We start from the raw sequence: 249,216 nt of genomic DNA, 5'->3' as shown, positions 1-249,216 counted from the left end.
TAGAAGACCTTTTAGTATTGATAAATTTGAGAATAAATTTGTAAGAATGGTTGATATTTTGTTTTATCATGTAAAAATTGAATCTTGTTTATTGATTAAATTTCCCATCCAAGCATATATGTATTTTAATTTATGCCTCTGAAATTCTTGTCTAATTAAAAACTGGACATAGATTTTAGAAAATACATTGCTGATGCCTGTTATTTACAAGCAGACAAAAAATGCTTAGAGTACTGATAGTACATTAATAAGGAAGAGGAGGGAAAGTGAAAGAGACTTGCAGTATCGTAGCAACCGCTGTTTAGTTTAATTTCATTCTCGTTATATATTTCCAGTTAATTCCAAGTTATTTTAACTACGACTTTTTAGACTTACGTGTCAACATTGGTGCAAGTGATGTCCTTAGCACGTCATCCCGATTGTTTGTGTCTAGGGCCCAAACGGTCTGGCAAAACTCATTTATTGAAAGCTTTACAAGATCCTGATAGTATTGACGAAACTTCTTATTCTACACCAACTGTTGGTACAAGTATTTATAACATTATCTTCCCGACGGACGGCAAAAATACCTTCAAATCTACAGGCCACATGGTGAAAGAAGAAGAAGATTCTTTAAAAATTGGAAAGAAAGGTAAGGCAGTTGTACCGCTAAAATCAATACGTGTATTAGAGATTGGCGGGAATATGGCACCTATTTGGCGACAGTACTTTGACGGTGTTAAGAAATTAATCTACGTAGTTGATACAGCCAACTTATGTCAAATATCGTCAGCTGGTAAAGTAAAATATACATTTCACCGAAGTTACTCCTTTTACATTTTTCTTATTAAAAATTTAAAGGTGTTTTATTATACTCGATATTGGCTGAGCCACGTCTACAAAAAGTGCGCATATTACTCGTGCTTTCCAAAATGGACTACGCATACCGTCAGATGCGTAATGAAGCTTTATTGATGTTGCAAATGTCTAAATTGCAAAAGCAAATACGTCAGACTGTTACCATTGTCGAAGCTAGTTCGGTTTCAAAAATTGGTTTCTCTAACATTTACGATTGGTTGAAAATTCCCTGAATTTCATGACACAATATAACTTATAATATTCTGGTGATGTATCTTTCGTGGTCGCTCAAAAATTATTATCGGTATGCATAGAAAAGAATTTAACCGAAAATCAATGATATATTATTTATAGTTAATGGATAACATGTTAATACTGTTCAGTTGTCGTGGTTATAACTCATATATATATATATATATATTTTTTTTTTTTTTTTTTTATTTTATATATATATTTTTTTTTTTTTTTATTGTAAATTTATTTAATAATGTTAGCGCCTGGGTAACTATGTTCCTTTCACTTGATTATAAAGCATGTTAATTAAGCGTATCAAGAACATACTGAGTAGTGCAAAGAAATTTCAAAATTTCATAAGAGAATTGTATTAAATATAAATTTTTGCAAACATAATCCGTTGAAGTTTTAACATTATGTTCAAAGGTTTTAGTTTATTATTTTAGTTGAGTTGACTGCGGTACGCCTTTGTATGCTTTGTTTTCAATTGATGACCGATATGGAAAAGTATTTGTGCTTTAAGGCACACACACAATCATACAATTTAGCTAGCTGACTGACTCGCTAGTTGATAGGCTTGGAATCGGGCAGCGAACTTGTTGGAAGGAAACTATCTTGAAGTACTTTTCACTGCTTCGGTTGCGATCAGGTATAATTTAAGCTTTAAAATTGCGCCCACAGTTTATTATTTGGACATATAAGCCACAAATCTATTGGCTTAGTCCATCTCTGTTCAACATACCAAAAAAAAAATAAATAAATACAATTGCTCCCGTTTTAGCAGCTAGATTAATTAAAAAGGCATCAGCAATCGATTCTGGGCAACATTTGACCAAATTGAACCCGGTATTCGTTTCAAAAAGAATGGGTCTCTTATAACTATATTTGTGCTTTTAATGTACAGTAATGTAATGTAATGTAATAAATAAAATTACTATGGTCATAAAATTAAAAAATACCGTTTTCATATGTAGTTATCGAACGTTCCTTACTACGAGTTTATAAATGTTGCCTTCCAATTTTTACACAGTGTAATTTTAAGATTATTAATCATTGCAGATATTTTCTTTCTATTTAAAATGATTCGTTTAAGCATTTAATTAAGATCGTTTGTATGCTTACACATTAATCATTTATTTATTTATTTGCTAAGAAATTAATTGTGATAATTTTGGTTTTAGAGTTCACGCTTATAACTCATTTGCCCAGCGCGATTGTTCATTTGTTTTTTTAAATATTTTATCAAATACCGTAAGAATATCGCTATTTATAACTACACTCAGTGTATTAAATCTGCTTGCTTACGATATTGACATATTTATCTTTTCTAATACTGAAAAAGAATACTTATTTCGAACATAATACTGGAAAAGAACACTTATTTCGCGCATTTCGTCTTATCGTAATATCGCATACATCTGTATTGTAAAGAAGCGGAACAGCAAAAATGCAAATGCTGCCAGCAGCAAAACGAATAATTTTAAAAAAATGTTTACAACAAAAACAACAAACACAACAATTCCCTCCAGCATTTACTTTAGCCACTGCGTTAGGAATATACAGCAAAGTCAATTTTTTTGAAGTCAATCAACAAAACTTCAAACATTTTTGGAATTTAAAATTTTCCTCTCTTTTTGATAAAATTATAAAATTATTATTATATTGCATGTAAAAGAAAGTAAGAACATATTTCTTAGTACTGGCCTTTTTAAGATCTTTATATATATATAAGTTTTGGGTATTAGGCATGCATCACTTTATATAAAAAGCTAACCGAAAACAATAAACTAAATCTCTTACCCTAATAAAATTCTAATTGCTATTCTTGAAAATACACTTATAAGAAATAATATAAATTTTCAATCTTCTATTATATACTCTTTTCTATAAATAAACTAAATTTTTAATTTCTAGAACAAATTGCAAAAGAGAAATATAGGAAATTGTTTACAATTCAAAAGGTGTTGCGAAGGAAATATACAAAAACGTATGAATTCAAAAAGTGGTGTGAAAGAAATATAGGAAATTGTTGCAACTGGCAATGGTAAAGTTGCGTCAGCTGTACGTAATAAAAATGTTATATTTTGCGGAAACTATTAATGTTAAAAAGTCTAATGTGGAAACGCTATCTTCAATCATATTTTTTGCAAAAAAAATTTTTAACAAGTGAAAATAAAAACCAATTGCAAAGAAATCGGAGAAAGCGTTTATAAAATATTTTAAGATTTTTACGCAAGCTTAAAAACAAAAGTAAAAATATTATCAACGACAAAGTTCTCAAACCCAACGTTTTTCCGGTAAAATCATATTTCACGAAAGGTACCTTGAATACGTAAAAAGGAAATTTTAGTAACAAGAATTTTAATGTTTTACTTTTTTTTAACTACTTATACAAAATAAACAGAAGACGTAAATGCATTAAGTGAACAAACATATGTGTGCTGTAAAAAAAAGAAAAACATTCAACACAAAGCCATAAACAAACATTGAAAGCATTTATTATATGTTTCTTTTTCGCAAGCAGCGGCAAAGGAAGAAGAAATATATTATCAGTTAGAGAGAGAACTCTTTGGTTGCATAGACTAATGGGTGATATATTTAATGTGACATTTTGCATTGTGACAGTTATCCGAGTGGAATTGGCGCAAATAATCGGAACAATTGTAAACTGCAAAGTTTAATAAGAATAAAAGTAATTAGAAATTTTGCAAGAATTGCAAGTTTTTACAAAAAAAAAAATTATCATTTCGACTGTTAGACTTATCTTTTTACCATCTCTCAGTCTCTCTATTACTTTCTCGCTCTCTCTCTCTCTCCCTCTCTCTGTTATTTCTTCGATTTTCTTTATTTTTGAGAAAAACTTAAACATTTCCTTTCGCTTCAAAGTTATATTTCCTGCGTGTGAGTACTTGTGTTAGCTGATAGATTAAATCATAAAAAAACAAAAAATCTATGAAAACTTGAAAAAAAAGGATTTCATATTTGATAAAACGGCTGTTTTTTTTTTAGTGTAAATAGTGTCATGTCGCTGGAAGATCCCTTTTTTGCGGTGAAAGAGTGTGTTTTATTAATTTTATCCTTACGAAATTAGCAAAAAATGATATTACAAATTGTGTAAAATTTTTCTTATCCGATTTTAGTGAGGTATTTAAAGCTTTGAATAAAACTCGTGGTCTGTACTTGCGTTGGCGTGAATTGGGAGAAAATTGCGCTAGTGCTGAAGCTGAATGGACAACAAATGAGTTAAGGAACTCATTACGTAGCATTGAGTGGGATTTGGAGGACTTGGAAGACACAATTAATATCCTTTCCAATGAAAAGATTTTTAAAAGACCTATAGATTTTTCATGTTGTTCATTGCTTTACAAGCTTATTACTTCTTTGCAGCGTTACGAGAAATGTGTGAAAAATCAATTCTTATCTTAGTATGTTTTAATTTGGTCTTCTCCATATTTTTGTTATGATTGCTTTTTGTTTTTGAGAATTTTTGTTTTGATTCTTAAATTCTTTATAACTTTTTTTTAAAAGTAAGTGGAAAATTTCCTGCTTAAAATTACAAGAAAGGATTCAAGTTATCCTTTCGACAATTTACATAAATTTTCTTCGTTTTCTTATTATAAACTTATAAAATAAGATAGAAATTAAACGCATAGGCATGCAACGGACACATACTACTTCTTGGTACTAAATAGCAAAATTGATTTACTGTTATCTGTCATCAATTTTGTAACCGCTTAAGTGTTTATTATAAACCTACAGTTTTATTTGGAAGGAGCGGCGTGGAATCAAAATTTGTTTATTTCATGAAAGGATAGTTAATGTGTGGCTATATTTATTTATCAAAATTTCAAAAGTTGTCGAATGTCCACGCCAAAGCCTAACTCGTACAGTTGGTTGGTTTTACGCAAAACTGCTTTTAATTCAGTTTCTTTGTTTTGCGAAAAATAGTTGCAGAAATCACTAAAATTAAGTTCCTTTGATAGTTCCACTTTTTAAAAAATCATAAAAAAACAAATCTTAAAAAAAGATTGAAAATAAGTCAAAAGGGGCATAATATTCTACGGCAAGTCAAAAAGGATCATTTTTCAAGCATGCCGAAACTCGCCGAAAGGCGTTAAGGAACAAAATGTTGCCCACAAACAATAAGATATGTATTCCACAAGAGTGATTTCAAAAGCAGAAACGCAAGTCATAAACCACTTATCAAAAGAAATGAATAAACAGCGATTCACCGAGGAAAACCAGTCAAAAGTGTTGTCATTTCGAACGAACGTGCTAGTCGGTGACAACCTCTTTAACCTCTTTAGTTCAAATGGCAAACCATATGTACGGAGAAGGTCCAAAAAAGTGCTTCTTGCCAATTATTTGAAGCTAACAGTGGTGTAGAACTCATTTTTTGTATCTGGACATTTTATTGAGTGCATTATCGATCAGCACATGTATCTGAATATTTGCAAGGAAAACAGAGTCCAAATGTAAACCCTATTAAAAATTTATGCAGCTATCTCAATAGGAAAACTCTCCAGCACGCTATAAGTTTCAAGGACGATTTCAAGAAACTCTTCAGAAAAATTGAACCAAATTTTTGCAGAAAACTTGTTTAAAGTATCGCAAATGTACTAAAAATGGTGGTAAAAAACGAAGGCCGCATATTAATATTCAAGAACAAAGTTAAATTTAGATGTATTGTACGAGTTTGGCTTGACATTCGAATGAGCAGCATTTTATATTTTAGCTTTATAAAATTTAAAATTTAAGTTTGGTTTGTTTTTTCTAAATATTTTATGAAATAAGCTGAAATTTCTAAACTCTTTTTGATATAGTAAGAGAGATTAATAAATTAGTTTAGCTGGTTTGACTTGGCGTCACTGTATATGGTATTTTTATGTTTTTCAAATTACGTCTTAAAATTTTTTTTTTAATGTTAATAATTTGAATGTTACAAAGAGAAGGACAGTTTGTTTAATATTCATTCTTACAAAATTTGTTAATTTGTAATATTGTCAAGTGATTTCCTTGACTTGTAATTTTTCCTGACGACAACACGTATTGTGGGAAAGAATCCTAATAAATTTCGTATTGATAATCGTGAACTGTCCAGTCGCCGCCACTTTATAGACAATACACGCGATGAAGTCAAACAGATGAAAGAGAAGATGAGCTTTTATCGTGCTCGGGATAGAGATATAACAGCCCATCAACCCTTATTAGATGAACATAATCAACAGGAACAACAACACCAGCAGCAACAGCACGAACTTAATATACAAAATTCCAATAATTCCACAAATAATCATAATCATCATATTACAAGTGATTGCGCACATTTGGTGGACTGCGATAACAATTTAACCGTCACGCATTCTCTGCTGAACGGAGGTGTTGGGAATAATAATAGTGGTGGCGGCGGCAGTAGCGTAGCTAGTACCCTAGTCGGGAGCATGGCAGGCAAATATGGCGGTACTAAATATTCAAAGTTGGAAAATGCTTTGGACAGTCCGGGCCATTACAATACATTGGATAGTCCGGCACATCGTTTCATCAGTGAAACGGTGTCCGTGCAACAGCGTATGATGCAAAATCAAGATGAACAATTAGATATGATAAGTGATTCTATTGGGACTCTGAAGACTGTATCACGTCAAATTGGCGTAGAATTAGATGAACAGGCAGTGTAAGTTAACTTATTTTAGAGAAAGTTTGATTTATGTAAAAGAAAATCTTATTATTTAGAATGCTGGATGACTTTGGCAACGAATTCGAAACAACAGATTCAAAATTGGACTCAACCATGAAAAAAATGGCTAAAGTTTTACACATGAATAATGGTAATTAAATTAACCAAAAAATTACATTATTTCAGGGCAACTCTTCCCATAAGGAAGCTTTGAAGTTTACATACAAAGTTTATAAGTTCTTGATCAGTTTCAAATTCAGAACGCACCTAAGCAGGTCCGCCTGTTCATCTGCCCAACTGTGCGGACATTCTTTCGTTCGTAAAAATGAAGATGTCGCCTAAAGGTTTGCAAAAGAACTTGAACATGGACAGGACTATGCAACAAACTTATCCGTATTTTTTACTGCTTTAGACTTTTATTGTAACAAACAGCAAACGTCAGCCACGCCCACCGAATATTGAAGAGTAGAGAAGATTAATTCTCTCTTAGAAAATATTCTTTCACAACCGAATATAATTTGTCTTGCTTGTTTTGTTTATACATATTTTTTAATGAAGCCTATAAAACTTTTTTTATGTCCTTTCAGATAAGCGTCAATGGGCAGCCATATTAATATTATCAATGTTTTTATTAATTGTGATAATTTTATTTATAATTTTGTAAATTAATTTATATGCTGGTTTTTATTTAAAAAAAAAAAATTTTTAAATGAAAATTATATTTTAATTGATTCAGTTATTTCTTATATTTTGTAAGCAGCAGTATAAATTTCTCGGAAAGGCTCTTAATTTCACAAATCTATATTTATGTTGAAACTTTAATTATTTTAAGCTCTGCACGAAGGTAGTGCAGTATATTATATCAATAGATATTTGGAGATAATGTATTAATTATTATATTAATTAAATAAATATGAAAGGCAATTTATTATTAAATGAGACATTTTAATTTTATTTGATTTTTGAAATTAACTGAAACGAATCCCGTGTTATAACCCACATCATGTAACCTAGATAACTTAAGCAAAAGTAAAGAAAAATACAAGAAGAACAAGAAATAATATATATCTTTATGAATTAGAAAATATATACAATTTGGTTTGAAAAATTAAAAATCAAGTATTCTAAGAGAAAGTGTTTTATTATTTTACATTTGCAATAAAATCCACAATGAGTTAGAAAATGGCCGTCACTATCCTGATCGGGGCGTGACCATAGATTGGATAAAATAGTGCTTATTTTTATTTAACGCTCGCGCATCTGTGATGATAATTGTGATGCGAGTTTTCTTGATGTTTTGATGTTAACGCCTAATTTTCTTACCTCAGAATGTCTCTTTTACACACAAATTAAAACAAAGATATCCGCAATTATCTTGAATTGTTCCTTCAGCACTATGCTCAGTCAAACGATAATATTATCTAAATTATATAAATTTTTATTTTGTTTCTGTTTATACTTGACACGTTTGCATGAAATTTTTTACTAGAAACACCTGTAGCATAATTCGCTGATTACATAAAATTGAACTCTCAACATTACCAAAAATCAGCCCACAGTTATCTCAAACGTCTGAAAACGATCAAAATCCAAAAATGTTCTTATAAAACTAAACAAAAGCTAAGAAAAATTCTCCCCGCAACATTTTTATTTTGTTTTCGTTTATATTTGACACGTTTGCATGAAATTTTTAGTGTTTGATTTAATTGGTGAACCGTGTCATTTCAAAATTGGGTAAAACAGGACGGTGTAAAATAAGAGTCGCGTGTACATATATATTAAATGCGAAATACACACAAATTGTTAATCACTTTCTGGTTTCAAGATAAACCAGTAGTCGTTATTAAAAATGGTATTGAGCCCGATTGTAAATTGTCGCCTGTTCTCACATGTATACATGCATCAGTGCTTAGCGAAAGTCGATTTATTGCAGACGGTAAGAAGATACGTGCAAGGGATGAATTTGAAAATTGTAAACTTTTCATAAACTTTTGAACTAACAAATTCAATATCTGTGAGAAATTTTCTCCTTGAAACTTTCGGTATTTCCACAAGTGCTCTGAAAAGATCGGTTGTGCCAAAAAAGAATCCCTACTGGGTCGCTAGAGCCTGAACTGTCACCTGTTCATTTCGATCTACTCTAACAGTCTAATAGTTCTCTTTAGGAAGTGTTCAAGCGCATTTAAAAGCATTTCCCTAAAAAAAGTACGTTAGCGTAGTTTAGTCAAGATAATCCTCAAGCGGATATAAGGCCGGGAGCGACACGGGAGATGTCAATGCTTTTGAAAAGAAATTAAGACTTTAAGGTGAAGTTCTGCACGTTAATCAAGAGTCCGGTTGTAGACTTGTGCATTTTCTCTGTCGCTTTCTCTTTCTTTGATCCCGGAAGTGATGTTTGGCGAACATTTCATAACGACGGATCCAAGCATGGAGCTTCCAACCAAAGAAAGTAGCGAAAGTAAGGAGCTTGGTCGGGTACAATAGATCTTTTTGGTCACCGTGCGGCATACACAACATAATAACAATCATAATGTTAAGGACTATCTTTTTCTTGGTCGAAATTTAAACTTCTTCCGTCAAATACGTGCCATTCACATGAAAAGCGCATATTTCCGAACTCCTTTACGCGATTTGCTATCTATAAGTGCGTAGAGTAAGTAATTTTTTTTTTTTGGACTCAACTGATTAGGATACTGCAGGGCTCCTTAAATTAAACATTATTTACACAGTATTATTGAACTAAATAAGTTGACAAAGACAAAATAATTGACTTAAACAACAATCATTATTAAGCCAGTAAGTTTTTCAACACATATTTAATACTATTTCACTTCTCTTCCTATTAACTCTTTAGATATTTCTCTACCTACAGAATTTGTATAAAACATTAATATATCCTGAAAAGAAGAAAAGAAAAAAAGAAATAAAACCGTATGGTCATGTATAAATATATAGATTATTATTAGTTGAAAGAAATGAAAATGGTCAAAGGAATATCTCAATCTCAACTTCAATCTATTGTAGTATTATCGATTTGTCGCACTCTACCGTAGTTTACAAGTTATTGCTAAATTTACATTTTACTACTAACCTAGTTAGGGTAGTGCAATTTTAGTAGTAAGCTATTAATATATTATATGCTTACGTTATTAAACGATAACCTACTTTAGTTATATTGCTTAAGTTAGCATTAAGTTATTCTGTATATAAGATACTGACCATACATTAGATAGGTCATAGTCATAATCACATAGTTATAATCATATAGTCATAATCATATAATCGTATAACCAAGTACTTTAAGCACAATCAAAAATCTAAATAAAGAATCTACAACAAACCAAAGAACCTACCATTATTAAGTGGTGTCACTATATGGCGACCGTGACAGGACTTACGGTAGAGTACCTCAAGGGGAAAGATAATCACGTAGCGGACGCCCTATCCCGCATAACAATTAAAGATCTGAAGGAAATAAACAACAAAATATATAAGGTAGTAACAAGATCTGTAACGCGGCAGAAAGATAACTGCACAGAAAAGCGACAAGTAAGCGAACATAAGAATGTGGAGCCCAAAGTCTATAAAGTCATTAATAATAATGACGTACGGAAATTTGTGCAATTAAAATTTGACTCCGATAAATGTTGCATGAAACATGGGAGGAAAATAATTGCCAAATTCGTAATAAACGACATTTATACCAGTGGAAAACTCGCCTTAGGTCAGTTTTTCCAAAGGCTTGAAACACAAGCCGGTATAATAAAATTGTCAAAATTCAAAATGTCACCAAGCGAGAGGATTTTCGAATCCGTATCGCGGAACCAATTTAAAATAATGGGCAATAAGATATTAAAAAATATAAGAGTAGCGCTACTCCAAGTGGTGACAATTATAGACAAAAATAATAAGCCCGAAATCAAAACCATTCTACAAAAATACCACAATGACCCAATAGAAGGGGGTCACACTGGAATCACACGTACCTTGTGGAAAATACGAAGGTACTATTACTGGCCGCAAATGACAAAAACAATAGCCAAGTATGTCAAAGAATGTTCGCTATGCCAAAAAGCCAAAATCACAACCCATACCCAAACACCAATGACCATAACCCCAACACCAGCAACTGCTTTCGATACAGTTGTAGTCGACCCCATAGGCCCATTACCAAGGACAGAAAAAGGTAATGAATACGCGATAACACTAATTTGCGACCTTACCAAATATTTAGTGACAATTCCGGTCACAGATAAAAGTGCTAAAACCGTAGCAAAGGCAATCTTCGAGAACTTCATACTAAACTACGGGCCCACGAAAACACTTGTAACGGACCAAGGAACCGAATACAAGAATGCACTAATGAACGATTTATGTAAGTACCTCAAAATTGACAATATAACATCAACAGCCCACCACCATCAGACACTCGGCACGATGGAACGCAACCACCGAACGTTCAATATATATCGCCTGAATTGAATGATTGGGATATTTGGATAAACTATTTCCAATATTGTTTTAACAAAACACCTTCCACAACACACAATTACTGTCCTTATGAATTAGTATTTGCAAGGCCACCAACCCAATTAACAGATCGCAAGAAAAACATTGAGCCACTATATAACATAGACTAAATATAGATTAGATATAGCATACGCGCGCGCTAGGTTACTGTTAGATAAGGAAAAAGAAAAACAAAAAATAAATTACGACAGGAAAACTAACAATTTACCACTAGTAGTAGGCAACCTAGTACTCCTAAGAAATGAAGTAGGGCATAAGTTACAGAATAAGTACTTAGGACCGTATAAGGTCATAGAAATTAAGGATAATAATAATATTAAAATAATAGACAATAAAAATAAAACTCAAATCACACACAAAAATAGGTTAAAATTATATCACGAAGCTTCATGAGTTACCTAAGTGTAAGGCGCCTACACTAACAAAATATAAATATAACTACACACACACAAAATAATAATATAACTGTACAAACAATTTTTTTTTATACATAAGTACGTATAAAAAACCTACAGAAACAAAATTTTGTTCTGTAAAAGCATGATTATGTATAAGACCCCTATATAAATAAAAGAAATTTTTTTTTGTAATACAAACAAATTTTATACATAAATATTTATAAAAACCTCACACAAAATATATGTACACTATAAAACTACGGTGGAGGCAATAACATCGATAATTGATAAACCCAAGAATGATCATTCATTGTTAAAGATCATTCTTCCCAAGAGGAAAGGTGTAGTATTATCGATTTGTCGCACTCTACCGTAGTTCACAAGTTATTGCTAAATTTACATTTTACTACTAACCTAGTTAAAATAGTGCAATTTTTGTAGTAAGCTATTAATATATTATATGCTTACGTTATTAAACGATAACCTACTTTAGTTATATTGCTTAAGTTAGCATTAAGTTATTCTGTATATAAGATACTGACCATACATTAGATAGGTCATAGTCATAATCACATAGTTATAATCATATAGTCATAATCATATAATCGTATAACAAAGTACTTTAAGCACAATCAAAAATCGAAATAAAGAATCTACAACAAACCAAAGAACCTACCATTATTAAGTGGTGTCACTGCACTATCTATCACTGAAACATTCTCCACAACAAAACAAACGTATATAAAATAATGTAATGTATATAAAATAACACCGACCTTCTAATGAATATTCAAAAAAATTAAGTGCTTGCTACACATTTTACAGCTGTTTTCCGTTTAATTTGGTACCCAATAAGAAAAAACGAATCCACCACCTTGTCAGGTACATCGCATTTATTTCAGCATTAACACATTTTTAAACGCATATAATATACACAATATACAAAAGAAAATGTTTTTCAAATTCTAATTTTTACAGTGCCTTACCTGACTCCAGCCCACGTTCACGTTTGTTATCAAATTGCAAAATTGATTTTTATTCAATACTTTAATTTAAATTTTTGTATGTTGCGCTTGAGAACTGAATTTCCACTGCAGACTAATTTTAATTTTTTTTTTTGCAAGAAAAATGAATTGTTTTTGTTCCATAAATATGCAATATGGATGTCCTTTTTTTGCACGGTTTTTTGGAAAAATGTTTAGAGATTTTTCATCTTCCACAATTTTTTAAACTTATGGAACATATCCCCATTTACCATATGTCGTATGTATTTTTTTAGACATGATTTTCTACATGATTTTCTAAGGGTCTTATGTCATGTATATTTGCCTATTGAATTCGTTTATTATTAGCAAGCAAAGCCAACATTCTATGCCTATCATATGGCATGCATTGTTTTCCATATATTATTGAAGAAATTATTTGTAGAAATGCTTAACGCTTAAGGAATTTTAGAATTTTTATTAGAAATAAAAAAGAAGGTACAAAAAATTTAATGGCCTTCATACAAAAATTTGAAGAATTGAATATATCTTAAAAGGACATGAGTAAATTACGTGATGAGCTTGCGATTAACACAACGATTATGAAAAATAAAATTGAGTATTTTACAAGAGCGTAATTGAGTGTTGCAGCAAAAGTACGGTACTGGTTGGATAATTATGTTAAAATGCAACTCTGTATATTAAGTTTTTTTTAAACTTAATTTTCACCTTTGATTTGTATTTAAGACGTTTTTTCCTTTATTTTCCTCTGTTCATTAATGTTAAAAAGTGTAAAAACTACTGCTGCATTCATAAATTTTAATGCACACAAAAGGTTGAATTTGCTTAAAAGTTTATATTTTTTATTGTGAATAAAATCATACAGGTTTCTATTACCTTCAGTTTATTTAAGATGAAACGCTCAAAGCAATCGGCCAAAATCTCTAAAAAAATAAAATTTTCAAACCGCCAGGAATTCGATGAAGATCACAACAATTCGTTGGCGGAATCCTTTCGTCAGAAACGTTTATGCTGTTCAGACAGCGTAATTGATTTTGCATATAAAAAGAAACGTGTGCGCATTTTAACCGAAAATCAACGTGAAGTTAGGGAAGATTGCGAAGGGCCGGTAGTTTATTGGATGTACCGGGATCAACGTGTCCAAGACAACTGGGCCTTTTTGTACGCTCAGCGTTTGGCTCTAAAACTTGAACTACCTCTCTGCGTATGTTTTTGCCTTTTACCCAAATACATACATACCACGCTCAGGCATTATAAATTTATGTTAACCGGTTTGGAGGAAGTCGCTCAAGAATGTGAAGATTTAAATGTAAATTTTCATTTATTGAATGGACCTGCTCATCAATCTTTAGTGGAATTTCTTAAAGAAGTTGATGCAGCGACTGTAGTTTGTGATTTCTCACCGTTACGTTTGCCTCTACAATGGTTAGAGGAAATAAAAGAAGTTTTACCCACAACCATACCTTTTGTACAAATTGATGCTCATAATGTAGTGCCAGTATGGATTGCGTCCCAGAAGCAGGAATATGCTGCTCGAACTATTCGCAACAAAATAAACTCTCAGTTAGAGGAATATTTAACAGAATTTCCTCCGCTGATTAAACACAAATACCTTAATAAGAAGCCCTCTACTAAAGTGAACTGGAGGTCGATTTATAACACTTTGAAGTGCCTTAAGACCGTAGATGAAGTTTCTGGTGTAATGCCCGGGTATAAAAATGCCTGCCGTAAATTGTTGGAGTTTTGCCAAAAACGTTTGAAGTTATTTCATGAGAAACGTAATGATCCGAATATTGATGCCCTCTCAGGCTTATCGCCCTGGTTCAATTTTGGTCAAATATCAATACAGCGTTGTATACTGGAGATAAAAACATATGAACACAAATTTAAAGATTCTGTGGTGGCCTTTTGTGAAGAGGCAATTGTCAGGCGGGAATTGGCGGACAATTTTTGTTTTTATAATCAAAATTATGATAATTTTGAAGGCTTACAGGATTGGTCGCGTAAAACTCTAAACGAACATCGTAAGGACGTGCGATCTCCTTGCTATAGCTTGGAGGAATTCGAGCAGGCCCGTACCCACGATGACTTGTGGAACTCAGCTCAACTGCAATTGATGCGAGAGGGTAAAATGCACGGTTTTTTGCGTATGTATTGGGCTAAAAAGATTTTAGAATGGTCTAAAAGCCCGGAAGACGCTTTGGAATTTTCTCTACTTTTAAATGATAGATATAGTTTGGATGGAACGGATCCCAATGGTTATGTCGGTAAATATTGTGCAATGTTTATTCATGTTGTAGATTGAAATAAAAGCTGAGCCGCATCTTTTAGGTTGCATGTGGTCTATAGGAGGTATTCATGACCAAGGCTGGGCCGAACGTAAAATCTTTGGTAAGATACGTTATATGAATTATCAAGGTTGCAAACGAAAATTTGATGTAGCTGCTTTTGTGGCCCGTTATGGTGGTGTCGCACACATTAAAACGTAATTGTTGGAGATTCTGTTAAAATCTGCATTTATATTGTTTTTTCTAAAAAATGAATAATAATAATTGATAAGTAACCGATTGTTAGCACATAAAAAAAATCCCGATTTATTTTAATAGAAAGCCTTTAAAGCTATTGATTTTTTTTTCTTAATCTTTTTCGGCTATTTTAGTTAAGTGATCTTCAATTTCCTTTTCAGTCAACACAGTAAATTCGGGATATTCTTTGCTGACCACCCCAATTTCGATGCCATTCGGTTTAAAGTCTACAGCTAAGACATTAGACAGACAAGTTATGGCTAATTGTATAGCTTTTTCTTCGTTCATATTATTCTTATATTTTTTTTCTAAAAAGCTATTAGCTTCCACTTGCTTAACGCCAACGGAAACGGCTCGAAATCCACAATAATAGCCAGCCGGATCAGTTTTGTAAACAGAAGGTCCGTTCTCTTCATCATAAGCGATTAGGACCATACCTATGTCGTAAATAGTGAATAAAATTAAATATAATAACGAATTCTGCAGGCACTTACTGCAACCTAAAGGACGCATTTCAGCATTTTGTGTATAGACTTGGTTGATATCAGCAATTCGTCTGCATAAAACTTCCACCGGCATGTCGCTGCCATATTTATAACGCCAATAAGCTGCCTCATAACGAGCTTTTTGCACTTGAGATCGACTATCAGCTTTTGGAGAAAAAATTTTGTAATGACCATTAAAGATTTTGCATACAGACTAGTACCTAATCGTCCCGTCATTACACAACCCATGTTTTTGGTAATCTTAAACAAATGTGTTACAGTATTCGGGTCGATTAGCTTCTCCGTAACTTTCTTCTGCGTTGCTACCACAGCACAATCATTGCCCTTTATAGCTACAGAAGTGATGCCCTCTTGATTGATAGATTTAAATGCGTATTCTGCAGGAAAAGCGGTACTTAATGAATGCATTTAAATAAAAATTTTGATCATTTACTAACCGACTTGATAAAGTCTACCCTCGGGTGAGAAAATTGTAATATGACGATCAAAGCCAGCAGAACTACCGCGCGACATTTTCTTAGCAATTAATTACGTATAAATACTTTTGTAAATGAAAAACTCTTTTCAATGGAATCAAAATCAGAAATAAGAAATTTAACCAGTCACGCACTGTCAAACACAATTGTTGCCAAGTCTTTAGGGCAAGTCAAATCAAGAACTAAATGAAGTAAACACAAGAACTTGATAGGAATATGAAATTTTTTTACTCAACTCAAAGAATCATTTGCTGTTAATTTGTTGACTTGCAGAAGAAGAAGGAGCGTGAAGAAAACGCGTTTCTAAGCTCATTCTGTTATATTTGCTCTCACCAGCACCTGTCAATTCATTAAGAATTGCGCGTTTTCTCTGAAAATTTAGCGGCTTAGCTTGCTTTACGTTCTTGTTCCGATTAGTATTTCCACACTATCTGCTAGTACCTGTAACGTAAGAACTAATTCAATAAATAAATTAACGCCTAAAGAACGTATGGACCGTTTAAGCAACTGGCGACTATCGGGTTAAAGACGTACTCGTACTAGTTCAAAGAAATAACAATGACAATAAAGAGAATTAATTTTACATGTCTTTTTGAAATATATTTAAAATCTGACCTGCTCTATGATATAAATTTAATGGCTGCAGTATATGGAGGTGCAGTTTTTCCAAGCACGTGAGCATTCCTCACGAATGCTTTTCGTGAGCATTCCTCACGAATGCTTTTTCTTCTTCTTCGTTTCAGGTGCTTTACGATTTACACTCTTTCGGAGGAGATGTCTGAACGGACTTATCAATTGTCTTATTGCGTTCGTCGATCATATATTTAATAATGTAATAGGAACGATGGCTATGAAGAGTAGCCAGGCTACTTGGCACCTTTCGTGCCAATTAGTATTCGCACAGTACACGAAACTATTTCGTTTTCATCATGAGACAGTTAAGGATTTAACTGGCTTACCTAGTGTATTTACTAATGGCCGGAACTTTATTATAATCGACACTAATTGCGGCACTAATCCGTACTTTTCCCTTAATTGAAGGCTTAGAGGCAACAGTAGATGTTTGTTGTTGTAAACAACAATATGCTAAAATCGAACGCCAGGTCTCTAAAAATTTACTAAAACTATTCAGGAGACGTTCAAGGGGAGATAAATGCTCTTTTTTATACAATTATATATATAAGATTATATATTATATAAAACAACTTGTACGAATATATCGAAGAATTAACAGGAATTATTTAAAAATATGCGAAAATCGAACGCCAGGTCTCTAAAAATTTACTAAAACTAGTCAGGAGACATTCAAGGGGAGATAAATGCTTTTTTTTTTGTACAATTATATATATAAGATTATATATTATATAAAACCACTTGTACGAATATATATGGGTATAGGAGTCAATTGAGTCGGAAAATATGTGTTTATGTATGGAATTCTGAACATTGAGGGTTTTTAAGGGTATTAAAGGGAAGTTTGAAAGAAAATGCGGACGAACTTGATATTTTGGAAACATTCAAATTCTACCAAGATAACGATCTCAATTAATCCAAAGATAGCTTTTATATAACTGCCTCGAAAAGCTTCACCTCCTTTTCCAATCACTAGGCATGGACCAATTGAAAAATATGCGCTGCATAAATATCCACTTGATTTAGAATTTAAAATAATATTTAAGAAAATTCTTGAAATAATTGAGAGTAGCATGGTGGGATGTGCGGCTAGGAACAAAAGGCGCTAAAGTAAAGACCTGCTTCTTCTTCTTAAAAATTACGCTATAAAGGAATGAAGAACTGTATTGAATTGAATTTATGTGTTGTGAATCCGCATTACAGCCTGAATCGATCAAACATGTTGGTCAGTACTTCTACCAACATCATAAACTTTCACCTGTTCACAACAATGAAAACCTCGACTTTAAATTTTCCAGAAATTTTGAAGTTCTTGCACGCAAGTTGCTGTTGAAAATGATCCAAATTAGTCAACATAAATAGAGAATAATTGTGGTTTCAAAAGCAGAAATTTTTTTTCTTGTCGCTCATAAACTGAGGCAATGAAAGTTGATATGTTTGGCGACGATGTATGATGAGGCTGCTACGATGGATCACGATCCACTGTTAAATACCCTGCACGACTCTAAAATTATTCATATAACCATTCTCCAAAGTAACGTGTTACATGGAAATTGGTCGAAAAAGTGGTCCGATGTGAATCATTTTCAATAGAATTCGCCCTTGGGCGAAACGAAAACAAAACAGACACATAGTCAGTTAGACAACCAAAATGTAATTCTGAATCAATTGGTGTGATAAAAGATGGGTCTACCTCATGCGGTGTTGCACACATCCGCATAAACTCAATCTTATACCATAAGTGGTTTAAGGTATAAGGTAGCGGGACGAAAATGAAATAGGAATAGAAAAATTATTAACAAAGAGTTTTTAAGCTCTTTGGAGGAAATTAAAGGCTGTGATCTATGTACTATTATATCATGATGTCTTAACCGATCGCGAAATCATTGAACTGAAAGGGTTAGCTAAACCGGAATTAAAACGAGCTAGAATAGGATAGAAGTTCAAAACACTGTATTTTACTGGATGACAGTGGCGAAGCGACTCATCTTCTTAGCCAAAGAGTAGCGAATACGACCCGAATGGATATATGTATTTCGAAGAAGTTTCAGTTTTCAAGTTATGAATTAGGCGAAGAATATGGATTGCATCTTAAATAATTTAATGCCTAATGAAATCACCAAAGGGATAAAGAGCATCTACGTAATAACAGTAATCGTATAACAACAGGTTGAAGTTACGTAACTTTTTAATATTTTCGGAAAGTTTGTGTTAATTGATTTCATTCATTCCTTGTTGTTATTACGAGTGACGTAGAACAATGTGACGTCATTGTTTTTCCAATAATAGAAACGGCCGTAGTTCCAAGTAAGGATAAAGTAGGTGTTTCGGTATAATATAAACAACGAAATGAGAGATGATGTACGTACTAGCCATGATGCTTGCCACACTTTAACGGGTTCGAAGTGGAGCGTGCGTGCGTATGACTTTCGTGAAGTAGTTTATTATGGTTAAGTGACTTTGTTTGTACAGATAGACAACGATTATCATATCTAACGAAAGTTTCGCGTGCCTTGTTTGCGTACTTCGTTCGAGAAATTAAATATTTTTAGAAACCAAAATTTCGTTCGTATAAAAGAAGAATATTTTATTAGGTTTGTTTTGTATTTTTGCCATCGTTACCTCACAGAGTATATAAATTCTTGGCCAGTTTTAGATTTGGAAGCCAGCTAAACATGCCCGCCTATTCGTCTGTCCGACTTCCGTACTGTGTAGTATCTGTGGTAAAAATTCTCTCACTCGCAAAAATGAAGGTATCGCTTAAAATATTGCAAAAGAATTTAAAAATGAGTCAAACAAGTCAAAGAATGTGGCTACGACGTCCACACATCTATGAAATTAAAACTGAGAGCATCTTTGTTTTCCTTGTTATTTCGTCGTTGCTCATAAACTGCAAGAGATACACGGTACATATTTATTCTACAAAAATAGATAAAGTCAGCCATGTCCACCCAGCATTATAGAGAATGCAAATTTATAAGTTTCCTTTTTTCAATCTTCTGTAGTTGACGGTGACGAATATAAAAGATTCGGTTGCAACCGAATATAATTTTCTTACTAATTTTTTTTTTTGTCGTTACAGTGACTTAACAACCTTGTTTCATAAAAAGATTAAAGGTTTCATTATGACGAAATATCAAATTTGATAGACGGCCGTAAAAACTGTATTCGAAAAATAATCGATCACAATTATGCCTAAGTAGCCTTTAGAAGAAAGGAAAGTGAATTATCCTGCCATCATAAGGCATATTGTTTTTGTTGGAGACTTACAATGGCAAACTTATATAAAGTAACAGTTATCGCATGAATGCGGAAACGTATATTTTTGTTTTTCCACCGAGCTATTACTTCTATACTTCAGGTCTTTTCGGACTGAGTGATCTAGTAAGCAAAGGATCTGGACTAACAACTCAGTAGTCGTGGGTTCGAATCTCAAGGGCGACTTAATAAGCGATATAAGTGTTTTAACATTATAGAGTAACTATTAAACAGATTGTAAAAGAACAAACAGAAGAAATCTTCATAGTCTCACGAGAAGAAGTGTCTTGCAATATTATTGCCGCCCAGCAAACATTATTTAAGAGTGGTGAGGAAAAACGAACCGTTTCGAAATTAGATTTTGGAAACCAAAAATTATGAAAAAGAATAGAAGAGAATAAGTGATAAATATAAACTAAAGGAAAACTTCGGGCACAAATGAGAGTCCTTATATCCGCTTCCGCATATTTTTGGTCAAAAATTCGGCAGTCGTACGATGCCCAGTGGCGGTTAAATTTAATTTCACTCAACGCGGAAAGCACCCGTTTAAGAATCAATTTATTAGTATGCGATACGGATCAAAAAGAGTTGGCCGCAGGTGGAAACTAACTAAATTGTTTCTTACATTAAAAAAATAAATTAAAATTAAAATATCTGTCTATTAAAGTATCTGTGTATCTAACCACTATTGGGGAGATAAACTATGCTTTAATGGGGAGCATAGATGGCCGAAACCCTCACCTTCCAGTGGTGATCCTCGGGCAACGGCTTCAGCCGGCTAAGAAAGGTATAAGGTTTTGGGCTACTAACTCGGCGACGAGTTTCTGAGAGATGGTAGAGGAGTTGGCTGGAAGATGAACTCTTCACTCAATAGCTGGTTACTACCTAGGAACTTTCTGAATGGTTTTAAGTATGAAGAAGGTAGTAATCTAGCGAGTGCATGGTAGATCGCCCCTGCCATGTCAGTGCAATACCCGAGACCTATATATCTCGAAGAAAAGTAGTTCTTGGTGTTAGCTACCAGGATGTATGAAGAATCCGAATGCAAGTGCGGTTCTTTTTACAACCGCCCAAAGTATGCCAAAGGCTTTGCAAAATAACACAAAGCCACGTATGCGTGCGGGTATATGGTGGACTTTGTTCAAAAAGTCGTAAAGGAATAAGAATTTTCTCAAGAGTAGAGTTAATGATACAAAAAAAGGAATTGACGGATGGCTTTCCCTTTGGCCTATTAATAAAAAAAACCCTCTTGAGAAATAATACATGCAAATATTACTAAAAAGGGATTTGACGGAAGGCTTTTTCCCCTTTTGCCTAACATACTTTTGAACATGGTAATGGGGCGTGGGTTACGCTTAAATAATTTTAGTTTTAATTACGACTTTTAAATTTCAATCCCACTATATACCCGCAGGCATACGTGGCTATAGTGCGCGGGCCCCTGACCCCCGTGGCTCCCAGTTTAAAGTATAAAGCTTTAGGCATACTTTACGCAGCTGAAAACAGACCAGTCTTGCCTTTGGATTAGCCATACCATCCCGGTAAGCCAACCCTAGATATATAAGCTTCGGGCATTGCACTGACATGGTAGAGGGCGATCTACCATGCACTCACTAAATTACTACCCCTACGTATTTTTACGTAACCAGTTACCAGCTGGTTTATGGTTAGAATTTCCTTGGTAGTAGTTAGCTTCTTGAGTAAAGAGCTCATCTTCCAGTGAACCCCTACACCAACTCTCAGAAAACTCGTCGCCGAGATATAGCAATCCAGAAACCTTAAATCCTTCCTCGTCGGACGAAGCTGTTGCCCGGGGATCACCACAAGAAGGTGAGGATTTCGGCACATCTATGCCCTCTCTAAAGCATAGTTTATCACCCCTTTTAGACAGAGAAAGATCAAAATCATCGAATTTAACCGTTATGTATACTGATAATTCCCATTGCTTTTACCTATGAATGTCGCTCGCCAATATTAACAAGAGGTCCAAATATATTAATCATTAAGAAAATATTGGAATGGTACCTAATTTACAGCCACTTTTTTCAAGCTCAAAAATTCAAAAAGCTCATATCGACCCACGCGGCAGTTCTAATGTTAAAAAAAGTTAAATAAAAAAAAGGATCTCTATATAAACGGAGAAAATTCACTAAAATGTATTGATTTGTAAATAAAAGATACAGTATATGATGTCATTTCAATCTTCCTATATCATTAGATTTATCAAGAAGAGATAGTGTCAAGGGATTTGCATGATTATTTGACGTAACAAAATATTTTGAAAAAAGGCTTTGAATTAAATTTTTTGCTGGGAGTGCAAATATCTGTAAACACTTTGTAGAATCTATTCTGATCATAATTCATGCAATTAAACACTTTGTAGAACCTATTCTGATCATAATTCATGCAATTCAACAAACAAAAAAATGGGAAATGAAATGGGCCTGCAGCTGTGTTCTGTTTTAAGGTTTGGCAAAGTGGTCAGTTGCAAAATAACGTTGTCATGTTATCGTTCCTGTATGAGTGTATCTAAACAAGAAAATATTGAATATATGCGAGTGAATAAACTATAGCTATTGCGTTTAAGTATTGATGCTTGCTTACATCTGAGAGTAATTTGCTTATAAAGTATCAACACCACTTTTGAAGTCAATAGCAAGTTTTGTTTGTGATTTAAGTTAATAAAGAATTTTGTTTGTTTTAATTGTTTCAAAATTAAAGAATCAATATAAAGGTGCTAATACTACATGCTCTGAATTAGAAACACTATTTTTAACGTGTAGGCTTGAAAATTGCACAAATTGCTCGTTGTTTAACCGCTGTTAAAAGAATAAAACTTGTTTTGAAGATATGTTACAAAATGAAGTTGACCATTTGAAGAATCAAATACAAGTGGCTCGTAATGAAATTAATAAGCTTAGGTTCGTTGGAGTGAAGAATAAATAAATCAATGGAATGAATAATGATACTTTTGCACTATTGTATCAACAAATAGGCAGCAGGTACGAAGTTTACAGCACAAACAACGTAAAGATGTTGATGAAATAGCAGATCTATTAAAAAACTACCGTTGTGAAGGTTGCCGTCAGCTGGACAGAAATTGTGATAACAATGCGACTTTGCCCTTGAAAGTAATAGCGAAAACATACCCCACGGACGACAACATTGAAGCAGGCCCATTGCAACAACAACACCAGCCACCACTGACAACAAAGGTAGGTCGTAGGAGTGAGCGTTTGCGTGAAAATGCGCAACGTGACGCAAGGTCAATTTAAGAATCGTGACATTGAATATAACTTGTTAGTTATCGGTGTGTATAAGTGAATTATTATTTTCGTCTGCGCCAGATTTACTTCAATTCAATTGGGGTGATACGCACTTGTTTTCCGGAAAAGCGCGCTGTGCCCCGTCAATCATCAGTGGGCGGTCATTTTCGTGGTCAAATTGATTTGCGTGCAGATCTCTTCACCAATCCAGCGCATGCTTTAGAAGGTTTAGAAGAATATTCTCACTTATGGATAATATATCATTTTCATAAGAATATGGCTCATCCCAAAGCAAAGGTGGCACCGCCCCGTTTAACAGGTGAACGTGTGGGTGTTTTCGCTACAAGATCTCCTCATCGGCCTTGCCCTATAGGTTTAAGCTTAGTGGAAATTGATAAGATTGATGGTTCGTGCATTAGCTTCTACGGCATTGATATGATCGATGAAACCCCAGTATTGGATATTAAACCATACATACCTTATTATGACGCTCCGATAACTCAAGAAACTCAAGGTAAGCACAGGCGACGAATACAATAAAATTTTATACCCACCACGGAAAGATGGGATTGTACGTATCTTATAAGAGTGGAAATAAATATGTCTTAGATGATGTGAAGAAATTATATTTTCGTGAAACAGTGCGTTGTAGCGACATTGAAAATTTATTTTATTCGGGCAGTTCTCTTGCCTAAGAAGACTGAGAAGAAGGCTTAAGTATATAATATAGACATCATAAAGCACACTTCGAAGCATTCCTACTTCACCGATCGACGGTTTTCATTCTAAAACCAAAGCAATACAAGTATGTGTATATTAGTTAATAAACAAACAAAACTGCAAATTTAATTTAGTCCAACCTTCTTTTAAAATGTTAAAGCTAAAAAAAAAAAATTTATAATAAGTTTATACTAAAGAGACAATCAATTAAAAATGCCAATAGCAGTGTTATAAATGAATCTTCACTTCCCGAGCGCATTTTATCGGCCTAGTTTTCTTTTTTCTTAATTTCTAAATTAATTTCTTTATTATGCGTTTCCAACTTTTCAAGCTGGATGAGTAAAGCTTCAGTTCCTTTCGGTCCTTTTGCGGATTAATTTTACCCTCTTGTTATTTGATTTTCTGACGGAAGCTCCTTCTTTCAAAGATTAGCGCATTTTTTTTTTGTTCTCATTTAAGTTTTGCGTTTGTATCCTTTAAGTTTTTTATGTTATGTTTAATTTTCAATGTTTAACAGAGAACTATTCAAAACTATAAAAAACAATGAACATGTGATCAATTTCGTATTCTTTTTGTTCGTGTTCATTCTACACGCTACATCAAAATAAGTGAAATTGCTTAACCGTAACCGACCATGCTTTTAAGAGCTGAACGTTGAAATAACTTCGAGAAAAATAAAGGAACATATGAATGAAACTATTTTGCTAATGATCACGCAGAGAAAGTTTGCGTGGTGGGTAATAATGAATTCTTCAAAGCTAATATGCGTGTTTTACACATTTTTCAAAACACTTTTTACTTATAGGTCGCGCTTCTTCTGGTTTATGCGACAACGCTTCAGATTTTTATGACTCGCGGCAAGATCCTGATGGTGAAGAGTCCGAAATGGAATTATTGGGTGCTACAGCTATGGCTCAAACACCTGTGAACTTTTCCAACTATGCTACACCACCACCTGTCAAGGTACCCGCTTGGGTTCAAGCCCCGACACGTCTGCACGTAGAATTCAATGAAAGAGCGGCTACTCAGCTAAAAACTATCAACGTACAGCAACAGTGCATTGTCGACGTGTTAGAAGCTGATCCGCGTTCAGTCTACCTGCGAACTAAATATAATTCCCAAATATTTACATTTCAATTAAGCGAAGTAACAGTTACTTGCAAATTTGATGATAAGAATAATCTAGTTACAGTATTACAAATACGTCCCACAGATCATATGAAAGTGGAAGAAGAAACTTCGCCAACAACAAAATTAGTGGAAAAATCAAACGCTTAAAACCGGGCAATGTCTAAGGAATTGGACAATAAAAATATATATAAAAGTGATTTAAATGAGACAACGAGAGTTGACCTGTTCGGGGTAATCGAATGATCTGTTTGCCGCCATTTATTAGACAATAGCATATATAACACTTTTAACATAGCGAAGAGAATAATGCACAACACACATTCTTAATTTCTCATATATTGTAGGAGAAAAAATTGTCTTAAGAAAAACTATCACAAATAAATCAAGGATTGTTCTATTTTGGAAATATTTAAATAAATTAATAATTGTTATGCAACGTGTGCGTTAGTCCCTGTGGGCAGGGACTGGAAAGAGAATATGTCCACAGTAAAGTCTGCTTGTCGTATGAGGCGACTAAAAGGCTAATTTTAAATAGAACGAAAAAAATCTTTAATATTTAAAAATATTTTCCAAAAACTTTTTCAGAAACTTTAAAGAAATTTTAAATCAATTTTCTGGAAATATTTTTACTCTAATTACCGGATCTAATCTGAAAACTTAAAATAAACATTTTTTACGAAGTTGGTTACTATGTCCAGAAATTCTCGTAACATGTCTGATCTTGAATTTCTTAGCTGGCAACAATATACGAAAGAATCCCTGGAGTTTTTGAAAATATCCGAAAGCTTGCAAGATACGTGGAGTTGGGAAATTAAGGTAATGAATAAACAGATATGTTATTTCTTTATTCATTTGATTTAAATTGCAGGGTTCCAGCGAAGGGCAAGCTTTTCTTAAATATGCGCAGAAAATCCGAGATCCTTCCAGCAATGATTTATTGCATTTGGAATACCATGTTGTGTATAGCGTAACATATCAGGTTCCTGTTTTGTATTTGCAAGTTCATCACGATGGTAATTGAAAAATCTGAAAACTGCCTATGATGTCTTTTACTTAACTTTTCCACAAACATTTTTCGTATTACATGAATTCGAATTTTTCAGAACTCATTGAAATGTTTACTTTATTCCCTTATTCCCTTGGTTATTGTTGAATTTCCCATTTCCGTCGTCCAAATTTGGCACGGTCAAATCAAAATTATGGATCAATTGCTGTACTAAAATATTAACATTCAGCCCCGACAGGGTCCTATTCGGTCCTAATTTTTTAATTGACTTGGCGATTTTTGTTGACAAATTTTAATACTTGCAAATCCCTTCTCATATGACGATGTTTTCAGTATAAAGCCTTATATGAGAGGTATTCATTAAAAAATAATTTAACCCTATCCACCTCTGAAAAGAGTCGCGTCTGGGCCCAAAAAAAGTATAAGATACCGTCCATATATATATCAAAACGTTTGATTTGTAGGCAAAAGTAAACAGACATATCAGATGGGTAGACAAGCTTAGATCGATTTAGAAAATGAATTCGAATATGAATCGATCGGTTTAATAAAAGGTGAATCTGCTTGAAGAACTTCTGGATGTTATATACATTCGCACAAATTTAACATACCCTGTATAATAGTTAGTGTAGGAAATAAACGACAAGATAATGATGCATCCTGTTCTTCATTTCAGTGATCAAACTTATATTAAGAAGAAAATAAAAATTTTTTTCAGATGGTAAGATAATAAGCCTGGAAAAAGCGTGGGATATTTTTCAAGCAGCTCGAGGTGATGAAACGCGGTACACCCGTCAGCGAATGTTAAACATTTTAACACAAATGGAGCATCCGGTCCTATTTAAGCCGTGTTTATGTTTACATCCCTGTCGTACGGCTGAGCTATTGGCAAAAACAAAGAGTTCGAATCGTATCATAACATTTATTAGCCTAATGGGTCCTTATGTTCAACTAAAATTGCCTCCGGCTTATTGTCTTGTGATCGAGAAATAAAAGTCTAGAATTTCTTAAATAAACTGCTCTGCTTTATTTGTAGATATTATAATCTATGAGAAAAACAAAATCAACAGAATTTTTTCTATATATTTTTTTACTAAATTTTAATTTGATTTTTTATCGCCTATATTGTATACTTGTAGATTTATTACGATGTTTATTGATTTCATTTATGAGAACCCCTATAGCTAATTATTTAACGATATGGTTGTACTACTATTTGTAAGTTACTACATATATGCATAATTAAATTAATTCTAGTAAATGTTTGTTTATTTTCAAATAATCTATGACTAAACGCTAGAGAATATCTCTTATCTGTATATATATATATATATATATTTTTTTTTTTTTTTCATTTTTTCATTATTATTTCATTATAATTAATGTTAACTCCTACTGTGGTTTGATATTTCACGACACTTTTTTTTTATTAGTTGGTTATGTCATGAAATATATTTTCTTAAAAGTTGCAAACAAAAATTTTAATATTATTATTAATTTTGTTTATTTGCTTTTCTTTAAATACATAAAATGAAATTTTTTCTTATCGTTATTATTATGATGATTAGTATAATCTAATTTTTGATTTTGTTTCTTGGCACATTAAAAATACATATATATATATAAAATGTTTGGAAATTTTTTTTAATAATTTCAATATATTTCAAATTTATTCTCTGCTTATTGAAAAACATTTCTACAAAATATAATTTATTACAAAATTAGAAAATAGATAAATTCCTTAGAATTTGACACTTCCTTTACAATTTTGGTCAAATTAAAATTCGAAGCCATTTTTATTATAGTTTTCCAAGTAATCTCCTTGTTAGGTTATATGTATATAAACAAGAAGAAAATGATATAGAAAACTGAAATTTGGCTTGTATTGTGAATGGACGGAATTTGTAAATAATTACAATTTGTTTAATAGAGAAAGAACTAATTTTTAATATAAATTTTAATTTTTACCTATGAATTCTAAATCATATATTTCAGCCCGTTGTTTCGAATTAATATTAATATCTTAGTTTTTAGCATGTTAACACGTTTATAGGTAGGTGGAGGGAAAGCAAAACATATTGAGATGTTAAGAAGATTCGAACGAACATCTGAGACTATGCCCCGATAATAAAATCTTTCATAGCTAACGATTATAGTGTTCTTGAGTCTCCGCCCAGAAGTGGAAAGACATACATGAGTTTAGAATTTTATGAAGAAAAAAACTCCACTACTTTCGAAATGTGTTGCATGCGAAATTAATTTTTCCCTTCACTTTTTAAGAGAATTGATAAGAGTTTTGTTTAGTACTCATTAATGCCGATATTTTAATTTTGCAAAATTTTACTCGAAAAGTTACCTCTTTAATTGCGTAACTAAACAAAGCACTAGCAAAGAAGTATACCCATTGTAGACAGGCAAGACCGACCATTAAATATCTTGCACCAGTTCGTCTAACACAATTCTTCATTTATTTTTGTAATAAACTATTCAAAGCTATTGTTATACAAAAGGCAAAAGACAAAATTGATTTACATGGTTCAGGCTTAGTGTAGTTTCTTTACAATTTGCGATCTGGAATTTGATGGGCGGACAGGAGGCAAACAGACACAAAATACAAGATTAATCGATCCAAGTTATTTTGGACGTTACATACTCGTTACAAATTTAATACATCCTGTATCGCAAGTGGAAAATTATATTCGGCTGCGATCAAATATTTCACATATAGTACCTTTATCCTAAAAAAAGATTAAAAGGATGAAAAATGTGAATTTCCATAGTCTGTATTCCTGAGTGGGCATAGCTGACTTGCAATCAAAGGGAGGTATGGAAATTCGATTGAAAAACATATGAAATTGCTTACAATTCAAAAGGAGGTATGGAAATTGGAATGAAAAACATATGAAATCAAAGGGAGGTATGGAAATTCGATTGAAAAACATATGAAATTGTTTACAATTCACGATTGTTTACAATAAACGATTTGGGTCCTTTTAGTACCAAACTGATATCTTTATTTTTGCGAACGGGCCAATGTTTGGGTAGATTTCGATTACGATGCTGGTCAGTAATATACATAGTTTCTAAGATTTCTGAAGATTTTTGCACGGCGTTCACAAGAAATGAACTTTTAGTGCACTACAACATTGGGTGAGTGTAACTAAAGTATCCCATTTTTGTTTACGGACGAGAGGAGTGGCTGTAGCATGTTCAGGCAAATTTGTATAAGTAAGTCCGCGTTAGTTGCTAGTAATGAGCAAAAAAAATGTTTTTTTAGAAAGCAGAAATGGCTTACGTCGTCCTGTAAGCACGTCGTTCAACTTTCGATTTGTCTCGTATTGAACGCCAACATCAGCGCACTAATTTTGAATGTTTTGAATATTTGAAGCAAATATCGTCATTCTAACAGCCAGGAGGAAGCTCATCACTAAAATTACACAGACTGTCTGTCAGTCGATTCAGAATTGAATATTGATTAACATGTATTAAGGGTCTTTCATCGTTCAAGGCTCATCCTTCGGAGGTAGATATTTCGTCTATCTCATCTCTCCTTTTAAGGAACATTTTCTTTAAGATTTTTCTTACCGATTTTTCAAAGCAAAATCTAAATGTTTTAAAAACTGCTATTTTCGAGAAAAGAGAAAGGCAGGCAGCGATGAGAATTGCGAAAGAGAGTAATAAACATATAGCAAAGCCTTTCGGAACAAATGCTAGCGATCTGTCACTGGCCCTATAAGTAACTGGCGACAAAGATAGTCTTTAAAAGAATGCGTAGCGTAATGTAGTAGTTGAAAAAATTGCGCCTACAGACGGTGTAATACGAGTGATCCGAGTTTATTAGTTTTTATGTTTAATGCGTACATTTGTGAATTTAATCTTTTTTTTTTGTTTAACTAGAATTTTTTTCACAAGACGGCTAAGTCCCACAGGACTTGGGGTACAAGAGTACAGAAAGAAAGACTTAACATACTTATCGATTCAAGATCAGTTTCCGACCCGAGTTGAGCTTGCCTGTCCCAATGTCCGCTTTGTCTTCCTATGTTCAACCGCAGTTTTTGATATAATTTGGTGAAATTTGTCGCGAATGGTATTGAAAATGCTCCGAATTGGTTCGATTTCCACTCGCAGAACGCCTTATATTGATTAACTGACTTCAGCGAAGTGGTGTAGGTTATTTATTCGTTTTTTATGGTGTACAAATGGAAACTGTTTTCTGATTTTGATTTCATCTAATTCCAATAACTGATCAGAGGATTCATTTTTTAAATCCGGCACTGTGTAAAGGGAGAGAACGAGGGGAATAAAATGTTTATCGCTTTGTTAATACTGCTATGTGAGTGGCGTGGCAATATTACTTATTGTGTTCAATGCTTACTATTACCATATTTACAATTAACGCGTTAGGTTGGCGCTGAGTCACTTCTATAGGTTCGTTTCATTTGTTAACTTTCTAGTAACCTTCATGGAACTTTCGGATCGTTAGGGAATAAGTTGTGTTTTGGCTCCACAAATTATCCACAAGACTTTGGAAGTAGTGCTCCGAACGAAATTCTGAACGTTTTCAGAGTTGTAGGCGAGCAAGAAAGACGGCTTCTCACATATTTCAAGATTTGTCTCTCTGGACAGATATCTCATAAAGTGTTTATATCTTTCAGTCAGTATGAGATTCTGAAGTCATTTAACGGTATAAATTTGTCCACCTGACCATCCGTCTGCTGTTAGGTCCGAAAGTCGTAACTAAATGAACGTGATACTTTGACACATTAACGTCGGAGCTTGATTGAAATTTGCTTTTGCTATTAGGGCCATTTAAAAACTAGTAAATGTTTATAATTACCGCCTATTGAACGTGATATGTTAACTTCCAGTGATACCCCGTAAGCCGAATAGAACATTTCGTCTACTTTTTCACGTCCCACATTTAAATGCCTCACTTGTTAAATTGATTAACTCCATAAAATCAAATGTACGGAACAGTAAATTTTCTAAAATTGTTTGTGTGTTTTTTTTTTTTTTTATGAACATTGTGGAAAGAGTATGCACGCAATTTTTATACAAATATAAACAAATGTGGACGCTTATTCTCACATCCAACAACTAATGGTAAATTATTTTTTTGTATCTATACTCTCTCTTTATCAGGTACATGCTTCTTCTTTAATCTTTACTTGTGGTCCCTTGACCTAGGATTATCGAACTAACCAATTTGCAATTTGATAGCAAATTAACGCATTTTCAAAATATTTTAAAGAATAATTATGCACCCATTGATTTGTTGCTGATTGAAAATGTCCCTTGAAACTGTCGGATCAGGATTGCGGGAAGATTAAAGGAACGAGACTTACTTACTGCAATGCGATCGAAAATTACCTAAAAAGCTTTGGCAATTATATTAGCATTAAGCGCATTGGAGGAATTGTAACCGTAGATTAAAGGATAAGGCGGCATATTTGCCATTTAGCAACTAATGAAAATATAAGTTGCAGGCAAATAAAGGCAGTATTAAGTGTGAATGTAACGGGACTGCAACTTCGTAAGGACGATATAGATCTTAGGTATGAACATAAAATTGTGAAATCACTTAACCTTCTTAACCCAGCGTACGTTGAATTTTTCGTCAACTGCAGATGTTTTGAAGGAAGAGTTAGAACATCTTAATATTAAATGATGGGAAAAACATTAATTTGGACAGACCTGTGGGGGATCATAAATGACATTCTCGGCAAATGTACTGGAAGCTAGAACCATGAAGACAGATCTCTTATGGTATGGACTGAATTACAAGAACAAGGAAAGTCAAAATTATGCTTTCTACCCCGCGAAATGAACATGTAGACGTATGTTGACTTGTTTGAGAACAACTTAAAGGACTACGCTGGAGTGTTATATGGTGATAATTGCACGTTCCAAAAAGATAACGAAGCGATATATCGCAGGGTTTACGAAAATTTTTTTGAATCACACCAAATAAACGTGACTGGAGCGGCCAGCCATGAACCCCGACCTCAACCCGATTGAGAATCTCCGTGCAATATTTCCGCGAAGATAATTTCAATGTCCAAGCGATATCCTCCGCTTAAGAAACTTAAACTTGTAATATCGTTAAAATGGACGGAGATTGATATAATCTTTGTGAGAAATTATGTGGATTCTATGCCACTCATGCAAGTCCTTATTCACAAGAGCAGCACAATATCGTATTAATGACGTAGTTTAATTAATATTAAGTTACATTTTTGCGCATATGATTATTTTCTATGAAGTACATATGGAATATGGTTTTGTTTGTTTTGAAAGATAAATTAAGAATTTATTTATATACTTTTGTTAAGAAATTAAGTTTTATACTTATTGAAACTTATGCAAATAGAACAGTAAGATGAAAACAATAATATTATAGGCAGGCAAGGCCGACTTTTAGATACCCTATAGCACTTGGTCTAGAGTAGTTAGTTATTCTAGCGTTTTGGTGATAATATATCAAAAATTACACATTATTTTCATGCAAAGGAATATTTTTCATGAAAGCCCGGATATTGGGGTAAATCCAAAACGTCACAAGGCGTGATCCAATTTTAATATACTTCCAAAATATATTATTGTTTTTCAGTTTCTAGTATTAGAAACTAGAAATTAGATTTTCTCCCTTATGATTTCATGACAACCTTTGTGTATTTGTGGTCGAAGCAATATACCTGTGTGATCCAAATCCCTACCGTCAATTCTTGTGTTCGATTGCTATTACAGAAAAATGTTCATCGTAAAATATCAAACATTATATTTTTTCTGAAGGCCTTACTATTCATGAGGAATCTTATAAGGAGTGTGGTCTAACAAATGTGGATCAAATTGCTACTATGAACATATTTTTGTCATAAAACATTAAAAACTTTTTAACATTTCCTGAGAATCGTTATATGCGGTGATATCTAAGCAATACGCCTACGTGGTCCAGATTCGATAAGGTTTACTTCTTAGTCAATTAACTGTTATACTGGATCTATTTTCACCTTATGGATGAATTATGCCTTTTTCGCCATACAAAGATGCAGGTTTTGTAGGAACGGTTACGTAACCACGTTGCAATATAAGACATCACATGGCGATTGGTGGAAAACGTGGACACCTACAAATCATTTTCCATAGCGTTCGTTCTTGGGTCAAAACATGTCAATGTTGCAAATTTCATAAAATATCTCAAAAATACATGGACAGATCAGACGGACAGGGGGAGAAACGAACATACAATAAATGGTGAGTCTATCTTAAGCTCTTCTGTATGTTACGTACGTTTGCATAAACTTAGTATATTCTGTACCGTACGTAGTATACAACAACGTGGAATACAACAAACAATATTTTATTCCTTAATCGATATATGCCTTTATGGTTATTTGTCAGCCGTATTCAACCTTCAATGGCTTTGTTAGAAAGTGTTTTAATTAAATTTATATTACGATGTTGGATTCTGAAATATATTATTCATTATTCAATGACCAAGAATGAAGAAGTTGTCATCTAATATGATTAACACTTATATTCATGGAATATTACCGTTACAAAGTCAATCAAGTACTTAAATATTAAAATTTTAGAACAAAATTCAGAAAATGGAGTTAATCGATTTGGCATGTGAAGTATTCATTTCATATATTCCGGTTCTGAATACAGTTTAGCTTTGCTTTTAATTAAAAAAAAAAAAAAAAAAAAAAAAAAAACAGTAAAATATTAAATATAAAAATAATATTTTAAAAACAAATTATATAAAACTTTGTTATATAATAATAGTTCTATTTGTTATATAACAAAAGTCTGTGATATGTGAAAAAAATTTTTTCTTTTAAATATTTGCTTATATTTTAGAAGGTTTTCAATGTTAGCATTCGTTTTTTTTCTTTTTTTAGAATTCGTTTTACCTAATTTTTCTGTAAATCTGTCTTCCATTTTTTGCTTGTATATTTAACAATTTTTAAAATCTGTAATGTTAGTTTTTTTGTTTCTTTATACTCTATTCTTGTTGTTACTTTTGGTTTTTTTTTCTTTTGGTCTCTTTAGAGTTACATTTTGTTCTGGAACCTATTGGACTAAAAAGCTTTATATATCTAAAATTTTTCTATGCATAGTTGGAGATTTAAAGTTTTTTAATATATGCGTGTGCGGTTTAGAATGCTTTTGTATAAGAGCAAGTATATATATATATATATATATATGTGTATATATATGTGTATATATATGTATATATGTGTCAATATATTATATTAGGACTTAAAATTTCCCTTGTTAGGTTCTATTTTTTTTTTATCTGTTATACTTTATACATATAATTTTTATATTTATATGTATGTGTAAATGGACTTTGTGTAATGCTATTTATAAATAAAGTGAAATATTTTCCATATGTTTTATAACTTAACAACTAACAATCCAGATACTCTACAGGCTGAATTATGTAACGAATCTCTCCGTGTATATGTACATATATGTATGTGTGTGCGTGTGCGGGGGGGGAGAAGGGGAGGTTCAAAATGACCTTGAAGTACCCAGGACTACTTTTGTTATACGTTTTTATATGAATAAGTGCGATAGCTGTGCCATTTTTGTACTCTACGCCATTTGTGCTACAAGAGTATGTTACGTTAGTGCAGATGTATGCCCACCCAAATGGACTTGAAACGGATATATATTTTATTATGCCGACCGATGCAGAACCCTTTTATGAATCCATCTAAGCTTGTCTGTCCGTCTATCCGTCTGTCTATCATGTCTTTTTGTTTTCAACCTATATCTCGCGATATGTGAGGTACTCCGATGAAATTGTTTAAGTTCTTCGACCAACGGTATTGAAAATTATCAGATTGGACCACTTTTTCACTTCTCGTATAACGGTTTTATTTTGAAAGGTCATTATGTGAATAATGACGGAGTACGGTATTTAAGGGTGGCTGTAACCTACTACAGTGTTTTCACTTGTTCTTATATTTAAAAGTTAGTCGTATATCCATTTATTATTCGTGTATGGGTGTATGTGTGCGTGCGCGCGGGTATACGTATAGGTATATGCGCGTGTGTGTATAATTTATATTCCGTTTAAGTACTACTTCGTATCTTAATAATATTAAAGCTAATCTATACGTTGGACGGTGGTAGTTTCTGTAGTGTGTATGGTTGTTGTAGTAGGATTACTGCTTGCATTATTGGCGGCGGTTAAAAACCGTTTCCGTAATATTGAACTCGATGAAACACTGCGTCTAAATCAGCTGCATAGCATATTAAAGAAACCTCGTCCTTTGGCGGAACGTGGTGCCATTAGCATTGGAACTTGATTTTTATGCGTTATTTTAATCTGTGCGCAAAACAAAGATAAATGAATAAATAAATGGTAATCGCCTGTAGGGGATAGGTACGAATGATTTCATCCTTACCGTGCAAGGCATTTGCATCCAGGGTTCACCATCAATTTGCATAGGAAAAGTTTTTTTAGTTTTTATTATAACTTCGCTACATTGAGCCAAACGCCGACCAGAAGCCCTTAAGCCGGTGCGAACTTGACCCATATGCAGGCAGTTTTCTAAACCGATTACTTCGATTAACCGATCGCCGATATCTAATAATGGTAGCGATTAAAAGTGGCTAAAATTGTTGGCGTCACATATGATATGCAAGCAGAAATCTTCAGATAACCGCCACCAGCTTTTTTACAGTGTTCGACTCGAACACTCGTATAGTTGATATGTATGTAAATTTAAAATCTCATTCTCTTATGCTTTCATGTTCTCGCGTAAAAATGTGAAGTGAAATCCCATTTTCTATTTTGGTCCGGCTTTTTATCTAATTTACTTGATTTCAAACTTGGACGGGATGTTCAATTAAAGGAAAATTTGCGATCCAATTTAAATGTCTAAAGATTTCTTCTTCTTCAATGTTAATGTGATAACCTAGCGAAAAGGGGAAAATTTTCAAAGTTTTTGCTAATTATTGCTAAATCGATGAAACGATTTTTCTAATTATTGCAGGCGGTGGAATAAAGATTCGCTTTCGTAACACATAGGCAGACAGACAGACAGACAGACAGACAGCCTTATGTACAGAATTTAAATTCCTTCCTGACGAAAACAGTTTTAGAAAATGTGACCTACACAGGTCAGGTATACACATACCCCAATAAACTTTATCAAGTGCTCTGGCCCTTTACTGAAAAGTTGCTTTAACCTTATCTTTGATATATTATGCATATCATAGCAACCAAAGTTTGGTACTTTCCAACGTTCTTTTCCAACTTTATTACCATAAACTCTGCTCATTTTCACAGTAATTTATTTACTTAAATCGATATGTATTATTTGTATTATAAATGCATCGAAGGCTAATGGAAATTAGAAGATGTCATGTTGGCTAGTCCTGAAAGACTCGAGCGTCTCGGCTAGTTAGCCTAATCTAATCTTTTCTTATCGCACTATTAGCTGGCAGAACATCTTTACAGGCTTCCCTGTACGTATTGAAACTTATCTAATTTTACCGATACACTATGTTACTCGTACGGCAGTTGAATCTAGAAGCAAGGGGAAGTGTCATCTTCTTCTCCTCCGTTCGAACTTAATTGGCAATCTATTCAAGATCACTATCGGAGCCAACGGCCATGACTTCCAACGTCATTATCCCCCGATCCTGCATATCGGTCCGTATATTAAGAAAATATCAAAGCGGCCAACCCTGGGTCAACGCTCTTTGGCCGATTGCATATAAAGTAAAATTAACAAGAGAATAATTTAACCAAAATGTGATACCAAAGCGAACTTAACACTTTGATGCTCGCAATATATTTTCCATACGCTATGAATATACCACATATCAGTGTGTGTGTGTGTGTGTGTAACAAGTGTGTAACAAGATATTCAAATTTCATGAGTAATACAAAAGTAGAAGTTAGTTTACGTTAGAAACGCTAGTCCGTATGAGTAGCCGACTACGTAAGAATCCCGACTACTAAGTCCGCTTTCGAGGGTTCAAATCTCGATGCGGTAGAATTTACGGTGCTCGTAGTTGTAGTGAGCACTTAGTCGGTAAAGGCAAGCATAACAATTACTGATTAGCCGCTTTCCTATCTTTTCCTTTTTCCTCCCTTCCTTCCGACCGTGATCGTATTACACAAATCAGAGACACTCCCTGAATGGTTGACCATATGTTAAAAAAAAAAAAAGTTCTCTCTTCTTATGTTAAGCATCTAGTCGGGCAGTATTCCCATTACATTGCAATTAAAATCAGCGATGACGTGTAACCAAGCTATACGTATGGTCGTATAATAATTGTGCGGAAAACTCGAAGCGAACGATTAAAATCGGTTTTATTCGATAAAGAGCGAACAATTTATTGTTGAAAGAGGGATTGTTTGTTGAAAACTTAAAAATTGCTAGCAAATAATAAAATGTAGACACAAGAAAACGCTAGTAGCCCTACATGCAAGCGCTTTAAGGATTGCGTCTTAGAAATTATTTCTCTGGTTAAATGCATAGCAATGATAATAATAATAATAATAATAATGGAATTAAGAGGAATTAAAGAAAAGAATGTTCTTCATATAACATGTGGTAGTTCGGTTACATAATGTCTATGGAGTGGAAATTATTTTCTTATAGCGTTCGTGCATCCGCTGTACATCATGCGCTAATTGAACTGCTCCTATCCGCACCGTCCACTGTTTTACGATAATTAAAGAGTTCTATCGATTTCTGTGTCACGCATTGTGCCGAAAATAAATCACTCCCACATCTATAAATTTAACCAATTCTTTTTTTTGTTTTTTTTAATCTATACTAAACTAAATTATATTATAAAGAAAACATACAACATGAACTGTGTTATATAATATTTTCTTGAAACTTAGAGTTTTTATATCGACTGGTAATTTTTTGTTTCACACGATGTGTACACAAATCATGCGCAAGAGTTAAGAAACTGGCTAAAAAATGCCTCAGCAATCTAGAATACTTTTTAATTACTTAAGATGATCTTTGTGGGTGACGAAGAAAGCTTTGATGTTTCTGAAAAACTTAACTCTACTAGCAAGCGGCAAAAACTTAGTGAAGGGTTTCCAACAAGTTTTCTTACGGCAAAATAGCCGATCAATGCTGGTAAAAATTTCCTAAAAGTATGTTTTGTTAATTTCCAAAGCAATGTAAATCTAAATATGACTCACATAGCATACCAAAAAATATATTAGGTGGTTGCGTTAATTTTGATAGGCGACTTCTACAGGTAAAAAGTATGAATAAATGGGAAGTGCCAGTGCACAAAACAATTGAATTCCTCTTCATAACATAACAGTTTTCGTCTTAATTATATTGATTTATTCGGCGTGTGCTGCTGACGTTAATCATGGAGCGCTCAAGTTCTTCCTATTCTTCCAAATTTATTACTTTTGTTGTTTAATCGAAGAAATCTGCTTTTGAAGCCCATCAAACACGTTCAACTGTCAACCGTTTTGGTTCCATCGGTTTAAAGGTGGCGATACAAGTTGACTGAAAATGCCATTTTTTGGCCACTTGTTGCAAGGCTTGTCTACACTGTTGCAGCTCGAATGGGAAGTTCTGTCACAGTGAGCGTACTCCCCAGACATGTCGCCTGCTGATTATTACTTCCTCAGATCGGTGCAGCATGGCTTGGCTGGCACGCTGGCAAAGTTGAAGAAGTGCGAAAATGTATCGGTGGGTGGATCGCTGCCAAACCAATATAACTTCTTTTGACATGATAACGACATGTTACCAAGTATATATGGTATAATGTTGTAGAACATGATGGAAACAATTTTGATTTGCGCATGTCGTACCAATATTTCGCAAGTGAAAAAACTATCAAAATTAATGCAACCTCTTAATACGTATTATAGCATAGACTTTTGTGGCCTGCATTAACCCGGTAATTGGACGACCTATTTTGTATTTTCAAGTGACAAATTCGCGTACCGAAAATAAAATGTTATGCAAGCAGGCAATTATCTCCATTCTTAGAACTAGTTAGTCTTGGTTACTATAATAAAGGATCACCACTGTTTTTTTTTTTTATAACTATCACCGAAGGATGGGGCGCAAACGCAATTTGTGAAAACGTTTGCAATGCCGAGAAGGAAGCGTCAGAGACGCCTACATGCCTATGCGGCAAAAACTTTTATTATGAAAATAGCAAAAAACAGCCGCGCCCTTTCCATATTGTATGAAAATTGATTTGATGTTGAAAAGTAGGAAAATTTAGTTCTTTTACTTTTTCCGTCCGGTTTAGGATAATGGGGATGGCTATAAAAGATGTGATCTTACTGAATATAACTTTTTTACTTGTTGGAGTTTCGGAAATCGAGTTCGAGATCGAGTCGTTTTCATATTATATTTACATATCATGTTTCTTTTTGCAGCCAGCTTTTCGCAAGTGATTTTACATTAGCATTTTCTAGATACTGCCGTTCTTGGCGACTGCCGGCACATCGCTACAAGCGAAGGCAATGTTAAATAACTGCACTTTTCAGATTTTTAGAGCAGAAGAGCTAGCTGTCTTTAAGACTCAGCCAAATGACTATCGATTTCACCCCATTAGGTATTATAGCTAAAAGATCTTAACCTTTTGAAACCTCTGATCTATATTTTTAAGATATATATGATATATGTTTAACACGTAAAGCCTAGAACCCTTCTTGCGTGGTGGCAGATAAAGTAGAGAGGCTTTTAATTGAAAAATCAAAATTAATTGCAAGTTGTTTATTACCTTGTATGGCTACCGATAAATCAACGGAATTGAAACTCGTCGAAGAAAGCTCTTTATCAGATGATCTCAATTTCTTGCGAAACGGACCTGCACCTTTACGTATGCGTTTTTGTGACAAATGTTCGCCCCATAAATTCGAGCCACCATGTGTGTAGGGAATGTTAAGCAAAGCGATACCCTGCAAATGAGGTCCTTTCGCTAAATCCAAAGCAACACCATCACACTGAAAGTAATAAGCAGAAAGTAAACGACGAAAACATTTATCATCAAAGCTTCTTTTCTTGCTTTATTTAAGGTTTTTTTTTTTTTTCTCACTGTTTTCTTTTATTCATCCCTTTGTTTCATTTTGAATTATTCTTTATTTTAGAAATATGTTCTGTCACGTTCTTGTACTTACGATAATTTCAATATTCTCGTGGAGATTCTTGCAAGATGCGGCAAATGTCTCAGATGTTGCATACTCAAAATACCACAATTTGTTTTTCATGCGACTATTAAATTTATGCGGATTCTTTTCACGCTCCAAATGGAATTTTACGCAAATAGCAGCGTCCTTGCGTGTTTTTTTTTTTTTTTTTATTTATTTTAGATGATACGACAATATATAAAAAGAGAACAGACAAGAATAGCAAGATTGAAACATAAATTGAGTGACTGATAGAGATAATCATCATTAATATTATCATGGATTTTGTTTTTGTTTTCGTTTTTTTTTTTTTTTTTTGTGAATGTTCTCGTTGCTGCAACCATTTATGAACCGGTATGATAAATTTGAAAATGATATCCTGAAAACGACTTAAGGTCATATCTTTTTGGCTTATGAAAGCAATTCTGTGGAGGCAAAACGCGTATCGATATCTTCTCTGCCATTGGCCATTGGAAAGCCGATTAGCCAAGACTGTACAAACGATTAAATTAAAATACTCGTATTACCGCATAATGTAATAAGTAACTATCAAATCGGCATATTCGGGTGCAGTTCATAGCGCGGTAGACCTCATGTTTTAGATAGAATCAGCTTGTGACTGCAGATATGGCATGGTATTTGCTTGGTCGCCAAAAGCATAAAAACCAGGTTCGGGCACAGGTCGCCCATATTTCGGTAGCATCCTGTCCTCGCTTTCTCATTTTTCGCAGTTGACAACGATCGTTCAGGAGGCTTTGTGATGGCTGCGTTTAGCTAAGATAATGAAAACATTAAATATCGAGGTATTAAATAGACTTTGTCTTCCCCCAGAACGGAGGGCGTGCCCTTACATAGCCCCTTACCCGATATTCGGAGATAATTTTCGGTCTCTAAATAACATAATGCATTTGTTTTGCATGAACCGTGCCTTCATAGGCGCTAGTTTGTGTTAAGTCCCCTGGGGACATGTCGTCTCTAGAGGATAGAAAAATGACTCATATGTCACACACCTGTTCCTTGCTTTGCGCAGCACTTATTAATTTGCGGGAGTCAGTGAGAAACTGCGTGAAGCGGAGTATGAATGAACGTTTGCTTAAGCAGCGCACTTGATCTGAGCATTGAATATAGTTAACATTCGTCACTAAAGTTTTTCATTTTTCAACACTTTGTAGTTTATATTAGAAGGAAGTAGTTTGCAATATTATTGAGAAAACCCTACAAAGATTCTTTTAAAAGCATTAAACATGTGTCTATCTATGTCTATGAGTATAAATAAATGAGAGGATAGTGCCATAGGATGGCAAATAAAACTGTGACTTTTCCTCATTTGAAAGTGTAGTCTTTAAGCCTTACGCAACTGTACTGTTTTGGAGCTTTGAAGAAATGTAATTCTATGTCAAAGAAACTCTACTTGCGGGAAACTTTACTTTTCCTGCTCGATTCACAAGAACATGCTGCCGGCTTATTCCTTACCAGTGGTTAATTGTGAATACGTTTACGATGCCATAATGCGGAGTGCTCCAAGTATTAACTGGGGCGACACAGCTGAATGTCAACTTGGGACGGGGGAAAGGGATCTAGCTGTACGGGTTTGTTTTCCTCCCATTACTAGGGCTATCAAAAACAATTCCTGCAATTGGGACAGAAAACGAAAGCAACTTGGCAAAAGCCATCATGTCGTGGATTTTCAGTGTGAACAAATCTGATCCTATCTAGCAAAACTTACAGTTTGTGAATCTAGAAACAGTTTTTCACAATAAGGCCTCGAATATCGAAGAAAAAAAGGGGGAAATCGGTTTGTACACTTAATGTATAAATTTTTTTCAGAAGTTTTCTTGTGATCCTTTCTCTTGGCTGAAAGTACGCTCTTCTTAATTTTATTACTATGCCCTCTCATCCTATTTACTAGCTTGTTAACAAATCTATGCTTAATCACTTTTGCATGATGATTTTGATGATCTGCCTTGCAGGAGCTTCCATATGCTTCCAAAATTACTGAGCAAAAGGTATGCTTTCGAGTGTTAGTGAACATGTCGTAGGTGAGAGCTGCAACTTTACATCCAAACAAATGGAAATGAAAAAGCCTTAATTTTCGGAAACAATCTTCTCGTTCACTTAATTTACTTCAAAACGTTTTTAATTATAATAATTACTATCGAGTTTGTTACCAAAAAACTTAAGAGAATGTTTCGACGAATATAAAATTGAGAAAATGCCGATTTACCGTATGACTTGGCACTTAGCATTGGACAAATTTCAAAAAAAGTTATATAACAATGTATCCTTAAGTAGAATTAGCTGAGGTTAGATTATTTTACTTCAATGTAAGCCTTGGTGATGTTTTTGTTGCCTGCTATCTCCTTACAATATCTCTACCACCCATGCCAAGAGGACAAGTAGTGCTTGTCAGCATCAATAACAGTAACTATCAATGCATGAATTAGCAATAATACATGGGTTATGGGATATCCGTACAAGTTTTCTGTGGCTTCACTTTACCCCCAAAAAAAGAGGAAGAGAAAATAATAAAAAAGGAAAGAGGATTTCATATGTTTCTCTTTCTTTACTTTTTTTTCTTTTTTTTTTCTGCATATTTACGACACAATATTCTGTGATTTTATTGCACAAAAAGGAAAACTAAGAAAAAGAGAGAGACAAAGCCACCAATCGGTAGAGTATACAACTGCATTGAAATATCAACGGGATTGGTTCCCCATAGAGAGCTCGAACGGTTTCAAGACTAAAGTGAAATCCCATGTCTACACTTAATTTTGCGTTGAACATGAGATTAGAAACTGATACACAAACATAAGCAGTTTAGCAAAAGGAGAAAAAAGAAAAAATTTATTGATTGGATAAAAGTTATAGTTTTTCAAATCCAATGCAATGCTGTGATGGTATATGTGACCTGTCTGCACATACGCTAATATTTATGAACATATTTTTGTTTCCCGTTTTTCTTTACATTTTTATAACCACAGACAGGGAATGTTGTTACACTTATTTTTTTAATCGTTTTTATGCTTTCTTTTTATTCTAATTTTTCCCCTTTACCTATCATCCCAATATTTGTAGCCATCGCCGCCGTACTGCACGCAATACTTCGATCAATAAGGTATACGGATGACATTTACGAGCCAATACTATTAACGAATCCATATGATTTTTAGATAGAGCCAACTCTCCGGTGGTGAAACCTTTCAATATTTCATGACATTCCGGCCATTGGTTTACAAGTTACAGTTGACTTGGTGGCGATTTGACCGTTTTGACCAACTTTCTTCGTATGCTTCAACCATTGCCGCATATCGCATGAAAATAATCTTTTTATACCGCAAAAAACCCGCGTCCAAAAGGGCTCTAAATCATCAGCACATCGTTGTTAAAAGTCAGAAAACACGATATACGTCATGCTACCCTAACCTATTGAATCCACGTCGTATTATGAAGAAACTCCAATGGTTAATCATCTGAGAAGAAAACAAAAGACAAATGCTGCAAAGTATACAAAGGTGGGTTCGTTTATTTTCGCCAGTTAGATCGTCCGACCCGTAATTTCCTTTCTTGTTTGATGAAGATTCCTCAGACTGTCTGTAGCCGAATCTGCGCCTACAACTTGAGAAACGTCAGAAGTTGTTTTCCCCTGTTCGGCCTACGGATTTCTTCTCTCCATTCGCCTCTCTGCTCAATTCACCCAAAATTTGCGCTTATCTCGACGGTTGTCGCCCGCCGGTAGATGAACGAAACTCCGTTCACGGGTTCCTCGGATCAATACTGTAACTGTAACTGCTTTCTTTCATTTTCATCTGGCCCCCTTTTGTTCGAAATATTACCCAGCTTAGCCGACATATCACCATTTTATTTAAACTAAAGAAACCTGACCGCCTGCATGGTTATGCATCAATCCGTTCAAAGGCCGTTTTCCTCTCCAAAGTTGTTTGTCCGTGATATGTTTACTTGTCAGTTCAGCTATAACTGGTTTCGTTCATCTACGTTTGTTTCCCTTCGTTTGACGTATTACCTGCTGCCAGCTACATTTCTTTGCGTCACACACGTAAATCGTCACATGGGCAGAATGGCTACGAGATATGTGCTTTTAGGCTTTATAGAGGATTTTCTAAAGCTTACTTTTCTTATTTTTCGTTCGGATTTCCTCATTTATGTCTCCCTCGACTGCAATTGCTTTTAATAATTCTATAATTTATTTGAAAGATGAAACAAAGACTTTTTTTTTTTTTTTTTTTTGTTAAATTTTCAAGAACAAATACAAAATAAATATTTTATTACTTTCACTCTTATGCTATAGCAATAAATAATTTATCTCTTTGACCTTAACACTTTCTTCTTGCTTCGTTTTTGTTGTTTTTCTTTCTTAACCTTCCTTTAAATCTTTTAATGTAAAGTGTGTCCTCATAATTAGAGTAAATAGTAAAATGTGTGAAAATGTTAAAGAAATTCTTCCTTTGAAGCAGTCTGAAGAAAAGAACGTTAAACTTTTTCTTGGGCGAATCTTGGCTACTCATCAGTTTAAATTTAATAAATGTACCGTTCATTTTGAAAATGGTAATGTAAAGGTAAGTCCACTATCTTTTTCTCACTTTGAAAATCAATTTTGACACATTATTTACTCGAATTCTCATAATAATTTAATAGAAAATTTAGGTTTTTTATTAACTCATAATAAATATTTTCATTAAAAACATATTACCATGCATTTATTGTGAACTGAACTGAACGGAAAATTATTCCAAAGCAATTGCTGCCTTAGATAATTTATGAAGATTTTTGTTAATCGCTTTACGGTCATGTAAGTTGCCATTTCCACGTTAGGTTACGGTTAGGACATGACAAAATCACTGATCAACGTAACATTGGCAAAATTATTTTCGTTATATGCGCCTTCTATGATGTCAATGACAATTGTCTACTTCTCCTATTCATAATTTAAGCCTGCCTTGATTACAACAAAGCGTACCCTATACTCAAGCAAATCAATCTAAATTTAAATTTAAATTTTTTTATGCGCATTACTGAAGAATGGGAGATGTATTCATTTTGTCAAAACGTTTGTAACGCCCAGAAGGAAACTTCTGCAGGAAACGCCGACCGAGTTATATATATTCTTAATAAGGATCGAATTTTGAATCGATTTGGGCATGTCCATCAGTCTCTCCGTCTATGTAATGTCTGTTTTCAACATTTTCCTGGCCCCAAAAACACCAGCTGTGGACTTCAAACTTGGCAGAAACATTGGAAGCTCTTGCACCCAGGTTGATATTCAAGATGGCGTTACTATTGATTTCTTGTTTCGATGGAAAAAATAACTCGGCACTGACTTGAAAGTTATTAAGGCAGGTCTTCTCCGTGGAAAACAGCACTTTCTTAATTTCCTGAAATTAAGTGGCGACACGGAAAGCAATGGTTGGCCAAGAGAGACGGTTACACCAAAAGCACCAAAAAAAAGCCTTTGTTAAATTATCACCGATAACTGAAAAGTGAAGTTATAGTAGATAGCTCAAGATAATAGAAGATAGTGAATTTTGAATGTTTTGCGTCAAAATATTCATATGAGAAAAGTGTTCTCCAAATTAATGAGGCCTGCACGCACAGTGAAACGCAAACACCACTAATAGTAATTGTTATATGGAAACGTAAAACGGCAATAATTTTGATGACTTTTTTTTGCTGCATGTGACGACTGGCGAAGTATGGGACGAACATTGCACTTCTGTGTTGAAACGTCAGTTCGCTGTGTAGGAAGGATTTAGGGAAGTTTGTGCAAAGCCACCTAGCACAAAAGAGTCGTACGCATATGCGTCTATCTCGGAAAAGGGGCAAAGACGAATGCAGAATATTTTACGAGATTTTTGGTCTAATTTAGTTGGAAAAAGCGCCAAAACTGGGACGAAAAAATATACGATCTTTCACTAAAACAATGCACCGTCTTACAAGCCGAAGGCGATCACACCAGCAATTAATTATCCCAACGGTCTGTAGCGACTATTATCTGTTTGCAAATCTCAAATGTATGCTTAAGGGAGAAAGCGTTGAATCAAATCATAGCAACATTGCGGAAGCTGAAGGGGATTTTGTCGATTTTGAAAAGTGCATTTATAAGGGATCTCTGTATATTAACATATGCGAGTCTGATATAATCGATTCTTAATCTTACTTCCTTTGCGTTTGTAATAAATAAAAAGTAAAAGAAACGAGTAAATTTTCCTTATACTTTTTAAACTTTTTCTAAATCTATGAAATATATTTCAAATTAAAGCAAACAGATCTCCAAATGTAGCCAATCTCTTGAGTCAAGTGTCTTTTGTACAAGTGCGTATGTAGAAGTGATTTCCTTTTTAGAGAATATACAGACATAGGCTACGATAATATATAAAGATAAGATAATGGGCTTTTCTATGACGAACAAACAAACGAATAGGGTTGTAAACGCTAATCTTAGTTTGCAAAATGTCATGGAAATTGAGCCCAAAGAACATGCTTTATTGTATTAGCTCAAGCTTTTCTCTAAGTATTATTTTATGCTTTTGATATTTATTTGTCTTATCTATCTTTCAATGCATCTAGTATATGCACGCATTACTTGTTCGTGCTTTCCTTATATTATTCCTTTTGTGGAAGGGCATGTTTATAGAGGAATTATACGGAAAGTCTCTAACAGTATTACACCTTTGTATCTTTACAATGGAAAACAGATGCTGTCTTAAGGTTAGTTTGGCATTAAACGAGTATTACGTTTGCCTAATTTTGTGTACATTATTATGGTTTTATGATTACAAAATGAGACACACGTCAACGAGTCGATACGATAATCGGTTAAGAGTTTTCTTGTTTTACAGTGCCATGCATAAAAAAGAAAAAAAAAAAAAAACAAAGAGACAAAGAGAAAATTTTTATTCATTGAATATAGCTAGTGTTGGCCGTTCTCTTGTAGAAAATCTCCAATTTTATAAAATCGTGCAGAGGAAGTATCTCTTATATGACTTCGTACTATTAAGTCGTTACAATAGTTTGTTGGCTGGTAAAAATTTCTTCTTAAGGTTGTCTTTCAATTTTTCTTACATAAGCTTTATAAAAATATTTTTACTTCTTCGCTCATAAACCAAAGAAATAACATTAAAATTTTATTATCATGCACTTTTTAATTTTTTTTATCTCTCCATCTATATACATATAGATTTTTCTTTAAAGAAACTGCTTATGAGTATAAAAATCAATTTCAATTTAAGTAGCTTTCTTGCGCTTACCAACTCATCTAAACTCCCACTGCTTTATATAGCACTTTTCTTTCATTCATTTTAATGCTTGTGTATAAGTGCCATTTAACCGCTCATATCACTCATAGGTCCTAAATGCACAAAATTCAGCTTTAAAAGAAAATCTTTAAAGAAATGTGAAAGACGCAAATCATCATGCGATGAAAGTCAATACATTCGATATATCGATTCCATTTTGTTTATCCATTGTATCGAGATGGTAGTACTTTGTATGTAAATCAAAAAATTATTGATCGCAAAAATTGAATGACTTTGAGGTGGACGCATCGTTTATCGTATCAGTCTATTAAGAATTACTTTCCTAGTGGAAATACGCAAGTCTATCCACCTGTCCGTCTTACACCCTATGTATGCATATTCGTCTTGAAGCATTAGATTACCATTTTTGATACATCATAACCTAATATTGTTGGTTGAGATATTTTAGTCGAAAAATGAATTAAAAATTATGCGAAAGATTCTATAAAATAATGATTAGACATCTAAAAGTATTGGGGCTTCGATTTATGTTGGGGTCGCTCCTCAACATAACGGTTTTCCTAACCAACAACGCCTAACAGGGCAAAAAAGTGTTGCAGCATTATCGATTTATCGCAGTCTACCCGTTTAATAATCATTTATGCTTAGTTTACACTTTCATATATTTCCACCTCATGTAAACGTAGCTATAACCTGGTTAAGATAATCTACTTTAGCTATGGTCCACATTAAGCCTTGGCTTAAGCTAGCATAATTATTTATTATATAAGACACTGCGCACAGTGTAGCTGAGTCGGAGTCATAGAGTCAAGATCAAAGCAAAGTTAATAAACCTCAATTTATTGTGTTTTCATTATAAAAATTTTCCTACAGAATTGAGGACCGCATTGGCTTATTTTTCGTTTCTATTCAAAGTAAGAGTTCTTATGAAAAACAACACTTCATAGGGTAAATAGGTCTAATTTTTCGTGTTTTAGAATCAAAATGATGAAGAGTTGGCAAAAAGATGAAATTTGGATCGTGACGTTTGCGTTCACGTTTTGTATTGCGCCACGCATCCTTTACCCTCACTATAACATTATCTTAGAAAGCCACTTGTGGCAATAATGAGTAACTTTTAATAAATCCTTCAATTTGGATTGCAGTAGTGAAAGTCGCGCTAGGCATTTAATAGTTGGCCTTGTCCAGCTATAAAAGTTTTAATTTGTTTTTTTTTTTATTTTACTCCCTTGTGTGGGCGAAAGAACTGAACGCAATGGACAATTTGAATAAAGTTTAAGCAGTACTTAAAAGAGAGCCAATGTTTAACGAACAAAGCGTGGGACTATGTCCCAGTCGACCTTGCCATACTTGTATGGCAAGAACAAGACACTGAGAGTAGTTACAATTTCATATTAGATTCAATTAAACGCAACTACTGATTAGTGAGAGGACTGTGTAGAAAAGCTCTATCTAGCCGCGTGCTGTTTGAAGCTTTTGTCAATCCTTTTTAAGGGGAAGGAGTTTTGATTGTTGGTACAAAAGAATAATACGGAACAAAATTGATTCCAATTCAATTCTTTGTTCATAGATTGACAACAATGGAACAATAATTTAAGTTAAGTTTTATCGTTGAGGCAACTATGTGGAGGCATTTTCTTTGAGAAAAAATTAAGATTATAAGTAGATTTGTATCAGATATTCAAACCGTACATCTATGAGTATATGTTTAGATATTCAAATTGTATGCATATATGAAAATTAATAATTGCAAGCAATTAAGACCATGAAGAAAAAAAAAACCAAAACAATTTAGGATAAATTTTTATTAACTTACCACACCGACAGAGAAATAATTATTTATAATATTATACGGTACAGTGCAATCTTTTCCATTTTCAACTTTATTGCTAGTTGTTGCTGTTGTTGGTAGTGGAATGTTAAATGACTTTTCCATCTCCATCGCTACGTTAGTTGTAGGTGTATGTACAGGAGACGCTTGCAATGAGCATAAGTGACTTGGTGATAATTTCACGTTTGCGATACTGCTTAAGCTACTGCTGCGGTTATTATTATTGCGTGGAATGCACTCAATTTCTGTTGCCACAAAACCGTCGTTACTATTACCACTGGTATGGCAAAGTGGGGTTGGCAAAGTAGTCGATGTTCGTATTTCTTGTTTCGCTGCAATGGGCGCAACACTTAAAGATTTGTGACAGCAATCATTCGAAGCATCGTTGTTATTATCGCCGACACTGAAGTGTTTAGATGGATCTATACTATCAACTATCATATGACGCTCCTGTAGATTTTTATTTCGTATGAAATCGGTATCGGTTGAGTTAGTTTGCTTCAATAGCGAAGATGTATTAATGACATCAAGTAATGTTGTACATGACTGCCGTTGTTGTTGTTCCTGCTGCTGCTGATGTTGTTGTTGTTGTTCTGCGCTATTTGTACTACTAGTGCAAGTACTGCTAAGACTATTGCATTTACTGATTGCTGTTGAGTCCTGTCGGAGATTGTACTCTTGTTGGGGATATTGTTGCGAACGTTTCATTTCAAATGTTGACATTGATATGCTTTTCGTTGTAGTCCGGTATGTTGTTGTTGCTGTCGATGCTGTTGCCATTGTTGTTGCTGTCAATGCAGATGATGATGATGTGGCAGCCAATAAATCAGTAGCCATCTGTTTATCATATATCGATTTGATTGAAAACTGAGGAGGACTTTCATTAGCATTGATTGAAGATGAGACTGTTGTTGCTATGATTTTGTTATTTGTTTCAGTTTCAAAAAGTTGTACATTCCAGCTGCTGCAACGATGTCCTTGTTCATGTTGCTCCAATAACGTCTTCTCTCCCACTACCACACTTTGTGATAATTCAATCACTTTCTGCATATTTGAATGTAATGTCACCTGTTTTGCAAGCATAAAAGCAGATCAAGGTAAGTTTCACCGAGGAGTGATTGATAATAAACATAAGCAAACAAAAGAGGTAAGGAAATTGTATTCGGTAGTAACCGAATCTTTTATACACATCTTAAAAGAAAAAAGAGGCACATTTTCCTATTCTATAATATTAGGTGGGTGCGGTCCATTTTTTCTGTTTTCTGTTGGAAATTTATATGGTGTACGTGATGTACCTGATGAGTAGTAATGAAAAACGCGGAACGAAAGCTGCTCCTAGTTTTTGTCACATAGACGTGTGGGCGTTATAAGCGTTTTCTCCGATAACTTTGGGTCGTTTTCATATTGTTTTGCAAGTTTGTAACCGACATCATCATTTTTGTGAATGAGTGAATGTCTACCACAGATGATATATGGTTGGGCAAAGGCATAAATGGACGGCTGAATGGGCAGACGAGCTTAGGCGCATTCCGAATTTGGAGGTGTCCAAGAATTTATATACTTTATGGGGTCTTCGGTTTGTTTCTGTGTGTTAGTTTTGAAACAAATATAAATTTACAATATACAATTATAAAATTAACTAGACGTGGCTGTTTTATTCCCATATTTGTACCGGTACTACAACATTGCCCATAGAATGTACAGTCAACTTTTTATACATTTATCTGCTGTGGTTTATGACTAATGAGCAAAATCCCATTTTCTATACCTTTGAAACACAGAAGTGTTCTCAGTTTACGTGGTGCTGCGGGCGGATCCTTTTACCGATTTACCTTATTTTCAATATGATTGCGCGTGCACAAAGTTTCCATGTTTCCGCCAGATTTGACTTTTTTTGCGGCCAAGAGAATGCTTACAACGCACAATGCACTGACAAACAACTGGACAGATGCACAGACGGACATGCTTAAGCTAGACAGCATATAATGCTGATCAAAAATATATTATATATTTGTGGAGTCTCTGAAGTTCTCTCACAGTAATACGAATCGTCGATACCCATCACCTCAAACCAATCAGTAATAATTCTTATGTCACAATCGAACTTAACTACGGACGTAAGAGTAACTTACCCCTTTGTGATAGGTGCAATAAGGTCCAAATATCTGCAATATCTATGTATTGTATGCCCTAAAAACAAAATCCACTAACCTTTGGTTTTATCTGCTCTTCAGGATTATTTATTACTTCAATACTCCATCTATCAAGCATAACAATAGTCGACCTTTTGATTTTATCCAACAATTTTGGAATGTTTTCACCCTCATAACCGCCGCCCCAGCGTAAACATCGAGCCAAGTCATTGCCAGTTCCCAGCGGTATTACTCCGATGGCAGGTTGACTTTTCAACTCGATGCTATCTGAAATTGTTTAATAGCAACCATAAAATCATAAATTTTTGGTTTCGATTATCAATAAAACTTAGATTTAAAAGTAATTTCTGATATATTTACCCATAGCTTCTAATACCCAGCCTACAGTACCATCGCCGCCACAGCAAATAACTTTAAAATTTGGCAAATCCTTAAATAGAGTAAGACCTGGTTATTTATTTGCAAAAATAGCGAAGAAAATTAATATTAAAAAATGTGCTTTTGATAAGAAATTTTTAAAAATAATTTTGATTTCTTTTTTTTTGTCAATAAATAACTATATTGCCCGTAATATATAAAAAGGAAGTTAACATTTAACCAAGGTAAATCGTCTATTACTAAGCGATGTGAAGGGGGTTTCCGTCGGTCGGCTTTGTCCCTGCTATTCACAAACTGAGTAGAGTTATTCATAATAACGGAATTCCGTTAATTAAGATCTGTTTTCATAGTTCTCCGCTCATATAGTAGCACTGTTTAGGGAGAGAATTATGAAAAGGGAGCAAAGTCCGAAGTCCGTCTGCATAGCATGAGGGTAGGTTTTTTTAAATAAAATTATTGTGAGAGTCGGAGTTGATCATCGCGTGAGGTTGGACGTAGGCAGAAAAGGAAAAACTTTTTGGCGGCAGGAAGCGAGCCAGCAGGTGTGAGTGGTGACCAACAGAAATGAGAGAAAATAAAAACAAGATTAAGAAATCTAAATATGGGCAATTAAATGGAAATTTTGTCAAAGCCTGCGAAATTTTGCATAAAACAAAAATATAAATCGGTAGAAACGAAATAATGGATAAACGTTAACGATAAAAGCTCGTTTAATGTACGAGTATAAAAATGTGCAGAGATCACCATTACTATAATTGTCAATAAATTTTCGAAATTAAAAAAAAAATAAAAAACTTTAAAACTTTAGCTATTAAGGACAAATATGAAATAACTTTGTGAAAATAGTGTTTAAATATCTTGGTGTGAGATTCAAACAAGAACATGGTCTTTTAAAACGTGCTTTAACGTCCGTATAAATTAATATAATATAGCATTGTGACAACAAATAAAATGAAAAAAATTAAATCAAGAAAAAAAAAAAACAATCATTCAAGCGTTTGAATATAGCTCCAAATGTAGGCTTGGCATTTGCTGTCGGTTATAGATGATGTCATTAGATTGAAACCCTGGAAGATTTTACCGAAACGGATTACGGTGATGTTGTGGCTGTACCAGAATGCAAGGTTCACATCAAGAAAGGAGTAAAGCGTATTAGTTTTAAGAATAGTGAAAAAAAACGGGAAAATATGACATAAATGATGAATTATATATCTAATAGGTTCGCGACGATGTGTGTGTGTGTGTGTGTGTGTGTGTGTGTGTGTGTAGAAATGGAACTGTAGACATTGACGTAACGGACCAAGAGATACATAGGTGTGGCCTAACGGACAAAAGAACAATACTAACGGACTATGAGACAGCTAGACAAGACACGCCCTTAGTTATTTATCATTTTTATATACGTCACTTTTGTTTGTGAGTGTAACTGGGTTAGCGAGGCGGTACAAATAAAATCCAACCTCTACACACCATCACACTCTTTAATTCTTGCTTTAATTTATAAAAAAAAACCTTATATTGGAGGGAACCCAAAATGTGTAAATCTGTGCGGTCCAAATTTAGTAAAATTCATTTTTCGTGTCAAAGCACTTATTATCGTTCAGCTTTTGTATTTTCACTAAAAAATACGAAAAATTTAAATCTTTTTGTCGTACGAAGAAAAGCTTATTTTCGACAAGAGTTCCTATAAGGAATTTATTATATCGAAATTTAGGCAAGTTTAGGGAATTTGTATGTCAAGTCACTGCTCTTGAGAGATTTTCATCCTAAAATATTATAATTTAGGCTTCGTTTTATACCCCACTATCATTTGGTGCACAAGTGTGTACTAAGTTTGTGTCGAAGTACGCAACGTCCAAAACAACTTAACCTGAATTGAATTGTTATTATATCGATCGATTCAGAAAGTGATTCTGAGCTAAGATTTTCCGTTCGTCTGCCCGTCTGTTCGTGCCTTATTCTTGTAAATGGTATTGATAATGGTTCGGATCGGACGACGGTTGTTGTAAATATACACCCCTTTCCCTTTTATGGGTTATAACATGCCGCTTTCGTTTAACTTATACACTGTACAGTTGTCATCCAGTATTCAAAATTAGACCTTTTTCCATTAGAGGAGCTGGACCAATCCCACAAAAAGTTCATTTGCTGTCGAAACACACAATTTTTCAACAATCACTCGTTGTACGAGGCTGTTTATTGGGCTGTTTGTCCGTCTGATTCCTGTCCATGTATTTTGTTTCAACCTACACATCGATATTTGTAAGACGTCTTAATAAAATTTGCTACACTGACATCTTCGACTCAACGACAAACACTGTTTTAAATGATTTGGATCGGTTCACCTTTTCAACAACTCCCCGTAGGACGCCCTAACGTGAAAAGTCATTATATGGAATAAATTGCATTTTTCAAAATTTCTCGACAAAAATGGCTAAGTAATAGTATTTGGGCGTAAAAACTTTGGACGGAGTGAGGCAGTTTTTTGAACTCCTCCTACGAAAACGAACTCTTTATATGATAAAAAGGTCTAATTTTCAATATTTCGTTGACCCAGAATAGTTACTTGAGAAAGAAATCAGGTATGCCGGATTCGGGCATTGTAGAGCTATTGTTTGCATATCACCATATATAAGGATTGCCAGGAAATGTAAACCCTTAAAAGCCAAAAAAGTCTAATTGTTAATGTTTTATGATAAAAATTTGACAATGGTATTAATTGGACATAAAAATAAGTGCACCAGAAACGGGTTCAATTGTTAATGTTTTATAACGGCAAAATAAACAAATAATGGCAATAGGCAACTTGGATCACCTAGGTCTATTTTTTAGGTGCTAATGGTTAACATGAAAGTGGGTCCCTATATGGAGACAAAGTATAATTTGTATACTTTCTGTGACTATGAAAACTGAAAAATAATAAAATTTCTGGGAAATAAATAAAGTTTGGTAAATTTTGATCAAGTAACATGGTGCTTTGGGCATCCCCCAATTCGCGGGCTTTCATACAAATTATTCCTTTGCATTAAAATAACATTTAATTTTTGGTCTATTATTATCACAACTGACATTGACGTAGCGTGCTTAATAGCGTCCTTGCTTGACTATAATGTTTTTACTTCTCTTCATATAAAAAAGTTTTCATATGAAAAGTGATGATAAAAATGGTCCGATTCAACTCATTCTTACTAGCTCGTTCTTTAACGGTTCATCCTTAGCCCGAAGTGTTAAGGGTTATTGTGGAGTATTAGGAAAAAATAAATAAATAAAAAATCAATTGAAATCTGCTAAAAAAATGCTTCTTGCCGATCTATAATTACGATTTTCGTGTTTAATATTAGGCGGATAAGGTTTCGAATTTCCTTCATATACATCACAAAGATTGAATTTTAAACTTCGATAATATTTTGGCCAAAAAAAAATTGCTTCACATTTAATAAACAAACGAAATGAGGCGACGCGGAAGTTCCTTGAGATAGAGGTTTTTAATCTGTTCTTTTAATCGCAAAGATTAATCAGTTAAAAGAGTTTTGATTTGAAACAACCAAGTTAAAAGTAATGCTCCTGATATCCAATAGATCTGCTTTAAAGAACATTCGCGATATTGCTAGAAAGTGATCATTATTCGTACAAGTCCTGAAAAGTGTATTTCGTAGGCAAAATTTGCGTAAAATTCGTAAGGTATACATACGTATTCAGTTTTCGTCGACTTAAACAAGAAAACGAAATTTCCGCTGTACTTTTCGCCCTCAAAATATGTCTGATGGAGCCGAAAAGTGGCTAAGATTTTTAGAGTCTATTAGTGAATTTTACAATCAACTAAAAACTCGTCACTCTTGTCTCTATTAAATTTTTGTCTCAAAATTTTCAAGCTTTCACTTAGAGCTTTTAAAAGAAAGATGATTAAGATGAACTGTGTGCGAGTACCGCCGCGATGTCTGCCTGATAAAAATGATACAAGCTCATATAAAAGTTTGTGATGGAATACTTTTCCAGATTTACTCGAATGAATCTTCGTTTCTGCTTTGTTTTTTTTTGTTTCTTTTCAAAGTCAAATGTTGTAATCAAAACTATTGGCAATCAATCGATTAAGAATTTGGCTTAAGTTCAACATAATTGTTTTTTGTTTTCATTTACCTTCTTTCGGGCCGCCTTTCGATAAATCATAAATTTGGCGTGGATTAAGCATATATTGGAATTTGCGTAATATGCGATCGCCTTGACGTCCACCACTTTTTGGATTGACAAATACCAAGAGAGGACAATTCCTGTCATCGATTGACGTAATTTGAAAGTGTGTGGCCTGATGGTGTTGAGATTTCTATTTATAATTTTTTTTTACATTTTTTATAAATTTTTTTTTTTTTTAAATTTGATAAAGCATTTGCGAGGCAGGGAATTTCGAGTTATAAGCCAATACATTTGTGGTAGTAATTAATATTAAAATTAAAAAGAATCAATTAATAGCGCAACAATAAGAAGAAGAAGAAAAAGAAGAAGAAGACAAGCGAGAAACTCACCTTATTCGTTTGATTTATTGAACGTTGACGATCTAAGACTGCCGGGCATATAGCTGTAGGAGGTACAATTAACTCAGCAAATTCTCCGAGAGTGCATTCTTTTTTCACCGACGATGCACAGCGATTATGGAGCTTGTGTTAATGAAAAAATTCATATAAAAAAGTTCAAAATTTATATCAGAATGTTTTTAAATCAATTTTTATTCCCTATACTACCTGTGTGGTGGTACAGGGATATATTAACGCTTAGAAGGAGTTGCGTCATCATAGCGGTCTATTCAGAATCGCTTTCTGAATTGACGTAAACTTGTTCTTCTCTCTTGCTGTGCAAGAAATTAAGGCATATCGACGAAGCTTGATACGGTTTGGCTGTCGGGAATAGTTTGAATCGGACCAGTTTTTATACCACTTTCCACATAACGCCTTCATTTGAAAAAGTCGTTATATGGACAACTATAGGGTAATGTAGGGCACTTTATCATGAGTGATTGCCTCTTATCATGTATTTATTTGTTTTTTTTTTGTTTACTTTTTCTAAACTTATTTCTATGTAGGATGGTGGTATGAGTAAAGCTTCAGTATATGTTAATGTTATAATGTGATGAAGTTCAGTTAAGCAGCTTATATCAGGATATTAAAGCGAAAAGTATTTAAAATGGCGCAACAACGAAAGTGGTGAGAAAAAAATGTTTCCTAATTTCTATCCAAATTGTAAAAAAGAAAAATTTTCGCGAATAATAAGATTTTTAAAAAGTATTGAAACTTTCAAAAAGGCTTTATGTTGTTTTTCAATTGTATTATAAAAAAAATCATGAAACCATAAGCCAATCAACTTTCTGATCAAAAATTGTGTTGTATGTGGCATTCTTGGAACTAACTTAAGACCCGGAGGGAAATATTAAAAACTCGATACATTAAAAGTAAGTTCTTCCAGTTTTTTAAAAATCCTTTTAGATTTTTATGGTCTAACGCTACCAGAGTGATATTCGTTACAGTTTCTGTCAAGTAATTCTGTTCGTTTTTTTTTTAATTTCTACGTGCAATCGTAGTTTCGAAAGCTCGCTTATCGGGACTACGAGAGGTTGGAAGGCGGATAGGGGTTGCGATTTATTATGCACTTTCTTGTTTGGTACAAAGTTGATACATAGTTGTTCATATTAATAGAACTAGTGGAGAGACATGCCATTGCCGCTATCTACTTCTCATCTACCACTTACCAAGCACTTCATAAATATTTCGAGTTCGTTAATTTGCAGTGAATATGTCATGTACATGTTACAAGTTAATTCAAGTTAATTTTCTGAATCAATTCAAGCTTGTCGGGCCAATCGGCCGTCTCATTTCCACTCATATATTATCATATTAAGACTATAAATCGCAATTTCCGAGATATTTTGATGAGTTTTGTACATTCGCATATCTTGAGCCATCTATGAATTCTATTGAAAGTGGAGCGAATCGCACCACTTCTTAGACTTTTTTTTATATAAGACGAATCAGGGAACGTCCGTATTCGTGTAATACGATGACCGTCACAAAGAAGAAAGGAAAGAGAAAGAAGTGGGGAAAGGTGGTGGCCGCAGCCTAGTGGGCGTGTGCCTAACTTTTCGGAAACTCTTGGTAAAAATGAGAGAAAAATTGTAAAATTAAATGAATGTACAAAATTTGGGATGGGATGACTCCACTTTTGTAAGCCCTTTTGTATTAATATTCTTCCAAAATAAACTTTTAGTTGAGTTTTGAGTGTTTAACGATGAAAATTGGACCATAACACGGTTTGGCATAAAAACTTCCTATGCTGAATTTAAACTAAATTCAGCCAATTTTTTGAACTTCTTCCAAAATAAATGCTTTTATGACACGTAAGACTTTATTTTGTAAGAAAGTTGAATTTTTGGTATCTTAAAACGTAAACAGGCGAGGATAATAGGATATATAAGAAAGAAAAAGTGTCTCGTTACATTTGGACCACATCGATTAGGGTTTGCTACGGCTCTAATGAAAGATAAGGCTTTGTATAGCAACAAGATTTAATTCCTGGTATTTTCTAATGAGCATTTGTGAGCGATCGTATTAAACAAAAATGTTGTAAAGTATCTTGTGATGAATTTAGCCTGGCTATAAGGAAAAGCGGGTCGGATAATGATCGATCTTGCCCGAGTTTAATGTTTTCATGTGTTTTTCTGTAATTTACGTGGCACAATTATTATCATTTGTTTTTCGAACGGTCTTGATGACTGCATGTTTAAGTCTTTAGCGTTGCTATGACTCCTTGGCTAAATTTTGTCATAGTATCATGAATTTCTTCTTTTTCTTCAACCAATGCCCCAAGCAAAGAAATTTTTAAATTCAAATGGATTTGAAAAATACTACTCTCTTGGACCTTTGGTATTTAGTCTTGTACATGAGCGACACATGCTATATGTGATCAAAAAATAAGATGAATTTGTTTATAAAATGAAAAAATTTCACTAATTCTTTCGAAATCGATTTTACCGCCCCCTTTAAAACATCACGCTAACTCAAAATCCTTGGAACAGTCAAAGAAATCTTCTTTCGGTATGACTTCAAATGCTTCCCTGAATTCATCTCATATTTTCTCAGTCAAGCCGTAGCGGTAACTCTGTCATTGCCTTTAGAGTTCGTTGAAAAGCCAGACATCAAACGGCACAAAATCAGACAAATGTGATGGTTGTGAAATCATATAGGCCGCGTTTTTGATGAAATGATGACAAAGAATCAGTGCAGCCTGTTGCAATTACAAAGAAATGTGCGTTCATTATTCTCGCGCCTTTAGAAAGATAGCTTCAGGCAGATGAAATTCCCACAACATTAGCAAAGTGCACGGTCGCCCGCGGACACTTGCAAATATTTTTTTCCGATATAGTTTTATTACCAAAGGTCTTATGTAATATTCTCAATATCTCTGCGTCATCAATATTTAGGATAAATACTTCGGATTTCATAATTAAGACTGAAAAGCTAGTTTTTGTGTGTTAAAAAAGACACTTGTATCTATGCAGTAATTAAACATATTGACATAACTACTTATGGCAAGTAGTACCAACCCGTACAAAAAAAAAAAAAAATTTTATGATTTCATAGAACCTGTGAAGTGTAAGTGAAAAACTCCCCTTATTTTTTGATTGCCGTACTGTATCTTGATGAACACCCGAAAGCAAAGGTTGTGTGTTTGCGGAAGAATTGACTTATGTTTGTCACATGACATGTCACGTATCAAAAAAAGAATTCGAAGCGGGCTTTTTGCACGTTTTTCACCTTCAAACTGACTATTTGTCGTAATTGCCATCCATATAGCCTGACATTTGAGACAAAGACTTTTGTGAATAGAATGCATATAAATTTTTTCTCTTTCAATTTAAATCTTAAGTATAGATATATTTTTCTTTTGCTTTCTTTCGACTCGTTTTAAAAAAAAATAAAAAAAATTTCTGTAATCGTTGTCTTTATCGGGCACACATATCTCGTAAGCGTGCGTGTGTATCGTGTTAGTGAACATGTTTTTAGTAAATACATGTATATATACATAAAATACTTTTGAATTTTGCATTTTATGGTGCGTTGCGTATGAGTGATATCATGCTAATAATACTCGCTCGCATACGCAATGTAAACAGCATTTGGAAGCAACTGCAACTTTCCGAAATGAGTACAAATGTACCACATGTACGTAACTTTGTTTGAAATAATAGTAACGAAATATTTATGCAAAAATATTTTCACAACAGTAAGTAATGCGATACAAAACAACACACAGACACAGACACACACACACACACACATGCAAAGAAAGGAATTTAAAGGGCTTTGTGTGTGAGAATATTTTTATTTTCCTTTACATCATGTTTACGTAAATTGTTTTATTTTATTTATTCACTTGTTCTTCAAACTACTCCAACTAAAGTCTTTGTGTATTTAGTGATATAAACGTGTAAGCGCCGGTGCGCAAACGTTTCTCCGTGTTATGTGGTATGTGTAACGTTAAATAATTTGGGGTAAAGCATTGATACTTTTTCATTTTTCCAAATGGAAAAAAACCAAAAAATATTGATTACTGTCAGAACAAAAGATAGAATTTCATTGAAAAAAAGCGAAAGCGAAGCAAGAGAAAAAAAAAGTAAGGGATAATTGGAAAAAGTGCATCCTTGTGATTAAGGATATAAGACAAAAATAAAAATGTATAAAATTGTTTGCGCTTTAGAGCAAATTTAGGATACGTTTTTCTTAACTTCTTCTATTCAGCCTTTCAGTGCCAAACTGTTTATTTAGGTTTCATTAGGCCTCATCCTTCGGCTCAAAATTCTATTTTTGTATTTGAAAGATGACGGTATAATCATTTTGTCATAATGTCGACAACACTGAAAAGAAAACTTCAAAGACTCCACAAGTATATATATTCTTGGTTAACATGAAAATCTGAATCGATTAAGCCATGTCCGTCCGTCTGTGGTGTTTGTATTGTTGCGATTCTCGTGGTCGCAAAAATAAAGATATCGACTGGAAACTAGGCATAAACATTGGAAGTCTTTGCACGCACGTTGGTATTAAAAATGGGTCAAATTGTCCAGAGCGGAAATCCGTAATTAAGCGTAAATTGAATACCAACTCCGTTTTTCTAAAAAAAATTTGTGATTTCTTGCTCATCACTCGCATATTATAATAGACAGACAGCTCGAAAAATTATACTATTTATGTAGAATTAAAAAAATCAGCCATCTTTACACAAAGTTATAAGCGATTAAATTTTTTTTTTTCACTTTTTGGAGGTTTTATGCTTATCGACCGTACGGTAGACAAGACAGAATATTTAAAACTACATTTCTCAAATCAAGATATATTATCTGCCTAGCAGTGTGCTAATTTTAAAATAAATATGATGGAGACCATGGCCCGGTGGATTAATTTATTCTTACCAATACCAGCGATATCGGTATCAAATAAATTAAATTTAAATTGATTTTAAATTGATTATGGTGGGCGACACGACGTAGTGGATTAATTATTTCGTTACAATAACATTGATATGGGTATCACATGGAAGGATTTGAAAAGCAGAATGCGAAAAGCTAGGTGCGTTAATTCAAAATTATTAATGGTGGACGTCACGAGGTGATAGACTACATTTTTTTAGTGAACTAAAGGGTAAAATATAAATTCTTTCCCATTGAAGCGCCAAAGATTTCAATGGTGGTGGATAAGCGAGATTTGTGGAGATTTGGCCCCCCAACTGAATATAACCATCTTACTTGTTCTTTCTAATGTTGTGCTTTTCAAAAAATTAAAGAAACAAAATTAAATAAAACAAATTCAATTCGGTTGTCGCGGCTGTTATCTACTCGAGTATCCGGAATCAGCTACAGTACTGATTACAATGTTGTAGTGAATGGCTGCACTATGACGCTGCAGTAATGATTGACTTTTCTGTCGTGAGATTGAGGCTACTGATCTGGAGACAACGCAGCACGGGCTCACTTCATAGCACACGAATTTACGGCTCATCATCATTGTATTCAAAATGAAATCCCCTGTTAAAACATTTCATATCCTGCTAATCTATTATACTGACTTTTTAATTACTGTACCTATTACGTAATCACGCCCATTTTCTCATTAAAAAAGAGTTATGGCGCAGCCTTGACAATTTTCAATGCTGTCAGATCGTGAATTAATTTGCTACATAAGCGAACAGGAGAAGTCTTTGATTTGAAGGTCATTTCAATGAAGTTACAATTTTAACTTTGATGATTAACTCTGAGCGTTTTCATATAACTAAAATCGTGATTATTTGCGTGATTTCACTCTCATTGTAAATGCACTAAAGATCAATTGAAAATTAATAATTTTCTTTTTCATCCAGGGGTGTGAAATGCTCTTCTGTTCGTGCCATCTGTTTGTCGCCCCCTATCTTTTAGATAACCGTCCGCCTGTATGTTATAAAATAGCATTGTAAAGCAATTCAATAAGTTTTCTCCCTTAATTTGTACCCTCCATCATGTTGATTCAACAGAGCTATAAAAATACTTTGTTTAAAAATGGCTCGCAATTTTTACATGTATTGCGATCTATCACAAGGCAATGCCATTCGGAAAGATGCCATTCAATGTGCGAGACGAGTTTTTATTTATTTTGATTTTGTTCAAAGCATTTTATAAACCGTTTTTGCTGAAGAATGGAAAGACGAAACCAAATTTGCTGTCACTTAGTCATTATTTTATAAATTATAAAAACTCTTTGTCTGAGGATTAGAAAGAATAAAATATTACTTTCGGAAAGTTGCACCGAAAATTCTTTGAAGAAAAATTCTCTCAAACGGAAGTTTATAAATTCATTTCAAGGCTTTTTGTTTTCTTTGCTACGAAGTGAAGCTATTTGTCAAAAAAAAAATTCTGAATTCTGCGCAACATTGCTGCGAAAGGAATGAAGCAAAGAGACGCAACATAAATAGAAAAAGACAAACAACGAATTTACGCTTACATTTTTATAAGTCTCTTCTTTTTTTTCTATTCTTGCATTTTTAAGCGTTTTCGTTATAAGCATAACTCTATAAATTTTGACTTATATGTAAGGAGCTTATTAGGTATATTTTAGATACATGCACTTATACGCGTATAGTTCGCTACTAGCTTTAAGATGAATTGACGTAATTGTTTAAAGAAAATTGTATACGAATCTCTTGAATTTACGTAAGTATTGAAGCATGCAACGATGCTTACCATCATATGACACCAAACGCAATTTAGTCCCGTTATGCCATGATACGCTTTAATACGTTTGCGACATTTCGAACAGTGTCCGTAACAGTTACCCTCAACCCAATGATGTAGTAGATCGCCACCACCGCCCTTTACCTTTTTCGATTTGACGTACGTTGTTATACAAGATGCTGGGGCATGCTGTACGCAGCGCTCATGCACTGTGTATTTACACACTATAGTAACAAGAAATACGAAAGAAAAAAACAAGAAAAAACAACAAAAGGAATTAAAGGAGAATGCAGGTGAGATTTGAAAAAAAAAAGTTCGTATTCGTATTCGTTTTTAATCCTAATTATATTGACGGACTTACGCACTTACAACAAACAAGTTTTTGTTATTATTGTTGTTTGTTTACTTAGTTTGCAATTAATTTTATATAGATTATGAAGAATTAAACAAAATTTAAAGATAAAGGGAGGAGGGGAGCAGCAAACGAATGTAATATTAAATGTTCTAAGATGTTAAGCTTTTAAGACGATTTCAAGATATCATCGCTAAATGATTTATTGTTATTATTCTTGCTGTTTGTCGTTATTATTGCAGTAATTGTACACCTACAAGGTGTTGCCACAAATCCTGTTACACTAAAGACAGAATTTGCAAAAGTAAACAAATCAACTAAAGTAGGAGTTAAACAACCTTGCATTTATTTACGTGCTACACATCTGGGACGGCATGACTAAGATAAGCTACTACTTAAAGTGCTCGCATAGAAGTGATAATAAGTTAAATTTAACAAACAAATACCTTATAGGTAGGTACAGGGCCACCATTGATTGCCTTACATCATATTGCTTAACACGGTTATTCATACAACGACATTTCAAAATAATGCGTTACATAAATAAGTTCGATGGGAACTATTTTCAGTAGCATTTGTGTTTGGCTCAAATCGCGTAGGTGTGCCAAATTTTATGAAAGTATCCTAAAAAATTGCCCCCTGTAGGTTGAACACGAAATAACAGATGGACAGACAGACGGGCGCAAAGACAAACTAAGACACCTTCCGAATCGCTTTTAAGGTCATTTTCTGAATTAAGCGGTGTAATGAAAAGTTGATCAGCTTAAACTTCCTCCGGATGTCGCACACATCCGAACGCACTTAATACACCTTTACGCCATAAATGCTGTAGGGTACAATAATTCTTTATAACAAAAATATTGACAGTGAGAAAAATGGTTAAAAAATACTTTTGTGGAGAACGAAACTGAATCTTACGCATGTCCCATATCATATATAAACAGATTTTACTGTCAAATATATTTTTTTTGTTTTCAATATTTTTTATGCGGAGCAGCAAAGCTAATGAGCTGCAACTACTCGCATTTTTCATTGAAGAAAAGTTAAATCGAGATTTACTTTGCAGAGACTCATACAGGACACGTATCGGAAATGCTGCTAATCAGATAGTACACCGAGAGGTATTTGGAAGGAGGTAAGAGCGACCAGCTACCTATAATACTAATTGTAAGGTCGAGACCTATTCAAAAAAAAATAAAACCCTTTAAAACCATTTAAAAAAAATTCTTACATAAAAAACACAAATGCAATTTTCAATATAACCCGAAAAAACGACTGAAAAGTATTAGATTGGAGTAGGAATTTTTTTAAATACACTACCACTAAGAGAGTTGTTCATCGCAGCTTAGTACTTTTAACGTTGTCTTTACCGGCTTTATGATGTTTCATTAAGCATCGACAGGCAGCAATCATTTTGTATTAAGAATTGTATTAATGACTCTGACTAAAGGAAGCCTTCTTTTCTTTCTCGGCAATTTCCACGTATTCAGTGCTCGGAAAAAATTTTAAATATCACATGCATGAAGACAGCAATCCGAATTAAAAAGGTGACTAACAGTGGCAAAGTGAATAGGATGTCTCGAAAAAATGAAACACATTGGAGTGTAAAACGACGTGAAATACCTTAAGAAGCATTACGCACAATAGCACCGTAGTAAGTCGTACTTTCGTACCACTATAGACTATAACGGATTTGGCGGAGGGTATGCTTGGTCCAAACCGCGAGATGAACGCTTGCTCGGTAGGGAGTAGTAATCCAATCGGATGCTTGACCCATAGAAAGGCAGAGATAAGGCTCGCCAGAAGGGGGGATTGGGACGTCCATGTGTGATAAGAAGCATTTCTCCCGCTATATGCGTTATCGAGCATTGTGGGCTTACGGCTTCAAAGCCGAAACCTAAATAAACCATCTACAGTCAGTTATCTTTCCCATTGAACGAGAGGTCTCTTGGGAAATTTTTAAAATGAGTGAATCTTAAAAGGCGACTATTTCTGTTGACTTTGTTGACGGAGAGTTTCTTTTGAAATACTGAAAAGTGCTTCTCAAACTAAGAATATCCTCTCAGACGACAGCGTATAAGATGACTTTGAAAATGTTCGCTTTCTGAAACCTTCGGCTGGTCTTTATAAATGGCTTATCATCGGAGTGTATCCTAAACGGGATTCGTTCATCTCGATATGCCTATTTGGCATGGAACGACCATATAAAGGTGAAAAAACGCAAAATTTGCTTTCATAAGGAAACAATTTCGTTTCGTTTAGTAGTAAAGGGACATGTATGTTACCCGCGTGTATGAATGAAACGAAAAAAGACGCGAAACTTTTTGCAAAGCGAACAAGTACAAATTAAGACTGAAGGAAATTAAAAGTTTATGTATTCGTTTAAGTTGCTTGTTATTGTTTGTTATTTTATATCGAAAAATAAGTGAAACATTTTGTTACCAGCTCAGCTATACCGCTTTAAACTTATTTAAATAATTTTCGTTTGTGCTCCCTTGCGTTCAAGCACGTATGCAAATAATCAAAAACATTTTTTGTTTCTACTTACACACACAGCAGAGACCCTTTTTGCCTAGACCCACTAACATATTGAGGCATAAATTACAATATGCGGGTTTCTTGAAATGTTTTAAACGCCAGACGTGTATGCCATCTTCCTTTAGAGCAGTGCTATCGACACCTGCATATTATTGATAATTAAACAAGGAATAGAAAAAGTAAAATATGAACAACAAGAAGAAGAAGAGCAAAAGGTATGTAAATTTAAATAATGAAGCACACATATATGCGTTGAGAATTCATCCTTTTTTTCTTTGTTTTTTTTTTTTTGTCAAAGGTAAAGCACACAATTTACGACATTAATGTAAGCAAAAGAGGCAGAATAAATGCATGGGTATGCGTATAGTGTGTGTATGTGAGCGTGTGCGCATTGACATGCATTATGACAGGTTTTGACATAAGCTTGAATATATTTGGTTTAAGCAATTTTTAGGTTAGAATAGTAAGTAAGTATGATAGAAAAAGAGAGTAAAACGGAGGAGAAAAAGAAAAGCAGAAGGAGAGAAATGACTGCAGCTTCCGGCTTTAAATAGACAAATTTAAGTGAAACATACACACACCAGCTCGCGCTGTTTCGACTACCAGGCACTTTACAGTTACGCTTGTATGTATATAGAAATCGAAAAATGTCAAAAATAGGTGCAAAATGTCATTAGAGTGTTGTTGTGAGATAACAACAACAACAACAACATCTTTATAGTATAGCAGTTGTGTTTCATAGAATATTTGCTCTTCGCTAACACTTGAACTTTAAAGTTGCTAAGCAAACATATATGTCTGAGTCTCATGTCTCATCCACAATTTTGTATGGGAGTGTGTGTGTGTGTGTGCATGCGTGTATACTACAACGGCTAGGTGTGCAGATGACTGCATGTATTTACTCAAAAGTCACTTGCGAAGCAATCAACGGTTTGTTAACACAAACTCTTTTCTGATATATATCACGGCTCTTACCCAATAGTACCAGTAACGGTATAGTTGTCATACCACCTCGTTGCCATTCGTCTAAAGAAACCGTGCCATCGGCATCATAGTCGATTTCCACCATCATATCTTGTAATATCTGCAAAGACAATAATAACAAAAAGCATACGTGATAGAACAGAATGAGAGCAGGGTAGAAGACGTTGTCTAGTAATAAGAATGTTACCGAGAAATATGATAAAAGCATAGAGCGATATAAGGGAGCAAAGAAAAAAATAAAAGAAGTGAGAAAAGAAGAGATTTGTGAAATTCTACGTGTGACATCTGACATTATCCAATAAACACTTGACAATCGATTTTTGATTTCAAATTGGAAAGAAAAGCAAAATTCTTTTAAAAAAAATATCGACTTTCCTTTCCTTTTTCTTTTTTCCCCTTTATTCCAACTAAGAACGTTACAGGAGAATAATATTTGCTTGACTGGGCATACGTGACGTCATTTATTAGTTAGTGGCTATTTTTCCTAAAAAAAAAAAAACTGAATAAAATTTTGAAAATGAAATCAAAGAATTTCCGGTTTTAACCAAAATTTTTATTTATCTTAATTTGAATTTATCGCTCTATACTTATTGTATTTCTTCTTATGTTCTAAAGGGGTAAATGTGATGATGAATTGAACCGTTTTTAGTTTTTATCTGTAACGTTTGACGATTAAAACGTATAGTGAAGATGCCTTTGCAAATACGCTCAAACTGTAAGTGACTGTAAACCCATGACAGCACAATATTCAACGACTTTCCATTCATCCTGAGTCAGTTTTTACAATTACGCATTATCAGGCGGTCTCATGTCAACTTCTCAAAAAGGTAAAAGAAACAATTAAGAAAATTATATTCGGTCATAAGCGAACCTTTTATACCCATCCTAAAAAAAGAAAAAAGTAAAATTTTCATATTCTGCAACATTAGATAGGCCCGACTACCTTTTTCTATTTTCAGCATAAAGGTTGAAATTTATATGGTGTACATTAGCAAAATACAGAGAGAACGTTTACAACTTTTGCTGTATAGATGTGTGGGCGCGTTGTAGGCGAGTTCTTTGAAAAGTTTGGGCGATTTTCAAATTCGCCTGCAAGTTGCTAGGTGATGTTTTCATTTTTGCGAACAGGACAATGCTTACCCCGGATAGTACACAGTTGCGCAGACGGATAGACGGACAGATGACGCATTTCGAATTTGAAACTGGTTAAAAATTTATATATAATACAATATAGTAGTGATGCAGTTTATGACTAATGAGCAAAAAACATTTATTCCTCTTGAAAAACAGAGACGTTTTCACTTTACGTAGTCCTGCAGTCTCGTCGTTCAGCCGATTAACGCGAATTGCTGTACCAACCTGCGTGCGAGACGGACAGATGGGCATGCTTAAATCGACTCCGAATTTTATGCGGATCAAGAGTATATACACTTTGTGGAGTCTCTGAAGAATCTTTCTGGGCGCTGGAAACGTTTTGCCAAACGGGATGTTCTCCTGGCCGCAAAAATTAAGTTATCGACTTCAAATTTTGGCAGAAAGTAGTTGCACGTAGGAAATTCTTGCACGTAGATTAGTATTGAAAATTTGACGGTATATTCTGTGGGCATTGCTGTAGTACCTTTACAAAAGTGGAAAAAAATCGGCCACGCCTACTTAATTTGAGTCGTATTTATTGTCAAAACTCTACGACGCACAGAAGCAAGCTTCCCAAAATTCCATAAAGGAAATAAATTTAAGACCAGTTTCAAATTCGGAATGCACCGAAGCATACCCGCCTGTGTAGTATCTGCGGTAAGCATTCTTCAGGTCGCAAGAATGTATACATCGCTTACAAATTTGAAAAACAATTTGAAAATGACTGAAACATTTTAAATAACATGCGTACAATGCGCACATGTCTACAATGCCCTATAAATATATTGTAAAAATACCAAAAGTCAACCGCGCTGGCCCCCCCAATATTGTAGATTATGAAAATTTGTTACCGAATGTAATTTCCTTACTTGTTTTAAATGACTTGTCATTCAGAGATGTCCTCTCTTATCTATTCAAAAGCATTGATGGTTAGAAAGAAGTGGGAAGAAAGAGAAAGATATGAGGTGTCTCCAACTTGACAAGTGTTATGCCACCGCGTTAACTAATCTAGCGTTTAACGTTGCATGTCGGACGCGACATACGGTAAATCTTTATTTTATATATTAGTTTGGGGAAAAAGAAATCCATTATTTTTATATGAACTTCAGGACTTTATATAACAAGCTTCGGATTGTCCGATTTGGGTCAAATATGCACCGTTTTGTTGTATGATTCGTTGCCATTTTAAAGGTAACTTCAAAATAACTCTCTCACAGAAGTCCTGGTCTCTATTTGCAAAAAACTCTAGTAGTCGATTTTCATTCATTAAATGCATTAAAACTTCCCAACCAAGCTCCCGAAGTTTCTGGCGAGTCACTGTAGATGTGTGTGGCCTAGCGTTGTCCTGGTGGAACACGACACCTCTCCTGTTGGCCAATTCTGGCCGTTTCTGGTCAATCGCTATCTTCAAACGGTCCAGTTGTTGACAGTAGAGATCAGAATTTAGCGTTTGGCCATATGGAAGCAACTCATAATAAATAATCCCCTTCCAGTCCCACCAAATGCGTAGCAAAACCTTCCTGGCCGTTTGAGGTGCTTCACCGCTCTTTGACTACGATCGTTTTTCCACAGGGTTATCGTATGTGATTCATTTCTCATCTCCAGTCACCATCCGTTTAAGAAATGGGTCTATCTCATTCCGTTTGGCCAAGGCTTCGCAGATGGAAATTCGATCCATCATGTTTTTTTCTGTTAATTGGTGTGGCACCCAAACATCGAGCTTCTTTTTGAATCCAGCTTTGTGTAAATGGTTTAAAACTGTTTTATGGTCGATTTTTAGCTCCTGGGCGATGTTACGACTGCTAACATGCCGGTCAACTTCGATCATTTCTCCGATTTTATCGACATTTTCGACGACCGGCCTACCTGTGCGAGGTGCATCTTTAACATCAAAAATTCCTGAACGGAATCTACGAAACCAAAATTGCACATAATTGGCTGGTACAGTATCGGAACCATAAAAACCATTCGCAATTTTAGCCGCCTGGCTTGCATATTCGCCTTTGTCAAAGGAAAACTGTAAAATGTATCGAATTTTCTCTTTGTTCACTTCCATTTTTAACACGCTGTAACTCACAACTGAATGCACCAGACAAAAAACAGCAAAACAATTTTTTTTAGTGCGAAATGTCAACTTTCCAACGAGCATAAATCTGAAATTGTTTGATCGATACTTTACGAGAAATCTATCAGCGCAGCCATCTACCCAAAAAATAATGGATTTCTTTTTCCCCAAACTAATATTAGTCGCGTTTAAGTAAAGAATTCTTCGTCTTAAGTACATGTAGGATAACTTTTAACTCTTTTGGCTTTTCCTTAAGCAGATTGATTGATGAAGTGAAGAAGAATCTCACCAGTATGCCACTGTCTTAGGCTTATGTCGCTTATCATACAACCGTGAAATAAAAAAAAAAAGTCGCAAAATAATTATAAAAATTAAATAATTATATGTAAACATATGCACACAAAGAATTCTCAAAACTTGCATTATAACCACAAAATCGAAAAGTTATTAAGTCTCATAAAATATTTGTGTTTATTTATTGCAGGGTAAAGATCGCTTTAGAAGGAAATTCAAACTCAGCACACACCAGATATTTGATATGGCGCAAAGGACGCTGAAGGCTATAAGACAAACATAATTTCATTCCGGTATCGTGATACAAGTACAAGCACATTCTCTCTCTTATTTATGATTTTGCGAAGTTTTGCTGATTACATCGAAGAAAATGCGTCGCCAGGAAATTATGTCGCTACCAAATTGACGACGCAGAGTGTGACTTTCTGCACAAATACTGAAAGTGTGTTTACTGTTCAAACACGCTCTGATAACGATGGATTCCAATATCTCTAGGAAACTATAATTGACAGGTAATGATCTATTCTGGAAACGCTTGGAAGATTAAATTCTTAGATAACGACGACGAATTTTTTCACTCCTCCATTATACCCTACACCATACGCGCTGCAGAGTATATTGACATTATCTGGAGGTATGCAACATTCAGAAGGAATTAAGATAAACGAACAGAAAATGATTTTGAATCGGTTCAAGCTTGCCTGCCCATCCAATTGAAGTCCATGTATTTTTATATTCATTTAATAATGCTTACCGATTGGGACACTAGCCATCGTGTTACGCGAATAGGACACATTTCCTGAATGATTGTATCTGTCGCATTTTACATAATCTGAAAAATTCAATATGCTATAATAGCGCCCTGGAAGCAGTCGGATTGTCTTCACATTTCGCACTTCCCACTTGTTAGGGATATTATGCAGCTTCCGTTTTCAAAAGCAATCCACAGCGATAAACCGCAAGAAAACAACAGTAAAGCTTGTATGCCCATCATCGAAGGGTAACTAAGACTACATTTGTTTACAACATCGCGGAAGGCCACCGAAGGAATTCATAAAGCACAGCGCTACTATTGTTTAAATGCGATTCAATTTAACTACATTCCAGCACTGGCCTCATATTGAAATTCTTAACAAACCAGTAGGGTATTCTTAGTTAATGTTCACTCGTTAACAAATTACTTTGAAAATTTAATTTGAAATATGTTGTTGAATAAAACCCGTTTTAATGTCGAAGATTCTCTATTTTAGCCTCCTGTCGCGTGCTTCGTGTTTTGTTTCTTATGTGATTTGAAGCATTTGTCCCAAACGTGTTTCCTCTCTTGTATAACTTTTTTTTCGTATTTCAGCGAAAGACTTGAAAGCACGATCAGTCAAAGGAGAAACAAGCACTAAATACATATTCCCTTAACACTATCAGCTTAATCACCCAACTTTCTGCACGTGACTTCGAAATGACTAAATTTCGCTTTGCGCAAATAAACCTCATAAAAACGTGTTTAATTTACAGATATAAGTGCGAGCGCACTGGCTGACGTATGTGTTACGCATTTTTAAAACCACCTACAACATACTACGCTATTCTCAGCAACAATTTAAAGTGTTTGTAAATTTATTTTTAACATTCATATCCTGCTTTAAGAATTGAACAGAAACAACAAGTTCGGCTGTGGCGGTAAAATCGAAGGAAAGCTGGGAAATTGTTAGGATATACAATGGATGTTAGGATTTGAAATGTTCTTAATTTAGTTTGATTTTAATAAAACGTTATACGAGGTCGTTCCTATAGCGCGGAACCAATCTACCGCGTTATAGTGGGGATTACTGCATATGTTTTGGACAACTGCGATTGCAGGCTATACTTCCATGACTTATGCACTTAGTTTGCCAACGGTTAGAACAAATGATCGATGGAATGTGTGATCTTCCGGACTTTGAAAAAAGTTAAGGCGTTGGCGCTCGGTTGGCGGGAGTGTCTTTGCCAAAAATGGCCGAATGGTTTAATGTTTCGCGAGCGACAGTATACGCGATAATGGCAATGTGCAAAACACATTGTGAAACATTATCGGGGAAAAGGAATAGTATTCGAAATCCAAAATTACTTGGCAGAGACAGACGAACGTTGAGAACTAGAGTAGTACTGTTTCGACGAACACAGTACGACGTACAATACAAAAAGCAAATATTGAAGGGTGAGCTGCAATTACGATATCCTTGATGATTAGAAGAATGTGGTATGGTTCGGCCAGGTTCATGCACGGCGAGCTCATGTATCGTATATAGTTATGAACTTATAGAATACAAGTGTGACAGCGAAAAGTGATTTTATCAGCTATCACTGTTAGAAGCAGTTCAGCTGATGACAATAGACTGATCGACAAATTCCGCAAAGTGCATACGGTATTGTTTGAATTTTATTTCAAGAAAACTTTAAGAATGATTAATAGAGCTTGGTGAACTTAAAAGAAGTCACCCGTAAGGGAATGGTGTCGATATTTACTCTTTTGTTTGTCCGAATAAAATGTATTTGGAACTCTATGCTGCAGCATTAGGTTTGGGTAACATTTAAAATTCCTGCTCTTTCAGTAATATACGAAAAAACTATGACTTGCTCTCACAAACGGGTATAAAATTTTACGCAGTATAGAGCGTCAAGATTAACGTCTACCGTACAATACTTCTATAGTAGCGAGCGCAAGATTTAACCATTTCCTTTTGCTATTTGTAAGGTTTCAAACTGACGGTCTGCTGGAAAATAATTCAAAAACTTTTCCCCTTGCTATATATACTCCACACCGCTTCTGTTAAGGTTATATTCTGCGAATGCATGTGCGCATGTGTAGTACTCAAAAGTAGTACACAAAATAATGTTTCGAATTGATTTGGGCACGTTTATTCTTCCGTCTGACCGTTGTCTGTCCACGTACTTGCGGATCGTAATTTTTGAAATGGTTTGATGAGCTTTAGAAAACTGACATTTTTCCATCCAAACTTTGAAACGTTAATTTTAATAAATAAATTTTGTATTTTTAGTGAATATAAGGAATGTGACTCAGGTAAGCTTATTTTTGGGTCCCCATGTAAATATTCTCAGCGATAAATATTTTCTTATATAGAAACAAAATTTAATTTTTAAATTAGGATCACATTTCAAATTTCGTTGTCATTCAATATAATAGATTCCCGTAATTATTTTTTGTTTTTGTTTATGGCAAAAATAGATCATTAATAATAAGATGTTTGAGACTTTGACTTTGCCGAATCATACTTAAGTTTGAGAGAGATGTCCGTCCCCTATTCGTGTAACACTGTGATTGGAAAGTGAAGAGAGAGATAGCGAGTGGCTGCAGTCTAGTGGTTGTGTACCCAATTAATAAGTATTATGCGTTTACCGAGGGGGCACAACACTTACTATACTATATTATACTGTAGTCTTTTATATATTCTACTACTACTAACTACTGTAGCTACGACCGCATTAAGAATTCAACTCGTGACGGTGGCGACAATTATCTGCTCGGTTATGATGAAGGCCGTTTAGAGACTTTTTCAAAAAGTCGTTTTTATACCGTTGAAATTTCTATTTATCATTACACTCTTGAACTTGGTTAATGCAGTGTAAGGTATGTAGCGGTCCGCTTTGCCCGTCAACAACATTTTGTTTCTTTCTTTTGTATTTAGTTCATTTATAAGTTATTGTGACGAGTTGAAGTGGACAGGCTATTACTTACTTTATATATACATATCTACGTTTTGTTTGAATTAAAATTGGCCAAGCCGCACTTAGGCACGTAGCCTTATATGACCGACGCACAAAATCTAAATATTTATCCGCAGCGTTTTATACGAATTTTTCAATTTATTTACAAATAGAAAGGACGTATTTAATATTGATTTGTAGCCAATTCCATGTTATTGTCCCTCAGTTAAGTTAACGTTTACTTGTACCCACGCAAACAAGATGAGTTTAATTAAGAGAATTACAATTCGTGGTGCGTTTGTATGAGGTATGGGTAAGTGTGGCTGCACGAAGGCGAGGCGCAAAAATTAAGCAGTTAAGCAGCGAAATTCACGAGAGAATAGTGTTAAGGAAAGCCCTTGAAGTGTAGACAACTGGTTTAATTAATAAAAATGCTTGTAATTGAAAGTCAAAGCACATTTAAGTGATCAGGCAATCGAAAGTAAATTTTTTACGCAATTCATTACACGTCGGGAAGATCCCAAACTAACCAAGTGAATAATAATTTCTACTTTATACTTAACGACATGTGTGTAAAAGAAAAAGATTAACAAAAATTAATAAAAAAAGCTACTACTAGATAGCACACCTTTGCATGCTCGCGTAACAAAAGTACAATGTGTTTTAAGATTTAATTGCTTATCAAAGGCACAAAAGAATAAAATATGATACAAGTGAAGATTTACTTCGGATATATTTTTTTGCATTTCACTCATTATCTTTTTATCTTTATAAGTGAATTAAGTGCGAAAAATGCTTTTGACGTGTACGCTTTAGCAGCTTCATGCACACACTCTGTTTTTTTGTAAGTAAGCTGCAATGCTAAGGTAAAAATATCTTTTGCCCGTAGTCTCTGAGTGCGTTCATAACTTCAAAGGTGAAATTAAATGAGAAAAAAAGAAGGACAGCGAACAAAAGTGAGGCAGAGTCTAAAGCTGAACTTTTTATTTCTTTAATTGGATAATTAAAACATTCTCTTGTATATGCTTTGGTAGCGAAAAACTTTTCGATTGTTGTTTCTGTCGTTTCTTTTTTTGTTTAAATCAGAATAAATAAAATATTTAAAGAAATTAGAAACACCTGCAGGTACTCTATCGAGCAATGAGTCACGGAACTGATACATAGATGTCATCCCTAAAAAAAAGTTTATATTATTCTTAGAAGTTGACAAAGCTAAAAGGATACATGTCAAAATTGTGTATTATTTCGACCTATTATCTGCACGTTGTTGTGATTTCAGTGTCGCTACTTTCGTTATTTTCAGGTTAATGGAAAGAATCCGAATTCCGTGCTTTTCGATGGGAAAAATAACGCGAAACAATAACTTTCTGATAGTTTGCAGATTTTATGCCATTACTCGTGGTCCAACATCAGTGTGTTGCTTCATCGAGACACAGTTTTTTACAGTTCAACAGCAATAAAAAAACTCTTTTGGCTCTAGACTCTCGAGACAAATCGACAGCCTTCTGAGCATAGGGGACTTAATGCAAGACGAAAGGCGAAGGCGCAACAATTATTCAACAAGGTTTTGGCATCCCTGTTTTGGAATGCGTGTGGTGTTCATTGCTCACTGATTATTTCGAAAAAGGACGAACGCTAAATGGCGAATATTATATGGAACATTCGGCTTGAAGCAAAGTGGAATCCTTTTTCCTAGTAGCTATCGCCTGTACTCACAGTGGGACAAGTGAAACTTGCCATGGATCGATGGCGGTACTGGTAGAATATCATTAGCTGAAAATCGGGTTGCTGCACTTTACTCTCAACAACTATTCTCTTTTCGCACATTTCCAAAGGATGAATCAGGGAAAAGATTTGGATCAAATAATGTGGCCATTGCGGAAACTGGAGCGTATTTAGATAGGCTTGACAAATTGCTCTACGAACATCAATCAAAATGTTAGAGAAGCGTTGATTGTGTCAATCTTGAATTTGACTACGTTGTTGAATAAAATCAAAATCAAATCTTGCAAAACAAAAAATGTGTTTCGTACACTCAGTGTCACGACTTATCGGCCGACGTGCTATACCATAAAATAGCTATGTGAGTGTGCTTATAAAACATTATTTGATTATTTTAATTAAAACAAAGAGAAAATAAAAATCAACTTTAGTGTGCTTTGGCTCAAAAAATTGTCGTGATTTTTAATTAGCAAGAGGACTATAAAGAAAACTTTACTTGAGTTGGTGACAAGCCAGTTAATTACATCAGAAAACTTTGTATCTACCATCGCATGACAGAAGTACATTAAAGCCATTAGTACGTTTGTTAATATTATAAGAATTAAGTTTCGAGTTTTCCCAAAAAATGCTTATGTTTACAAGAATTACGATTCTTTCACGGCTTTCTAATCATCTGTCCCTAAAAAAACTTTTGTAACTAAATTTCAAGATTAAGCTAAATTTATATAAATTAGACGAACTATAAACTGGAGGAAATAGGTATAGGAATTATCCATAAATCTGGGGGAAACTAACACAAGTGTTGGCACTACAAAGTGTTTCGGTACAAAGACTATGGTTACTCTAGATCAGGAAGGGTCAACTTTCTCCACCAACTGTACAATTGAACCGTTAATAAATGCAGATAAAGTTCATTTTTGGCATGGCTAGATGATGATCGGTGCCTAGATCTTTTCCTCTGTGTTAAAAACTAAAAACATTATAGAAGGCGTGGGCCCACCATTAAAACCTCTGCACCACTTTGCTTAATACACACAACGACTTTTTAAAATACTGCTTTTTATGGGAAGCAATAAATGTAAAATAATATAAATTGATCCAATCCGAGTCACTTCGGATAGCTTTCGTTCTTAGGCCAAAAATTGCGACCTCTATGTTGAACACCAAAATACAAGGCGAGCAGACAGACAGACAAACTTAGATTAATTCGGAAATGGATTTTGAACTGATCGGTTGGATCCATTTCAACTACTTCTGACTTTTGTATACAGCCAGACAAACTTAATATATCTTTGTACCGCAATTGTTGTGGAGTGTAAGAGAAAAAAATTTTAGTAAATATATAAAATGCTTACCGGCCTAAGTTCGGAAACATCCCAACCTAGATATTCAGCAACGGCCATCATTTGATTAACAATAGCATCCATTTCTGCTGTATCTAAAACGCCATTGCCGTCGGTGTCATATAAACGAAACATAACTGACGAAAAAGTTCATAAGTTAAGATGTTCTTGAAATCTTAATAAAATTTTGTTTAAATTTTTTTTTTTTTTTTTCATAAAAAACACTTACATTCCAGTTTATCTTCCGGTCTGCCAGCTTCCAACAGTGATAGATAACAAACAACATCCTTGAGCGACACTTTCAACGTTAATGGATCAACGTGCGAAAGTTTTCGTGTTAACATTTTAATATCCGCTGCGAAAATTATTATAATATATTGTATATATATATATCTATAGAGCATACGCCCATGCATTTATATAGAGTAGTATCTATGTTTTTAAATAAAATTATGTGTTGCATGAAATTATGCTAAATAAAATTTGTTATGTTTACACTTTAAAATGAATATATTATGGAAATTTACTGCGCCTGATGATGTTAGGAAAACGAACGAAAGAATGAGTTTTCCTCTTTAATTTTCAAATTTTTACCTAAACTGTCATTACAGATTCCAAGAAGTTTGATATTAAAAAAGGATTATAACATTTTTTTTAAGTTTTTCACTTCTTAATACCAGATTGCCGGATGTTGGGTATATACCTACTTTGCATCAAACTTAAAAATTGAAATTTAAAGAAAAACATGAAATTTTTATTTAAAGTAAATTCATTTTACACAAATTTTACGTATAGAGGGGAACCCAAAAGTGAACTTATGTTGTCTATAAATTCTTTGTCAAAGAACTTGTTAATCTTTATCATTACAAGAGAAAACTAATTATTATCACATAAGTGTTTGTCTTTCGTAGGCACTCTTATAAGACTTAAGAATCAAGACGTCGACTAATGTGGGCAAAGTTCAACAAAGGTAATTTGTTTCTAGTAATCACTTTACTATTCCTTCGCTGTCGTGCAGTATATTCTTTATTCTCTGTTACCTTATCAAAGCTTGCTTTTCAAGTGAACTCGCTTATGCGGGATGGGTGCGAAAAGTATGTGCTCTACCGAGTCACTGCAGTAACTGAACCAAATTTTATCGTGAAATAAGGCCGAAAGCCTATGTTGCTAGTCCACAATCAGTTTTTACTTTAGTCGAAGAGTTTATTTCCTTACTACAAAAGTAGTATTACGATGATATGGTAAAATAATGAAAATTAGATCTTGTTGCTCTATTTTTGCTATGAATACGAGAGGGCACTCACACACAGGCTCCTACCACATTCAAACTTTTTAGTATGCCCTTGAGATGAGAAAATAGTTTTTTTCATCGCTTTTTGCCAAGAAACATTTCGTATAGCAATTTTTCTATTTACTATAAAAATTTCCCCAGAATCGATCATTAATTCGGGGGATTCACATGGAGAGTGAGCAGATTCAATCCCTTTTTCAATGTGATTTGTTCTTGAAACGAAATTTCATCACTTCATAAACATCCTAATTGCGATCTATTTGGACGGATGGACAGACATTAAATAAACATCCCGCAAAGTGAAAATACCAGTTACCAAGCGTGATCTTAAAAACTTTAGAGGGACTATAAAAGGATAAAAAGCATTGCAATTTTTCCACGCTTTCTTCAGAGGGCAATAACATGTTTTACAGTGCATTATGCAATTCAAAATCGATTTTGGACAACTCCAGCAGATATAGCAGATATGGTCATATAAAAAATATTTTGTTTACATATATTTATATCGTTTATATAGATAATGTTTGCTTACATTCATATAAAGGATAAGGGTAGGGTATTTCGGTCTTATTTCGTTTATTAAGCCTATATATTATCAAACTTCGTTCGCTTGTTAAAAGGCGGAACGTGGAAATTTAACAGACATTTTTTTAAAGTGATAAACATCCAAACATTGTCTCTATAAATTAGTATCCATTTGAATTAAAACTTCTCTTAAATCATCCCTAGACAAATTATTCCTTAATTAATATTCTACACTTCATGATATGGTTTCGTTCTTTTCTGCTTTTATTCTTTTTAATGAGTAGTCGTTCAGTGAATGCGTTCTATCCAAGCAAGAACACTGCAAACAAGAGAAAGAAAGCAAGAACGGATCACTTCTGTTTACTTTCTTCTTCATCTTACATAACTGTATGGAACAAGAAACAACGCTGCAACCGTGACTAAACTGTGAATAGTTTGTAGTAATCGATGTTGAAAGGATCGAAAATACAACGGTATTCAAACTCATCCTACGACTGTTTGGATTGACCACGCGGTAGCCCAGATCATGATATCCTTACTATTCTACTGCTTTTTTTTTTTTTTTTTTTTTTTTTGTGTTCAACTTATCACTAAGTTCAATGCTAATTGAGTTACTAAGCAAATTAATTTATAATATATACCTCATTATATTGATCGGAATGAGTTCTTATTTACTATTTTATAAATACCAGATTTAATATCAAATCGTGAAAGATTTCGTATAAACATTGATATACAAATAATATGAAAGTCTAAAGAGCATAGCAGAGTGAAGTAAGATAGTTATGGGAAGGGGCAGATATCGACGCAAATTTGTATACATTTGTAAGATTGGCCTGATTGAGTAGTAGAAAAACAATTGTTGCCAATCTTTTTATGTCTTACTTACATAGCAGTCTCTTTGTCTACTGCAAAGAAATTGAATTAAAATTAAAAGTCAAGAGAGAAAACACTCAACAAGATGTCAAACAGTTCACCACAATTTCTTGATGAGCAATTTTAAGCCTGTACAAAAGTACTGTAAAGACGATAATTAAAACTATTTTAGAAAAAGTACTATTGGTGCGAAGACCTCTTTTTTGCGACAACGTGTAGTTTGCATACTTTTGTAGTTTATTTTTACACTCATGATGGGAGGATGAGGAAAATAGTCATTTTGTCAAAACACTTGCAGCACCGAGAAGGAAGCTTTAGAGATCCCCCAATGTATATATATTCTTGATTAGGGTCAAATTCTGAAGCAATCTGTGCATCGCCGTCTCCCCGTCTGTGTAATTTCTGTTGTACACGTTCTCTTGGCCGCAAAAGTGAGACTATCGACTTCAAATTTGGCAGAAACGTTGGAAATTCTTGCACACAGATCGCTATTGAAAATGGGATAAACCAATCGAAGTGTGTGCTTGCAGAGCTGCAGTAAATTCAAGGCGCCTTTGTTCTACAAAACGAATAAAAAGTTGGGCTTTTTGCTCATTACTCATAAAGGGCAACAGGTGAATGTATAAAAATTGGAATGTAAATTCTATGGACGATGTCGTTGTACCTCAAAAACATGGAAAAAATCAGCCACGTCTACTCCATTTTATAGTGTCTTACAACTTCATTTTTTTTTTTTTTTTCAATGGCTTTATAATGCTCAGAAGCAAGTTTCAAGAACAATCCGCCGAACGGTGGGGAATCTGTGTTAACCATTCCTCCGTTGGAAAGAATGAAGATATCACCTAAAAACTTGCAAGAGAAATGGAAAAGAATTTTTTTAGGATCACGGTAATGTGTCTAAGCGGTTCGACCACCAGCGAATGTAATTTTCTTATTTGTTTTTTCCCTTTGCAAACGTCGAGGAGGGAGAGAGAAAGAGATGTCGATGCTAAAGTAGTTTAGAGTGCTTACTGTTGGCCAACTGTTTCGAAAAACTGATAAGCCATTTAAAAGCCATCCACTTCTTCTGCAGACATGGAGAAAGGAGAATTGTCGATTTTACTTGGCGAACCAATTTTTTGCAGTTACAAAGGTATCTAACGCTTTTCGAGATTTGTTTGAGGTTTCTTTTGTCAAAAGTTTGGTGAAGAAAGGTGAACTAATCAAAGCGTACATTGAGCGCAGTGAAATTTGCTATATAGGCTAAGTTAGATGGTTATAGAGCAGCTTTAAGCATGTGATTGATCCTCAGCTTCCTCATTAGTTTGCTAGATAGCAAAGGCGGATAAGTATTTATTCTGCGTTTAAATGTCGAAGTAAAGTGCTTTTGGTTTGGTTTGGACAAAAATTACATACCCTATTTATCGGTAAAGATTAATTAAGTAGTTGTCCTTCCATTTTGTATAAATATTTGCTTCAAGTAACAAAAGCGAGAGAAGAGCCTTTGAGCATATCATATACATTAAATAAGTAATAAAGACTGAGTTTCTTTGTTGGCTTTTTCATTATGAATTTTTCTTCTTTATATAAATATATATAAATATATATCATTTGTGAAAATGTGGTCGTTGAAACTTTATTGTATTGTTTGACCATTAATTTAATTATCCTGGAATATTTACCATTTACAAAACAAATTTTATGCTAAGAATTTGTCAGCTAACAAGTTCCCTCTAATGACAATTATTCTCGTTTAATTTCATTTCCTAACAATCGCTTCCTCTTCTCTTCTATCCGCTTCAGAAAGTCAATGGAAAATTTATTCGTTTATTTTTTTGTCTTTATACAAAATGTCATCTAAATTGAAATGGAAAACCGAAAGGCTCGGATTACATGACAAATGGTAGTAAAACAAAACGCTTTCACACGCACAAACTTTCACAAAGTAGCTTTTTAATTAATAATTACTTTCTATTTAGATAAATTTTATTATTTATATGAAGAGGAACGAAGCGTTTATGGTTTATATGCATAGCAATTTGCCGTCTATATAATAGGATGCAATAAAAACAAGTCCGTTTATCTCGAAGCACGAAGCTCTTATCTATGTTAAGTATGTATTTATGTATGTATGTATGTATGTATGAATGGTGTTGTGTATGCATATATTTGTATATCATACATTTATATAAATATATATATATATATATACATATGTATATAATAGAATAATACGATTTATATCGTTTGAAATGAACGTTCGTCCAACAATAGATAGAATGAATTCAAATGATTAAATATGTCTGTAAATGTTCAAAGGCAGAATCGCATAACTCGTAATATTTATTATCCTTCAATTTGATTAAAAATGAAGGCAAAGCAATTCAAAAATAATTCACTAAACAGATTGTACGGATTAATTAGTAGATACTCCGAGTTCTCTTAAGTTTAATCGCGAAAGATCGCAATGATCATGTTGTGAATGATAAGTTTGTTGTGTGAAAATAAAAATATGTGAAAATTCATAAAAATATAACGTACGAATGAATGAAGGAAGAAAAAAAGTATGAAAATTATATTCGGTTGTGGGAAATTCTTTCATACCGATCACCGCTATCCTATGAAAGATTGAAACAAAGGGAAAGTGTAAATTTGGGTACTCGGTAATGTTAAGCGAGCGTTGTCGTTTTCTTTTCTGTTTTTACAGAATAATTTTGTCGAAATATACATCGTGTAGCTATCGTAGTTTATTAGCAACGAGAAAAATACACGTTTTGATTGCGTAAACGTGTGACCTTTGCAGATGTGTTGTTTAACCTGTTTAGGGCATTTTCGACATTTTTTTGGGAAATTTGTAGGCGATGTGTTTATCCCAGATTCTGCATAACTGGTCAGCGGACAGATGGTCAGGCAAACGAACCGGCATGCTTAAATAGATTCAGAGTTTGATTCCCATCAGGAATATATACAATTTTTTTGGGATCCCTGAAGTTTCCTTCTGGTCGTTAAAAATGTTTTCATGGAACGAGTATACAAATATCTAAATAAATGGATGAACAAATGAGTGTATAGTATAGATACATTAATAAATGAGTAAATGAATAAGTGAAGGAATGAATGAATGCATGAATGAATGAATGAACGAATGAAAGTACGTATAAATAAGTAAATGAATAAATGAATAATTGGATTAATTAAGAACCGAATGAATGAGTAAATAAACGAATATGTAGACGAATAAATTAATGAATGAATAAGCGAATAAATGAATAAAGGAAAATGTGAATAAATTAGTAAATGAATAGGGCGACCAAGTGAATGAAGGAATAAAGAAACGAATAAGTGGATAAATAAATAAAGCCACAGATAAATAAATCAATAAATAATTGAGTGAACGAATGAATAAATGAATCGATAATAAATTAATAATTAATGAATGAATAGATAGTTGTATTAATAAATGAATGAATGAATAAATTAATAAATGAATAAACTAATGGATGAATAAATAGATAGTTGAATAAATTAGTAAATGAATGAATGGATGAATAAATAGATAGTTGAATAAATTAGTAAATGAATGAATGGATGACTAAAATAGTAGATAATCAATCAATAATTAATGAATTAATAAATGAATGAATAAATGAATAAAGTCATAGATAAATAAGGTAATAAATGAATAAATTAATAAATTATAAATGAATTATGGAATCAGTTGATAAATGATTGAATAATATAATTAATTAATTAATTAATAATGTATGAACAAATGGATAAATTGATAAACAAATGAATGAATAATGAAATAAGTGGATAATTGAATATATGAATATATGATTATATGAATAAAAGAGCAATTAATAAATTATTAATTCAAGAAATATATGACTGAATGAATAAGGTAAATAAATGAATAGAGATAGACATCGTTAAATTAATAAACCAAATTATTTCTAATAAACGAATCAGTGAAGGGAATAAGTGAGTGAAGTAGTAAATGAGAAATTAATAAATCAATAATTGAATGAATACGTATAAACGAATAAAGAAAAAAATGCTGAAATGAATGACTAATTGAATAAATTAATGAATGAATCATAGATACTAATGAACGGTTAGATGTACAAATTAAAAAACGAATGAATGAAGAAATAAATTAGTGCATGGGTGAATAAACGCATCAATGAAAAAATAATTAAATTAATCTATGAATGAAATGAATAGAACGAATGAATGAATGGATAATTTAAATAATGCTTAAATTAATAAACAAAATTTAATAAATTAAATATAAATTAATAAATTCTCATAAAATTCCGTATGAAAGTTAAATATTAGGTTGGGAAAAAAGAAATCCATTATTTTTATATGAACTTCAGAACTTTATTTAACATGCTTCGGATTGTCCGATTTGGGTCAAATATGCACCGTTTTGTTGTATGATTTGTTGCCGTTTTAGAGGTAGCTTCAAAATGCCTCTCTCATAGAAGTCCTGGTCTCTGTTTGCAAAAAACTCTAGTAGTCGATTTTCACAATCCTCCCTAGATTCCAATTTTTTATCATTAAAGAAATTTTGCAATGCAAGAAAAAGATGATAATCGCTTGGTGCCAAGTCCGGACTGTATGGCGGATGCATTAAAACTTCCCAACCAAGCTCCCGAAGTTTCTGGCGAGTCACTGTAGATGTGTGTGGCCTAGCGTTGTCCTGGTGGAACACGACATCTCTCCTGTTGGCCAATTCTGGCCGTTTCTGGTCAATCGCTATCTTCAAACGGTCCAGTTGTTGACAGTAGAGATCAGAATTTAGCGTTTGGCCATATGGAAGCAACTCATAATAAATAATCCCCTTCCAGTCCCACCAAATGCGTAGCAAAACCTTCCTGGCCGTTTGAGGTGCTTCACCGCTCTTTGACCACGATCGTTTTCGCACAGGGTTACCGTATGTGATTCATTTCTCATCTCCAGTCACCATCCGTTTAAGAAATGGGTCTATCTCATTCCGTTTGGCCAAGGCTTCGCAGATGGAAATTCGATCCATCATGTTTTTTTCTGTTAATTGGTGTGGCACCCAAACATCGAGCTTCTTTTTGAATCCAGCTTTGTGTAAATGGTTTAAAACTGTTTTATGGTCGATTTTTAGCTCCTGGGCGATGTTACGACTGCTAACATGCCGGTCAACTTCGATCATTTCTCCGATTTTATCGACATTTTCGACGACCGGCCTACCTGTGCGAGGTGCATCATTAACATCAAAAATTCCTGAACGGAATCTACGAAACCAAAATTGCACATAATTGGCTGTTACAGTATCGGAACCATAAACACCATTCGCAATTTTAGCCGCCTGGCTTGCATTTTCGCCTTTGTCAAAGAAAAACTGTAAAATGTACCGAATTTTCTCTTTGTTCACTTCCATTTTTAACACGCTGTAACTCACAACTGAATGTACCAAACAAAAAACAGCAAAAGAATTTTTTTTACTGCGAAATGTCACCTTTCCAACGAGCGTAAATATGAAATTGTTTGATCGATACTTTACGAGAAATCTATCAGCGCAGCCATCTACCCAAAAAATAATGGATTTCTTTTTCCCCAAACTAATACTTGTTTATCTTATGTTCCGACTTGAGTTGTTGTGCATTTTAATCATGAATTAATTACATATTCAGACATTTAAAAGTCAATTATTTTATAAGTAAATTCCATATTGGATATGACAGTTTCACTCCACGTTAAATAAAAATCTTCACATTTTTTCAAAGTAAGTAAGTAAATTCTTAATACCTAGATACTCTAAATTGAGCACTTTTGCGGAGTGAACACGGCATAGTAAATAGAACGTTTCCAATTAATTCAGCAAAATGGAAATTTCGGAAAAGAGAAAAGTGGTTAGGTTTATCTTGAATGCAAATTTTTAAAGCTTTTCTCGATCATCGTTTTATAGGAAGTAGAAAAAATAGACGAAAAATTAACTCATTTAAGATTTCGTGGGAATAAGGAAAAGAGAGATACAATGCATGGTTTGCGAATGTTTTATTTCGCGAATTAATTGGAACCGAAATTACACCACCGTCGTAACGCACGAGATCAGCGAGGGGATATGATATACAAGCCAACGAACCTATGGATTTATGTTTACATAAATGCATTTGTTGACATAGAATCAAGACCAAAAAATAATATATATATATCATAGATAAGTTACGTTACGTACGAATACGTATGCATACGTGTTTAGCTGAGTTTTTATTAAACTTAACTTACCGTCTACTTTACAATTAGCTGAATTGTTGCTTTTTTTCGACGAATTGCGTGACATTTGGGAATGATTGGTTTGTGAATGCGAAGGACTGGAGTCTGTGGAGCGTTTGGCATTGTTCACGCCAGCAGGTGCTGAACATACTTTGCCGGCATTCATGCCCATACCAATGCCAGGACCACTTGCAGCATTTCCATTGCTCGACGATATGTTGTTTGCGTTGATTGCAGTCGTTTGAAAAGCGGCAATAGGACTGGGTGTAACGGTAACCATAGGATGAATAACGCTACCTAGAAAGCGTTGAAAAGAGAAAAAGCACATAAGAAAAAGTACAATGAATGGACTGGGACTGTGCTGTTAATTTCAAAAACCGTTTAAATTCATCAGTAAATGAAAAAGGAGAGATAAATATGTTAATTTTCTATGACTGTGGTTGATCACCTGTTTTAGTGGCATCATGCGTTAAATGGCCGCTAAGGGAATGCAATTTATCGGTTATGCCCTGCTGTAGTTTATCTACAAAACTGGTACGTGTTTCAGTTGCAGGTAATGGAGCCGTTATTGTTGCCGTTGATGTCATATCCGCTAGTGTGTTCATATGTGGTATCGAGCCTTAATATAAATTTAAAGGATTCAGATATGCGCGCTTGTGTAAACGAAATATAAACTATTTTCAGTATGTGCATGCATTTCTGATACCTTTAGTATGCGCTGTGACTGGTGCACAAGCGGTCGTACTACTAATGGCCGCCATTTGATTAAGAGTCTTGCCCTGTAATTGAATATTGTTGGTAACGTTCCCCTTAAGGAAAGATAGGAACAAATGTTGCGCCAATTCCGTAGGCGTTTCGCAATCGAGAAAAGCATCCAAAAAACTTCGAAAACCATTGTAATCGATTTCCTGCAATGAGCAGAAAAAAGCCTTTGAATTTACAAAATAAAATTGTCTATAGTTCTTTGCCGTTTGCAGCAATTTTTACAATTGTTCTCCAATTTATACAATTATATAATGATTTTATTCTCCCTTTCATAATTATTCCACGATTTACGCAACAAGCGAGTAAAGGCATTTATGAATACGTACCTGACAGCCATTAGTCATAGGTTTATATAAGGATTGTGAATGCCTAAGTATGTTTATATCTACGTATACGTTTGTGTGAATGCATATAGATGTTTGGGTTTTTGCCTGACTTATTTAGTTTATGGAGAGCACTTAAGATCAAGATAACGGAATAGAAGTAAGGCATTATTGTAAACTTTGCAATTTAAGAATTCATAAACAGAGTCATTTGTTGGGTATGAAAGGGCTTTCGTTGCACATTAACATGGCTTATTGCAAGTTGTATTCGAAACGGGCAACACAATCTCCTCGTTTTCTAAATGATTCTGGCTCCTCTTCTCTCTTTTTCTTCTATATAAAGGTGAGATTCCAAACTTGATGCCGTCACATGTTGTTTTATTCAAACTGCTTCAGAAGGCTTTCTAAAATCCTTCCAGTCATCATTTGACGTCATTGCCAGCATTATGTTACAACTACCAATTAGTTAGTGCGTTTTCATTCTATCTCTTCTTCTCTCTTTCTCTCTATCGCCCTTTCTTATTACTAACGGTCTCTTTTTTTCTTTATATCCCTCTGTTTTCCTATCTTTTTTCCTGTGTATTCACCGTCTTTATTTTTCTTAACGGACCCATACTCTTTTCAGCGAGAAAAGCAAAATGTTTGGAATCAATCCGTGTTGCAGCCCCTATGAAGTAATACGGTAAACCTTTACCTAGACTGCCTAAAATAGAAGCAAATATTGAACGTCAAAATTTATTTAATTCAGAACAGAGAAGAGACGTATCCCATTCAATAACTACTAAGAAAGTAGTTTTACCATTAAGCTAGAATTGCAGAGGTTTGCAAACATTCCAATTTTTGCCCCTTTTTTTTTGAAGCTTCTCACCTATAGAAGCGAATGCAAAAATGCGAATCAATCTAAATGATTTCTCTACTATTTAGACATTTTCTAAAGTTCGATTGGTCTAGATTCAACTGGAAATGCAAGTTCATGTAGACGGTCTACTTACTACTGTTATGTTACAGCAGTGTAACTTAGTGTATTATTATCATTCTTGCAACTTATGTAGATCGAAGAAATAAATTCTAACATTTTGCTTAATTTTTGTTAAGCGCGTTCGTTTCTCATCATACGAAATCGAACTAAGTGCTCTGCTTCTTCATTGTTCCTACCACTTAATTAAGCTTTTAATAAAGCAAGAAAAAATTTTCATATCGGCACGTAATCGGTAAAAATCTATTATTTTTACAAAAATTAGATTTAGTCGCCGATCAATGAGAAAGAATTGAGCGAAATACCTGCAATTAATAGCACTCGTCAAGCGTTAGCAGTACTAGAGCGTAGATACTTGACTAGTTAGACAAGCAGCTGGATATTTCCTTCAATCATTTTAGTTTTTAGGAATTTCGAAAACGGTATTCCCTGAATGATTTACTTTTCCTTTTGGATGCCGACGTAAGGTTATGAAGAGAAACTCGCTTGGGCAACTCTCATACGTAAATATACCGGAAATCTTTTAATTTATAAGTAAATTAAACTTTGGAAACTTCTATCTTAAGTCAGTTAAGTAAGCTAGCTGCCGTATCGCTCGTATAAGTTTTCTTGCATAACACTTTCATGCGTGTCATTACTAAAAATCTACTTATATTAACAGTAATACGTGCGGATAAAAATTTTTAACAAATTTTTTTATAGGCAGCATGTGCTGAAAATCGTTGTTGCGCATCAAGTATAAACTGGAAAGGAAATTTTTTCTAATAATAATTTCGTTGTCTTAGTTTCCACTATTTATAGCGTTTATTTATTGTATATTGCATATTAGAGATTATAAGTTACATGTTACATATTATATAATATATGTATATTGTATATATGTATATGTCACATTACAAAATATGCACTAAGTTAAATGCTCAGGTACCGTAAGTTATTCTATTGTCTATGCAGTTTGAATTGCGCTATTTTGGTTTGACATTTGTTTTTGCTTGTATATGAAAACGCGAAGGTCCACTTGATTGCCAATCTGAAAAGAAATTTCAGAAAGGCAATATTCTTTCTAGCTTTAATAATAACAGAGGCACGCACATTATTGGCAACAATTTAGTAAAATTAATTCTAAGGAAACAAACGGAAAGCTCGCCCTTCTTCCGGCCCATTTTTCAACATTGATACCATTAGCGGAAAGGGCTGCTTATCACTTCCTGTGTGTTTATCGTATTTGCTGTATCCAATTCAGATCTTTTAGTGAGATCATGGTTCGGTGTGGTACTCATAACGTAGCGTTTATTTTGTCTCATGGTCCCTTTTTTCCTTTTTTTTTTTAGGAGGGCTTGTACTTATTCGGGAAGGAGGGAAGAACAATTAAAAGGGAACTAGTAACTCAAAATGCTGTCGTCTGCAGATGATAAAGTGGTTAGGTAGTGTAGGTTTTCCTGTTACGTGTCCGAGCTGGTTAATGAGCAGAAGGAAAAGAGAAAAAGAGGCAACGGAGCGTTGCGATACTTTTGTCTTTATCGCACATCCGTCAATTACAAATTCTTACTTGTTCCCACTTGTCTTCCTTACGCTTACATAGTTTTCATTATCGATAAGAACAACCAATCTGCACAAGTGCGGGATATTACGTTTTCATAAAACCAACTTTTGTTTTTCCTTCCTTTTTTTGCTCGTAAACAGGAGTTTTCTTTTAGAAGTGTTGACAAGGCGCTAAGTTGACACTGAAAAAGAAACGTGACCATTGCAGGGCAATAAGTAAGTGTACTAAGGTCGTTGTTTTTTCATTGTAGATACACCAAACATTAACGGACTTTCACTATTTTTTTTTTTTTTCTAAATTAAAAGCAAATAACACCGTGGTAAGACCACTATAGTCAGGCAAGGACGCCTTAGTTGCCTCACACCACTTCGCCTAATACAGGCAAACCTTCATTTTCGTGTTATACATTACTTCTAATCATCGTTTATAGAATGTACATGTAAGCCATCATTTTGGAGAACATTCAAAACGCCGGCCAACGTAGTCGAAATGTAGCAAACTTAATTTACTTGTCAAAAATATTAACACAATTCACTTGCTTTAATCATAAAAAGCTACAAATTAGACTTGGTCGTTATAAAAGCGATTGGTTTTCACGTGCGGTACAATCTGAAAATTAAACCTGCGTCATCCAATTTCCCTACGGTTTTGTGCTATATTGCTACCATACATGGACTAATTTTCAACATAAATCTTTAAATATTAAAAACTAAGCGGTTTTTGGGACGCATGCGTTCAATATTTCAAGATATTTCCTTGCATGCTATGACGTCTAAAAAATAAACCCGCTTGGTCCAAATTTGATACATTTAGATTTTATATCAAATTACTCATACGAGCCCATTTCCATCATAAAATTGGGCACTTTTGCCATATAGAGGCTTATTTTTCATAAGAACCTTTATATGGCGTGGAATTCTAACTAATACCCTACCTACAAGGTAAGGTACCTTACCTATTCCTTTTTACTATATAGAAATTCAATTTCCGTACGGAACGGTCATATAGCACGGGGTTCAAAACTTTGCCCTATCCAAAGCCTTTACACAAATTTAAAGTGTCAAAATACTCATAATATTACTCAGTGAGTCTTGTCGCAAAATTTCGAAAACTACAATAGTCTTTTACGTAGCTACCTACCAAAATAAGGCGGTATATCGGGAGTGGTCGAAAACGTGATTTTGAATCGACCGACATAATAAAACGTGGGTCGATTTCAAGTCCTTCTGAGTCTTACATACGCCCGCACAAACGTAGTATGCCGTTGTATCACAAGTAGCGTAGGGTATGACAAATCCGATGTGATATAAGTTAACATAAATTGTTAATTACTATGATTTTAGAAAAGCAAATGCTTTTATATGTCATATGAGGACTACCTTGGTAAGAACTTAGAATACACTTCAGTCGTACTTTTCTAAATAAATTTTACATGACTTTGGAAAAGCATGGTACGGTTTCTTTAAGCATTTTTCATGATTCCGCTTGGTATCTATTTCCATTTATGGTGCATATATTTTATGTTATGGTTTAATTTTACAACAAGAGAGCTCTAAGCTTTATACTTATCTATATACATATATATATATATATATATATATAGAATAATTTCTGTTGAAATGAATATCATGAAATCTGGAGAAATTCTTGATAATATTTCTTCATTTAACGAATGACTAATTTTTCAAAAGCACAAAACAAAAAGTAATTACTAGGAGACTATGGAACTTTACCCTGTTTACCACCTGAGTGTAACGTTAGCTTCATATGTATAATGTTTTGAATTTGTAGTTTTGTAACGTTATGTTTGTAAAGTTCCAAGTGTTAGTAGAAGCATTAGATAAAATTCTCGTTCTCACTTTCACTCAGCATTCATCTACCAGCCAACTAGGGCACCACCACCCACTTAAAAAACATTAATTATAATATGAGCTGCACGTACGTAGTCTTATCAAGTATGTTTATTTTTTTGAAAGAAACTAACTTTTGCTTTGCCTCTGGTGGGCTTATTACTGAAGACAACTGAGCACTAAGATTACTTTTACAATATCTGTTCATGTACTTGTATATATTTATGGGCATTGAACAGCACGAAGTGCTGTGATACTGTTGAGAGCAAGAAGCAAGAACAATACTTAACGAGCACAGAGAGAAAGCTAATATTTCTTATTTAACGAAATTGTGGAACTTAAGCCACAGCTAAAACAAAACTCTCATAAGTCATATTCTCAGCTAAGTAAAGGCTACAGTAGCGGATTTTATGGAAAATTTAAATATTTTCTGGTTTTTGTTGCCATTATGTAACATATTAAAGTAAAGGATGCCATACAGCACCTTAACAATTTGTCAACTTCTACCATTTTCTAAATGAGTTTATTTACTTCGTAACTTAGAATGTAACACTTGGAAACACTTGCAGGATATCGCATATCTGTCTCCATAGCGTAAATGTTAACATTTACATCAGCGTATATTTTTCTAAACCGGATTTCAGACATCAAGTAAGGTTTCTTGAGTATGAGTTCTTTTTGCTTTAAAAAAATCAATTGATATCATATTCCTCGCTTTCAATACGTGTCAAGAGTTGATGGTAATGAGCAACAACTTCGGCTTTAATACAGCGCACAGAATGCAAGAACAAGCATGCAAGTACATTATGTAGAGATTTAAGATTTCGCGGAATTTATTCTAGTTTCCCTGGTGTGAACTTTATAGCGAATTCTTTTGGTAATCCTCGTGCGCTTGAATGTTATACTTTTCAATAAAATGGAACAAAAATTTTGAAAATTGCTTCGATGTTTTGCATTAGAAAACCAAATTGTAGCATAATTGCGTTATGCAAAAAATTTAGCGGTAAAATGCGTACGTAATCCTTTGTATAACTATAACGCAATATGCCTGAGTGTAGTCGCGTAAATGTAAAATACTAGAAATCTACGCCACTTGCAATCGACTGACGTGATTGTAGATATTGCAGGAAATTAAAAGAAAGAATCCACACCACATGCACATCACATCATCTGCGTGTACAGAAACCGCTAAAATGTCGTTGATATATTATTAAGATAAATGGAAAGGGAACTTAAAGGAACCCTTTTAGAAATCCTTATGATAGGAAAACATGTTACGAGAGATACAAAATTTGAAAAGAACGTTTCCATTAGATCCGGCTTCCTAAGTTTCGTGTGACCCTAAAATTCGGTCTTGGAGTTAGCAATGCACAAAGAAGCTTTAGTGATATATTTTATTAGCGAAACAGGCATTTTGCACATTACAAACAATTATAGCGGCCTTGTTTTTATAGACCGGGCTTTAAAGGGCTCATATTGGTGATCGTTACGTGGTCAAGTAGCATTTTCAGGCTATTTATGTATGCGTAGAGGTCGAGTAGTGAACAGGTGAGCAGGAAACGATAATGTACCGAACGACAATGTCGCGAACAATAGAACAGCGAGCAATAATGTAGCAAGCGATAGACTAGCAAACGATGGACTAGCAAATAATAGAGTGGCAAACCACAAAGTCTCGAAAGAGAGTAAGTAACAAATGATAAAATATCGAACGATAAAAAAACGATGGATAATGTAGCGAGCGATAGAGGACGAGAAGCAAACACCAGGAGAATAAATGGGAAAATAGTAAGCCGAGGAGTCTTGAAAGGCAAAATAATGAAAGTAAAAGTGACGAATAGTAGAATAGAAAAGCAAAAGATGAGATATGCACGAATGGGAACCACACAAACAAGAAATCTACGGAGTAATGAAAAGACGGGAATGTAAGCAATGAACTACAGTACAAACTTACCATTAACTTATTTAATCTTTTCTTATTCCAAACTATATTAAAAATAAATAACAAGAAATGATGAGCGATAAATTATAATCTACAACGTTATTAGGTTGAATTTTTTATACTACAATGATGTAGTATGGCGAAATTACTTCATCTCTTACGGCAACAGAATGTACGCATTAAGTGTTAAGCATACCATGAGATTTGTTCGGCTGAATAATTTTCCTTAAGCTTCATGAAACAAAACATTAAATAAACACTGCGTGTAGGCTGCACGGAAATGCTGAATTTAATAACACGATCATATAATTGCCGCAATGTTTATTACGATGATGGTGATGATGCTGACTATTTTGACATTAACTATGCTGCTATTGCTGAACGCGTTCTCTTTTTAAGGAGTAAAACATGAAAAATAAACCAGTTAGGCAAAAATGAGTGCAAAAGGAAACCATTAAAATATTAAATAAACTACCATGATTGCTATTTGAAAATTGGTTTTTTGAAGTAAATTTTAATTGAAATTATGCATTCATTATGGCATAGTTATTCAAATTACGAAGAGAAAAAAAAACAACTTTGGCTTGATATTGTTTTCCTTTATCAACAAATCTAAGCAAAAAGGGCAACCGTAGAGAGAATGTATTTTTGACATTTGATATCTATCATGCAGCAAACAAGCTGTTGGTACTTTTAAGCAAAGAAGTACTTTTTGAGGTAAGAATCTTTTTGATTATCAACAACAACGTGTTTGCTTTTCTCTCAAAGGAATGTGTTCCGCAGCTAGTAATAACATATTTCAGCTTAGCAAAGTTCAACACTACTCCACATTTCATTATATATGAATTGGTGAGAAAATCTCTTCTTTTTTCGCTTGAGAAACGAAGTACGGACGGACCAGATACAAATTGATCGATCTTAGTATATCTTTTGCAGATATTATTTAAGTGAAAGTTTCTAACTCTTTAGTTATCCCAATCTTTTATCCTTTATTTGTGAGCATTGAAAGCGTTCAGTTAAATGAGTGAAAAAGCTGTATTCACTTTTTCTTATTCACAATATCTTAGCAGCCATCTGTTTATTACGGGGAACATTGTAGTCGGGCATTGCACACCTTTAGACACCCATATCTCTTTTCCCATTGCTATTAGTCATTTATTCTCCTGACAAAAGATCAACAGCAATAACTTATCTCCATCTAAAAGGATGCTTGTTATGTGAGCCCTTATATGGAAGACGGATTAAAACGTAAATTGATATTGTCGTAATTTGGCAAATTTATTCCTCTTATCAAAGACGTTGCTATTAAGCATATACATTCGTCATAAAGTGTTAAAAAGTGTTGCCATACAAAGATATAGTTTTAGGGAGTACTCTCATATGGTTACGAGAAAATGGCCTACGTAGTGCTAATGTGATGCAGTTTATCTCTACGTCAAATTAGTTTTATAAATAAATTGTTATCATAAATTATTAAGAAGGCGAAGTTTTTATCACATACAGGTATAGTTTTCAGCAAGAATTTTTGTACTCAAATTTGATTGATATTTATGTCAAACTATTTTCCATTGTGAAATATTGAAAATAAGACTCTTATTTATATATAAGGTTATATAAGCTATATATAAGGGAGCTCAAAGCTCAACCGATTTAAATATTGCACATCAGTTTAGTGTACGATTAAACATCGATTTTTGCCAAGAAAGTGATTCTGAATATAACGGTATAATAAAAGGTGGGTGCGCCTTAGACCCTTTTGGACGTTTACCACAAATGATATAAGGTATAACCATCCTATACATTTACGCTATATTTATGCTATAATGCTTTGTTCTAAGTTGGTCAGTCATATATTAAAATAATTTTAATTTTTTTTCTAAATATTTTTGCAAAAATTAAGATTTGTGTAATTGAACCAAGTATATATTGAAGTTTTATTATCAATTTGCACCCATCCCTTACGGCGATAAAAACAAATAATGCAGATATAAAAACACTCGTTTATACAAAGATATTGTTACGGAAATCCCAAATCCAGTTCATTCCAATTAATTGATTTTCCGCGCAGCTGCTGGCTGAGGAAAAAGATTAGCGAAAAAGCGGATTAACGGATTAAAAATGAAGCCATGAAGTTAGATGATAGTAATATACTTTTAAAAATGTATATAAACAGAATATCTGCAAAGGCAGAGTCAGTCGGACGAGAACATATGAGACGTAAAATAATATTAGAGTTGAGGAGTCAAGAGTATTGCCAAAGTAAAACGTAAATAGTCGTACCCTTAAACAAATTGGTTGTAATAAAAACAGTCTTGTAATGAAAATATGCGAGTGATACGAACCGTATCCGAGAAAGGCGAATTTCGTAACAATATATAACAAACGTAAAAATAAATAAAGCTCGAGAGTAAAGTGTAATCATTAACATTAAATTGTTCATGTTAAGAGCAAACATGATTAAAATTCTAAAGAAACTACATGTTTAGATGTCAGTTTGGCAACTCCGCGCGCGCGCTGTGATCGAATTTTTTAATGTGTATATAGAAGTTTTGTACTTTCTTTCTTATTTTATTTCTAATTAATTTTAAACGTGTTTAAATTTATTGTAATATGTTGAACTTTTTGTGTTGATGTCCTTTTTGATTTTGCGATCAGCTCTTGGTGCTCTCGACAAAAAATGTCTTTCTTGTTTTCTGAGCGTTGTTACTTCCAAACATCTGAGTTGGTTTGCGGCGTTTACAGCGCTATTTCAAGAGACCATCTTTAAATATGTGAAAAGCTTTTTTGTTTTTCTGACATGGAGTCTTTATTTACATCATTTCGAAACGGGCCGGGATTCTAAACGATTCATTACTTGTTGACTATTGCGTGCGAAGTGTGCAAGTTTTGCTGGCCGTGCTGCAGACACAGTCCTAGAATCTTCGAAAGGTTTATGCTGGTCATGTACACATTGTAGGAAGCGGGATATTGATTTTTATAAGCTTTTGAAGAAGACAAGGAATGGTTTTTTCGAATTAAGTGCAAATCTCGTGACATTTGGCGGAAAGTTCGAAAAAATAAATGCAGTGTTCCGTAAGTGTCGCTTTCTAGGACACTCACCTCCCGTTGAACCCTGCAAAAGATCAACTTGCACTGTAGCGCGCGACACTTCACATTCGTCTTCGCCTAAATCTTATACATTGACCCTTGTTGCTGGCCACCGCTACTCTTCGTCCTCATCGTGAACGGTAAAACTTTTGGATCGGCAATTGCCGAATGCGATTAAGGTTTTGAGTATTCCGTCCTTGCCTAGAAGGAACATTAACGTTTCTCCGATCGTAAACTCAGCTTGTAGCACAAATGTTTCAAATAAACCGGAAAGCCCTTCTTTTGTCAGCTATGCTGAGGTGACAAGGGTATCTACTCCCAGTGGTGCCATTCAAGCTACTCTCCACCTTCAAGGAATATTAGTAAAAATACTAAATCCATCCCGCCTCCTTGTTATTTGGGTGTATTCGCTGGTCACTATGCTAGACAAGTCCCATATGCTACACTAACAAGTGTTGTCATTCCGTTTATTTTCTCCTCAATTCATAATTCTCTTCCCGTAAATCCCATCGTTCCTAATAAGCTGCTGCTTATATTCCTTGACGGCATTGCCTACCCGAAAGGCAATATTCGTATCAAAACTGGCGCCTGACACCTCTGAGGATAACATAAAAAGTTATCTTTGCTGCAAAAGTCCCATTCGATAATTTGAAGCATATCAACACAGAGCTATTTCGTCTTTTCGTGTTTGTTCCGAATGAAAACGCGAACATTTTTTTAGTAAAACCATTAACATTATTTATTAAATAAGTCATTCTGACCAGTTTGATCTTTAATAAACGAATTCATACCTCGGAATCAGTCCAGTAATTCTAATTTGGTAGTTCTTCCACCCTCAAAAAACTAAATATTATTTTGGGTCCGGTAAAAAAAATTCAACTTTCCTAAATTCAGTGAGTTCTGCGTTTTCCTGTCTGGCTTTCACTAAAACCTGGTTACAACCTAATTTATATTCGTCGGAACTTTTTCAGAATTCTTTCCAAGTTGTCATATGTCGACCTTATTGCCATTTGGGCGGAAATTGGCAGTATACAGTTATATGTAATTTGCGGAATTCCTGTTTATAAGAAACATACTGGCGTCATTTGTAATGTGGCCGAAAAATCTAAACTTGCTTAACCTCAAATCTCATTGCTGAGTATTTTTAAGGACATTTTTCCACTGCTCATTCAGATTTAATTGTTAACTATCCGTTTCTGATAACTAACTCGTTTGTGATTCATAACGTGTATACTCGAATCATGGCCTGACGAACTATGTAATGTTAATTCAAAGATTTTTAGTCAATATTTTCCTTTTGTGTTGGAAGTATGGTTTCCTTATTCCGCCTCACCAATGTGGAAACAGACAGACATCATGTTGAGAGACATAGAGGCATTGCCAAGTTGAGTGTCTTACCTAAATTGTTTGGGCAAATAAAATCAAATCTTAAATTTTTCCATTCTATTATGACGCAAAAGAAGATCTACTGTTACGAATCCCTTAGAGTTTACTTGCCATGTTTTCTAGGCTTTTTCAAGTGGCACTCGCTCGGAGGTCGTATATACTAATATTAGTAATGCGTTTCACTTAGTTAATCATAACTTACTGGTCTTCAAACTTCCGACCTCCCTTTCTACGTAGTGAAGTGAGTAAGCTTTTGTCTGCATAACAGATCATTCAGGGTTCTGTGTAACTTCTCGTTCCTCAAGGCAGCCGTTTGGGACCCCTTGTATGTAATTTATACATTAATGATCTCCTCTCGCTGATTAAATCCAGCCAGATTTTAATGTACATTGACGATGTTACACTGTTTCCTTCCTTCTCCTTGGATCGCGATCGTTTGATTCAAATAATTTTATTACATGATGCTCGTTAAATTTTGTGAAATTCGTTCTAAACAAGTAGGGAAATTAAATTCGGTCAGAACCGAATCATTTATACCCATCGCCGTTTACCCAAAAGAAAAAAGAGGTAAAGGAACCAAATTCTCATACTCTATAATCTGGAATGGGCCCAGTTAATTTCTTCTATTCTCCAAATAAAGCTTTTTCTTTAGAGGCATGTGGGCATTGTAGGCGTGTGTTTGGAGAAGTTTAATTCACTTCCATGGGAGAATTTTTACCGTAAATACTACAGAGTTGCGCAGGCCGACAGACGGACATATTTAGGTGCCTCTCAAATTTGAGACTGCCAAAGAATTTATGTACTTTATGGGGTTTGTGAAGTTGTTTTCTGCGTCTTATAAAGGCATTGAAAAAAAATTAAGTTTTGATACACTGTAATATTGGGTACGCGTAGTAAGTTTTTTCTATTTTCTACAAATGCTACAGCATCACCCACAGAATAGGCGTTCAATTTTTGTACAGTTATTTGCTATAGTTTATGAGTAATGAGCAAAAAACCAATTTTTCATTCCCCTTTGAGAAGCAGAGGTGTTGTCGCGTGTTACGTGGGGCTGTGGTCATGTCTTTCGCAAGTCGATAACTTAATTTTTACGGCCATGACAATGTTTACAACGGAACTTGCATGGACGGACATTCCTAAAACGATTTAGAGTTTGATGCTGATCTAGAATCCTTCAGGGATGGGTATATAATATATATATGAATATAATTCAACCTGTAATAATTATATGATTAGGATTGTTTTACATTCATGCTACGTCCTCTAATTTGTCAACATAAAGCAATAATGACTTCGTTTTATAGATATATCGGTACATTAAGAGTTATATCTTTTTCGTCCTCCGTCACGACTTTAATATTATTCAAACGCTGAAATGAAATTAATGGTTTTCATTTTCAAGTTATTTTGCTACAGCCGAAAAAAAGAACTTTTTCAATTTCTATCGATTTTTTTTTTCAGCAAATAATCAAATTCTGCATTCTCCTCAATTCTCTTTTATTATGAGTTTCTTCGTTTTTTTATTAAATTGACTCTTTTTTTATCATTTTCGTACGAAGCCATGAATTCTTACATTTTCCATCGAAATGTTATGCGTATATTCATTTTACCAAAAGATTTGCTACAGTCAGATATACGAGTTTATATAAAACTGAAAGGCCCCATGAAAAGACCAAGCATTGCCCCGATTATGGAGATGAAGATCGCTGACAGAGCCCGAGGTTATGATATAAAGGTCATATCAGAAGTGTTTCGCGGATTGAAAAATGCTTTAGCACAGGTGTATTATATTTAGAGGGAATTACTCCGAAGGGGCCAAAATATATATTGATAACTGAACCAATTTTTTTTCGGCAAAAATAAAAATTCACCTTTTTTTTGGACACATCTCATATTCTTCGGCAATATCAAGTTCTGGATCGATCTTCATTATACTGGCCGTTTGGCTGCCCGTTTGTTTGTATATGTGCGGTAAACGTTCTCCTGGCTCCAAAAATTTATATATCATTTTAAAATTTTGCAACATGTTTTACTATGTTTCATATGGAATTTTAGTCACTGTTATAAGGTGACAGAATGTCGTGCAATTATCATATTTGTTGTACCGATTGCCGTGCGATTTTTATTTGACAAAGCGATAAGAAATGTAGTAAACATTTGACTTAGACAAGACGTCGTCTTCTTGGTTGCTTACATATGCAGTTAACCGTATTTCTATTCTACACTAAAATGAATAGTTAGTTACAATTTAGTTATAATTTTATTGGTATAATTTTCAAATCGCACTGTTCATTCCTGCGACGGAGAAATGGATGAACGAAAGATCTGAGCAGCAGTAGCCAGTAGAAAAACAAACCTTTCTAAACTCAATAAAAAAACGTTAGCGTCTACGATTGTTCCACCTATTTGCCTTTGTTAAAGTACCTGGGGGCCGCTCTTTATTTAGAACTATAAGCAAACATCGTAACCCTCCGGGGTTTATTTCTGACCTATGGTACCTAAAGAATCTTTTATCAAGCATTACATTCTTATTCATTTATTTTTTTATATAGAGATTAGATTATAATTGTTGGTCTGAACTTATATATTGGACTCTCGCATCTTCTCACAATGTAAAACTTTAGTTGTAATTAAAGAGCAGAGCTGCAGCACTTAGTATAAGAACACGCTTGTAATAAAAAGTAAATAGAATAAAGTAGAAGAAAATAAAGAGCGGGAATTATATATTTGATTATATAAATTGTACACAAATTCTATATAATACTGAACAATAATCAGGGCCAGGACCAATTTAATTAACTCAATATGACATCTATAGGCCAGACAACAATTGATTCAATATGACAACCATAGGATGGACGCCATATCAAAGAAGAGTATTCCAGCGCTAGACTAACCAAAGCCACGTACAGTCTTTTTGCAATTTAACAAAGCTAAATATGGTTCTAGCTTTATTAATATAGGGTTCGGTAAGTAAATTAAAGAGAAGCTTGTTAACGATTAACATCCCAAGATTAAGAAACGTCTTCGTGTTCTCTAGGTTTCTGTGAATCGAATGATATATACTGTTGTCACCAAGCTTCGTCTTGAGAAAGATAATTTCTTACATTGAAAAGCTTGAGCACCATCTAGCCAAGTTACTTAAGTCTGCATGAAGATTAATAGAATCACACCCAGCATTGAAGGAGATGAACAGTTTAACATCATGACTCATTCTCAAATAGTAGATAAATTATATATAACAAAAACAATACCGGTCGCAACAGACATCTTAAGAAATACCGGACAACACTGAACCTTTAACCGATCAAAAGGACTCGAAGCGATCTAATTGGGATATATGATCTTATTCGTTTAATAATATTTGAGGAGAAATTAGACTCGAACAATTTAAAAATTAGTACCCTACGATTAATCCTGTCAAAGACTTTACTGAAGTCCGTGTAAGTGCCGCTTGTTTACAGGGATTGATCTACCATTACGAAATGCATGTTGGTATGGAAAAATGAGGGACTTCACTACAAACGCTAAATTTAAAGCAACGACATGATCAAAGCAACTTCCATAGTTTTTGCAGTTCGGCAACGCTTTCACAACCCCACACTAATTATCTATTATAGTTTTTATGGATTAGGATAAGATAGTTACTTTCTCAGATCGCTGCAAAATCATCTGTTTTCAGAGAGGCATTAACGATTTGTGCAAAAACATCACAAATTAAATCATCGCACGATTTTACTAAAGATGACGAGATTCCAGCATGTATGTCTTTTGGAAATTGTAAATCATTATCATAACCACCGTCAGTCAGTACATGAAAATGTATTTTAATTGTTCACCCAGAAATCAATAAGAATTAAAATGTAGAAACCATATTTTTGTATAAAGAGAATAAATAATATTTTCACAACACATTTCCATTAATTACTTCAAATTTCAATTAATTACAATCAAACGAGTACAGGATATATCCATAATATAGTATTTCTGATCAATTTTAACTTTTATGTCTACTGTGTGTAAGGAATAAATAGTAGATTCTTTAGTTGAATGAATTTAATTTGCAAAAGGGAGCAATCCCTGCATTTTACTCTAAATGGTCACTTCTTTCCCATCAGCGCAGCTAGATAGAGTCAGCATTTAATTTTAGAAACGATTTCTAAAGTCAAATAAACGAAACGAAGCAGGACATGATTACAAATCGAGAAATATTAAATGAACTTAAGAAATGAACACTTAAGCCATTCAATTAAACCAAATTAATATAAAATGCTGGTAAAACTGCAAGCAACCGTAAAATGATATTAATCGATAATGAACACTCTGGCAAATGCAATTTCTATGCATTGAGTCGCCATTCATTGCAACCACAAAACTAACAATTATTGTAATTACTGTATATATTATATATTATATATTGAAATATGTGTATCCATGTAAAGTTAACAACATATTCCTGTTTATGCAAAATAATAGCACTTAACACCTTCGCGACGCATGTGTAACAGTATGACAATTAACAATTAAAATGTCTGTAAAGCTATTCTCAGAAATTGTCTAATAACCATTTAGTTAAAATTAAATATATTAGGTTGTGTTGTTTTATTGTAATTATTATGAGAATTTTGCAATTTACCTTAATTGAAAGATTAAGCAAAAGCACATTTAAAACAAATTAAAACATTATGATGCAGTTGTGCAAGGTCGATTACTAAATACCCTACGTGAGTTCGCTTAATAGAATAGAATTCTTTGCCCATTTTCTTCGTAAACTAATCAAATTACGGTTTTTTTTACCAAATTATTGATTAGTTGGATCGAAAACAGTTTACATTATATACCTCATAACTTCAAAAGCAATTGTTCTTTTGGCAATTTTGGCATTTTGAAAGGAATTCGTTTATTTCATATGGCTGCTTCTAGATTTACTTTCACTAGAGAAATGTGGGTCTATCTTAAGCCTCCTTTCTTTCTCGGTTGATAAATGATGAAAAATTAGCTCCCGGGTCTTATTAGGAGAAATTAACTTCAGTATTCCTAATCGTTCTTCTAGAAATTTCATTTTAATACAACTTCTTATCCTGTTGATAAATAGTAAAAATTAACTACCGTGAGATGAACTTCAGTGTTTCAAATCCGCCCGCCACAAAATTTATTTTCATAAAACGTCATTAGCGGAGATATAATCATGAGCTTTTCATAAGGGATCAGGCTTGTTTGCAAAAATCTATATGATATCTATAATAAAATCTCGATATCAGATTCTGTCAAATAAACTCTCGCTAATACGCATGCGTCGTCTTTAAATGATCCTTTAATCGTTAAAACTTTGTATGGCTCATAAACTAAGCTAAATATGTTCACTAGTTGCTGTTGCCAAGCTTTTGCATGTTTGCATCTGCTGGCTGTTCGGATATATCCTTGTTGCTAAAGTGCCTCTAGCACCCGCTTTTTTCTTATTCTTGCTTTTTTCTTATTTATTTCTACATGGACTGGGATCTCTTCGTTTTGTCTTTATCTTTTTTACTTTGCTTTTAGCTTAAAATTACTTTTTAAGGGGCCACTCTATACAGCTGTTATTTCATTGCAACTCAACTGGATATATCAATATATAAATAAATTAGGATTTAATTTTGATGGGATGGGAGAGTGGCTCGAACAAAAGACCTATACCACCATCTTGCATCTATTTTTATACTAACATACTACCAACTCAACTTTATTGCCATATAAAGGATTCTCTTCGTTAGGAACAATTAAATGGGAGAGGGTTCAACGGATAGCCTCCATTTCAGAAAAAATTACTAATATTCCCCGATTTTTATTGAGAAAGGATTATTCATCAAAATATTTAGAATGAACAAAAAGTAAATTCTCCAAGCCCTTTTAGATGTGCGGCACACATACGCCCAAGCTCAAGATACCGTTACCGCAACAGTGGTCTAGGGTAAAAGAATTTAAATTCAAATATAATATAACAAAACTTCAGCTTTTATCTAGTACTTATCAAAGGCATAAAGACAATACGTACATGTTGTAAAAACAAAAGCACAATTTACAAACTTTTTCTGTGTAAAATACAAAAAAAAATTAACTAAATTGTATCATTACAAGTCCTTAATTAGAAAGAAAAAAAAAAGGAAGAGATCCCAAAAGAATTTTCCTTTTTCAAGCAATCTGCATATGAATATGCTGGTAGCTGTAGAAACATGAAATTCTATAAAGACTTCTTAAGGGGATCAAAGTAACGTTTCTATTACCTAAGAGAAATGAAAAAGAAATAGTTTTTTGTTTTTGCTTTTCTTTTCTTTTGCTTTTAAAGGGAAAACTACATCGTACATGTTTAAAGTTGCGGTGAATAAGAAGAACTTAAAGTAAATCGATGCATTACGTAAATGCTGTTATTTAAAACGCAAGTGGAAGATACAATAGCCGTTGGTGGCATAAGAGATAACGTCAGTATAATAAAATATTTTATGTGCAAATGGAAATTATTACGAGCGCGCTTTTTATTTCACCTTATTTCACACATATATTTATTACCCGCATTTATTTATTCATTTCATTTCTTAATCGAAATATTAAACATTCTCTTAAACAGCGTCGCGAAAATTGAAAACCATTATAACTGCGTGTTGTGTAGAGCATAGAGGGGAGTGCGCGGGAGTTAAGGCAAATGTACGATTAAACTGTCATAAGTGACCATCTGCTTATGGCATTGCCAATATAAAAACTTAAACTTATTAAAAATATGCTTTTTTTCAAATGACAATGTTAGTGACCAATTTTTTTATGCTCATCACTGGGACCTTAAAAAGGCAGGAGAAGAACTACATTTTCATATTCTATACTATACTGGATACCACTAGTGAACGTGTTGTATTATACTTTATGAGTAAGAAGCATGAAACAAGGACATCAAAAGTGTTTACAATTGTTGCCATATAGACGTGTGGGGGTGTTGTAGGCGCATTTTTTGAAATGCTGCTATCCGTCAAATTCTTTTGCAAGCTTTTAGGCGATATCTTTATTTTTGCGAACGGGAGAATGTTTATCACAAACGAGCAGACGCGCATGCTCAGGTGCATTCCGAATTTGAAACCGGGCAAAAATTTAGATACATTCTGCAGTTTACCTCTGTGCGTTATATAAAGGTTTAGAAAAGAAATGAAATTATGACACACATTATTATATTACGTGGGCATGGCCGAATTTTCCCATTTTTGTTGAGGTTGTGCACAGACTTTAGAATAACTAAAAGACTAAAAAAAGAAAGAACTAAATTTTCATTTCAGGCGTGGCTGATTTTTTTCACCTATTAGAACAAAAGTGGAAATTTAAATAGTGTATTTGCTGCAATCTATGAGTAAGGGGTCTCCGATGCTTCCTTGTGTGCGTTGCAATCGTTTTAATAAAATGAATACACCTCTTATTCTCCGATGATTGGTTACTGTTTGGTTTTAAATGTTGGAGAAAAGATTTAAAAAAAGTATTTATCAAGATCCGTGACTCATGCTTTCAAACCGTGTATATGTTCGATTCATTTCGCTGTTTTATTTCCGAAATGACAGTCTTTGCTTCGCATAAAAGTATAAATTATGTAAGAATATGTATGGAAGAATATGGTTGAAGATTTTTTGCGAAATTTTATTGATAAGGTTTTGATCTACCAAATGCTCTTCTTTCGGTTTGCCCTTGACGACTACTGCGGAAGCTGAAGATAACTTTCATGTCGATCTATTAATTGCTTTGAAATATTTTGTATTTGATGTTTACTAAATTTTTGGAATCAATCTATGCATTGAGTAACATGAAAGTGTTCTCTACTTTGAGTGACAACAAACCACTAAGGACTGAAAGAGCAGTAGCAATATAACTGAACGAACGGTTATTCTACTTATATTCGCTCATTCTCATATATCTTAATACTATGACGCATATCCATTGTAGTATAATATATCACAAACGGCTATATTTAAAATAAATGCAAACACACGCACATATCGATTTATATTTATTTTGCTTTTAAGCGAATAGTCGTTTCTTCTGTCATTATCTAAAGCCCGTTTTTAGTTAATAGAAAATATTTTTACGAGATTTTGAAATATGAAAATCGATTTCGATGGCAAAAATGATTTCTATTTTTTGATCATTTAGATCAAAATGAGTAAAATTGTATAAATAATATATTTTTCTGATTTTGCAAACAGATGTGTTCTCAGCTTACTGATGTCGTATCATTTGGCAGATTACTTGCGTGCAAGGACTGCCAACGCTCCTTTCAAATTTGTTACCGAAATCTGCATTTTTGCGAGGGAGGGAGTGTTTACTAGCGACAATACAAAGATTGACAGACGACTTCGGTTCGCGGTTTGATACTTATTTATGGTTGGGCTGCAACCCTTTTTTTAAAAGAAAGTTAAATAGGTTATTTTAAAACAAATATATAATGAAAAGTTATTTATAGTTAATATGAATTGATATTGAGCAGTGAACTTCTTCACACTAAGCAGAACGAAATGCGCAAACGGAAACTGACGATAGTTTAACTGTAGAAATTTAGAACCATATCGAAACTATTGCAATTTGTGTAGTTTTAGTGAAATGTACTACGAGCGAATATAACAGCGAATGTAACAGCACGAAACTGAGTGAAACAATTGATATCAAAACAAAATGCGTGCCCATATATAGGTTGAAGGGAAAAAGATTAGAAATCGCGTTCCTTTGAAGTCTGGAAAGAACAAAGGTATAAAATCAAACCGTACTGATGAAGAACATAAGTGCTTGAGAGAGTATCTTAAGCCTTTTTCTGAGAGTTGCAAAGGTGTGTGAAAACACTAACATCCTCCAGCGGGAGATTTAGAAAAATGCATTTCTTTAATCAAACAGAGATGTAATATAAATCGATAAGAACTGCACTTTTGCTGCTTGCAATTGTTGTTTTTGTTATCTTAAAGAAGAACATGAAAGTTGCCTTAAGAGAGAAAAAAGGATACAATTCACACATTGCGTTCCATTTACTTTTACACATGCCAAAGGTACACATATTCCTTTTGTTTCTCATTACTCATATATTACGATAATCTCATAGAAAAATTTGATTAACGTTCGAGAAAAACAACAAATTACGTATTATTGAGTACTTGTTGTCGAGATCTGGTAATGATAATATAGTTTGCGTTGCTATTTAATCGGTCAGTATCTAAGGCCAAAACTGTCCAAAGAAATGTTGCAAGTTCTCAAATTCTCGAATTATTCCCAGAGAGCATTGAAGCAGTTTTTTAAACAAATTATTAACTATGTCAAGATATGGCTGATTAAAGTGAAAGATGCAGGAAAAATACAACCGAGCGGATAAGAGACGCCTATATGCCCAAGTTCAAATCTGGGTGCGGTAAACCATATCTGGTCGTAGATATAGTAAGTGCTCGGTTAATAAAGGCGTGAGACTTACCGATTAGTCACAAAATGAGTAAACTGTTGGCCGCTCTCTATTTTTTTTTTCCCATTTTTTGTGACCATCGCCCTGTCACGCGTACAGGGGGGTCAAAGTGTAAGTTCTTGGCTAAAGTACATTTACAAACGTATTTGCGATTGAGGTCACTGCTTTCGAATGAGATCCATTTTGGGATGACCTGCAGCAAGAAGTGGACGAAATAACTGTAATTATTATGAACATTGAGGCAAAGGAAGATTATTCTCTATTCCTCTCTTATTGGAACGAACACTTAACAATTCCTTCGACGAGTTTGTCATAAGCAATATCAAAGTCGTCAGAAAAAAAATATATAAAGATTTTGGAGATAAAAGCTGCGACACAACCAATTAAATTTAAACAATTTATTATGTGCATCCGTACTGCGACCTGCCAGGTCTATGGTATTTAGTTTCAGGGCATATTTATTTTGTTTGCAAGCAAAATTCTGCTATATTTTCCCTGAAGCGAACATTTTATTTGCTTTTCCGTTACTATGGATACATTACCGTTACATGGATACATTTCATATACAAAAAGAAACTATAGCATAAGTGAGTATACAGGTCAGATAGATGGCTGCTAATGTAATCGTCTTGCTCCATAAACACCTATTACCACAAGCAACAATATATGCATTATGAGTTTAGCAGTGCGGCCAGTTTTAAGGAGAGTAGAGTTCACTTTCGTCGCTCAGCCGGTAAAGGCATTAGATTGCCAGCACTACCTTCCTATTTCTTTAACTTTTTTCACTAATTGCTGACTGCCACTGTGCTACTTGAACAGAGAAAATGCCTGAGTGATTGATCCCATTAAAAACCATGCAATTCGCATACTACATTCCCATTCGAGAAGGCTTGTTGATTTCAAAGCAATGATGGAATTGTTTCTCCTGAATCACATTTTGGTTCCGGGCTGTCTGTATACGCTTCATTCAATATCAATAACAACAACTGGGACAATTATGTTGGCTTATAACTTGTGAATCTTTCATACAAACCACTTTTATCTAAAAAAAATATTAAAATAATGAAACTTCACCACTATACAATATTGAGTGGCCGCAGTCAATTTTCAAACACCATTAATAGGTCATCTATAGAGTATACGCAGAAATTTTCATTGTTTTATAAGTATCGAACAAAAAGGTCCCGTTTTTCTGCTTTTGAAAGTAGAAATGGCTCGAGTTTATATTGTAGTGTGGGCGCGTCTTTTGATCGATTTGGCTCTTCTTTAATGCCATCCTATATGTAAGAATTTTAAATAGTTTTGTCAAATTCAGAACCGAAATTTTAGTTTTTGTGATCTGGAGAATATCTATCTCAAAAAGATGGACAGACGGATCGGCTTAAATCGTTTTAGAATTTGATACACAAGTATATGTGTTTTATAGAGTGCGTGAAGCTGCCTCCTGGCTGGTGCAGGCACCAGTATCCTTATAGTGATTGTGAAAAGAAAATAGTTTAGCTAATCCTATCCTCTATTTCAACGAAGCCGATTCGAAAAATTTCACGGAATATTGCATGAGCGGAACTTCGAATTCTTGCAAAATCCTCATATAAATAAAATGATGAGATGGTTACGAAGGCTGAGATGTTCTATAAAAAAGGTATTGAAATATGACAGAAACATTGCACGGATTGCATCACCCTAGCAGAAAACTATGTCAATAAGATCGTGTTTTGCAACAAAAATGGGTTTTCCTTCCTTAATCCTGCGTGGATTAAAATGAAATACGGGAAGTTAGCGCTTTAAATTGAAATTTTACCTTTACCTTTATTTAGACATCATATTGAAGAGTGAACTATCACGAATTCGTGAAAATAATAACCAGTTAATTAAATATTCATTATTAAAGCCAATCACTGATATATTGGCTCATACTCATAAATAAATTCGTGTTATTTGTATTAACTACCCTTAGCCATTTAAGTAAAATTGATTTAAGTTAATAAAATATGATCAAATATGACTTTTGCAATGCAATGGCGTTTACACATATATACAGACATACAAACTCATATACAGAGGCTTACAGATGCCCACACAAAAAGTGCTAATTTATTCATTAAATGTCATCAGAAAATCATTGATTGACTGATAGCGATGGTGTATTGTTTCTGATATCCGTTTAAAAAAGTGAACAGCAATTCAATTCGCATAAATATTTCTTGTAAATAATGATAAATAATAAAATTAAAGATTACAGGGAGAAGAGAAGAACTACATGTATGTACGCATACAATTGGCCAAATAACTCCCAAAAGTTTGTCATATAAATTAATGAAATATTTTTATATACTTTTTGAGGTTTAAAAAAACGCTATAAACAGCTGTAGAGCGCTGCTGTTTTTCGTTTTCTATTTTTTATACTTTTATATAAATTAAATATATTCTTTGATTTATTTATATATTATTTATCTTTATTTTTTTTATTTTTTTTTTTTTTGTAACTTACTCCATCTGGATTGAATTTTGGCAGAGCGTGCGGCGAGCAAAATTCCTGTAATACGTCCTGCAGTTTCCGAGTTGAGTCTGTAAATATTTGAAAACAAAATAAATTTTCGTGTATGAATAATAATAAAATCTCTAAAGCAAATGTTGTTTTTTGGAAACAAATGAAAAGTAAGACAAAAAAAAAAACTTTATAGTAATGGATTTGAAACACATGCATGATTTTTACATATGGGAAAGTGAAGTGTGTGGTCAAACTTACATCGTACGGCAAAATGTTTGCGTAGTTAATGGACTCTTAAGTTATAAAGTAATGGTGAATGAGAGATAAGTAATATTCGTCTTGACTCGGCTATACACAAACATACATTCCTTCAAAGCTTGCAGTTTGCATTCAAGCAAAACAAAGTGAATAAAATACATAGAAACGAAGTAATGCACAAATCGTATTTTTCGGAACTCCCTTAGGTATTTGGTTGAGGTGATGTGGAGAGATGATTACCTTTTCTGCCAATAAATTTTCTTCCTTTGCCTTTTAAAATAAATACTCTGGTAAAAGTTAGTCAACTTAGTCAAGAAGATATTGAACTTATAATCGTTTTTTGTTTAATCTTAAGAACGATTTTAAATATAAAATGTGTAAAAGACAAAAATAATCGTATTCTTGTGTGAAAAATCATCCTATGTCTTAAAATTTTATTTCGAAGTCGACTGAATGATGGTCGGACGATAAGACGGCCAATCATAAACAAGTTCGTATACAAAATGCAAAAAACATAAAAACAAAGGTATTCTCAATTTACGTGGTACCTTAGCTGTGGACGTTGACCGTCAATGTCAGCCTGCTTGCAAGAACTTTCAACTTTTTTGCCAAATTTGAAGGCGATAGCTAAATTGTTGGGGTCAGGAGAAACATTACTAAAAATATTGAATAAACAGGCAGAGGAACAAATGGTCAGGCGGACAGACGAATACGCTTAAATTGTTTCAAAACGTTATCTCGACCAAGAATGTACTGTAGTATTATCGTTTCATCGTATTCTACTTATTACCCACCTATTATTTACTTATGCTAAACTTACATTTTCTTATATTTCTACATAATGTAAATCTAGCTATAACCTAGTTAAGTTAACCTACTTTAGTTATAATCCACATTAAATGTGATACCGTAGTTAAGACAACTTACGTTTGTGAAATTTTTGTAATAGCCCAGTTTAAAACTTTACCCTTTTGCTAAACTGTCGCCACAATTTACTATATAAGACACTGAGCACAGTTCAGTTAAACGAGAAATGTCAATAAACAAAACGTGAACATATTATCAAAGGGAATCTTTAGTTGAGTTTCGCTACAATACATGCTTCATAAGGTAGGTGAAGCTTCATTCTGGCTTTTGTAAGCATTTTCGCGAAATGAATATGCCGCCATCGATCGATGGTGGGTATAAACCGATTTAAGCTGGTCGCTCTTTTTGTTATAACAATCGATTAAAAAATAATTCTGAATTCCGGCCATCTGTTTATCCGTCTGTGTCTCTGGCCTCCTGCTTATCCGTTTTTTGGATGAGAGAGAAATTGACCAGTGCACAGAATATCGTACGTTTCTTTTTCCTACCGATTTCCACCTATAAAGTTTTGTTACGCGTTCCGCATGTATCCGAAACTACTACCATAAGACTATCGTTTTTCTATCTCTGTGGTGCATGCTAAACGTTATTAAATTACTTTCAAAAAAATGAAAGGAGCAAAAAAACAAGAGAACTCATGAACGTCATTTGTCATCTACTTATTGTCGAAAAACAAATTTCATGATGTTGTTGACGCAAAGATTGCGTGCAAAGTGTTTCACAATATTATTTTGCTAGTGATAATGAGAGGATTGTGAAATAGTTGGCTCTAGCCGGCTTTCCTTCTAAAAATAAAAACTCATCTTAAAATATAAATTTGGTTGTTGATTTGGATCGATGCAGTTGAGAACCAAAAAAAAACAAAGAAAAGACAATGAAGTGAAGGGAATTCAAAAGAGGATAACAGTATTTTCAGTTTCATTTCCAAATAGGAAAAAATAAGGAAACGAAAGGGTAGGACTGTGGTAAGGCTAACTCTCATTATTTTTTATAAAAGGGAATAACCGGGTGGAGCACGAAACTTATTGACGAAATTATTACGGAAATTGCTTTATTTCGAAGAGATTTCAACTTAACCTGTTGTGAGAATTCTTGGGGTTCCATTTTAAATTTCAGTTGAGTTCTTTGTAATAGTTTTGACTATTTGCCAGAACCCAAAGGCTGGTAGGTAACGAAGTGAAAATAAAAATATTGCTTACTATAGGAATATAGAGCGGATATGAAACCATTGCCCTAAGTTAAAAGACCATTTTTTTATATTCTCAATATATATTTCTTTTATTTATTTTTATTGCTTTATATAGCTTCACTTACATGACGTTAGTTCTTGTAATTGCAAAAATTCCCTCGGTGACAGTTTGTCCCATTTATGTAGTATTGTCGTCGTGGTGGTCATTTTGTTTACTTTCGTATTTCAGCTGCAATAAAATGTCAACAGGCAAAATTGAAAAGGAAAGAAAATAAAATATATTAGTAAAATATATAAATTTCAACACGAATATGAGTAAATATTACAATAAATAAAATTTTACAAATATTATAAAAAAAAATAAAAAAAAAAAAAATGGAAGATTAAAAGCACTAACAACATTTATCAACAATAATGGTTGAATTGAATAAAGTAAATAATAACATACCATATATCATCACGTATTCACAACCACTAAAAACTGCTCTCAGAGACGGATCGTGATATCGACCTTGTGCAATACAAAAATTGCATTTTATTCATAAAACCGAAATCTTTTACCTCCAAAAATAATAATAAAAGAATGGACTTATTAATCGTTAACGAAGAAAATTATTTACACGTTTTTCATTGTTTGGAAGTTAAGCGTGCAATTAAAGTCAGGGCTAATGCTTTCCTTTTTCATTACCTTTGCTGTTGTGATCTTAAACGATCGATATTCATGTTTATAAGACATAATATAAACCAACATTAAAAACAATAACACTAAAACTTTGATGAAGCGTTTCCCACAAAGCCATGTTTTCCACGTGGTCCTAAAATGAACGCTATGATTTTTCAACCGATTGACTTCAATTTTCGGCTGTATATTTATAGCGGTCAGGCCGATAGGCTTAGATGCTAGTGCTTTTAAGAGTTTAGTCTTAGAATTTATTTTTCTGGCGAAATTAATAATAATAATAATAATAATAATAATAATAATAATAATATATTTATAGTAAAGTAGTGAAGTGCATAGTATTTAACGTTAACTTGGAGAAGAAGAGTTTTTTTTACTTTATATTACTTATATTTTTATACAAATCACCGAAAGATGAGGGCCATATTAATCTGTCAAAATGTTCGCAACGCCCAGAACGAAGCATCAGAGATATCACAGAATACATATATTCTTGATCAGCATCAAATTCTGAATCGATTTAAAAATCGATCGTCCTCCTATGGAATGTCTGTTTTCAACATTCGCTTGGCCGCAAAAATGAGAGTATCGACTTCAAATTTAACAGAAACATCTCACACGCAGTCTGATATTCAAAAAGGACTAAGTTGGTCAAAGGACCGGGCCACAGCACCACGTAAACGGAGAACATCTCTGTTTTTCGAAAGGAATGAGTTTTGGAAATGTTTTTTAGTACAAAATTTTGAACGATTATTGTATGGTCGTTTCTATAGCATTTGTGTACAAAAATGGAAACAATTGACCACGCCTACCCAATATTATAGTGTATAAAAATTAAAATTTTTTTCAACATCATTTTATCGCGCAGTAATAAGCTTAGAAAATCCTATAGAGTGTATAATTTGTTGGGGAGTTTCAAACTCAACATGTCTGCCTGTCTGCCTGTTCGCCTGTCCATCTGCCCAAATGTATAGTATTATTTCTCGTTAGCGAAAAAGAAGATATCGTCTACAAACATGCAGTAGAATTTGAAAGTGATTTAAACTTTTCCAAGGACACGCCTATAACGTCCACACGCCTAAGCGACGAAAATTTACATTAAAAATAAAAAAAAAAAAACAGCCGCGTCCACTCTGTATTATAGAGCATGAAAATATGGTGTGGTGCCTCTTAACAATTTTTGCTAAGAATGCAACCTTGCGGCATTTGGGCTGTTAACTTCGCGCACGAAAAATTGTTTGACAGAAAGACATTTTGACGTAGGATTTGGCTGTCTTATTGGTCAGTTATTATGTTGCATTGATGACAGAGGGAAAGAAAGAAGAAAAGATAATAAGCAAGATTTGCTTTGGTTGAGAAAAAAAAAAAACCGATAAACGAATTTTGTGGTGAATCATTAAATAAAATAAATAAAGCTTAAATATTAATAGCTAAACCAAGGATAACACCAGAGAAAAGAATTTTTTTTTTTTAAATGTTAATTGCATGACTAATGGACGACGTAAAAAGAAGAATTATAAATTTTAGAAAATCAAAATTAATTACAACATATTCTCTCAATTTTCTGAATGATAATAAATGTACCGGAAAGTTTTGTCCGTACTTTCGCAATGAGTTTCAATAGGTAAGCGCATATCTGGCTCTCTCTTTTTATCACTGAATGTATACATCGTGGCTATCGATAAAGTTCATTTACGTCCCTGTACCTCGCTTATTTCAGCTCAACAAACTACTTCGAATGCTACTATTCCGATAGTAGTATTCGAAAAACGAGCAGAACTTTCCTCGGGTTCTAACATATTTTCATGAATTACAAATTTATCTCAAAAATGTATTGAAATGTGCTCACTGATATAAAACTGACAGTGATTTATATTCAAGCTTTTCCCTAAGGTTCATGTAGCACTTATTTTAATACTCTTCGACAAAGCTCTTCTAATATATCGTTTTATTGTACTAAATAAAGGAAGTACATTGCTAGCCTAAAATCTTTTGAAAAAGAAGAAATTGAATTGATTACAATCTAACAAGTCAAGCTGCTCATTAAATTATTCTCATACCTCCGAATTCGGAGTGGCATTACAGTCTAATAAGTGGGTTTCAGACCCGCTGATTTACTTCTCCTTTAATTTGCCAGAATTGGAAGTTCGCTCATTTACTTCTCCTTTAATTTGCCAGAATTCGAAGTTCGCTCACTTACTTCTCCTTTAACTTGCCAGAATTCGAACTAGTGACACAGTTGATTGGAAGTGCTTTGAGGAAATACCTCCGGGATTTGTATTGGTTTAAATTATTTCAAGGTATCATTTAAGACAGTCTCGTTCCCATCAAATAGAAATCCTCGCTCTTAAGGAACATATTAACAGTCTTAAAGACGACTTGTTCAAAACCACGAATATTCAAAGGTTATCTCAAACCAAAATCAAAGGTATCGAGAACCACGGCTCGAATTAACCCTGTTCAGCGGGGCTGCCTGTTTATGCGAAAAATATCTTAAGACTAGATTTTTATATGAAAAACTGCCATCAAGTTGTATATCAACCAAAATGTGCGCGTAATGGAAAAATTAAGACAACCCGAATAATTATTAAAAAAGAAAGCACTTAGTAATTGATTTGTGAAATAAAAAAAGAAGTAACTGAATAAGAACAAAACGTTATTTATTGCTTTGACATCAAAACTTTACGAAAAATTTTTCGATATGCATTGGAAAAAAATTGTCTGCATTTTAACAAGAAGAAGCTTGGAATTTTTGCTTGCAACGAGAAACGAAGATAGTCTGCAAATTGCTTTTCATTTTATCGAAATTACACATCATTTCCGAAAGCAAACCGATATTCTCTTCTCTCTTGGTTTTTAATCAAGTGCGCTACGGTAATTGCTTGTATCTGTGTTTTAAATAGATGACTTTGTTAATTTTTTTAAATTAAATAATATATTACGTAGGCAATCTCGACGTCATCCCAATCATAATCGTCACTACCCGCGATTCATTGTACTACGTGAAAAGATAAACATAACACAACAACAACACCTAATAAATGAACGTTTAGCGGCGAACATTTTGGGGATAGTCGTTTCTCCATTAACTTTGTATCCTTTGAGATTTATTTAAAATCTTATTTGCTGGAAATAACACCCTCTAATCGAAGAAGGCATAATTTTGATGAGCTGCGCTGCTAAATACATGCTTATTTATCTGGGCGCGCCCTTCCTATTACATGGATGGTGGTTTTATGCTTCTTTTTAATGTCTAAATAGAATCTAAATAACTATAATTTGAACATGTAACCCGTGGGCACATCTATATAAAGAAAAATTTATGTATAATTAACAATTTAAAAAATTATCGACTTGTTTACTTAAGAAACGGTTTAATCTTGAAATACTAATCCTCTTGTTATTGCTGATTTCTTTATTTTTTTATTACTATTGTTTTTAAAATTTTTGCATCAAATTAAAAGGAATACATTTAGTAAACAAAAGAATCACGAAACGGATAATTCTTAAACATACTATTACAACAAATGTAGTTGAAATGTGAAAGAAGAAAAATGAAATCAAAAAGAGTTCTTCTACAGATGAGAGGGAGATAAGCTGGAGGGATCTTCGGATACAACTTTGAGGTTTTCCATGGGCATCATAAACCGAAGGAGACCATTAGGTAGGATAGTGTGTAGAAAGGCACAGGGCTTAGGGTATGCGCGTTCGGCAAGGTAAACTTCGCCCGTCCCTATCATCGTTTAAGTCTAGGTATGTGCTATTTTTAAAAAAAAAAAAATAATATAAATAAAAAATATATAAATATATATTCAAAATGTTCAAAAGAATTCTTGTAGTTTTTAAAGATTTCGCACCCGTCTAACGCTCCCTTCTCTACAGTTCTTTATTGGTGTAAGTCATTGAAACAGTAACTTGACAAGTCGACAGAATAAGATTTTTTGCCTCTTTCACCATACACCATGTTAGAAATTGTATCGTAATGCTTCTTAGGTTTAACTCATTGTAATTTGTATTTTTATTTCTTAGAATCTAAATGCGTTTTCAATGAAATTTTCCATTTTATAAGACTAACGCAAAGCTAAGTCACTATGCTTTTTCAACTTTTTGGTGTAGGCAAAATTACATATATATATATCTCCTATAAAAGGAACATTTTCTTTATTTACAGTAATTTAGTTAGCTTTATTCTGCATCTCATGGGAATTATTTTCTGTGCCTCCTGAGTATTATACCATCGTGAATTAATTTAGTTATGTTTTTATTCGTTTATTTCGTTTGTGAAGACACACAGATTTCGACACGACCTAATCGATCGAGTTTGTCTCCCATCAGAGTTAATCGCTTACCTTTCTTACTTCCCCGCTCCATTTTGTTTGATATTCGGATATCACTTAAATTTATTGAAAATTATATGAATTAATCTAAGTTTGTATTTTTTAGATGAGCACAAAAGTTACAAGCCACGGGCATATTTTTACGATAAAATAAATATTTTTTATAAAAACTCATTGATTACATAAGTTATTATGGAAAATTTTGATTATAATGTTTTCTTTTCTTCTTTTTTTTTAGTTCATCGAAAAATTGCTACTAATACTAAAAACTGATAAAAGTAACTGCACTGATAGAGAGTTTATTACATCACGATAAAAATCTTTCCCCTCATTCCTCTTTCTGTCCAATCCTCCCACAATCAGTCTCTTTCACGCTTCGTCTCTGTTACAAAGTGTGTGCCCTTTGGCTTAGTTATGATTTTCGATGTTTTTTTTCCCTTTATTTCGTTATAACTTTAAATGAATTTCATATTCACATTGAAGTCTTCTGTTACATCTCTACATGTATGCCGGCATTTATCGAAAGTGTGATCACAATTTAACACATCAACACGTTTTAAAAGCAATTACTGCGCTCAAGTCCATCGTGAGCTGTTATGCAGCAGTAAAATTAAGTTTATTTTATGATAATAAATTAAAAAAAAAAAAAAAGAAAAAATGTAAAAAAAAACAAGGTTTTCCTTTTATTATTTCGCAGAGAACTGAAGAAGGATAACACTTCCCTATCTAATCGGAGTCTTAGATTTGCCAACATCATTAAATTTCTTTTAAAAAGTAATGACTGTTCGTTCAATTTTAATAATTTCACGCTTTTATTTATACTTCGGCATTGATTGACAGTTATAGTCGGGCGAGATTACATGGTGATTTTTATTTTAAAATCTTGCTGAGAAAAAAAAGCTTAAAAATGCAAATAAGGATAACAAAGGCATTGCATTAAGTGGATTAATATACATATGCCACCATCTTTGTTTTTAAGATGTTTACGCAATTATAGTTTTATGCAAAGTGCGCGATAAAATTGTAATAATTAGTTGGTACGTAAGTTTAAGGATTTCATTGTTTAACTCATGCAATGGGAAGGAGAATGGGAAAAGGAATTTGCCGCTATTTCGTCTCATTAGAAATTTCGTTCGTATCGTTCCCCAATCGCTCTATAATTTTATTTTAATTTCCTTTGCCTGTCGGCTACATCCGAATCTCTATAGACCGCTCTTGGAACATGGTCTTGATGCGATTAGAGAAGTAAAATGCAATCGAAAAACTGACTTTTTTTAGATACAAATGAACAAGCGTATCTTATTATCTACTAAAGATACGCGATTGAAATTTGACATGGATCGCGGATATTGGCAAGGCTGAAGAGAAAATTATTCACTCGAAAAAACCAGAACGACTTGAATGACTCTTTTGATCACAGTATTAGAAGACACAGTTTTTCCGAAACAAAATACATAACTTAAACACTTTGAAATACAACGGAATTCTTTGTCCTTGTTATGGAACCGTGACGTTTAAATTGTACTCCCCTGATTAGTTGCCAGTTCAGTTATCAACTCATTTAACTGATTTTTGTACTTCACCTAAGCGAAGCCAATCTTTTCGTTGCCGAACACGCATACACGCGGCATGGTGGCTTCTTATCATAGTCCGACGCCGTCTTCGAGGTGTATTAAAGAGTATTGTGTATTCAAAAAACTTATCAACTTCTAATGCGGCAAAATTCTTGAAAATTCTTCTTATCTAATATTCAATCATTAATTGCTTTTAGTATTTTTCATACAAAATGGATTGAGTTGTTTTTGAAAAATTATTTTTATACAATATAAGACGTTTCGCTTAGTATAATGTGAAAGGTGGCTTACAACGTTTAGTTTTTGCTTGTAGTCTGGCATCACCTATTTATGTCGGTTTAAAAAGGACGTTTATTTTACGTTTCTAAAATGCTCAAAATACAAACGCGTAACATCTATTCCAATAAATTTCATATGGACGATTTACCAAAGACATCCTGGCAGCGGATGGGTTAGGAAATTTTCTTCCGATTTCCAATTTGGGCTAAAAAAGTATTTATTTGACTTTTTTTTTGGATGAAAGAGAAATTAATAGAAATTTTGAGAAAGATAGCAAGAGCTCTTTTATAATCGTTCACCTGTAACAGATCTTTGAAGTGTTAAGACTTCCATTTTTCTTCACTTAGCATAAAAAAGAAAAAGTTAATTTGCTTCTTTTGACACAACGAAAGAAGAAAAGCGGTGATTTTTTCACAAAAGGCTTAAGGTATGGCATCAAATAATTTATATATTTCCTCTGGCAAAATCACGTCGTCGCGAAAACTTTAAAAAGACGAAAGTCAGTATAAAAGAAACTCTTAATAATATTTAACCATCAAGAATTATTGTAACATCGTTGATGTTGGTTTATATGACAACATAAGAAAGAGGAAAAACGTGCTGATGGGAAAGCGTTGCCCTGATATTATTGAGTTGAACCAAGTAACCTCGATCATTATTGCTGCGATATTTCCATTAAATCTTTGCTAATTGCTTTTATTTTTTCACTGCTTATTATTAAAATTGTCCGTCTTATACCAATCCATTCTTTAAGGAAATATCTCTAATTCCCAGTCGCTTAGTGCATCCTTCTCTTCTTCTATATACTATTATTTGTCTTTATCAAATAATGGCAATCATAGCAATAAATTTGTTATGTTTCAATTGTAACAGGGGGATTATTTACAGCTGCGGTCCCTTTCCAAGAAATTTATTCCTTGAATTAACGCAACCTTCTTATTTTGGTGTTAGATCAAATATACATTTATGGAATTCAAGAAGCATACAAGATGGCATTATTTGCGACGTAACTTCGTGGCGAAAGGAAAAACCAACACGTATTTAGTGGGCAGCCTTGTTTTCTTTTTAGCGAAGAAATATGGTCCGCCTGCAACTATGTGCAAAAATGAAATTGTTACGTGTATGCTCTGTTAATTAATTCCTTTAGTGTTTCAGCAGGCAGTCTACCGGGTCCGTAAAGGTGTAAGGTTCCTATGGTGTACTTTCGGGCCGGGGGTCTGTAGGACAATGATGCAAGCGGGCACTGTTATCTTAAGAACCTCGTTCCGCACGGACAGGACGACAACTATTACTACTTTGACTTACCGCGCGCTGCTTTTATAACTGTTGGCTGCCACAGTAATGCGTTGATATCTAGAGCTTTCACTATGACGTATGTTTACTTAGGGGAGTAACTTACTAAAAGCTAAGGAAGTCTGCTTCCTTACACAATGTACAAATATATGTGTTTGCCCATTATTGCTCCCATAATAAAAAAAAAAAAACAACAGGGACTGAATCGAAGCTTAACAATTGTTCATATTGAACTGTAACCTAAAAAACTGTTTAACTCTTAAATGCATAACGATGTAATTGCGATCGCATGTTTAAAACCCCAGATCCCTTTATATAACAAACTTTGTATAGTGTTTTTTTAAAATATTGAATGCATATGACTGCATTTGAATACATTGTCAACAATGTTTAATTTGGAATCTTTTCTGTCCATTAGATTAAATTCTCGGTTTAATCGCAGTCATCATTCAGTTTTCAGTTTGCAAATTTTGAAACCACTTTTGCTACTACCGGAACTTATGCATAATTTGTTAGGAGAACTCCTATCAGATTGCGGTGTTAACCTAAACGCACGGGAACTCGGAAAGGCGTAGATTTATTGTATTAAGGAATGATATAATTGCCATTTTTGTCACTTTAAGAAATGCACAAAAAATTAGCTTAACGCGTACCCTTCAATGAGACATGTTTGTTCAAGCGTGTATCAATACTTCCATCGGGAAGTTCCCCCACTTCCGTTTAACTAAAAGCGAGCCACTACTTCATCAATAGTTTGTTTATTTGTTAATTTATTAAAGAGAAGAACCAGCTGTTTACTTTTTGGATTTTGAAAGCCACAACATGATATAGCAAAAAATTGGCTGCTTTTTTCTGGTTTTGAGTTCATAAATGAATGATTGCAAAAAAAAAAAATGACGCGAAAGTCGCACGTGATCGAAAGAAAAACGTTTATCAACTAGCATGCTGGTGCCGAACGAAAGTAAATTTACGGCCACCTGGTCACCTTCACGATCATTGTTTGCGTAACATCTTGCAAACACAACAGACCGAGTTCAGTATAAGCCCATTGACTGTGTAGTGGGTTTTCAACGACCCAATGAATATTCAATAACGTTAAAGCGTTCTTTAACTGAAGATCAATAGACTAGTGTTAGCAGATCTCTGTCATGATGATGTAATTTATTTATTTATTTATTTTATTTATTCCACTTATACTAGAAACTCAACTAAACAAATAACAGTCGAGTTCAATTGGCTCTTAATGCAAAACTTATATTAATTAACAATAAAATTGAGTATAAGTATAATAAAACAAATAAGAAGAAAAAAAAAAGGAATGGAAAAAAGGAAAAAAAGCATGTACACTATCAGCATAGGAGCACACTTGCAACCGGTACAGGACCAAATTGCCAATGAACCCCTAAGCCATCGCAAACATGCATAAGCCTGGCAACCGATAATAAATTGACAATAATTCACTTTCGAAACGTAACGACTTTTTAAGGATAAAATCTAGTTTAAATACGACATAGGTAAATCGCGCGTATTAAGCAATGTTGCTTTAATGGACTTTAAAGAGTCCGATAACGAGAATAAGTGGTAGACGTCATTTAGGTTCTTGCAAACGACTCTGAGCGGATTGAACAGCTCATAATTAAATTTACACTGATTAAGCTTAACCAAGATAAAGTGCCTAGAGAAGCGGTTGGGGACATTAAAGGTTATTTCACCAAGTAATACCGGCGAGTCAATAGCACCATTTATTACTTTAATTAGAAAAGAGACGCCAAGAACAAATCTACGTTTCTCAAGAGACGGTAGGGACAGCAGAAGCAACCTGTTTTCATACGGATGAAGAGAGGCAATCGGATCCCAACCCAAATTTCTAAGGGGAAACAGCAAGAATTGCTTTTGAACAGATTCAATTGAATCTACGTAGCACCTATATGAAGGAGACCACACAACTGAGGCATACTCGAGTATGGGTCTAAGCAAACACATGTACAGCCTTTTCGTAATGTAGGGATCATCAAGCTGTTTGGACCACCTTTTTATAAAACCAAGCGCGGACCTAGCTTTGCTAATCGAGAGCTCAATATGCAAGTTAAAACGTAACCTATGGTCAAATAGAACGCCTAAATCTGTAATCGAATCGACGTCCTCCAACTTATGCGAATCTATGAAGTACTGAGTAATGAATGACTTTTTCTTAAGAATGAAAGCTTTTTACATTTACTCAGATTTAGTTTTAGAAGATTCAAAGAGCACCATGCAACAAAATTATCCAAATCACCTTGAAGCTGATGTGATTGCGATTCAACAGAGAAGGAAGAAAACAGTTTCACATCATCAGTATACGTTAAGATCTGGCTGGAATTAACCACCGATGCGAGATCGTTAATGTATAAACTAAATAAAATTGGACCTAAGTGACTTCCTTGAGGTACGCCAGACGTAACGGGGAATTCATCCGAGGTGATGGAGTTAAACAAAACCCTGAAGGATCTATTGTGCAGATAAGAGCTTATCCATTTCACTAAGTAGGTTGGGAAACCAGAGGCTTGGAGTTTAAAGATAAGTAGTCTATGGTTAACCATATCAAATGCTTTGCTTAAATCAGTGTAAATAACATCTGTGCGAGAGCCGCTAGAAAAAGCCTTGAAAACATGACAGGTAAACTCTAACAAGTTGGTGACTGTAGATCGCCCTTTCCGAAAGCCGTGCTGGTGCGGAGAAATATACGAATTAATGGCAAAGGCCAAATGCTGAGTCACAATACGCTCGAACAACTTGGGCAAGACACTTAACTTGGCTATGCCTCTGTAGTTTTCAACAAATTGTCTACTTCCACTCTTGTGGATAGGAATAAGGAAACTACTCTTCCAACATGAAGGGAAAACACCTAAATACAAGGACATGTTAAAAATCTTTGAGATCACACCACACAACTCGACAGCGCAAGATTTAAGTACACATGATGGAATTCCATCAGGTCCAGGAGCTCAACCCTTTAAATGATCTGCTGAAATAACCAAGTTAAGTATTGAAACCGAGTTAGTTACAGGATATGGGTAGTTTGTTGATAATTCGAAATTAGCAATCGAAAATTTTCGTCGGAAATACTCAGCAAATAGATTTGAGATTTCAAAATCATCCGAGTAATCAGAGCCATTAAAAGAAACATACAAGGGATATGTGGATATTTTTCTTTTAGCGTTAACAAATTTAAAAAAGAATTTAGGATTAGCAAACAGAGAGGACTTAATGAACTGTAGGTATCTGCAGTAATAATGATGGTTGAGGGAGTTAAATCTATGCCTCGCCACCGACTAAGCGATATAGTCGAGCGCAGAGCCTCTTTTCGAATATTTTTTGAATAGCGAGTTTTTTCTATTCTTATGATATTTAATTGTCTTATTAAACTTATTAAACGGGGGACACCTGCTTCGAGGTCGACACTGCTTGATCGGAACAGATGCAGCAATAGCTAGATTTAATGTATTGTAAAACGATGACAATAAGCTTCCAATACTACCGGTTGAGAAATCAAGCCTCAAATGTGAAAGACAATGTTTCAGCAATACAAAATTGATTTTATGAAAATCATAATATTTATTTAAAAAAGTTTGATTTGGCACATTAAGGCATTTCAACGAACCATCATTCATATGATGAAAGGAAATGCATATTGATGGATGATTAGGATCCTCAGGTAAACTAAAAGGTGGACAACGATTTACGTTAATCTCGGGAAAATTACCAAAGCAGAGATCAAGCAGTCCACCATTACAATTAGGGATACGATTATATTGACCCAAATTATGATCAAACAATTCACTAAAGAACACAACAGCCCTATCAGACATTGAAGTAGGAACCAAACAGCCAGAATTATCAGTGCTACACCAAGTGACTTGAGGCAAATTGAAGTCACCCAATGCAACGACCAAATCGGTGGGTCTAGACCGCTTGGCCACTTCACAAATGAGGGCAGCGTGTTTCCTGTAAATGGAGATATCGGAATTTGGGGGAATATAGGAGCAGGTTATAAATAGATGTTTATCAGGCATATTCACACGAATAGCGATAAATTAAACGTCAGGAGAAGTGGGAAATTCAATTAAATTGGACGGGACTGACGCAGATATGGCAATTAATACACCACCACCAATGCGATTCACTCGATCATTTCTAAACACTTGGAAAGAATTATGATGGGTTTTAGCCAAGTTTCAGTAAAGGCCAAACAGAAAAATTCCGTGCTCACTGAATTTAGAAAAGTGGAACGAATTTTCGAATTTAGGCCCCTAACATTTTGATAAATGAGAGATAGTGGGCCTGAAGAAACAATTCGTCTTTTGAAGGCGACAAGATTATTGCCTTGGTATTACGGGGACGATTTCGAGGGATAAATTCCTTAATTAATTATCCTACTGGCCACAGTGATTTGTTTAACAACATATCACTGTTTTCAGTTGGAACTAATATTTTAAAAAAGGAGATTGCTCTAGCTTGAAAAGGAGCCATTTTGAAGATGCTAACACGCTTTAAATTGACTGATGGGACTTTCGTCGCCAGATAACTTTTTATGTTATCCACCGATGTTTCAGGTGCCAGTCTTGACACAAATATAGCTTTTCTGGGAGGAACTGCCGTCAAGCAAATGTCATCACTTGGAACAGGAGGGGGTTCACGATAGGAGAGTTTAGAGTTGGGGAGAATATAGATGGGGTTATCGCCCTTGTACCGGCACCTTGTGAAACTTGCCCAGTCTGGTGACCAGCATTCACACGCGAACAGCCAGGAGGAGAGGATGATTTATTTTTCTCTTCATTACTTTTAGGCGATGGCGCTTGATTAGAGTGAGTGGCGGCTCTGGGCGGAGATACCCTTGCCCGATGGACTTGCCGGTTTGTTTGTAACTGTTTTGCTACCAACCGACTCAGCAATATCGGCAACATTACTCTTCATTTTAGAGTTAGAGGGAGCGGTAACTTGTACTGACGAATTAGATTTGGGGAAAGCCAGAGGTTACGTCCCACACGCTCCACTACGAGTAGAAGATGAGTGTCTAATAAAGCGACACTCATCAAACCTAGACTTAATGAGCTCAAGCTTTTCCCACAAGGAGCCGAGATTTCTACTCAATTCCGAGAAACCATAACGGGTCTCCGTGAAAAGTTTATAAAAGTCAATGTCCCGCTGCGTACAGTCAGGACATGACCATCTTAAGCCTTTAGATGGATCAGCGACTGCGTCAGCAGCACGGCCGACAATACCGGCACACTTTGCATGACCAAAGCGCTCGCAGAGCCAACAAGAAACGAATCTATCAGAATCCGGGTCTGATTTCGCCCGACAAGGTGTATATAAACACTCCATGTCCTGTCAAAAAGACAGTTGTGGATTATAAAGAACAGACACACAAATCACTAAAAAAAATCCTGAACATAAAAATTTATCAACCAATTTGTGCAAAACTTCTCTGTTTGGTTGACACTGTAACGAGAGATCAGTAGCAACACAAACTCCAAACAGCAAAAAAATAACAGAGAAAAAGAGAGAAAACAAGAAAAAAAAGAGAGATTTATATCAGAGCTCAAAATTTTTGTTTGCAAAAATCAAATGATTCAAAGCGTAAAGGAAAAATATTTCTTTTACTTTGAATTCACTCACTTTCTTCTCAAAGTATATTATAAATTCACACACTATAAACTGAATAGCCATGAAATTCAACAAAAAATTAAAATATTAATTGCCGAAACAAAATATAGACGACTATACCGCGCGACAGAGTTGCCAGATAAGAGACGACATCTTGTAAATCGATTTTTAAAGCTAAATCTGATGACAGTAGTTGCCGTAAACAATAGTTAGTTAGCTGGATTGGTCGTCAGATGCTTTATACAAGCAAAAGGACTTTAATTATTATAAAACTTTCACAGCGGCAGTAAGTTACTCTCCATCAGAACCATCAGAATGCTATTACATCCCGCCTAAGCGACATCCGGCAAGTAGAAATTTACATCAAATAATTTGAAAGGTATGACGACGGCCCAATATTTCTTTGTAATATATTAAAATCGTTGTATAAGGTGAAACAATCCGACCGTTTTTGTAATAACACATTAAGTGGCGTTCTTGTGAAAGCCCCAATGCGATATAGATGTACAAAGTACATGAAAACTGCAGTGGTTTGTTCAGCAATGTATGTCGTTGACATGCGACCAACGTTTGAAAACGACATTGTCTTCTTTATTCCAAATGAACGACGCTTACTAAAATTGACCAATCGAAATGTATTACGGGTACCTTAAAACAGCTTGAAATGGCTGATTTTACAACTACTGCAATTCCTCATAAGATCAAAAGAAAATAAATGGCAAATGTCCCTTATATGCTTTCTGCCGGACACATTACGCGACATGATATGATGCAGTTAGATATATTTGAAATTTACGTAAGGTGCACTGAGAATTGACTAAGAATTAAAATGCATTGCCTAAAAAGCACAATGGAGAAGGGTTCGATATATAGTAAGGACAGTGACAAATTAAATTGTTTCTGCTATGCCAACTCGCATTCCGTGTCGACAGTAGAAAGTCAACGACTGGGCAATGAGTCGCCGCAATATCTTCAACGAAACTCATGGTAGTCGCAACACAGGAATCCATATGTTCAATGAGGCTGCAGGCGGAATTACTCGGAAGTGAAAATCAATAGATGAGTTTATATTGCGTTAATAAAAGTTTCACATTTGTCGCTATTATTAACTCACCGCGAGTCAAACATATACTATCGTCGCCATATTTCTTCTTTTTCTCCACTTCTTTCTGGCCATATTCGCTTCTCCTGAGTGACTGGTAATATCAAAATATATATATAAATTCTTTTGGGATGCAATTACAAATCAAGAAACTAAAATCGAATAAGTGCTTGGACATGTGCTTACTAAAACTGTGTAACATGTAATCAATTTTGTGTGAAATAATTATTTTGTATATATTTTAGTTTATTAGAATTTATATACATACGTAGGTAGATATAGGGAATAAATTAACGTTTTTAAATTCCCATCAAAAGGGGATTCTTACCAAAGTGTTGAAAAGGAATAACAACTCTGTCATCGTCGAAACCATCGCAAACACATTCCTTTTTTTCATTCGCTTTCCTATTTTCGACAAGAATAATTAATAATATTCAATTATATTTTCAAAGGGGAAACCAAGGTAATTGACTTTTTTTTGGGATAGATGCACGGATAAGAGAATAATGCTAATCTAGAAGGTTACTTAGTATATATTTAAGTGTTAGAGAAGCTTCTAATTTTTGGAAACATTTAAAATGCCATTCTCGTGACGTGGAAACTGAGGGTGTTTTCTGTGGACTGCACTGCACGTTTGTAACGCGTTAGCAAGATTTTATCAAGCTCCTTACCTATTTTCGGGAATTGCATCCTTCAAGAATGACATAAATGTGCCTAATTGGCCCGAAACTGGAGAGATTGGCACAAAGATAACAGAAACAAAATTAGAGACAAAAGATTCGCGACAGTTTCCATTCTAATATATATTGCAAATAAGACAAAAACAAAAAATCTTCACACAAAACCGACGAAGAAGAAAAAATTTTGAAGGGATATGTTCGCTTTGATAATTCAAATCAAAAACATTTTTGTATGATTTAACTTCATATTATTTGTAATTAACATTTAAAAATTGTAACAAAAACTTAACTCGATTAATAATTTTTTTAAGTATATATAAGTATATCGTTACTGATATAATTATGTATCAGCAAGGAGCTCTGTGGCTAGTAACGTCACGGATGTAAATTTTATTAAAGAAAAAAAGAGCTAACGTAATAAAATTTAGTTTTTGCAAGTATTGATTCTTGTGTAATTCACAAGTGTTTAAGTTGGAATGTCCAGCTGTCGTCAATTTTCCAGCAAAAACGCCAATCATTTATTAATAAACAATATCTGAATGCAGTTATCGAAAAACCTCATGGTTCACTTTAAAATAGTATCTCAAAGATCTTTGCAAAAAAGTCGAACGAAACGAAGGAATATTGTTGGGGTTATGTAATCGTCCGCTTCGAAAATTCATATTTCGAGAAAATTTCGGTTGCGATTTTGAAATGTTTTATAGGGGTGGTTGCTTCTTCTTACAATAAAATTTGTATTTATTTTTACCATTACTCTGCAGTTTCGAGACCATGCATTAGTATTTCCTGCCAGGTTCAAACAATTTTCTTCGCTCTCTTTTCTCAACATTTTTTTGCTGGAGTCAGCTGTTTTTGATGGTTTTGCCAAAGGCAGAATGGCACGTTTTAGGTTCATGAATTGGAAAAACAAACGTAAGTACATATGCATGATGAAATATTGTAAAATGCATTACGTTAGCTCAAGCAGAACTCACGGAGATGATCAATTAATTACTGTTAGGAATAAAGAAAACTTTAAGGTTTCTTAACAGTTTCCATATGTCAAGCAATTACATGTATTCATATATTGTTAAGGTTCTTGTTTAAATGGTTGATCCTTTTAAATTAAATATGCTTACAGGCCTTTAAAGAAAGCAGAAACACACACAACAGTCAGCACACCCTTAAACTTACATTATATTGCAGTGTGTGAATAGATCCCCCCAGAGGACACAGCTCGCAAAGGACACAACACATTCACTTCATCTTGATACTTCAGCATATGCACATTATATAGTAAGGAGTGTACATATACACCTATATGTATAAACGGCTATGTTCGTATGCAAATTTACAAGCATGTCATGCGTATGTATATACAAAACAAACAGGGTATATGGTTGGTGATTGCGGTTGGCCCTTAATGGCTGATAATAAATTTTATTCAATTGATTCAACGAACCGTTAAAAGAAATATTCAGCGCGTACTACTACACATGCACATGTTCAATAGCCATTTCGTTGTTACTTTTTTTTTTTTAATTTTTTATTGCATACTATCAGGAGACACAATATATGCGCAATACTTAGAGGTTCTTTATAGCTGAATGCGGCTATCGCGTCACCACGTCTCTCTGAAATGCCGGAATGCCTATCTGTATATCATTTGTTTGTTATTTGTTGTTAATAAATTTTTGTCATGTAGACAATTAAAATAAAACAGAACAAAATGAAACAACAACAACACAAAACAAAATTTAACCCGTTATGTCTCAATCAATGGGGCCTGAACAGCTGTCTAAGAATAAAAAAAAAGGTATTTTTAATGATTTCCAATAGTCAAATTGAAAGCTACCAAAAATTGTCTTAAATTGTCTTCAATTCAACAACGAAAAAGAACTATATATTCGCCCTATCACACATTCCTGGTAGGGTGAACGTGCCATCGCTAAACATATCCTGTGATCTTTGCAGCTCGTTTATGGTCTTTTTTGTAAAGTTCAATATGGTTCTCGCACTGGACGATTACTCAAAGGAAAAGTTTTAAAAAAGCGCTTATGTTTGACTCCTACCTCACGTTTCTTTAATTGTATTTACGATACGCAATAATCAAAAATTATTTGTAATTTCTGCATTTTAGTGACCTTTACTACTTTTTTCGGAATATGGGCGAAGAACATACAATAGATTTGCAAAGGAATTTCCTACTAATGTTGACCGAATGCATTTCTACTTAAAATAAGGTTCATGCTTTCGTATTTAAAAAACTTAACATACTTCTTGTTGCAAGTTAAAAATATCTTCATAAAAGAAAGGAATCATTCTATTCAATTTTAAACCCTATTAAGAAAAGAACGTAACTGTTGAAAAAACAACGATGATTAATCGCCGGGACAGATACGCAGATGTAATTTCTAATAAAAAATTCATGTCATTTGTAGAAAATGCGAGCGCTCGAAAGAAGCGTGTCAACTTTTCACACAATTTCTCTCATTTCATTATGGACGACAATGCCTTCTATGACACTGCCCTTGTTATGTATGGTATTAACCCGTGCTTTGTGATAACAATAGCCGCTCAAGCCAGCATTGGCCCAAAAATGTTCTTCTTTGTCCAAACAGCAATTTGTTGACGGTTTACTGATTTTAGACGAGGTCGTACAGACGTCGACGGCACTCATAAGAGATGCTTACGATAGAAGATGTCAAAGAAATCTTAAAAAATTATTTCGTGTAAGAAGAGAAAATTGAAATGTTAGCAAAGTGTTCGACTGACAATATTGCTTTTGATGCATAAAGCCGTACTTGGTAAAGAAGTTTTTTTCTTAGTAAGTTACGACCGTTATTGATCGGTATATTGTATAATATTTGAATGATTTGATTGATTTTTTTCTTCTTACATTTTCCAGTAAAAAATGCATAAATTTAAAAGAATTATAATTGAAAAACGTGTGTAAAAAGAAATTCTATATAAGTGTTTGACCTAAATTGTTGTCTGTCAGACACTCTCAGATAACTGCTATCCAAATGTTTTCTTTTCTCTTTGCACCTATTAATTGAACAATAAAAGTTGTCCGGTTTGTTAAATAAAATTCTCCATAGCAGAGAGAGAGCAAATATTAAGGAGAAAATATTTTTATATCCATCACCGAAGGATGAGGGGCATATTCATTTTATCAAAACGTTTCCAACGCACAGAAAGAAACCTCGAAGACCCCGCAAAACGTATATATTCTTGATCAGCATCAAATTCTGAATTCTGTCTGTTCATTTGGCCATCTGCCTACAAGCTTGCGAAAGAATTCGAGAATAATCGAAACTTTTAAAGAACTTGCAACGTCCACTCGTCTATGTAACAAACACTACGAACAGCTTTGTTTTCCGTGTTTTTCGCCTGCTACCCAAACCACAACGTTTACTCCGTATAAATTGTTACTTTTATTCTAAAAAGAGAAAACAACAACATCCGCGCCCACCCGATATTATAGACCATGAAAATTTAGTTCGTTTGTTTTTTTTTTTTTAGGTTTACTATGATGGGTATAAAAGATTCGTTCGCGACCGAATATAAGTATTGTGTTTGTTTTGTGTATAACTAGAAAAACCAATATTTGAATAAAAGCATACGTAAGAAACTGTTTTTGTGGATTTTCGTTTTTTGTTTTTTCCACACATGCAACTAGGTTTGCTAAGAAATTCATGTCTTCACCATAAAAGAAATTACATGCAATAAAAAGTGTCTAGTATTTGTTTTGTGTAAACACTGATATGTACATGTATCTAATCAGGTTACAAAGCAAAATCCCGCTTCCATAGATATTAAGATTCAAAAGAAATGGAAATGTAGAGCGAGATCGCTCTGATTCATCGGTTTAGGCCGAATATTCAATGCAATATCACCAGATTGAATTGAATTGATTTTGATGTTGTGTTAAAAAGAAATTAGTCTTGCGCGAAATCTTCCTAATTGAATAATTTTGGACTCATCGTATTTGAGTGGGGAGAAGGCATAAGATCCGTTTTAGTTCTTGTATTGTTGATACTGTCTTCGCGACCGTCGACGCTGTCCAATGTAGTCTTGTAGAACCTATTTTACTTATTGTGTAACAAATTCAAGTGAGTGCTGACGTTCGATGCAGTCTTCTGGCACCTATTTTACTTCCACTCCGTAGTATTCCCCCACACTAGTGTATGTTAAAGGTGGACTCTAAATTGTGTTTAGAATTTGATTCGCTGGATGTCTACCGCTTGCTGCAATTTGAACTGAGCAATCTAATCAATTAGTGAAACATCCTCTGTCTCTAAATATGTTCTAAAAAGGTGTCTTTTAGTAAAAAAAATGCGTCTATCTGCCGCTTATTCTTTGTAACGTGAGACAATTTTTTTTAGAAAATGTCGTCTTGTAGCCCAATTTCAAAATTCTGCTTACCTTTGCACTTAAAGTATCGAATCCTTCTCCTTCCAGTAAAATCGCAAAATTTCATCAGTCTTTAAAATATATTGCCACCGTAATAAAACAAAACTGCTACGGCATGCTGAAGATGTAACCTAAATACGCCCAATTACCAGCCAAGAAACGGAAGCAAACTGCTACTGGTTTTGCTTGGAGACGTTCTTCGATTGATTTTTCTACTGTTTTCAGACCTACAGATGCAACAATCTTGCTTCTCTATGTAGACAGTCAAGAGAAAGCAAACCTTATCAGTTCAAATAATTTAGTTTAAAACAATCACTATCTCCATGTCCATAACTTTCCAGTCACCATTCTATCACTGAATGCATATTTTACAAGTCTGTGCCGAGCGGCAAAAATGCGTAAAAAGGGGAAGTTTCATGTAGTCATGGTTTGAACTTTAAAAGAGTTTCAAATAAAAATGATGCTTAATCCGTCAAGATGTGTAATCAAATTACACAGTAATTAGTAATTGCTTTGTATCCAAATTCGAAGAACAATTCATTTGGCGCAACTAGAGTGTTTTTTACCCACAATTTCATGTCTATTTCCTGCAAACAGAACGACAAAGTTAATCTACCCGCATGTTTTGTTAGTGGATATATGAAAAGCAGTTGACTAAACTGAGTTTGTATTCTTTTCTAGTTCTCTACTCTTACTTCTCCTATGGATTATGTCAACAATTATGTAAACTGAATTTGAACATAATATTCATTTGTGCATATTGCTGTAGATGTGCATCTGTCTAAGGAAAGAAGCTTAGTAAGCTTCAAGCAGATTATATAGACAAGCAATCGCTGCTTGCAGAGGAAAAGAAATGATGAGGATTCGGAAATAAATTCTATTTTGTATTTTCTTAAGGTTCTATTGTTTAATTTAATTTTTTAACATAAAGCAATTTTCGTATTTCTTCTTATTTTTTTAAATTTAGCGAAAATCGGTCGGCGAGCATAGGCTTTGCTCTCTCTATGATTTCTTATTCATGTGCAATCAATGAAGGAAGAAACGAATAGTTTTGTAATTAAATAATAAAAATTCATAATTATTACCCAATGTTACAAAAGATAACATATTAAAAAATTAATTCACAAACGCAGGCACATAATTTTCATTTAACGTCAATTCTCGAACAAAGCTGCGTTGAATTGATTGCATGCAAACGTACACTGGCTCATCTCGTAGGCGTACAGAGATGCACATAGCTACCTATGCATGCACAATATACCGTAAAGAGGTAACGTTTCGTTCTTAGTTATTCTAATGCGTTTCATGGCTGCCTTTTTATTAATATTTTATGGCTTTTTTCTATTATGCATTAACGCAATATCATTTATCATTATTATTATTATTTATTATTAATATAATTTTTTTTTTTTTTTTTATAATTTACGTAAATTTAGCTCTTAAGCTCTTAAGACAATTTCATTTTGTAATTATTTCATTTATTGAGTGATTGAAATAAATTTCATGCCGAAGAAATACACAAAAAGCACAAAATTCATATGAAACTATTTTAGTATTAACCACAATGACTGATGTTATCTATCATGTTAACTGTATTTGATGCGAAGCCTATTAATTTTGACAAATATAAAATACTTCTATGCGGTCTGTACAATTGGAATTTCACAATAGCGCTCTTGTTTAACAACAACAATCGCATGCATTGTTGGTAAATGCACTGCAGCTCTTCTAAAATGGTTAATGCGATGACTTGTTACGTCATGATCTTCCGCGGTTCAACCGTTTGAAAACAAACCACATATCCACGGAATTTTCCTATTCCAGAGAACTCGTAGATTTTAGGAGCGAGAAAAAACGATTGCACAAAATTCTTTTTAAGTTAATTTCGAAGTTTTTTTTTTCTAAAATCATTATTCTTACATTTGCTATCTTTGTTGCAAGGACAGTCACGACGTAATCAAAGATTGCAGTTACCGTCTATAACGTCTTCAAGTTAACCAGTAAACCGTGGCAAAGTAAAAACAACATAATTTCTGAATAAATACTTGGTTTTTATAACCGCAAAGGAAAAAGTCAAAGTAAACCAATTTTATTATTCTGTTTGAAAATAGTATATGAGATATGTATTCACTTAGTGTGGTAACATGTATATATTTATTACACAAAAATACACAAAACTAGGTATATTTATACACGTAATATATATTTTCATACATGCGATAATTGAGTGCAGAAAATAATGTAGGGAGCATCTGGGATGAATTTATGAAAAGCTTGCGGATGCAACCGCTGCACGTAGCCGCTAGGATGATTTCCTAATACCGTTGAAGGTCTATGCAAGGCCGTAGAGACCTTATCGCAGAAACAAAATAATCATACGCTCTATACGCGTCCTCCATTTGGCACTCAAAGCAATGTAAGCAAGAGGTGTACAAGGGATACTATGCTTTAAGGACATGGGTCCCATTTCGCGCTATTTGCGAAAATGATGATTGTATTGCATGATGTCGATTGCGGACCAAAGGATGCCTATATAAAGCAAACTAACGAAGCTAAATAGTGTACATAACTTGACCTAACTACAGAAAGGTAGCATCGCTGAAGTAGGTAAGCAGAAGGCAAATGTATGTATCGATGTATCGTATATGAAATCTGGAACCTTGAATTAGTGTACAGTGTACAGGTGAAATTGATTTTCATATAATCTTAATAATGAACTGTCATGGTTGCTTCCGAGTGTTCTTACATGAGATGAGCTTAATGCAAGAGCCAGACTCAGTATACAGTCTGTGCAAGTATACCGAAGATACTGAATATGTGTTCTTTGTCTGTTCGAAATATCCGGTCCGGCGACCAACCGTACAAATACAATGAAGAGAATAGAAACATGATGATAAGGACGTTACCACGACCTAAGGAAATCGAAAGCGGGAGAAGAGCTTGTCACAAATACATTGAAGAAATAACAAGCCCCAAGGAGCGATTCATTCACAATGCGATTTATTTATATACACACAATAAGTCGCCGCATTTCATATAGCATTGCGATGAAAAAGTAATAACAGTTAATTTCCTTCAATTAGCCCGATGTGGTGCATTACGCATCTCTTCTTCTTCGAAACAAAAACTTAATAAGTAAAGTAAATATTGTTTGAGCTTTGCGCATCTTTTACTTTAATTTATTCGACAAAATTGTGGCCAAACAACTCTGCAACAAACCCACAATGCGTCAGTTCTTTAAGAATTTTTCAGTAGAAACAGTAATATCTTTCCCCAACCGCTATATGCTCTCGATTTAGTTTCGTCCCTCTTTCCTGGAACCGAAAGAACGTCATTGAGGACATAGTTGTGCTTTGACCGAGGAAATAAGACCGATGTAAAAATGCGCTTGTAAATAAAAGGAGTAGTTAAGGCCATACACTTGGCCATACACTTGGCCTTACTCGCGAGGTTGGCATGAAATTTGACCCAGACGTTAGCCAGGGCACTATCGATCTATTAGTTTGCGGAATCTGAATTACCCTGCTCAATTTAAATGCAAGCCAGTCAGTTGACTCACAACTGTCTTGTCCTAAGAATAAGTCCAAGGAAGTTAGATGGACAAATTTTGTTGCCTTTTGGTCAACAAAATTAATATTTACCTTGAGACGAGATCGGCTCAGAATCTCACGCTAGTTAAGAAAATGTACAATCTGGTCCATTCCGGCCATTTCAATTTAAAAATCGGAATTATAACACGACTTTGTCAACATCGCGGCAATCACTATAGTAACTCGCAAAAATTTGAGCTCAGTGCAAGCAGCAAGTTTTCAATGATCCATTTTGTTAGTTCTCGTCTGTAACAATCAACAAACCGTCAAGTATGACAAATTCCGGAGAAACTATATAAGAAGAAACAAAGCAAAAGCAAAAAAGTTTTGTATTCAAGTTTTTTGACACTCGATAGCTCTGTCTTGTCCTCAAATTGTGTGATCATTATTTATATAATTCTTTGTAATATGTGTGCGTGTATTTGTAAATAGAATCAATGATTTGTTTGTGAGACTTCGCTAAAGATCTCTGTATTTATTCTGACTGAAGGGGTAATCGTGTATTTTTTTTCTTACTTAAGGTATTTGTACCGTACTATGGTAATTGCGTAGTCGGAATTATCCTGCAATTATGGATTTCTAATCTATCTTGCCACCATATATCGCCCGTTCTAGACGTAAATACTATTTTGGCGAATCTTACAACATTCGGTGCAAACTAAATTTAAACATTTTTGGTTTTTCACTTATATTTCCAATTGACTTTGTTCTGATTTACTTTATATTTATGAATTTTTGATGAATTATTTTTTTGTTACGTAAATAACAAATTAATGGCATTTCTTGTCGTTATTGGTCGATTTTGTTTTTTAAATCATTTTTTTGCAAATCATTCTTAAGAAACTTGTTCTGCAATTTTGTTTCATCGACAGAGAATTTTATACGTATAATATATGTTTGTACAACACTTTCAGATGTAACACGATAATAAAATGTTGAAATGTGTGTTTGTAAACTTCCGCTTGCATGTATTTTCATCATAAATTTTTCACAAAACTGATGATCGACAATAAATTACAAATAATTTTATACTGGATGGTGTGAAAGCATAACTTACTATATATATGTATGCGTTCGATATCAGCCAAAAAACAACGATAATAACAATAACAAACAATTCGCGCACTGCGTGTTTGTTTGCTAACGCAGTAGTGTACATCAATATAAACGTCAGTATCATCGTAATAATCATCATCTTTGTAGGCAATATTACGCAATATATTTGGATGAGTATTATCATCATAATCATCATCATCATCATCATCATCATCATTCTCATCATTATCATCAACACCATTATCATCATCAGCACATAAATTTTTACAATTCTTTTAAATCTTGCCGTCATGTGCACGCTTGATTGAGTCTATATATATATATATATATATTTATATATATATTTATATATATATGTATGTAATGCTTTAGTTATATATGCACATTTATTTGTTTGCTTTTCAATATTGTTTAGCATTAGTGTTGTTGTCTGTTACCCTGTTTGCTTACGCACACAACATGTACTATTTATGCGATAGAGAAAAAAGGTAATTTTTTTTGCTGTTCCTGATAATTGCTCGTAAAAACTTATATTAGCTTTTTGAATAGAGAACCGAATAACTGAAAAAAAAGCGAGAAAAAACTGATATGAAAACAAAGTCATTTAAAATTTTTAAAGAAATTAAACGTTTGAACGTTAGGTAAACAAACGAAAAAAGAAATGAAAGAAATGAAAGAAAACAATTGCGTCAAATGCTCATCAGTCGCATCCATCATTGATGGCTGTAGTAAGCATAGGCAGGTTATACATACATATAAAATAAAATATAACAAAATTATTGCACGACTTTATAATTTCATTTTTTTTTTTTTTTTTTTTTTTTTTGATTCTTTCTCTTTATTAATTACACAATTAAAACACAGAATTGGTAAACTTGATCTGATGTTTGCAACAACTAGAGGGACTTGAGAATAACTCATGCTTCATTATACCAATCGATTTAGAATCAATTCCTCAATCGAACTAAACATGTTTGTCCGTCCGTCCGATGCATATACCAGTACATCCAATAGCCGACATTGTACATTTCTGCTCTATATAGTTCTGCTTCGAGATATTTTGATGAATTTCAATACATTGGCATGTTTTGGCTCACTTACGAACTGTCATAAACCGCCGTACATACAAAATATGAAAATGTTTTTACTTGGAAGCGGGCCACTTTCAATCATTAAATACCCTACACCAGGCTACAGTTTTTCGTATAGTGACTTTTCGGAACAAGACCTTATATAGGATGTGGTTGAAAAAGTTGTCCGATACAAACCATGTACAATAACCTTTGTTCTGGAGCAAAACACGTTAGTGTACCGAATTTAATCGAAATATCCCAAAAATTGCGACTTGTAGGCTGGAGACAAAGAAAAAAAAAAATAACAAAAGACAAAACCCCCACAGAATCTTAGACACGTTCAGAAAGTGATTGATCGGCATAGTAATAGGTTCATCTATCTGTGAGTGTTGCACACACCTGGACGATTTTAGTATATCCTTACATTACCGGAAAACTTTTTATTTGGACTATTTTCTAATAAAAATAAATGAAAAATGCTTCTCTAATATAATAAAGGAGAGCGGAATCGCCTTCTGTACAATGGGTTTTTCCAAAAGAAAAAGTTAGTAGTGCAAACTTGTACAAAATAGCAATTTAAGATAGACGCTTATCCTGTTTATACTAAATTGTGATAGCTTTGCGGTGTTTTTCGAAATGTTTAAGCCGTAAAAGGATTGTCATGAAAAATAAACCTTTGGCGAAAAGGTCAACCTTCTAGTATTTTATGACGAAAGTAGATGAAGAAGTGTACAAGGTCGAGCGATATAAGGTATTTAAGAGTTGACTTTGCTTTACCATGACATATGAACTTTTTTGTTTTAATTACTATATTTTTTTTCACGTAGTGGAATTTTTAATAGGAATTGAAGTTATTCCTCGGAGATGGGCGATGATTGTTTTACGCGCGCTTTTTGTTTAGATGACCAACTTCTCTTCGCCAAGGTATCGGGGCCGCGGTTCATAGATAGTCCATCTCACTGATCTCACTTTCTATATCTCGGTTCTTTCGTTCGTTTTGGGAGAACACATATTCAACACAAAGACTTCCACTAGGAGAAGTTTGCGACAAGCTGATCATAGTAACCGTTTGATTTTGTAACGTCATAATCCTATCCTAATATCCTCTTCATTTCTTAAATTTCGCGTACAAAAATTACAAAAAGTATTGATCGACTCGAATTCTTTCATAAAATTTTCAATTGTTCGTTTGCCAACAATGATCATCAATTGTTACAAGTACATGTCTAGCAATAAACAAGCTTAAAGACTAAAAAAAAAAAAAAAACTTTGATTAATTTTCAAACTATTTGACAACAGAATTTCAAGTGCATAGAAAACATAGGATTAGTAAAAGTGATGATTTAATTGCTGTCCGTTTTTTTAATTCACTTAATTTTTTTTTCATTCACTTTATCGCATAGAACGACATAAAAAAAAAGAAAAGATTTTTATTTGTAAATATATGACCGATAGATCCACGTACCATGTTCTTACATACATTTTTACATTCGATAATGTTCACTGTCTTAAATCCTAAGGTTTTTTTTACCATTTTACAGTATTCGGGGATATTTATGTTCGGGGCTTAATCTAGGATTTTGATAGATTGGGATCGAGAAATTTCTAATGATTCGTGGCTTCAAATGATTTTTTTTTCCGATTCCCATGACATCATTTTAAGACCTTGCTAAGTTTTCTGAACGGAACACAAGCCCTCTGGTAAGTGCACTTTCCGTATACAACAATGTTTATGTTGTTGTCGTTTAGCAAAATCATTTCCTTCGGAGGCCTTTAAAATTAGTTTTTGACAGCTTGGAGGTGACCCTGACTACATAAAAAAAGCGTCCCATTTGCTCAATCTTCATGTAACTGATCAACTGCTGAAAGAAATCGTAACGCTGACCGTACACTCTCAAAACAGTGTTCACATCGTAAGCATTTTTTTGTTAACCTTAATATTTCTCACTTAAGTTGCACACGTACAAACTACAAATCTTTTTTTAAGCATTTCAACTCACAGCTATGTTAGATTCCATTTCAACTTCGCCGGTAGCTTCAGTCTAACAAAAGGTGAACTTACTAGTTCGATTTAAAACCCCACAAGGAGTCTCAATGATGTCCCCATAAGGATTTTTTTGGGTTTCGAGCATAGCCAGAAATTGGACGGAGATGGGTCGGGCAAAGATGCCGCTTGGGGAACGCTATGTGTCATATTTGGCATGAGAGCAAGTGTTGAAAAATCATTGGAATGTGAGAGGATGTGATATTACCACGACGCAAAAACCAAGACGTGTTTGCATATAATTTTATAGCAATCAATGCATAATATTCCATGCTGACAGTTTGAGATACGACGCAAGAGATTCACAATAGATCACAGCATCCAAGAAGGAGACGACTATTGTTTGCGCACAGCACATAAATATGTTTATGATTTTTATAAAATTTCTTTCAACAAAACAAAAAAAAAAAAAAATGAGTAACAATCCTCCGTTTTTTCTTTTGATATGATCAAAACATAGAGTAAAGCAATTGACATTTATTGTACTTACATCAAATACGCTTTTATCACGACCGCCTACGTAGATGTTAAAGCACGCGCGCACACACAAATAACTGAATAGAGCTAAATAAGGAATAAAGTGACGTATGCCAAGATTCGTTAGTCAGGCCATAAACAGATTAAATTTTTTCTTTTTTTCCTCGCTGTCACTTGTTAGTGTATTGAAATGAAATGTAGATAGCAAAGAAACGAGAATAACAATAAAATAGCTTTTGTTTAATTTTAATCTAAATAATTGAAATTATTTTAGCGAACGCCTCTCCATTGTTAACAAGCACTGAAATATCGAGTAATAGTAATACTAATACTCGTATAAGTAGAATTTTTCCATAACACACCCAGATGTATATATACATTTATATGCATGCGTATCTGCGTCATTTTACTTTGGATTACATTCGATTCGATTACTTACCCTCTATCATTTTTACTTATACAAGCGTACATGTCTGCACATATCATGCACATTAACTGTCACAAAGGCTTAGATCACCATAAAAATGCTAACGAAGAGAGCTAACAAAACATTAAACACACAATTAACGAACAGTCTGCATAGTCTATAAATTATGGCGTTTATACATATGTATATCAACTATATATAAATCTGTATATTTATATGCATACATATGCGTGCATGTGTGTGTTTGCTCGCATTATATAAAATTGAAACACTGGAAAAAGCAGATAAACCACGACAAGTGTTGTGGTAGAAAAAAAGAGCGACTAGTGGACAGACAACAATAACAGGAATTGCGGTAGAGCATCAAAAAACTAAAAAAAAAAAAAAGGAACAAAAGAAAATATTAATTTTAGTCAGCTTAATTCGACTCGTTTGGTCCCTACTGCTTATTCCTTGTTTCTATTATGCATGCAAGTATTCAATGGAAGTAAAACGCTTTAGTGAAATATTAAAATACGTCATGACGACGTATTCTAATGAGATAAGCATGATAATATTGCTCAGCCCCCGTTCGTGTATGGAAAAGCTCACTCTGAAGCAATACTAAGGAAGTTTGGTAAAACTGTCAACACAAATTTTGCCTGGCTAGAGTAGATGCGAAGAATTTGAAATTTGAAATAAAGTTTCTGATAATAATGATGATGTCAGCAGGCAGATACGCAAAGCGGCCTGCAAAACAAGTAACAGGTAGTTAATGAGGATTAAAATCGTAAGGTACTCGATTCGATGCAACGCGAAATTTTAAGATATATTATGTGGAGTAGAGTAACCGCAAGTTAAGCTAATCAGGCATTAACTGTGAATAATTTGAAAAGACCAGATCCGGGACATTTCCGCTTCGAAGTCAGATATTTCTGTTTTAAATAAGAGGCTAATTGCTGGCTAAATATTAAATTTGTAGGTCGATTCCGGCCTTAGTGTGGACTTTCTACACACAAACTTAAATGCATTTTTCTATATATTATCGAAGTTTAAGCACAAAAGGTACTTGCATGTATTTTGATCAGAGACATCTATTGGGAAAAATAATAAAGTAATCCGAAGTATCAATGTGCACAACCGTTAAATTTGATGATTTGGACCTTGCCCTACATAAAATAACTGCTTTACATGAATACAAGCCATTCGTTACTTTTGTTGCTCAATAAGAATAGTAATAGTCCAAGCCTTCCGGCCTGATGTTATAGAAATCGGATTGGAATACACGTGCCCTGCCGTAATCTTAAGGAATGTATATGTTTGGTAGTAGTGATATTCTACTATTGATATCTATTTATCCATAAAAAATTTATGAATAGATGGAGGTAAAGGTATGCAACTACAAACTCGAATTTCGCCCTTGGATGGCCACAAAAACCTCGTATACAGGATATACTGAAGAGGGCTATAATAATCGGCCCTAAATAACATACAAACTTATAAAGGATGGGAATAAGTTATTAGGGCCATTGAACCTGCTTCAGTGTAAAACCGGGAAAATTTGTTTGTTAAAGCTTTCCTACCTTACAAACGTTGCGTGAAAATTGATGAAAGAGCAAAATGAGATTTGATAAGAAGGCTGCTTTAAAATGGATATGGAATGGAATGAATAATAGATACTTAAACTCTCATTTAAATGTGTGAAAAAGCGATTGCAGCCCTGACTTCAAACGAATTACGCTGTAGCAGGAGAGTTAGTAAACCTGATGATCTGAGAATAAATGAGAGATGATAAGAAAACAAGACGGGAAAGTTGAATGCATATCTTGAATACGAAATTAATTTCTTCTTCCTCGTGTAAAATTCATCAAATCAACACAACAATAGGTGATAGATATGTTGTGCTGAGCAGAATGGATTCAACGTGTTCAACTAAGTTCTTTCTCTGAATCTTTACAAAGTTAGCGGTTGGAGAATTTCTAATTAATTTCTTTTATATATATTTCGAAACTAAGCAATAAAAAAAATGAATGAAAAGAGTTTTGTACTTCAAGTGTAAATAGAAAATGTTTAATTTTCTCGTTAATTGTGATTACAGTTTATTCAATGCGAAGAAGGCAAAGAGTGAATAAAAAACTCTATTTAATATTTACTGTAAATCATTTCAATTTCGCAGTTCTATTGAGTGTGTTGGGATTGTGGATGAAAATCTATATCAGCTGCAAAGCATACTCTGTGTAAAATGTAACTATGTTTGAATTTTCCGCTTAAAAATTTCGCACAAAATTGATCAATTCTTTGCTTATTTTAACCATATTTAGCAAAGTTGGAGCTTATTTTCCTTAAGCTAACAATGGAGTTGCACGTGAGAAATCTGCGAGAATCGTTATGTCATGGCTTGTAAAGTAAACGAAAATCTGCCCTTTCTTATAACAGCCAGTCATCAGCGTCACTCAATTTACTGATATATATAACTCGGCAAATTCAAAAGCAACAACACTTATTTAAGCTTAAGAAATTTAGTTTAGGGTAAGACGACTCACGACCGCTTTTTCCGTATTTTTCTCTCGTATGCCTGAAAAACGTAGCTTATTTTGGTGTAAGGGTCTACGGCAATATTTTTGTTGCATGTACAACAACATCATTTGCGGTAAAATCTACACCTTGCGTTGCCTTGCAAAAATAACTTGTGATCAAAGGAAGAAAAAACTTGAATCAAAGAAATCAACGTCAGTCACGGGTCAATTATATCCACAAGAAATTTATATTAAAATTGGTATACACGTTTCCGACACACCGTGGTGGAGATGGAACCATTAATAGAGTAGTAAGAGAAATGGTGGTATCTGTAGTAGGTGTAGTAGCATTACTGGCAGTTTCTCTTGCCTCTCTGTCGAGTCGGTTTGAGACTTCCCGACGTGTTCTACTATTGGAAAAAACGTTAGAGGAAAAATGGATTTTTTGAAAGCCCGAATTTACCTCTTAAAAGAACTCAATTTGAGAGGTTGTGGTTGAAGAGTTAGACAAATATCTTCTGTGTGATTAGATAGAGGGGTTGCAGTATAAAGAAAAAGAAAAATTAATTTTAATAAGTAATCAAATATTTTGTTTCATTTACACAAAACCGGGCATCTTTTCCTTAGAATCTATCAGACATGATATGTAAAATTTTTCCTTTTCAATTCGATGTCTATGAACACACCCGTGTAAAGGAAGCAAAGTGGCTAGGACGAGTTAGAACAACTCGCTGATACTGAATCGAGCAAAGATGCGTTTTATACGCTGCTGGAGAACGAAAGCTTAAATCCAATATATTCCCACCATTGCCCGAAGGGTGTAAGAACATTTCTGTGTATTGGTTATCTGAATTTAAAAATGCGCAATTATTTAAACGCTTGTTCCTTATATATTATTTGTTCATTAGTTGTGTTTTTAACCGCTCGTTGCTATGCAAATATTTTAAGCTTTAGGAGATGATGCCAGTGAAGCAATAACTGTGCAAAATTTTTTAATTGCTTGGTAGCATACAATGGAGAAAGTTCATAAACTAAATGTGTATTCTCCGTCAGTTTATAAAATTTTCAGTTCAGTTAGATTTATATGCATGCCCTTACGCCAATAGTTCTCTTCTGTTAAATGAATGGAATTAATTAACTATTCTTGTTTTCCTTTCGTTTTTCTATTTATGCTTAACTGCTTAAAAAAAAAAAAAAAAAAACCTTTTTAAAGGTGTTCTACTAGTGTCATTTTTAACATAGGGTTGCCTATCAGACAGACTGAATAAAATTAAAATTAAAAAGGATAATAATATACACTTTCACAATCTTCTGAATAATCAAGAAGAAGATGAACAAGAAGTTATATGAAATAGGATTTTTTATGGAATACTGTTGCACGCGTGGTGTAATCACTTTGCCGCAATGTGTGAAGCACCCAAAGGAAAGCTTCGGAGATCCTCTAAAGCATGTATTTTCTTGGTCAGCGTGAAATTAGGAATCGATTAAGCCATGCCTGTCCGTCTGGCTGGCTACCTGTTTGTCTGTCGGCGTCCGTGTGGAAAGTTCGGTACATATATTCGTGTATATAAAATATACATATTCGTGATCAGCATGAAATTCTGTTTCGATTAAGCCATGTCTGTCCCTCCGCGTGTCTGTGTGATGTATGCTGTTGACATCCTACGTACTGCAAAAATGAACATTTTCCCGCGTAAGTCCGTAATGAAAATGGGCGAAATTGGTCAAAGCACACGCCCGCAGCAAAGTGTAAAGTCAACGCAGCTCCTTTTCTTTAAGCAAACATTTGTGGATTTCCGCTCATTACTCACAAATTATGGAAGACAGAAATCTGAAATTTTCTACGGAAATTTACTCTATGGAAATCTCTACTATTTATCGGCTGCAAACCGGCCATGTCCACACAAAGTTATAAGTAATTAAAAATTGTTTTTTACTTTTTTGATTGATGATTTGAAGTTATTTTGTTCATCCCTCAAATGAAAATGAGTCATCTGCCCAAAAATTCTAAATTAATTTAATTCTAAAAAAAATATGGTTATCGAATAAAAGGACTTGGAAACTAGAATGCGATAAGCCAAGTATTTTACTTGTAAATTAAAAAATGGTGGACTCCTTTTTTTTTTTAACAATAAACTTTTGCTAAAACTTTTAATGCTATATATATATATATATGGCCAAATATAACTTTTTCATTTGGTTCACATATTTTTAGTGAAATTTGTTAGACCAATGACGTGCTTTTCCAAACGATAAACCTTTTCTGCAGCAAAACAATCATACTGGCATTGTGGAATTTTTTAGAGTCTGAGACGGAACATCGAAACAAATGGCATTCGTAGGTCTATTTTTGAGTCAGGTGTACGCCACGAAGGCAGTTCAACAAAAATCAAGACAAATGATAATCGGACAGGACATAGTCAGGGCTGTATTGTGGTTAGGCAGTTTCGTGATGAAAGATGTCGCGTTTCCTGTTGACAATTCTGAGCCATACGGATCAAACGCTTGCTTTAACCGCAATGGTTTTTGGAAGCAGAGGGTGTAATCAATTTTCTAGCGAGATTGAAGTAGGTCGTGTATCACTAAAAAGAAAGAGCATTACATTACGTAGTATTAATCCAGCTTTCACTTGCTACCGTGCCTATAGCCTATCCATAGCCTATTTCGCTCATACTTTTTCTATGTGACCTGCCTTTCAAATGTGCCTCAATATCGTTTCGCTTTAGTGGTGACTGGAAGATGAAAATTTGTTCCATTAAATTCGTCACTGCTTATTCATATTCAATTGTCGAGCTCGTTTTTGTATCCAGCCTTAACCAAATAGTTTAAAGCTGTTTCTTTTTTATAATTTTGAGGTGAAGGCCATAAGATGAATATTCTGCACCGCTCAAAGCACCTTTTAAGCCATTAAAACATGTTGTAAAAAATGCTGTCTTGGTTTTCTACTCTTAAATCTATCTTATACATTATTTTTAATATCATGTGCTGTGACATACCATTTTACAATGGTTGCAGTCGGTTTCTCGTATTAAGGTGTTGTAGGTAACGAAGTAAGCTCGCATAAGAGTTGTGTAGTTGGGTGTAGCAATATACGCGCTTTGTTTCAAACACCTCAACAGAACTTCCGCTAAATCGAGTACAGTACAGTTTCTATTTGAAGCTTTTCCAATTTTCTTCTTCATTTATATCTGATCTATCGTTCCGTAATTGACCTTAAAAATATTGCTTTTCTTCCCTTTATCCTTTTTTAATGAAAGGATAACAAATGTCTACCAACTTTTGATTCCATCTGGTCGTCCTCAACGCTACTGAAAACATGTTCAATTATGACTTAAAACCTAATCTGTACATTTATTTAAATCAATAGATACGAAAAGAGATATTTCTCAATTGCACAAAGCACATACATGAATTGGTTCAAGATAAATATTAACTTCCTCTTGTATATTTGCTTTCTAAAGTTATTATGAGCAGAATTATTTTTCCGATATTATCAAAAATTACTTTATTTTTTTTTTATGTTAAAGAATAAATGGGATTTAAAAGTGAATAATCGATAAACTGCAATCAAAGAACTTCTCTTGCAAACTTTGCATTCATAATTATAATTATTCATTAATAGTATATAAATAATTATAATTATTAATTAATTATAATTATAATACACTCATTAGCATTGAAAGGACAGACAATAAATTTCATCATTTTTTTTGTAACATCGAAAGTTCTATAAACTATATGATCAAAGATTCTAAACTAAAACTGCCCCTCAAACACTTTCTCAATTACTCTCTCTCTCTCTCTCTCTCTCTCTCTCTCGGTCTTTACGTATGTATGTTCGCATTTGGTCTGAATTACAGAAAAATAAAATAATCGATTTTACGTCCCGAATAAAATTGTGTTTGTCATTATACTTTCTGCGATAACATATTTAGTTACACGCTACGTACCGCCACCGCATAACCTTTTAAGCTTTGTGGATTCAAAATTCATGTTTTCATCGCATTCTCTCATAGGATCGTTCAACTATAACTCGAGTTAAACATTGATACGTTTTCATAATTAACATAAAAAATTAAATGCAGTTACATGCCCTAAGCGGTAAGTGAGCTCAATATGAGCTCTAAGGTTAATCTAATTTCTTTACTTTCTATGCTTTTACTTCATTTTTTTTTTAGTTTTTCTAGTTGGCACCATCTCAGAATTAATTTGACGCTACTTGAAACTCTAGGATATCTACTCCAGGAAAAAACTTTTACGATTTTGTTTGTTTTCTCTTTTTATTTCTAGTATATTAAAAAACTTTTTCGATTTAAGTGCAATTGGTCTACATGCAAGCGTGCATGCATGCATGCATATATGTGCGCATTTGATTTTCCTTAAAAGTCAATTCGCTTGTAGACAAAAAATCAGCAGTAGTTAATAAAACTTGAACGGAGCGTATGAGTAATTGCTGAAAATTAAATAACACTTATACGTTATTGTTGTTGTTTTTGTTACACAATACAAAGAGCAGCTAAGTAAATAAATAAATTTTGCCTTAAAAAAAACAACACTTAATATATACTACGCATGGATATCACATCAGTACAAAGTATATTTGTCAACAAAAATCAAGAATAAGTGGAAAAAATATTCTTTTTTTTCTTACTCTTTAAGTAGCAAATGGTATTGGAATATGGATATGAATAACAATCTGTGTTAAATAAGTTAATTATCGGAAGCGTTTAACACAGCAAACGATTTCTTTCTTCAACCTTTCTTTTTAATTAAGCCAAAACGGTTTTTACGAAAGGACAATTTGAACTGAACCCTATATAAAGAGCTTTTTAAGCTATAATCCAGGTTTGCATGGAGATCTACCGCAATCCCATACGTGATATTTAACAGAATGTCTGGCTAGAATTTTTTGTGCAAGATACCAGTCTTGTTATAATCATTTTCATATTTAATAAAATATATTGATAAAGTCTGAGCTAAGTGTTTCAAATTTAACAGCGCGCGTCATTTTTTTTTTTTTTTTTGTATTTTTTGCGTATTAGGCCCATTGGATGACGTTAATCGCGCGGAATTCCACAAAGAGATTCGAACATCATTAAGATAAATAGCTTTTGTGCAGCGACTTTTGGCACATTAATTTTGGCACATATATTACGTGCTTTTAATTAGATTCCCTTTACTTTGAAAAGTGGGATTGAAAAAAATTACTCTAAAATGTAAAAATATTTGCAAATAGAATGAATTGAATTAGTTGAAGAATAAGTGAGAGAAAGGAAGGACGTCGTACAAGTGTATATATAAGTTTAAAAATAAAATGAAATCGAAAAATGTTCAAAGCAATTAATCAAAAGTCTTGCGCGAATGTAAATAAATGAAAATATTTTCTCATTTCCACTTTCAGATGTTCTTTCTCAATCGAAATGTACATTTTCCGCCTTTGTAATATTTCATGTTCTTATTTTTCACAGGCTTGTGGCTTTCATTTAAAAGATCGAGAGCGATGAGGTGTTATGTTAATCCATATCACAAGTTGAATACTATTTTAAACTAAGCGAACCTAATAAAACAGCTTTAAGGAACCCTTAGCTAATAACTTGTATCTCGCTTGGCATTTTTATAGAATTTAAAGGGAACTTAAAAAAAAATTTGATTTATCGTATTTAAAATCAATTTTAGATGACATTAATCTTTTAAAAGCCCTTGATTGTTAATTTCTTTTTAAGTATTTGGAATCAGTTCTATATTGATGTCTATTATGGGTGGTAATTTTCAGTCTTTTGTCCGCTTAGAAACTTAGCTTTTAACTAGTGAGTTATGTGAAAGAGGGCGTTCATCTAGACTTGAGCATTAAAATATCGCATTAAATGTTTAAAAGAGAATTTAATTTGAAGAATCCGGAAACGAAAGGAATTACCGAACTGCCTTAGAGCCGACGAGCATAGACCGTGATCCCGTAACTCTTACTGTATTCATTTAAATTGATCTGGTAAGGAACAAGTACAAATAAAAGGTTTAAGATTTTGATCTTTTGTTACGTTAATCCAAGTAAACCAATGGAATGTACTGACGAGCATTAACAGACGAATAACCAGCTTTTGGAGAACATATACATACATGCAGAGTAGTGTTACAACAATAAGTACTAATTTAGCAGATTTACGTGATAGAAAAATCTACTTCGGAAAATTACTAATAGTTTGCACTTCCTTTTTGAATTGGTTCCCTTTTTTTTAATCAGCAATCATACTAACATGTGTTTGTGAGATTACCACTCTCCTTATCGTTATTTAACATTTAAATTTTTTTTTTTATATTTTATATGTACGACCATCACTGATTGGGTTTCTGATGTTCAACCTACAAAAACTGAAGTGTTTCGGCCCCAAAGGTGAATGCTACTAAAAGTGATTGGGATCGGACTACATTGTCTACCACTTCCAATGGTGTTCTCATTTGATTGTAATCACACTTTTCAACATCTTTTTGATCCAAATTTGGAGAATAATTCGAAGTTCAATCCATTCAGTTTGGTGCTGCAACCATCGCCCCGTGACACGTTACAAAACAGCTTTATCGTGGCCAAATTTTCGTTCAAAAACGACTTTCGATGTCGCTAGGATTTCAAGTGTATTTTGCAACTTTGCTTTTCGATAATTAAGAATAATTTTTAAAATTATTTTTTTTGTTGATCTTTCTGTTATAATGGTCTCTTTTGGGCGTCAACTAGGCCCACTATCCGACTTTATTCGATGTGGTATAAAATCACCAAACTGCCAACAGGTTGTTGTTTTCGGCGGAGGGAAGCCCGCGAACAAAGTGATCCCTTAATTCAATACAACTCGCAAACAAATGGTCCCAATGACATAAAAGTTTGTTTAGAAAAGGATAAGAGTTTACAAGAAATCAAATTTTTGTCAAAGAATTATCAATAAATCCTGTTATCGACTTATTGATTCAATACTTTTATCGAAAGGGTTTGATAAAATTTCTTAATGACTTGTGCTAGCGCATGTACAGACGCAATCTCACCACAAATGTTAAAGAGTAATCTCTTCGAAATAAAATTCTTTGCAGCCGATAAAAAAAAACTTCTTGACGATTTAAAAAAAAATTTTGTTTTTCAAATACAAATGCTATTGTTCACGTTTCAATGAATTTAAGCCAGGAAAATAAATTCAATAACTAAAGTCTTCAAGTGTGAGCACCTAAGCCTATCAGTTTTATTAAAAAGTTTACCGTACTTGCGATTAGAAACCACAACTATCGAGTTAGCCAGTCGAGTTTCTTACCTTATTTAGCCGCTCAGTCAGAAAAATATGAACTTTCTTAGTAGATTTTCAAGTAAGTTTAGTTGGTAGCTAAGTGATTTTTTCCGCTTCTAACCTCACCTCTTACTTTACCTCAAACTTGTAAGATCAGTCGTCAGTTTACATTCAGAATGATTGCAGTATTGTGGAGTAATTGATAGTTCCAAGTAAACCAAGCTACTAATGCGACCGGGATTTTTTACGATTTATTAATAAATCATACATGACTTTCTACATGAGTGAGTTAATGAGCTCTATAGCCGGTAGAAGAACTGCCTGTAGCTATATTTTTGTATTAATTAATACGAAGCTCAAAACGCTTTTTACTTCATTGTCTTTTTGTGTACACTCAGCCAGTTATTGCGGTGTGCAAACAGTTTCAAAAAGAATAAGAAAATTCTTGATACAAGAAATATCTTATATCTGAATCAAGCAATCCCAATCCAATCTACTTACATCGGACCTCTCTGGAATCTTCTTAATGAAAATCATTCTTGAACACTTTTTTTAGCACCACCTGCGAATTGGAACTATATGTCGATACATAGCGAACCTGTCAGTTTTTAATTAAAATCTGCTTTTTATAAGGGGTTTAAGTGAACAAGTGTTTTCCTATGCTTTAGAGTTGTTTCACTGGCACAAAGTATTTTACACCAACTATTGTCCATATAGCTAATTGTGCATTTTTCCTATCTTTCTGACAAAGTATGAATTCCGTACCGAAAGGCTTTAAAGCTAGACGTCAAAGAACCTCGATGAGATTCCAAGTCCAGCTTAAGTAGACCATAAGTCGTCGATTGAAATCCGTGTTAATCAGACGAGAGATCAGATCCGAAAAGGGCAAGAGATTGCACATTTCATCTCAGTGCAGGTAATGTTCAAGTAAAGCAAACAAAACTATTCTTCAGTTTTACTATTACAATCACTTTCTGTGGAGAATTAAGTATTAATACCTATTCTACGTATATACAGGAGTAGCATAATGATACACTAACAGAAGCTAGAACATTAATTAATAATAATAATCATAAAAGAACAATGCGATCGCTTTATACCATATATCTGTCGAAACCTTAATAATATAAGAATGTATAAGGGAAAGAAAGAAAATAATAATAATAATATTAACGCTACAACAATAATAATAATAATAATAATAATGATAATAATAATAATAATTACAAAACCGCGTGCAACAAGTGTGTAACCAACAAGAATATTTTATAGCTATACGCTCTTGTGTACGTGCACATGTACGAGAGCGCACAATATTACTTGTGTGACTTGCATTTTTCACTTTTTAACTTTGTTCAGCGAGCAATAAATGTTCATAACATACCACATATGCAGCAACGAACACTCATACTTTAATACGTATTTTCATATACATATGTATATATATATATATATGCTAGCATTGACTTATGATTTATGGTAGTTGGCAGTGGTTTAAAGAAGAGCAAAAGTTTTTCTCTATAGTCTGCAAATAATGCAGATAAATAACCTTTAGGGTTATTTTGCTCGTTCTTCTCATTGCTCACGCTGCTGTTGTGTGCTCCTTTTTGCATTTTGTCGCACTTTGTCATTTTCTATAGTTATTTAAAAAGTTTTACATAAAAACTTTTTTAAAACATTCCTTCAGTTCTTCATAATCACCCTTCCACCAAGAACACGTTTATCTTGAATTTTTCAAACCATTTGTAACGCGCCGTAGGCGCTATGGAATTGTCACTTCTCAACAGATTCGGGTTTCGAATCGTTTTGGATAACTTTATACACATGTCTTGTTGTATGTTGTTGATGAAAGTGTTTTGCAATTTGAAAATGACAGCGAAAGTTCCACTCCATTTATCCGGAAGTAGAAAAAAAAACGCAGGAGAGTCGTTTGACCGCCACAATGTTTACAATAATCAGAATTTATATCCAGCTTCCGAATATAAAGTGTATTTTAATAAATAACAACTATGGATTTATCGGTTTAAAGGAGTTCAGTGAAAATGTCTATCAAGGCTATAGAAAGAAAGATGAAAGCAATCAAATAATAGGCCCAATTGCCTTTCCTGTATATAGAAGAAAGTTAAGCGATTTTTATGCATTCACTTGAGCTGGTAAATGCGAGCAAGAGATTCGTTCCAATTCAAAAACAAGAACGCAAAAAAAAAAAATTCCAACTTTTTTTTTGCTTGTTTGTAAGTCTGTGCTACGTTAATATTTCCTTGGCTCTTTGTGTAGATGAAGTTAATTTTTCTTTTATATATACCTCTTGTTTCCCTTAAGGCAACTGACTTGAATACGAAATCCAACCCAACAGCGAACGAAAACAGAAAAAGATTGAAAAAAATAAGAAAATTATTTAGCCTTAGTTTCGTTAGGCATATAACTTCTGCCTGAGCATGTTAGTGACAAGTTCAACTTTGAAAAGGAACTCCCTGTCAGCTTTTGGACGAGTGTTATTTAATAAATTTATTAAAAATCCCTCAAATACACGAGTTAGGATGATACCTCTCAAAAGGCATCAGAGTTGAAATTTTTTTTAAAGCAAACTTTATCGCTTTTCATCCGTTTTATTTGCAGGCTTAAGTTGCTTTGTTTCTTTAACGCTTGCTGTAGGCTTGTTTTCCGTTTTACTAAGCATATGAGCTAATGTTTCACCTTTCCCGTTCATCCTTTTTCATGTCCAGCAGGAAGCTCGTTAGAGCGCTTGTTAGGAGCATTAACTTGTGAATTTGAGTCAGACTGGCCGGGCCCATTGCACAATCTAGACTCTATAGTTAAATGTTACATCTCATCTATCAAATTTAATATATTCATAAGTAATAATAACTTTCACACATATATGTAGAATGGGAATAGAAATGAGTTCATTTGAATTATTTTAAGCGTAAATAATTTCAAGTCATTGCTCTACATTACTCAAAAATATTGCTTTGAGGCCTTTTCACAGAGCTGTGACCTATTTTCGATTGTTTCTTTTACGCTATTGTTGTATTTTCCTCCGACGCTTCAACTTGATAAAATCTAAAATTTAATGAATAAATACGTAGTTCAACGATTTTTATAAATTACCCAACCGTTTTGTCGAACGTACAGCGCATTAATGCCGATCTGCAATGGCATTCATTAATCGAATTAGACGAATACGTCAATCCCGCGCGGGGATATATTGTAACGTTCTCCGCAAATGTTATTCTTTACCGAATTTAAAGCTAATTTAATTACCTTCTAAATTTTTAAGGGAATATGAAAAATTAAGTGCGTCTATATACGAGAATATATATAAAAAAAAATTTAGCTTGATATGTCTACCCTATCTACAATAGCATGCAAGAGATTTGAACGCACAGAAACTTGACATAAGGAAAGCAACTGCTATGTGCGAGTGTGTTTCGAACTCTATACTCTCGAAAAATTCGGCGTAATATGATACAAAGTCAAGCCGGCGCTGAATCGCGTCCTCGACCACGAACGCCACAACGAACCTAGACTGATAGATGAAAGTTGGTGCAGACATTGCCTTCCTTCACCATGACGTTTACCAGTATAGATTGACGCGATTGTCACGCCCATTAGAGACCACTTGTAGGATAGGGAATTTTAAATAGTAGGACTTTTTCTTTGTAATAGAGGTTTTTGGGGAATGTCTTCTATAGGTGTAATATGGCGATGGTTAAGAAGAAGTTGGGAAGGAGAGGAGGAAATAGGGAATGACCGTAACGTAGTGCATGTGTGTCCAATAGGTAGGTGTTATGCCTTTGCCGACTGAGCATTGGCTACAATTATGACAGGGTATGATAAAAGCACACTGAGATTTGAATTAACGAACAGCCATCTGGCAGCCTCAACATTTGTCTTTTCTACAGGTCTCTACCGCAGCCAGATCCAGCTTTTATTTTCAGAATTAATTTAAGCTTATCTATCTGTCAGACGGCTTGTCCGGATGATACGTGCCCTATAGATTGCAACTTTTAGAGGTTTTCTGACGAAAAAGACTTGAATTGCACCATTTTACGATCATTCTCCATAAAAAGCTTTCCTTTCAAAAACTCGTTATGTAAGAAAAAGATGTGATTTTCAAAATTTCTCAATAATAATCTCAAGGAAGAATTTTGACAGGATGGAACTTTTTTTCTGAATTGCTTCCTCTATAAGGGTTCCTAAAAAAAAGTAAACTTTTATGTGGCGAGAAATGTAGATTTTAATATTTTCTAATGAAAATTAGTTTGTTGGTTCAAGAGCACAGAATTTGAATCACATACGTCTATATCTTGAATTCCCCTCCACGTAAGAATTCTTATAAGAAATAGACCCTAAATAATTTTCAATAATCCGTGACGGAAATAAAATAATACTGGCCTCTCGCTAAAATATATTTGCGATCGAATGGCCAATTGTCGTAGGCTTTGCTATCCTAAGTGATATTCCAGTTGATAAAAATGCAAGCCGGCTCAGACAATTGCCTATATTTAATGATACCGTAATAATAATGATAATATGCCTACCTTACGGCAAGATCGTACAAAATCGCATGCTGAGTACCAGGAATGCTTTTGATATACATATATATGAACTATTGTTGTTCTATTTGGGAAGAAGATAGTTGAGGCCGATCGAAACATTACAAAAAGAAAATAGTGGCGTCAAGAGTACGTTTTGAACAAGAAACAAAAAATATCGCCATTGTACAATTAGTTGACTTAGATAACGTCGTGTTGGCTCCAGTCCATATAAAATCGGGTCTTATGAAAAATTTCATCAAATCTGTAAATAAAGAAAGCGAAGCATTTGTTTGTCCAAAACAAGAATTTTAGATGATCAGCGATACAAAAATTGAAGAGATAATTTTGGTGGGCCTTGAAATCACCAAACTTTGTAAAGACCCCAGATTCGATTCCATGTTTCGAAATTATGAAAAGTTGTGAAGATTTTAGACAGGCAGTGGTGCAGTACAGTTTTCTGGACATCACAAGAGCGACTATGGAAATGCACCTCTGAGATATTGACGGAGGGTTACTGGACAATAAAACAAGATAAACCAGGAATGAATTTGGACAGACATGTTTGAAAATGTACGAACGATAAATATGATATGATATGTTAGGTGTAGAAGTAAGTTCTCTCTCTTTCTTTAAATCGATCGCCTGAGAAAATTTTCCGAATTTTTGATTAAGTATTGGTCTTTATATATATTTTGTATATATTTCACTTGTTTACATGCTGTCGTTCAGTGCATATCGAAGTGCAAACTGATGGATGTTTTTAATGGCACTGCATCGTATCCTATTTTAAGCTGGAAGAAATGAAGTTAAAGCCACGGAAATAATTGGGTTGGGTTGGAATGGAAATGCGGGATTTCTTCCTGAAAACATTAGACTTGGGGACATTGAACATTTGCATATTGATGTTCGTCTGCCCCTAAAAAACTCGACCCAATAAGTAGCCTTTAATTTAGTCCGACAACTTCATCCGATTGTGGCGTGTTCTCCAGAATCTCTATCTTCTGCTGAACACCGTTGCTTCAAGTCTGCGCGGTCCTATTTAACAGGCCAGCGATTGCCCAAAGTTAAAGCCGTCCAAAAATAGGTCGATGACTGTTTCGCCTCGAGAGCAAGGAGTTTCTATCGCGAGAGCGTTCGCAAGCTAGCCTATGTAAGAGGCAAAAGAACATAGAAAATGATATTTAAAATTTCAGGGGTTATTGTTTACAACAAATATTTTTTTTTATTAAATTTGAGTTTTATCAAAATCCGTAGAGAACTTATTTGTACAACCAATAGCATGCTTTTTGTTAAAGAAATTAACTTGAATATATATTTAATTACATTTAAATACATATTTTCTTTAAAGACTCTATTCGTTTGCATTATTTAGGATAATAGAAGTAACAACGTATTTAGAGCTAAAAATAGTTTTAAAGGACATTTTGTATGTAAGCTGCTTCAGTCAATTGTACAGAAAGACTGTTCAAATCTATAGGCCAAAGTAATTGAAGATAAGATAAGATCTTTATTGAGTTACTTCATGTTTCAAGTCTCGGCTCATATAAGGACTCCCATGAATAATTTGCCCGTTAAGTGTCAAAGTGCACAATTTTTTGCATTCTATCAGAAAAAATATGTTAAGAATTGTATTAGATGAAGTAACATAGAATATTAATTGGCCGCTTCTGCTCCCCCATAATGTTTTTATGTTTTATATGCTTGAATGATTAAGTGAACCAAAATGTGCCTCATTGTGTGAACAAGCATTTTCAATTGTGGCGAAATATGGGGTTTGTAATGTACTACTTTCGTGCACACAGTGTAATAAACATATTTAAGTAGAAGAACAAACGTGTGCGCAAAAGGTGCACATAGAAGCGTATAATTGTGTTGTTTCAACAATAACTCATAAAAGTTTCCGCCGCACCTATTGGTTAACATACTCATTCAAGCATTTACCTCATTTTTATGCTTTATACCAACAAAAGCTTATTAAGTGTGCCGTCTAGCGCTCAATATTAAAAGTTTTCATGTAAGTGAGTAAACCGGCCTGACTTACGGCATTTCATGAACGAATCGTATTGAAAAGCTTTACTCTTTGTTTACAAACTTTTCCTTAAATATTTTCTACCTCTTCGTCGTTAATCCTTTCGTAAGCCAAACTAAAAGAACGTTTTAAAGAACCCTCGGATAGTTTACATGAATTTTCTTCATTGAATACTTTAATCTGTGAAAGTCTTCATAGTTTACGTGTTTGCGTGAATTCGTATGAGGTGTTAAATGTTAAACAAAATGAGAACCTGCCAACCAATAATACGCGATTCATAAGCCACTACTTGTGTATTTATTTTAGCATTCAAATTTACATTAAAACAATTTTATTACGATTATAAATAAAAATGTTTATTAATGATAACATGTGCGGGCTATTCGGTCTCGTATTGATGTACAATTTATTGAAACAAATTGATTTCATTTTGTATTTCTCATGTTATTTTGTTAACATAATTTGTAATATTGAAGGTAAATTGCGATTCGAAAAATATCGAAAAAAGTTTTAAAAAATTTCTAACCTGAGAATGTTTTACTTCTTTTTTTTTTCATGAGCAAAAACAAAAAAAAAAGAAAATGTAGTGTGAAACTTTTTATACCCAACGTCACTTCACAAGGTACAAGGACACGCTAAGTGCGTAACGCCCAAACAGGCCAATTTTTATTGAGTTTGTCTGTCCGTCGCTCCACTAACCTACGAGATGCAGTTTTTGAGATATTTTAATAAAATTTACTAAATTGACGCGTTTTCACCCAAGCACGAAAACTATTGAAAATGGTTCGGATCGGTCTTCTTTTTCAACCACTTTCCATATGACGTTTTATTTTGGAAGACCGCTGTAAGTGATTAATTGCAAGGCGGTGCAGGGTATCTTATGATAATAAAGAGCGGACCTCGACAGTCTTTTTACTTATTTTAATGTTTAACGAAAAAGTTTCCTTTAAAAAATAACAAATTGAATAAAAGGTTCTTTAAAGGAAAAAAAAAAAAAAAATTTAATAAAATTTTCTTAAAAAAAAAAAAAAAAAAATTGTTTTGAAATTTTAAAGTTTATCCTAAACTTCTTTCGAACACATTTTCGAATTTTCATTTTGTTTAAAAAAAAAATTCTTCATAAAAAGAACTGAGTATTTCTGTTCCTCTTCACTCTAGCGACTTAACATCTTTTCATATGCAAAACACGTACACTTCGTACGCGAATAAAAGTAAAGGAAAAAACCCACGCATATCTCATTTCGCTCACTCTCATGCATTTACATACTTACATATTCAATAAGGATCCATGTTTCTCATAAAAATGTCACTTTTATGTATGGCGTAATGAATGGCAACACGAGATGAACAGAAGACGGCAGTAAAAAAAAAAAAAAAAAATTATTTTATAAAAAATAATAGGGAAAAAAAAGTATGAGTTAAGAGAACCGCCAAGTTCACAAGCAGCTCAATGCAACTAACTGAGTTATTAATAAACAACAAAAAGAGAAAAGAATATTCCACTGTCTCCTCCCAGCAATTCCACCGAAATTCATTTGTAGAACTCGAACAAGAAGTTTCTAAATGGAAATTTGAAAAATTAAGTGAGAATTATCTTATGAACTATATATGTATGTGTGTGCTTTTGTGAAAATTAATTTAAATTGTGTAACCTTTTGCAAGCTTCCAATGGAGTTCATTAACGAAGAACTATAATTTTTTTTTTCTTAACCCATTTGCTAATAAGAAAACACAGAAATTTCGTTACGCGATTCTTTGTGAGCAGCTGCAATTAAATCTATAATAATCGTTGAACTTTTATTGTTGTTTACTTTTGCTTTGATTTGGGAACGGCGTTAAAAGCAAAAAGCAACAAAAACGATTCGCAATTATTGTCTAACTGGAAATGGCGCATGAATAGAAATTATCAGGTGATTGTCGACAAACTGGCGCGGCAACATAGCGCAATGCTCGTTACATTGCTTGTCGGCAACACAGTACAGCAGAAGCAGTTGGTAATAATAACTTGAGCAAATTATTATTATTTTAAAGAATTTTATGAAAAGAATCCAATAAAAAATTAAATAATGACTTTTTCAATGATTTCCGGAAAGTATGCTTTTAATGAACAAAAAAATGGAAGCAACACCCGTCTTTAACGAAGAAAGAGAAGCTTCAAATATGTCTGTTTTTGCCAGCTGATCTTTCGTTTCCTTTTAAAATCATAGGTCTAAGAAAAACTCATTTGTATTTTCCTCACTGAATGGACGATTTTAGGGCTGAGTAACGTTCGGACTACTAATTTTCTGAAATCATATTACAGTGTTTGTCGAAGTCGACAGTTCATAGAGAAGTTCACTAGCATTTTCAGAATTAATCAGATTTCTGAAATAATTCATTATATTATACAATAGCACAGGCAGCGAGTAAGCCTGAGGACAAATTCAGGCTGTTTGTGATGAAAATGCTTTATCAATATTTGAAAAGAGGCAAGCACTTCGCTTGTTTACCTTCTGGAAATTTTGATATTAATGTTCTTACGATTTCTGATCGATCAAGGGTTGCTAATATCCATGGAATTTTTCAACAAAGTGAAAAACACAGGCACAATGCATCTTGTGATATCGCTCTGTTGTGCTGATTAACCAAAAAATCGCTTTGAACAGCTGCAGAAACGAGCTGGTTCTCAAAGCAAAGCCCAGATTGCCACTACGTAAGATAATAATTTTTGTTTTTGGTCGGCTTGTTCGGAAATCGTGCACTATGAGCTACTCGAATCTGTTCAGATAATTTAATCCACTCTCCACGGCCAGCAAATAATCCTATTAAAGGACTTAATTGATATAAAACCTTCTGAGTTGACCGACTCCGATAAAATTGAGTGGCTTGAGAAATTGACCATCACCGTACACCGTAGATTTCGCTCTTTCCGATTACCGTTTGTATTGCGATCTACTAAATCCTCTTAACGATGTAAACCTGACGTCAGAGGAGAACTGCGAAAATCACTTGGCTCTTTTTTCGCCTCGAAGTCCTAAAAGTTCTACGGCGATGGCATAATGGTTTTACCGGAAAATAGTTCAACGTTTATCGATCAAATTGACTGATAATTGGTTCAATAAACTTCATTTAAAATACAAAACAAAAATGGTTGATTTTTAATGAAAATACCCTAAAAAGTTTTTGTTTCAATCAATCGAACAAAATCATGGCCTGAACATTTTTCTTTTTTTGAAATATCGTACTTTGCGCCAACTAAGCTCTGCTTGGAAGTTACAATCGGAGATTTTGCCCGTTACATTCTGACTACGTTAGTCCGCTTAAAAACGCTTCCAAATAAAAATACGTTTGTATAGGTTCATTGAGACGGCTATTGGACGATTGTAAGACTGACAGCGATTTGGAAGGAATGCTCCTGCCAAGAAATTGAACGTTTAAGATGAAAATTGTAATCTTCAATGTGAATATGGCTAAAGATTTCTAAATTTTCCTGCTAGTTTCTCGGCCATTTGACAGCTTGTCAAAGAGATCCCGGAAACATATCCGAATATGGGAAAGCATTTTTGTGGTCTTCTTACCAAATTTTTCAAAATATTTACGTGTTCCGCTAGCCCTACGCATCAAAATAAAATATTTTTTTCTTTTTAGGATTAGTATTTGCTGCGTCTGACATATTTCAACCATTACAGGCATCTCGCGAGAATGTCTCCGATGTTTTTACATTTTAATTTTTTTCAAACTCTCTACCCTTCTACGCTATGCCGCCGTAACTGTAGACACTAACTAAGAAACAAAGTGATTTCTTTTTTAATTCAAATTGACGTCAGTTATATAGCAGGCTGCACAGCTACTTATATTGAAGATACGTTGCGGGAATGGTTCCGCTTTTACTATCATTTTAATATTGTTACGAAAATCCCAAATTAAATGAAATGAGTCTGAATGAAATTTAACCGATTTTCTAAGAAACCAAATACAGATTCATGAAGTTTTATCTGCCGACGTAGCTGGCAATTGTTAGAAAGGTTAACAACAATTCGCAGAACATTTCGCAGGTAAAAAGAGGTTAGGCTGCAAATCTTACAATGAAATTTGTTACTGGTAACTTGCTGCTTAAAGGATGTACGTAAGCAGATTATTTGCGGTCGGCCAAGGCGGTCGAGTTGAGTCTAATCGTAATGATTATACGGATATAACCACAAGAAACGTTGTAAGTATATTAATCTTAAAATAATTAGTTGACTTGTAAAGCATTCTATGCTTTGCTTATGCGCTTATATGTTCTATCGATTGAATGATTTCTAGCGGGAAAAAATTGACCTAAAAAAGAACTCTACCGAGCGACTGTCTTTAAGTTATACGCGTTTCTGTGCAGAGACATTCACGTAAACGTCTAATTTAAGCCAAAAAATCGGGCAAGTTCCCCATGCTGCTGCTTTCTAACGAGGAGAAGAAAGAAGAAAAAATACACACACGCACACATACACACCGGCTTAGTGTTTAATCAATTTGATTTAATGGATAATTTGCTAAACGACGTCTACTACGAAGCATCAGAGACTTTATGGCGCCGCTACCTACTACGTACCTCTTAATGCTGAAAACATATGGCGGCAGGAACCTTTATCTCTTTTCTGGAAAGCATAATGAAAACTACACCTTAAAATCTCTCAACACAAGTAAGTATAACACATTCAGTAACATAAATGCGAACTTTTTTCACTTATTTCATATGTAAGAGGTGGAAAAGACCGCATTACATACTCGTTTTTCGCTAAGCAAAAACAGCAGTAGAAGAAGAGTTTGAACGACTAACATAATCATAAGGAAAAATTGTTTAATTTTTTTAAACTGCTCACTTGGATGTAATTCTCGTAAATGGCTTTAATGTTTTTTATTTTTAATGCGTTTTAAGCGTTCGATCCTTAACCCTTAGTTACCGATGTAAAAATAACAGATTGAGATGCAATTAAAGACATATGTGTGCAAAATACTCTTCAACGGTTTTAATTGTTTCTTTTCTCTTTTTGCTTACAAAAGTTTAATAATAAAAATAAGTATCTAACGCATGCTTATATTTATTGTTTGTATGCAGTTAATAGTCAATCTCTGTAATCTTTGCTTTGAGGAGAAATGAAAAGAAGAAGGGACAGTAAATTAATTTGTTTACCCGTTTTTCTTAATTTCATTAAAAATAAATATGGATTATAATGAGGTCTATTGTGTGTGGTATGCGCTGCGATAGTAGGCGATTTTAATATAAATTAGACTCTGTGTCTCTTCCTATCTTCATCTTTCTCTTTCTTTGTCGTCTGTTGCTTATTAGACGACATTGGTTTTTATCATAAGTTTTGCGGTTTAAATGCGGCTATGGATGCTCGCATATATACATACATATGTGAGTATATAGTTTTTTTAAGGAAAACCATAAAGCCGGTTTCTTATTGACAATAGAACTACCGAATAAATCACTTGGAGCTTTTCACTTTTTCACTTGTCGACCTTCCTACAAAAGCTGCTTTAAAACATATAAAGCCCGATAATATTTTGACGATTTCTAGTTGCGTGTTCACAGACCTTTAAATGCCTATAATCAATTTTGCTTTACCTCGTCTGCTTTTTGAAGAGCCAATTACGGCTAACTATTTGGACAGAAGGATTTTTTTGATGTTTTCTTATGGAATTTTCACAGACACAACAATGAGAATGGAATGCAGAAGTTTTGTCACAAATGTTGCCTGATTGATTGACAAACTCAAGGTTAACAAATTGGTATGATAGGGATCTAGATACGATCAGAGTTCTAAGGTTTTAATTATTGATTTTTATATACATTTACTTCTTATTTACTCAAGTGACGGTAGAAAATATATTAATTAGAAGACTAAAGGACGTAATAATCGCACGTAAATTAAGTCAAAGTATTACAAACAGCAGCAGTAATAAACTGAAATGTCGGCGAATTAGAAAAGAATTTGAAAAGTGAGCACATTATGATTAAATAAAATTAAGAAAGCATCTATCTATACAAACTTTATACCCCGTTAGTTTGATAGCCCAAGATTACCTATGATCTACCGACAGAAAACTTAACCGGAAATAGGAAGATTAAGCAAAAGCTTTTCTGAATTTTGTATTTATTGAATACTTGGGGTAAGCAAGAGGATCAGTTGCAGTGTTTGTCTTTGATTTCTTAAACTATGAATTTTGGTTAGTGGCCCTGACTTTTTTTTGTATCAAATTAAGAATTTATGAATAATTAAATTATGAAATTTATAAAAAATTTAATTTATAATAACTTGTATAAATTTATGTGTAATAAGAATCAATTAAAAATGTTGTTGTAACCGTTCATAGTATAAACAACATGAACAATGATAATTGAAGTGAATTTTAACACTACTGCTTCTAATTTTCAATGTAAGCGTAACATAAATTTATGAACAATAAAATATATAGAAATTTCGATAATCATTTTTGAGGGAGATTTTTCATCTAATCAAAATATGATTTTATGAATAACTAGAATGGGAATACATGATTAAGCCAACTATGAATTTTTCAATGAATTATTGTTTCTTATCTTCAATGTATTTAAAATGTGTGTTTGTGAAGAAATAAAATATAAATTTTGACAACTATTTCATTATCTATGTAATTAAAATATTAAATTTATTAATAGCAATAAAAAATATAAATTTTAGCTTGCTCTGCTGACATGGGAAGTTTCTAATATTCTGTGCAACCAATATGTGGATTTATGACAACTAAACCAAAATGACAAGAATAACGTCTAGTGATTCTAAATGATCGCAATATGCATTTATGAGTGTAATTAAGAAACGTGTTTATGACTAATCAGAACATGGGTTTAAATGATTGTTTCTGATTATTGAATTTACTCCCAATTTCTAGAAATAGATGCCGAAGATTTTCTAGAGGAAACAATACCTTGCCCAAGAAGTAAAACCAATATTCAAGCTACATTACGTGGGTCCATCTAAATTCGTAACACTGTGCACGGGATATGTGTCCGATTTCATATCATAACTTCAATCATAGTCACGACAAAAAAAGTGTTTTTTACAATTTTTGCAACGAGTGTGAAGAAATGATTTCTGACTATCAATCGGTCGTAAAATGCATTATTAGGGGAAAGCGGACTTGGAACTAAGCATGCGACCCAGAAACAACCGACAGCTCGGAGAAATATCCTGCAAAAGGGTGGCCAAGACGGAACAAACCGCGTCAGTCTCTCAAAAATCAAGGTGATGTCAATTGTTTCGTTCGACTATCGTGATGTTGTGCAAAATATATTCCTCCTGCCGAGATACACTGTTAGTAAGCAATACCATTTGAGTGTTATGCGTCGCTTGCATGAAGCCGGAATAGATTTAGAAAAGAACAAATTAAACACAATCCATGATCTGCGATGGAAACTTGAAACACAATGGTCCCTCTCACTGTCAAAACTAAAAGAATCGACAGAGGAGGGAGGTTTGTGCATTGCTCGCAAGCCAGCTTACAATTACTTCAAAGATTTAAATAAACTGCGGAAAATATCAAAATTGGTGAATATCTAAAATAAAATAAGAAAATAATTAAAAAAATTGAGAAATATCGCTTCCCGCAGAATGGCTATAGTCAAGTGGCGCACGTGATAACGCGCATAACATATATACATCTATACTCAGTTTAACTAGTTGTTCGACTCCTTGCGATATAGATGAAATATATGAATATTTGTAGTAAGCGAAGTGGTGCAGGGTCTTTAATAAGTAAGCCGTTTGTTTAAATTGTTTAGTCGTATTTAGCTTAATAAGATTTTTGCTAAAAAATTTCATAAAGTTATTCACGAAATTTTAGGCAAAGTTTTTTAATAACAGTTTTTATTATATATTTATACACATTTACTTTATTTCATGTTTCTACTTACTTTAGGTTAAATAATTTTTAAAACTTTTATTGTTAGAAAACTTTAACAAATATTTAAACAAGAAACTCTTTCGGTTTGCTTTTTATGTAAAACTTTTTCCTTTTCACTCTTCTGTAAATAACAATTATAGCAAAAACAAAAAATTGCTTATGCAAATAAGTAAAAAAAAAAAAAAAAAGCTAAAAAAAAATGTAAGTAAACTAAACAAAAACATTTGCTTGGGAAAGACGAAGAAGAGAAATTTCAAATGAGAACACACTACACCTTCTTTAACAAGCAAAACTCACTCGCTACAATAAGAAACGATAAAAAAATAATGTAAGAAAACTTTTCATAAAAAAAGGTAAATAAAAAAAAAAAAGAACCCTTTAATTGTCAGACAACAACAGCAACAATTAAACTAGGAATTTTCCAACATAATTAAACACAATAAAAATCAGGAAAGGACAAACAGAAAGAAAGAGAAAAAACGAATCAATACAAAGTGCAAGAGAAACTGCTGATGACTTTTTTATATACTTAGAATTAACGGCCATAAAATGTACATAATTACAGGCTTCGAATCACAAAAGAAGACATATTAAGTTTGTTAAATTGTTCAGTCATAACCAGTGGGGAGTTTGTCTAACGGTCGCTTAATCTTAATCGCAAACTGAAACCCTTTTGTCAAAGTTAGCAAATTTCCCTTTTATTTCTCTTCATTCTGCTCTGAACATACACATAAATCTGCAGTAATAGCGATTATCAGAAATTATTAACAGAATTTTAACAGAATCAATTTAAACAATCATTGCTTACTCGTTATGCATTTATTTCAATTGAATTTAATGCAATTATATTATATACGTTTTTATAATTATTTCACCGCACATGAATGTGTGACCTACGCTTTCAGCAATAGCATGTAATGTCTTACGGCGAATAGAATAAGATATGGCATAATCCGAAACATAAGCGGCAGCACTGATTAAATGACACATGGAACGATTGAAGAGGAGAACGACTGAGGCAAATTTCACTTAGTAAAGTGAGTAAATTTATTTTACAGCGGAGCAATTCGGAAAAAGAGAGGGCACAACTCAAAACCACTCGATGTTAACCCGTGATAGACTGGTGTTGCAAGGAATAATGAAAAGAGCAAATACAAATTGTACAACCTGACTGATACGAAGGCAAGTCGGTCAGATTTCATTAGCAAATGTTCGATCAAACTAATTTACCGAAATTTAAAAAACTTTTCCAAAGCAAAAATTAACCAAGAGTCACATTTTCTATTTAAAAATAATTGTAGAAAGAAAAATTCTCTTCCAGAAAGAAGTGCAATTCGCAATTGGTTGAACCGAAAGCTAAAAAGTGCTTAACATTTTGGAGATTGTTTGAATCGTTTGCCTTCTCATGAATAAATAGTAAATTTTAATGGAAATATAGTATTAAAATCAGGTTACTATTCTTAGTATCAGTACATATTCAAGGGAAGTTTGTTTGCAAAGACGATGAGCAAATCCAAAGAAATTATTTATATCCTTATCATTGTTATTATTATTATTAATTTACCCAGAGAAATAAATTCTAAGATTTAAATTTGAAAGCAGCACCATCTAAGGTTGTCGGCTCTATTGAAAACTCCATCGCACTTGACATTTGAACCCGCGACTATTGTTGCCGGGTTGTTAGTCGCGATTATCAGCCTACTCGGCGACTCAGCCGGGAATTAAAAGACAAAAGCGCTATAATCTTGTCTGCTAAGTTAGCGACATCTTGGAGATTAAAATACTGGACTACTCTGTTGATTTTGTAGGTTCAATACATTTACCGATATACGCCCTCATAGATTAAGGCCTTCAGTTATCCACTCATTCATGCATGTATTCACTCAGGCATTCATTTTGGCCTTCCTTATTTATTTCATTCATGCATAGATTCGTTCATTGGTTTATTCATTCATTTATTAATTCATTTGTTCCTTTATTCATTAATTTTTTCATTGTCTTGGGGTAACCTTTGATCGTAAAACTCGACTTGACCTGCAAATTGATAATATTTCGTCGAAAATTTATCTTAGGCTATAACAAGCGTATACAATCTGAACCTGTGTTTACCTCTTCGAGTTCAACATATTATTGCGCCTTCTCTTCTCACAATACTTGACCGCACATATTGGATACAAAACATTGAAAACAAAATTTCAACAGCTTTTTTTAAAAATATTTTTTAAGCAAAAAACAGCAGATATTTCGACTAACTTTTATCAGGCATACAAATTGAAATTGAACGCTGCAGTCCACTTTGAGACTTCGCAATAGTGGCACAATACATGCAAAATTCTCGATAATTGTATACGCTTATTCTCGAAAGTGACACAATACATGTAAAGAAAGTTATTCAAACATTCGCAATTGTATGGAATTTATATTTTCTCAGTTGTTTGGAAATTGTATACAAATCTCGCATCTCAAAATTATATACTTTCATAAAAATAATAACAAATATCATAAATAAATAAATTTCGGATAGAAGGCACCTACATTAACACGGAAATTTCTTTCTAAATTAAATAAAAGCATCCAAAAACAAAATGTGGAAAAATTAAATAATGTTGTGTTATAAGCAAAAGACACCAAAATGATGTTGCAGTGTCAGAGTAGATTGAAAGTCATGAAAAATTATAAACAACGTTCATGTGGTTTAACATTCGCTTTTCAGAATACTTTTGCCACCGACAGTAAGCAGCAAGCACATTTCAGGTTAATTCTACTTAAACTATCTATATGAACCTGATTACTCGGGCCTTCAGTTTACAGTTTGCATGAATGAATTATTTGTCAATTGCGCTTGCAGCTAGCGGCTGCTTTGCGCTTCTTATTCTTTAGAATAGACAATAAAGGTACGTTTATTTTACCTTTAATTGCACCTTCCTCATGTAATGGTTGGGCATTCTGTTATCTAGGGTATCCTGTTGCTACCATTACTAATATCTTTATATTTTTCAAAAAGGCTCAATAGGTAAATTTAGACTTGGTCTAAAAGGTAAATTAAACTTGACTGCAGACGTATTGATCAATTGGGCTTTTGTGATGACATCTGCTTTATCCTCTTTATCAGTAGCGGTATTATTCTCTTGTACTACTTCGACTCGTGGCATAAAGCGAGATATACGAATGTGATAATGAGGAGAGGACGGTATCAAAAATCCCTCAGGTAATTCCACTTCAGCAGTCTTTTGACTAAAATTCGATAGAAAACGGCACTTGTCTTCGCTGAGGAACGATGTAGGCAATTTTTTCACGAAGCCTGTATCCATGACTTAAGTTTGGTTATTAAATTGTGCAATTTCATCCCTCCCGGCTTAATATAGTCAAAATCTCGAGTAAATTGTTCCTTCATCAGTTGAAAAACAGGATCTTGGAAAGTCACTCGAGCTCGTCTTGCTGAAGACTCGGAAGATGCTGAATTCGATGTTGGCGTAGCCACAGAACTTGGTAAGTTTTCAATACTAATGCCGAATGTGGAACCCAGCTTTTTTACAAAATGTCAAGCGTACCGGGTAATTATCGCTTCACTAAGTGTACTTCAGTTTCAAAAGCAAAGGCGTAACATTTCATAAGGCCTTGGCGCAGCCGTCGTAGAACTTCCTCGGTCCAACTCTCTCTAAACCAAACTATTTGACCGACCTATTGAACAACCAAACTATTTGAACAACCTTTGTCTTACAGTACTAGTTTTCCCCCTTTAAGATTTCAATATAAATTGCACAAGTAGATGTGGAATGATTTAGATTAATACCTATTTCAAGTTAATAGGCTTTTACTTATTGCAGAAGAGTGCCATCCATTTCCAAACTTGATAGCGGATTATCAAATGAAAAGCTGTACACTTGGCTTCAAACCTCTGTTGCATGTCTTTCACAAGCGTTTTAACAGCGAATGGCGAAATCTACTCTCAATAATTTGATTCACGAGATTTTCTTATGTGCTTTTCTGAATTCTATAAACAATTTCGGCATAAAAATAACCATTGAACAGGATTTACAAATTTTAGAAAGTTTTATTTAAAAACAAATTCTGACATTCAGGAACTTCATAATCGATTTAGAACGCTATTGACGCTATGAGATAAATCTTTGTTTGATCTCATGTGGCCTCTCCGTTTAACAATTTTTTTTCTTCTTACATTGCTGTTACCTTTCTTGTAATTCCGCCAAGAAATCTATAAGAAATTGATGACATCCTTTAATCTCGTAACGCCCACGCTGTGACAGCTTGTTCGCTGTACGCGTAGGATCCATTTTCATGACAATTAAGATAATTTTGTCTTGTCTCTAGTCGAAGGGTTAGATACAGGCAAAGGACCAGTTTTAATCTTACTTAAACTATTTGAAGTGATATCGTTCTCTTTTTCATTGGCGCTTTTGTTAAGACTTTTTGTTGGACTTAATGTTGGCAATTTAGCTGGTCACGTACGTAGCGCGCGTAGCCGTAGGTAGCTCTCTTCTTTGAGCGGATTCTCCAATATCTGCCCATCGTGCCCGAATGGACTAAACTCTTCTTCGGGCTCTTCTTCAATTTCATAATCCACTTTGTTTATGAGGTGGTAGTCTTTGTTCGATGTGAATCTGTTCGCATATGCTGAGATCTGCTTTTTTCTTAATTTGTCGAATAGTTTGAAAATTCCTTCTGATGACCTGTTTCTTTTTTTTTGCTGACCGCCATTTTAATGAAAAAGAATTCCAGAAGATCCTGGCTTATCCTGTATATAGTTATGCCAGAGTAATCATCCATCAGGTCATTCATTATCCGGGTGAAATTTTCAATGGTTATGAGCGTGTCAGTCACTAGCATGTCCGCCGCGAAAGTTATATTCCCTGGCAGCTTGAAGTTCGCCTTTGCGCTTCTTCCAATTGTTCGCCGATATGAAGCTCCGATAAAACGCGCTTGTGAGATGTACTAGCATTGTATAAAATTTGTGGATGCGCTTGGTATTGTCGGCATTATCGGCGAATTGCGGCACTCCGGTGTGCTGAAATGGTTTGTATTGAGCCCCTCCGCACTCAAAATCCATAGCTGGGCGCGTTTCTTTGCGAAAGTATCGCTTGGATGTTGAAGTCCAGCTGCCTGTTTTTATCTGCTTTTTTTCTAAGTGCATGCAATATGTGGATGTAGCCGTACATCAATAATATCTCATGACTGCTGTCGTCTGCTCCTTCCCGTTTTTATATTCCATTAAAAAATTTTGCCGTTCTGTCCTTGTTGCCCGCCAATCTGTCACAAACGACAGCTCTAACATCTAAGCCAGTCTCCTCCGTAAGTTCGATATTGCCTCCCAGTTCGTCCGCAACACCTTTATGAGTAGTGGTGGGTTTGGCGCTCAGTAGCATATTAAAAGCCATTAACAGGCTTCGGACGGCGAAGACAAGGACTGCAATGTACTGTGAGCAGTCGACTTCTCACGACTTCTTTGAGAGCCTCAATTCCTGGCGCTCCACTGCTAGCTGCTGCTCCCCCTTCCTGGCCTCGATTTGCCTTCAATGCAGCATTTTCGGTTTTGAGCTGCTCTACTTGTCAGCGCCGCTTCAATCGAAGTGCTGTTGTTGCGTTGAAATGCACCTTGGAAAGGCTTCAACGTACTTCCAATAGTATTTCGCGCCTCCTGTATCCTGTCAAACACAGAGACCACACATCTTCTTTTTCGTTCATGTTTTCTTTTAGAATTCGCCTTCCTCGACTACCTAAAGTTTAGATTTCCAATCTACCTCCACAAAATCCTTCGATATTTATTTATTTATTTATTTGTTTATTCCACTTATACAAGAATCTCAAGTTGAAGTTTTTACAGTCGAGTTCAATTGCCTCTTAAAGTAAATCTTAAATTAATTAATATTAAAACTTAGTGCAAGTTCAATAAAACAAATAACAAAGAAGAAAAAAAAAAATCATGTACACAACTAGCACAGAGCCACATCCACAACCCGCATAAGACCAAATTGCGAATGAGCCCCTAAGCCATCGCGAACATGCATAAGCTTGGCAACCGATGAATCGTTCTATCTTTTAATGGAGCGTTTACAGTTTCCAAAGGCAAATAGGGAACTTTTTATATTAATGCCATGTATTTCTACTTCTTTGGTTAATATGGAAACGCTTTACTGACTGACTTTGCTGACTTTAAAATCCTTCCTCCTTGGTTCCTGTTTCCTTAAGTAGATTTAACCGAAAATTGACCACATTTTTCAATTAGTATTAATGAACTTCTCTTATTGATTGTAACAATTGATTATTAGGGATATTATGGACCAAGGTGTGTTTACTGCTAATTATAGATATGTACAATTTTTTTTTCAATATAACTAATCATCTGGAAGATGATGTCCTCTACATGTGTAACACGGCGACGATCCGAAAGAGGTAAGGAAAAAAAGAGATAGGAAGATGGTCGCAGACTTGTGGGTGTGTGCCTAAGCGACCTTTAGTGAGTGAGTGTTCCCTGCAGATGCAGCCAAAGTAAACCCTACCGCATTGCGATTTGAACCCGTGCTCACTGACGTGGTAATCGAGATTGTTACCTAGTCGGCTGCCTGTGCGGATTACACATTTATTTACATTGTAACGTTTTTTGTACACAATAATCACATATCCTGAAGTTATGTACGTTGTGCTTTCGCTTCATACTTACAATGATAATAATAATAATAATGGAAATAAAAAGTAAGGAAATGAGAAATCGTGGGGATGTAGATCGAACGTAGATAAAACGGAAAGACAGACGCGCTACAGGTGGTTGACATGGGCTCCTGCTGTGAAGGCCTAACCCCACGGTGCACGATGGCACGCGGAGTGAGAAAGCGGACAAAAAAAGATCAAATAACTGTTGGGTTGTTCGGAAAGCCATTTGGTGTTTTTTCGCAGCAGAGGATTTAATTGCACTTTTTCACAGCCAAGATGACATTTGAGCTGCATATTTATTATATGTTTTAGCAGCTGATATCGCAAGGTTTCCTTATGAAAAAGTTCGATTACTTTTACCCAGTAGTTTTTGATTGATTTTCGGTATATTTTGCTTTTTTACTAACGAAAAAGTAACAACGCTGTTCATGCCAGAAAAAAATTATCCGACGTGTAGGGAGAAAATGTCTTGGCAGATCAGCAAGACTAAAGCTGGTCTAGAAAAATTCTGAAACCCCGTGTTTTACTTGTCTATTTTATATGCCGCTAGCGCAAAGAATATAGGAAGGCAATCTAGTGATTTAAGGCTGCAGGTAATGCTCGTCCATTTGTTCGAAAGCATATCGTATATTCTAAATTGTAAGTCGATGATAAATGCTCTGAAAAAACCAAAAGTAAGATTGCTTAAAATATCGTAATTCGCAAGCCCAGTCTTTGTTCATAGGCAGCTAGTATAAGCGACAAGGCGATTTAAATGATTAGCATTAGCATTCTATCTACTTCGTCGTTCATTCGTCGTTACATTTATAAGGGAGTGATTCTGCGTCGATTAAATGATCCATTATTTACATCTAGACTGAAGTCGTAACGGTCAAAATATCGGAAACATATACAACATCAACGAACTGAAAACTTGACCTGTAATCCTTCGATTCTACCCCCAACAGATTAATGAAGTGGACAGCAAAATAATTCATTATTTTATAAAAATTTATTATAAGATACTTACCTTTTTTTTTTCTTTCGTTCAAATGAGAATTTTTTTGAGAGTTTTTTTTGGTTTGATTTTATTGGTTTTTGTAAATTTTTTTAAGCTGCCTCAGGCGTTTTTCTTTCCTTTTTTTTGCTTTTAAAAAAAGTTTTGTAGTTTGATTGTTTTCCTTTGAATGTATTTTTTATGATAATTTGTACACTTTACTGTAAAATGTTTTCTTAATGTTTTCTTTTATAAACGAATCCAAGAAGAGAATATAATAATTAAATTAAATTTCAAATGATTCGAATCGTTTAGCAATTAGAGAAAGCACAAACGTCAGGCATAGAGTTGTGTTATTAGATTTGTTTTTTCCATTTTCTAAATAAATTCCATTTCGTTAATTTAATATTAAGTTCACAACGCATACGAACTTATATCCATTACTCGTTTATTATTAAAAAGTTAGCATTGTTTTCTTATAATCAAATTATTTTGGTATCTGCTTTCGCTTTTTGTTTTGTTATTAATTACATTTTAATTAATTCATTTCTACTTTTACTTCTTCTTCTTCCTCTTTATTCGATATAGAAATTTTTAGATATCTTTGCATTCTCGCATATAATCTTTGATAAGAAACTATAAACACCCACATCTATGGACGACATACATACATATATATATATATGCTTTTATTTATTTTCTTTTTTATTCATTTAAAAAAAATTGTTTCCCTCCCTTTGCAAAATAGGTATTTCATTTATTTATAAATATGTACAAATACCAAACACAATTTATATAATTCATTTTTTACTTTCGTTCAAAAAAAAAAATAAATAACTAAGTGTTTTTTTTTTTTTTTGTTTTTTATTTAATAAATATCATTTACTTTTTATTATTCATCTATTTATTTATTTGTTTTTTAACTTGTATAGGGCGCCGCTTTCAGAACTTTCATGTTTTAACGCCGGTGCTTCCACTGAAACTGAAAACATTTTTATTCCTGCTCAGCTTTTATTTCAAATGTGTTGCTATTACACTCTTAAAAAAATTATTTTACAATTTTAGTCGCTCCAGCTAGCGTATGTTTTTATGTCATTTAAGAGAATCTCCGTAAAAAAGAGAGTAAGCAGTTTATGTTAAGATATTTGAAGGAATTTTATTATTGAAAGAAAAAATTAAAATTATAATGTTAAAGATCAATAATCTTTGAAAAGTTTTGACATCCAAACGTATGTTTGGATTCGATAGTAGCTTATAGGTGATGATGTCAAAACATTTGGAATAGCCAAAAGGCAGCTTCAGACACCCCACAAAGTACATATATTCCTGATCAGCATCAAATGCTGAATAGACGTGTTCAACGTCTTCATCCCGTTAGAAAATAAATCTACAAAAATTTAAACGTATGTACTATGGATGATCCTATAGTACCTGTTTGAAAATGGGGGAAATTAACCCCGCCTATCCAATATTATGGTATATCAGGCATTGATTTTTTATAATACGTTTATAACGCACCGGAGCAAGTTTCAAAAACTCCACAAAGTCTTTACATTCTCGGCCAGTCCTAAATTCAGAATGCACCTAAGCATGACCGTCCGTTGACCTTTCCATCCGTCCGTGTGTGCAACTGTATAACATATTCTTCCGTTCGCAAAAATGAAGATATCGTCTACAATCTTCCATAAGAATTTGAAAATGGTCAAACCTCTCAAAGAACACGCCTACAACGCAAGCGTCCACATGTCTATGTAACGAAAATTGTGAACACTTTTGCTTTGCCATGTTTTTTGCCTAGTACTAATAAACAACATACAAATTTCCGCTTTTAGTCTGAAAATAGGAATAATCAGCCACGCCCGCCCAATACTACAGAGTATGAATATTTAGTTCTTCTTTTTCCTTTTTACGATGACAGCGATGAATATAAGGGATATAAGGGATACTAACGAATATAGTTTTCTTACTTGTTTATATTCGTTGGTTTGAAAATAAGTGTAGTTTTAATCGTTTGTTTATTAAGTGTTTATATCACAGCAATGCCACAAACAGATGAGCACTTATGATAATTTAATAGTACATTTGTTCCATCTCCGACGCACTTCTCTCCATACTACAAAATGTAATAATAATGGTTTTCCATTCTGCGATGCTGTTTAAGAGAACATCTAATATTTCGATTAAGAAATGAAATAAATAAATAAAAACCTTACTGGTCGGATCTGTGAAAGAAGCTTTATAACGAATAGAGGCGCGGAAGTTCACAGTCACAAGTTAACATGAAGCAAAGAAGAAGAATCGCTCCTATCCAATAAAGAAGCCGAACGTACAGTCATCGCCATCACCCACACGAACAGGGCTTAGGAGCATCCATTTCAATCGAGATTACTGGAAACCAGTAAAAAGGTCAAAAACAGAAGTATTCTGAAAGGGCCCAGTACACTAGTGCGTAATTGGCGGTTAGCGGTAAGGCATAGGATGTTGCAGCTTTCAGAATTCCTCCCGCTGGCTTAGGTAACGCTACATATTTCGATTAACGAATACAAGAAAAGTTCTCTTTTCGGTTTTTTATCACGCAACGGACACCTGCTTTTAACAATCCGTTTTAAAGCCCCGCTTAAGCAAAGCGAGATCATGGAATGATAATTCTAAGTTATTTCAAGATAAATCTGTGGAAATTGCGATAAAAAAAATTAAGCCCTTTCACCATTAAATTTGTAAAGTAACGCGTATTATAGAAGACACAGATGGTGAGATGAACTCAGCTATCATTTTAGTTGTAATAACCGGTTAGTTGTTGCGTGGCATTTAAATTCTCGATTGGCTTGGCATTCTCTGCGTTCGGAAGTTAAAATGAAAATTTGTCTTACAGATTTCAGATTTGCGCTAATTACACAAGAAAGGCAAGCAGTTGACTAGAAATTTTTCATTAAAACGCTGCTCATTATAACTAATGCAAGAAAGCTTTCTCCCACTCACTCTGTATATAAACATTATATAGAGTATGGAGTACATACATATTGCATATGCATAGTATATATCAATGCATATCAACTTTTCCTGAAAAGTGTCGATTTACTGGAAAATCTATATACATTTTCTGGTAAATCAAGCGCAATTTTCCAAAAGCGAATAATATTGATTTATATTTAAAATGTAGAATTAAACAAACGTACGAATACTAATGCATTGATATGTCAAGAAAGTTTCTCCACTTAGCTTACTCAGTTCGTTAGTTATCACTAGTATAATATTGATCCCGCAATACTTGTATGTCCGCAAAAGTAGTTCTTATAATTTTTGTATCATTGTATCAATGTAACAAGACTTCTTATCCCACTGTAATATGTTCTCATCTCAAAACTCAATTTAATGAAAAAACATATTTATGCATGAGTTCAGTACTAGCAAGCAAGTTGTAAATTTAGTGATTTTGGCTTATAATCAGCCCTTTACATTATAATCGCGTTCGATTGAGGGTTCTTCGATCCGTATTCCGTATTTAACGAAAGTAATAGTGATTTCGTTAATCGTCAAGCTGCATACATATTTATTATCATATTATATAAGCTTGTATACACAAAATCATGCTTGCAAATTATTTTTTTGACCACTTAATTAAAAATTCTTTGTTTATTCTTCAAATTAAAGCAAAACTAAAAAAATAAAAATCACGTAACAACACGTGCAGTTAAAATTCATAAGAGCACAGTTCTTGTTCAAACTCTTAAATAAAATCAAAACAAGTACTCTTTGCTTGCAGTAATAATACTGTTAAAGGATACAAAACAAGAACACACATTTATACAACAAACACTTAAATTCAACGTCGTCATCATAATAATCATCATCATCAGCATTAACGTCATTTGTTTACAAACAAACATCACTAAAAATTCACAACGTACTTAACATCGCATAACCAATGAATTAAAAAAAAAAAGGAAAAACAAAAAACGTATCATCAACAACGTAAACATAAAGAACAGCATACAAATTTATGCTCGCCATATCGTAGTCACCCGTAGTGGTAATAAACACAAACAAAAAGAAAAAGACAAAAAAAAAAAAACAAAGAACGATACGGAGGATTTGAAAGTGTCCAATTGAGAATGGGAAAGTAAGGAAGCGGCAAAATGAAATACAATGTAATGTAATGAAAAACATAAATGTGCATATGTGTGTATGAATAATTACGAATGCAAATTTCTCACTTCCCGTATACAGTAAATATATATAGATTGCGATGTAAGTACACGGCGCGTATACGCAACTTAAACAATACGAGTAATCAATCAAACATAATGTTAACAACCTTGGTGCAATTATATGAGGACGACTCTGAATAACTGTGTGGTGCGGTAAATAAAATTAGTTTTCCCATCAAATTTCTGTTACCTAATAGCATGTCTAACGTTACAGCTTTTATTAACGGTACAGAGACATTTCGAAAACACACTTTCGAAATCAGCCCTCACTTTATGTCGATTGAGGCATATGCCTCTATATATACATATATAAAAATATGCATACTGATGTATGCCAATTCAAAATTACATTTAACTTAAACCTCATATTGTTTCCTTTTTATACCCTTCATCACTTTTGTAAGGCACAGAGTATATTAGGTTTGTGTGGAAGTATGTAGCATCTATAAGGTCTTAAGATCGATCCGTTTTTTATTTAATTAATCGATTCACAACTATTTGCTGTTCGTCATTTAAGTTTGTCTGTCCATCTTTCCATGCATTTTTGCCTTTAACGTGCATATAGCAATTTTCGATACATTTTCACCAAAATTTTTATGCTGAAAAAATTTTGACCCAAGAACAAGCCCCTGCTTTTGCAACCACTGTCAAACTCCTTGTTTTGAAAAAATTTTCATGTAAGAAAAAATTCCAATTACCAAAATTTCTCCTCAAAAATGGCTAAGGAAGAGCATTTCGGCATTCAAAGTTGGTCTGCAATATTTGGATCGGATGGGTCATACTTTTTAATATTTTATAATGAGAATTAGTTCATAATAGATTTTTGACAATGAAAATCCGCAGCAAATTTGGACTATGTAGGTCTAAACTTTAAACGCGAAAATAGATGAAGTATGGTATTCGACCAAGTGTTTTAGGGTGCGTTATGGTCGGCCTGGCCGTATCATAATTTCCTTTTTTATATGAAAGCTTTTCGAAATTTAAGAAACTATGTATGTACGGAAATGATAGTCAATTTTAATAAATAGTATGTCGAGGATTAGCTTCTTATCGAATGGTCCAATCAACGTGAGTTGCAAATGTAAAAAGTTAAGTTGACCAGTCATCAACTGAAAAGTGAATGATTAAGCTGGGAAGTCTTCGTGAATAATAGTCAATTTTTTAGTTTTATATTTATATTTATTCACAAGAGAGTTCATAGACAAATCTGTGAAATATATTATGAGAAACTTTCGCCATTTACATACATTACGAAGGTAAAGCATATGTCAAAAATTGCACATGTATCTCATTCCCTGTCTTTTGTTTAATAATGTATGTCAGGAAAGGCACTCGATAGGCTTTATTATATAAAGTATATGAAGTACACTAATGAGTTTCGCTCGATGTGATAGATTTTTTGAGATGAAATCGCGAACGGGAAGAAAGGGGCTTGGAGATTAAGATAAGTTGAGCTGCTGTGAAGAAATTTTTTGCCTTCCTCTGATTGCCTAGAGGTTCATTTGGCAAAAAAAAAAAAATTATGGACTTTGAAAATAATGCCACAGCCTTAGGCCATCTTGCCAATAGTTCCTTTTAAGATGGCCAACCATTCAGTGAAGAAATTTATAAGGAAAATTTTAAGTACAGAAGAAGATAAGTGGAAGCTGCATTTATGTATATTCGATCTAAAGTTAACATCATGGAAAGATTCCTTCAGGCAACTTGTTCTAAAGGTAATTGGAAAAGCATTGCAAGCATTTTTCGATCAATAATTTGTGTTAGCGCTATAAGTTATAATCATTTATGTGCACCTTACATTTTTATTTAACATAATTCGATAGCTTTGACATTCTACGCTGAGCATCCTTTACGACAATAAGGTATAAGGTCATTTACCAAAATCTCTAAACTTGCACATCATCTGCGTACCGAGTGAAAAAATACTAATTTATCTCAAGCACATGTGTTTCTTAGGAAATTCCTTTTTTTTTCGTGAAAAAAGATTCAATTCATTTTTATCTTCAGTATCAAAATCGGCGTAGGAAGTGTATAATCGTATCTCGATTTGGTGGTACAAACGGGAAAGTTTATAGGCGATCTTGAGCATGATTCATGCATTTTAGAGTATCATCGATTCACTGCCCGATGATAACAGTCACTAATACAAAATTGAAAATAACGTTTGTGGTGGCTTGATAACGGTAAAGTAAATCCTGTTGCAATGACTTTCCAAATTGGTTCAGTTGCTTTTACATTTCTGCGGATATATGCAACATCCAGAAGGAATTGAAATATACTCACATACTTTATTATACCGATGGATTCAGAATCTGTTTACTGATTGATCTAAGCTTGTTTGTCCGTCTATAAGTTTTGTTTTCTAATGTTCAACCAAAAGCCACCTAGTTTTGATATATTTGATTGAAATTCGGGCACCCAACCCTTCTGATCGAAGCACTGGAGCTATTGAAAATATTGCCACTTGGACTATTTTTTCGACCATTTTCCATAAAACTCTTTATTAAAACGCAGCATAGTTTACTTTGCTCGCAGTTATAGTAAGTGCTCGGTCGGTAAAGCCGTAACACTGACAAACAAAAAACGAAAAAAAAGACGGTGTTAAGTGAAGCTTTTCACTTACTTTAAACAAACGAATGAAAAGACAAGCAAAAACATAGTATCTCCCCATTTACTCGCTGAGGAAAATATGCTGGCAATATGGACTTATCTACGTTATTAAATCAGACATCGGACAGATGGACAGACTAATAGCTGGGTGGATGTAATTGGAATATTTTCCCACATGAAAAGGTTTTCAATGTAAAGGGTTAGCGAGCGGTCGCAAATTTGATTCGATTCAATACACTCGTAGTTGGCTTCATCCTTGAGTCAGAACGCGTTAATGTAATAAAATACGTTACAAATTTCAAAAATTTCCGTCAGCAAGTCGCAGATGAGACCACGTGACAGACGGATGGACAATGTAAAACGACAAGCAGAGAATGTTTCTGAATTGATCTATGTTAAGTTTTTCTAGAAGTTACACTTATCTGCACAAACCGAAGGGTAGTTGTAGAGTAGGGTGCAGAGTTTTAAAAGAAGAACAGAAGATGCGAATTAAGAGATAAGTTATAGCTATTGCATTGCGTGCCAATGCCTGAGTATTCTTCGTATGAAATATAAAATAAATCAACAAAATAAAAATCTTCAACCATTTAACCAATTTTAAGGAAAAATTCACCTTTTATTTTACTCGCTTCATCATTTACTTACACAGCTGATATATATGTGTCTTTTCTTATCAGTCTTTTCCGAAAAGTTTATTTCCGAAAATAAATACAATTAAAAAGCATTTTATTTATTCTTAATATCAATATAAATGGCAAACAAGGAATCGCTCTCCTATACTTTTAAGGGGAAATTTGCGAACAAATTTTTTTTTTTTTTCAATTTTTTTTTGTGTTAAATAAACACATGAAGAAAACTTTTTATGGCCGTTGCTACCGGTAATCAAATTAAGCAAACCAATATTTAGCGGGTCTCTTCAACTTTTCACATAGCCTCACCCGGTGCTTGGTTTATCTTTTCTATTATTATTAGTGTTTTTCTTCTATTTTTTTGTACAGAAACACTATTGACTTTGTTTCATTGATTTTCATTTTTTTTTTTTTTTTTCTTGTTAAAAAAAATATTATTCATGTTCTTTTCTTACTTCAAATCTGTCTACAATTTGTTCAGGTGTCAGGCTTTAGATTAGTTACGATATGTTTCAGTTTGCAGTAATTTGTCATTTGTTCTTTACATTCACTTGTGGGAGGATTTTCATTTAGCAAAGTGCTTGAATTTCTCTCTCTCACTCTCGTACACTTGATATTCAATCAAATGACAATAAAAGCTTGAAGTTAATATTTTGATACCTTTCTGTTTGTGTCTTTGCTTTTTTATACCCTACAGCACTTGTGTTAAGCGCATATTAAATTCCTGTAGATATACGCAAGAGCCAAAATGATTTAAGGCGTTTATGTAAATGATGCCCGCTCACCTGAACGACCTCCATTAACCTCCATTTTCGTGTTCAATCTACAAATTTCCCTTGCAAAATTTTTACTAGATGGGGCGATTTTTTGATCTTCGTACCGCATAAACCTTCTAACAAAGACAAACCTTGAAGTCTAATCTTTAATATTTTGTGACAAAATTTAAGCCAAAACTAGTGATTTAATAAACAAATTTACTGAAACAAGCTTTAGCTACATATACCGACTTTTCGGACTTCAGCGTTTACACTGCAGCAATGCAAAATTTTCTTCATCTCATGACAAAAATAAGTGAAGAATAACAAGTTTCTTGATCAGAAAATTGACATTGCCAAAGTCGGATCCCTTTAGAGGGCAAGAAAAGTGTAATTTTCATTACATCGAAATAAATAAAAAAGATTATATGAAATGAAGGGTATTTAATAGCCCACCTTGCCCATTTAAACATTTCTTTTTTATTGAAGGGATGGCCATCTTATCTATTGATTTATTGAAATGTTGGTAACCACGACTACGAAGCGAGAACGTTATATATCTTGTATCACTTGTAATTGCTAAGGAAATTTATTGGAGACCAAAAATAATATTTGGTTAAGCAAGAAACACAAGCACATCGAGAAAGAAAATCACGAAATTATAATAGCATTAAAAGCTTTTTAGTTAAAACTAATACGCTCCTGAAAAGTACACTAATGCAAGATGTAAACCTAATTACGGCAATAGTTATTAAGGGGATTTGGCCATGTCTACTGCGGTCGACAAAGGTGTAGCGTACAAACTTCCGGTCACACCCTATTGCTCCTTTGCACGCCTCTTTGTTCTGGAACACCAGCGAGTTTATGGACGCATAGGGGGATATCCCAGAGTGAATAACCGCCATTAAAAAAAAAAAAAAAAATGAAACAAAAGTACGCCCAAGTATTATGGGCACGCTAAGTTTTAAATACAAATTAACTCAATGTGATTTACCTGAAATTTTTAACCTGTTTACATACAAAAAAAAAGATGGCAAGACAATTCCGTCCACAACAAAGTTTAATGTAGGAAAAGTGGGTGGGCGTAGACTGGAATACTGCTTGTCTACATTTTTTTTTTTTTATTTTTTCGTTATTTTAACACGCCCAATCATTTCGTCGTCGGGGGTCGTCCCGTATTCGCGTAAGACGGCGGAGGCTTTCAACGACTGAGCTGTCATTGCAGCACTAAGCAAAGTCTGCCGCAAATGAGTTTTGAAGTCCCGGGTGCTGACTTAGCATTTACAACACCATTGAAAGGAATAATTATTCTTTGGATTGGTATCAGTGGTTCTGGTTTAAAAAATCTGTTTTATGTTAGATAATTCAAATAATTTACAACTAATACAAAGAACCTTAGACATTACATCTTACCATTCTTAGACCAAGCCATTCTTAGACGATACCACTCTTAAACTAAAGGAAAATTTAAGTCCATCTGGAGATGGCTGCTGCAATCTACTTATCGATTTTTTAAAAGAAATCAGTATATATGCAGATGTAAAGAAAATTGTGTAGTTTTAGTCCAAAAGCCGTAGTGTAACTAATTGTGAGGTGATTGAAATTCAGTGTAACAAAACGTAGTTCCTGCAATCTATCTTTTCTTTACCTTCACTCTTCTTTTAACATATATTTTCTACCTTCACTTTAATGACAGAATGAAATGTTTCTTATTAAAAAACTTTTTCAATTAGAAGACTTTGGTTTAATCTTTATGGTGACATTTATTTTAGTTACTTATTATTTAAGATAAACATTAAGTGTAATATTTAAAACTGAATTTAAGTTTTGGTAAAATATCGTACAGCAAGAGCAGGAAACTGCAGACTTTGAAAGTAGTCTCAAAGCTGCTTCTCTAACTTATTATTATTTTTGGTTGTTTTTTTATTGAAGAAAATATTTTAGTTGATCTGAGCCTATTTTGTTAACACAAATCTTATCCCTCGTAGTGTATAATGTGCATTGCTTCGAGTGCTTCTCCCAAAAGTGTCTGCAGGCAGGAATAATGAATTGAATAATGCGTTCAACTGCAAGAACACAAGAACGAAAATTGTTTTATTTAATTATGGCTTAAATAGACAACTTTAGAGCATTTTTTTAAATAATTAGAGAGTTCGTGCCCATTTTGCATCCATGAAGATGGGCATAACTCGGATACATTTAATACATTTTAATTTTTGTTCAGCATAGCTATCAACTAATGCGTGCCAGTTGAATTCGAAACGAGAATGGAGAATGGAGAGTAGAATGTACGGAAAGAATGAGTGGCAGTTGAATTCGAAACGAAACTTTATACTTTTCAAAAATTTAAAAACTTCAGAATTTATTGCCATAAAAACATTTAAATAAAAGAAACCTTTTCGCGTTCTACGTTCGCCGTCTGCCATTCGATCTCAACGACTGCGACTCTTATCGATATATAATTCTTTTTTGAAATGTGAATTATTTTTTTATGTTAAATTGCAAAGTGCTTTTTAACGTACGAGCTTCAATTTTCTTTATATAAGGGGGGTTCAGAAACTTCCCCAACCGATACAAAGATATCATAGGAATTTAGAAAGCCGAAATGCTACCAGTTTTGCCGAGAAATTTTCGAAATTATAACTTTTTTCTATATAACAACTTTTGAAAAGGGCGTTATATGAGAAACGGTCGAAAAAGTGGACCGATTCGAACCATTTTCAATAGCGTTAATCATTAGATCAAAACACGGCAACGTACGAAATTTCATCAAAATATCTCAAGAATTGCGATATGTAGCTTGAACACAAATTTACGTGGCCGGACATCAGACGGACTGATTATAATTCTGAATTCATCGGCATAGTAAAAGGTGGGTGTATCTTAAACCCTTCTGCGTGTTAGATAGGCCCGCACTAATTTAATACACAGTGTACCACAAGTGGTGTAGAGTATAATAAGACACCTTGCTACTTAGCCAAGACCGGAATTCCGGTAATATCTATGTGATATAAATATTTAAAGATTGTAATAAATATTTCTTATTCTTTTCAAAAACTTCTTGTTGTGCCGTACACCTCATGTGGTGCAAATGTGTATTATAGCGATCGATTCGGATTGAATTAAGCTTGTCTTATTTTAAGTTTTCTAAAGTCGAAAAATAAGACGAAATTAAACCAAAATGTAGTTTGCTTCAATTTATTTCCGTTGTCCTGAAAATTCGAAATCACTAGAACAACTGCAGAAACTGTGCTTTCATTGGCCAAAACTATTTTTAAATAAAATAGTAAAAGCTTATCGTTGGGTAATCGTTGTCTAAAATTTCACTTCAGAAAATGACTAGAATGCCTTACGTCTATCATTAAGGCACAGCATGATAACGAATTGCAAAAAAAGAATATAAAAAAAAATGTGAAATTGACATGTACTTTAAAATAAAATACCATTGGATTGACATTCCCTTTCTAAGAAAAGGTCAATTATTTGACCTTTTACTCAATGTAACAAAGCAAAACAAAAATAAATAAAATTAAACAAACCAATCACTGCGAATAAAGTCCCTAAAATTTTCATAAAGATACAAAAACAAAATAGAATAAAAAAAAAAAGAAAGAAGTTCCGTTTAAAGAATGTATAAATTCATAACAAAAAGCCTCCGCGAACACACCGAAAACACAAGCCAAGCATAAAGCCTTACACAAAGTTATTGTTTTGATGCCATTACTTTTCTTTTTTTCTTTACTTAAATAAACTTGAGAGGAAACAGTACAATAAATTCTCTCTAATATAAATACATTACTCTCTAGAAACAGAAAAATTATTTACAGAGTTACCGTTATTTTGATGACTTACAAAAACAAAAGACGAGTGCAACTAATTTTATTGTGAATTACATTTTTTATATCCAAACAAGTGTCCAAAAAAAATTTCTAGTTTTTTAAATGGCGAGTGTGTGTTAACAATCCGACGTGTTGTTGTGTGTAAGAGGAGCCAAATAAATTGACAAATAAATAAACGAAAGAACGGATACAGAGATGGTAAAGCAAGCTTAGCTGAGTCGATCAAGCAAATCTTGCGCTGATAAAGAATATGTACCGTTTACGATCCCTTTGACGGGCACTTTCTTATATCAAAAGGCAAAACAAATCAAACGTATCCGTCAACCTTATAGCTAATTATAAAAATTGTCAAAAGCCAACCAGCTAAGTTAAGGAATGCATTTTTAAAACTATTTCCCTTTGGAAGCTAGCAAAAACTCCGGAGTGTGCCACGGTCCGCCATTGAACATCCAACACCAACTTGGGTTATTCAAATGTCGACATGGATCGTCGAAACAGTAATCCAACCCGAACAGTTTTCAGTGGTGTTTGCTATATGATCGTGTTTACATCAGCCTTAACAATAATAGTTTATTTTTATAGTGAAAATCTGTTTGCTTTAGATCGAGCTTCAAATAACCAAGCATGGAGCACCTCAAAGGAGCGCATCATTGGGCTAAATGACAAAACATTTACGCTACAATTTTCCTACCCCTGCATACGTTTATGCAAAATTTCAGACATTTTGTCGCATATGTACAAACAATGTTTCCAAAAATGAAAAGAAGTTAGGAAAAACGCCAATTTCATTTTCGAGGCACTTGACAACTCTGTTAGTAATTTCATTGATGACAATCACCATATGTAAGAGTAAACGTCAAATAAGAGTTGAAAACGTGTCATAAGAGTAAGTTAAGTACATCTCTTACAACTTCTCTCACTGACATCATTTATAACGCTAGTTCCTTCACAATTTATATGTATGTAAAGTTCGCAAAGCACTTTTCTGTAGCATACAGAGAGTAACAATAAACTATAGTAAAGCAACTCTCTGAGCGCACTTGTAATACTTAATATATATATATATGTTTGCAGAATATTTTTCTAAACTACATAAGACACATATATATGCATGCAAGTATTTACACTAAATAGGAATTTCCTCTGCAATTCACATGTTCAAAAACATTATACTGACGTCATCATTTTCGTTACATATATAAATAAATGTGTATATGTATAAAATGTATTGGAAAGCATTCATGTGTAAACAATTTTATTTTACGGTTTTTTGTTTTTAGTGGAGTAACTCCTATTCTCATTTATTTTTATATGGAAGTGAGCCATACACACATATATACGTACATAAATGCACACATTCATCTATATATATATATATATATATGCTCGCACACATGCATGCATGTGTTTGTGCGTGGGACTGTGTACGAATTGTTATTCTTTTCAATTTCAGTTCTAGTTGAAGCATTTTTAAACAATCTTTAGAGCAAATGAAATAACAGAAAAAAAAAATGCCGATATAATCAGCTACCAGATACACGAATATATAAGTAGTATATCAATTTAGGTTCACAGAAGCCTTACAGACGCATAATATGCTACATGAACAACTGGAATGACATAATCGTCGACTTAAGTTTTAATTATAGACTCAAAACCAATGGTATGACAATACATTCAAACATTATAAACAGGATACGTATTGCTATGGAAAATCTTCTACGAAAGCGATAATAACATTGAGAGGCTTCGTTCCATCTGCATACCAATTGTATCATAAAGGCAATTTATTTTAACTCCAAGGACTTTTACACATAAACAGACAATTTGTTACAATCAATCTCCACCTATTTTTACATTTTTGACCGACATTTTTTTAGCAATTATTGTTCTATTGTTCTACAAGTACATCAGAAATATTATGCAATTATAATCACACATATGATAATATATTTATTCAAAATAATATTATTTTTTAAAATAGCAATAAAAATTAAAATAATAACTAATCATGTGAAGAATACAGAACAAATTTTTACATTTCTTATAAAAGATGAAAAGCGATATAAATTTGGCACAATATTGAAAGCAAGCTGTGACACGTTATAATATTATAAAGCAGTTTCATTAACTTTTTTGTTTTCAAATAGCTATAGTACGTATTTATTTATATTTTGTAAGTTGATCTTCTTGTGGATGTCAAATCTTCAAGTTACGTTGTTCTTAATCATTGTTCACGATTTTGGCGGCATCATTCATAATCTTGGCTGTTGAGCGTACTAAAAACATTAAATGACATTCATCGTAGACGGTAAGTTCGACACGAGTGCGTACTAAGCCATGCAATACAGTCGCACGTTCTAAGTCTAGCCAGCGTTGTAAGGCCGATTCACGTTCTTTCGTAGAACCGGTTAAAGCTACATCAGATGGACCCCACAATATAAATTCTAAGACTGATTTTGATTTTGACAATGACTCGGCGCGTTCTTGCAACAAAATTTCGCCTATAACGTTGGACACTTTTGTAGGCGGCAACATTTCGGTTAAAGCAATATGTGCGCATTTGCATAAGGTACCCATAGGTTCATCTTCTTCTTGGTGATTGTTGCTGTTAAAGATGCAAGGAAATCGTTGCTTTAAACATATTTGAACCAATATTTTCTAATTTATTTGCTAATAAAGGCCTACCCTTGTAGCACGCAAAGTCTGGCTTGGGAATCTTTATTATCCACTTCTTTCGAAAGCACCACATTTGAAAGGCTTAAAGGCATTTCTTCGATGGCCTTAATCTGCAAGTTCTTCATGCCGTTTATTAATTGTAGCATTATGAAGGCGACTTCTCTTGTCATAACATCATCAAAAGCTGGCGTCCCGTTCAAAATGTTTGGAATGTTAGTTTCATTTTCTTCTTTTGTGTTCATTTTATCCATGGCTTCTTCATTTAACGTAGTCAGGTTTTGCACGGATACTCCATTTCTTATGACATTAGTGTTATTACTTTCCTTTGATATGGTTAAGTTGGGTATTGAACCACGGAAATTGTAGTTGCTTTTGTCTAAAATTTGAGATTTGCCCTTTAGGATTGCTCCGATGGATAGCAGAGTATCCAACTGCAAACGTGGTAGGACAGATATTGTGGCTTGCAATAAAGTGAACTCAGTTGACGGCATTAAAGGCAAATGGTAACTGGGGACCAGGTCACAAAATTCCGTAATGGGATTGAGAGCGCCGGATATACTGCCCGATAATTGGTTAAGCTCACCACCGGCGCCAGCTAATTGATTACAGTCAGCAGAAAGCGCTAACGTGACGGATACTGACGCCCGAATAGCTGCGTGGAATGCTTTTTTACCTACTACAAATGCTTGAACCCCTTCCAAAATTGTAAAATCCTCAAAACGCAAATTAATGGCATTGGCTAAGGGTCTCAAGGCAGGCGATGTTATGCGTGCTTGTTGTAGCTGCATTTTAAACAGAATTAGATGTGTTTGAAAAATGATAAAAATTGAAACATAAGTCGTGTATTCAAAGATACTCGTTTCCTTACTTGTTCTAACACCTGTGCCAATGCTTCATGATTAGCTCCTACGACTGCCGAATAATTATCCTCTATAGTTTCATGTACTACACTGCGGCCTTTGCGCATACGCAAACGGTTCACGGTCTTCGCCCGATTCGTAGAAGCCTAAAAAAATATTAGCTTTTAATTAATTCCTTTGTTTTGTAAGGCTACCATATTCTGTTCCTCACCGCCGGCGTTCCCCAAACACTGTCATTAATATCCGTAACAATATCACCGCCCGTCTCACTTCCATAATAACTATAGGGCGAATATATATCTAAATCGCCAATTTCACTGCCACAATACGATGAGGACGTCATACGAGCGATATTTGCTGGGTATACAAAAAAAACAAAAAGGTATTTAATTGAAATTTGAAGGCACCTTTAATTGTCGATTCTTTTCATACCTAAACTATTATTTAAACCATAGTTCCGAGCTGGCCCATATTCGCTTCGAGTATAACTTGCGACGGATACAGTATCCGCATATAAATTATTACGCTTAGTTGTTTGTAGGAGACGTTGGTTTGTTTGCAAGTCACTTGAACGAGCTGGAGGTTCTGGTGGGCTAGGCAGATCTTCTACACATTCATACAAATTCTCGTAATTTCGTTTATCTTTTAGATAACTGTCGATAGTACTTGTTATTTTACGTACGGAATCCTTTATGCTGTTGGGGCAATTTTCCAAACTATTGCAAATATTGGGGGCGACAACGTTAGTACCGTTGACAAGATTATCGAATATTTCCAATTTATTGGATATATTAATTTTTGCTTCATTTTTTTTCCGTTAGAATGTACTTATTCGACCACTTCCACTGGGGGGCTTGCCTTCGATTCGCTTCATAGTCATTAGCGGACTGAAGGTATTTTTGCCAGAATGATTTGGTTTATTGGAATCATTCATATTTGCAGATGTCGGATGTAGTTGTTGTTCTTGTTGCTGCTGTTCTACTGGTGTTAGTGTAGATACATTTTCTTCATTTGACGAGCAAATCGAGACAGTATCACAGTTGTCAATAGTTTCTGGCATTCCACCTTCGACGGTGCACCCCCCGCCAATACGTCGTTTACGAGCCAATTCCAATTGAGCTTCGCGCTCACGCATACTGGCAGTACGTTCAGGCTTGCATGGTGCTATCGCCGAGCGGATTTCACCTAGCGAATTAAGAAGAAGGTATGAAAGCTTTCTAAATATTTAATATATTTTTGTCAATTGGTCACATTTGCAAATTAAAAAAAAGCAATCCTTCAAGTCGCATGGGACTAAAAGTAATTTTTCTGATACCCGCGTGAATTGGAAAAGTAAAGCCGGAATTTGAAAACTTACTGTAAGATAAAAAAGGATTATTCAGAAGTATTTACTCTGATATATACCTATGAAAATTAATTTCTGGGCTTTTTTTTTATGCATCTCCGAGAGATAGATCTGTATCCATTTTTTCAAAACGTCTGCAACACTCAGAAGGAAGACTCAGGTATCCCGTAAACAGATAAAGAGATATTCTTGATCAGCACCATGTTCATCCGCCCTTCTGTCCATCTGTCTGCATGTTTAGTGTTTGTGATAAACATCGTCCTCGTCGCAAAAGTAACGATATTGTCTTCGAATTCGGCAAAAACAAGTCGTTGGTACACGTAGGTTGCCAAAATAAACCAAATCGGTTAAAGACCACGCCCGCAATGTAAAACGAAAACAATTCGGCTTTCAAAAATTAAAAGAGGGGTGCGTTTTTTACTCATTACTCGTTAATCGGAACAACAAATGCTTGCATATTCCATTGTAATATAAATGTGATGGGTGTAAAAGATTCTGCCTCAGCCGAAAATTATTGTTATTGTTATTATTGCAATTATTTAGCCGTAAAATGTTTTGTTTTAATTTCGTTTTGTCCAATGAATTATTAAATACAAGCAATGTTACAGCGAAGAAAGGTTCGATTTCATCATTTCAGATAGACAACACGTAAATATGATGAATGTCTTTAGTCTTCGTCCAATCCATCTGTTCGCCGGATTTTCATTGATATAAGCCCTCACATCACTATGATAGTGGGATGGAGTGGAAGATGCTCCACCTTGCTGGAAATAATAATCTTTGTCATCCTCACTACTGCTGATAAATATTAAGCATGACATTTAAATTAGAAAGAATAAAGCGTGTATAGTGTGTATAGATTTTTGGGAGCACTCTCTATTTACATAGCGTGTTGCGAGATACGATTGCAACTCTCATGGTGATGACATTTGATGAATACCAATTAGAAAGTTTTCAGACGCATTTGCTTTATATTCGCTAATTGAAGTTTAAAGATGCTTGAACAACATCATGACTTTTTTAAATAAAAGTTATTCTGAATGGTGAGATTAATTTTCATCTTTCCGAGTATGAAAACAAGCAAAGCTGCCGTGAGCTTTCAAAACTCAACGAAAATAATGGATTATATTCTGAACTATCACAAAAATTTACACTTTGGTTTGGTTGTGGAGCTGACGTTGTAATGGGATCATGCTGCACTACGCTGTCGAAAGTTGTTAACCGGCTTTGTTGGCCTGAAATTCATGCTACAAAGGCGGATGAACGATCCACTTCTGCCAAATATGAAATTTCAGCTTCCTAACGAATGTCATAGAAATTATAATCTCTCTTGCAGTTGAATAAAGTAAGAGAAAAGCAGAATAACAGACCATCATCCTCTTCAAATAATAAACAATAACTGACGTGAAGTCACCACAATTGCTGTGTGTAGTGCACATTCTTATCTTTACTAAAATATCTTTTATAATAATCTTGTGTTCGAAAATTAAAAAACGTTTGCAATAATTGATCGAAAAGGAAAATGCATAAACACATGTTAAATACAAAATCATGCGTAAGATTCAAAGAATAAAAACACAAAACATAAAAACAAGAAAATGTTTATTACTTTTATACTACGCGCAGTTTTTACACATTTATAGATATAAAAGAAAGCGAAATATGCAAATTACACATATATTATAAAAATTTCAGGAGAATAAGCGCACAAATGGATTTTGATATACTTCAAGGACACTAAAAAGGTATCGGAGAGAACTATTTTCATTGCAATGTCAAGAATTCTTCTGCATTTATTCATAATTTTCTTTTTTTCTTTAAATTTTGTTATGTGTCTTACGTTTACCTTTATGGCAGACGGTATGTATTGTTGGTTTTGACAACGATGGCACCAAAACATAGCAATGAAATCAAATTTTTCTGATCACTTTTAATACGTTTGAAACAATATTTGAAACGACCGGAGTGAGATTATTTTTCTGAAATTTTTTAAATTGTTGGACGGACAGATACGACACGATAGGCTGGCTAATAGACGGCAATAATGACAGACGGACGGAGGGACAAGTAGAAGGAAAATAAGAACTGTTTTACATTGAAAGAAGAGATTATTATAAACACATTTTTAACTGTAGCGTTCCATCGCCCGGTAATCACACCTTATACGAGACGCTCGAACAACAAATATGCATCTTGCGTCAAGAATAAAACTTGTAAGTTTGGTATATCTGCGGCATTTAGTTTTTGCTTTTGTCTTAACTTGATAGCTTTAGGATAGTAAATACGATTTGGAATTGATCACATGAACGAAAATCTACATTGTAATTGTCCATAAAACGAGTGCAGTGTTGCATTAGATATTCAGATTTCATTTATATAAGAAAACAAATGTGTGCTATAATAATGTATCCATAAGGATTGTTTGACATTAACAGGCGTATTCTAAGTAGTATAACAGAGGCATCACAAGTCACAAGCAACTTTTTTCTGTGTAGTTTACGGGACGTTATAACCCTCTTTTATAATAATAGCGATTTCGAAGCGTTTTCTAAGGAGTATTCCTTCGGAATAACAAAATTGATACAAAATCAAAACACCTACAACAAAAACAGGCATTGTCCTCTTTATAAATACGTATGTAAAATATGCCCTTTAATCTCATTTTTTACCCTCACCATACTGGATAAATGAGGTCTTTACGACCAAGGAACATGAGCGTATCAGATTTTCAAAAGAGAAGGAAGCCCCGCAAACTATATACATTTTCGATCAGCATCGAATTCTTAATCGACTTAGGTATATCCGTCTGTGGAATGGTCAACATTCTTCCATTCGCATAAATTGAACTAACGGCTTCAAATATGACAAAAGCATTGGAAGTTCTTGCACGCAAGTTGCTATTGAGCGTGTGTGAAAGGACACGCCTAAAATAAATGAAGATCACTTCTGTTTTCCGCGTTTTTTTGCTCACTACCTGAAAGCGACAATTGATACGTAATAAAAATTTCCATTTGGTTTGTAGAACCTTGGAAAAAATGAGCCACGTCCGATCAATACTATAGAGCATCGAACTATAGTCTTTTTCGTTTTTCCTAATTTTTTAAGATAAAGACAGTGAGTATAAAATGTTTAGCTAAAACCGAATACCAACCTACTTGTTATTCACAATCCTGATAAGTGCCAATGAATGAATTAATTTGGCCGTGTACGTGTATTGAAATCCTCATGACTAACTTAAATGTCCATCTACGACTACAAGTATGATATGAAATATGTTTTCCCTTTTGGATGGTAACGGATCATTGATTATGTTAATTATTTTTTTACATATTACATATACATATATATATTTAAATATCTTGACTCCTCTTTAAGTAATCGACTGTAATTGAAATTCCTAATGTAAAAGAATATATTTTCATACTTTTTTCAAAAATTGCTTTAAAAGATTTTAGAGAAATAGCAAACTAAGGCAAGTAAATGGGAATAAAACCGCACAAAAAGGCCATAAATGTCAAACGAGCCGTATCGTAAGCATTTTATGCTTGAATGGAATTTTATATTTTTTTTTGTCCTCCTACTCATAGAACACTTTCAAACGTAACAGGAAACCACCGACGGGTTTACCATGAAAACATCCTAAATCCTACTTTGTTTTTTCCACGTTCGACATTTCTTCATAACTACAACAAAAGATCGTATTAAAGAAAACATAAACTTTGTAAAAAAAAAAAAAAAAAAAGAATAAAAGAAAAGAAACAAAAATCATAAAAGTGTAATTTGATATTTCCGTTTATGTAAAAACGACACAACATGCGGGAGTCATTGTCATCGGCCATTACCATCATCATCACAAACATTTGCTTTGAATACTTAAATTATGCATTTTGCGTATTTTTCATTTTTATCTCCCTTTCCTCTTGAATGCTTACTGACCGAACAATTTTTCACTTCCTTTTCATTTTTTCCCATTTATTGTAACATACTTTTAGACAAATTTAGTTTTAGTATAATTTTTATTCGTTTCATTGAAACACTGATTTTATCGAACTTTTCAAAGTTATTAAACACTTTCGTTAATTGACTTTAATATATAACAGCGAGTAATGCGAGGAAAGTAAACAATTAGTTGTAAAAAGCACTTCATAAAATTACAATTTATTACGCTTGCTTTTCGTTAAACTAAAGACGGCCGTAGGGATCCGAACAGCGAAAAATGTCAATGTTATCCGACAATGCCGGCCATTAAGTGCCTGATAACTAATCGCCTTATGGCCGTGAAGAGGCTTGCTTTTGCAGAAACCACCTACATGCGACAAGGTACGAAAGACCGATCCCTGTGGTTCTCGATCATACTTCATATACTGCAAATACTGAAACAAATTATATTTTAGTGCCATGTGACGGTTACCGGCACAGTTACTGAACTACGAATGCCGCTTACTCCAACAACAAGATCTCGAAATAAATACAATTATTAATATGCGGGCGATGATTCTCAGCTGGGAACAATATCCACCACATATACGCAGTGCATTGTTACTGGCCGGCTTAACTAAATGTTTTCATATGGGGAGTAACGCAACCAACGCCAACTTGGCAATGTCGCTGCTGCTGGCCTTAATTAAGGTATCCTGTGAAATCATAGATACTTGGTGGTCGGAAGGACGGTTAGATGATTGGCAGCAAGAATACATCGTAGAAAGGTAACAATTCTCTGCTTATTTAAACTCAATTTTACTCTTTTTATTCGTATTTAGAATAAGCGACGTGGATCAGTCGGTATGCATGCGTAAATACCGTAAGAATAAATCGAAATTATTTTTTGTGCCATCACAAGCTACAAAAAGTATCCTTCTTATTAATGCAAGAACATGCTTTGGAAGCGGGACGTACACTTAATTTGCTTTACGAAATTAATCGCATTGGAAATTTGTGCAATGACTGCGTCGCTGTTGAAGGAAAGTTACATAATACATTTATAAAGTATTTCTTGCAACAGGTCCGAACTATGCAAAATGAAATTAAAATTCAATCGCGACCATCATCACCAAAACATGCCGATGATGAAAGTGAATGTTACAATGATCCCTTCGTCAGCACTTCAGATATTAAAATGAAAAAGAACAGCGTTTAAAGTAATTTAACAACAAATGATGAATTCTTGCTTATGTCGTTTGCGTTAAATAGCAATGAAACAGAAGCACCGAGAAACACCGAATGCTTTGGATACATTTAAGCAATTACAAAGATCTTTATGCAGTTTGCTCTTAGAAGAATTACTAATTAAAACTTTAACTCAGATACTAAACCGCCGGATTGAACTTGCAAATTTGTTTGTTATGAAATTGTATCGAGACGAGTTTATGATCTTAGCGCATTTGCAAAAATTACGTAAGGTTTTGCTATTGCAGTCGGGCGATGTTATGTATCAATTTTATAGCAGGCTGGTCAACATTCCTTTACATTTTTTAAGTAACTTTATAACATAGATTGAATCGGGTGTTCCTTGGGCTTATCCAGAGCAAAATCAAGTCAGCGATGCAACTTTGCTTAATGCGGCTGCTATTGACGATTATATCAGTAACTCAATTACGTCTGCCAATGTTTTAATGAACTCACGAACTTGTATGAAGCCAAGCCAAATAGCCATACATTCGATCGGGAATTTCGCTGTTCTTTCAAAGTGTTTACAAATGTTTACAACTGTTTAAGACTGTTTAAGACTGTTTAATAAGATTTTATATACTTTCGATCCGGAATTTCGCGTGTTTTTTTTTATTTATTTTAGATGATACGAGAATATATAAAGAGACAAGAGACAAGAAGAGCAAGAGTGAGACATAAATTGAGTGACTGATAGAGATAATCATCATTAATATTATCATGGATTTTGTTTTTGTTTTCGTTTTTTTTTTTTTTTTTTTTTTGTGATTGTTCTTGTTGCCATTTATGAACCGGTATGATAAATTTGAAAATGATATCCTGAAAACGACTTAAGGTCATATCTTTTTGGCTTATGAAAGCAATTCTGTGGAGGCAAAACGCGTATCGATATCTTCTCTGCCATTGGCCATTGGAAAGCCGATTAGCCAAGACTGTACAAAAGATTGAATTAAAATACTCAGATTACCACATAATCTAATAAGTAACTATCAAATCGGCATATTCGGGTGCAGTTCATAGCGCGGTAGACCTCATGTTTTAGATAGAATCAGTTTGTGACTGCAGATATGGCATGGTATTTGCTTGGTCGCCAAAAGCATAAAAACCATGTTCCAGCACAGGTCGCCCATATTTCGGTGGCATCCTGTCCTCGCTTTCTCATTTTTCGCAGTTGAGAACGATCGTTCAGGAAGCTTTGTGACGGCTGTGTTTAGCTAAGATAATGAAAACATTAAATATCGAGGTATTAAATAGGCTTTGTCTTCCCCCAGAACGGAGGGCGTGCCCATACATAGCCCCTTACCCGATATTCGGAGATAATTTTCGGTCTCTAAATAACGTAATGCATTTGTTTTACATGAACCGTGCCTTCATAGGCGCTAGTTTGTGTTAAGTCCCCTGGGGACATGTCGACTCATATGTTCCTTGCTTTGCGCAGCACTTATTAATTTGCGGGAGTCAGTGAGAAACTGCGTGAAGCAGAGTATGAATGAACGTTTGCTTAAGCAGCGCACTTGATCTGAACATTGAATACAGTTAACATTCGTCACTAAAGTTTTTCATTTTTCAACACTTTGTAGTTTATATTAGAAGGAAGTAGTTTGCAATATTATTGAGAAAACCCTACAAAGATTCTTTTAAAAGCATTAAACATGCATCTATCTATGTCTATGAGTATAAATAAATGAGAGGATAGTGCCATAGGATGGCAAATGAAACTGTGACTTTTCCTCATTTGAAAGTGTAGTCTTTAAGCCTTACGCAACTCTACTGTTTTGGAGCTTTGAAGAAATGTAATTCTATGTCAAAGAAACTCTACTTGCGGGAAACTCTACTTTTCCTGCTCGATTCACAAGAACATGCTGCCGGCTAATTCCTTACCAATGGTTAATTGTGAATACGTTTACGATGCCATAATGCAGAGTGCTCCAAGTATTAACTGGGGCGACACAGCTGAATGTCAACTTGGGACGGGGGAAAGGGATCTAGCTGTACGTGTTATGTTTTCTTCCCATCACTATGGCTATCAAAAACAATTCCTGCAATTGGGACAGAAAACGAAAGCAACATGGCAAAAGCCATCATGTCGTGAATTTTCAGTGTGAACAAATCTGATCCTATCTAACAAAACTTACAGTTTGTGAATCTAGAAACAGTTTTTTACAATAAGGCCTCGAATATCGAAGAAAGAAGAGGGCAATCGGTTTGTACACTTAATGTATAAATTTTATTCAGACGTTTTCTTCTAATCCTTTCTCTCGGCTGGAAGTACGCTCTTCTTAATTTTATTATTATGCCCTCTCACCCTATCTAGGGAACATTTATAAGGGAGGCAGAAAACATATTTGTCAAATCATTATTTTGATCCAAGCTTTATCGTAAAAGATTAAATTTTGTTCCCGTATGAAGCTTTGCTGTTGTGCTTTTATCGGCAAATATATAAAATGGAGAATTATTTTCACATACTCGATGTTAGCGTCGCCGCCATATCCAACCATAACCAACGTGATCCTCCTACATTTTTATTCACACTAAAAAGGCAACCGAAGTCAATTATTAACGAGGACGAGAGATTGAGGCAATAAATTGTTGCGTAATGATTGTCGCAAAAAATTATAATCTCGGTTAGTTGTGTCAATTCTAACCAGCTTTTTTTGGATATTCAGTTGAGTTAACATAAATTTCCAATACGACGCCAATGGATTCTCAGGATATATAGATGTCGCCGCAATTAACGAATGTGTCTAATTTTTAGATGCCTTCAAAATTTCATGACGATACATCGTTGGAAGTTACAGTTGTTTTGATGGCACTACTTTTACTGACTAATTAACTTATGGTTAATTAATTTTCGCTTCGACGACGTCACTTTAAGATCATTTAACTTCACATCATTATGATTTCAATATTTATTTGGGAAAAATAAAAGAAAAGTAAGGGACCAAATTTGACGTTTGTTTGCAAGAAACCAACACAATCAACTTATAAATGAAAGCAAAGTTATATAATATATTTAACAAAATAAACTAAAGTGAAATAATAAGCATTTTTAAGAAAATAAAAAACGACAAATGAAAGAATGCAAATAATGGCTTACACTTCTTCAAGCAAAATGGTCTGTGGAGTGCGTGCTCGCGCAATTAAGCACAGTTTCAACTGATTTAGCATCAACTCAGCGAACAATATGAAAGCATTCTTTCGGTCATTTCATTAAGAGTCAATAGTACTCACAGATCAATAATCAAAATTAGTTATCATTCTTTGTCAGGTATTTTTCCTATGATGAAACGCCGAGAAGGGTTGAAAACGCTCTTGGCTCCGGGTTGTATTTTTATGTTTATTTTATACATTGTAACAAGTCTTCTCGGGCAGGGCCAGGCCTCTTTCCAAGAAAATTTATAGTATAAAATTAACTTGGACCTTCGGTTTTGTTCTTATGTTTCTATTTATTTATTTAAGAGAAGATTACAATGATCAGCGATTTACAGAAGGGTAGGCGAAAACCAGCGTGGTGACCCGACTCTTCTTTAACGTTTTGCTATTTATTTTCCCGTTACGGACGATTATTATACTTTCTTGTTTTCCACGTTCCCGTATTGCGAGTTTCTGTAAAAGAGAGAGTAAGCCGCGAGCGTCATGGCAGCCTACCTTGGCCACTTCGAGGCCACTCGTCTGTCCCCGGTTAAGCTGAACCTTCCATCCCCTATCCGTAAAAAGTCAACAGTTCTATTAGCCCTTCAGGGATGGCGATTAAGCCAAACCGTCTATTCCCTATCCGTAAAGTCAACAGTCCTATTAGTTCTTCAGGGATGGCGGTTCAGCTAAACCTTCCATCCCCTATCCGTAGAGTCCAAAAAAAACCTTTCAGTGAAAGTCAACTAGTTATGTCCAGGATCACTTAACTTTTGGCTGCTATGACACGCTTGAAAGGCTGAGCGTGGTGCTACATGCTCTTTTATATTCGCGATCACCATCGCTATCCCGTTACAAAGTTGCTTTGACTTGCCTATGTGTTACAATGCTATTCTTACATATCTATCCTTAAGTGTGCTAACTTAGGTCTGATCGAACATTTTTGCTTGTTTGCCTATCCTCATGTCCTCATGTCCGACATATCCATAAGCTACCTTATTTTTTCCTATCGCGATGTTTGTTTGTAGGCCTATCCTTCTGTTTGTTCTATTATTACCGCTACTCGGTATGATTCTGTAAAACGCTAACTCAGGTACCAAATCGTATGATTTGGTGACCGTTAAGTATGTGAATTCATTATTTCTATACTAAGCTTCTCAAACCTAGGAATCCGAGAACGCCTTGCCGAAATGCGTGGGAAACGCTGCCGCATATCTACTCAGTATTAATTTATTTATGTGGTAATTAGTAAGGGAGCAGAACGCTTCCTTACAACATAAATCCATTATCATATGAATTTACGTGCAACGACTGTATAGTGGCTTAAAGTGAATTGCAAATAAAAACTAAGTTTTGCGTTGCATTCTAAAGAAATGAAAATTTTGAAAATGGCTTCGCAAAGAAAGAGTTGCATTTTCGACTAAATTATTTCTTTTCAAAATTTTATTAATTAAAATGTTTCATTCTGGTTTAACTATTCGTAACACAATTTTTTTTTTACATTTTATTTTGTTTTAAATTTGCGCCTGTTTTTCCTTATAAACGGAGCACTGAACAACCAACCTAACGGTAAACGTGAGCTATTTGGTGTTCGCCTGTTTGGACAGATATGTGTGAGCATATCTCGCGGCTGTTGCGCATACGTAAGGCAAAAAACGCGGAAAAGAATATTATCTGTGTTAGCGATAATGCTAAACGAAGTAATTCCCATATCAACGGTATCGTAACGAAAAAATTAGTTCACTACTTCGTGACGTCGAAGATATTCAATTTTAAACTAACGCCCTTAGCTTTTCGCATTCTAACCTCCAAGTTATTTTATTTGATTGCTAATCGCTCTGTCTACCATATTCATTTCAAAAATGACCCATTTTTAGGCAATTAGTATATCTTCGTTTGAGAAATGTACAAAATAGTTTTAAATATTCTGAATTGTTTGCCTTGTGCACGAAGCATAAAACCTCAAGGAAGTGAAAACAAAACATTAATCATTTGTAGCTTTATGTAGGCATGGCTGATTTCTTCAATTTTTGTACGTAAACAGTAGAGTGCTTCGTAAAGTAAATGTGAAAAAATTCAACCGTCTAAGTTCTATAATTTGGCCCAGTTTGAATACCAAAGTTGTAGTCGATATCTTCATTTTTACGCCCAGGAGAGTGCCACGCAAACACAAAGACGGACATACAATTTCACGCTAATCAAGAATATACATTCTTTATAGGGTCTCTGAAGCTTCCGAAAAAGAACAAATGAGTGAAAAGGATTTTTTCGTACCACCTGTAGCAATGGATGATACATAGGTTATCAAAGTCTTCCAGAGTCAAGTCGGCAGTCAACAGAGTGAAGGAGAAAGGGTGATTATTACATACCAACATTAATGTGCTTGAGTGACGAAATTGGAAAAAACGGCCCTAATGAAAAGAAAAAAGCTCGCTTTCCTTCACTCAGGCATTTTGCCATTTCACAAGTCGACCACAACAACAGAAAAATTGCATGAATTGTGCTTCGAATTGCTTCCATTGTTAACCTTTAGTCCCTAGCAATTATTATCTGTAAACAAATTTCAAAAATGTGTTCGCCAGAAAGAAACAGGCCTTCAATGAAGAAGTGAGCAGGAATTGTTCCACAAAAAAGTCGTACACCGTATTAGAGATGCGTTGGAAAAAGATTATGTTAATGAATTCTACCCAAGGGCTATTGTTTTAATAGCGACTATACGAACCTTATATACGAAAAATCGTCCGATCCAATCTAACTTTTCATGGCCGAAAATCGATGATGTTGATGTGAATGAAATCTTCCTTCAAGAAAGCAAGACCACGTCCCACACATTCTGTCAAATGGTTTTTTAATTGGGCGATAACTTTTGTGAGTTTATGCAATAATTCCAGTAAATTTGAATAGCAAATGGCTTCTACTTTTGGTTTTCCACTTGTGGGATTATCTCAAATCCTTAGTCGACAGCTACAACACGATTTTATTTGTCCATTAAAAACGAATGCTGCAAACGTAGTTGATGAACTTGGGTCAAATACAGTGTGCAGAGTGTTCGAAATCTATCATCGGATCTCCGGATTAGTCCCTGTAAAAAGATGCGTGGTGGCCATTTGACTAAGAGCTGCCTCTGATAGTTGACTGCATCCAATATACCTCGAAATAGAAAAGAGATGTTTGCATTTTCCCAATTCTTTTAGTGTTTTGTTTAAGAAAAATAAGTTTGACTTTTTTTTCAAATTTAAGATAAAATAGGTTTCAACCCCATTTAAACCCCATTTTGATCGTGTTTATAGTGTACTTTACAGAAGTTGCACTCCAATGTGGCGATCAGGAAAAAAAGCATGGCGAGAAGTTTTGCAAGGCAAGGAGAGAATTTGTGTTTACCCTCTAGTGTTAAAACAACATAAGTATTGAACAAATTGCGGTTATTTTGCAATATCATTGTATTATATGGTAGTGTAAAGTGAAGCTCATAAATTCTTGGAAAAATTGAAAAACATTTTAAAATATATTTTTATGCAACTTATATTACCCAACATCACAAAATGTAGATGGCAGCTTACGACAAGTTACATAAAGTAAAAATTTCTTTATTATGTATTTACTAATGTAAAAAAGGTGTCGATCTCTCATAAGGAAACTAGTTTGAAAATGGTTCGAGTCGTTTGATGTTCGCGATCACTTTCCATGTAACGCTTCATTTTGAAAAATCGGTACATGAACAACTGTATCACTGTAGAGCAGTTGATGATGCGCTGTGGCCCTCTATGGTTCTTTTACTTGTTTTTAATATTTACATAATAACGCCCAGCATTCAGAACATAGTTGTTTTGTCGCGAATTTGTAAAAAATTTAATACCCAATTCGAGGAGAAGATAAAAATTTTAAACAAAAAAAATTTGCGAACCCTTTTTAAAAAACTCTACGTAACGCTTTCTTCGAAGACGTAATAATCGCATCTCGCATTAGGCTGTTGTCAATTATTTAAAGCTTAATTCAGATAAAACGACCGTGATATCACCGAATGTTTGTCATTCCGAATGAATGCCTAATATTAGAATGGGTGATGCAGTGACAGTGCAGACTGTCAAACAGGTTGCCAATCTTGGCGTTAAAATTAACTCACGTTCGACGACTGGCGATCATATCAATCTTATGACTGTGCAGATTCTGAGGACACTGCGTTGATCCTTCCCGTATGTACGTATCAACTTAAGCTAGGTTGAGATTAATTGAATGGGTTGTGGTGCCACTTAAATCGTATGGAGCCAACGTATACGGCAACCCTGATTGCACCTCAAGCGCTAAACTGCAGTCGACTACCTAGCATTTTTGGCTGCCGAGGACACCTTATAGTCTTATTGAAACGATAAATTTATTTCAATCTTAATTAATCGTAATTAATAACGCAATTTAATTGCAATTGTTTATTTAATGATTATTTATTGATTAAATAAAGCAATAATAGATAGTAATAATAAAATTTGGATTCAATGAACTGTGAAGAGATCAGATCGATCAGTGTTCACTATTTTGTATATTAAAATATTTGAAAAAAATTTCTTATACCAAGAATTACAATTTGTAACAAGCAAACGCCTGATCTCTATTAATTAAGAAATCTTTAGTGTGACTGCTCAGTTCATCAATTGACATGTGTAGCGGCAAAGCCAAAGAGCTTCTGATTTCACTAACTTTAGGCACTTGGAAATGAATTTCAAAATTATTTCTTCATATCTTTTACTTGCAATGAATTATTTGAATCCAACTCATACGACAAAGTAAAGTGCGATCAAACTTTTCGTTTTTGCTATCAAACTTAGACTAAATATTAATACAAAGGAAAAGTTTAAGTTGGGCTCTGGCCAAATAAGAAATTCATCGACTGGTTGTGCTATCAGTCGCAGCTTATTAGTAGTCAGTTAGTTCTTTCGCGGCGATCGTGTAGTTGAGACGTTGAAGGCGCGTTTCCAAAAAAAATTTTTGCATTTAAAACAAAAAGAAAAATTATTAAATAACCGCAAAAAAAGGTAGAATTTTTGTTAAATTTAAAAGAGGAAAAAACAAAAGTTGTGCAAATATGATGTAAGTGTAAAGGGCGAAAAACCCCGAAAAAAAATTTTTTTTAAAAAACGTAGTCGAGGAAGCATTTGTGTGTTGTGTGTTGTGTGTATTTGTTTAACGGCTATTGACGCATGTGCAACTTATGCCCGAGCGTTTTATGCAACATTATGAGTTTTTTGTTTTGTTTATTTCTTTTGTTTTGACTGTTTTTAACCAAGAAAAATAAATAAATAAAAAGTGATAAAATAAAAATAAATGAATATTTAAAAGAAAATAACAGCTATTGTTGCTGTTGTTATTGTTGTTATTGCTTTAGCAGTGATTTGTAAATTCAACTTTAAAAACCGTAAAGTGTGAGTGCGAGTAACATATACTAGCCATAGCCTGAAATCAGTTAACAATGTTTCGTTAAGAGCTAGGCAAGGCGCTTAGCCGCACGTATAGCCTGCACGTTAAAAGTGAAAACATGTACAGCAAATACTGCACAAGATATAACGATGATGACGACAATGATGACGATGATGATATGGTGAACTTGAAGTAAAATATCATAACACATAATAATAACAACAGCAGCAAGAGCTACATCAATATTAGAAGCAGTATTTTGATTGTTGGATATATTTTATGTTTCATGTTTTATGGGTTATTTTCTATTTTATTTTAGCTTTTTCTTTCTTTGTTTTTCTTTTGCTTTTTTTTTGGTTTTTTTTTTTTTTCTTTTGTACAAGCAAAGTTGGTCAGCATACCAAAGAAAGAAATAAAAATTAAACTTGAAAATACAAATTTTTGTAATACTTATCTTTAAAATATATGTCTCTCTATAAACAATAGTTTTTATTACACAATTATCTAAAACTCTTTCGGGGATTTTTTTATTTTGTTTTTTTGTTTTTATTTTATGTATGTGTATTTTAAAATCTTTTTTTTTTTTTCTTTTTTTGGTAATATTTCATTAAAAATTAAACAGAAATTTAACAGAAGACAAAACTAAAAAGACGCCAGTCAACAAATATTGCATAAGCTGCAGGTTGTTGTCATTGTTGTTATTATTGTAATAATGAAGCTCTCTGTAAGTACTCACTTGCACTACTGCACGCTAGTGTTGATAATAAAAAACGATAATGACTTGTGCTGTTGTTATTGTAATTGTCGATATTGTCGAAGATGCATATGAAGGAAATGGGGAGAAGATACATTTAAAGAGAAAAAAAAAAAAAACCGCCGCCAATATTTTGAAAATATATCTTTAATTTGTTTACGTACTCTCCATAGTACGAAAAAAGGGAACATTAGTTTTTTCATTTCATTCGCTATTCAGTGAATGGAAAAAAGCGCATAAGTATAGAGTGGATATCAAATTTCGAGTTGTCTTTTAGTAAATTTTTCCCTTCTGCAATAATCATAAGAGTTTATCAAAGTGGAAGCAGAACTTGTCCTGACATACATATAGTATTCGAAACCTATATACGGATTACGTTCGCAGTATTTTTATGTCCTCCACAAATTTGACAAAAAAAACATATGTATATATAATGACAGTTAATGCTCAAATTACAAGAAAGTTTGCGAATTATATAACTGTTACGAACGCTGACGGCGTCATTTTTTCAGCTGTGTTAAGACCATTCCATCTTTTATTTCTGAAAACCCAATCTACTCGGTTTCTGTCCTAATCCTGTTACAATTCAATGTATGCAACTATTTGCCGGACATCGAGAAATCTATAAAGAAAAATTGCATGGTTGCTACATTCCTATTTATTGACAAAAGCCTACTAAACGTATATAAGGCGACAAAAAGTCAGACAATCTAACCGAAGTTAACATTTAGATATAGTAGCGTAGTCTTTTTATACCCTACGTCACTTATAGTATAAGCTTGTACGAACATATTCAACATCCACAAGGGCTTGAGATAGACTCACCTTTCACTGAACTTATATGTCCCTCTGTCCATCTTGTTGCCTCGGACAAACCGCAATTTTTGAGATATTTTGATGAATTCACCTATGCCATTGAATATAATTCGAATTGCACCACCTTACCGGTCACTTCCCCTAAAAGGACTTATTTTGATTAGTCATTATATGAATAATTACAATGATGGGCAACTATTCTATATAAAAACTAAACTTTAGTCCTATTTCCTGCAATTTCATTATCCTAGGCTGAGAGAAAATAACGGAAATTTTTTTCTTAAATACGCATATATTGGATACTAATGTAAGCTTCTTTCGTTAGGTTTGAGAAGCTGATAATTAATTTGCAACAGGACGTTGAAGTCGTTCGGTTTGTCAGTTCACAAATTGTTTGGAAATTTTTGGGAAAATCGGTTTTTTTAGCTTGGAGATTATTGATCAATGTATTACGAGTTAACAGACCGAATGATCTGCCTTTTCTATTACTATAGTAAGTAAGTATATTATAGCGAAGCAAAGCCGCCTACACCACATTGTCCAACACAAATCTCATTTGTGTATGAAATTAGTATTACAGGTCAACTTTCATCGCCATGTATTAAAATTTTTACTTTTCTGCCCTATAAAGGATCAATGTTCATGAATATGCTCAGTAGGGTAGAAATAGAATAGGCCGAGATAGCCCAATTTTCGCATTTTTTATCTTGAATTATTATTATGATCTGATTTTCATCATAAAACATTGAAAATTGGATCTTTTTGTTCTTTTAAGCTTTAGTTTTTGTTATATGAGAGCGGGCCCAAAAAATTGCCACAGCCGGTCCAAAGTTTTCATGCCAATTTAGAATCCCAAAATATGGGGAGCGGACGAAAAAGTGAAGCTATCCGGCCCGTTTTCAACAGCGTTCGTCCTTGGGCCATAGTACGTCTGTGTACCAAGTTTCATCAAAATATCTCAAGAATTGGGACCTATAGGTTGAACACAATTATACGTGGACAGATATCAGACGGACAGACAGGGCTATTCTGAATCGATCGATTTAGAAAACTATTCTGAATCTGTCAATACAATACATACGTCCGCACAAACTTAATGTATCCTGTACCACAAGTGGTGTAGGGTATAAAAATTTAGTTATAAAAGTGTAACAAACAAAAGTTCAAAACGCTAGCCGAAGTGCCCGTATTTCCCGTTAGCGTGTAAACGTAGTGCCAAATGCAATTTAAGACCTAAGAGTTGTATAAACTCTAAATTTTATTTATTTATTTATTCTGCTACTACAAGAAACTCAACTAAAACCGTCGACAGTCGAGTTATCTTTCCACTTTCTAAATTGCAGTAATTTTTCTTATGCTAGCGACATCAAAGCTAGAATTTTAACGGTGGAAAGTAATTTCTTTACACATCAGGACAAAGGTACATTGTGTTTGTCAAAATATTCGCAAAGACACTCTACATGGTTAACTGTGACCTCTTGAGAAAATGTACACTTAAATCACGAAACTTTTCCGACAACGAGTGCACTCGTCATGCACAGAGTATATGTAATATGAAATTAGGTTCGAAAGAAATAACAGCATATATTCTACGATACATTATTATCGCAAATACATATGCATCCCATACGTCCCAACCGTCAATTTGAAAGGTGTAAGCATTTTCAATTTGGTTCCATCTCAACCTAGAGCTGTCTCGTGTTTTAAACTATTAGTTCCGACTGAGTATAAGGAAGCTTTGCTAAACAAACCGGTAGTTCTTCCATCCTTAAAAAACTAAATATTTCTTCAAGCCCAGTAACCTTTATTTACCGATAGTGTTAGGAGCCTAAACTCAAAAATTCAAATGCTTTCCCAAATTCAATGAGCACCGAGTTTTCCTCTTCGGCCGTCACTGAAACTTGGTTAAAGCTTAATTTACATTCGTCGGCACTTTTCCGCAATTCATTCCAGGCTTTCAGGAAGGTTCGATTGGATCACAATGGTGGTGGTGTTTTAATTGCCATATTTGCTGCTGTCCCGTGCTATTCAATTCAATCAATTGAATTTCCCACTCCTCCCGATGTTGAATTGAATGCGATTCGGGCGGAAATTGCCAATAAACAGTTCTGCGTAACTTCCTCCTGTATCCGTTAGCCTGCTCGATATGTATGTTCTTTCTCAACATCAAATGCCGTATTGATCGAAGCATATGTGTCCGTTTACCTGAATGAGAGAGGCCGCGGTTGTTGTAATAACATTATTAATAGATATCGGAGAAATTAAGAAATCGTCTGCAAATTTACCAGAGAATATTGAAATTTCTGGCAAATAGGTTTCCATTAAAAATGCGCTAAACGACTTGAAAGAGACGTCTAGGGTTCAACATAACCTGGGAACACCACTGTTTTGAAAAGATGGCCTCAGAAGTCTCCATCTGGGTATTGCTAAGATTTTGATGAAATGAGCATATCATCACAATTCACGGATGGCGATGCATATAGAAACTCCCATCCGCACTGTCTATAATTTTCTTAAGTTTTCTTTTTTTCCAAGTTTACCATCTAATGATAATAAACCTATAAAACTATCGTTTTAATTGCTCTTTCTAGTTCCGCGCAATCGATAGCTTTATCTCTTTTTTTGATGAAAGACCGCGTTAATCGTGTTCGAACGAAAATTCATTTGGAACAAAGATCGCAAAAACTATTTTTTACTTTACTGAATGACTCAAGCTTCTCCTTTAGTTTTTCGCACTCTTCCTTCAGTGATAGACGTGAAAACACGCAAAATATGCTTAGATTCTCACTCGGAAATGATTGATTAATGGAAAATATAACGGACATCGAAACCCTACCTAAATGCCGAGGCAATATTTTCTTTACAAATTAATATTTACCAGCTACTGTTCTTAGTTTAATCAAGAGTTTAAGGAAAGAAAGTGGTTTGAACCAATCTACTGATCGCAATTAACAGAGATTTCTAAAATATTTTCACTTTCTTACCACATAAATATATATATATATATATATATACATATATATGTGTATTGCTTATTTAGATATATGCGAAGTAACTTGTCTTATAGATTATTGAGCTCGTAGTGAATGGATAGAGAAAATTTGTTTGCAAATAATTATGATTGTGTTACTTACGAAGGTAAGATATCTCTTAAGCCAATTGTGTACGTGTCTATATGTTTGTGTTTGTGTTTTTGTCTTTGTGCTTTAAACCTTTCTTAAACAAATTTATTTACATTGATTTACTCATTAATAATAATAAAAATAAAGCTAAAAATTGAATAAAAATGTTTTTTTTATTTTTTTTTATTTTTCTGTAACACATCTGTGCAAATATGTCTATAATTGGCTGTCTTTAAATGTTTCACATAATTAATTGATTATTAACAAACTTGTGTAATAATGTTATGCAAATTTATTATAAAATGTATTAAATCCATATAATATAAGAGGTAAGTGTTTTTGTTTTTGTTTTCTTGTTTTTGGAATTTAAAATTTTAATTTTGTTTCATTTGCTTTCTAACCACTAATTTAATTAATTAATTGACCGACAAATCTCCCACAATTATTGTTTCGCTTACGACAGCATATACCTTCAAATAAAACCAATTAAATTTGGTTGCGTAAAAACCGTATGTGTGTGTGTGTGTGGAATTTGAAACTAAGCATATAACTATATATATATATATACGGGTGCATATATGTTATATATATCTAACACATTAAAAACATATTTAAAAAATTGTTTGTTCCTTTGTAAAGAAAACTGACGCACATACATACAAAAGGTGTGCGCATATCGCAAGAAGAACGGCTTAGCTAAATATTTGCTTTACAAAAATTGTATGTAATACGTGCTACCAACGAACTAAAATATACTTAGTGGAGCAAGAACTTTGGATAGAATTTTTAATTTTAAACGTTTGTATATACATCGATCAATAGCTCCCGGGACAAAAATTTAAAAAATGATTGTAATATCTCACTTAATTCATCAACGTAGTCATCTTCGAAGGTAGTTTCTGTCTAGCGTTTCATTGGCTTCCTTATAGAACGATTTGTCAAGATACACAAAATCCACTTCAAATTCCGAAATTATCACACCATTGGACCCAAATCATTTTCTCTGGAGCATTGTTATAAGATTTGCAAACAGATAAGCGTGACTCGGGGCCAAATATGGAGAAAACGATGACTGTGGCCAGAAATCGCATTTCCATTTAGTTGTACAACATCGCCATCGCAGCAAGTGGCCTTTTCCACTGTGAGTAAACTCGTACGCGACCCAAGAAATTTTTAAATTTTTTCTTTCTATCCAAAATAACATAAGTAACGTTACTATAATAAATCCGCTGTTATTCATAAACAAACGACAAACTGCTCGCCCGAAATTTGCGTGCGCAGACGTCTAGCATGGGCAAAAATCGTGCTACCTTTCATAGCTTTTGCTATACACTTTACATTAACTGGCGAGTGACATTTTTTTGTTTTGCGTTTTTGCATTTTTTGACGAGATGGAATTCTGCACGCATGAGATTCATAGCGTAGACGTTGGCACCAAAAGGAATTGCATAACAAACTTTCTTCTTTTTACTATGCGACCTTCTTGAAATCATTTTTGCACCCTATATTCCTCGAAAATAAAACAGAATCTAAGTGCATCCGTAGGTCATCCAAAAGATTAACTGCGTCAATTTCGACACCTGTTAGTTTATCTGTCTACATGTTATTAGTATTCTCAAGGTAACGACCTTAAACGAACACCAGTAACTCTTGTCTGGGGCAACGGATTAGTGAGATATAGAAGAATTAACGGCAATGTCAAAAGAGGAGGGATTAGTTAAATATAGTAACTGACTGTCTTTGAAAACATTTTTCAAACATTTGAAAATTCGACGGAGCCAGCTCTTAATCAAAAACAATTTACATGAACTTGAGTTAGTGAATATTCATAGGTTCCCGTAAGGCATTTGTAGACTACTTCTTTACATATTCTTCTTCTGAAATTTGCAAAAAGTAATTGCAAAACATATAAGGTAAACAAAAAAAAAACTATGCGCCTGAGTGGCTGAAGGCGAGCAATCTCGCCTAGCAACTCAATGGTCGTGGGCTCGAATCTCAAGATGCTAGTGCTTTAAGAGTCTAGTCTTACAATTTATTTCTCTGGCGAAATTAATAAAAATAATAATAATAATAATAATAATAAAAAACTTACTCTTTTCATCGCTGTATAGATTAAGAAAATACATGAAAATAAATGAATCCACCTTTTGCGAGCGTATTCGCCGCTTTTCTACTGTTTAGTGTTAATTAAAAGCCGGTTATTATCTAATTTTACAAAACAAAAAGAAATATAAATCAATATGCAAAAACTGCATAAAATATATGCAAACATACTACTAAACGTTTAATTGTTTAAAATGAAGCAAAAAAAAATTCAAGAAAAAAAACAAAGTAAAAAAACTCATAGCTTCATTTATGGAAAACTTGTGTCAGCATCCTTTACTTTAAAGTGGATCAACGACTTTATATTTATCCTAGACACAGTGCACTTACACAAGTCTCAGTAGCATACCTGGAGGTCATTGTTTATATTAAATTTAATGAATTTATGACAGACATAATTAAAAAGTTTCATTATTTTGATTACTTTTGATTAACCAAATAAACCGTTGAACATATTTCGAAAATTATAAATTACTGATTATAAAATTAACTTCATAAAAACGTAAAAAAAAATAATGTTACCACAAATTACACATTTTTCAATAAATTATTATAAAAACGACAAGTAATGAAAAGAAATTTGAGAAAAATTCAATCGATTATGATGGATTTTTCCCAGTTAACGTTAAAGATCATAAACAACGTGACTGTCATATTTAAAAGGAAAAGCATTTTACTGAACCATAAAAATCTCTATATATTAACTTTTCCATACGAATCAATATTAAATTAAAAGGGAAAAACAGAAAAAAAAGAAAAGAAAACTACAAATGAAAAAAAGAAGTTAAAGTTGATGCCTAAAAGAGACTGTGGGCAAAGCATACAAGTCACAAATTATACTAAATATTATTAAGTGAAATCATTGGTTAAAGTCACTATAGAGCCACACGTAAGCTACGATCTCATAATGTCATACTCATCATCTTGGTGATGTGTGTATAGCATTAGTTGTCAAGTAGATAAGAATGGCGACTATCAAGTCTGTGTCGACATCTTCAAATCTTAGCGCAGAAAAGAACGATTAGTTGTAGATCGGTTGAGTGCTTGATCGCTAAATATATAACAATCATATACATATACGCCGCGTCCACCCCCCCATCTCTCTTCCACTCTTACGTTTTTATGATTGGCGCCATGTAAAAAAATGACGTGAAAAACTTTAATTAAAATCAAAATTGTTATAATGAAGATCTCATTACCAAAAAATATTTTTTAATGTTTATTTTAATAATTATTTATGGAAATTTAGCTCAAAATTTTTTAATCTTGTCTACAAAAGTGTATTAAACAAGATCTCTTTTGTTGGTCGTTTTTTTTTTGCTTATTTTTTTTTTTTTTTTTTTTTTTGTTTATTTTATTGGCAAAGAAATATTAAAAAAAAAATATTGTGTTTTTTAATTTTTTTGTTTTTCTTTAAAAAGCATTTATTTCTGTGTGTTAAACAAGTTCTGATTCCGGTTCGACGCCCTTTCACTTCTAAGAAGCTAGATTTGTCTCCTAGGTTTGAATATCGTACGTATGCATGTTGGCTGGTTTCCGAATATCGCCGCACAGACACATTCATTCGTTATTTCTTTTTGTTCTTCTCATTTTTTTCTGTTTTTCCTTTTGGTTGGTTAATTCCGACCGAAAAAACATTACTGCTGCTGCCAAAGTTACTTATCGAGAATGGTACGTACACATATAAATCTTGATTCTAGTTTTTTAGCGCACAAAAAAATGCACTTTTCGGTTAAATTTTGCATATATAGTAAAGTACTCCCCTTAAAAATATAAACAAATAATATATATATATATATATATATAAATATATGCGTGTGTTTGTATAAAGAAATATATAAACAAATAAAATATTTATTTGTTCAGTGGTTAGCAGCAGGCGTGTGATACAACTTCTGGTGGATGTTGAAATGTTTTGTAGAATTCTCTTTGCGATGCTCATCGACATACAGAGTCTATTAATTTTGTTCACTCACTTGTTACGCTGGAGAACGCCGTATATACCCCATATACACCATACATCGGATTGCGTACAGGATCGCGACTAGCTTTAAATTTACAACGACTTGCGTCACTGGCTTATGCATTAAGAAGCTATGCTATCGTTTTCTCACGAAATTATCGATCATGCTCATGTTTGCATATTTTTTGAATTATCTTGTCCTTGAAAAAAAAAATGATGTCGTAGAAGTTCTCGCAAAAAAAATTCTTTTTCTTTTTTAATTCACAAAATCTCTTTGACGGTACTTCTATAGTCCGTAATATTCTCTTTACAACCAAAAATTAAAAAAAAGAAAAAAGTTTTGAAAAATTGGCTATAAAACTAATCAGAAATCCATTCGCTAAACAATGCTTGAGTTAATCGGGTGAAAATTGAGGTACGTTAAAGGTGCGATCAAGCCTAAAAACAAAGTCAGATTAAGGCGATGACTTCGTGTGTTCGACTTATTAAGGGATATAAATAATTCGAAACTCCCTTAAAACGTGTTGAATGTCAATGTTGAAGCATGTAAGCAATGTTTTAAAACAATGCAATTTTTACGTTGCAATCAACTTGGTGTTAGTGTGGATTTGACAGGTTTGTGGAGGGTATTTTGATCATAATTCATGCAAGTATGGGTGTGACAGGTTTGACACGTTTGTGGAGGGTATTAAGAAAACATTTTTATCGTCTTTACATTCGTTACTGATTTATCTCAATTTTAAAAACATTCTTCAATTCTCGACAATAATAGATGTTGCATTCTCAGTTTCATCCATTTATACACATTCTACAGGCGTTTTTACATGCCACCCATTGATTTATAAATATTCAAATCGAGATCTCTTCCGCATTGCTTCTTAGATTAGTGGAATGAAATAAGAAATATTTTATTATTATTATTTTTCTAATCTGTTTAGACCAAAGAAATAAATTGTAGAACAAGAATAGGATGAGGACTAACAACTAAGATTATCGGCTTTTAAAGAACATAGACATCGGAAGACAAATATTTTATTGATATTGTAAACTAAACATCCTTTCGTCTTTGATAATTTACGTTACTAATTCAACTGCTTTTGATATTAAATCACTATCGCGAAATTGCGATTTTTCGGATAGTACAGGTTTTATTTAAACAATCCTTAGGCGATCTATTTACAAATTATGTATACAATTTTAAATTTGCAATGCTTTAATTCGCTTTTATATTACGAACCGGTTCTCTTGACTCAGTTTGCGACTCATCTTTGGCTGACCTTGCAAATGTTCTGCTTAAATACCCCTTTACAAGCTACCATTACCTAAATTCGTGGCGACATTTTTGATCTGCTAACCCGTTAATCCGTTTTCTGCTAAATTTACACCAATTGTTGTTAATGGTTTCACCAATAGCCGCATGCATGAGGACGGTAACACACCACAAACAGTGGTCTGCCCTTTGTTTAGAAATTTGTTGCTTTGAAAATCGAATAATTTACTTGAATACTCAAATTATGAAAAATGACATTTTCGTAACAATATTGTATTCTCCAAGTACTTTCGACATGTTAGAATTAGAGATTAAGAACGTTTCGGTTGGATATAGTAATGAAACGAGATTAGAATTAAAGTACATGGAAGTTGTGTGGATGAAAGTTTTGCAAACTTTTTTTTTATTCTTCATTTATTTAAGTTACCATACCACCCATAAAACGTCACTCAAGACTACTAAATCAAAGTTTAGGGCTATTATAGGTGAACAATTACTATGTACAAATATTATTAGTGTCGGAAATTCAGCATAAGGACAAAATGTTGCTTAAAGTGTGACAACGAAAGAAAGTAGAATACCATTGATGATTGGTAGTCTGTATATCCATCTTATCCAACTTATTGGTCAATTCTTCAGCTAAATAAAGAAGAAAATCCTTCCGAGCCGTGTTTACTTCAGCTGTCTCCTTGTACAGTATCCAGGCATTGATTATGCATTGTGAGAGAAACTTGTTTGAAATATTCAGATGTGTTAAAAGTCTGCTGCAAATCTCAGAACTCATTTTTCTCAAACAACACTAAATGTCGTTCTGCAATGTATATACCAAATAAGGCCGATAAATTTGCCATAAAGTTTCTTTTTTTTTAAATGTCTTCTTTGCGGTATCTTTAACATAAGACACTTTCCATCTAATTGATTCCAAATTGAGCCTGTAGCTTCATCATAATATTATTGAAATCATGTGGTTTTTTTGAAGATGTTAATTGAAAAAGCAAGTGTTTTCGATTATAGGGTTAAAAACTAGGCATGTGTTGAAAAAAGGCACCCCAAAAATCCGTTAAAGCGAATCAGACAAGTCCTACACGTTTAAGAACCATACCTTGTTATCAACATATAGAGGGGATTGAGCAGAATACTTTTGAGAGAAATGTGAGTAAAGTTTCAATTGAAGATATTTTTAAGCAACCACTTAACTTAAGAAACCGAATTTTTAAGCAACGTAAGGAATTTCGCGCCTAAAAGACATTTAGATATTGTCCTTGAACGTTTAATGAATCGTTTAAGATGATAAAGAAAAATATATATGCGATGTCATCAGTGGTGCATTCTATTTAAGTTCTTCTCGTCACTGGCTCAAATAAACATCTACTCAATGTTTGCTCAAAAAATATTATTTAAATGAAATCTATTAACATATGCAAATATGTTTCGCGACGTTTAATCTGACGATTAAATTTAACTGTAAGATATTTTGCAGTTAAGTATTGAACGACATCAAATAAAAAAAAGAAAAATAAGAACGTTACAGCCAGGCAAGGCTGTAACAGGTTAAGGTTAAATATCCTACACCACACTGTCTAACACAATTCTTGTTTTTATTATAGAAAACAAAAATTATATCTTCTTCGCAAAGGCAAACGTTTCATGTGCGTATTTCTGGGCAAGAGGGCCCAAAACGCACCATAATGTGGTTTAATCCTTACATAGGACAGGATACGAAAATCGGCGTAAATTGTCCAAATTTTGTAGAGTTCATGTTTTGTGTGAAATTACTATTATGGGTCAATTTTCATCACCACATGTTAAAACAGAGACTTCGACTCTGCTCTACAAACGGTCAAATTTCGTGAAAATTCTTATTAGGGTAGAATCCAAAAAATAGGCCGAGATGCTCTAAATTTAGCACAGTTAATTATTTCATGTTAATTTAAATGAAAATTAATGAAAATTGTACCTTTTTGTCGCATAAACTTCAGTTTTTGCTATAAGAGAGGGGGTTCAAAAATTTCCCCAGTCGGTCCAACGCTTTTATACCAATTTAGAATGCCGAAATACTACCTGTTAGTCACTTTTGCCGAGAAATTTTGAAGATTACGATTTTTTTCCTTATGACGACTTTTCAAAATAGGGCATTATATGCGGTGCGGGCGGAAAAGTAGACCGATCCGAACCATTTTCAATAGCGTTCGTTCTTGGGCGAAAGTACGTCAGTGTACCAGCTTAAAAAAAGGCAACTGGCAAAACGATCATAGTGCTTACCAAATTAAAATGAGAGAATTATTCGCAATAAGTAAAAACTCAATCAATTCAATACTAATCTCGCAAACAATTAAAGAAATATACATTGATAAAAAGCAAATAATTAAATATCTAGTTAAGAGTATCGGCTAAAAATTTTGTTTGTTAGTGAAATTTCAGTTGAATGCCGCCTGCATAAGAAGAATCGTTTATCACATAAGCCACTATAAAAATTTTTATTACTAATAGAATCTTTCCATGTTTTCTGAAATGGCTTAGGCATAAGCAAGTTCTAATGTAACTGCAAAAGTCCGAGTTAGGTGACACGTCACATTTGTTTCTACGCCTTTTAATCTATGAATTTTTTTCTCAGTTCACACACTGTCGGGTAGAACAAACCTTTTAACCTACTATTGGCGGAAAAGACTAACATCCTGTCATTTTTTACGAACTTGAGTCTCAATGTGCATGATCTCACTTCAGAACTGATAGGAACTGAACTGATGATCTTGCTTTATTTTAACGGCGAAGTACAACGGACTCTTATGCGAATTCTTCTTTAATAATAAAAACAAATTTACTGAAAAACGCTTTGCCATCCAAAATTAGAAAAATAATTCTTAATCTATAAAAGCAAAGTTATAAGAAACTATCAAAGGAAGAGTGTTTTCGCGCTTGATAAGCCTTAATATCATAGTCTCGTTATACCTAAGAACCAGATTTTTTTTTTTGCGAGCGCATGTCTTTAATAATCCTTTTTAAAGTCCCCCTACTTGAACCAATCGAAATTACAGAATAATAATTGTAAACTATTTTAAGATAATCATATCTATCTCTAAAAGACAAATTTGCTTCTCGGCAATGATTGAATGTTTTCTCGAGCATTTAATGCGAAATACAGGGTAACCAGGGAAATTTGTTCTATCGGAATATATATACTGGAATAAGTTATTCTTTTTTGTGACGTCATTGACGGTAACACAATCACAGCTGCTTGAGGAAAATTGCTATAGCTGAAGCAAATCTAAAAAAGTGAAACACCTACTTCCCGTACTTTCTAATAGTTTGCAGTTGGTTTCGACCATAACCGTTTTATCTCCATGTTTGTTTACTGGATTTTCGTTATTTTAGTAAATTGGTTTTTTTTTATGGACAGTTGTTAATCTAGTGCACAATCGCCACCTACTCAAATAAAATGAACCAAAGAAAAATTCGTATTTTTTAAAGTAACTACATAGCAAATATAAAACTAAAGGTAAATATAACAAACAAAAGGTGGTAAGACAACGTTTTCTTTGATTATCGTTATAGTGGTGCATTATAAATTCGTAAAGTCAGGTCAAATTATTAGCAAAAAATATTGCTTACGCCTTTGGCGCCGTTTGCATGAAGCCACTGACTAACTTACGGACGTACAACTCTTTTACATTCGTTTTTCGAAGCTTTTAGCGCAGGAGCTCCACACAGTCCATTTTCATATTGCTGTCTACGTATGTCCTTCAAAAAGAGCATCAGTTCTTACAGTAGATAGGAATCACGACTAACAAGGTATTGGTTGCGAATTCAAATCTCAAGTGCGGTGCAGTTGCACTTTGGTAGCGAGGGCTTAACCGGTAAAGTCGGCATAATACTTACCCACACTAGGTTGCCTATTTCCTTCTCTTTCCCTATTGCTTGCTGATCAGTATAGGGGACATCCTCTGAGAGTAAAAACAAAAAAAAGAAAAATCTAAACAATTTTTAACATAAATGATGTTATCGCGCAGGTTATATGATACACTTAGACTGTATGTAACTTTTATAGCAGTGCTATATATCGTTCATCATATCAATTGGATTTGAGAAAAAAAAATAACAAACAAAAAATGTGCTATAATCAGTACAAGGCAATGAAGTACATAAGTCTTTTTGTTGAACTGACGACCGTTGACTACGGCGTTGAAGATGATAAATATATCGGTGTTACGATCGGGGTAGTGAAATAAGATGACATTCATTTCGGTTGTCTCTTTTATCGTTGCAGGTTTCACATTTCATATATCGCAAGTTTTCTGTGTGTTTTATTCTTATCTTCTTAAGTACTTATTATCGCCTTTATTCTCTTATTACACATTTTAGCTCAAATATATTCTCTTTAGAACGTAACCGTTTAACAACTTTCAACAAATCTTTTTTTTTTTCTTTGATTTAACAGTTACACAGTGCGTATACTACCATTAAAGAGCCAATTCCCCAAACCTATGTATTTATCACTTACATGATCTCAATTACCAATTTACTTTCATATAGCTGAGCTTCCATATTTCCGTTACAGTCTTCATAATGCGTTCGTTCTAGCAATTTTTCACCACGCACATGTTTTTATATAACAAAGTTACACATACTTCTAGTCAAAGGATTTGATTTCCGTCAATTCCTTAGTCTTTGTTGATTTAGTTTGATACAAAAAAAAAATTTAATTCGAATTAAGTCGCTTTTCTATTTGTTTGCAAAGCAACCACGGCACTGTGCCCTTAACTTGGCATCATGGTGCAGACAAAAAATTTTTCTTTTTATTATATGCGCCTTCCCTACAAAGCCTGATAATTGTGAAGCTCGATTACAAGTTAAGATCATATTACATTATACACTAAACAACTTGTACTTACGCTTATTGTTTGTTGTGTGTGCAGTGATATATATACATTTAGAATTTTATAATAATTCACGCTATTATTCAGTTAATAAAATCTTTTTTTTCTTCATTTTTCTGTTTTTACTGATATTTATTTTTTATGTTACTGTTAAGCAAACTTTAATGGAACTTGAACATTTTTATTTATTTCGCGTCATTGTTTATTTTTTTCTTTTATCGTAACTCTAAATCTTTTGTATATTTTCTTTTTCGATATTTACTGTTTCGAGCTAGGACCACCTTCTCTCCATCTTTCTCTTTCCTTCTTTTCACAATTGTCATTCCAGTCCTCTATCTCCTGGATTTTGACATTCGTCGTGCGTGAACTGCACAACCTCTTTTTTCCGTGCAGAGTTTCGTTCTTGTTTTACCACAAAGGGACAAAAAGAGATTATGAATTTATCTCATTTTACAACATCGTTAAAAATGTAATTAAAAATATGGGCGTGACATTTGGCCTCATTTAATGTTACAGACGTCATTTGAGGTGATATCAATGCAAGAAGAAAAAGTCACTCATTCGGATAACCGCCTATTCATTTAAATGAGAGAGCTTAACTTACTTTTTCCTTTCATTTCCTTACTTTCGGCTCCAAGACATGAGCTAATTGATTGCCTTTAATTTGCAAAAGAAACCATATTTTCTGAAGGGTCTTTAAAAACCAAATACATAAACCGAACACAAAAAATCACAACGTAAGCAAATTATTATGCAAATGAATCAATAAACGAACTCTCGTAGTAGGAAAAAAGCCGCCCGTTCGACATTAAAACGAAATCAAAAAAAGCACTATGAAATACTTATAAGTCAATAGTGATCGGATGGTGATTACACCATGCCAAAAAAAAAAAAACACGCACACACACACACATGCATCTATAACAATCAAGTTACTATACTCGTGGCTACTAAAACTACATCGATTCATTCACTTCATTACTCTTGAAACAATAATATTTATAGGTTAAAAAATTATAGGTTAACGTCATATATATTAATATAACTGGTTTTGTATTCGCGAAATGTGTTTCTTTTTATTGATGATTTTAATTTTACATTTGATATCAAATTTATATAAATTTATCTATAGTGGTTGGTGTTAGCTTGTAACGATGGTCGGTAATTAATACCTCATCATCAAAAAATTAAGGAACACCTCTTCTCCATGCACTAAGAATGAAAAGATTTGACAAGAAAGAGGTTTTCTTTAAAATTAAACTAAATAATAGACGAATAAATTCGCTGCGTTGAAGCCGGGTACTTCATAAGACATATCTGCCGCTTTCATTTCCTCTGTTATTTTTTTTATACGTCGCTTAGACATTTGTGTTTGTCCCAATCCCAACTAGTCGAAGTAAATAGCGCTCTTAAGAAAAAACAATCACTTACGGTCAAAGGAATTCGAAAAGCTAAAGCAGTCAAGTAAGTATAATCTTAAGTAATCTTAAGAGTAATCTTAAAATTGAGCTGAGAAGTTGTTTACTCCTTGTGGCGCTTGTTCAATTCGATGCAGATCATCGATCCACAACAAGTTGAAAATGTGCGTAAATGACTCGATGACTATTTGGGAGGGCATTCCTAAGCCACCCGATAAGTGACAAAAGACCATAGATAGTAATGGTTCGGTTAATAGGCTTTGTAACAAGCACATTTTAAATAAAGTTGAAATTGATCAAAAGTGCGGAGAATTTATTTGCACATCTAACAATTTATTACACGCGACTGATTAGTCGATCACTATTTAACAAAAACAAGAGCGAGAGTTTCATTGCCAAAAAAAACTAAAATATGAGCAGCGTTTAAATAATTTTCGTGTTATTTTTGAAGTTTTCTCTTTGTTTCTTTATTTCCACTTACCATTAATTACGATTAGGTTACGGTCATAATCCATACCGCTTCACTAGAGCAGAGTAGCATGCAATCGGTACATACTTCGTCTTTAAAATATTTAAGAACAGTCATGATGACCATGAAACGGGTAAGGGACATAAGGAATAGATTGGGATAAGATGGTTTAGTTTTTTCTCTGCGCGTACTGCCAATGCAATAGACTGCTGTAAAGATAAAAAATTCAACGAAAAAATAAACTATAGAGTAGTATAAGATTTTTCATTTAAAAACCGCCTTGAAACTATTTTAAACTTGGGCTACTTTAATGAATTTTCTAATCTCTTGGTGTTATCTTTTCTTTAAGTTTACCTCTATGCGCCCTTGTGCATTGTGCATTGCTTTTCATCATCACTCTCATTAAAATGGGTTGAATTGTTATAGGCACGTATGACCAATAGTTAAATACCCTACGTTACTTCGATTACAATAATTTTTCGGCTGTCTTTATCATAAAAAATGAAAACGCCGATCTTTTTACTATGAAAAGACTTAGTTTTTCAAATAAAATTTATATGGTCGTTTGGGTTAAAATAATGGTCCCATCCTATCCAAATTTGTACAATACATTTAGTACATCAATATATTATTTTTCAACGATTTTTGTCAAGAAAAGCTAAAATTGAAAATATATTTCATATAGCCGCTTCTTGAAAAACAAGGGAAGTGATCGATCGACAGAAACGGTCCAATCCGATCTACTCATTCTTTGACCGAAGCATTTCAGTTTACCAATGTTTGTCGGAGCATTTCAAAATATGCTAACCGTTCGTTGAAAACAAAGATAAATGGACAGACATGAGACAGACCGATGGACAAACAATGTCAAATCGATACGCAAATAATCGAAAATGATCCTGAATTGGCTGCTGTAATAAATTTTTTTGCTACAAGTGAAAAAAGATATAGAATTCACACTCACGATGACCAACCCCTTTTCCTTTGGTAGTGTCAATGCGGACGAATCGGCAATCCTTGATTTTCTGGGCATGAGAATACGAAATAATGTTCGCTGAGCAGAATATGTGTTTGAAGTGTCAAAGGACGCAGTCAGGAGTTTACATTCTTTAAGGCGATCCAAAAATACTTCACTGCAGCCGATATCCGTACCATTTACACCGCAGGCATCCACTGAGTGGTTAGCCATTCAAAAAAAGAAAAAAAAATGATATAATTAATTCCCGAATTTTCTATATGCAAAGATAAGCATTACATTCCGTATCGAATAAAAAGTCTCATCTAATTTTGTTTAGTTTTATTGTATGTAGATCTGTATTGAAAACAAAATCGCTGTATAAGTACATTGATGCATACTTAGGATCAACTGTAAAATATAAAAGTAAGTAATAGGAGACAGCGAGAGAGGAGTGAAGAAAAGCAAACAAACAGACAGACAAACAGGCAGACGAAAAACTATAAGTGATGTATTTTCATATAGAGCACACAGTTCGCGATCTACCGCACGAAAAATACCTTAAATCGCTTCGACTAAGTCATTTATATTAATTATCTTATCTGTCCACATTTCTCTAAATTCTAAATAACATCTTAGAACTTTGTTCTCTTTTACTACATAGGTGTTTCATAATTTTACCGTATTCTCATCTTAGCTGCTAGACCTTATACAAGACTTGATGTTGTCACGTCCGTTAAATCTTTTCTTACTCTTTTCGTCAGATGAAATCGATTCGTTGCTTCATTTATGTACGTGCGACTAATATCAGAAACACATTGTTTACGCTTTCTTTCGGTAGCAAGAGTTATTATTATTATACATGTATACGTATATATATATATATACATGTCATTACTATAATTTTTTTTTTTATCTGGTTTCGTAATTTCTATAAAATTTATTCAATTATATGCAGATAATTTCCCTGAGCTGTTCATTTCTTTTTTGAAGTCAAATAAATTGGAGCAAATTTAGCATTTCTCACCGATTTTCTGACATCGGACTGACATTTAGTCTGTCGATTTTTTATTTTTCTTTTTTAACTCTTTTTTTTTGCAATATTTTTCTTTTCATTTATTTACTATTAGTACTTTAACCAGTAATCCGTAAAAACAGATCATATGCGTTTTATGGGTAGATGCAAAGCATTTGCAAATTTATGCGTTTTACGACAGTCATCACACTACACTATACTTACACTAAACTTTGAACTCTCCTTGTAACCGAAAGAAAGACGTTTTTAATTTTCTAATAAGATGAAAGGGAGAACTATGATCTTTTATTAAAAGTCGGGACTTTAGATAACGTTGTTCCAGTCTTTCGTTCTTGTTTTCATGTTTCAAATCCAACCCGTTTGTTGAACTGCTGCTAAAATAAATGAAACCGCAAATGCAATTAAAGGCAAAAAAAAAAATTATAAATATTTTTATTTTGCCCTTATACTACTAAGCCATATGGAATGCATTGATAAGCAGCTGATCTGATATCAGTAAGAAAAGGGGTTCAGAATTCGTTTTAAAAACGTTTGCATTAAAAGTTTGAATGACTTTTTTTAAATACAGAAAGAAAAACAAGAGCACACACAACAGTGCCGAGTGAAAGTGAATTCGAAATGGTTATGTTTTTATATCTGCATATAGGTTTGAACAGATGTAAAGAGTATCGATTCAAGCATGCGATATCACTAAAGAAACCAAGGTACAGTTTATACTAACCTTTCGCCGACTTCTAATATATTGCTTGACCTAGCTAAGACTCTTTGGATACGACAAACATTCATATATATTATATTCAAAAATGATTATCTATTGCAAAGAAAATTAAAGAAGAAGAAATGAGGAAGAGGCAAAATTAAAATGATTTAGGTTAATCAAACACGCTCTTGCTTCTTTTAATAAACTTATTTTTTAATACGAACCCTCTAATTACTTTTCTTATATAGCGCTTTCCTTAATCCAATCGCTCATCTTTCACAGCAGCATCTCTACGCATTCCTGTAGATCTTCATGCCTTCATAAAAGATATCTTCCATCAGCTTCCCCTTTTTCCACTAATTGTCTCGAATCAAAAAAATGGTCGACTTAAGTTCCTAAGTTAAACACTATTAGACCAAAATTTTTGTTCAGAAATTTTGAAAATTGCAATTTTTGTTTGTATGATGACTCTTTCAATGGTTCATGTTGAATGGTCGTAAAAATAGTCCCATCTCATCTATTTTGAATTGAGTTCGTCGTCCAGGCAATGTACGAAATTTCATCGTAATATCTTATCGGCCAGTAAGTTAAATGTAAGAATACGTGGAGAGACATAAGACAGACATATAGATAGGAAGGCTTACATCGATTCAAAACATGAATCAGAACCGAACGAGGAAGAAAATGTGGATTTGCCTTACGCTCTTCTGACTACTACATACAACCGCGCAAACTTAGCATACCTTGTGCCGGAAATGGTGTGAGATATTAAAGCCCGCTTTTTGATGAAAAAAGGCCATAGAAAAAAGACATTTAGATAAGTTATTGAGCATACACTTAAAAGTTAAACAAGGGCATTACACTTCGAGAATATCAACACATTTTAAGAAGAAAAACAGTTTCTTAATCTGTATGTCTACAGCTGGAGTTTTACAGGGAGTCTTTAAATAATATTAATTTTTGCGTTACTGAAGAGTACTTGAGAAAACAGTTGAAAATAAGCGCATTATAGTCGGTTACGGCCCGCCATTGGATACCCTACATCACTTAATGCAGTTATTCATATAAAGACTTTTCAAAGTAAGGCTTTGTACGGGGAGTGGTCGAAAATGGTGACAATTTTTGAGATACTTTAATGAAATTTAGTACACTGACGTGTTTTGGCACAAGGATGGAAGCTATTGAAAATACTTCGGATCGGCTCCTTTTTGTCGACCACTCCCCACATAACTCATTGTGCTGAAAATTCGTTATATAGAAACAAATTGCAAATTTAAAAAATTTTTTGGTATAAAAAATTTGGTTCAGCTGGGGCTATATTTTCAATCCCCTCTCAAATAACAGTTCCAACGAAACGTGAATCTTTTTTATTCTATAGTCCACATTTTGGACAGCAGGCGTGTGAAGTTTTTCAGGAAATGTAAACCCTTAAGGCTTAAAGCCCTTAAGCCCAAACAGGCTAAATAGTTAATGTTTTACGATTTATCTGTCTATTCCTCGGATCACGCTCTATATAAGATTTCTCAGGAATCATAAGTCTACTTTGTAGATTCTCTTTTCATGAAAAACAAAACCCTTTCAGGCGAAAAGGTATAATTTCTAATTTTTATTTAATTAAGTTTGCAAAATTTAGACCACGTCATGTGATATTTTTGAGCATCCTCCGATATGCTGATATTTCATGGAAAGCGCCCCTTTGCATGACAACAATGTGTAACTTTTGGTGTTTTATTGCCAAAACGGCCGAATAATTGTACTTGGCAAAGGGGTGTATGGCCTCTAATGGTCAGCCTTGTCCCACTATGATTTCTTACATAGTTCATACTGATACAATCACATTAAAAGGCTGAATGAGTTTAAGCCACAAAAGCACGGATGAGTCAATAAGAATACAAAGCAAACTAGTTATTTAATAGAAAGACATACGGGTTGAAAGATGCGTAGACTGACACATTGACCCATGTCCACAAACAAAAAAAGAGTTCTTCAAAATATGTAAATGATTATAATCGAAAAGACAAAATGAAACCGAATAGAAAATACCTTTGGGCAAATGGCACTAAGCAGAGTGCTAGCATTTTTAGATTGTTTTCATAGCGGATGTGGTCCTTCGCTTTCAACATTCGGAAAGAAATGGACTGCAAATATTTTTCATTGGTTCAATTACTTCCATACCTGTCAGTTGTCTCTTGTTAATACAGCCACGTTCACAAAACTTGAGATAGACATCTGAACCTTGGCACACTTGTGCGTGATCGTAATCGACTTAGAGGATAGCTAAAATACTGTAACTTGCAATCAACAGCAAGTGCTTATCTATTACTTACTGTGCACAAGGACCGTCTGAACGTTCAATATAAATGTAATTGCGGACAGCCACAACGGCTTCAATTCAATAAAATATTGTTTTTGTACTTAACCTTGAAAGATAAGCAATAAATATTTTGTCCTTCCACGCAAAAAGTAGCGCTACCACAACATATGTTAGTAGACTTTTTGTCACGTTCTTTGCCGATCCCTTAATATAGATCCAATGTAATTTATCCAGAATTTGCAAACGATGCCAAGTGCTCTCTTTATGGATGAACTCATGTCAATGTTAAGTAAATACCAGCTTTGTAGTACTAAAAAGGCAAGAGCAAAAGAAAGTAGGGAGTTCTTGGAAAAAATGCAAAAACTTACGGAAAGAAAACTCGAAAAAGGAGGGAAAACTGTGTGTTGTTACAAAAATTTTTAGATGAAAAATGTAAAAACACCATGGCCAGCCACAGCCCTACACCAGCCTATAGTCGTTCGTTATGCGTTACGAAAAACAATTTCTAATAGGGTTTCCGAACTTTATTTTAAACATTTTCATCACCTGCACAGAATCGACATTAAATTTCTTATCTCATTCAATCAAATACCATCACAAAATGATTGTGTTCTGAATTTTTTATGCCATTAAGTAAAACGAAGAAGTAAAAACATTATGGTGAGCCAGGGCCTACCGTCAAATGCCTTACACCTCTCCGCTCAATACTGTTGTTGTTGTAGCGATTTTGCAATGTAAGGCTTTATATTAGAACCATTTTGAATACTTTTGTTCTTGGGCTAAAACTTGTCAGTGTACTAAGCTTCATCAAAATATCTTAAAAATTGCGACCTGTAGGCTGAGCACAAAAAAAGGAACCCATACAAACGGACAGATAAGCTTAGATATAATAAAAGTTGGATTTTCTGGACATTGCGTACATCCGCACGAACATAGTATGGCTCTGCACCACAAATGGTGTAGCATTGAATAAGTGGAACGAACTTGACCCTACATATGATATATTATATATAACTTATTATTTTCTTATGACATAACCTAATTGTAAACAAAAGTTGACGATGGCTGGTAGTTATCCTGTTACACTTTTCGTGCTTTTATCAATTATTACGCGTTCACTGTCTTGTTTGTGTGGCTCTTCTGCAGAGATTTTAAATTTGGTGTTTAATTGAAAAGGTTTTCACTTCTGTGAAAATTTCAAATCACGCCTTCCAACAATAATAGTAACTTAAAAAAAAACAAAAAAAAAGCTCATAAAATATAACAATTAAATGCATACAAGGTACGACTGTACAACAACTTGGCTTAAGCTCCCAGCCAGATAAAGGTGCATCGGGTTATACGCTAACAACAATCATAAGTTATTATCAAATGTCACGCGTATGTTATGAAAACATGCTTATGAACATTTTCGCCGATATTTATAAGATGTATGCACATATGCGTTATGCATATTTATGCATTTACTGCAAATGATGACAATAATGTTTTCCTACAGGTAGAATTAAGATGTAATAGGTTTGCCATTTAGTTTATAAAATTGAAAATTATTCACGAGACACGTCGTAAAACAACCGCAAAGAGCTCAGGTTTTTCATCAGCACATAACATAAACATAAGGACGATTGGCATTTGAAAAGTAACGTAAATTAAGATAAAAACATAACCGTAGCCAACGATATTTTTGATTAACACCACAGATCGCAAAACAAATGCAGATCTTATTCGCCTGCAAAGAAATCTATAGTAGCGAAAGGAGTGAAAAAATCTCGAAAGAAAGGTGAAAGTGTTCACTCACTCATTCAATCATTCAATAAAACAATCATTTCTTTTCATATAATTATTTACCTTACAAGACAAAGGACAAAAAGTCAAATAGTCAGACGTGTGTAACGTCAGTGCAGTTCGCTTGCAATTTATGTGAAAAGCTGTTGTATAAAATTGCATATAAAGGCCGTATGTGAATTTGGAAAATTTTATTCTTTATTTCACTTCAGTTTTCTTTTTTCAGTTTTATCAAATTTTATTTTTAATAGCAATTGAATTAATTAAATTAATTAATTAACTTATTTTTGAGTTTAAATTAATAAATTAATTAAATAAAAAAAGTATTAATAGAACCGAAAAAGACATATATGGTTGATGAGATTACTATTTTTTCATGATTTTGAAAAATTATTACTTTTCAATTCGGAAATCTAATCATCAGCTTTTTAAATTAAATCTGGAGGCACTTTTACTTCGTTTTTCTATATAAAATATTAAATTTCGATCATGGCATCAAGGCAGAGAGAAAGACGGATTTACCTAAGCAGACGGCGATTCATTTACTAAATATCAGGCAAATTTAAAAACATCTCTTGTTATAGCTCTGAAAGTCTTCAAAATGTTACTACGTTTTTCTGAAAAACTTATAATGTGAAAAGTGACTAAATGTTGCCGCAAAATTTATTATAATAAAATAAATTGTCTATTACACCTACTATCAATACAACGAATTACTTGAAATGATAGACTGACTCGCAAGTCTTATCTTAAGGCTTTTTTTGAGACTTTTTTTCACTTTTAATCTTTCAAAAAAAAGTCCATTAATTGGTTAATTATTTTCGTCAGTTTCTCGCATAAGATATGTATAAGATCCTTACAAACCTGTATATAATTAGGAACTTTTACAAAACCAAAAAGAAAATAGGTGACAAAATGATATTCCGTCGGGGCAGAACCGCGCACCCGCCAAGAAACACTAGGAATATAAAAAATCCAATGAACCATACTGAGAAGTCGTGGCCAATGCCTTCACTCCGCTCTAGGTATTGTTGAATCATCCATATTAAAACTTTTATTGTTACATTTGTTACGGTTTATAAGTGAAAAAGCAAGCCCGGATTTTTTTTTTTTTTTGTTTTTTATGTTGCAGCGGATTTGCCGTGTTATTTGACCAATTTAGACCATTTTCATTTGCCAATCTGCGTGCGAGAAGTTTGAATATTTTCGCAAAATTCCAAACCGATATCTTGTAGAAGAAGGTTGGCTGCAAACACTGTAGCAAAAATATGATTATACAGCGTCGGCAACATCCTTCCCCAATTTGGCGAACATGTTCATAAAACGAACATATCACCATCTTTTGGTGATAGGTATGAGAATAATTATGTAAGCAATACAATATGAAGTAAATTCCTGCGAAATAAAGCAAAGTCTTTTGAAGTTTAACGTAAACAATTTGCTAAACTATTAAGGCCAGGAAATCTATGATTAGTGTTACTGCGGGCTCATCCGTGTTAATGTTTTCAAAAATGCTTACAACTTGTATTTTTAATTATGGTAGTGTCTATGATGCAAAACTCTTATAATTACACGTTCAGCTAAAGGTTTTATAAGTACTTGTTCGTTATGCATGCGTTTGTTTGTTTACACTTTCTAACGAACAATGGCGGTATTTTAAGCTCTATCTATATCTTGTAACGTTCACTAATGGAGGTATCGTGAAAAAGAAATTCTATTGATAATTTGAATTTAATTGGTTATTTCTGGTGCCGGTAAAACTATTTCGCTTTTTGCGCAGATTACGTCTTTCATTTAATTTCATAAATAGACTTAATATGCAGTCAGCAGCTCTTGTGAGAAAAAAGCTCTTGAAAGCCGGCTTTACTTGGACGGAGTTCAATATTTATTCAACAGACGACAGAAATTTCAGGGGGGTTTAACGCAAGTACTTGCCTGTAAGGCTTAACCTTGCGGTGCCCGCTGGCACGCGGAGTAAGAAGACTTCACTCACGTCCCACAGGGAGCAGGGAGGTTCCCTGTAGTTCTAGATCAAGGGCATGTGTATGGCATGCCCTTCCCTCTGACGGAGGCGGGGCCTATCTAACACCTCAAACATTTAGTGTTCACCCGATTTTGGGGGCAACCATAGCCACCACGAAACTCCACTAAGGGCCGTCCCAACAGTCAGGCAGAGAACCCACACTACGGGGATTCTGTTGCAGCAAAAACTACAGCCAGCAATTCCCCGCAGCGGGGAACCTCTTGGCAACCTGACCCCAGTGATTCCTTACTTATTTAAAAAGTCTAAAGTCAGACTTAAAGCATTAATATACGGGAATAGAAACTCTTCGCTGGGCGGTACATTATTTTCATTGCAAGAGTATCAGTCCAATATCCAAGCCACATGAATAGCCGAATGGGTAAGAGTCACGACTACCAAGCCAATGTCCGCGGGTTCAATTGTCAGTGCAGTAGGGTACACTTTGGTCGCAGCTTTAATGAGTACTCAGTCGGTAAAGACATAACACCACCCGAGTGGGCACACACCCGCTAGGCTGCGGTCACCGTCACCACTTTATGTATTTCTCTTTCCTCTTTCGTTTCCTCATTTCTGACCGGCAGGGTATTATGCCAATAGGCAACTTGCTCTGAATGATAGGGAAAAAGCCAGGCTTCTTTCTAATCTAGAGACGCCTGCTTCCTTCCCTAAAATAATAAGTTATTATACGATGTAGTTTAAAAGAAGCGAGGACATACAAGTTGCCAAAACGAGTATCGCAGTTGTCAACGCAACAATAAGTCTACATAAGCAAGAGTAAAAAAAAACACGCAAAACGGTATCGGATGGGACCACCTATATTTCAGAAAATGAATCTGAAAAGTAGATTGACGAGAGAATTCTACGCTGCATTGCTTAAACTGGAAGAAAAGAGTTCATCATGAGGACGGTTCTATTTAACGATTCTGTTTGACGATGCTTTACGCGAATAAAACTGTAATTTTGCGTCGATTCAAAGCCACGTGTAAAGAACACATACACTTCTACTACACACTACGCCTTCACACCTCAGAAGAACGAGCTTTCGCAGTTTCAAAAATGGACTGGAAGGGAGAAATCGTTTTCGAGTAAAATGGGCATATCCATCTTCTGGCCTGGTTTACGAAATCTTTCAAGTATTTTGCATAAACCGAAAAATCTTTTCGCTAATCTTATATTTTTGCTTTTACTATTTCATCAACCCACGTTTTGATTAAATATTCGTTGAAAATTACCAATGCTTCGCTTTGTTATTTTTATTTAACTTTTCCTTTCGGAGCTCATTATTTACTTTGAACTAAAACTCTCATCACTATGTGAACGATGTGTTCAATTACGTCATAGTGTAGTAAATGGCTTTGTTATTGCAGCTTTCCTAACAATTTTAGAGATTTCGTTTTTAATGTGCGCAATTCCACATTAACCAATAACGCTATGCTATATTACTTTTTAATTTCTTTTGTATATTTGTAAAGCTCCATTAATATAAAGATTAAAACTTCGTCATTACAGCAAATTTAGTTGTAGAACAAAAGACTTAAGAAGCAAACTTTTTCTTTAACTTTTAAATAGCGTCTGTTTTACTTGAACCAAGCTTTTACACACGGCCTATGCAGAAATTTTGAAGGCGTACCATGTCCATGCAGAAAGATGGGAGCATTCCACAGCACTCAGCTATTGAATAAACAAAATGCGCTGAATATGCCAGTGAGTTTCAAAGTCATGTCTCGTCAAAATTGTGGCTTTGTATACAAAAACAATGAAACAAATTCATTACTCAAAATATTTTCTACAATTTTTTTCCATCTTCCTGCAAATATACAAATTCCCTGTGACTTTAAGGACGAACCTAGAATCGATACATTATTTTCATTCCTCGTAAGAACGAAATCGCTGCTCGAGGCAAGTGATGGCAAGCGGTTAAAAGGAATAATATTGTGAGAGTAGGGTAATTGTAAAAAAAATATATCGTTTGAATGGTCCTAAGTAGTTTTTGGAACTTACTTTTCGTATCCCTACCTAGAGGCATAATTAGTAGCAACAGCTCGCAGTTTTCGTTCAGGTTTTCAGTTTATATTATTATATTATATTACGTTTATGTCTACAGATACTTTAACAAACATGAAATGAACATTTGGACCCGTTTAAATTATCGTAAACAGTTCACTTTTCATAAGGGCTTTCGATTCGATGCAAAACACCTTTTGTTTTCATTCTTGTGGCATCCACCTGTCTTGCTTTTAAACGATTCCCACACTTCCGAGGCGTACCGCATACCTCTTTTGGTCATGGCACTCTGGAAGTTTTTAAAGTTATTTTTGCATTTATTACCTTCAGTCGCTCATTTTCGAACAGCTCTGGCCTGTCAGTACCTTTCAAAGCCATCTCTTTTCAACCATCTAAACCAGTTCTTCCGAGCAAAAATTGCAAGAACGTGGCTACGTAACAGTGTAACTACGACCGCGCACTGATCACAATTAAACTATGTTCTACTGTCATTAGTAATGAATCCGTATGTGTCGAGTTTATAATCGCACAAGAAGATTTTTCCGGCTATTCCAGTGTATAGGTTTAGCTCAAGCACAAGAGTAGCTTTAATTGCCATAAAGTATAAGGCAAAAATTATTATCTGTAAATACTGGAAAACTTTGCCGTCAGATTACCCGTAGCGAGTTGCTCCAGAATGGTTGCGCAGAATTGATTCATTCACTGTTGCCGGACGCAGCTCCTGCTTGTGTCTCTGCTTACGATGGCTATACCGGCAGTCTCGCTGCTTGCGCAGTTGCTGCGTGAAAAGTTGCACCTATCTAACAGATGGCAGCAGCCCTTTCGGAAGTTTCGGGGCGGCTACGGCCATTTAAAGATCGTGAAGCGCTAGAGAACCAATTACTCCTTCCTAATAGCTGAAAACAGAACTTTGGCGAGTTTTGCTTAGGCTGTCTGTCTTGGTCACAGGGAAGATATCTGTGCGATAGAGTTTACTTTGCTCGTAGCTGAGTTGAACGAACAGTCGGCAAAGACATAAAAACACTTACTGATTTGGCTGCTACGCAGCTACTAGGCTGCGGCTAGTTCCCTATCTCTTTGCTTTTCCTCACTTCTTTCTGATGGTCATCGCATTATACTTGTTGGGGATCATTTCATCTCAGTGGAGCGACGTCGAGAAAGTTTAATGTCGGGAAAGAACAACTTTCTGGTCGTACAGTATATTTTTCGGTCGTATAGTATACCTTCTGGTTGTATAGTATACTTTCTGGTCGTATAGTGTACTTTTCTGGTCTGAGTAAATGATCTTATTAAAAGGAAAAAAATAGGTCTGGTTAAAGCTATCCATTTCTGTCAACCGCTTATTATCCGTTGCCGTGGAGTTAAGCACATATTGCAAGCATTTGTCCATCTGAAACACTAAGAGCAATGCTAGTGAAGGTATAAAATATTTCTAATCAACCCAAAATTTGAAGGATTTGCTCTTGAGGGCTCAAAGTTCGCGTACGGAAAAAATTGGTTAACATTGTTCTTCAACCTTTTCAATGGTCAATATTCTTATTCTCATTGTATCAAAATTCGCATATTAATCAAATTAAATAATATTTATATTTCGTAATAATAAATTAGCAATTATTTGTTACTTTAATTATGACGATCGATTGCTCAATTTCTATTATGATCAACGAAAACATAACAACGCTAAAAACGCTAAAAAATGTTCACAGAAACGTGTGCAAGCACCACACCAAACAAAAGCCAAATTAATGAATTTTCATTGACCATAATTTTTGCTTTTGTATTTCTGTATTGGTTTACTTAAGCAAACAAAGAATCCAAAGCTAAAATTAAGAGAATTAAATATTTTCAATCGATTTAAACATTTACGAGAGCAATTGCATAATATATCGGTAAACCATGTATGCCATGGTCAGGCAGGCATACAAAGTGTTTATTATCTTGTGTTCGAATGATATATATATATATATATATATACATATATTTCTTTTTAAAAAGAAAAATTTAATATTTACAAAAAAATTACGTGTGCTTGTTTATAGGCAAAGTGATGTGCAATTAGAAAACTTGAAAGAATTTTGCAACATAAAAAAGAAACTAAAACATTATAAATTAATTCTAAGACTTAAATTTAAAATTTTAATATTGTTAGTTGGACATTTGCTTGGGTAAAACATAAACAAATATACAAACGCACAGATTACAATTGTTTATATTTTCGGTAATTAGCATCAAGTAGTAAATAGTCTGATTGCCTGACTGACTGCTTGACGGACTGCTTGTCTATCTCGTTGTTTGACTACCTACTCTTTGAGTTCATGCACCTATTTTTCCTGCATTAATACCCGCAAAAGTAAAAAGTATCTATTCTGCTACTCTTTATCGTTGCAAAGTAACATGCATTTGCTATATTCACCGTATCAAGCTTCGAGTGATTTGTGCATATCGAACAATGCCCGATTCGTTTAGCAAACACGTTCAATAATTTCCGTTTACATGCATTAAACAGTAGCAAGCATTGCAACCATTAAATCACCAAACGTAAGCAATTTTCAAATACTACTCTCTTGACACCGTATAAAACTGTCAAGTACATGTTTAGTGTATGCCCGTCTATGCGTGTGCTTGTGAGCGATTCGTTAAACTTAATTATGTTACTATTACGCTTGGCTGACAAAGTAAATGACTTTAAACTATTAGTGGATAGTTGGTCAAAATTAATGCCTAAGAATACAATTTTAAATTTGATTGCTTCTCATTGCTAATATTTATTTTTCTCACAGGACTATACATATAAATCAATCATCCCTTGTTTGTGCGCTTCGAGTGATTAAAAACAAACAAAAATATTTGTTGTTTGACATTTGCTCGTTAAGGTATTTGGTAATTAAATCTTATCATAAAAAGGCAATTGAACTGATGGGGAGACAAGACGGCATTTCCCTCTTTAAATCGAATTGAAATAATGAAAATTGGCAGAAATTTAAGTTTAAGGAAATTTAAGAAGCCGACTGAAAAGGGTCAGCGTAAAGAGAACAAAAACTATATTTGCCTTGGGGTATAGGCATTTATGACTGTCATAAAGCTCTTGGTCGAGTGAGATCTATCCAACTAGAAATAACGACTTTCGTCCATACGTCAAATTTAACGAAAGTATTTCACAAAAATTGCCTCATCCTTGACCAGAATGCTATGTTAGAGGGTTAAAGTGAATACTTACTTTTTGACTTAACTTCAGGGCACGGTAGTTTATTAGAGCGGGCCGGTATATTTCCATAACAGGTGACCCCTCAACATTTAGGAAACCAGATTGATTTAAAGTCTATGATCATGAAGCACACTTTAGTACACATTTTAGGGAGTACTCAAAGCCTGATTACTTATAGCTCCTACGTTTTTGGGATTAGCCGCCATAACACTCTCCGAAGGGCCAGCAGTCACTACTCGCAAGCGCTGCTATACGGATGATCAGCAGTAATCAATTTTCATCTCAAATAGGTGCAGTTGGAAATGCTGTATTAACTGCATAGTGACCTGTGTTCTCACACTAGACCGACACCGTCCAATAAATTCGAAAATTATTAGGTGATCGCATCCATAGCCATGCAATAATTTTCTCCTAGCTTGAGCATCGCTTTTACCTTCTCGGTAGTAACAGAAGTAAAGTACGCCGGAAATGCAGGTTTTGCCTTTCCTAATTTGGGAGCATTACTACGTCAGCTATCAAATGTATGAAGACAGTGCGCCTTAAATGTGAAACGCACTGTGAAAAAACGCCATCGAATAGTTTAATATCAGGTTGCGTTTGCAACGGCCTAAGGGTTCACTCCCAACTTGGACATATATCAGCTGCGGGCGTGCTTCTCCGAGAGAAGTGTATACGCCTTTTTCTTTTTTATCCCTTTTTTGTTTATGCATGAATTTTATTCATTTTATACTTTTTTCATTTTTTTTTTACACTTTTCTTTATATCCACACCTTGTAATAGTTGCTAATGAAGCTTAGCCTAAGTTTTATTTCCAAACGTAATTTGAATTCGACTCTTAATTTATTTTAGCTGAATCTATTGTGTAAATGAATAGATAAATAAAAATCACATCGGGTATGTAAAGGCTCGTGATCAACCCTCCCTTTATTATTTGAATTGATACACAATCAGTTTCTAAGCCGATTCGAGTAAAATATGCATTAAGTATATATTGTAGATTATTGTATGTATCGTATTATGACATATTATATTATATATATTATATATATAATATCTTATTCTATATTATTATTATATATATATTTATATATACACACATTAATACATTTTGTTATATCTGTCTATCCACATAGTCTACACGTTGCAATTTTTTAGATATTTTGATGACTCCACTGATTGGATCAAACCATTTTTACAATCCCTTCCCACATAAAGCCCGGTATTGAAGCAACCTTTACTTAAAAAAACAATAAAGAAAATTTATCCTAAAAAAACTAAAAAAAAAGAATGACCTAAATTTTCATTCTCTATAACATGGAGTGGACACAGCTGATGTTTTCTATTTTCAAAATAAAATTTTTTGGCGCAAAGGCGTGCGGGCATGGTGGGCGTGTTGTTGCAAAAGTTTAATTCCAAATTCTTTTGCAAATTTGTAGGCTATACCTTCGTTTTCGTTAAAGACAGAATGTTTACAACAAATACTGCACAGTTACGCAGATAGGCAGATGACCATACAAGCACAGGTGGACATGTTTACGTGCATTCAAGGGTTGTAAATGGCTCAGAATTTGTATATTTTATGGAGCCTGCTTCTGCTTGTTATAAAGGTATTGAGAAAGTAATTAAATCTTGATACACTATAATATTGGGTAGAATCGGTCTTTTTTTTTTAATTTTTGTACAGGCATTCACATTTTTGTACATTTATTTGTTACCGATGGGGTCCATGATGCTTCCTTTTGAGCGTTGCAAACATTTCGACAAAATTTAAATACCCTTCACCCTTCGGTGATGAGTATAAAAAACAAATTTGCTTGTTTCATTACTCCTCGTCGAAAATAACATTTCGGGATACTCAGTGATTGTGCACGGTTTGGATTGGATACGACTGCACCCCCAAACCTATATATCCTGCAAAAAATAGGGTTTTATGTGGCAATAAGACGTAAGTTTTAGTATCTTGTGATGAGAAAAATGGTATTATCTTACACCATTTGTACACCAATTATACTGTATTAAGATTGGATCACGTTGGTCTATTTTGTTGTGTTGTTCTGATTGATTACGTAAAATCAAAAATTTTTCCGCCTTTCACTAGTGAAAGTAAAGATTTGTCCTTGGTTATATTTTCCCCCGGTTTGCGGCCTTTTAAGCCACCAAACGTGAATTGTAAAACTGAATGTGAACACATTCAGGCTTCTTAGTTAATTTCTTAAAGCCAAACAAGCGATTTATTCGAAGAAAATTACAAGTCTTTTATTATTATTATTATTATTATTCATTTAGCCAGAGAATAAATTCTAAGACTAACGTCTTAAAGCACTAGCGTCTGAGGCCATCGGCTTTAAAAGAATTTTAACTCGTTTTCATCTTGAAAATTCATTATTAAATGTTAATATTAACTAACCTTATAACTATAATCGAGCAAATACCTTATGTTCATCTATTAACCTTAAGTAAATTTTATTCTTATTCTTGGCATTCATTTGAAGACCTAAATGGGTTTAATTTACGTCTGCTCCAACAATACAATTTGTACGATTTGTAAAATTCACTTCCCAACAAAATGAACCAATTCTCTTATGCTTGCTTCTTCGTTCTACTTAACGTATAATTTTCGTAATAAAATGTTTCGATACTTTTTAAATCTCAAGAAACTTTTATCTTTCCACGCATAAATTATTTGCGATTTACTGAATTTCAACTAAGTCGACTTAAGTGAACTTCCAATAGGTTAAACGGTATTCAATATTATGAAAATGAAAATTCATTCAAGCGTACGATAAAAGCTTTTAGATTAAATCATTTAATACCCATTAAGCCACTTTTGGTTGAAATAATTATTAAAAGAATTTCTTGCATTTCTTTCGTTTTACAAAACATACCAAATAATATTAATACATACATCATTAAACGAATTTCAATTAAGTATTTAAACATCAATAAGCTCAACAGACTTTCAAAATGATTTTAAATGTAGACAATAAACAATTAACAGAAATACTTAGCAGTTATTAAAATGTTGTACTAACAACCAGTGCAAGTGAATAAGCGCTTGTTTTAAACAAAAAACAAGAAACTAGGAATATGTCTCGTATAAAGCCAACTTCATAGCACTCACCGCTTCATTTACCACCATCAACGCAACTGCGTGATTCATACTCTCTTAGGCGACTACAATTTAATTTATGCGAAACCTATCTTCAACAAGTTTAAGTGGTATCGATAAGCCTTATTATGAGATAATCAAAACATTGATGCTAGAAAAATGTGTTATTGATCGCGTGGCATAATAGATCAAGAAAAAATTTCATGGCGGCATTCATAATAACTCGTTTTAGAATCGCGCAGTTTTGGCGATCTTGACTTTTGTTAATTCAAATTTCCGAAAAAAATTCGCAATCCCAATGTTCCCAAACATTGAGCTCTAATTCCTGCTATTATCAATTAAGGTAGTTAAGGCGCTATAGTAGCGGCATAATGTTTTTTACATAAAATTGGCAAAAGGCTATCGGTTGTATCTATAGGAGAGTTTTCTTAGAATTTTAATGAAAAAACGCAAAAAAATGTTGTGCAGAATCCAATATATTAGATTCTTGCATGTATTTTGATCAGAAACTTCTATTGATGATACTGCAATAAATTTTGTTGGTTGTGTGGAGAACGTGATGAATGTTTGTGTACAGTGGAATACTTTCCTATACTCCTCGGCTTCAGTCCGCCAAGTCAATCTACTTCTTTTGGTGCCAATACAAAAATCGGTTAAAAGCAGTTCCTAGCTAATATGTCAGGCGGACGGAACGCCTTTTTATGTTTTAGCGTATACAACGCTTTTTGTATTGCTTTACGACAATATTATTTATTAAGTTTTGCTAGAGCTATTTATACTAAATTTTATATAATTATCGTTTTTCCTTTTTGCAAAAGAATTATACTGATTTTGCATAATTCTGTCACACTTCAAAGTGAGTTTTTCCATTTAGTATTACTGAGTTATTCAGTGTGCGACGACTCTAATCAGTGCGCGACGATAAAAATTGCATTTTCACATTCATTAATTTTGTTGTTTGATTTGACGAAATCTAGGGCCGAAGCTCATCAAACACTGTTAGAAGTAACGATGGTGTCAAAGACAAAGAACAGCCTGCGCGTCTAAAACAGTTCGAAGACAATGAATTCCAAGACTTCCTGCCTGAAAACTCAACAGTCAAAGAACTTTCGAGCAGCTTAGCAGTTGATGATCAACTTTTTCTAGACGTTTACACGAGGGAGAAGAAGGGATAATGGAATCTAATACAACGATCTCAAGCATAGGTTAGTCCAGGCGAGCCATACACATCGATACCGAATGTTGACTGTCATAAAGTTTTGCCGCTGCTAAAATCGACTGTTACTGTAGACATTTGCCGACGTCAAGTGAAGGATGTATTGTTGCAAAAAAGATGAGCAAGAGTAATTAATAGACGTAAAGTGATCCGTTCGGCCACACGTTGCAAGAGCTTTCAAGAATTCTCTGTTGCAACTCGAAAGGGTAGTTCTACCGCATTCTGCGTACTCACCAGACATAGCAGCTTCTCATTACCAATTGTTCGGATCGATACAGGGTGGCTTGGTTGGTACGCGGTTTCGAAATGCTGAAGAAGTGCGAAAATGGTTCGAAGATTGGATCGCTGCCAAACCAATATCGTTTTATCGACCCGCTATCGCCATGTTACCAATAAGATGGGAAAAAGTTGCAGAAAATTATGCAAAATATCTTGATCAATATGTATTGCAACAATTTCTCTCGCTAACTGATTTTGTCAAGTTAACAAATGTTCAAACAATGTCCAATTAAAGCACCTAAGAGAACATCTTCATATAAAAACATTTCATATTTATAGATTGAAATTAATCGCTTGACGACTTGAAAGCAAAGCAAACGTTAGGAATTTCAAATGAAATGATCTGATCAAGTCAGTGAAACAACTCCTACTGTAAACGCAATATTAAACTGAACTTTAAATTCTAAATCATTAAACTCCATAAATAAAACTCTATACTATCTATGACAAGAGCAAGAAGTAAATATTAAAGATCAAGACAAATTATTAATGTTAAAGGATTTTTGACTCCAAGATGCAGACCATCAGACGGACATACCATTATTTACTCTAATCGTAACTTAAAACGCCTCTAATGGGCTTTTATGCGTAGCCAACATTTATTAAATTTAATATACCGCCTGCATTGAGCACAATAACAATTTTTCATTTATTGATAAAAGGCGATTGTATTTAAAAAGACATCGACTAAATCAGAAGGCTTGCAACCGCTAACGGCAGAAAACAGGTTTACAATAATTGACTATGAATAGAAAACCTAAACGGATGTTGAAGTAAAAAAAAAATTGCTTCACATATCAATTAAATTTCGATTTTTTAAGCATAATTATAAATAAATTTGTTTCTTAATCTTAATCTTACAGAATATGCTGCAAATAATGCCAAGGAATTAATCCAACTCTGCCAGCCAGCTTATCTTAAGATCAAAAGTAATAACAATTGAAAATTGGAAAAGTCATCCGTCAATGATTAAGTTTTTAACACTACACCATACAACAAAAGTTTAACGAAAAATGCCCATTCATAATAAATCATCGCCTTCATCGATAGCAAATCATACAACTGCTGAAATTGATTATCACACGTCCGAGGCAGCTAAAGTTAAACGAAATCGCGAGCAAGCATATTTCAATTCATATAATTTCGACGCAATTGAAGCTCTACCCTACGATGGTGATGATGATGAAGATGATGACGGGGGAGATTCTAAGGTCGCAAATGAAAAACTATGCAATAGTCATAAACGAAATAATGTAGCAACTACGACAGAAACAACGGGTGGATCATCAACAATAGAAACCGCTAAGAATTATCTAAACCTGATAACTGAACCAAGTTCAGATCGTTACTTGGAGCAACTTGCACACGGCGTCATTCGAGTTGACGATAATGGTGGTATTTGTGGTCCAAATGTTAATCTGAAAACAACCAACCATCATAACACACATGGAAAATACTCATATCTACAACGGTTCGCTGTCATTTTTGGCAACAACAATAACGTCGGTACGAGCAATAACAACAACAAGAAAACCAATACAATCAATAGCGATAAAAGTAATAAACAGCGATGTGGTCAACATTTGAACTCACAAACTCCCGCCCTATGTTCAACGCCAGCGAACAATAGCAATAGAGAACTTTGTACTATAACGACATACAACACGTCCGATGTAGTAGCAGAGAACAATAACAACAGCAATGGATTTCTATTACCAAGAGCTATGCTTAAATACCACAGGTAAATAAAGAAAAAGATTTTTCTAATAATAAATGCTCCGTGATTTATGTAGAAAATCTATTTAAACGACTCTGCAAAGAAAATTTAGAAACATGCGTGCATGAAACAATTAGCAAACAAGTAGGTAGGGGAAGTCCAAAACGCTTCGATAGTGCTTACTATAGGAATCTGCGCATATGTACGCATGTAAGCAAATCTATAGTGGCAGGCAATTCAGACGCAAACTCCTAATGGGTCCGTAGCGTACATACAACAAGAAGTGCAAGCAAAGGCTTTTTCAAAAATTTCATTTAAAAAAAAAATATAACAAGAAAATGTAAAAAATAATTTTAAAAAGTCTGTGAAATGTTTGCTGTAAGTATTCTCCTGCCTGCAAAAATAAAGCTGACGGCTTTCGTTTTTCAAAAACATCGGAAATTCGTACACGCTGGCTGGTATTGAAAATGGGTCAGATCGGTCGGAGGTATCGCAATGAATTGAACTGAGACAGTTAGTTAGTTAGTTAGTCTGTTGGTGGTGCCTTAATATCTGTACAAAAATAGAAAAAATTGACCACTCCTGTACAATATATATATAGTGTAACAAAATTTCACTCTAAGAGGCCCAAAGCAAACATTCAAAAACCCAATCAAGTGGACTGATCACTGTCGAATTCGGAATGCAAGTCCCTCTGTTTGTCCGTCGGCTCAATAGTGTAGTATCTATGAGAAATACTCTGCCAGACATTGTCTACAAATTGGCAAAAGAGCTTTAAAATGGCCCAACCGATCACAGGAGACGTCTACAACACAAAAAACTGACAACAACTTTACTTTTCGTAGTTTTTGCTAATTTTTTCTTATAAACTACATTAAACGCACTGTGAACCTTCCACTTTTAATCTGCAAAAATAAGAAGTTAGCCACGCCCATCCAATATTACGAACTATGAAACTTTAGTTTGTTCCTTTTTCTTGATTTTCTTAAGTATAAGAATGATGAACATCACAGTCGAACTTAGTGCTCGTACTTGTTTAAACTCGTTAAAACTCGTGCCACACCTTACGATCGTAGGCCTTGGCAAACTATGTTTACGGAGGGATAGACAGACTTCGCTAAAATGGCCGCATACGTACCCGGCAGCCGATACCTCTACGTATTACAAACGCAAGAACAAATCTATGTAATGCATTCCTTTCATGCAAGTGTGGGTATAAAGATTCTAAAAAAGAAGAAATTGTATTAATTGATTGAAATGATTGCCTCTTACTTATCTTATTACACTTTAAATTTGCAAACTGTATCCCAAAAGGATAGAAAGTAAATGCTACGGTAAGGTTTGGAAAATAACAGAGATATAAGATAGCAATGCAGATATGATGTGTAAATAAACACGTGCCTTTTTGACCGAATCTTTTATAGCCACCCCGTTCCTGTAAAGAGTACCAAAAGAGCAAAGGAAAAAACTAAATTTCCATACATTGGACGTGGCTGATACTTTCTGCTTTTTAAAATAAAAGTGAAAATTTACATCCTGTAGCAAAAAACATAGAAATCAAAGGCATGGACGCGTTGTAGGCGTGCCCTTTAACCGGTTTCACAAATTCCTTTGCAAATTTGTGGCGATCTCTTCAGATTTGCGAACGGAAGAATATTTGCCACAGTTCGAACACAGTTAGGCAGACGTATAGACGGACAGTCGAGCAGACGAACACGCTCAAGTGCGTTCCAAATTTAACACTTGTAAACAACGTAATTACTTTATGTGGCGTTTAAGCTTGCATTTGATACACTATAATATTGGCTAGGCGTGGCTAATTTTTTCCATTTTTGTACCCCTACTAAACATCGCCCATAGAGAATACATTCAAATTACCATAGACTTAACTCTTGTAGTTTAAGCTAAAATTACCAAAAAATTAGTTTGCTTCCTTTCAGAAAACAGCGGCGTTCTCAGTTTACGTGGTAGTATAGGCGTGTCCTTTGACCCAGCTAGCACATTTTCAGTATCAACCTGCTTGTAATTAGTTCCTATAGTTTGATAGCTTCGTTTTGGTAGCCAGAAAAAAGCCATTACACAGACGAACATACTTAAATCAAACCAGACTTTGATGTTACTAAAAGTTATATATAAAATCTCGAAAGCTTCCTTCTGGGTGTTGTACACAAATGAATATGTCTTTTATGGGTGTAATAAAGAGAAACTATATAAACTTTGAAAATTTGCAATAAAAATCGAAAAGATGAAAATAAATGAATTTCCATATGGAAGATCCAGATATCTTCTCGATATTCTTATCCAATTTGTGGCATATTGATAAACTGTCGGGGGAATTCACCTAATGCACCAATCTGGCAATTTATTTTGAAGTAAGATACATGAATTCGATTTTTACCATATAGGATATCCAGGATTGATATTGCTGAAGTATTTCAATATCGGATTTGCTAAATAGTGCATAAAAATATAATTAAATTAATTAAGAACATTAATTTTGTTATGTTTACTTGAAGCGAATGTATGATGATTATGTAATGCCGTTGAATTCTACGAAAGACAACTACAGCCTTCGCACACAGAAATTATTTTTCATTTTTACTTGAACAATTGAGGATATGTTCATTCATCATTTATATGAAAAGCTATTAGCATATCTGAAAACAACCAACGTTTGTTTGTTTGGCATCGCATAAAATCTGTTGTAACAATATATTAAATAATCTCATCTAGTAGTAATTACTTATACGAATGTATGAGTTGAAGTTTTGACGTAAAGGTCTTTGTCATCGTATATATGTTAACATACTTAATAATATAACTTAATAAACATGTTTGAATATAAACACATGTGAGAGACATGCATTTAGATTTAGAAAAAGAGAAATACGATATATGTCAATAACAGAAATATTTTACATCGAATGACATTTGAAATGCGTTATAGACGGGGGTGACAGGATCCCTCTATGAGAGATGTATTTATTATACATCCGTAGAATATCTTTCCAAGTGATTGCAACCTCAGCACAAAATAAATGATTTGAGTGCAGTATGAATATATGCATGCATACGCAAATGGAACATGTATGTGCATCGTATGCATATCCTGATAACATTTCTTTTTTTTTTATCTCTCTCTCTCTCTTTCGTTTTGTTCATGTGGATAAGAGTGCGTGCTTTGGTTACATGAAATTTTTGTACTTAAAGTTGAAACTAGAATTGTATATTTACGAGTAATTTTGGCAGAGTTCAAGTTTTAGTTGTGGAAAATTCAGCATGAACATGAGATGTATGTATATTTTGCATGAATGTCTGAGAGTTAGGCGCCTGTCGTCAACCTTCACCTCTTTATGATTCTATAGATGTGTTCCATTCATACGCAGCATGTTGCCGTTACTGAAGTGTGGAATTTTTTTTTTTTTTTCATTTTTTTTTTTTGTTTTTAATCGTGTTATTGTTGGTTTCTCATTATTTATTTTTGGTAATATATTGACGATAGTCATACATATATACAAATACGTGTTGCTCCACAGCTGCAGCACTCAGTTATTAATAAATGGCAATATCTATAATAAATCTAAAGGCATATCATGCATGACTACTTAAAATGATTTTTTTCAGATTAACCGTTAGAGCATGAAAATTTTTTTCATTATTCGTTCGAAGAAATACTGAGACAAAAACATTAATTAAGTCGCTATATAGAAGGTGTCACTTCAATTAATTCTTTTTTAAAGAATGATACGATTTTCTAATGCCATCCTTTTGCTCCTGGGACTCTCGTTCACCTCATGATCATTATAAGCTAATAGTTTCCCTTTTGTATCTTTATTACATTTGCGTTGGTCTTTTTACATTGTTGATGTCTTCCTTTCCAATAACCATCGAGACGTTGACACATGTGTATTTCAGAGTAGTCGCTCGTATTGTGTATGACATTCAGAAAATACGAAAAAAATAAAATATAAAATCTTCACTTTGGCATGCAAGGTCATCGATGAGGTCTTGTACCCTTGTGCAGCTCATAAACACGTATTCGTGCATGACTTCTTCATTCACTGTTTTGGTTTTAGCTTTGGTTTTGGTTTACGCTTTGTGTTTTTTTTTTTTTCTACATTTTGAAGTTTAATGGTTTACTTAGCATTCTTTTAACGTAAACCGCATAAAATACCCAAAACACGGTTATTTTTCACTTTAATTTTTTATTTGTTTATTTACTTCTTTTTTTTTTTTTGGCAAGTAATTCATTGACTCTTCGCTGATATGCTATTCTATGGTATAAATGATTATTAAAACTTGATGATAAATTAAATGAATTCTATCTATACGTTTGTAAAAGGTCTTGTCTTTAAAAAGTCTGATCTAATGTTTAACGTTTAATGTTTAAAAGTTAGATCTAATGTTTAATTTGAAAACGTACGAAGATTATAAAAACATATTTTGCTTAGAGACATGAGAAAAAAGCCACGTTAAAAAAAACGCGGCATCGAGTTTCAAGCATAAATTTTCAATAATAGGTAATTCTAGGCCTATCCCCGTATATATTTCACATGCTGGCGACGAAAAGAAAAATATTTTATAACAATTTTCAAGACTTGAAGAAGCTCTAAATTAGAAACTAATTTATAAATCAACGGAATGATATGCAATTTCAGTTAGATATACTTACCAAAGAGCGTATTTATAACCTAGTCCACTTATGCAGGGTACAGGATATATTAAGTTTGTTCAAACATAAGTAACACCCAGAAGGTCTTAAGATAGATACACCTTTTATTACACTAAATCTGAGGCCTCTCTTATCCTATTTCCACGCAAATTTGTGTTCAAGCTACAGATCGCAATTTTTGAGATATTTCGACGAAATTTAGCATAGCGATGTGCTTGGACCCAAAGACGAGCGCTATTGAAAAGCCTTTGGATTGATCCACTTTTACGACCATATAAAGCCCTATTTTGAAAATGTGCTAAAAATTCTGCGACAAAAGTTGCTGTATATAGACATTCTAAATTGGTATAGAAAATTTGATTCGATTGGAACAATTTTTCGAACCCCCGCTCACCTAGCCGTTCCTACAAAAACTGGATCTTTATATAGCAAAAAGGTACAATTTTTAATATTGCATTGCGAAAATTAGTTCGTGATTGTAAATTGACATAGAAATCAACTTTACCGAATTTGTACTACATACGTCTCGTATTTGGAAACCATTGCATATGAGGATTTCCGCAATACGTAGACTTTCATGAAAGGTATCCCCTTGCATTTGCAGATAATGTGTATTGTTACCAAAACGATTGAATAACTGTATTAGACGAAATGGGGAGGGTTTCTAATACTCGGCCTTGCCTGATTACAATGTTCTTACTTGTTCTTAAATAAATGTTATTTTTCTTTTCTAACCCTTTCTATGTAAATGCACAATAAAAACAAATGAAAATATTACCACTGGCCGCTGCTTACCGTTAATTGTCCTACATAACGTCGCTTAAAATAATTATTCATATAACGACTTGCCAAAGTAACTCGTCATACGGAAAGGGGACGAAAAAGTGGACCGATCTGAACCGTTTCCATTAGTCGTTGTCCTTGGGCCAAACCATGTCGGTGTAGTGCATTTCATCAATATATGTCAGAAATTACGATCTATAGGTTGACCTGAAAAGTACCTGAATAGGCGTCACGTTGTCAGACACGCAGGCGGACAAGCTTAACTCGGTTCTCGATCGGTATAAGAAAAGGTGGTTCTGCCTCAAGCCTTTGATATACCCTTGGAAAACAAGTGATCTAAGGTATAAAAAAAAGTAGAACCGTTGTAGTTTATCTAGCCGCCCGATGCACTGCCCCGCTTCGCCTATAGCATTTTATCATTTATTTTCGTAATGGAATAACAAGAACTATGGCTTGTTTCACATAAAGGCATATTGTCCAGCAGATCTTAAATGAGAGCAATCTCAAAAGGTAAGCAGACGTGGTCTAAATTTGGCAAATTAATTTTCTTCTTCAAGCGGCCTTTTTATACTTCACTTATTTTCGTCATAAAGCACTAAAAAGGTGAAAAGTAAACCATTTTACGGAGTAGGATTAAATAGTAGACTTCCATGGCCCAAATTTTGCGACAATTTATTTCTATATCAAATTACTATCATGAACCAATTTTTGTCCTCGTATATTATAAATTTAAAGGGAATTCAAAAGGTTGGCTCATCCCATCCAAATCTTTCACAATTTAATGTGCCGATAGCCAGCACTCAACGACTTTTGTCGACAAATTTTGATAAGGCGTTCCATGAAGAGTGCTGAGAGTTGTTAGTGTAACAAAGGCCCGGTCAAATTTACTACAATAGAGCTCATCCCTGGACTAAAGCCAAAGCTGTTATGTACTATTTGTCGCTTAGTTCATGAGTAAATTAATACAGAAGTGCATTAAAATCTTCGTACACTTTTGAGTTGAACAATAGGTATTAATACATGCAAAACTTTATAAGAAATCTATCGTTTTATGTGTTTATGTAAAAATGTCATAGAACGCTACAAATCACAAAATAAGTCGTCGGTCTGACGCATGTTTTGCAATATTGTTAATAGAGGCCCGTTTTTTTTTTTAAATACAGCCAATCATTTGGGGGATGTCCTCTATTCCTGCGGCACGGTGATGATCAGAAAGAAGTCAAGCAACAGAAAACACTAAGAGAAAATGTGGTCGCAGGCTAGTGGGAGTGCTCAGGTTAACGACTGAGCACTCGCTATACCTACAGCACAAGTGAACTCTACCGCGCTTAGGCTGGCTTAGTACTTGCGATTCTTACTCAAGTGGACATGATTTCCGGATAAGGCCAACTTTCAAAGGACATGTACCAAAATGTCATGACATTTCAACCACTAATTTACAAGTTACGAGCACACTATTATAGGGCAAAGTATGTATTTTGCGTTTTATTCCACGCTGCTTCCACTTTATTACTGCTTTAAAGGCTGATCGACACTTTGATTCAATTTACACATTGAATAATTTTTGAAAAAAGTTAAACCGGCATTAGGCTTCAGCAGGCTGTACCTGAGCTTAATACGAACCAGGCGAACCATACTGAAATATGCTTCTATTGTATGGTCATCTTCTTATCTGCCAAGCTATTGTAATAATGTTTGATGTGGTATGAAGTGTTTATTTCATCTGTTATCTGTCTCTTATTAGTTTATCTGTTTAGGCCCTATGCTGCTCGGCTGCAGTACGCCAAGTCTATCTGTCTTTTATAATGCCAAAGTGTCTCGGCATAAGACGGTCACTAATCTTAATGGTTCAGGCAGATTGAATGCCTAGTGCTATTAGCGAGTAAAACGCTTGGTTGAGTTGCTTTATGAGAACTCCCTTTCTTTATTTTCTTAGGCACTATTTATACTAAATTTTTACACTAAATTATTCTTATCTTATTCTAAACAGGATTGTAATTGCTTACTAAATTATCCTTATCACACACTAGATTATTCTTATATAAACAGAATTATCACTGTTTACATGCGAAGTGAAGTGTGACATTTTATTTTATCAAAAGGATTATGCTGAAGTGGCATAATTTTGTCACACTTCAAGTGGATGCATACGATAGTATGCGATCATACTACACTATGCCATGTTGAAGCGATTGCGTCTTTGCATCCACGCTGTCACCGTATGAAAGTAGTTTAGTACTCAAATCTTTACCTTCACTTGAGAAACGAACGAAATGGCGTAGGTGCAAAGTTATCATTGACTTGCCGGTTCCGTTTAAACGGATATTTCCATCCGCCAGTTCCTTTTATAAAACTTAACTAATGCAAATTCAACTACGAACCGTTAAAAGGTTAGGATACTCTGTAAAAATCTAAATGAGGTTTATAGCCCAATCGAATCAAAAATGTTCTACTGAAATTACTTTTTTTAGTGCCCGCTGATTGTATTATCCACGATGTCAGGCCTAAACTAAAATTTAGAATTTTTCATAATCGCGCCACGATCCACCAAGGCGCTGGCTAGTGTTGCTGCACTTATCCCAAACTTTAACCTGTTTGCGTTGATTAATTAACCGCTGACTGATTAACTGTTCACGTGGTATACATACAACTAACATATGTCGGCTGTCTCGACTTGACGAGTGTAAGCTTCTCTTTTTGTTTAATCTGGTGCTTTTAAATTAATGTCGTAGTTGTAGGATTCCTTCTGCTTTAATTTTAATTATTTGGATTAAGCCAAGTGTTGTCTAAATCATCCTAGCTGAACCATATATATACAAATAAATAAATAAATCCATAAATTATATCCTATCTCCATTCATTAAAAAATTCTTCTTTCGATTTTTTATTTACTCTAAACTTTTTTCCCTTCGCCCACGTATTTATTATTCCGCTTACAATTATAAAAAGCGATCAATTAAAAAATGCAAATATTTTTGAATATATTTAAAACAAAATCTGATTTAATTCATATATATTTTTGAATATATTTAAAACAAAATCTGATTTAATTCAT

General features: G+C 33.9%; 10 protein-coding genes and 1 long non-coding RNA gene across 21 annotated transcripts in view; 7 read left to right on the top strand and 4 right to left on the bottom strand.

Annotated features, from left to right (window-relative positions):
- The first annotated feature begins 376 nt into the window (after positions 1-376).
- LOC119641213 (ADP-ribosylation factor-like protein 3) lies at positions 377-1,231 on the top strand. The gene is made up of 2 exons (XM_038039765.1): positions 377-775; positions 841-1,231. Exons 1-2 carry the CDS (start codon positions 397-399, stop codon positions 1,068-1,070), a joined length of 609 nt encoding a protein of 202 aa, XP_037895693.1. The 5' UTR covers positions 377-396; the 3' UTR covers positions 1,071-1,231.
- A 1,972-nt stretch (positions 1,232-3,203) lies between these two features.
- LOC119641212 (syntaxin-6) lies at positions 3,204-7,423 on the top strand. Of its 8 annotated transcripts, XM_038039756.1 has the most exons (6): positions 3,957-3,972; positions 4,081-4,128; positions 4,212-4,372; positions 6,118-6,745; positions 6,805-6,899; positions 7,336-7,423. In XM_038039756.1, exons 2-6 carry the CDS (start codon positions 4,094-4,096, stop codon positions 7,410-7,412), a joined length of 996 nt encoding a protein of 331 aa, XP_037895684.1. In that variant the 5' UTR covers positions 3,957-3,972; positions 4,081-4,093; the 3' UTR covers positions 7,413-7,423. The 8 variants fall into 8 exon arrangements, with proteins under 8 accessions (XP_037895686.1, XP_037895685.1, XP_037895691.1 ...); XM_038039758.1 differs by lacking the exons at positions 3,957-3,972; positions 4,081-4,128; positions 4,212-4,372 and adding exons at positions 3,204-3,368; positions 3,476-3,763 and having other exon boundaries at positions 5,020-6,745; XM_038039757.1 differs by lacking the exons at positions 3,957-3,972; positions 4,081-4,128; positions 4,212-4,372 and adding exons at positions 3,204-3,390; positions 3,476-3,763 and having other exon boundaries at positions 5,020-6,745.
- Positions 7,424-13,380: 5,957 nt separating this feature from the next.
- LOC119641276 (deoxyribodipyrimidine photo-lyase) lies at positions 13,381-15,256 on the top strand. The gene is made up of 3 exons (XM_038039871.1): positions 13,381-13,494; positions 13,563-14,947; positions 15,012-15,256. Exons 1-3 carry the CDS (start codon positions 13,439-13,441, stop codon positions 15,167-15,169), a joined length of 1,599 nt encoding a protein of 532 aa, XP_037895799.1. The 5' UTR covers positions 13,381-13,438; the 3' UTR covers positions 15,170-15,256.
- On the bottom strand, positions 15,252-16,352 carry LOC119641277 (proteasome subunit alpha type-6). Its single transcript, XM_038039873.1, has 4 exons — positions 16,149-16,352; positions 15,912-16,088; positions 15,700-15,855; positions 15,252-15,642 (listed from the first exon to the last, which is right to left on the bottom strand). The coding sequence occupies exons 1-4, from the start codon at positions 16,222-16,224 to the stop codon at positions 15,317-15,319; spliced, it is 735 nt and encodes a 244-aa protein (XP_037895801.1). The 5' UTR covers positions 16,225-16,352; the 3' UTR covers positions 15,252-15,316.
- Positions 16,353-22,660: 6,308 nt separating this feature from the next.
- Positions 22,661-25,439, top strand: LOC119641271. The gene is made up of 4 exons (XM_038039867.1): positions 22,661-22,999; positions 23,074-23,293; positions 23,426-23,858; positions 24,870-25,439. Exons 1-4 carry the CDS (start codon positions 22,929-22,931, stop codon positions 25,340-25,342), a joined length of 1,197 nt encoding a protein of 398 aa, XP_037895795.1. The 5' UTR covers positions 22,661-22,928; the 3' UTR covers positions 25,343-25,439.
- Positions 25,440-25,764: 325 nt separating this feature from the next.
- On the top strand, positions 25,765-27,678 carry LOC119641272 (ubiquitin-like-conjugating enzyme ATG10). The gene is made up of 3 exons (XM_038039868.1): positions 25,765-26,011; positions 26,064-26,208; positions 26,920-27,678. Exons 1-3 carry the CDS (start codon positions 25,886-25,888, stop codon positions 27,192-27,194), a joined length of 546 nt encoding a protein of 181 aa, XP_037895796.1. The 5' UTR covers positions 25,765-25,885; the 3' UTR covers positions 27,195-27,678.
- Positions 27,679-35,121: 7,443 nt separating this feature from the next.
- LOC119641142 (diacylglycerol kinase 1) lies at positions 35,122-158,688 on the bottom strand. 4 transcript variants are annotated; one of them, XM_038039630.1, is made up of 20 exons: positions 158,664-158,688; positions 112,539-112,642; positions 110,100-110,176; positions 86,998-87,199; positions 86,740-86,910; positions 86,304-86,588; positions 77,595-77,720; positions 77,378-77,502; positions 67,100-67,208; positions 66,135-66,266; positions 63,244-63,458; positions 56,510-56,641; positions 56,127-56,310; positions 51,972-52,058; positions 51,670-51,878; positions 49,444-50,526; positions 40,348-40,503; positions 39,951-40,173; positions 35,624-35,805; positions 35,122-35,544 (listed from the first exon to the last, which is right to left on the bottom strand). In XM_038039630.1, the coding sequence occupies exons 2-20, from the start codon at positions 112,618-112,620 to the stop codon at positions 35,455-35,457; spliced, it is 3,870 nt and encodes a 1,289-aa protein (XP_037895558.1). In that variant the 5' UTR covers positions 112,621-112,642; positions 158,664-158,688; the 3' UTR covers positions 35,122-35,454. The 4 variants fall into 4 exon arrangements, with proteins under 4 accessions (XP_037895558.1, XP_037895557.1, XP_037895559.1 ...); XM_038039629.1 differs by lacking the exon at positions 158,664-158,688 and adding an exon at positions 112,862-112,944; XM_038039631.1 differs by lacking the exon at positions 158,664-158,688 and adding an exon at positions 112,862-112,944 and having other exon boundaries at positions 56,127-56,292.
- LOC119641143 lies at positions 114,674-116,232 on the top strand. The gene is made up of 3 exons (XR_005247796.1): positions 114,674-114,716; positions 115,428-115,966; positions 116,039-116,232. It is a non-coding gene; the product is annotated as an uncharacterized LOC119641143 (long non-coding RNA).
- A 28,503-nt stretch (positions 158,689-187,191) lies between the features above and the next one.
- On the bottom strand, positions 187,192-190,688 carry LOC119641308. Its single transcript, XM_038039896.1, is given in 6 exon segments — positions 187,192-187,591; positions 187,672-188,444; positions 188,531-188,668; positions 188,734-188,879; positions 188,955-189,735; positions 190,590-190,688. Coding segments are annotated over 6 exon segments (2,322 nt in total). The 3' UTR covers positions 187,192-187,206.
- A 29,712-nt stretch (positions 190,689-220,400) lies between these two features.
- On the bottom strand, positions 220,401-222,130 carry LOC119641267. Its single transcript, XM_038039863.1, has 2 exons — positions 221,328-222,130; positions 220,401-220,572 (listed from the first exon to the last, which is right to left on the bottom strand). Exons 1-2 carry the CDS (start codon positions 221,550-221,552, stop codon positions 220,477-220,479), a joined length of 321 nt encoding a protein of 106 aa, XP_037895791.1. The 5' UTR covers positions 221,553-222,130; the 3' UTR covers positions 220,401-220,476.
- A 17,708-nt stretch (positions 222,131-239,838) lies between these two features.
- The window catches only part of LOC119641166 (probable serine/threonine-protein kinase DDB_G0282963), a 59,369-nt gene continuing 49,991 nt past the window's right edge, over positions 239,839-249,216 (top strand). The window contains exon 1 of the mRNA XM_038039680.1: positions 239,839-240,730. Coding sequence (XP_037895608.1) covers positions 240,003-240,730 — 728 coding nt within the window. The 5' untranslated portion in view covers positions 239,839-240,002. The remainder of the gene's footprint in view (positions 240,731-249,216) is intronic.

This window comes from Glossina fuscipes, unplaced genomic scaffold (genome assembly GCF_014805625.2).
Source record: "Glossina fuscipes isolate IAEA_lab_2018 unplaced genomic scaffold, Yale_Gfus_2 147, whole genome shotgun sequence".
In the NCBI taxonomy this organism is placed as follows: Eukaryota; Metazoa; Arthropoda; class Insecta; order Diptera; family Glossinidae; genus Glossina; species Glossina fuscipes.
Note: the sequence above shows the minus strand (reverse complement) of the source record. Positions and strands in the feature narration are given on the sequence as shown.

Bases quoted from the DNA above. Each gene is read 5' to 3' on its own strand.
- LOC119641267 (XM_038039863.1), bottom strand. From the start codon at position 221,552: ATGGCTAACCACTCAGTGGATGCCTGCGGTGTAAATGGTACGGATATC. The intron at 220,573-221,327 runs GTGAGTGTGAAT...TTATCTTTACAG, and splicing joins AGGAAAAGGGGTTGGTCATC to CAGTCTATTGCATTGGCAGT.
- LOC119641276 (XM_038039871.1), top strand. From the start codon at position 13,439: ATGTTAAAAAGTGTAAAAACTACTGCTGCATTCATAAATTTTAATGCA. The intron at 13,495-13,562 runs GTTGAATTTGCT...TATTACCTTCAG, and splicing joins AATTTTAATGCACACAAAAG to TTTATTTAAGATGAAACGCT. The intron at 14,948-15,011 runs GTAAATATTGTG...CGCATCTTTTAG, and splicing joins GGATCCCAATGGTTATGTCG to GTTGCATGTGGTCTATAGGA.
- LOC119641142 (XM_038039630.1), bottom strand. From the start codon at position 112,620: ATGACCACCACGACGACAATACTACATAAATGGGACAAACTGTCACCG. The intron at 52,059-56,126 runs GTAAATGAAAAC...ATAAATAACCAG, and splicing joins GAAAGGCGGCCCGAAAGAAG to GTCTTACTCTATTTAAGGAT. The intron at 40,174-40,347 runs GTAAGTACAAGA...TATTACTTTCAG, and splicing joins ACGAGAATATTGAAATTATC to TGTGATGGTGTTGCTTTGGA.
- LOC119641277 (XM_038039873.1), bottom strand. From the start codon at position 16,224: ATGTCGCGCGGTAGTTCTGCTGGCTTTGATCGTCATATTACAATTTTC. The intron at 16,089-16,148 runs GTTAGTAAATGA...CTTTTCCTGCAG, and splicing joins GGGTAGACTTTATCAAGTCG to AATACGCATTTAAATCTATC. The intron at 15,643-15,699 runs GTAAGTGCCTGC...TTTACGACATAG, and splicing joins AATGCGTCCTTTAGGTTGCA to GTATGGTCCTAATCGCTTAT.
- LOC119641272 (XM_038039868.1), top strand. From the start codon at position 25,886: ATGTCCAGAAATTCTCGTAACATGTCTGATCTTGAATTTCTTAGCTGG. The intron at 26,012-26,063 runs GTAATGAATAAA...TTTAAATTGCAG, and splicing joins CGTGGAGTTGGGAAATTAAG to GGTTCCAGCGAAGGGCAAGC. The intron at 26,209-26,919 runs GTAATTGAAAAA...AATTTTTTTCAG, and splicing joins TTTGCAAGTTCATCACGATG to ATGGTAAGATAATAAGCCTG.
- LOC119641271 (XM_038039867.1), top strand. From the start codon at position 22,929: ATGTTACAAAATGAAGTTGACCATTTGAAGAATCAAATACAAGTGGCT. The intron at 23,000-23,073 runs GTTCGTTGGAGT...ATCAACAAATAG, and splicing joins AATGAAATTAATAAGCTTAG to GCAGCAGGTACGAAGTTTAC. The intron at 23,859-24,869 runs GTAAGCACAGGC...TTTTACTTATAG, and splicing joins GATAACTCAAGAAACTCAAG to GTCGCGCTTCTTCTGGTTTA.
- LOC119641213 (XM_038039765.1), top strand. From the start codon at position 397: ATGTCCTTAGCACGTCATCCCGATTGTTTGTGTCTAGGGCCCAAACGG. The intron at 776-840 runs GTAAAGTAAAAT...AAAAATTTAAAG, and splicing joins ATGTCAAATATCGTCAGCTG to GTGTTTTATTATACTCGATA.
- LOC119641212 (XM_038039756.1), top strand. From the start codon at position 4,094: ATGTCGCTGGAAGATCCCTTTTTTGCGGTGAAAGA. The intron at 4,129-4,211 runs GTGTGTTTTATT...ATCCGATTTTAG, and splicing joins CCCTTTTTTGCGGTGAAAGA to TGAGGTATTTAAAGCTTTGA. The intron at 6,900-7,335 runs GTAATTAAATTA...ATGTCCTTTCAG, and splicing joins AGTTTTACACATGAATAATG to ATAAGCGTCAATGGGCAGCC.